The 288,358-nt window shown below is 42.0% G+C and overlaps 3 protein-coding genes across 7 annotated transcripts; 2 read left to right on the top strand and 1 right to left on the bottom strand.

Moving 5' to 3' along the window:
- Window positions 1-14,383: 14,383 nt before the first annotated feature.
- On the top strand, window positions 14,384-123,496 carry jade1 (jade family PHD finger 1). Its single transcript, XM_067994318.1, has 12 exons — window positions 14,384-14,643; window positions 37,280-37,482; window positions 56,541-56,618; window positions 66,723-66,808; window positions 72,790-72,947; window positions 80,031-80,221; window positions 89,172-89,383; window positions 92,734-92,901; window positions 95,559-95,675; window positions 98,425-98,934; window positions 106,547-106,664; window positions 119,765-123,496. The coding sequence occupies exons 3-12, from the start codon at window positions 56,567-56,569 to the stop codon at window positions 120,769-120,771; spliced, it is 2,619 nt and encodes an 872-aa protein (XP_067850419.1). The 5' UTR covers window positions 14,384-14,643; window positions 37,280-37,482; window positions 56,541-56,566; the 3' UTR covers window positions 120,772-123,496.
- Window positions 123,497-129,667: 6,171 nt separating this feature from the next.
- On the bottom strand, window positions 129,668-218,804 carry sclt1 (sodium channel and clathrin linker 1). 3 transcript variants are annotated; one of them, XM_067994301.1, is made up of 22 exons: window positions 218,582-218,804; window positions 207,832-207,924; window positions 204,929-204,996; window positions 203,674-203,726; window positions 203,003-203,075; window positions 202,840-202,895; window positions 201,448-201,583; window positions 199,691-199,813; window positions 199,412-199,477; window positions 187,261-187,331; window positions 184,145-184,235; window positions 182,124-182,215; window positions 176,046-176,223; window positions 173,165-173,263; window positions 171,592-171,663; window positions 168,747-168,821; window positions 156,043-156,188; window positions 154,443-154,635; window positions 151,028-151,224; window positions 148,419-148,497; window positions 136,688-136,783; window positions 129,668-130,662 (listed from the first exon to the last, which is right to left on the bottom strand). In XM_067994301.1, exons 2-22 carry the CDS (start codon window positions 207,866-207,868, stop codon window positions 130,591-130,593), a joined length of 2,073 nt encoding a protein of 690 aa, XP_067850402.1. In that variant the 5' UTR covers window positions 207,869-207,924; window positions 218,582-218,804; the 3' UTR covers window positions 129,668-130,590. The 3 variants fall into 3 exon arrangements, with proteins under 3 accessions (XP_067850402.1, XP_067850415.1, XP_067850410.1); XM_067994314.1 differs by having other exon boundaries at window positions 218,587-218,804; XM_067994309.1 differs by having other exon boundaries at window positions 218,592-218,804.
- On the top strand, window positions 218,469-260,329 carry c1h4orf33 (chromosome 1 C4orf33 homolog). 3 transcript variants are annotated; one of them, XM_067994317.1, is made up of 7 exons: window positions 218,664-218,975; window positions 240,186-240,386; window positions 246,786-246,846; window positions 247,396-247,447; window positions 251,689-251,888; window positions 256,897-257,004; window positions 259,768-260,329. In XM_067994317.1, coding segments are annotated over exons 2-7 (603 nt in total). In that variant the 5' UTR covers window positions 218,664-218,975; window positions 240,186-240,205; the 3' UTR covers window positions 259,769-260,329. The 3 variants fall into 3 exon arrangements, with proteins under 3 accessions (XP_067850417.1, XP_067850416.1, XP_067850418.1); XM_067994316.1 differs by lacking the exon at window positions 218,664-218,975 and adding an exon at window positions 218,469-218,640 and having other exon boundaries at window positions 256,897-260,329; XM_067994315.1 differs by having other exon boundaries at window positions 218,658-218,975; window positions 256,897-260,329.
- Window positions 260,330-288,358: the final 28,029 nt, after the last annotated feature.

The following is a 288,358-nucleotide window of genomic DNA, read 5'->3' as shown; positions in this document are numbered from 1 at the left end:
GGGACGAAAGGTGAGTTTTTTGCAGCAGGGCAAGCAGTTCTCTCAGACATACCTTTGGTTGGAAGTTCTTTGTGTTTAGACTCAGATTTCTTTGTTCACACTCAGAATTCTTATGTTCACACATATTCACCTACTTTTTGGACCCCCTCAAACTGACAACATCAGGATAGGGGGGGCAATGATTGTATTCCGCAGTACAACTGAGGAGGAGGCACATCAGCATCTGTGGCAGGCAAGGCGTGCAGTTCTGGGACTTGCAACTCCACAAGACAGAGGTGCACCACAAGGACCTGCAGAAGAGCAGGGAGGGGAATAACGGAGAGCCCGACATCTCAGGAGGCACTACCCTCGTGAAAGGGTCTACAGGCAGAGGCTAAGCTTTTTGGACCTTTCTGAGGAGCAGTGCCTACACAGGCTCAGAGTGAGTCGCCAGGTGGTCTCAGACATCTGCAGGCTCCTTCATGCAGAGCTGCTCCCGGCTGGGCCTGGTGGCAATGCATTGCCCGTGGCAGTTAAAGTCACCACTGCCCTCAAATTCTTCACCTCTGGATCATTCCAGGGCACCACCAGTGACATCGCCGGGGTCTCTCAGCCGTCTGTACACAAGTGTATACGACAGGTCACGGATGGATTGTTTTGCAGGGCGTCCCATTACATCAACTTCCCCATCGATGAAATCAGCCAGACTGAGAGGGCAGTGGGTTTCCACTCTCTGGCTGGCTTCCCATGGGTACAGGGCGCAATTGATTGCACACACGTAGCAATCCGAGCACCTCCACATGAGCCAGGACTGTTCATCAACCGAAAGGGATATCACTCCATCAACGTGCAACTCCTGGAAGAGATTTTTGCAGGTGTGTGCCAGATTCCCTGGCAGCTGCCATGATTCCTTCATTCTGTGCGAATCCAATATCCCGGCCCTCTTCCACGCACAAAACAGATTTAAGGGCTGGCTCCTTGGAGACAAGGGATACCCCCTGCCGCTGTGCCCTTGGAGTGTGGTAGCAACAATTTAGATGTTTGGACTGCTCAGATGGTGCTATATAATATGTACTAAAGAGAGAGAGTTGGCACAATGGCTCCACTAAGCTGAATAACAGAATTGGAGAGAGGACAAGGGTGAGTAGGAGACATCAGAACAAGAACAGCCAGTGCAAGAAGCAAGACAAGTGTTATTAGGAAGAACAAGGGGACCACATTCTGCTTGGATAATAAGGGCATGATTTTATCATGGTGACGGGATGTTAGCGGGGAGGGGGAGTGGTGGTTAATGGGCATGTGGGAAACCCGGGAAAAAAAACCCTACCTTCCCTCACGCGATCGCGACTTATTTGAAGGCCCTGAATGTGGCTTCCGGGTTTGGCACCCCCACACTGCAGCGAGTGTACTGCGCACCCGAATGACATGCTGTCAGCTGGAGTATTTAAAGGGTCATTGCATGAATGGCTTTTGTGGGAGAGAGAAGTAATCTATTAAAACGGTGCAACAAAGGACCAAGCTGTGCCACAGTTCACTGACTCCTCATTTGAGGTGCTGCTGGCCGAGGTGAGGAGGAGGAGGGACATGCTCTACCTGGCGGACATGAGGAAGCGCCCTGCCTTTGCCACTAAGAAGGCCTGGCTCAAGGTGGCAGAGTAGGTGACCAGCAGCAGCACCATCTCCTGCAGTTGGGTCCAGTGGAGGAAGTACTTCACTGACCTGACCACTTACTGATTCACCTGCATTCTGCGGTGCACATCACCCACTCACTCTCTGCCCTAAGAAGCCTACTCCATCACATCATTCTTAAGAACATAAGAACATAAGAAATAGGAGCAGGAGTAGGCCAATACGGCCCCTCGAGCCTGCTCCGCCATTCAATCAGATCATGGCTGATCTTCAGCCTCAACTCCATTTTCCTGCCTGATTCCCATATCCCTTGATTCCCCTAGAGTCTAAAAATCTATCGATCTCAATCTTGAATATACTCAATGACTCAGCATCCACAACCCTCTGGGGTAGAGAATTCCAAAGATTCGCAACTCTCTGAGTGAATAAATTGCTCCTCATCTCAGTCTTAAGTGGCTGACCCCTTGTCTTGCGACAATGCCCTCTAGTTCTAGACTCTCCAGCCAGGGGAAACTACCTCTCAGCATCTACCCTGTCATGCGCCCTCAGAATCATATATGTTTCAATGAGATCACCCCTTATTCTTCTAAACTCCAGAGAGTACAGGCCCATTCTACTCAACCTCTCCTCATACCAGGAATTAATCTAGTGAACCTCCGTGGCACTGCCTCCAAGGCAAGTATATCCTTCCTTAAATAAGGAGACCAAAACTGTATGCAGTACTCCAGGTGAGTTCTCACCAAAGCACTGTACAATTGTAGTAAGACTGCCTTACTTTTGTACTCCAATCCCTTTATAATAAAGGCCAACATGCCATTTGCATTCCTAATTGCCTGCTGTACCGGCATGCTAACTTTTTGTGTTTCTTGAACCAGGACACCCAAGCCTCTCTGAACACCAACATTTAATAGTTTCTCACCATTTAAAAAATATTCTGATTTTCTATTCCTCACACACATTTAGGCTCATCGTCAACTTACCTTCACTTTCTGAGCACTTCCTCATCTCCCCATTTGTGAACCAACCACTATCACTCACCCCAATGATGCAATGTGATCAATGTGTCATGTTGTCACTCTCTGATGCATCTCTTCTTCATTGTCAGCCTCACCCAAAGCAATTCCTCCATCGGGTGACTACTTCACCCTCACTCACTCACACGTCTGTATTCTCTCCCCTTCTAGGAGAAGATAGCTCAGAATGCACGGGCGAGGGTGAGGATTGGAGGGGGGCTACCATAAATAATGGCCCTCATTGAGGCAGAGGAGGAGGCCCTGGAAATTAGCCGGATGGTCGAGTACCTGTCTCTTGGGGATGCCGAGATTGGCACCCCGCAAAAGTCTGCTGACAGAATTTTAACATTCATCACACACAACATGAATTGATGTTATTAATGATTGACGTTGCACACCTCAGTATGCTCATCGCAACATTACATCTGTGATGATTCTTAATGTTGCCATATGTTCTGTTCCAGACCCTTCAAGGACAGAAATGGTGGAAAAGGACGATTCCTCAGAGGAGGTCCCTATCTCTGAGGGCGCACCGTCACATCTTAGTGAGCCATGTACCAGCGCAGATACTCACACCTTGGTGGGTCCTATTAGTCAGTTAGTTGAGTTGTCACCTGGTGAGTCTCACACACACAAGTGAGCACGAGCAGACACTGGTGGCAGGGGCAGCCGTGGAGAGTCTGCGTCGGTGGGCGTTCAGCTCTCCAGGCTCTGCTCAGCTGGATGCAGATGCTGAACCCCGGGGCCATTCTTGAAAAGGAGAATGATCGAGGGACAGCAGCACATTTGCGAGGTACTGGAAAAAGTGCCACGCACACTCTCCACAATAGCGGAGAGGATGGAGGAGTGCACCGCCAGCATTAGTGGAATTGGGACATAGGTATGTGGGAATGTCTGCAATGGAGAAAAGGCTAGCCTCCATTGACCTTCAAGCCGGCTCACAAATGAGTCCATTCAGGCCCTGACAATGGCAGTACTCAGGGTGAACTACATTCTGCCGCCTTAAACAGGTAGACCGATACATTAGCACTAGCCTTACAAGGCATCACACATGTTCTCCAAGCTGTTGTCCAGCAGAGTGGTAGGAGTCATGTAGCCCTGGCCCAGGAGAGGGATGATGGTGAAAGGGGACATTGAAGTGGGGACTCCATTCAAAGTGCTCCCATGTCTCACCCATTGTCCCTCTCTCAACCGGTACCCGTAATGCTGCCTCCTCTCCAGGTGGCCGAGTCTGCCCCTGCACTGGTGCAGGTGGAGCAGTCTTTGGTGGGACCCTCACAGACTCCAAAACCCAGAGGATGTAGGCCAAAAGCATCTAAGCAGTCTGAGCAGGAACATGAGCAACCTGCCACTACCTCTGCTGCAGCCACAGGGAATGCACCCCGTAGAAGTAGTAGGAAGAGAAAGGCTAAGGTTTTGTAATCATGAAGGGTATGCACAATGGAAGTCGGGACTCCATTCAAAGTGCTCCCACGTCTCACCCCTTGCCCCCCCTCAACCAGTAACTGTAATGCTGCCTCCTCTAGAAAAGAGAAGACTGAGGGTTGACCTGATAGACGTCTTTAAGATCATGAAAGGGTTTGATAGGGTAGACATAGAGAAGATGTTTCCACTTGTGAGAGGGACCAGACTAGGGGCCATAAGATAGTGACTAATAAATCCAATAGGGAATTCAGGAGAAACCGCTTTACCCAGAGAGTGGATAGAATGTAGAACTCACTACCACAAGGAGTAGTTGGGGCGACTAGCACAGATGCATTTAAGGGGAAGCTAGATAAACACATGAGGGAGAAAGGAATAGAAGGATATGCTGATAGAGTTAGATGAAGTAGGGAGGGAGGAGGCTCGTGTGGAGCATAACACTAGCATGGACCTATTGGGCCGAATGGCCTGTTTATGTGTTGAACATTCTATGTAATCTCACTTGATTATCTACTAATATATTGCTAAAATCAGTATGTCTGTTGTGTTCTCCCATTGAAAACTTTTATGAAAACACCTCTCCATGAACTTTTGCATGTTAAATGTGTCCACACATACCCGGTAACATTTGTATGTAACCCTTTTTTCTGTAATGCCGGTCACATTTTAATAGGATTTTCCTATGGGCTGGAATAGTTTAAAAGAACTGCTTTGAGACTACATGCAGTTTCTCTTTCTCACCTCTGACTCTTTGCCTTGTTAATTTCTGGTCTACCTGGTAAGTGCTTTAGTTTTTTTCAAATTTAAACTTTATAAGTTTACTTTAACTGTATAAATATCACTTACTTTTCTCACTTTTCCCCCAAAAATTTACTATTGGATGCTTCTTGGGCCTTGGGCCTGGCTGCTATCTTGTTCTAATTGGGAGGGACTACATGATTTTGGGAGCTTTTTTTTTCAAAAAATATACTTTATTCATAAAATTTGCAGCAATACGTACAATACAGTTGTCATATCACATTCCAAACGTACACAATACAGATTATACAATTTGCAGGTTACATCAAGTACAGTTCAATGAACACATTGTTCTTAATTACAGTTCATGACAGTCTAGGCTGCCTCATTGCATTACACTTAATACAGATTATTGATTACAGATTCATTACAGGTACATTACAGATTCATTACAGGTACATTACAGCAGACTGTCGATGTCATTTGGCAGAACGCCTCATCGCCAGAGCTTTCAAACAAGCACCAAGACCAAGCTTGGCTGGTGGTGAGAAGGGCCCTTCTTGTCAGATCCTTCATGCACTCACGGAGTCTCAGCGCCACCGTGCACTGTCTCCGAGGAGGCTGCAGTGGAGACGAGACCGTCACCCACCTCCTTCTAGAATGTGCCTTTGCAAAGAAGGTCTGGAGAGAGATGCAGTGGTATCTGTCCAGGTTCGTCCCGAGCAGTTCTGTAATACAGGACTCTGTGCTCTACGGGCTGTTCCCGGGGACGCACACTGAGACAGACATCAACTGCTGCTGGAAGACCATTAACTTGGTGAAAGACGCCCTTTGGTCTGCCTGAAACTTGCTGGTCTTCCAGTGCAAGGAGCTGTCCTCGACCGAGTGTTGCAGACTGGCACACTCCAAGGTCCAGGACAACGTGCTCAGCGATGCAATGAGGCTGGGTGTGGCTGCCGCAAAGGCTCTGTGGGGAAAGGCAACCATTTAGAGCCTTCCCGCCATTGTATACTGAGGGGCTGCAATCAGGGAAAAATCCCTCAGGCAGAATGTACTACATGATTTTGGGAGCTTCTTTGCCATTTGCCCAGAGGCACGTTATGGCAAAGGACTGGCTCCAATTTAAAAGCCAATTATCTGTTCCTGTGCGACTATTCACATGTTACTGTTGGAGGCCAAGTTCTGATGAGAGCCACTGAACTATGCAAGCTCAGACCAATGAAATCACTGTCATCTCTGAATCTCTGTCTAATGATTGTCCAAATTGTGTCTTCAAGCACCTTGAAGCCAGCTTTTATTGTGCCTTGGATTGGGAGTCTCCATATTTCCACATCAGTTGGAGCGTTATGAAAAGTGCTCCTACTGTGTTTGCCATGAGGTGACTCCTACAGATGCCATTGATATTCTTTGCTGTTTAATGGCAGACTTCAAAGTTGATGCATAAATGGGTGGCAGGCTCTCTGATACTATCCAGGCCAAGCTTGTGTTTTGCAAAAAGGAAGAGGCTTAATTACACATTGCTGCTCATACATCATCCTCCGTTTCAAATGTGTTTCTGTGAGGACAGAATCATGAAGCAATTTAACATGGTCAGTCTGAATTCTGTAGCCCCACCCAGCAGCAGACAACTATTCTACATCTGCCAACGCATCCCCTTCCTCACTCCTCGTGACTGATTCACCCTGTAGTCCCTCCTCAAACTCACTAACATCCTCTGAAGTATGTCAATCTGGCCTGGTGCCTGCTTCAAATCATACAGGTGAGGCAAAGTGCCTTCAGATTTATAAACCTGAAGAAATGAGTTCCTCATCTAGGTGTTGGGACATTTCTGCAAAAAAATGGCATATAATGAGTGCATGGACAATGTTGTGCATATTGCTGCATAACTAATTTTCCTGCAATGATTTGGGGTGGAATGCTATCACTGTTTTTGGTCTGCTGTGTATGAATTTTATTGTCACAGCTAATATACATAACCATATTTGTATAAACCAGGAGCTTGGTTGTCCCTTCTGCATCATTCAGGCCCTCCATGGTCTCCCAGCCTGTGATCTCCAAGGTGGCCTGGTAAGGAGTTTGATTTGCTGGGAATAGCAGATGCTCTAATATAATGTAAGCTACCTTCTTCTGCAAAGAGAACAGTATGCATTGAATGATCGGCTGTTGTGCACTGAGACATAAGACTGCAACAGAGTCTACATCAGGGGTGTCAAACTCAATTTACATGGTGGGCCTGATCTGGCATCCTGGCACTTGGCATGGGCCACATTCAGCAGAAGTTACTTGGACACATCGGGGTAGAAATTAGTATGCGTTTTGCCCGTTTTTTGGGAGTAAAACAACCTAATCTGTGCAGCGGTATATTAAATTCCATTTGTACAAAAACATATTGGTCTTTGCTGTTTTTAGGCATACCTGACGACTGCCTGAAATCAGTGGTGGATTAACTTAAATATGCAAAAAAGGGCCCTGTGCCTGTTTCAGGACCCTTCTGTAAAATACGTGATAAAGGCACAGTGCAAGCTCCAACTAGTTTTGCCAGTTCTACAGCTGTCCTTAAATGAACTGCTGGAGGCTGCTGAAGAAATGGTAGAGAAAGTTTTTTTTACTTCCCCTTCTGTGGAGCGTGGAGGAGCTGGTGGAGTGTAGAAGAGCAGGAGTACTGCATCCAGCCCCACAGCACCACTGTGGGCCACTGCCGGCCCATACTCAGCCCACCCAGATCTCACTCCTCCATGTATTGGCGCTTGTGATGTAAAATCAGGGCCTGCCCATGTGCAGGGAGAATCCTCAGTCTCCGTCCCCTTGTTCCCCATTCGTCCACCAGTGGTAACAATCCTTCACTATTTACCCAGAGTAAAGTTCTCAGCTTTCACTCAACCCTTTACTGGCTGCCTCTCTCAGCGCCATTCCGAGTCACCATGTTGCTGCTGCAGGCTCTGCAGGAAATGCTGGACCCACTCCACCCTACTCCTCTCCTCAGTCCTCTCATTCCCCAAACCCCCAGTCCCTTCTCCCGCCGCCCGAACCCCAATCGCCCTGATGCCCAGTCCCCAGTTTCCCTCTCTCCATCTGCCCGAGCCTCAATCTCCTGACAACCATTCCATAGACTCCCTCTCTCCCCCCCACTCGAGCCCCAATCACCCGACGCCCATTCTAAAGTCTCTCTCCCTCCCATGCCCCCATCTCTGACCCTCAGTTCCTGTCACCCTTTCCCCGACCCCAGTCCTCTGTTACTCTCCCCCCGATCTCCAGTCCCTGTCACCCTTTCCCCGACCCCAGTCCCTGACGACCTCTCTCCCCCACCCCCAGTTCCCTATTACTCCATTTGAAGTGTATTAATTGTCTACATCCATTCCTGAAGGACTACATTGAATTGTACGATGAAAAATCTCAACCAAGGAACCAAGACATCGCTGCAGCTAATGGAAAGTCCACTAGTTTTTGTTTTGCCATTGTTCAGATTCCTAATAGGAGCCTTGATAATCCGACCACCAACCCCCGCCCCCAATCCCGATCCGGCCCACGGGCCGTATGTTTGGCACTCCTGGTCTACATGGTTTTATGTAATGTACATTATTTTAATTGCCTTGCTAACTAAACCTCAAAGATGTAACTGACTATATTATTATCAATTATTGTTCTGCAGAATGATAGTTAGACATTAGTTTTTTTCCATGCCTTTATCACCTCAAGACTTGACTTCCCCAACACTGTTCTAGTTAGCCTCTGCACATTAAAAAATTCCAATTAATTCAAAATTAAATACCCCACATCCTCACCTGCATAAAGATCCGCACTCACATCATTCCCATCCTTCCCAAGCTCCACTGACTCCTTATGCCTCCGCAAGCGGACTTCAGGATCTCCATCCACACTTCCATATCTCTCCACAGCCTCATGCCACCCTACATCACTGATTGCTTCCAGCCATATATCCTACATGCATCTTTAGTTCCGCTGTCACTTAATCCTTGTTCCCTGCTCTTCTCTCTACGTCAGCCGTGGCCACTCTTTCAGTCACTACACCGCTACCCTCTGGAACTCCCTTCCCTAAATCCCTCTGCCTTGTCACCTCGCTCCCAGCTTTCAAAAGCCTCCCAAATTCTGCCTTTCAACTGTGCCTTCAACCCTTTCTCCCCCAGCTTTTCCACTTTCCATTATCCTCCACCTGTAAAGTACTTTAAGCCATCTTTCTGCACATGAAGAGCGCTGTAGAGATGTAAGTTGATTTTGTTCTCACCTGCAACATCATGCTCCATTTACACCACATTACTTGACAATCTTATGGTAAAAATACATTTTATAAAGCTATTGAGGCAAATTTATTTGCCACTGCAACTTTCTTGTATGGCAGTTTCAAATAATTCACACCCACACTCAATGCTTACCTTGCCTCTTTTCTTCACACCAAATATCTTCTAGTACACAATTTTTCATGTGCTTCAGGTGGGAGGTACTGCATTGATCCTTTGTGCCATCACTTCCCACATCCTCTGTTTGTGTAATCATTGACACTCTACCCACAAAAGGCACTCTGCTGGGCCCTCATACTGTCTACAATAATCTGCAGGACATCTTCAGTAAACTGAGTTCTTCGGAATCTCCATCTTTCCCTGCTAAATTGTACACCACATAGTTGGATTGTTTATATTGGTTAGGTATCTATTTGAATGATTTATGAATAATTCAGTGGCATTATTGGAAGTTTCTTCTGTTTGGCTTTTGTATAGTAGTTGACATGCATACAATCCTGTGAAAATTGCTCTCACTAAAATTGTGCTTTCTTTAAGTGCAATACCACTAACAGGAGAAAAAGTGAACTCTTACTTAATGCATTCTTAGAGGGCTAAAGTACTTTCACCTCCATGGTGTAGTACCAAACCATGTAAAACAAGACAGTCAGATTTGATCCCTGGTCTGTGCTGAGTTAACTGATATATCCCCAGATCAGGGAGAGAAAAAAATCAACCAGAGTACAAGCTTCTGATCACTATCCACAGACTACTGTCGTAAAGTGTGGTTGTGTATTTACATGGCATTAGTACCCCCACTGAGAGGGTGACGATTATGGCTGTGTTCAGAAGATAGAACTCAACAAGAGTAATTTGAAACCTTTTATATAAGAACGTAAGAACATAAGAAATAGGAGCAGGAGTAGGCCAATCGGCCCCTCGAGCCTGCTCCGCCATTCAATAAGATCATGGCTGATCTGATCCTAACCTCAAATTTAAATTCATGTCCAATTTCCTGCCCGCTCCCCGTAACCCCTAATTCCCTATATGTACTAGTACTAGTATTATATGTACTAGTAGATCTCCCATGGGATTGCGAGTGGTAAGTTGATTAACATGTTGTTTGTGAAGGACAGGAGCAGAATGCACAATGTATTATTCTGATATTAAGGTTGGTTTAACCTTTTATGGCAACAAAGTCTAATTGCTGTTAAACAAACATTGAGTGAGATCAGAGTTTAATTGCTGTTCAGGCTGCAGGTCTGTGCCCTAGCTTTCTTGCATTTTATTGTTATGTTTGATTGGTAAGGTCAGTAAGAGCAATGTTCTGGCTTCCGTGCTAATTAAGGCATTTTCAATTGCTGGGGGACTTTGTACATTGCGAATGATTGGCTTTGTGACCAGGAAATTTACAGTGTATCAAAGAAGAGTAACGATAGGAAATGCATTTTTGACATACCATTTTTATTATATTCCTAGTGGGTCTCCTGTGGTATTGCTCATGGTAAATTGGAGGATATGGTACTATTGGGAAGGAGAGAAATCTTGGTGTTTGACAGTACTGGGAAGGTGGAGATCTTAGTGTTTGGCAACACTAGGGAAGAGCAAATGTTGGCATTCCAAAGAGGGCGCTTTGGTGGCACTGAGATAGGGAGAGATCTTTGGGTTTGGCAGCAGTGTAGATGGGAAGAGGTTGAGATTTTAGAGTCCAGGGAGGAGAAGATCCTGGGTTTGGCAGCATTGGTAGAGGAAGGAGATCTTGGTGTTTGACAGCACTGTGAATGGGGGAAAATGGGGGAAAAATTGTTAGGCTGAGCAACGTGTAGAGACGAAAGATTGCGAAATAGTTAGCACAGCTGCATCATTACATTTTTTATGTAAACAACTATTGTTTTGGAATTTTAAGTATAAACAAAAGAAAGTATCTTTGCTGTAAAACATCTGCCTTTGTCTCTGAAATAAAAAAAATGTTGAATAGTTATGATGCCAAACTTTTAGTCATAAAAGTTTCTTCAATTCCAATTTGCTTTGAACTCATTTGGAAAAACAAACTGTTATGGCCTAATCAAAGACACAATTCAAAATTTATTCTGAAACAGATAAATACATTTTTCTGTAAACAATAATAACCTTACTGTTAATATAGAAAAAATAAAGCACCAGTGGTGTCATCACTGCCTCTTCATCAACTAAGATTTCTCTCTCCATTAGCAATTGATGATAGTTTAAATCTGAAACTTTTCCTAAAAAAGATTTTAAAATTTATTTTCCATTTTGTTTGCAAATTATTTGGAAAAATAAAGAAACTCAGGAATGCTGTTGCAGCATAAGGAGAGGTACACCCCTATCTGTAGACAGCTCAGCCTCTTAACTGCTTCTCTTCAGCCCTTTGTGTTGTAGGACTGCTTGTCCAACATCCAATCTAGGATGAGCTGCAATTTCTTCCTGCTAAATATTGGTAAGACCGAAGCTATTGTGTTCGGTCCCTGCTATAAACTCCATACCCTAGCAACAGATTCCATTCGCCTCCCCAGTCACTGTCTCAGGCCAAACTAGACTGTTCACAACTTTAGTGTCCTATTTGACCCCAAACTGAGCTTCCAACCCCATATCTTCTTCAACTCAAAAACTGCCTAAGTCCACCTCCGTAACATTGCCCACCTCTGCTCGTGCATCATCCCATCTGCTGCTAAAACCCATCATCCCGTCGCCAGATTCGACTATTCCAACGCTCTCCTTCCTGGCCTCCCATCCTCCAGCCTCCATAAACTTCAGCGCAACCAAAACTCTGTTGCCTAAATCCTATGCCGCACCAGGTCCCACTCATCTATCACCTCTGTACCCACTGACCTACAATGGCTCCCAATCCCCATAGCTTCAAAATCTCATCCTTGTGTTTAAATTGGCTGCAGTGTGTACCATCTACAAGACGCACTGCAGCAACTCGCCAAGGCTTCTTCGACAGCACCTCCCAAACCCGCGACCTCTACTACCTAGAAGGACAAGGGCAGCAGGCGCACAGGAACACCACCATCTGGACGCTCCCCTCCAAGTCACACACCATCCTGACTTGGAAATATATCGCCATTCCTTCATCGTCGATGGGTCAAAATCCTGGAACTCCCTACCTAACAGCACTGTGGGAGTACCTTCACCACACGGACTGCAGCAGTTCAAGAAGGTGGCTCACCACCACCTTCTCAAGGGCAATTAGGGATGGGCAATAAATGCTGGCCTTGCCAGCGACGTCCACATCCCATGAATGAATAAAATAAAAATTCCTTCACAGCCTCACCCCATTCTGACTCTGTAACCTCCTCCAGCCCTACAACCCTTTTCCCCTCCCCTGAACTCTCCATTTCTCTGTCTCTGGGCCTCGTGCATCTCCCATTCCCTTTCTCCCCAACACTTTTGGCAGCCATGCCTTCAGCTGCCTAGACCCCACGCTCTGGAATTCCCTCCCTAAACCTTCAGCCTCTCCACCTCCTTGTCCTCCTTTAACACCCCCTTAAAACTCATCTCTTCAACCAAGTTTTCAGCCACTCCTTCTAATAACTCCATCTTTGGCTCGGCATTCATTTTTTTTTGCTGAGGCCTCTATGAAGCATCTTGGTTCCTTTGTTAATGGGAATATATAAATGCAAGTAGATTTTGAAAAAAATGATACTAATGCACCCTGTGAAGTTCTCTATGCTGAACACACTCAGATTGCAACATCTTGGGAATTGTAGATACAGGTAAAGTTGTTAACTCCCTTCAGATAACAGAGCTATGGCTCTGGGAAAACAAAATGAATTGTAAGCCCAGGCTTTTGAGGGTGACTCAGATATCCGAGTAAAAACGTTAATGAAGGTACTCAAAGCTACAAATTATATAGTTAAATTTAATCATGGTAATGTGAAATATGTATTTTTTAAAAATGTTTTTATCAAGTTAGAAGACTTATTTTGAGCCCATGGTTGGCATGTGAGTAATTTAATTGGGTCACCTTCTCTTTTATGTGTTGGTAGGCTGTATTCATGGGTCATTCAGGATTGGTTGCTTGCATAAGTCTTTCATGGTTTTTCATTGATATTTTTCTAGCTAGTTTCTTCACTTTTGATAGGTTGCAGATACATTTCATTGTAGAAAAATGTTAAGTATTACTTTTTGGAAATAACATTAGGGATAGCATTTATACCTTAAATTATAACATTTTAAATGGAGTAGAGAAGCAAGGGACCCTGCGCAGATCATTGAAGGTGGCAGCGCAAGTCGATAAGGCCATAAATAGGGCAATCAGAAATTTTGTTTTTCTGTCTAGAAGCATAGAATTCAAAAGCAAGGAGGTAATGTTGAACTTGTACAAACCCATAGTTAGGTTGCAATTAGAGTATTGTGTACAGTTTTGGGCACCACATTATAGGAAGGATACAAAAAGAATATAAAAGCAATGGGAAATGTGCAACTTAGATTCACTAGGATATTACCAGGGTTGAAGGGTTACAATTAAGAGAGATTTGAGAAGTTAGGGCTTTATTTACAAGAGCTGAGAAGGCTAAGGGGTGACCTGATAGTGGTCTTCAAGATTAAGAAGAGTAAGATTAGATAAATAGTGATAAATTGTTTCCATTGGTCAGCAAACGAGGGCAAAAATTTAAGTTCAAGGCAAAAAGAATTAAAGGGGTTAGAAAAACATTTTTTACACAGAGGGTGGTCAGAATTTGGAATTCTGTGCCACAAACTGTTGTAGAAGCAGAGCCCATAAATACTTTTAAAAGTTAATTAGATTGTGGCTTAAAAAGAGGACTATTAAAGTGTGGGGCAAGCAAGATAGTGGAATTAGACTAAGGGGTTCATGTGGTGAAAAACTTCGGTGAAGACTTGAATGTCTTGTTTCTGTGTTATAACATTCTATGTTCCCTTCCCACTGTTCATATTTGTTGATATTCTACTTTGAGAAAATCAACGAAGTGTGGCACCAAAGTGTGACTGGCAGCAAATGCGTGCAATTGTATTGATTTTTTGATAATATAGATATATAGGTATGAAATATATTATTTTGGAATGCATTCAAGGTAGCAACACATTCTGGAGTTTGGCTAATGTTCATAAACTTAAATTTCCTTCTTGCAGTTTGATGTAAACCAAACCCCTTGAGGATAGTACTTTCTTGCAACCTACTTCAAGTCATTGCTTATTTTCTATATATGAATAGGGTATTAATTGTGACTTAATTTTTTAATTACCCTCCCTCTTCAGTATATTTTCAAATTCGGCCGTTAAACAAGGCATCAAGTTTTCGAGGGTTTTTTTTCGAAAACGAAAACTAGATTGCAAAGGAGGCTTACTGTAATTTTGTTGACAAAACATGAAAGTGCTCCCTCGTCTGGCAGCAACAGAAAGAGACTAACAGAAAGAGAAGACAGAATCCTTCCTTCACCCAACCAACTCCACCATAAGGACCAACGTCAGTCAGTGCATATGTGAAAGAGGGAGCGAGAAAGAGAGATAGAGGGAGCCACAATCTGCTACTGCAGCTGCTTCAACTCCACATTCAAAAAATCTTCACCATTTCTATCCAGTCTCACCTCAACAGACCAGCTTTAAAGCAAAACAAAACAAAAACACAAAAAAAATTACAGCAGGTACTGTCCTCTTTCAATACTTTTAAGCGTTTGGGCTTCGATTTTTTTTTTGGGAGGGATTATTGTAAAGGAAAGAAAAGCAGGGGGACGATGGGAGTACAGTGAGGAGAGGGGAAGGAAGAAGAGGAGGAGGAGATCCGGTGTTTAAAAAAAAAATCAAGCTTTTGATGCTTTTTCCGTTGTTGGCCGAGTTTAGGCTGCAAGGGGTTTTAGTTCAGCAATTTGATCCCGAAGGTCGCTGATGATGGAAATAATATAGTACGTCATTAATATGGCGCCAAAAGCTTGTGTGTTGTGAGTGAGAGCGCAATGGGGAGAAGGGCGAGGAAGCGACAACGCGTTTTGTAAAGTTGCAGGGACGAAGGGGGTCCCGGAGCAGCAATGTTTAATATGCATAGGTTTCTATTAAAATTGCAACAGTGTTATTTTCTGCGCTTTTATTTGAAGGGGGTTTCTATTTGGCGTGTGCATATGTCCGATTGCAGTGAGTTGTTTGTGGAGTCCCGGCTGGGCTGTGTGTGTGTATAGTTAGAGCACCCTGTATATTTGGCAGCTGCTGTTGCGAGGCGGCGTGGAACGTGACGAGGATGGAACGGTCCGGGATCTGGGCCCGGGTAGCGGCTCGTGGTCACTCGCACCCTCGCTGCGTGCAACCTAAAAGAGCAAAGCTTTGCTCTGCCTTCCCCTCAATGCTCGTGCGGAAGATAGTTTTATTTTTATATATACATATCTATTTTTTTTAAAAAAATGCATTATTTAAATTGCAAAAATAATCGTGTCATGCCAGAAGTGTTTGTGGATAAAGTAATGGCACTCGCCATCCAATTATTACACACACAAAAAATATTGGGGTGGGGGGAAGGGTAACAAAAAAGTATACAGTGCTTTATTTGGAGTGGGGGGGGGGGAAGAGACGGGTGAATGGGGGATAGGACACAGGCCCGGTTTGACTCGCCTGTGAAACACATGTTGCGCAGATAAAACCAGTGAGGAAAATAAATAAGGTGCATTTGCAATGGGACTTTAGCACAGCTTGCAAGTGATTGCATGTTGAGACGATTCTTTTTAATCGAGAATATTTTGACTATCAAATGTCAAGATGCTGGGTTCATCAGTTTTATCTGTGCGTGAACGTGTGCACAACAGTACGGCTTCAACTTTCTTCAGTGTGGTGTCTGTGCCATATGCGGTTACTATTGTTTGTACAGCGTATCACTCCAACGATATTTGTCTGCCCCCCCCCCCCCACAATTTTTAAAAATCCTCCTAACAGAATTTTAGAACTGTAAAATTATCAATGGGGTTTGTTTTCTGAATTTAGCGTAGTTTCTAACTTCATTTTGAGAAAAAAAAACCCGCACACATTCTGGCATGCTTATTACAAACACAGCTGCTGCCACTCACGAAATAGACCCAATTTTAAAACTGATGAAAAACTAGTTATGTTGGGATGCACTGCTGTGCTCCCAGTGACACTCGCAGTGCATTGGCATTGCTGATATATTGATAGAGGTTATCTTAGTCAAACAGCAGCATTGGGAGGGAGGGCACACTCCTCCTGATTTCACTGGGTTTATGAGACTTTGGCCATTCCCACTTTTTATAGTTTTTTGCAAAGTTTATTGCCCTGAGGTTTTTGAAGAATAAACTGACTTGATATATCAAAATGTCTGGGCAAAGCTTTTTTATTAGCATCGATTAACCTATATTAATGTATTCCCTAAGTTCTAGAATTCCCTCCCTAAACCTCTCAATCTCTCCTCCTTTAAGATGCCCCTTAAAACCTACCTCTTTGACCAACCTGTCCTAGTATCTCCTTACGTGGCTTGGTGTCAAATTTTGTTTGATAACGTTCCTGTGAAGTGCTTTGGGACGTTTTACTATGTTAAAGGCACTATATCAAAGCAAGTTTGTTTGTGACATTTGGTAGGGATGAATAATTTTATCTGTTCTAAAATATCTTGTATCCTTCTTGCTTCAATGTGACAGATACTGATAGCAAATCTGAGGAGGAGCTAATGGCATCTCAGTGTACTGAAATGTAGTACTTAGTATTAAGAGACACTGTTGCTCAATAAAATAACTTTTTAGCAAATACAGCTTCATCCATGGAGATTGATTTCAAAAAATGTATTGGCATGTGGTGCAATAACTGTCTGTGCACAAAACTAACATAGCCTTGCTAGACAAAACCAACTAGATTTTACTGCAGTGGGTCATCTCTCGGCGTGTCCCGTTAGTTAGATTTGTTCGTGCACGTTTAGGTTTTAAAAATGTTGCCGGCAAAGTTGCTGGAAGTGCAAGCTGATAATGGCACAGTGAGGACAACAGGGCATTTGGGACCTTGGTGAACAATAGGACAAAAAGTATAATTCCTTAACCAATGAGATTAGAGGATTGAGGAAATAAATAGAGAAGGAGGGTGAATTAGAGTGGGTGAATTCAATGTCAAACCAGATACAGAAAGAGAAATAAAGAGAGGGAAAGAAAGATTAGATTAAGAGAGAGAGAAAAAAGAGACAGAAAGGAAAAGTAAGAAATTTTGTTTTTAAAAAAAAATTAAATTTGACATTTAAAAAAATCTCCTAAAGTAATTCATAACCTAAAGGAATGAGACTCCACACATAATTGTTTACTTTCTGGGCAAGAGAGGTTGATTGGTAGTCATTAACAATTATCACGTTGTTAAAAGGGTGCTTGCACTGTTAATTACTAGTCTTAACTTTCTGTGGTGAGTTTAATGGGCAATCAATGTGCAAATGCAGCAACTTCATGAAAATCACGGGGAAGTTAAATGCTAGATGTCATTTTTGCAAAACTAACGGCGGAGTGGCACGAATCGGCCAGCAACTTGTGACTATTCGTAATTCACTGAGTATCTCGTCCTCGCTACAAGTTGTTGGCAGATTTGCACATTATTAATGGTGTATGTCAGCAGACCCCCCCTTATATTTTTCATAAAATCTGGCCCAATATGTACATTGGCAGATGAGTGTTATGGAACTGGACTGATGGAAGTATCAAATCCATTCACTGATCTAAGTGCAAGAAGTTTCCTGTGCAGGTTTCTTAAGCATTGCTTCACACTCACACCTGTACAGTTTCAGTTTCTAGTATGTTAATTGACCTGGTTGTGTTTGTGTGTGATTTAAAAAAAAATCAACATTTGCCAGCTCCTGGTAGAGCTGTCCACTGGTTCTCAAGTCTTCATTTTAAGATGAGAAAGTAAGGGGCAAACACTCACTTCAGAGGAAATAGTAAAACCGAGTTTAGGATTCTGAGTGGCGTTCGTTTTCTGCTGTTTACTATACCATTTCTGGAAACCTGTGCATTTGTCCCCGAGGGCGTTGCACTGTAGGGAAAGTAGATTGGAATTTGCATTTTGTGGCGAGGGTTTTTTTCTGATGTCTAATCGTCTTTATAAATTGACTCAATTTAAAAAAAAATACAGCTGGAATTTAGAAACCAGTAGGAATGCAGTACAAAATCAGTCGAAGCCCCTTTAAACCCTTGGCTTTCAAAGATACTGAACATGACAAAACTTCCTGAATTACCAACTACTGTATTTCATTGTTTCCACACAGGCAAGAATGATTCATTATTTCTGTACAGGCAAGGATAATATGATTGTCAATGTAATTATCACAGAAAACAATAACTTGGTTTCAGAATTACACCCGCTGGGTTTGACTTAACATAGTGTAATATAGTGCAGAATTACCATATAGCTTTAGCTGGGGTAAACTTAACATAGTGGAGCAATCATATTCAGATTCAATGATTACACTATGTGCTTAGTGAAGTTGCCATTTGAAGTTTATGCAGTAATTTAACAAATAGCAGTTATATGCTTTCTGTTTACGTACATAACTGGGATGACAGTATGAAGATATATGACTTCTTTGATCAGGTGCCCTTTAAGATCTTTTGTCAAAACAGTTCATTCTTCCTCTGGGTGCTGGGTCAGGCTTTCTGGGCAAGTTCTCTGGTTTTCTTTCTTGGTTTGTCTGCAGCCTTCTCCCCATAACTCCTAACCAACACATGGCATGTGCTTACACTATTATACTATACTGTTGCTAGTTTATACCAATGAGTCAACTGTGTGATTATACTTGCGCACACACTAGTATAAACTATTCCAACAACTGTTGGACAACTCTATATTATCCACTTCAACATTCCATCTAACGTTCTTCAAGCTTCTCAACATTCACTTAATGTTCTAAAACCTAAAGCAAAAACTTCATATTAATACCTTAGCATATCAGAATTTAAGCTTTACTTTATACAATTCTTTGTCAAGGTTAGAATTTTAATACATTGTTGTTGACAATCCAGTGGGATTAGGCTGGATAGCTCTTTTTCAGCCAGCACAGACACAGTGGGCCGAATGGCCGCCTCCTGTGCTGTAAATTTCTGTGATTCTATGATTTGCTTCAAAGATACGGGTACTGCCACTCACTGCTGAGAATAAGCAAAGAACAATTTTTTAAACCCTTTGCTCGACAGTCTTGCTATCTAGGGACTGAAAATCAATAACTAGGTTCCAATTAAAACTATACAAGTGCATTTGTAAATTTTAGTTTTCTGACTGACTATTTATGCAGGTACTTTATACTACTTTTAATTAAAAGTTAACATGATATTGTACATATTGTTAACAGAACTATCCCAAGTCCCAATATTGTTTTTCCATGAAATAAGGAAACTGTCTTTTGCTTGATTTGTGCCACTTCAGTCATTACTATGCAGGGTTCAAGGTCAGTTCAAGTACTAGCTTGTCTTATGACACAAGAATCATGTAAAGAAATTAACCCTGTGATGCTGGATTTGCCACAGGTTTTCCTAAAGTAGTGCACATAGTTTTGTGGAGAAAAGATTTATGTTGATTTAACTGCAGTGTCTCGGAAATAACTGGAGGTGGCCAATTCCTGTCTGCCATCTCTGGCAATGAAAACTCTTTTGTTCTGGGGTGTTTAGTCTGTGGGTTTGATTCTGTTATTGTTCTGGGGTGTTTTTATTCGAGTGGGCTACATTCCCAGAACAGCCAAAAGCCACCTGAATTCTACCATTAGCATGTTCAGAGGGAATAGTTTGTATTGTAGCAGCCACTGTATCAGGTGTAGGTCAAACTTTCTAACCAGTGTGTTAATTTTACTGTTATTTAAATAGCCTGAAGTTTGGTTAAACCAGTAAGTTGTACAAAATATCTTTTTGGGACTTTAACTGGCATTACTGCACAAAATGATTTCAATTTCTTCATTAATAGCTTGCGATTTTCCATACCTTGCAATTTGGTTTACAAGGTATGGAAAGTTGCAAAAACAGATTTTTGGAAAAGGAGCCGAAAACTTAGATTTCAAACCACAAAACTTGTGGTTTGAAATCTAAAAAGAATGGTACTGAATGGGTGACAATACCATCTGCCACTAGAGCTTGATAACTCTTAGGATGTTACTGTTTTCTTTTCAAGTGGCAAAGTTTCTAAATTCTTCGAAAAAGCTATTTACATAATTTAAATTGCAGTGGACGGCACAGTCTAGTAGAGAGGGATTTACCAGTAGCTTCAGAAACGTATTATACTGTATTTACAACATAAAAATCACAAATTTTAAATGAGGTAGATGTACTTCTGAATTTGTTGTCTTCTTATTAATTTTGATTACATGAATTCCCTAATTTTATAATCTGGAGCAGTGCTAGAAAATGTTCTATGTTAACTCCCGATAGAGTAGGATATTATTTGATTCACTTTTTGCAAGTGAAGATAGTGGAATTTTTAACCAGAGGAGTTGATTCTTGTCAAGAAACAAAACTAGTGTGGAGGTAGGGAATGGGGCAAGAAGAGCTGCAACAGGTCATTAACGATCTAAGGTAACACAGCAGAGCATACAGGGTGACACAAGATTGAATATGGATGGAGAAGCAGTCTGTTGTACTTAGTGATCCACTGCACCTATGCTTTAACATTATTTTCATAGCTCTCATTAGTTGTGTTTTTGTTTGGCTGCTACCTAGCCATGTCTTCGATTAATTTGCGGTACCCCTCATCCGCTTTTTAGTGGAGGAATACGTTTTCTTCAAAGCCAATTTTCTCCTCCCTGCTGCTCCCCTGAACTTTGGCGTATAGTTCCATGGGGACGGCTTGCCAAAGTGATCGTTGTTCGTATGAGAGTTTTGGTGAATGATGGCAGGCTGTTTGACATTGAGGGTCATCATATTTGAGGCTGATCTTGCCTTTGTCCAGTGTCCACTCATGTATTTACAGGTCAGGGCTCATGAGCAGATACGCTGGTGATTCCTATCTCAAAGGTCAGAGGCCAGTTGTAGTGTCCCTAATGCCACATTGACTGAGAACAGCTCACTTGGCAGAGATCATTGATTAACCCTGGAACTTCTTGGTTATTGTGGCAGATGAGTACTTAAAATATGCTGAATATGGAATATATAACATTAGAAATACTGCTGAGGATGTACAGTGACAAAAGTTGTTGATTGGGACTTTCCAAGTTGGCAGAGTATAATTTATCTACGCTAGCTCAAAATCCATAGATACAGGAGGTCTGATAAAAGCTTGATTTATTTTTGTTACAACGGGGAAGTTCAAGCTTGGTCTTGATAGCAACAATTAGTCATATACCTACATGTGCCGCAGGAATTCTAGTTGGCTTTTCCTCCTTGCTTACTCACAGCAACATAGTGATCTTGAGCCAAGAGACACAACTATGTACTTGTAACCAGTTTAGTCCCACTTTGTGGCTCCTGCCTCTGTATTTACAGCTGAGCTTTGTTGAAGCAGAGTGTGTGTTTGTGTGTGTTATATATAATTTAAAAAATGCGCAGATGAGGCATGTCTTATTAGTTCCAGTACAGTTGAGTGGTGCCAATTAACTAGTGAAAAGCTTTTGGTTGAGGAAATCCGGAATCATACTGACATCAGAGGTATTCCCAAGGGTCCTCATAAACAAAAGATCGTTGACTATGCTTCTGATATTTTTATATAAAAACAAATAAGCCAAAAAGAAATACTTTAAATCCTTAGCAGGAATAAGACAATACGACTGACACTGATCTAGTACCGCACGTCTTTACTCTGAATCCAAGTAGAATTGCATTCTTGAGTTAGACTGTTAGATGGTTGTGAACTTTTCAGCATTCATTGATCACTGTTTGCTTACATTTTTTTTTTGTTTGTTGATCGTTCAAAAGTTATGCACCATAATTTGTGGAAATGCTGGACAGCTTTCTGTGTTGTTAGGCAGTAAAATTAACTCTTTACATGGTTTTTGGGCACCAATTTTGCTTTCAAACAGGCCAGTATGTCTCTACCTCTCTTGTCCTGAATTGATACTTAAAGGTAATTTTTGGGAGATTCTGCTGACTTTCATTAAGGCCGGAAATGCGGGAGTGCCACAGAGCGGGCATGCAAACCGCGACACCTGTTACTTCGATCTGTGTTTCTGTTGAGTGAAACTCCATGCTGGGAGCAGAGTGTCGCTAGTGTTGCTAAATTTACCTTTTGTATGTCAGGTACAAGGGGGAGTAATTAGTGTCTCATAACTATGTCAGTATTAACTTCTGGTGTAGGAGGAAATTACGAAAGAGTCCCTTTCTTCTCCTTTTTCCTGAGAGAAAGCATGCAATAATTTTAAATATTGTTCATAATCTGTTTACTTTGTTTTTCTATACATAGGTAAGGGCGCATATGCACGATAACTTTGGGGTTGCTGCAGAAAGGTTTCAGCTTTGTGGTGTTGCTAAAGTTGCGGTATAAATCTGGAATTAGGGCTCAACATGAATGGGGATGCTCCCCAGAGGGGAGGGGGATAGTGTCTCACTGCTCAAATTTGAAGCTACATGAAATGTAACTCTAGCGTGATTTAAATTGGGTTTAAAAAGTGCCGAGGGGGTCCCTTGAACTTCCTGGATGCTTAATTTAAATATTCAGACAGTGTGGACACTGCCACCTGCACTAAACCATAGAAATCAAAGTGAGTAGAGGATGTGAATGGCAAAAGAACCAAAGGCAACATGAGGAAAAACTTTTTTACACAGTGAGTGGCTATGATCTGGAATGCACTGCCTGAAAGGGTGGTGGAGGCAGATTCAATTATGGCTTTCAAAAGGCAATTGGATAAATACTTGAAGGGAAAAAATTTGCAGGGCCACGGGGAAAGAGCGGGGGAGTGGGACTAACTGGATTGCTGTTGTCGTGAGCTGGCACGGGCTCAACGGGCCGAATGGTCTCCTGTGCTGTAAACATTCTATGATTCTATATGTAGTATTTAAAACTGATGCTCTGTTTGCTCTTCATTAGCACGTAACAAGCTTTCGGGTGTCAGTGAATGAAGTTATGCAAGTACTTGCATGTATGTACAGACTTAATTGTTTGCTGGCCGGAGACTAATACAGAGCTGGCAGTTTAACTCGTGTCAGTGGGTCACACGTAAGCAGGTACCTGGTGGTAGAGAAGGGTGCGTTTTACTTATGAGACTAGTGAGCTGTGTTTTTTTCTGTTTTCCAGATCTGGAAAGTAACTCACTTATGGCTAGTAAATGAGTGAGTGGAATTTTCCAGCTTTAGTCAGGACTGGCTGTTTTGTTGTTCAGAGGTTGCAGAAATAGTTGGCAAACTATGAATGCACGAGAATTTGATACCCTCTTATGGGGTGCAGTTTTCTGGATTGGCTGTGTTCAGTGCATTTTTAAAAACATTTTTTGAGCAGGGTAAATAATTTATATAAACTGACTAGACAAGAGTACTTTTGGGATGTGGCCTTGAAGAACGATATAAACCTCAAATATATTCATCTTAAAAGTAGGAGACTTCTGATCCATGAAAGGCCTGGCAAGGGTTAATTGAGTCATGGAGCTACAGGGAAGAAGTAGTTCTCTCTCCTCCCCTTTCAGTAAGAGACGGCCTTGAGAATATATTGTATGGAATCCTTTGTGTGTAGTCCACTTTTATTTTTAAAGCTCCTTCTGATAGTCTCAGGAAATGTTATGTTGCAGTTTTTAATAGAGCTGAGTAAGCATTAGAAAGTAGTTATTGGGCCCGATTTTGCTGTGAGTAGCGCCGTTTGTTGGACTTGCACTTGCCCATAGACTTTCTATGAGCTTTTGCACAGCAACTTCCTGGAAATTAGAGAGTCATTCAGCACAGCGTCCTCTTCAGGGCATTTGGGACCTGTGTGAAGAAGGAAAGCAACTGTGTCTCCTTAACCAATCGTATTGCGCAGAGTCTGAACCCGGAATTGTAGGTTAGAATAGTGAATTCAATGTCAAATCCAGGTACAGAAAGCGAAATAGAGAGGGGAAGAAATATTGGATTAAGAGAGAGAGAGAAAGAAAAAAGACAAAGAAAAGGTTAAAAAAAATCTCCAACAGTAATTAAAAGCTGAAGGAATGAGACTTCTCACTTGTAAAAGTTAATTTTCAGTGGCGGAGGGGTTGTTTGTCAGTAATTAAGACTTACCTTGCCATTAAAAGGGTATTTAGACTGGAATGGACATGCTCTAACTTTTTTAGGCCTGTGAGGTTGAATGAGCGCACAGATGAAAGCAATAGAGTGGATCTCCTGTCTGAATTAGCAGATCTCCAACGGACAGTAGTAGCTGTGCTGCAATTGCGCCCTCTGTTGGGAGAGAGAAAAAAATTAGCCAGGGTTCCACCTGTGCAGTGAATCCCGCTACGATACGCGAGAGTGTAGATTAAAAAAAAGACTTGCATTTATATCAGCGCCTTTCACTACCTCAGCACAACCCAAAGCGCTTTGTAGCCAATGAAGCACTTTCTTGAAGTGTAGTCACTGTTCTAATGTAGGAAACGCGGCAGCCAATTTTGCGCACAGCAAGTTCCCACAAACAACAATGTGATAATGGCCAGATAATCAGTTTTAGTTATGTTGGTTGAGGAATAAATATTGACCAGATGTTGGGTAAGGACAGCAATGGATTCAGCTCTGATGCCCCTATGGTAAAATAGCCAGCCTACACACTGGCTGTCTGGGCACATAGATGAAGAATGATTGCTTGTTACAAGAAGCCATGGAATCAAACCCCAATAAGAGTTGGCCTTCAGGAGAGAAGAGAAGCAAATATTTTTTTAAATCAGAAAATGGAGCTTCCAGGCTGAATTTTTAATATTTAAAAAAAATACAACTGTAAATGAACTGCCCAGTATGCCAGTGAGTTATGCAGACCAGAAAGAACCTAAGTTTGGTCCCCAATCTGCAGCATTTGCTGATCTCGGGTGGGGCAGTAGAGAGGACATTATATCTGGCCTCAGTGGCCGCTGACTACAAAAAGGAAAAATCGACAAGGGTTTCCAGTTCTGACTGAAGGTGTAATTCAATAGCAAAATAATTTGAAAGCTTGCCCGATGGCCTAGTGGGTAAATATAGGACAATCATACACTAGAGAAGGAGCCAGGCTTGATTCGAGGTCTGTCCTGATCTCTGCTGGGGCAGCAGTTGGGGCACTACACTTGGCCTGGTTAGGGAGAAGAAAGATCTATCAGGTTTCCTACTCCTGATCACTGCTAAGTGACTCGTGCTGGAAAGTGTGCTTATGCTAACATTAGGTGGGGATAGGATCAGCTTTAGCTGTGACTCCCACCTTCGTCAAATAGCCTATTGACGCTCATTGTTTCGGCTCACACATGAATGGCTATTTGGGGCAGACGGAGTCAGTCTGCCGTTGCCTGTGGAACTGTACCCCAGTGAAGCGTCAGAGCTTTCAGAGGAGGGGAGGGATTTCAGAATTATAAAGAATTAACGGGGAAGTTTAGGGAAAACATTTTCAATGGCAGTGGATGCGGTCTTTCATGTTTCTTGATTCGGTAATCGTCGGCTATTTGAAGGCACCAAAAATAAGTTCTCAGAAGCATTCCTTAATTTGGTAGGTTTGTTTTTCTCCCATTCTGCTGGATGGAATTTTCTTATGGGCAATCTGTTATTGTAAATAATGGTATGCCCCTTGTCTTCCTGTTGAATGTGATGCAATCATGCAATGCAGTGGTGGATGTTTTTCTGAGTGCTAGTGGCACTAAAGGAGATGTTGGTGTGGTGATCTTATGGTGAGTGACTAGATGTTGGATACATTTGCAATAATGAAAGCACGTATGCACAAGTTGAAGAAAATGCCTCGATTGGGGAATTTTTTTAATACCAATTTAAATTCCAATGTTATGAATTAAAGGAATTTTTGTGTCTGAAACTTTGATGTTGAATCACAAAAATAATTGTTAACGTGGCTGTGTGTTTTTAAAATTTAGAATTAATCTTTCCCCTCCTCTTTTCTTTACCTCAAGCTCTGAAAGTGGGTAACCTGCAGCAAGGAGGTGACTCTCCTTCATACTTACATTTTTTTAAGATATAAAAATATCATCTCATCCCTTTTACTACTCCTCAATCTAATGAGGATCGAAGAATCACAGGGTAGAGGTTTTTCCTATATTACAACAGTAACTACATTTCACAAGTACTTTGTTGGCTGTAAAGCACTTTGGGACGTCCTGAGGTTGTGAAAAGTGCTATATAAATGCAAGTCTTTTTTCACCACGCTGTTCCTTAAGACATCAGGGGCCTTAGTTTCGACTTTTAGGGGCAGGTTTGTTAAGATTCCTTTTTGCCTGAAGTATTTTATGTTAATATTCTATGGTGAAATCATCCGCCTGCCACTAGCACAAGGCATCAACCCAATTTGGAAATGGGGCAGGGTAATGGTGCTGATTTCGTACTTTTCGAGTGTCTTATCAGGTGCTTAACTGGGAACAGCAACAGTAAAGGCCACTGCTTTTGCTGCTGAGAACGGAGCACAGAAGGTTAGGGCTGTGGCTGGCTGACTTGAACTGTACACTGAGGTGAGCTGGGCATTTGGATGTTCTGTTGGGCTCCATAATTTAAAAGGTGGCTGATCTTTCTGGCTGAGACGGGACCCGACAAAAATCTCCAGTGGCGGCAGATTTTGGGAGACTGTGCTGTACTGCACCATGAACATTGGCGACCAGTCAGCTACTGATTTTTTTTTCAAAAAATATACTTTATTCATAAAATTTGTAGCAATACATACAATACCCGGACTTCAAAGGTTAAGTTACGAGGAGAGATTACACAAATTGGGGTTGTATTCTCTAGAGTTTCGAAGGTTAAGGGGTGATCTGATCGAAGTTTATAAGATATTAAGGGGAACGGATAGGGTGGATAGAGAGAAACTATTTCCGCTGGTTGGGGATTTTAGGAGTAGGGGGGCACAGTCTAAAAATTAGAGCCAGAACTTTCAGGAGCGAGATTAGAAAACATTTCTACACACAAAGGGTTGTAGAAGTTTGGAACTCTCTTCCGCAAACGGCAATTGATACTAGCTCAATTGCTAAATTTAAATCTGAGATAGATAGCTTTTTGGCATCCAAAGGTATTAAGGGATATGGGCCAAAGGCAGGTATATGGAGTTAGATCACAGATCAGCCATGATCTAATCAAATGGCGGAGCGGGCACGAGGGGCTGAATGGCCTACTCCTGTTCCTATGTTCCTAATACAGTTGTCATATCACATTCCAAACGTACACAATACAGATTATACAATTTGCAGGTTACATCAAGTACAGTTCAATGAACACATTGTACATAATTACAGTTCATGACACTCTAGGGTACCTCATTGCATTTCACTCAATACAGATTATAGATTACAGATTCATTACAGGTACATTACATCAATTTGAATTTTACATTCTGCCGGAGGGTTTTTTTCTCTGATTGCATCCCCTCGGTATACAATGGCGGGAAGGCTCTAAACGGTTGCCTTTCCCCATTTGCGGCGGCCGCACCAAGCCTCAGTGCGTCCCTTAGCACATAGTCCTGGTCTTGGAATGTGCCAGTCTGCAACACTCTGTCGAGGACAGCTCCTTGCATTGAAAGACAAGCAAGTTTCGGGCAGACCTGGAGAGAGTGTCATGAACTGTAATTATGTACAATGTGTTCATTGAACTGTACTTGATTTAACCTGCAAATTGTATAATCTGTATTGTGTACGTTTGGAATGTGATATGACAACTGTATTGTATGTTTTGCTACAAATTTTACGAATAAAGTATATTTTTTGAAAAAAAAAAGCAGTATCAGTAGCTGATTGTCCTTCGTGGAAAAGTTTGTGCAGAAAAACAACTTTGACCACAAGGCGATCAGCAAGTGGTCCACATGTAACGTCCTCGAGACCCTGCAGGAAAAGGAGATGGTGGATCCTGTCGGTTGGTTCCCCGAGCAGACTGTCGATGTCATTTGGCAGTCTCTCCTCGTAACTTAACCCTTGAAGGCCGGGTATTGTATGTATTGCTACAAATTTTATGAATAAAGTATATTTTTTGAAAAAAAAATCAGCAGCTGACTGGTCGCTAATGTTCATGGTGCAGTACAGCACAGTCTCCCAAAATCTGCCTCAGTGCGTCCCTTAGCACATAGTCCTGGTCTTGGAATGTGCCAGTCTGCAACACTCTGTCGAGGACAGCTCCTTGCATTGAAAGACAAGCAAGTTTCGGGCAGACCAAAGGGCGTCTTTCACTGAGTTGATGGTCTTCCAGCAGCAGTTGATGTCTGTCTCGGTGTGTGTCCCCGGGAACAACCCGTAGAGCACAGTGCTCGGGACGAACCTGGACAGATACCACTGCATCTCTCTCCAGACCTTCTTTGCAAAGGCACATTCCAGGAGGAGATGGGTGATGGCCTTGTCTCCACCGCAGCCTCCTCGGGGACAGTGTGCGGTGGTGCTGAGAGTCCGGGAATGCATGAAGGATCTGACGGGAAGGGCCCTTTTCACCACCAGCCAAGCTAGGTCTTGGTGCTTGTTTGACAGCTCTGACAATGAGGCATTCTGCCAAATGACATCGACAGTCTGCTCGGGGAACCAACCGACAGGATCCACCATCTTCTTTTCCTGCAGGGTCTCGAGGACGTTACATGTGGACCACTTGCTGATCGCCTTGTGGTCGAAGTTGTTTTTCTGCACAAACTTTTCCACGAAGGACAATCAGCTACTGATACTGCTTTTTTTTTCAAAAAATATACTTTATTCATAAAATTTGTAGCAAAACATACAATACAGTTGTCATATCACATTCCAAACGTACACAATACAGATTATACAATTTGCAGGTTAAATCAAGTACAGTTCAATGAACACATTGTACATAATTACAGTTCATGACACTCTGGGGTGTCTCATTGCATTATACTCAATACAGATTATTGATTTCAGATTCATTACAGGTACATTACAGCAATTTGAATTTTACATTCTGCCCATGGGGGGTTTTCCCTGATTGCAGCCCCTCGGTATACAATGGCGGGAAGGCTCTAAATGGTTGCCTTTCCCCACAGAGCCTTTGCGGCAGTTGCACCTAGCTTCAGTGCGTCCCTGAGCACGTAGTCCTGGACCTTGGAATGTGCCAGTCTGCAACACTCGGTCGAGGACAGCTCCGTGCACTGGAAGACCAGCAGGTTTCAGGCAGACCAAAGGGTGTCTTTCACGAGTTAATGGTCTTCCAGCAGCAGTTGATGTCTGTCTCGGTGTGCTTCCCCGGGAACAGCCCGTAGAGCACAGAGTCCTGTGTTACGGAACTGATCAGGACGAACCTGGACAGATACCACTGCATCTCTCTCCAGACCTTCTTTGCAAAGGCACATTCCAGAAGGAGATGGATGACTGTTTCGTCTGCACCGCAGCCTCCTCGGGGACAATGTGCGGTGGTGCTGAGAGTCCGGGAGTGCATGAAGGATCTGACAGGAAGGGCCCTTCTCACCACCAGCCAAGCTATGTCTTGGTGCTTGTTTGAAAGTTCTGGCGATGAGGAGTTCTGCCTAATGACATTGACAGTCTGCTTGGGGAACCAACTGACAGGATCCATCATCTCCTTTTCCCGCAGGGTCTCGAGGATGTTACGTGCGGACCACTTAATGATCGCCTTGTGGTCGAAAGTGTTTTTTTTTCATAAACTTTTTGACGAGGGACAGGTGGGGCGGAACGGTCCAACTGTACAGAGTGTTCCGTGGCAGCGTGGCCAGGCCCATCCTTCGCAACACCGGGGACAGGTAGAACCTCAGCACGTAGTGACATTTTGTGTTTTCGTACCAAGGGTCCACTAAAAGCTTGATGCAGCCGCACACGAAAGTGGCCATCAGGATGAGGGCCACGTTGGGCACGCCTTCCCCCCCTTTCTCCAGAGATTTGTGCATCGTGTCCCTGCGGACACGGTCCATTTTTGATAACCAGATAAAGCGGAAGATGGCTCGGGTGACTGTCACGGCGCAGGAGCGAGGTATGGGCCAGACCTGTGCCAAGTACAGCAACACCTAGAGCACCTCGCACTTGATGACCAGGTTTTTGCCCACGATCGAGAGGGATCGTCGATCCCACAGTCCCAGTTTCTGCTTCACCTTGGAAATACGCTCCTTCCAGTTCTTGGTGCATGCCCCGGCCATCCGAACCAGATCCCCAGCACCTTCAAGTAATCCGACCTGACGGTGAAGGGGACAAAGGATCGGTCGGTCCAGTTCTCAAAGAACATGGCCTCGCTCTTGGTGCGATACTGCTGACCTGACCAGGCCTGAATCCCGCAGCATCTGAATTGTTATTGAAGTGTACACACTGACCTACAGAACAAGGTGTCACCTTTACAAAGTTGTTGTCCACATAGCAGCTTCTGAAAATCAATTTGCAGTCACTCATGTAGTAAAATATGGCTGAGCTTTGGGCTTTTCATTTATTGAACTTGTGGCAGTGTCTTTGTTCATAAATACAAGAAATTGCAAATTCAACTGCCAAATTATGTCTATCCTCTTCACAAGCTATCCTGAAGTTGTAAGTGACAAACTATCAAAGTTATAAATGAAATGACTATCCCTGAAGGCCGGACATTCCTTATGTGGAAAGAATAGAGATTAATGGTTGCATTATACAATTCTAAATCTCCCATTGATTTTATAAAGTCATATTTGGGAACTTGCTAAGACAACATTCTGTTCATTTTCGGTGTGCTTGCTTATTTTGTAAATGTTATGTGTTGTCTTTCTGACAGTTGATATGCACTTTATAATAACGTCATTGAGTAAATGATGCTCATGACGGGATTCAGGTTGTCAGTGTCTGTGACTGAAAGGTCAGCAATATGGCAGCAGCGGTATTCCCTGTCTCTTTCCCCTCCCCGAACCTGCCACTCATTGCTTCAGTAAGTTTTCAGCTAAGCCGTTCTGCGGAATGGATAGCTCCTGTGCAGTTGCTGAGTACGGTACATCGCAGGAGTCATTTATTTTCCCCAAAGGTAATGTACTTGTCAGTATGAGGATTCATTAACAACTACTTAATTGGCCTCAACAAGCAGTGGGCACAGATTGAATGGCCAGAAAGTTAGCGTTTGGACAGGGTGGAAAGCTGGGTATATCTGAACATCCTGCGGGAGAGAGTGCTACAGCTTTACCCGAGTTATCCTCCTATTTTAATGAACGCCTCCATTGGAAAGAATGATTACAACACTGTCATTGATCAGCCCAGGTGGTGCTACATTTTTAATCTTCACTCAAATTGTGTGAGCACCAGCGGAGCCACTTACTCTGAGCTGTGATGCAGGAAATTTCCATTTATATAGTGAAAAAAACAATGTCCCAGTTCACTTGGCACGAAGCTCAGTACACAATACGGTTGTAGGGAAATTGCAACCTGCTTGTAGTGAAGACCTTGAGCGCTAATCTTCAGTTATTTGTCTCATACGGAGCGATGGAATGCACCTCACAGATCGATGAAAAATGGAGCATCCTGTAGTCTATTGTGCTCAGCAACTGCCCTTGAGTTATCCTTTTGTTAGATTTTTTTTCTTTAGGAGAGAACTAAGTGAAACGGGGAGTGGCGGATTCAGGGGGAAAGTAGGGCGTGCTGCCACTGACATTGACAACTTGACCTGACCTGAAGTCTGTGGAATCTGAAGCGTATCTACTATATGCGGTCATAAACAAACTGATCACTATGTATGCACTGAATCTCTTGCTTTTTAAAAAATGTTCCAGTCAACAATTTAAAAAAAAAATGAACAGTGAAATCACAATCACAAGGAGGAGAGTTTGCAGAGTATGTAGTATGTTCTGAAATCTGGCTTATAAACAGAAGGTGCCAATAATGCAGCACCTTTTGAATCGTTCATCCATTGAATCACATATGAAGATGCAGCAATTTCTAGTGGAGCTGACTGCTTTTTAAATTTACATATTTATTTCCAAGGTGTGACATTGATAAGGGCACCTATACCTCCTGCTGCTGTGTAGGTATTCATTCACCACGGTTGCTATGGGGCGTGCAACATATACAGTAGTCTAATTCCTCGAGTGGACTGTCCTCACATAAGGACATCCAGAGTAAATATCAATTCTGAGGGTTTTCAAATTTTAATAAGTGAGGTTTTTTTTCAGAGGTGTGTATATATGACAGAATTGTTCATATAAAAATATATTACATTTAAAAAAAAATGAACTTCCCATCTTGCTGCATTCAGATATTACCAATGATCAGGAATAAGATATTGGTCACTATACAGGGAAAAGTGAGGTGAGGATTATTGAATTAATGTAAAGTTAAATTCTGGAAAGGTACCATGCTTAATGATTAATCCTGTGGGGTACAGGATATTTAATATTTCAAAGAAAAAAAAATCCCATTTCTCTTCACATTTCCTCTGTGGCCTTAAAGTACAACGAATGCTTTTGGTCTTCGAGCTATAAAATGCAATTACTCCGAAGAGAAGGTTGTGACAGTATTGGACAGTGCAAGTGTCCTTTGTGGAGATTCATCTCAAATCAGCCCAAAGTACATTCTCCAATTATTATTTCTCTTTCTTTTAGCCTTCAGTTTAACATTAACTTGGGTGACTGGAATACATTTGTACTGGTTGCAAAATGTGCTCTGAAGGAGCTAAAAGTCACTTAGTGCCAGTGAACTGGTAATTCAGCCCAGTTTTAGGATGGGTTTTGAATCTGAATATGGTTAAATCATTTAGACTGAAATCTTATTCAGAGTACCAAAGCACTGCATTTAGCACAGCTGTAAAATAGGATTAAAATGTTAAAAGTGCCCTGATGGTAGAAATTGGAATTTTCACTCTACATTTCTGTTTTTTTAATATATAAAGCTTGAATTTGTTAAATGTTGTTTGGTATTTACAAAAAGGTATAATTTCAAACAATTATGGAAAAGTCTGAGTTTGATTATCCCTAGACCGAGCTTGTCCTTCAGATGTAAATAAAAAGTAGAATGTAGAAAAGACTTTTGTGGGGAAAAAAATAGGAGATGCAGTAAAATGGATCTGGCCCAACATCCCCCTGCCCCCGACACACACTTTAATTGATCTCAATTCTCCCTGCCTCCTCATATCTCCCAATGCTATCTTTTTCTAGAAACGTATCTAATTGATTTGTGCTTATGTATACTATTTGCTTCACAGGCCTCCCATGGTAACTCACCTATCTGTCTATAACTCTCTCTGAGATAATTCTGCCTGAATTTACACCTTATTTTCAAATTATGTTCCTTAGTTTTTAATATCTTTTTGTCTGCGGAATGCATTTTAACAACCCCTTGTCATTTTGAAAACTATTATTAGTTCACCTCAAAACCTCTGAACAGGAATATAAACTCAACTTTTCTCAATGTTTCCTTGTAACTTAGATTCCTAGGAGTTGCCCTACGCTGCACCTTCTCAAATACTGTGGTGTGGAGACAGTACCACATGGGGTCTAACTAGCACTTTATAGAGTAACCGGATCACCTCTTCTTCGCATTCTGTCCCAGTGCTAATTAATCCCAGTACCTGTTTGCCTTTTCTTTCACTGCAGGGATGCACTGTGCTGATGTAAAAACTTTTACACAATAACTCGCAAACAGTAATTTCCCTGGTTCTTGGTAGGGTTGTCAGTCTTTTCAAGCATCTTTTTATTCAAAAATGAATTGAGTTGAAGGGAGATTCCTTTGAACTAAAAATACATGGTTAAAAGTTATGAAATAGTCTGCTGTTGCCTGATTCTATGTCTCTGTTACTAAGTTTTTAATTTTAGCCAGGTAGATGCTGTTCATTTCACTTTTTAAATGAACTGATGGTAATGCTGAAGTGCTTCCCTGTGGTTTCAATTCTTTTCAAAAGTACAATAACTTTGTTAACAAATGCCTACTGATGTCTCTCTTCCCCAATTGTCTCTTTTCCCCCCCATACAGATTTTTCTTTTATGTTTTCCTCCACATACTTCCAATTTCACCCCTACCTTTCTTAAACCTTACCCCTTGCTGCTTTACAGATCTGGGGTGCTGGCAAATCTCCGGCACCTCACCCAAATGGCCATTCTTCATGTGAGTGTTACTAGGCTGTGGGTGAAGGTGAAGCATTACAACAATACCTGATCCTGACCTCACTGAATATCCACATAGCATATAGTTATTTTGAAGTAAATCTGGGCAGAGTTTATAAAAAAAACACATGATGAGAAACTCTAGGTGTTCTTATATGTCTGACAACTCCATTTTCTATAGTTTGAAGATAGTATGATGTAATTTAACTCAAATTTATATTTTTCCCTGAAATTTGAAAGAACAGTAAAATTAAGCACTGGCCTCACACAGTTTGGCATCTCAGTTCTGACATGGCATTGTACATTAATTCACTGAGGGTGTGTGTGAAACATGGTGACTTCAAATGAGTATTTATTGCACTCTGGTAAACATTTTGTACCACTGTACCCATAGACTGGTGTATTGTGTAACAGAAAAAAGCTTTTGGAGGGTATAGACTGAATTTTGTGAGTGGGGGTGGGGGTTCTAGTTTCATTGCCTCCTGATGTTCATTAACGAGCAATGGTGAAACTAAATCTATGTTTTGATGTGCAGCCAAATATCCTCCAGTGTTTCTTTCCAACAATATAATGAAATTTGGATTTTTTTTTTACTAATACAATGAACTAACCTGATTATTGAAAATTTATTGTTGAGCATATTGGCGCCCTGGTCACTGTTGAGGGACTCCTCAATTAAGTACGAATGTGTTGCATTCTGTTGACGAAAATACTGTCTTTTCCAATTCCGGTCAAGTAAAGAGTAATCAATGCATGGGAGTGATTAAAAGTCAGTAGTCAAATCAGGAGATGGGTAGAGAGGGGGTTGTTCTGATGGCATCATAATCATAGTAGCAAAGTTCGAGTGGTTTATAATCTTTATCTGAACTCCCGAGATAAGATAGCAACCATGTAGCCACTTCCAGATATCCCTGTTTTTTTTGTCTGTTGTGGCTGTTTGTGCCTACTGCAGTTGTGTGCTCCATTTTATTTTGATGTGATGTGACTTTGACATAAGGGATTGCTGGTTAGTTTATTGACACGATCTCCAGTTGATTTGCTGAGACGTTGTGGGCCCAATATATATTGGTAGTTTAATTGTTAAAACGAATAGCCTCTGTTTGTGCTACTTCAGTGAACCTAATCTGTCTCTGGGGGTTAGTAGACAGGAAGAATCAATGTTTCCTGGGGGGATAACAATTCATCTTAAACAACCCAAGTAGGTCCCAAGGTTTGTTTAAGTGTCCATTTTTTAAAATCTCAATCGGTGGACTGTTAGTGATAATATGTGTGCATGTCTGTGCTGTTGTTTTTCTCCACATGAGCTATCTAGTCTAGTGCAACTCCCCATGCCCTTTAACATTCCTTTCTTAAGCAACTATCCAATTCTCTTATAAAAGAATTTATGGACTGCTTCAAAAACTCTGGAGTATTTCACATTCTAATCACCCTCTGTGCAAAGAATTTTTTTCTAAACCTCCCCTTTAATTCTTTTTATGATTATTTTAAATCTCTGTTCTTTCATTACCATCTTCCCAACCAATGGAAACCATCTATCACTATTTACCTTACCTTTCATAATCTAGACAACTTTATAAAGTCGTCCCTTTTTAAAATAAAAGAGAAAAAAAACGTAACTTTGCAAATTTCTTTTTATCCCTCATCCCCTGGCAATATCCTAGTGAATCTACTCTGCACCTTTTCTATTGCTTTCATTCCTTTCCTATATAATGTGCTTTGCAATATAATTTTTTAAAAAATAAAGCAAATGCTTAACAAAATGTCATCCTTGTGCACCTTCTTGAAGGTAGTGAGCTAGGTTGTTATAAAATTTAAAATCGTCTAATTTTAATTTCCTCCCCCTTGCTCCTAAAAAATCATGAAGGAATGCTCCCTTCTTCAAGTGTTTAATTAATGTTATCATTATCTACACTTCAAGTGAGAGAAGCTGATCTTGCCTGGCTTTATGTTTTGTCATGCCCTGGTGTATATTCTCAAATTCTGGCATTGCCTTCCAGTGACCTGCTAAAACTTTTAAATGGGGACTGCACACACCATCCCGACTTGGAAATATATCACCGTTCCCTCATCGTCGCTGGGTCAAAATCCTGGAACTCCCTTCCTAACAGCACTGTGGGAGAACCATCACCACACGGACTGCAGAGATTCAAGAAGGCGGCTCACCACCACCTTCTCAAGGGCAATTAGGGATAGGCAATAAATGCCGGCCTTGCCAGTGACGCCCACATCCCATGAACGAATAAAAAAAAATTTGCAAATGGCGCTAACCAAATGTTAAAAGTTACTAAGTGTAGTAAGTCATTTTTGTATGTGCCCTGTAAAAGTTGCGTTTGCTTTCTCAGTGTGTATTGCACAATGAGCACCGCATTGACTGAGGCCGTGTCACTGTAAGGTCTCGTACTAACAAAGCAAGGTTATACGACTGGCACACGTACCGTTGTGATGCTGTGCAAGAGCAGTTGTGTAGTTTGCCTTTCAGAAGTTAATTTTCTAATTCTTTACCTGATATGTCGTCTCAATTCAGGGCTGGTGGCTATTCTTATCAAATAGTTGCTGAACTGACTGTATATGAAAATTACATTGTTGCACCTTTACCTTGCCTGAAGGGTTTGGTTGAGAATTTCTTTGGGACTAGGCAAATTCTGAGAATAACTAGAATTGTTGTTCCTGTTTCTAGAGTATGAGCATTTTTATACCCTGGAATGACAATGCAGCTGAAAGTATTTTATAATGTACCATGTATTGTGCTTTGTGTCATCTTAGTTTTTTTTCTAATTAACAGTCTTTAGTAAAATAGGTAAAAGCCTTCCTGGTTTAATATTACTGAAATTCTGTATTCCAGAAGGAAAAATTGTTAAGGATAGTTGTACCAATTCTTCCTTCTGGAATAATGACAGCACTTAAGTGGATTCTGATTTATTTTTGCCCCAGATGAGGCAGGTTGATTGGAAGTTGCAAAAGTATAAACTCAAAGAAGATCTGATTGGTGCTAGCTGACCGTTTCATGGCAGTCTTTCAACCCATTGTCTTTACGTATTAAAAAAAAATTGTTTCCAAACTTAGCACTATGTTCTTGACTGAAGGATCAAAGAAATATTGGCAGCTGATCAATTTTTAAAAATAATACAGTTACAGAAACGTTGGCAAGTATATGGATGACTGAACTGTTAACTAGAAAATTGTGGTGATGGAGAAGCTATTTATATGCCATGAAGTTGAAGATGATGTGAAATGATCTTTTTGCATGTTATATCGCAGAATCACTTCAACTGCAATACAGTGAGGCTGCTGACGTTCCGAATTTGCTTCATTTACGGTGTGGTTAGGTCCAGAGCACTGGAGAAGCACTGGACCAACTGCGGATGGACAAGATTTGCCCACACAGAGCAACTGCTCCCGCACAACAGCTCTGAGGTTTTTGACCACGCATCTTCCTCAGTGTCGTTGGATTGTTCATACAGGTCAGTAATTTAAAAATAGTATTGCTCCTGTGTGGAAGCATTGAGAGAGCAGTCCACTTGTAGCCAGAAAAACAACTTGCATTTGTATAGTACCCTTAATGCAACTAAATGTCCTAGGCCTTTCACAAGTGGTCTGGTCACAGAGCAAAAATTAGAGAAGGTGACCGATGAAGTGGCCAATGAGAGAAGTTTCGAGGAGGCTTTTGAAGGTGGACAGAAATGTAGCACGGTGGAGCAGTTTATGGAGAGAATGCCAGAGTCCAGGAGCAGTATTGCCGGAGGCTCTGCTACCTATAATGGTACAGAGGGTCGGGGCACATAGTACACCAGAGTCAGAAAACTGGGAAGCACAGGTTGGGACAATAGGACAAGAGGGGGTTGCAGTGGTAGAGTGTAGTAAGGCAATGGAGGGATTTGTACACAAGAATAAAGATTTAGAAATCAATGTGTTGGAGGTCAAGAGCCAGTAGAAGTCAGCAAGGGCAGGAATGATAGGCGAGTGAGACTTATTACTGGATAGGCTGAGTTGAAGTTTGTGCAGGGTGAAGCTTGGGAGGCCAGTGTGGAGAATTTAGCGCGGAGGTGATGAAGGCATGGAAGACTGTTTCAGTGGCAATGGGATTGAGATAGAGATGAAGGCTGGTGGTATTACTGAGCTGGAAATAGGTGATCTTAATGAGGGATAGAATGTGAAGTCTAAGACTTCACTCAGAATCGAAATAGATACTGCAATTCCCTATAGGGTTCAGCTTGAACGAGCAGCCAGGAAGGGCGATAGAATCTTGGGCTAATGTGCAAGGTTTCTGGTGAGATCGAAACAGGATGGCGTTGGTTATTCCAGTGCTGGAGAAACCTCTGGCTTACTCACAACTTGATGTTGGATGGGTAGTTGAATGGTACACAAACAGTTGTGGAATTGAGGGTGGTGGCGTAGATGTAAAGCAGGCATTGTCAGTGTACATATGGGAGCTCATTGATAATATAGCTTGGAGGCAATAGGAGTGCACCAAGGATGGAACCTTTGGGGTGCACCAGAAGTGACTGTGAGGGCACAGAAGGAGAAGCCATTGCAAGAGATGTGCTGACTCTTTGGCAGTGGGTAGAAATAGATAGTTCCCTGAAGATGGTGAAAAGGATGATGAAGGAGAATGGAATGATCAACTGCATCGAGTAATCAAGAAGGACAAGGATGGTTAGCATACCGAGTTGTGGTGGATAGCTATGGTTTGCACCAAAAGGCATTCAGTTACGTTGGCTAGCTGAAGCGATGTGCTTCAACTGCGGGGTGGCAGGGACCAAGGCTACCTTGAGCATTACAGTTCCATGCCTTTGTAGGCAGTTGGGCTTAATCACTTATATGAAAACCCCTTATCATATTATAGTTCCTTATACCACTGTCGAATTCTCTCTGACTAACATTTGCAGAATAGTACACAGCTGTGCGATATTATTGACTGGAGAGCAGTGCAAATACATACAAGAATAGGACCTGTTGTTGGGAAATATGTTATGAGAATGAATGCACTTTAGGAGCTCTGAGATTTCCTAACCTGTGAGAGTGGTGTTCAAGCTGTTTATTCAGTCTGCTGAACCTGAACAATGTGTTAAAGCCATAAATATGCCTCCTGCTGTCACGTTTCTTAAATATTATGATATGTAGTTTAAATTTCCAAGCTTTGCCACTGGAGCTTGGCTTTGTTGCCACTGATGCAAATTTGCTTTTGTTCTTGTTGTTATAGTCAGATTATTCCATGTAGCCCCGTGTTGTATAATTGAAAAAGTTGGATAGACTATGAAGCCAAAATAAAACTATGGCGTCCATTAACGGGAACAGAGGTATTTTTCCTTCATCTTTGGTTTACAGAGGTGTGCAATGCTATATATAATACCCCATTTATATTGTGGAACTGCTTTCGATATGCAGTTTCCCTGTGTTCAAGATTCCCACTGGCTACTCCTGGGGGGGGGTTTCAGTTCACCAGCAAGAACATCGGAAAAAGATCTGCATGTGTATAGTTGCAAGGTAGTATTTCTGGCTGTAGGCTTTCCCCTATGTCATGAAAAGCTTCTTATAGGCAGTAATGTGAAAATTGCTTTGCTAGTTTGCATGGGATGCTTTGCCTCAGGAGGGGGGAATGGAAGCACCTTGTGACTTGATGTTATGTGCCTCTGAAGATGTGTTGGCAGTCTTGTTTATTTTATAGTATTATACCTCCAAAGGTAGGGCTGCAGTAAAAATGGTATCAGATTGTAGCAGACGGGGTGTGGTTTGTTCATCTAAAATACGCATTTATGTCTGTGAAGAGGAGGGTTAAATGCACATGATTCTTAGAGAGCAATTTAGATATTGCTCATTTGTGGTCCTTTTCTTTAACCCCTTTGGCGATGCTTCATTTCTTTTTTTGCATTATTTGTTTTCTTTGCTGTTATCCTTCATGCATAACGGTCCATTGGAAACATAATCACCCTCACGCAAGCTCAGCATGTTTCTAGGTAAGCGTTAAGGTTTTTTTTTAAACTCCTCCAGCTCACTGTGTTTATAGAGAAGCTCCTAGTGTGATGCTAAGATCTGACTGCTGTGACACTTTATTTTGCAGCTGGCTTTTCTTGTACTGAATTTAATTTAAAAAAAACCCCACTTATTTCATAAGCTCTTTATTCAGACAATGTTACCTGGTGTTACACTGTGGAGATTTTACAGCAGAAAGAAGTTGAAGTGTGTATATTATATTTATGTATACCACACACAGTGTAATGTCTGTAGAATATTTTTTATAGAAACAAAAGACACAGGGAAGCAAATTTCAGTGTCACTAGAACCACTCCAAATGTCACTTTAGTTCCCATGTGAAATGAATATTTACAGGAAAATTTTATTTACATTTAATTACTTACCTACTCTCTGGTATAAACAGAATAGATGATGAAGAGTCATGGGATACGATTTGTATCTCACTTATGACACTGACTATAACTCCCTCCTGATTGTGCCACTTGAATGTTATCAAGTCAGCTCACATAGAGTATAACTGTCAACAAGTATTCTCTTTTTATACCTCAAGTACAATTTCACTATATGCTATCCCCTATGCTTGCCTAAAAGGTGAGAAATGTAGGTCAGTGGGAGTTGAAAATAGTGGGGAATATCATATTTGTGAGTCACTGTAGTCCCTCTGTGGCGAGTACCCTCATCTGTTCCTGGCCTGATCCTACCCCCGTTCTGTGTTGTAGATTCTCCAGCTTTGCTCCCCCATCTCTGTAGCTCCAAGTCTGCCTTTCCCTCTCTCCCCTTTTCCTAATCTGCAGCTCCCCTTCTCAAGTATGTTTAAAATACTATCCTTACAAGTTGCTTTGTGGGAAGAAAAGGTTTTGATTTCCATTCTAAAGGCTTACTAATATAATTTAATTCTTGATCTCCCACTACCCAATTGTGTTTGTGTGCAGTGGTTGGAGTGTGGAATAGTCAGTGCACATTACAATCACATTTCCTAGTCTATAGGGACCAACCCAGGATGTTGAGAACATGAGCAAGTATGGATTAGGAAAAAGTTATTTGGCCCATCAAAAGGCAGTGTTTGTGTGGGTCTTGGCAATCTCATTATTAATTTGGCCAACTATTTGAAGTTCTACCATTGACTGCTGTTTGAAGGTAGGGCTATGCTCGTCTTATATGCAGATCATAGATTTTTATTTTTGGGTTGGAAAGTCTAGAGAGCGGTTGCTTTATGTCGAAATGTACATGGTTACGTAAAAGATTTTCCAATAAACTTGCAGTGGTGATCTCTTCAAAGAGCAAAATAGACTTGTGCAAAATTTATTTGGCTGTAGTAAGATTCCGAGGTGTTCCAGAAATCAGCAAAAAGTGTTAAAATCTGTGCACTGAATTCATTAGATGTTAAATATCCTGCCAGGCACCATCTGGAGTGAGTTATAGGCTAATATGTTATAACCTCATTTTAGGGTTCAGTTGACATTTATAAAACCAGTGGAGGTTCCTCCTTCTTGTATATGGTATCTGAAGCACTGAGTGGCATTATAACCTGATTATACATTCCCAGAAATTCATACCCACACACCAAAATGCCCAAGACACAAAACTAGTGATGTGGTAATTACAGCCCCTATATTCTTGCTCTGCAATCCTGCAGTTTTCTTCCTCGTTATTATATTACACTATATAACTCCAGAATCAACTTGGCAGTTTGTGATTCAATTCCTTCATTTCTGGGTTTGTGAAGCACCTAAACATTTTAGTGAAATTCTGTTATAGCATCTTCAAGCATTGGATCCTGGGGTTGTTAATAGAACTTCCCAGTCTTCTGCTCACTGTGCTTTGGAGCTGAGATTTTTCAGGGTGATAATATGCGCATAGAATGTTACGCAAAGAAACAGTCCATTCATCCCATCAAGTCTGTGCTGGTGTAGGGACTGTTATCGGGGCTGCGCTTCATATTGTAGAGCCGGACTTTTTCTAAATTCAGTTGTTGTCTTCTGATGGTGATCAAATATCAACTTGAAATCAGGAGCATTGCAGGAAACAAGAATTGAGAATGTGGTTGTGTATCCACCCATGTTCTAAATAACAAGGTGCCATCATCTATTCACTTGACAAACTTAGTGAGAAAATAAAAAGCTATTGGCTATGGAAAATACTTTGTGTCTGCACTGTGATGCTAACTACAGAGACAGAATAAATATGAGTGGCAGGCCAGAATAGACCAAAATGCCAATGTGGTGCATATCAAACCTCCACGTGATCCCAGGTGTGTAGACCTAGGACATTCTAATGACTTTTAAAAGAAAATACAAAACCAATAACACCAGCATTACTGGTGAGAAGAAGCTTTTTATACACTGTTTTGAAAAGCTGTCAATAAACAACCAGCCTGACACACTAAGTTTGTTAACCACACAGGAATAGAATAGCATTAATGCCATATAGTAAAAGTTACAACAACAAACCGGGACAAAAGCAACGGATAGTTTAAGCAACCACAACACAAGTTCTAGAAAAACTACATTTTTTTTAAGTTGTGAAGAAAAAAACCTACCACAGAATAATCAAAACTTGCACCAGAGGTAAAATCAATCATTGTATAATCAACCACCGTGACAGAATAATGTACTACTGATGATGAAAGATCCAAGACTGGAGTCCTGGAATATAGAGGCCACAGATCTGTATTTACTAATTGTAGTGAAAAAGTAGACATAAATAAAATTAGTGATAACAGAAGTTTTTTCAACCGTGGCGAGCACAACAATGATTTATGTTAACTTTGAACAGTGAGAATTTCTACTTGGTGCATGTGTCTCAATGCCGAGTTCCACTATTTGAAGGTGTTGTGATAGGATCTGACTGAAATATCTCATTTCACAAACCAAAAGAAATAGAAACAAACGGCCAGCACCAGCTGCTTTCTCAACTCATTTCTGGTATATTTCGTGATAGTAAAAAATAACAAATCCACTTTTGCTCTCCCTTTTCTGCCAATGTTCTCCCCTCTTCTTTTATGCAGGCATTAACTCCTTGCTGAGCTATGGTTTCACAGATGTCACTGCTCCTCTAGCAGCTTATTTAAGTTCCATCTTTCATGTGTGACCTTAGTAGGCCTTTTGACCACAGAGCGCATCAAAGCTAAGTCCAATAATATTCATCCATGCACTTTTAGCAATGCTGACTATACAGTGAACAAGGGTGGGCAACAAGAATAGTTGTGTTATGCTAAAGGACAATGAGAATTTACAAAAAATCTGCACTTGATCTCAATCTCAAACATGGCAAGTCTCATGTTATGAACGTAAATGGACCAACTCTTCCCTTGTGGAATGCAACTAAGGACTTCAGATCCTGACTCCAAAAGCATGGAGGAGTCCAGCTCCAACTTGGCGCAGGGTTTTGCGCAGAGCTTGGAGCCCATCCTTTCCAATATGGAACGGGTGATCACCTCCATCAGCGCACCTTTGGAACCCACCATGATGCAGCGTCTGATGACTGATGTCACAGCATCCATTGCAGCACAAACATCTGCCATCCAAGGTCTGACTGCTGCATTGGAAGCTCAGACTGCTGCTATCATGGCTCTGGGGACCACTGTGGAAAGTGGCTTCTAGGGCATCACAGCACTCCAGCAATCTGTTCTCCAGCCGATCACCAGGAGTGCTGAGGCACCGCCCTGGGAGAATGGCAGTGGTGCCATGGTAGTCGGACCTGCTGTCCTCTCTCAGGGCGACAGCATTCCTGTTCCCACCCCTGCCACTCCGCCAGTGCCCCTGTTGGCCAGCCAGGCCAGACTGCTACAGCCCATGCTGAGATGGTGCAGTCTGAATCCGGGCCCTCCAGGCTCAGAGCTGCTCGAGGTCATCCTCCAAGGCCATCTGGACATTCCTCCATTGAAAGCCAGCAGCCTTCCACCCCCATGCTCCAGCCACTGGGGAAGCAGCTCGTAGGAGCACTAGGATAGGTAAAGGCACACGGACAACAAGCACTAAGGGAATGTACAAGGGTGAATAGTTCTGTTATGTTTGCGTATTTTCATTTATTAATCCATAAATGAGAGTTTGATTTTGCATTTGGTGGTGGTTTTTATTCATGCAATGAGCTGAGAGGGACACCAATGTGTAATGTGATGGAGGTCAATTTGATTGTCTTGCGGGAGTGGAAAGGTGGGGAATGTAGTACTGTTGGTGAGTTGGGGGATGTAGTTCCAATTATTGATACTGGGCACGAATCAGGCGAGCATGCAGAGCCCTTGCAGACAAGGCGTGTGGTTCCTGCTGCACCCTTACGTCCGCCTCCACCTCCTTCCGGCTCCACCCCCTCCTCCTGCTCCTCCTCAGCCTCTTCCTCCTCCTGCACCTCCGCCTCTTCCTCCTCAGCCTCCACCTCTGGCTCAGGATCTTCTGCAATCATTGGTGGCAAAGGCTGGTCCCTCATGATGGCGAGGTTGTGTAGCGTGCAGCAGATCACCACGAATCTGCCCACCCGCTCAGGGGAGTACTGCAGGGCTCCCCCAGACCGGTCTAGGCAGCGGAAGCGTTGTTTGAGGAGGCCTATGGTGTATTCCATGATGTTGCGTGTGGCAGCATGGCTCTCATTATAGGCCTGCTGTGCACGTGTGAGTGGATTCCTGACCGGTGCCAAGAGCCACGGCGTGAGGGGATAGCCCTTGTCGCCCACTAGCCAGCCTTTGACTTGCCGAGTTGGATGAAAGATAGCTGGCACATTGGACTGCTGCACAACTAAGGCATTGTGACTACTCCCAGGGTAGCGGGCATCGACCTCCAAGATGCGATGCGTGTGGTCGCACACCAGCTGCACGTTGAGGGAGTGGAAGCCCTTTCGGATGACGAAAACAGACGAGTTGTTGTGCAGGGCACGCAGGGTGATATGTGTGCAATCCATGGCACCCTACACCATGGGGAAGCCAGCAATGCGGGCGAACCCCCGTGCTTGCTCATTCTGATTGTCTCTGTCGAGAGGAAAGGTGATGAACCTGTTCCTCATGTGGTACAGTGTGCCTGTGACTTCCCTTATGCAGCAGTGGACTGCATACTGCGAGATGTTGCACATGTCGCCAGCAGAGGCCTGAAATGCTCCTGAGCCGTAGAAATTCAGCGCCATGGTGACCTTCACAGCCACAGGCAATGCATGTCCTCGCTCTGCTCTGAGGATGCAGTTGTGGCCGCACCAGTTGACAGATCTCGGTGACGGCTTCCTTGGTGAACCTCAGGCGTCGGATGCAATCCTCCTTGGTCATGTTGAGATAAGAGAATTGATCCCTGAAGGCCCTCATTGGGTAGGGCCTCCTGCTCAGTGCCCGTGCGCCTCCTTGTCCTCCGTCTCCTCGCAGCTTGACCCGCTAGGCATGGTCTCTCTGAATGCTCTCAGTCATGCTCAATGCCCGACGGGAGCCCTAGCAGACCACCCATGGTTGCCAGGAATGTTGTTCCATCAGGGTTGTGGTTTCCTGACCCGTAAGGCAATACCTGTCAAAGCACTCTCAAAAGTCGTGTAGGAACTCTGAATAAGAATAGGGAGCTTCAAAAAACACTTCCTACTCCTCCAGCAGCCAGAAGCAATAATCCAGCAACTAACCTGCAACACCTGGATGGCCCTTTAAATAGCGCCGGTGGGGGGTCCTTCAGGCATTGTTAGAAACGTTTAGATGGTCGGGGATCAGACTGTGCGTTGAGTTGAGCATTAAGGTCCAAAATTGTGTGTATCACTTTAAATCAGCGTTGCACACTGATTGCAGCCATTTTCTCCCTACTTTACATGCTTCCAGCGTTCAGGGTATACCAAGATGGCGTCTGGCGCACGGCACGCAGGAAACGTGCGTGCACATCCAAGACGCCATCTTGGATGTTGGAGGGGCCATGTATCGCCCAATTTAGCACCCGCTGTGTTATAGCAAGAAATGAGACAAGAAACAAGTTTATTATTTTAATAGGATATCACAATGTTTACGATACTTCGATTCGTTACAGTGTAGTGGGGTATATTCTTTCGCATATGGAGCAGTGTGTACATCACATATATGTATGTATAAAAAGCTTACACTAGAATGGACCAAATGAGTTGTCAAATAAATCAAAATTTTCATTGGAGCATAATCCCAAGCCCTCCTAGGAAATAAATCCCATACACTTCTAAAATTTTCGCTACATCACTGCATGCAACTACATTTTTCTATTGTTTGTATATATGCTTTTGTATGCATATATAGTTTACCAAGATGTCATGCAAATCTTAATGCGACTACCTTCTAAAGTATTATAAAACTTGAATCCTTTGCACTACTGATTTTCTGCAATTGGACAAAGAGAATTTTCAAAAAATCAGCACTTGACCTCAAGCTCAAACATGGCATGTCTCATGTTGTGAACCTAAATGGACCACCTCTTCCGTTGTGGAATGCACTACAGGTTTTCTGCTATTGTTTTTAAACTGCAAATACTTACTGTTTGTCAGATGCTGATATTGAATGGCAGGCTAGTAGCATGAAAATATTACCTCTACAAATCTTGACTTTGATGCATAAACCAAATATCACATGATAGCGTCCAGTTTTTGTAGTATAAATCTGTAGACTTTATGTCAACGTCGTTGGTAGGGTCATATTGTGGATCCTGCACAGGTGATCTACGTGGTAGCATCTGTGCAAATAAAGATGAATTCAGCACCAGTCTAAAGGAATCTGCAAACTAGTAATGTCAGCCTCAGTGAAGCTTTCTCAGACAATGGGGAATGAAGCTGTTCTGGAAGCTTTTAGCGTTTTTCCCATTTCATAGATCATCTTCGATTGTCGCCTTGGTATTCACATCTCACTGTTAAGTGATGAAGCCTTTGGCTGGGATTTACAATTTCTTCAAAGCCATGCATCTCTCTGCCAAAGCTATGTTCTGCTAGCCTTACTGGATATAGAATTTCACTCTCTGTCTGTCACTTGAACTGCCCCTTCTGGATTGACTCCAATTTCTAGAGGGACTATTTTCAGACTGTCAGTAACTTTAATGCCTACTTGCTGCCATGCATTCCAGGCATTAAGTCTACTTGCGGATCTATTAATACCTGTTCACATATTGTGGTGTAAGTTCAATACTGTGGTAAATGCTTTACAGTAGCAGACTAAAACACCGATTGAATTGAGTTTTAACTCCAGCTATGATCTCCACAGTGAACAGCTGGCTGACATTCTGTCTAAGCCTCCTCATACATGAAGGTAGCAGAGGGCAGCTGGTTTCTGTGGAACCCTACTCAAGCAAGAATTCAATGCCTTGATGTGAGGGAATTTGCTGAAAGAAAGAGGTAAAAATAAATAAAATTTAAACAAAATAATCGAGCCAAATATTGGGGGGCGGGTGCAGGTATCTAAATTCATGCTACATATTCTGAATTTTAGAATGATGTATTTCCCAGTTTTTTAAGCCACAGTTGGAATAGGCTTTACTCCCAACAAAATGAACTTAATCTAGTACGGTTCAGTACAGTTAACTTCTTTGCATTGCATTTTGTTAATATATAATTTTGAATAGGCACATTGGAAATGGACATGTTGCAACATTTATCTGGAGGAAACAGTTTCTCCATTACAATTGGCACAAGTCCAACCATCTTCTACGTGACTATATTAATGAAACAGGACCAATGGGATAAGAGAATTCACCATGCGAATGAACTACAAAACAGTAGCAGTTGCACCCACGAGGGTGAACAAGCAGCAAGATAAGGAATTCAAACCTACACATAGGTTAGGGTTGGAAAGAACTAGAACGGGAGGGGAAAAGAAGATAGCGGAGACAGAACTGTGCAAAATAAGCCATTTACGGGCAAAGTAAATTTGCGGTTGTATTGTAAATCCAATAAGGATATATTGGTGTAGTTACATTCCCTTCAACCTGACGTAGAATTTGTGAATACCAGTAAGAAGAAAATATATTTAAAGTTTGCGTATCTCTCTTCAATCTTTGGAATGGTACTTGTATATAGCATTGGAACAATATGTACAACAGCAATATCGTGCTTTTTTTAAAAAATAGTTTGAGTATATGACATTTTAACATGGTCTGTGTGGTAAAGATATGTAACTTTGTTCTATTGCTTGAAGAACCCTCCACCAGGTGGTACTCTTAAATACAGGAAACCTCAGCTGCAGAAGAACTTGCTGCTGAGTACAGAGCTTACAGAGAAAGGCTTTCAGAGGATTTAATAGTGTTTTGACTGGCATTGTCCTGAATCTGCAAGAAGATGCGGTAGTGATGAGAATCAATCTTCTGCACCAACTGTGTACAGCCGGATTGTACAATATTGTGGGATCCGGGTGCTTCCAGCCTCCTTGCTGCATTGATAATGCCAGTAGCCTGATGAAAGGAGGGAATAACATTATTCAGCAGGCTCCAGGACAGTGATGGGGTGCCGGTCAGACAGATGTGCTTTATATGTCCCTTGGTCTGTTGCTGCATACCCTCTGGCTAGTATGGTGTATATCAGAGAAGGTCCTCAGGGAGATTTTATAGCAGGTAAATTGTCTTCCTGCCACTTAGCACAGAATGAAAAGTGAAATTTTGTCACTCTTCCAAGATGTTTATGCCTCAGGATTGGATTCAACAGTGGAGACGGGATAATATTGTTACATTAATTACTTTGGACAAACTGTAAATGCCGCAAGGCAGCTGCAGATAGCAAAGGAGCAAACGTTTATTCAGTTTAAGTGTAAACAATTTTACAACACCAAGTTATAGTCCAGCAATTTTATTTTAAATTCACAAGCTTTCGGAGATTTTCTCCTTCCTCAGGCAAATGTTTGCCTGAGGAAGGAGAAAATCTCCGAAAGCTTGTGAATTTAAAATAAAATTGCTGGACTATAACTTGGTGTTGTAAAATTGTTTACAATTGTCAACCCCAGTCCATCACCGGCATCTCCACATCAGTTTAAGTGCACAGAGCAATGTGGATAAATGACTCCCTTCATACGATTTCATCATTTTGCAGGTGAATTAAGGAAGTTATGAACAATGCTTTCAAAATACTACTGAGGCAAGTGTTTAAAATAAACTATGTCACACTTAGGAGACTGAATTCTGAATTGTTCTAAACTATTTGAAGAGTTAGATAGAACCTCTTCAGTAGGCCAATATGCCTGTTTTCTATGGCTATTTTTCTTTGCTGTGATGTGGATTGTTGACTATCATATTCAGTTTTCAACTTTGACCACAGATCACCACAGGAAATCTGCTAGTGTTGTGGACATAAGAATTAATAATGGGAAATATAAAAATAAGCACAGAATGTATGAGTTGAAAATAGGAGCAGAAGTAGCAGAAGACCGACTCGTAATATACTAAAAGTCTCTCACACTTCCTGTAATACTTCAGTGTAACATTTAATTAGTTAAATTTATTCTAACATAAGTAAATTTAAGAGACACATCTATTGTAGTTTATTAGATTGTGCCATTTTTCCCACATGATTAACTGTCAGCCCTGATTTCCACTTTCTATACAGCTGTAGCATTCCGTGGTGAAATAAATTAAAAGAAACTTAAAACAATTGAGCAGCCCCTAGTCAGGTGTAAATGTTGGGGAATTTACACTTTTTAAACAATGATTCCTACCGTAATTTACACTTTCTACCTCCTGCACTTGGCTCACATTGTTACAGATGTAGAAAAATATTAAAATGCTGTTTGTTTCCATTCCCTCCCTCCCAAGAATAGACTGGGTGCACAATGTCTTCACTTCACAAAGGGGATGGAACATAGCGATGTCATCTTTTGGAGGTTGAACTGCATACTTGTACCATTGGGACAGCTCTTCTTGCAGATGTCCATTAAATTTTTACACCCCCAGATCCTGTGGTATAAAAGTCCATGTCTCCCAACCTTTTAACTGACCTGTCAAAAAAAAAGACAGTGGTCTGATCCTCTTCCTAGTTTGTAATTAATTTCAGCATTCATTTCAACAATGTACAGCAATTATACCTCTAGCCTTAAAAGATCACATTCCTATATTCTATTTTACGCTACGTAATATTCCTGTTTTTATAAAACAGATCTTCCAACTGTGAGCAGCACCACAGGAGACATATTGTATTTACACAATGCGTACATAGGGAACTGATCTTGAGGCTGTAATCTCATCTCTGTAAACTTCATGGATGGTTTTATTCAGTTTTGGGGTTTTTTATGCATCATTGACACCTTTTGTTGATGCTGATTTGCAATACTCTTCTTGTCATTTTTGTAACGTCGTCACTGAAAGATGAACAATTGTATCATAATCGTAAGTTTATGGAGAAATAATCAGCAACTTATTACTGGGAATTAATATAGCTAGTTTTTACTACCAGTGTCAGCTTGGCTCATTTGGTAACAGTATTGCTCCTGAGTTAGAAGTTTGTGGGTCCAAACATCACTACAGACTTGAACAAATAGCATATAATCTAGGCTGATACTTGTGCAGTACTGAGAGAGTGCTACATGGTCAGAAGTGGCATCAGAAATTAAACCAAAGTACTGCCTACTTACTCAGGTGGATGTGAAAGATCCTAAGGCAATATTTGAAGAAGAGTAGAGAGTTCTGAATCGTAGAATCATCGAAAGTTACGGCACAGAAAGAGGCTATTCGGCCCATTGTGTTCATACTGGCTGAAAAAGAGCTATCTAGCTTAATCCCACTTTCCAGCACTTGGTCTGTAGCCCTGTAGGTTACGACGCTTCAAGTGCACATCCAAGTACTTTTTAAATGAGTTAAAGGTTTTCTGCCTGTACCACCCTTTACGACAGTGAGTTCCAGACCTCTACCACCCATTGGGTGAAAATATTTCTCCTCAGCTCCCCTCTAATCCTTCTACCAATTACTTTAAATCTATGCCCCCTGGTCACTGACCCCTCTGCTAAGGGAAATAGGTCCTTCCTATCCACTCTATCTAGGCCCCTCATAATTTTATAGACCTCAATTAAATCTCCCCTGTTGCAATGAAAACAACCCTAGCCTATCCAGTCTTTCCTGATAGCTAAAATTCTCCAGTCCTGGCAACATCCTCTTGTTCCTAATCGTTCACAAGTGACACGCAAAATGACCACTTAGCACCGTAGTATAAGCCAGCAAGTGCCTTCAGGAGAGGAACAGAGAAAGTTGGAGGTTTAACACAACAGAAAAGCTTGCTGAGGATGGGGGTGCAGCAACTGCAGGCAGATTAAGCTGAAGGGTGGGTTTGACATAGCTTTGTTTGTATTGCTGGTGGATTAGCAGCTCCTTCTTAAATTTATATTTCCTGATGTATGTGTTATTCCCCCCCCGCCCTCCCCCAACCTCCAAAAAAAAGTGACATGTTTACACTGGGTGAGCTTAACGACAGGCCAGGGAATACGTTGAAAAAATGTGATTTAATTTTTTTTAACACATTAACCCTGAAAAGGTTTTGCTTATTATCTTATGTAATCCATTCACTTCAGAACGAGACTTTCTCTATTAAGGTGAGTGGGGGAGGAAAGAGTTAATCAAACAACTTGTGTCACTCATCCCCAACCAGTCTAGTGCTAGTCAGTAGTGTGGCCTGTGTAGCCTTGTGATAACCTCAGCAGTCCACCTCCTGTTGCCAGGGTTTAATGGAGTAGGAGGGGTGCTACTGCAGCGTCACTGCTTTTATGTGTTTTCTTTCTGCAGTGTAATGTCAGCAGTTGTGTCCGTAAATCTGTGGCAAAAATTTTAAAAGTTTTTTTTCTGTTGGGTGAGGTAGTACAGCTGTTTTCTTGCGACAGTTGGCAGAGTCAGCATACCAGCGAGTCCTAAATACGGTCCTGGCTGACAGAAATAATTATCCTCTCTTGCACCATGTGTTGAAGACCATATCCTCACGAAGGACGTTGTGCGCCTGTGATTATGCTTGTGGTATGCAAAATTAGACCAGAAGAAATGTCTACAGCACATTTGGCAAAGCATAGCACTTAATAGCAAGATGCATCATGAGGTGAAATGTGCTGGGCCGTGATAAATCGATCAGTTAACGACGGTATGTTTCATTTTATAAAGAGCCCCACACATACAAGAAACCAAAGGTCTGAATCTGGGCAAGTTGTACTTGTCTGTACAACTGTCTGTGCTGGAATGTTCAGAAGTAATCTAGGATGTTGTGTGTGGCTAAGATAGATATGTGAAGATCAGTTGGTGACACATAATGGTTTATCTATTAATGCTGCAGTTATCTGACCCCTGGATTGAAGGAAGGGAATCGTGGTAGCATTTAAAAAAGGGGTCTGTGTTCAGTGGGCTGTGCAGATACCTGAAAGCAATAAGTGGATTTTAACAGGGTACTGCCGTTATATTGCCAATGTTTAGTAACTGATATACACTGCTATTGGTGTAAACTCAGCACTGAGTTAGCATTATACTATATTACTTCCACGCTGTAACCTTTCTATGATTCTGTGATTCTTCTCCTGTTAGAGTCTTTGACTGAATTTGAACGCAGGTCCTGGATGTGGAAGGACAGTGTTGTAGCCCACTGCACCACTCAGTCCCCAATGCGGCAGTGTCTACTACTGGGATATTACTGACTTACTGTGCAAATGAGGACTTGGGGGTTACAGGGAGTGTGGTTGGACCAGACTGTGAATTACAAATAATATTAACTTTTAATTCAGACTGGTGTCCAGATAAAAGATATTAAGTTTGAAAGTGAATTGAGCTCTGTCTGATAATAAAAAGCACACTTCAGTGGTTAATCAGAATTTGAGCCTTCTATCCAGTGTTAGTGGATGGGTGCAGAATGTGGCTTGCACCATTACATCTTCCCTCCTCTTTGTGGTTGCCTACAGAAAGCTTTGTGGACAGAATTCCTTGTAAAAGTGGTCCCATTGGGCGACATTATTCAGAATTCTTGATTTGCAGCTGTATTTTGTGAATAAGCCACAAACCATATTTGAAATGTGGGCCAAGTTCCTTTTAACCTTTTAACCATTTATCCTGTGCTCTGTACTTAATCTATCAACAAGAAGCACAGTTGGATATGTTTTTGCCTATCAAGAGATCTTATGCTAAATTTGATCAATGAGCAGTGCAGCTAAATTTCACACCTTTTATCACCAATACAACCCTGCTGTTTGAGAACAGTTATATCTCTTGCAATGGCTTCTCTTCCCACCCCATATCATTACTTCTGGAGTCCCCCAAGGATCTAACCTTGGCCCCCTCCTATTTTTGCCTACATGCTGCCCCTCGGCGACATCATCTGAAGACATGACCTCGGGGGTTCCTTATGTACGCTGACAACACTCAGCTCTACCTCACCACCATGTCTTGACCCCTCATCTGTATCTGTATTGTCAGCCTTCTTGTCCAACATCCAATCCTGCAATTTCCTCCAATTCAACAATGAGAAGACCAAAGCCATCGTCTTCGGTCCTCGCCACAAACTCCGTTCCATCGCCATTGATTCCATCCCCCTCCCTGGGCCACTGTTTGAGGCTAAGGTTGAACCAGACCATTTGCAACCTCGGCGTCCTATTTGACTCTGAGCTGATCTTCAGACTCCATATCCCCTCCATCACAAAGACCGCCTACTTCCATCTCTGTAACATCGCCCATCTCCACCCCTGCCTCAGCCCATCTGCTGAAACACTCATCTCTGCTTTTGTTACCTCCAGTCTCGACTGTTCCAACATTCTCCTGGCCGGTCTCCCAACTTCCACCTTCCATGAACTTTATCTCATTCAAAACTCTTCTGCCCGTATCCTAACCCACACCAAGTGCTGTTCACCCATCACCCCTGTGCTTGTAGATCTACATTGGCTTCCGGTGCACCAAAGCCTCAATTTTAAAATTCTTAACCGCCTTTCCCTATCTCTGTAACCTCCTCCAGCCCTACAACCCTCCAAGAACTCTATATTCCTACAACTCTGGCCTCATACGCAGCCCCCACTCCCTTCACCCCACCATTGGCGGTCAGTCATCTAGGCCCCAAGCTTTGGAATTCTGTTCCTAAACCTTTCTGCCTCTCCACCTTTAAGACCCTCCTTAAAACCTACCACTTTTATCAAGCTTTTAGTCAACCTTCTATCTCCTTCTTTGGCTTGGTGTCAATTTTTGTCTGATTATGCTCCTGTGAGAAACCTTGGGATATTTCTCTACATTAAAGGTGCTATATAAATGCAAGTTGTTGTGAATTTACTGGGTCTGGATTTGTACACTTGCTTCAATCTGTAATAAATAATGAAACAGAAACATGTTCCTTGTTGCATAAATGTTTCCATTACTGGGGAGCACATCTTAACAAAGATTTTATATTTTTATCACTGGTCACTGACCCCTTTATGTGGTATGCATTGTGTGTTGTGGAGAAATCCAGCTTGTAACACTACACTGATTTTTTACATTCTGCTTTCTTTCTTTCCTGCTTACCCATTGCATCTATTTCCAAGTTAAAAACAGCCCCAGTTGGAATATATTATCCAGAGTACTTGGTTTCAAAATACTGCTGCAATTAAACTACTTCAAAAGCATGTCCCACCTGGGATCATTTTTACAAGGAAAACCTGGCTGCTATGAAGTAAGGAGATGAAATGTTACACTCTTAAAAGTTGGAATTCTCCATAACACAGCTGCTGAACACAGTTGATATCATCGAGCAGAGTCCAATTTGTTATGCATATTTCGTGTGAATTGTGAAGGATGGTGAATTCACTCATAATTCACCGAGCAGAAGTAATCCAGTATCCTGTGAGGTCCTGAGTCATGGAACTGATATTCTGTGATGTTCTACAGTAGCATCTGAAGGAGTTGCAATGGAAAAAAATAAATACTCTCTGACAGAAAAAAAATAGTTACTGTCGTGAAAGGGGATTGGTGGCACCAGTTGATTCCCAGGGGTTCAGCAAGTCCTCAAGCTTCATTCTCACAGCATAAGATTACAATGCGCCCTTTTATGGTGTCAGAATTATTGCAGATTTGAGTGAATCTGAAGTTAGTTTCATAGCCTAAACAGCTTTTTTTCTAAAACAAACCCGGTCTTTAGTAGAGAGTAGGCATAATTTGGAGTGACACGGCATTCTGGCCGCTACAAACTGCTAAGTGTCTAATTCTACTACTCTCAGCCTCAGTCAACTTTGCCTTCCTCAGTGTTTTGAGTACAATAGGCCCCTGCTCTGTGGAGTTTAGAAGAATGAGAGGTGATCTCATTGAAACATATAAGAGTCTGAGGGGCTTGACAGGATAGTTGCTGAGATGATGTTTCCCCTGGCTGGAGAGTCTAGAACTAGGGACATAGTCTCAGGATAAGGGGCCAGCCATTTTGGATTGAGATGAGGAATTTCTTCACTGAGGGTTGTGAACATTTGGAATTCTCTACCCCAGAGGGCTGTGGATGCTCAGTCATTGAGTATATTAAAGACTGAGATCGATAGATTTTTGGACTCTTGGGGAATTAAGGGATATGGGGATTGAGCGGGAAAGTGGAGTTGAGGTAGAAGATCAGCCATGATCTTATTGAATGGTGGACAGGCTCAAGGGGCCGTATGGCCTACTCCTGATCCTATTTCTTATGTTGCATTTTGATTTTTTTCAAATTATACCCATCAGCTGCCCTGATGACTTGGTGGATAATTGGAGTTCACTGCAATGCTCCCCAATGGGTGAACAGCCTACCAACTGTCCCTATTTAGAGTCACGTAAAGAATGGCCACTTGTGTCAGACACTGGAGGGAGGCCATGCCTATGGAACTTTGGCCGAGAGGACTGGAGAAAATAAGAGGGAAAAAAAAAATCCCCTTGGATTTAGATTTTGTTTGAATTCCTTGAAAATGTTGTTTTGGTATGGCTGTTAGTTACTGTAATATTGGATACACTCTAATTTGGCTGATTTATTTTTTTTATCACGGAGCAGCATCAATGTCAGGGTAACTCCAGGATCAGGTTGTTGCAGAGCTTCAGTACCTATCCGGTACTCAGCTACCTGTAAACTTGTATCTGCTGTTTTGACTACAAGGCAGTATCCCTGTAACCACGAGAATTCAAAGCCCAGAAATTGTGCTATGGCACACTGGCGGATGAACACTTAACATAGTTGTCTGAAATTCTTCTCTCTCCTATTTTTGCGGAGGTGTTAGCCCATTTATGTTAAAGGCTTTAATGCCGCTATCGTACTGGAGTGAGGAATGGCAGGCCACTGCGTTACGTTTGTCCACTGGTATTCTACAGCATAATTTCAGCGCCTAAAAGCTTTTTGTCGTTCCTGTTCGTTCATGTTCCAATACAAAAAGGTCTAATTGTAGTCTCCCTGAAAGCACCAATCATTGTGTTCTCAGCCTTATGCACAGAGATAACATTTCTATTGTGGCACTCGGCAAACCTCATTACTTACAGTGCAAGCTTTTTGTCTCTTGTTGACTTATTGAGGACTAGCTGTCTCTTGCTGACCTGGGGTGACGAGAAAAAGATGGAGAATGCATATACTTTGCAGAATTTAAAAAGATACACAAACAGTCCAGTCCCTCTTTTGAGATGCAGACCACTGCTAGTTAATTAACCCTTGACATTAACCGTGATCTTTATCTTCGCAGTTTTTGTGCCAGAAATAGAGAAGACCATGAAGAGAGGCCGGCTTCCTAGCAGCAGTGACGATTCTGATGACAATGACAGTAAGTGTTTTGTTTGGTTACAATGAAAGTGATCTTGCCTCCAGGTTATATCAACCGCTGTACTTAAAACAAATGAGGCGGGAGGGAGACCATTGAGGTAATTCAACCTTTTGCTCTGTCATCAAAACTCCTGAATAGTTACACGTATTAGGCTCAATACCGTATCAATCACTGTGCCCAGTCATGGATAACTATGGTGGGATCCAACCAATCGAGATACACTGCATTCATCGAAAATAGTAAACGGCTTCCCCAGTGAGTAAGTGGCACTGACACATGCAGAGTAGAAAGGTCCTAGGTTTGATTCCTACTGTGCTGAGTTGAGTGATTTCAGCCAGGATAGTAATTGGGGTTCAAAATTTGGCCTGCCTTTCTGGGCTAGGGAGGCCACTCCTAGTCTTGATTGCCATCTGCTGGAATTGAGCACATGTGGATCTTGGGTAAGCACTGAGCTGTGTTGTTCTGATTGAACAAATTGCTGATACTAAACTGTATAGGCTCATACATGAAGAATAGCCACAGTTTGTGGAGCTCTATACACAGTCTGCAGAGAAAATGGGAGGAAATTCGGAAATAAATATTGAGTCCTCCAAAGGAGTGAGGAAAATGTATTTTTTTGAAACCTGCATTGTAATATTGTAATCTCCCATCTATACATTTACATTCATTCATTTTCTTTTTCTTTTCTCTTTCATATGTAGCTGTGTAAATTTTTTTTAATCATAGGAATATTTGTAATATTGCTGTCTTTCTCGTATTGATATATAAGGGTCCATTTTATGAATTTGTCCTCCTGGAGTGTAGCTTCATTTGGGAGCATATATCGCGAATTTGGGAGTGAAGGTCAGCAGGCCCTGTAGGATTTTCCACACTATGTAGTCTCTCGCACTCACTGATAATTTCTATCTATTTCCTTTCTCTTGCGTCATATCTTCAAAATGTTAAGTATGAATCAGCTCATCTAAAGTAATGATGTGGAGATGCCGGTGATGGACTGGGGTGGACAAATGTAAGGAATCTTACAACACCAGGTTATAGTCCAACAAATTTATTTTAAAATCACAAGCTTTCGGAGATTATCTCCTTCGTCAGATGATTGAATGAAAAGGTTCTCAAATCGCATATCTTATACAATGTTGGGACAGCATCACACCAATCAAAAGGTGTCGTTGTTATTCAAACAGGCCAGTCACGGAGAACAGAACGTCCCAGTACACTCGATATACATTGTGTCTTTTACACAGGCAAGCAGAAAGAAACTTAAAATGGCAGAGAGAGAGAGAGAATTTTAAAAAACATATAAATTTTTTCCCCCTTTTTGCTGGTGGGGTTACGTGTAGCGTGACATGAACCCAAGATCCCGGTTGAGGCCGTCCTCATGGGTGCGGAACTTGGCTATCAACTTCTGCTCGACGATTTTGCGTTGTCGTGTGTCTCGAAGGCCGCCTTGGAGAACGCTTACCCGAAGATCGGTGGCTGAATGTCCTTGACTGCTAAAGTGTTCCCCGACTGGGAGGGAACCCTCCTGTTTGGCGATTGTTGCGCGGTGTCCGTTCATCCGTTGTCGCAGCGTCTGCATGGTCTCGCCAATGTACCATGCTCCGGGGCATCCTTTCCTGCAACGTATGAGGTAAACAACGTTGGCCGAGTCACAGGAGTATGAACCATGTACCTGGTGGGTGGTGTCCTCTCGTGTGATGGTGGTATCCGTGTCGATGATCTGGCATGTCTTGCAGAGGTTGCCGTGGCAGGGTTGTGTGGTGTCGTGGACGCTGTTCTCATGAAAACTGGGTAACTTGCTGCGAACGATGGTCTGTTTGAGGTTGGGTGGCTGTTTAAAGGCGAGCAGTGGAGGCGTGGGGATGGCCTTAGCGAGGTGTTCGTCGTCATCGATGACATGTTGAAGGCTGCGGAGAACATGGTGTAGTTTCTCCGCTCCAGGGAAGTACTGGACGACGAAGGGTACTCTGTTGGTTGCGTCCCGTGTTTGTCTTCTGAGGAGGTCTATGCGATTCTTCGCTGTGGCCCGTCGGAACTGTCGATCGACAAGTCGAGCGTCATATCCCGTTCTTACGAGGGCGTCTTTCAGCGTCTGTAGGTGTCCATCGCGTTCCTCCTCGTCTGAGCAGATCCTGTGTATTCGTAGGGCCTGTCCATAGGGGATGGCCTCTTTGACGTGGTTGGGGTGGAAGCTGGAAAAGTGGAGCATCGTGAGGTTGTCCGTGGGCTTGCGGTAGAGTGAGGTGCTGAGGTGCCCGTCTTTGATGGAGATTTGTGTGTCCAAGAAAGAAACCGATTCTGAGGAGTAGTCCATGGTGAGTTTGATGGTGGGATGGAACTTGTTGATGTTATCGTGTAGTCTCTTCAGTGATTCTTCGCCGTGGGTCCATAGGAAGAAAATGTCGTCGATGTATCTGGTGTATAGTGTTGGTTGGAGGTCCTGTGCAGTGAAGAAGTCGTGCTCGAACTTGTGCATGAAAATGTTGGCGTATTGGGGTGCGAATTTGGTCCCCATGGCTGTTCCGTGTGTTTGGGTAAAGAACTGGTTATTGAAGGTGAAGACATTGTGATCCAGGATGAAGCGGATGAGTTGTAGGATGGCGTCTGGAGATTGGCTGTTGTTGGTGTTGAGTACTGAGGCTGTTGCAGCGATGCCGTCATCGTGGGGGATACTGGTGTATAGTGCCGAGACGTCCATCGTGGTGAGAAGTGTTCCTGGTTCAACTGGTCCGTGGGTGCTGAGTTTTTGTAGGAAGTCTGTAGTGTCGCGACAGAAGCTGGGGGTTCCCTGTACAATGGGTTTCAGGATGCCCTCGACGTATCCAGAGAGGTTCTCACACAGGGTTCCATTGCCTGATACGATAGGACGTCCGGGTGTGTTGGCTTTGTGTATCTTTGGGAGGCAGTAGAAGTCTCCCACGCGGGGAGTACGTGGGATGAGAGTGCGTAGGATGCTTTGAAGGTCTGGATCGAAGGTCTTGATCAGTTTGTTGAGCTGGTGGGTGTGTTCTTTGGTCGGATCTGCGGGTAACCGTCTGTAGTGTTCCTGGTTGTCCAGTTGTCGGTATGCTTCTTTGCAATAGTCCGTTCTGTTCTGTATGACAATGGCTCCTCCTTTGTCCGCTGGTTTGATGACGATGTTTCAGAACAGCAGACAGAGGGATCCACGGTACAGCAACCGAAGAGGAAAGAGTCAAACTGGACTCTTCCGGAGGGTCGCTACCCTCAGCTTGACATGTATGCCCAAGCTGTCAGGAAATGCGTCAATGCCAGATTCATCAGGCGCACTCAGAAGACAGTCCAGAATGTCACCCGAGCACAACGCAACGCCATCAACGCTCTCAAGACCAACCGAAACATCGTCATCAAACCAGCGGACAAAGGAGGAGCCATTGTCATACAGAACAGAACGGACTATTGCAAAGAAGCATACCGACAACTGGACAACCAGGAACACTACAGACGGTTACCCGCAGATCCGACCAAAGAACACACCCACCAGCTCAACAAACTGATCAAGACCTTCGATCCAGACCTTCAAAGCATCCTACGCACTCTCATCCCACGTACTCCCCGCGTGGGAGACTTCTACTGCCTCCCAAAGATACACAAAGCCAACACACCCGGACGTCCTATCGTATCAGGCAATGGAACCCTGTGTGAGAACCTCTCTGGATACGTCGAGGGCATCCTGAAACCCATTGTACAGGGAACCCCCAGCTTCTGTCGCGACACTACAGACTTCCTACAAAAACTCAGCACCCACGGACCAGTTGAACCAGGAACACTTCTCACCACGATGGACGTCTCGGCACTATACACCAGTATCCCCCACGATGACGGCATCGCTGCAACAGCCTCAGTACTCAACACCAACAACAGCCAATCTCCAGACGCCATCCTACAACTCATCCGCTTCATCCTGGATCACAATGTCTTCACCTTCAATAACCAGTTCTTTACCCAAACACACGGAACAGCCATGGGGACCAAATTCGCACCCCAATACGCCAACATTTTCATGCACAAGTTCGAGCACGACTTCTTCACTGCACAGGACCTCCAACCAACACTATACACCAGATACATCGACGACATTTTCTTCCTATGGACCCACGGCGAAGAATCACTGAAGAGACTACACGATAACATCAACAAGTTCCATCCCACCATCAAACTCACCATGGACTACTCCTCAGAATCGGTTTCTTTCTTGGACACACAAATCTCCATCAAAGACGGGCACCTCAGCACCTCACTCTACCGCAAGCCCACGGACAACCTCACGATGCTCCACTTTTCCAGCTTCCACCCCAACCACGTCAAAGAGGCCATCCCCTATGGACAGGCCCTACGAATACACAGGATCTGCTCAGACGAGGAGGAACGCGATGGACACCTACAGACGCTGAAAGACGCCCTCGTAAGAACGGGATATGACGCTCGACTTGTCGATCGACAGTTCCGACGGGCCACAGCGAAGAATCGCATAGACCTCCTCAGAAGACAAACACGGGACGCAACCAACAGAGTACCCTTCGTCGTCCAGTACTTCCCTGGAGCGGAGAAACTACACCATGTTCTCCGCAGCCTTCAACATGTCATCGATGACGACGAACACCTCGCTAAGGCCATCCCCACGCCTCCACTGCTCGCCTTTAAACAGCCACCCAACCTCAAACAGACCATCGTTCGCAGCAAGTTACCCAGTTTTCATGAGAACAGCGTCCACGACACCACACAACCCTGCCACGGCAACCTCTGCAAGACATGCCAGATCATCGACACGGATACCACCATCACACGAGAGGACACCACCCACCAGGTACATGGTTCATACTCCTGTGACTCGGCCAACGTTGTTTACCTCATACGTTGCAGGAAAGGATGCCCCGGAGCATGGTACATTGGCGAGACCATGCAGACGCTGCGACAACGGATGAACGGACACCGCGCAACAATCGCCAAACAGGAGGGTTCCCTCCCAGTCGGGGAACACTTTAGCAGTCAAGGACATTCAGCCACCGATCTTCGGGTAAGCGTTCTCCAAGGCGGCCTTCGAGACACACGACAACGCAAAATCGTCGAGCAGAAGTTGATAGCCAAGTTCCGCACCCATGAGGACGGCCTCAACCGGGATCTTGGGTTCATGTCACGCTACACGTAACCCCACCAGCAAAAAGGGGGAAAAAATTTATATGTTTTTTAAAATTCTCTCTCTCTCTCTGCCATTTTAAGTTTCTTTCTGCTTGCCTGTGTAAAAGACACAATGTATATCGAGTGTACTGGGACGTTCTGTTCTCCGTGACTGGCCTGTTTGAATAACAACGACACCTTTTGATTGGTGTGATGCTGTCCCAACATTGTATAAGATATGCGATTTGAGAACCTTTTCATTCAATCATCTGACGAAGGAGATAATCTCCGAAAGCTTGTGATTTTAAAATAAATTTGTTGGACTATAACCTGGTGTTGTAAGATTCCTTACATTCATCTAAAGTAAGACATACTTCTAACCAAAATTCCCACTCACTACTCATGTTATCTGTTTAACTGAGTTCAGCTGTATTTTAAATTCGTTGGCATTTCCTTTATTTGTGCAGCAAAGCCTGTGCGATCATTGGTTTTGAGAATTCCATGTGTTGTTTGTTTACCCTTTGCCCCCACGGGAACAAAATGAAAGCAACCATTTGTGTGAGTATCATAGTGTTGGAAGTCTTGTCCAGTGGAGAAAACATCTTAAATAAAGACGTAAGAAGGTTTGGCTACTGTGGCCAAAGGAGTGGATTTATTAAAATATATATATTTATTATCTTTTCAAATTAATATGTGTTCAAAAGTGCTTTTTCCTTGTGTTACATGTGATGGGGGGTGGTGGTTGGTGAGGAAAGCCAATTGTCTAAACAACTAACTGGTTTGCTGATTGTTCAGTACCAATTTTATTTTCGTTATTTTTTCAAGCTAATTATGTGTCTATCTGTCTATCTCTATCTACCTTTCTGTCTATCTTTTTATCTCCCTTTCCTTTCCATGAAACCCAGTGGTTCAGCTCTAGTCCCCATCTCCCTCACAGTAGCTATAGGAGTAGCCTGGCTAGTTGCTGCTCTCTGTAGTTCCATGTCTTTTTTCCGCCCCTCTGTTGGGCATAGTGGAGGAATCCTTGTGTTCTGCTGTGCTTCCTGCCCTTCAGGCCTAGCACCACTTCCTACTCACCCAACACTAAGATCCAGCAGCCTCCCTGCTCCAATCCCCTGCTGTCACCTTAAAGAAAAAGAAAGATTTGCAATTACATAGCGCCTTTCACAACCTCAGGCCGCCCCAAAGTGCTTTACAGCCAATGAAGTACTTTTGAAGTGTAGTCACTGTTGCAATGTAGGAATCTTGGCCCTCGTTCCCAGTTTCCCAGTCACTGGGATTGCAGCGGTTCCTGGCCATGCCAGTATCGGTCAGGGCTGCAACTCTGGATCCAGAGCAGCATCAACGGAAAGTCCATTCAACCCACGGTACAAATCTGCAGCTCCAGTTGCACCGTTCCCTTCCAAGGTAGACCCTGTCTTCCTTCTGTGTCTGTTGTAGACTAATTGAAAGAGATTGATTGCTATGATTAGTCAACAACTCCATTATCATTATATCATGCGACTACCAGGATGGTAGAAGGTGAACTAGATGGACCTTGGTCTATTATCGTCTAGCAATTCCCATGTTCCCAATCCAGGGCTTAACCTCCAGGCTTTCTTACAGCATCTCGCAAATGGCCTTTCCCCATCCACCTGATATTCCCACTTCGGACTAGGGATATTTTGTCGCTCATGTTGCTATATGTCCTAGCACATTTAAAAAAAAATTAAAACAACCAAATTTATGAAATCAGAAAAGGAACATGTTTGAAATGTATATAGACAAAGTAGGAAATATATAGAAAAGATAGAATGAAAGAATAAATGAGTGAGGAGAAAGGGAAATGGGTACAGAGACAAAGAAAGTATATTATATAGAATGTACATCAAAGAAACAGGCCATTCGGCCCAACAGATCCATGCCGGTGTTTATGCTCCATACGAGCCTCCTCCCATCGTTCTTCATCTAATCACATCAACATAACCTTCTATTCCTTTCTCCCGTATGTGTTTATCTAGCTACCCCTTAAATGCATCAATGCTAGTCGCCTCAACTACTCTTTGTGCTAGCGAGTTCCACATTCTAACCACTCTCTGGGTAAAGAAGTTTGTCCTGAATTCTCTATTGGATTTATTAGTGACTATCTTATATTTACGTCTACCCTATCAAACCCTTTCATAACCTTAAAGGCCTCTATCAGATCACCCTTCAGCCTTCTCTTTTCTAGAGAAAAGAGCCCCAGCCTGTTCAGTCTTTCCTGATAGGTATAACCTCTCAGTTCTGATATCATCCTAGTAAATCTTTTTTGCACCTTCTCTAGTGCCACTATATCCTTTCTAAAATATGGAGACCAGAACTGTTCACAGTATTCCAAGTGTGGTCTAACCAAGGTTCCATACAAGTTTAACATAACTTCCCTGCTTTTCAATTCTGTCCTTCTAGAAGTGAACCCCAGTGCTTTGCTTGCTTTTTTTTTAATGGCCTTATTAACCTGCGTCATTATTTTTATCGATTTGTGTATCTATACCCCCAGGTCCCTCTGCTCGTCTACCCCATTTAGACTGTTATTTTCCAAGGAGTATGTGGCCTCCTTATTCTTCCTACCAAAATGCGCCATGTCATACTTATCTATATTGAAATTCCTTTGCCAGTTACACACCCAATCTGCAAGTTTATTAATGTCTTCCTGTATTTTGTCGTCGTCCTTCTTAGTATTAACTATAACCCCCAATTTGGTATCGTCCGCAAATTTTGAAATTGTACTTCCGATTCCCGAATCCAAGTCGTTTATGTAAACGGTGAACAACAGTGGTCCCAGCACCCATCCTTGTGGAACACCACTTCCTACCTTTTACCAGTCTGTGTAACTACCTTCAACCCCTACTCTCTGTTTTCTGTTTTGTAGCCAGCCTGCTATCCATTCTGCTACTTATCCCCTGATTCCACATGCTCTGACCTTAGTCATGAGTCTACAATGCAGTAACTTATCGAAGGCCTTTTGAAAAACCAAATATATTACATCTACTGCGTTACCCTTGTCTACCCTTTCTGTTACTTCTTCAAAGAATTCAGTGAGGTTGGTCAAACGTAGCCTTCCCTTTTGAAATCCGTGCTGACTATTCTTTTATTATACTTTCGGTTTCTAGATGGTTTTCTATTACATCTTTGAATAAGGATTCCATTATCTTTCCTACGACCTGTCAGCCATGACTTGTTCTATCCCCCTTTTTAAATATAGGATTCACATTAGCTATCCTCCAGTCCTCTGACGCTATTCCCTTTTCTAATGAATTTTTACATGTATATGATAGTGCCTCTGCCAGCTCCTCCCTAACTTCTTTTAATGCAATCCATCCAGACCAGGGGTTTTACCCTCTCTAAATTTGATTATTTGATCAATTATTCTCTCTTTCCCCCCCCCCCCCCACCTTTGCCGGCTTTCTATCTTGAATGTCTTTATATCTATTTTGATGTCTTCTAATGTCATGCCCGCCATGTTAGTCTCCTTGATAAATACTGAGGCAAAGTAATTATTTTAATATTTCTGCCATTTCGCTGTCATTACCTGTTATCTCTTAGTAGCCCTATCCCTATCTGTTTTTTCTTTTGTTATTTATGTGTCTGTAGAATACTTCATTTTATGTTCCTCGATAACTTAATTTCATAGTATCTCTTTGCCTTCCTAATTGTTTTTTTGACTTTTTTCCTAACCTTTTCGAATTCCTTTTTGTCATCCGCTCCTTTGTTGTCTATGAACTTAGAGTGTGCCTTTTTCTTTAGTTTTAGTTTTGCCCTCATTTCTTTATTCATCCATGGTGGCAAATGGATTTTAATGTAGGCAAATGTGAGGTCATCCACTTTGGACCTAAAAAGGATAGATCAGAGTACTTTCTAAATGGTTAAAAGCTTGAAATAGCAGAGGTCCAAAGAGACTTAGGGGTCCATGTACATAGATCAATAAAATGTCATGGACAGGCACAGAAAATAATCAAAAAGCCTAATGGAATGCTGGCCTTTATATCTAGAGGACTAGAATACAAAGGGGTAGAAGTTAAAAATCTCATGGTGCTGTTTGAAAAAAGCAAGGAGATTGGGATGAGGAAAAATTAGTAAAATGTGATCCCAATAATTTGCAAAGAATAAAACTCCAAGTTTCACTGCCCTCAACTGACTGAGAACAGCTGAACTATTAATGCTAACTGTCGAGATAAATAGTTTTGTTCTTGACTTATGCTATATCTAAATCTCTGGCTTTCCAGACTTGTTGCAGACAAACCAGTTCACCTTCATGTCAAGTATCAGTTCTTCTAAGTTAGTAGACTCTTACCTGTGAGTCAGTATGTTACGGGTTCAAGTCCAACTGCAGGATTCGAGCCCCCAATCTAGGCTGACACTTCACCGGGGTCTTTTGGTTGAGATGTTAAACTGAGACCTCATTTGCCTATTTTGATGGTTCAAGTTAACATAGAAGATCCCGTGAAGAAGAACAGGGAGTTCTCCCAGTAATCTTACCGGCATTCTTCACCCACCCAACATTACCGTAAACAGATGAATCGTTCGTTTATCTCATTTGTTGTGTATGGGCCTTGCTATGTGTGGGACTTTGCTGTGTGAAAATTAGCTGTTGTTGCGCTTGCCTACATAACACCAGTGATTGAAATTCAAAAAGTAATTCATTGGCTTTTGAAGTGCTTTGGGGACATCCTCAGGATATGTTATGGCTCAGTATAAATGCAAATTCTCTTTTATTTCCTTTTTTGATGATGAGGACAAGTGATTTGGCACAGTACAACATTCTGCAACAAATACTGTGATTTGCTGACCAAGGAACGCAAGAAGTTCTGGAGGCAGCAAAAATGCTGGTTTCTGATCAGATTTGAGCGATAACAAATCACTTACCACAGCAGATCACTTGCCCTACTCACGACTGATCAAAGTACTTTGCTTACAAGAGAACAAAACTGCTGTTGAACTTTTTTTTTAAAGGTCATTCAACCACCTGGTCCCAGCATTCCAAATCACAGCACAGGAGAAGCTCCACATCAAGACACGAAGACCGAAAACCATCCGAGGTAATGCCTTGTTCTTTCCTGAAATTTTCTCTCCTCCTCCCCCACTCTTCCCCTATTCTGCTCTCCCGAAGGTGTTGACTCTCATATTGGTGTGTGGTCACACAAATAGCGGCCATCTTCCAGTCCATTCCTACCTGAGCCTTGGCAGTGAGTGTCGGTGGATTGGAGAGCATTGCAGCCGACCTCAGCCACAAACACACAGTTCCAGCAGAGTTGTTCCGTGATGATCAGGAGATGGCATGCCGACAGATTTTTCTTGTCCCTAGCCTAGAGCCTCGAAGTCAGTTGTAGTACCCATTGTTGAGATCAATCAACTCAGCACAGACTGGGGATCGTGCCATGCACCTTCTCCTTTATATGGGTTTGAGCTAAAGTTATTTCTCTGAGCCATGTGGTCCAGGATGGTCCCACGTTCTGGCTACCTGATGGCTGAGAGGTAAAGTGACAGTCTTTGAGTCATAAGGTAAGCCTCCAAGATTGGCTTTTACTGAATATAGCTTAAAAAATGAGGCATGAGAGTATAGTGTTAACAGTTTTCAGCATTTAGAGATCCATTTCCTCTCTCAACAATTTCATAGCAGTTCCTGTAAGTGGACCTTGTCCTCGATGATGCAGGGGCTGTATTTTTTTTGATAATTGCCCCTTTGCAGAGCTGTGAGACCCAATAATTAATGGCTTCCTTATTTCCAATGTTTAAATGCTTCATCATTTCCATTTTCCAAATTTCAGACTCTATCCTTTCAGCTTCTGTGAAGGAGAAGAGCACCTTAGGACATTTCATATCATTCAGGCACAAGATTTAATACAAGGTCAATTTTGCCTTTTGGAAACTGATCACTAAGTAGTAATCTGCATAGAATCACTTCATCCAAGTTTTGGTTTCACCAGAAGGTGTTTTAACTTGTTAGTCATCTCAGGTCTAGGAAGTAAAACAGACACAATCCCAGGACAGTTAATCCAGGCCACCATTATTATTACTGTTACTAATGATCTTTTGGGGATCTGTAGTCCACCTTCTGTCCTTCTGGATGTTTGTTTAGTAAAGATTAATTTTGCCTTTGTGCACTGTTTAATATCATTGAACTTTTTGTGTGTATCATGGTATATCTACCTATCTGGATGTAGCTAGTACACTTTCAGTGATGGCTTTTCTTCCCTTACCTCTGGAGTCCCCCAAGGATCTATCCTTAGCCTCCTTCTATGCCTCGTTTATACGGTGCCCCTAAGTGACATCACCCACAGCCACTGGGTCAGCTTCCATATGTATACTGACAACACCCCGCTCTACTTCTCCACCATTTGTCTTGATTCTATGGCCATCTCTGTGCTGTCAGACTGCTTGTCTGACACAAAGTCTTAGATGAGTCAGAGCTTCCTTCAGCTGAACTTTGGGAAGACCGAAGCTGCTATTCTCCGCTTCTGTCATTAATTCCACTTTTTTTAACACTGATTCCATCCTCCTTCCTGGCCTCTCATGTTAAACAAGACCGTGCAAAATCTTGGGGTTCTGTTTGACACTGAGCTTCAAATTCCACGTCCTCTCTATCATCAAGACCACTTATTTCTATTTCTGCCATTTTAGCCCCTCTGTCGCTATAGTGGGGAGAGAGGGCATGAAAATGAGGAAAATCTATTTAAATTTAACACATTGATTCCTATATATCTACATTGGTTCAAAGTGATGGGTAAGCAGGAAGGTTATAGTTTATGAAGTGTGGTTGAAGGAAAGACAGCAAGGAAGGCACTGGAATAATCAAGTCTGGCAGTGACTAAAACAGCGACAGAGGGGCTAAAATAGCAGAGATAGAGATAAGTGGTCTTGATGATGGAGAGGACATAAAGTTTGAAGCTCGGTGTCAAACAGGACCCCAAGATTTTGCAAGGTCTTGTTTATCATGAGAGGCAGAAAGGAGGATGAAATCAGTGTTAATAACATTGCTTTTCTGATGACCTAGTGGCGAAATGCATCACTCGTGCAATAACGAATCGACACACGGCCCCAAGTTTGATTCATATTCTGTGCTGAATTAGCTGATCTCAGCTAGAACAACAATTGGTGTGCACATTTTGTTCTTAGTGCCCTTGGGCTCGTGACTTTTGCTGAAAGTGAGCCTGCGTGGATGTCGAATGAGAAGGTGTGATCAGGCTCATGTATAATGTCCTTCTTGGTTAAATAGCCTGAAGGCACTGATTGTCCAGGCTCATGCCTGAAGAATGGCCACTTGGGGAGGGTACCAGGAGTTTTGGACGCCGATGGAGTTATGCCCCAGTGAGAGTCAGAAACTTCAGGCGAGGAGGGTGGGGGAAACTGGCAAAAAAAAAGTTAATCGTACCATTATCTGAATGGATCTCTTATGTAAATTTAACTTATCAAAATAGGTCAGAAATTTGCATGGTCTCCATCCACAACTTGGATGTTTGTGGCACAGGAGTCATGACATTTTAAAAAATTTGCATTGGATGAAAATATTTAGTTGGTAAATTTATTTATATGCAGCTTTGCAGGCTCACTCGACAAATTTGTCAAGATTTGCAAGCATGTATTTAGAAATTGTGTTGAAATATGATGTCTTAACTACGTGCCTTTTGAAAAACCATTGTCACTTTATATGTAGTCTGAGGGGGAGGTGGTGAACAGTGTTGCACATGCTACAGCATTAGAGTTGTTCACCAGCCAGGATTTGCTTGGATTCTCCAGAAGTTAAAGATTAATTTTCTGGGCACTGCTGTGAGCAACCAGGGAGAAAAATCATAGAGGCATTAAAAAAAATGTTTTCCATTTTCTTTGAACACTTTTATTTATTCTTTACAAAAATTGGAGATGGGTGTTGAAGCTGTTTGACAGTCAACAATAATCCAGTCGGGTAATGGAGCGCCTGTTTACTTTCCATTTGGCGTGGAAAGGGCTGTGAGGAGGGGCCTGTCGGGTGACCAATGGCAGGAGTGTGGGGGAGGGGCGATTGGAGGCAGGAGTTCATATGATGAAACCTCCAGGAATATGTCCGACCAGAGTTGTCAACCCTATACAGCATTTGGGGGGAGGAGAAGGTAGTTACAGTTACGTTGATCATGGACTGGTCAATAAGAAGCTTTCCCATTACAGGAGTGAGAAAAATAGCCACACCAAGACATAAAGAGTGTGTGTGTGTGAGAGAAAGATAGAAAATGAAGAGAGAGAAAGTATTAGTGAGCCAAAGACGAGCAGAGAAAGTTCTGGGGACAAGCAAAGGACATTACAGAAGATAGAGCCGCAATTATTTTTTCCAGGAGCGATGCCATGGAAGGTCAACTAATGCATGTATTTTTTCAAAAAAAAAGTCAGATTTCTTAAACCTAGGGTGATCACAATTTCTTCAATCCTGAAGCAGACAGGGCATTTTAAAATGGCACAAATGAAAGTCAATGGGCTCGATTTTAGGGTCGGGTTTCCGGCGGGTTACCAGCGGGGTGGCCCCGAAAATCCCGACCTCCGGTCACGTGACCGGATCGCGACGAAATCCCGGCCACTTCCGGGTACCGCGCTGACGTGCGGGGCTGCGCGCGCAAGCCCCGCTGGTGGGAATCCCGCAGGCAATTAAAGCCAGCGGGGTTCCACTTGAGAGTACTTAACTTGCTCGTTGTGGTCAGTTAATGAGCTGAAGCAGCTGTCAAAAGAGGAAGTGTGGGATTTTAGGTTCAAGGCAGTGAGTTTCCCACACTGGGGGAAACAGACTCCCTCCAACCAGGCGTGTTGCAGCCAGCAGCCTGTGGCAGGTGCCAAGGTGCGCTCCACGGGTGAGAGCCCTCACCCACGCAGGAGGCCACCGCGTCACATAGGGCAACCCCTGCCCTCCACCACCCCCCGCCAAGCCAGAGGACAGACCGACACGAAACCGCAGCCCCAGTCCGAGGAACCACCCACCTACCCTGCACAACCCCTCAGACCAACACCTGCCAGTTGGGTGGTGTGTGGAGACCCTCGGAGGACGAAGAGCATGACCAGCACCAGCAGCCTCGCAGTCCACGCCGTCCGCCGCAGAGACGTGGATCCCCCCAACACGGTGTTGTTGCACGCCCACCTGCACAGCAGGAGGGAGGGCTACCGCAGAGAGAGACGTGTCGCAGAGGGCACTACCCTCGCCACAGGGTCCACAGACCGAGGCGCAGCTCCCCGGACCTCTCCGAGCAGCAGTGCACAGGGAGGCGCAGATTCGCTCGACATGTAGTCGTGGAGATCTGCAGCCTCTTTCATGCCGAGCTGCTCCTGGCTGGCCCCAGCACCAACTGCTTACCTGTCGCTGGCAAAGTCACCACTGCCCTCCACACCTTCTCCTCCGCATCCTTCCAGGGTGCAGCCGGCTACACCGCCGATGTCTCTCAGTCGTCTGCGCGGACGAGCCCTGCAAATACACCTGCACCTACTCTGCAGTAACACGATGGGTGGCATCAGTGGTGGGTCCTCATAGTGATACCCAGGAGCGGGCATTATTGGACACAACGGACAGGATTCGCGGAGACATGGCAGTGGTGGTGTCAATATAATGTGTGCTGTTTGTTGCTCTGAAATTCAATATGGGTAACACCCATGACAAACCCTCAGACACCCTTGTGCACCCCCTTCATGCTGACGAGACGTTTGCCTTACGCTGCCTACTGCACATATGTGATGCATGCCCTGTGGCTGCAGCACAGGTGGTGGCAGCTTGAGTGAGGCTGGCCGTGAGGGAGATGCACGAGAGGGTGAGTATGGGATGGAGCCATGAGATTGTATGAGGATTGGGTTGCGTGTTAGTGGCAGGATGAGTACTGGCGAAGTGAGTAGGTGGAGGTAAGATGAGGACGGGGTGTGAGTGGGTATGAAGGGTGATGTGATAGAATAGTGTGGGCGGTGCCGAAGGAGATTTGGGGTGGGGGCAGTGTTGTGGCAGACGGAGTGTAGGGGAAAGACTTCGTGTTCTCACTGTGGCGGACCTACTGCGGTCATTGCAGCGCCTCCTGCACTGTATGCAGGTGGGCCATATGTTGGTGGCGCAGGTGACCCCCTCTGCCACCTCGAGCCAGGCCTTCTTGGTGGCAGAGGCAGGCCGCTTCCTCCCGCCCGCCGGGGGGAAGATCTGTGTCCTCCCCCTCCTCCTCACCCCATCTGATGATACCTGGGGTGAGGCATCATTAAACTGGGAGCAGCCTTCCCCCTGGGCTGCTCCATGCTGCAATTTGTTCTATTGGTTGCAGCATCTGTCAGTGGAGGACTGCCCCTTTAACTAGAGAGCCTCCAGCTGACAGATCGAACTGCGCATGCGCAGCCCGACCGACGCGCAGGCCAGCGCCGTGGACCCCGGAGGAGCAGGTAATTGATTCCTATTAGTGTGTTGCCTGCTATGATCGCGTGGGCAACCCACTAATTTCGCCGTTCGCGTTTTCGACGCTCCCAGAGGACCACCCGCTGGGAACCCGCAGGCCTGCTAAATTCGAGCCCAATGTGTTTGTGTGCACAATGACGGCTGATTGTTCAGGTGGGAAATGGGAAGATTTTGCGCTCTTACACACTGTTTCTTACGTGCATGATCAGACTACTTCACATACTTGTATGTACTTTTTTTTACCATCCAATATTGCAAAAGCAGACATTTTGCTGGTTTTTCAAAATTACGAGCTGCCCCTGCAATGGGACTGTTGGGCCCAGACTGGATGGGTGGCCTATTGTACTTTCACGGAAGTGATTAACCTGCATTACTAAGTGGCTATCAATATTGACTGTTTACATCTTGAGCTGTCGCATAAGTGAAGGGGGGAATCCTTACTGCTCATGGACCATCTAATTTTCTGAGATTCAATTTTATCATGTATTCAGAAATGGCTGGTGTTTTGATGGTACAGATATTATTGGCTTGGTTGCCAGTTGATGTGACAATGACTTTTTGTTTGTTACTTTTTCGTTTCCTGGTTACCCTGGAAATTTGGAACCATGAGCAGAAACGTATGATTTGCGTCTTGTATTTCAGGTCTACAGAACAGACCTGATTACTGCAATGAAGCTACATGATTCGCACCAGCTGAACTCGGATGAATATTATATCCTGGCTGATTCATGGAGACAAGAATGGGAGAAGGGAGTTCAAGTACCGGTTAGCCCTGAGTCTGTGCCACAAGCAACAGTCAGGTATTTGAGGGGGGAAATGCTGGTTTAAAATTGAAATGAACTATTTTGTTTAGTTTTGTATTTTTAATTCCAGCCAAATAGCTCTTTACTTGTTGGCCTGGTAGCTAAAGCAAATGTGCATTTGAATCTCTCAAGATTGCCCATCACTCCAGTTTTCTCACAAAGTATCCGTCAGGTTCCCAGATGGAATGCTGTGCAGAAAGAAAGTTGGCCGTTGCTCGTGATGCTGAGTCGCACACTACCTCCCAAACACAGAATAGCAACCAGCCATGAAATGGGAGTCTATGCCTGACAACAACCCAACCTCCAGCCTGAGGTGAGGAAGGGATAGCTTTTTTTAATCCTTCCTCACCTCAGGCTGTAGGTTGGGTTGGTGTCAGGCATAGACTCCCATTTCATGGCTGGTTGCTGTTCTGTGTTTGGGAGGTAGTGTGCGACTCAGCATCACAAGCAACGGCCAGCTTTCCATCTGGGAACCTGACGGATACTTTGTGAGAAAACTGGAGTGATGGGCAATCTTGAGAGATTCAAATGCACATTTGCTTTAGCTACCAGGCCAACGAGTAAAGTTTTTACACCCACACCACCAACGTTATGCTTGTGTAGTGCAAACTGGAGCAATTTGGTGGAGTCTACCGTAACAGGATCAATTAAATCAGAGTTTAATTGGGGCCCTCTGTTCAGATTTAAATAGTTACATTGACATACCTTAAGATCAATATAAGATTGAGCTTACTGATAGAGTTACATTTTACACAAGCATTTATGGCACTTCCTAACACTTGGAGTTGTATAAATTGAGAAAAAGAAATTACATGAAGCAGATCAAAGGCTCCTACAAGAAACCTTTTTAGGTGCAAAAGAGAAAGGGTTGGATGTCTTGATTTGGACCTTGGTCTCCCATTTGCGCACCTGTGCTTAGTAACTGATAACATGCGTGTTGCCTCTGACGTTTTCTTTGTCAGCAGCGATTCCACACAGATTAGAAAAACAATGGCACTCGTAGGGTTAGAGTACAGCTTTACTCTTTAACTGTCAAAATGTAAAAGTATTGACATAATTATCAGTTTAGGGGGTGGAAAATAATACATGACATGAACAGCCCTCTTCTTACGGTTGCCAACTCTGGACGTATTCCTGGAGGTTTCATCACATGACCTCCCCCCTCCAACTGCCCCACCTAAATAAACAGCCTTTTTTCCCATTTCCAATATTTTTATAACTAATAAATGAAAGTGTTCAAATCAAATGGGGAAAAAAAAACAGACCTTTTCTTTGAATGCCCCTATGATTTTTCTCCTGGTTTGCTCACAGCAGTGGCCAGAAGATTAATCTTTAATTCCTGGAGACCCAAGGACAGTCCTGGAGTGTTGGCGATCCTGTTCTTAAGAGTTGAAGTGCAAGTTTAGTTTCGTGAAATTTTGGAAGCTAAAAATGTATTTCGTCCATAAAATATACAGTCTCCCCCTCACCTTGCATTGCTCAGTATTTTAAGCTGCCAAAACCACATCAGGAGGAGGCATAAACAACATAAAAGTTCTCCAATTTTAAACAAGTTATAATGTGCTCCCCCAAAAATAAGTTGTTTTCTTTAAGTAATGTGCTTCTGATCTTTGTTTTATACCCCAGTATTTCTGGGACAACATGTGTATGCTGTTAATATAGGGTCTGCAATCTCTTAATGTAAGAAACCCAAAGAAAGGAAAAAAATGCATTTATGTAGTGCCTTATCACATTCTCAGAATGTCCTAAAGCACTTAACAGATAACAAATGTTGAAGCACAGTCACTTTGTTGTTGTTGTTAGTTCTTGGGATATGGGCGACACTAGAATGGTCACATTTATTGCCTATCTCTTGTTGCTTTGATCGCGATTGTTTGCACAATTGTTTGAGTGACTTACTAGATCATTTCAGAGTCAAGTCATCTGTAGGCCAGACCAGGTAAGGATGGCAGATTTCCTTCCCTGAAGGACTTGTGTGAACCAGTTTGCTTTTACAGAAATTTGGCTAGCCCACAAATTACCAGATGTATTGCCACTGTGGGATTTGAATTTAGGTTGCACACTCAGTACCATAACCAGTATACTACCCTTCGACTTGTTCGACCACACCATCCTTTCCCAATGCCTTTCTTCCATTGTCCAGCTCAGTAGGACTGCCCTCGCTCATATACCCCTCGGATCATTGTCCTAGCAAATCCAGCAATGGATCCTCAACCTACCACTGCACCATTATCTCTAGAGTCCACCAAGAATCTATCGTTGGCCTCCTCTTCCTCATCTACATGCTTCCCCTTGGTGACATCAGCTGCAGATGTGGGGTCAACTTCCACATGTACACTAGTGACCCTCAGCTTCCGCTTGAACCAGACTGTTCTTAGTCTTGGCATCATAATCAACATCAAGTTGAGCTTCCAATCTCAAACTCTGTCCATTACTAAGACCGCCTACTTCCACTGACCCCCCCCTCCCCCACCCCAAAAAGAACTCTCTGTTCCTCCGACTGTGATTTTGAGTGTCCCTCCGTTGGCAGCTGTGCCTTCGGCCGCCTAGGCCCCACACCACTCTGAATTCCCTACCTGAAACCCTTTGCCTCGCCAGCTCTCTCTCATCCTTTAAGGCCTTTCTTAATTCCCACCTCTTCGACCAAGCTTTTGATCACCCCTCCTAATGTCTCCTCCTTTGCCTCGGCATATATATTTCTGATTACGCTTCTGTGTAGCGGCGTGGGACATTTTTCTACATTAAAGGGGCCATATAAATGCAAGTTGTTGTTATGTAGGGAAATGCAACAGCCAATTTGCACTGCACACAGTAAGCTCCAACAAACACCAAATGAAATAAGTGACCAGTTAATGTGTTTTTGATGGTATTGGTTGGGGAAGGAATGAAGGCCATGACACTGGGAGAATGTCGTCATGAAACCTTTAACATCCACGTGAGCAGGACCCCAATTTAATGTCTTATCTGAAAGACAGCACCTCCAACAATGCAGCACTGAATTGATGGTCTAGATTATATGCTCAAATGCTGAGTTGGGACTTGGACCCATAGGGCAGAATTTTAACTGTGATAAATGGGTGGGTTAGGGGCGGAGGGGGGGGGGGATTGAAAATTGCAACAATTTCAGAACCAGCCCCAACCCGCCCACTTCTGGTTTTCACCGGGGCAGGACGAGGGGCGGGCAACCAACCCACTCCCGGGAGGCAGGTTGGTCACTAAAACCTTTCAAGGAGGCTGCGGGCCACCATTTTGAAAGGTTTTGTAATTTGTATTCCTGGGGGCCGGGATTCCCGGGCCGCCTTCACGCCGCATGAGAGGAGACGAGAAGGCCCGAAACTGTGGGTCAGTGCCTTTTATAGCACAACTTGTGGGCCCAGAGGAGCAGGAGTGCTTCCCCCAGACCCAACAAGCCTACCTGCAGCGACTGCGGACCACCACCCCTCCCCTCCCCCCATCCCCCACCCAACGATCACAGACTACTGCGATGACCCCCGATCCCGACACCTCTCCCCACCCGTTATACACCCCTCCCCACATTCCTTTCCATTAACTTCAGTGGAGCTGGAACTGAACTTCTGCCACCCGTTTTACATCCTCCCCCAGCTGATATTGAATGTTCTACCCTATGTTTCATGGTATTCCTGCCTCTGGTGCTTCCCCAATTTTAACTGCTCCACCATTGGCGGCTGTGTCTTCAGCTGCCTATGCGCTATGCTCTGGAATTCCCTTCCTAAACCTCTCTACCTCTCCTCCTTCAAGCTGCTCCTTAAAACTTTCCTCTTTGACCAAGCACCTGTCCTGATATCTCCTTATGTGGCTCGGTGTCAAATTTTGTTGGATAACCCTCCTGTGAAGCGCCTTGGGAAATTTTACTACATTAAAGGCGCTATATAAATGCAAGTCATTGTTGTTGTTGGTGCCATTGTTCCAATAAGAGCATTTTGAGCTTGTTTAATTGTGGTTAATGATCCAAGACCTGAGCAGCCTTTGTCCATTTTCTTTTCACTAACTAATTTATTTCTCCTTTACTCAGCACCATTCTCTAGCCAAAGAAGATGGGCATTTTTTAATTCTGTTCTGGGGGTGGGGATGAGCAAGCATTTGCATGTGCAAAAAAGAGCTACAGTAACTCGATTTACTTCTTTAAAAAACAATTAAACTAAAAAATTCTCTGATCTGTTGGGAAAGTTGCTACTGGCACCTTGTCCTATAACTCAACTAAGATCAAGGTCTGTATAAGTGTGATATCATCTCCCCTTTCATTTCTTTCCAATACTTCTATATTTTACACGGAAAGCTAGATACAATACTCGGCAGTGTTTTCATAGCATGCCGGCATCGCCATATTGGACTTGCATTCTGTAGAACTACTTATATGCTGTAATATTCCACTTTCCCGGGAAATCGCTGTTGTGCAAAATTTGGTCAACAGTCCCATTCAAGTCTATTTACTAAGTTTTTTTATTGTTGAGAAACCTAGGTCAACGACTGGACATCATCTAGGTTGCAGAGTATTGGAAGGAAAGAGGATAGAATTAGACGTAAATCAAAAAAAACAATAATTTGGAACAAGTGTGCATTTCTCTGTATTAAGTGCCATTTGTCAATCCTCTGTCCAGTTACTAAGTCTCTGAAGATTACTTTGAATATCATCCCTCTATTCTGAGCACCCTATTTACCCACATTTGCATTAAAAGTAGTGCGCTCTCCTCTGAATCAGAACGTTGTGGGTTCAAGTCCCACTCCAGACTTGAGCGCATAATCCAGGCTGACACTCCAGTGCAGTACTGAGGGAGTGCTGCAATGTTGGAGGTGCCATCTTTCGGATGAGACATTAAACCAAGGCCCTGTCTGCCCCCTCAAGTGGGCGTAAAAGATCCCATGGCACCAATTCAAAGAAGACCAGGGGAGTTCTTCTCAGTGTCCTGGCTAATATTTTTCCCTCAACCAACATCACTAAAACAGATTATCTGTTCACTATCACTTTGCTGTTTGTGGAACCTTCCTGTGCGCAAATTGGCTGCCGCGTTTCCTACATTACAACAGTGACTATACTTCAAAAAAAAGTGCTCCATTGGCTGTCAAACGCTTTGGGATGTCCTGAGGTCAAGAAAGGCGCTATATAAATGCAAGTCTTTCTTTAAAAATTGGTGTATGTACTGATCTTAAAGGTGAGGAGATATTTTTAAACTGGCCGAAAGAGAAGTCTGATTTAATTAAGAATGATGTGAAACCGTTAAGGTTGAGGATGACACCATTGTGTCTGGTGGGCTTGTGTCCATGCTTTTCTTTCGCCTGCAATTGGCGAAACAGTACTGCAGTTTCACTGGCACGAGTTAATGCCTCTCAATTCTCTGAACCACAACGCAAACAAGGGGTGAATCAGTCTATTAATATCCTCGTTGAGTGAATTAAACTGCCTTTGTATTGTTTTTTGTATGATAAGCTGCCAACGTGCAACCGGCAGCATCCCAAAGAAATCTTGCCAGATTTACTACTACCAGACCCCAGGGAGATTCGTGTTCTTGTTTACCAGTTGTACTTCAGGCTTGCTGCTGGCTGCGTGAAACACGGATGCCAGTGACACTAATTGGCACTAAACCAATATAAAGGCTGCTTTAGTAAATAATATGAAACAGAACAAACCTCAGGGACCTTTGCTTGTCTCAACTACCCAAGTGGCACTGTTGGTATCCACCTCCTGTTTCCAACAAATTAATCTTTCAACTTTATAACCTCTTCTTTGATCCTGTTAGTTTTCACTTTATCCATACGGCTCCTGTATTGATCCTTCCCAAATGCTTTTTGAAAGTTGAGATGTGTGACATTATATTACCTGTATCCAGTAACTTTATTATCTCTTCAAGGAATTGCAGTGAACTTGCTTAATGTCACCTGACGTTCATAAACCAGCCTTGGTTTGAAACCCTTACTGTCACTGATGGCAATATTTCCCTGGATATATTGTTGCGCTCTCTTGAATTGTTTACTTTATAATAGGCTCCAAATCTTTCCCAGCACAAATGTCATGCTAACAGTTAATTGCTTTTTGGATTTTCTTTTCATATCTGATTGCAGCTTTACCATCTTTTACTTTTATAAATTCCTTCAATAATTTTAGAAGTATTTCTAATTTTTGTCCTTTTCAGAAGATTTTAATCTGTCTTTACTCCAGATGCTTGAGCACATAATCACTTCAGTGCAGTACTGAGGGAGTACTGCACTGTCAGAGGTGCCGTCTTTTGGATGAAACTTTAAGCCGAGGCTCCATCTGCCCCCTCAGGTGGATGTAAAAGATCCCATGGCACCATATCGAAGAAGAGCAGGGGAATTCTCCCCGGGTCCTGGCCAAAATTTATCCCTCAACCAACATCAATAAAACAGATTACCTCATTGCTGATCATCATCTAATTGCTCTTTTTGGGACCTTGCTATACACATAATGGCTGCTGTGTTTCCTACATTACAACAGTGACTGCACTTCAGAAGTACTTAATTGGCTATCTCTCTCTCTCTCTCCCCTGATTTCCTTACTTCTCTCCTGATTTCCTTACTTCTCCCCTGATTTCCTTACTTCTCCCCTGATTTCCTTACTTCTCCCCTGATTTCCTTACTTCTCCCCTGATTTCCTTACTTCTCCCCTGATTTCCTTACTTCTCTCCTGATTTTCTTCCTTCTCTCCTGATTTTCTTCCTTCTCTCCTGATTTCCTTACTTCTCTCCTGATTTTCTTCCTTCTCTCCTGATTTTCTTCCTTCTCTCCTGATTTTCTTCCTTCTATCTTGATTTCCTTCTTTATTTCCTGATTTTCGAAATGGCTGCCGAGCATTTCGAGAAACTTAAATAGTACGTATGTTACTGCGCCACCAAAGAGCATACTTTCTAAACTTATAAAGTGTTTGGAAATAAGTGAACAGCAGCTAATTAATTAATAGTTCACAGAATATTTTTAAAACATGATTCTTCCAGTGCTTTTGTTGGGTGATTTAATTTGCTATGTTGAGGAGAAATACAGGGGGACTCCAATCAAGATCTGGAGCAAACTGTGCATAAATTGACATTTTTTTCTTTGTGTTTACAGAATTACTGATGAAAAGGATAAAGCTGTGATATTTGCCAGACCAAGAAAGTATATTCACTCCTCTGGCTCTGAGCCGCCAGAACTTGGTTACGTGGACATTCGTACACTTGCGGACAGTGTGTGTCGCTATGATCTAGATGATATGGATGTAGCATGGCTAGATCTGCTGAACGAAGAATTCAAAGGAATGGGTATGTTTTTACCATACTGAGTGTAAATGTAGGCTGTCACTCTCATAGCAAATTTTAAGAGCTTCTTTTATTGGCAATTATTAAACAAACCAAATGAATTAACTTGCATTTATATAGCTTCACAGCCAATTATATATTTTTGAAATTTAGTTACTATTGTAATGTATGCAATCACGGCAGCAAGGTCCTCCAAACAACACTGAGATAAATGACCAAATAATCTGTTTTTACAAGTGCTGTTGGTTGAGGGATAAATGTTGGCCAGGACACCAGGAGAACTCTCCTGCTCTCTTTTTGAACAGTGCCATGGGATCTTTTACGTCCATCTGAGAAGGCAGATGGGGTCTTGGTTCAGTGTTGCATCTGAAAGACGGCACCTCCGAGAGTACAGCGCTCCCTCACTACTGTACTGGAGTGTTAGCTTGGATTACGTGCTCAAGTCTCTGGAGTGGGGCTTGAACCACTGAGCCAAGGCTGCCACCTGAGGTTTAAGTGAGTTAACTTTTTTTCCCCGCTGTTAAAATCACTGACAAACTATCAATAGTGCGAACTATTGGGAAAATGCAGTTTAAGTGCATTTGACTATGACTTGCAGATGTAACGATTGAGTCGGCAGTAGCTGTCGACAATGTGGCCCCGTCCCTCAAAAATGAGCTGACCTTGCATCGTAATGAGTGGTCAGGAACGAGAATGATCGTGTAGAAGTTATGGTAGTGGTCTACAAACCTAAAAAACGTGAATTTAAATCTTACCATGGTAAGTTGTGAAATTAAGTTCAGTAAATGTGGTGATTTGTGGGTTGGCATTAGAAAATGTCCATGAAAATTGCTAGATTGTTGTTCAGTATAATCCTACAGGGCAGGAAGCCTGTTAACACTACTCAATCTGGTCTTAAAATGACTCCATAGAGGCCATTCAGCCTATCAAGACTGTGCTGTCTCTTTGCAAGAGCAATCCAGTTAGTCCTATTCCCCTGCTCTTTCCCCATAGCCATGAAAATTTTTTCCCTTCAAGAATTTATCCAGTTCCTTTTTGAAAGTCATGATTGAATTGGCTTCCACCGCCCTTTCAGGCAGCACATTCCATTTTGCTGCGTAAAAAAGTTTTTCCTCATGTTGCCTTTGGTTCTTTTGCTAATCACCTTAAATCTATATCCTTGACCTCTGTTCTCAACCCTTCCGCCAGTGGGAACCATTTCTTTTTATTTGCTTTATCTAAACCCTTAATGATTTTGAACATTTCTATCAAATTTCCTCTCAACCTTCTCTGCTCTAAGGAGAACAACCCCAGCTTCTCCATTCTATCCACGTAACTGAAGTCCCTCATCCCTGGAACCATTCTTCCTAAAGTGCGGTGCCCAGAATTGGACACAATACTCCAGTTGTTTTATAAAGGTTCAACATAACTTCCTTGCTTTTGTACTCTATGACTCTACTTATAAAGCCCAGGATCCCGTATGCTTTTCTAACTGCTTTCTCAACCTGTCCTACCACCGTCAAATATTTGTGCACATATACTCCCAGGTCTCTCTGTTCCTGTACCCCCTTTAGAATTGTACCATTTAGTTTATATTGCCTCTTCTCATTCTTCCTGCCAAAATATATCACTTCGCACTTCTGAGTTAAATTTCATCTGCTCATTCCACCAGCCTGTCTATGTCCTCTTGAAGTCTATTACTATCCTTCTCACTGTTTACTACACTTCCAAGTTTTGTGTCATCTGCTAATTCTGAAATTGTGCCCTGTACACCCAAGTCCAAGTTATTAATATATATCAAAAAAAGCAGTGATCCTCGTACCGACCCCTGGGGAATACCACTTCCCCCAGTCCGAGAAACAACCGTTCACCACTACTCTCTGTTCCCTGTCACTCAGCCAATTTTGTATCCATGCTGCACCACCCCTTTTATTCCATGGGCTTCAATTTTACTGACAAGTCTATTATGTGGCACTTTATCAAATGCCGTTTGAAACCAGACTCCAGTCCCACATTACGTGGTAGATTTTCCTGGCAGAAAGAGTGGGAAACTTAAATGCAATTACAGACCTCTTAGGTCTGGAGGTGCATGTTGGTCCTTCAAGTTCTGATGGCCCCATTGTCTGAAAACATCCTGGGGTGGGGGTGTGTGGGGGGATGGAGAAAATCAAATTGGCCTGCCCTAGGACCCCTATAACTCTCCAATCGACGGAGGTCTGGGGCAGGCTCAAGGGCCATGTTTCACAATGTCCCAGAAAAATGAAACAGAAGGTCAGGAATTGCCCCTCCCATCTTATTAACATAGCTGCAATCAGTCTTTGCTTCTTTTTCCTGGCCTTTACACCTGGAACGAGGGTTAGGAAAATCTAATCTTTAATGCCCTCTGAAGTGGCCTAGCAAGCCACTCAGTTGTAAGCAAAACCAATCTGTACAAAAAGCAGGCCTAACAATACTTTCTCAGGGCATGGGCAATAAATACAGCTTTCCCAGCATCACCCATATCCTGAGAACGACTAAAATAAAAGCTCTTTTAAATGTTTTTGGATGCTTCCAGCTGATGATGTGCTGGGAACATAACGGAGGCTGGAATGCCAGATGCCAGTAGCTAGTGAAGGGATGCTTGTTAGTTAGGATGTTCCAGCATTTTTTGGTCCCAAATATGGTAGAGACATAAGTCTCCTTGCAGGTATTTGGCTGTTAAAGGCTTAAAAAAGCAGGACAAATAAGAAAGGAAGGCCCTAGAAGGAGAGGACTACACTCGATCAAATTTTTTAATTTTTAATTTGGGCACCTGGGCACTGTGAATCTGGAGTGCTGTTGAGTTGCTCCAGTCATGTTAGAAGGCCCCTAATTAGAATAAATGTTGTGCTTAGGCTCCCAGTGTGCTATGATTTGGCCTGTCACATTGGGAGACGTAGAATGTATTGGTTACATGATGGCCCTCCGGCCTCCATATCTGATTGTATGGCATTGATGCCCTTCAATGCAATGGACACCGGCCACTGCATTATTGGCTCCTAATTGTCATTTTGGCTCTGTTGGTACCATTGTTGCCTCTGGGTTAGAAGCAGTGCGTTCAAGGCCCACACCAAAGATTTGAGTTCAGTATCTGGGCTAATACTCCAGGGCAATACTGAGGGAGTATCATGCTATTGGAGGTGATGTCCTTCAGACGAGTCTTGTCTGTTCAGGTTGATGTTAAAGATCCTGTGCCACTATTGCATTTACTCCCTCTGAGATGTGGTGTCCTGACCAATATTCCTCTCTCAACCAAATACCACTAAGTACAAATTGACTGATTATTTGTCTTGTGTTCAATGATCACTGCTGCTATGCAATGAAATGTAGAATCCATGCCAGTAATTCTTACAAAATTCAGAGATTTTCCAATTAGTGCCACATTATGAACAATTTTGTGGTCTAAATGTGTGCTGATTGGCAGCAAGATTTAAATTAGTTTCACTTAGGACTCTTAAAGGAGACTGTTGTTCCAGATAGCATGGCTAAATTCAAACCAGGTGAAAAGCTGGTATTCTTCTCGTAGCTACGTAGTTCAGTGGGATTGTGCACCCGTACTGCACATTGCGGAATGAGAGAGCGTGGGTTTGTACCCCAGAATTCTTCCATGTCGTTCTCAATCACCAAGTGGGGACGGAGTGAGAGTGGAGGGGGAAAACTAACCTAACTTAAACTAAGAGGAGTTTTTTTTTGAGGCAAAGAAACACAGAAAAAAGGAGACGGTGTTATAATCCAGTGAGCCTTTCAGTCTTGTATTTGTTCATGTTGAAGTCTCATCCTTATGGGCTGAGCACAGTAATAATGTTGAACTGATGTGACGTAGAGTGGGATGAATTACAGCTGATAGTAATATTTAATCTGGAGGGGGGTGCGGCATAACATGGCGGATTCTGTGATGTTAAAAGGCTGTTTTTGCAGCAGGTCACATGATTATACATTGTGTAGAAGGGATAATTTTCCAATGTTGCGTTCCAGCAGGGAGCCTTGCCCACCAGGAGCACATAGTGGGAATTTGGGCCACAAGGATTTTCCGACCTTCAATTTATGTGGTTGGAAAATCACGCGCAACGTGTCCTTGATTTTCTGATCTACATTCCCAGCAGGTGAGACTCCACTGGGAGTGCAAAGTCAGAAAATTACCCCAATAGTGTAAATTTTACCATATGCATGTCCAGAATTCACAGCTACTTTCCTCTGGTTATAACAAGATAGTGAACAGTGAATTACGGTTCTGTATATAATACATTTTCCACCAACTAGGCTGGTTAAAAATGCAGAAAGCTTATAGTCCTTTGTTCCAAACTGGCATGGTGGATGTTTCCTGGATAAGTGTGGGAGTTTCTCAGCTGTTTGGGCTGGCACAGTTTAGACTTGGCAGAAATGTGACTTTGTACAGTAAATTGTGCTGTGCAGAAGGAAAATTAACTGTGTAACAAATGTGAGCTTATGTTACTTTTATAAAAACAAATGTTCTGTTTGAAATTTAAGGGACATTTTAATTGCTCCAAAGCTATGCTGCACAGCAGTATTTAGAGAATAAATGCTTTTGCCCCTTTACTATTGTAACTTCCATGCTATCCTCCAGAGTTGATGACCACTCACACATCTCTGTGCTTGCACTGAACGATTGTGGACAGTAGCTTGCACCTTTCTTTGCCTCCCTCTTTTCTTCATTCCCCGTCCCCCAAAATAAATATTTTCCCAAGGTCCCACACGAGTAGAAACATAAATGTAAATCTCACTTGAGGTTAGGAGGTAAACTCTGGCTTCCTGGTTGAGAGTCGAACAATCCAGCACTGTTCTCTTCCTAGCTAATTCAGTGCACTACTGATGGAGTGCTGACCTTTTGTAGGTGCTGTCTTTCGAATGAGAAGTTAAATCAAGGCCATGTCTGCCATCTCGAGTGGATGTAAAAGATCGAAGGCACTATTTGAAGCAGGGGAGTTCTTCCAGTGTCCTGGCCAACATTTATCTCTCAACCAGCACCACAAAAACAGAGATTATCTGGTCATTTATCTCATTGCTGTGCACCAATTGTTTGCCACACTTGTCCACATTAAAACTGTGACTACACTTCAAAAGTACTTAATTGGCTGTGAAGTGCTTTGGGACATCTGAGGTCATGAAAGGCGCTATATAAATGCAAGTTCTTTCTTTCTAACTTGTATGTGACCTTCTTCACATTGATCTGTTAGTCCCTGCTCTGGAGATGCTAAGTGGATGCCAGATGCTCCCCTGCAAGAAGGGAAATTTGGGAGGAAGTCAGAGAAACATCTCTGTAGGATGCCCTGTTGTTCCTCTCAGTATGGAGTTCAAGACTGGTGTGAGTAGACTCACGAAGAGGGAAAGGGAGATTTAAATTTAGAAAAAAAGTACAGGTCATTGCAAGCATCTTGGCATTTGTCACCGAAAAGTAGTCCAACTGACCCAGTTCATGGGTGCTTTTCCCCCTTTATTAATTGCAACGTCTACACTATCCTCCAGAGTTCATAACCAATTGTTCATATCTGTGGCAGAACAATCTGTTACCTTAATGCATTACTGTTCTAGTGGTGACAGCTTTAGTTTTGAACAACTGTATTGCAGACCAGTGCAACATCAGAATGTAGCAGGCTCTGGATTATTTCTTACGAGCTATGTAGCCTTCTGAGACACAAGTCATGTGCAACTTGTCTATAGATGGTTTATTTGTGAGGCTCTTTATAGACATTTGTTGTGAAAATTTCCAAAGATAGTTGCCTAGTGGAAGATGGAGTTAAGATACTCCAGTGCAAATTGGGGACTCACAACTGAAATGTGAACTTATAGTTTTACACTGTGTCCAGTTGATGGTAAACCTTGTTTTAGAACATTAAATCTTGAAACTACGAAAGTCTGAATCGCCATAAACATTGAAAGATTTCTTAAAATATATAAACAAAAGCTATAAAGATTGGTTTCATTTTTCCTAATTACTCTTCTACTGGTGTCTACAAACACCTCAGCAGGACAGTTGAAGTATTTAAATGTTTGTCTAATTGTTTATTCTGTGGTGCACCAGTTATGAAATGATTACAGGTTATTTAATAATAGATTGAAAGAAAGACCAAAATGAGACTCCTAATGGCTATAGCCTTGAGTTTCTACAATGTGAATATGACCCTGTGTTTAAAATGTTGTTACTTTAAGTATCTCACTAATATAAAAAATTTTTAAATTAACGAACGGTACCTGGTCTCCTGATAGGAGATACTGACTTCCTGCTCGCACCTAGTTCACCTTTACTTCTAAAGTTCCATTTGGTGTGCAATTTTATGGAATCAAAAATCCAGTATTTTATAATTTAATTTATATTTTCATTCAAAGTTATTAGTAATTTGAGACATAACATGTGGTAAGTGTGTGCTTGGGAGGAACAGTTGACTTTGGACTTATGGCTCCAAAGCTCTTCAGCATTAGCAGGTTTTCCTCACCTCATGTCTAAGTCTGTTGTAGACAAATTAATAGAGATTGATTGCCATGATTATTCAACGATTCCATTGTTTTTGTATTATGCGACTATCAGGATGGTGGGAGGCGAACTAAATGGACCTTGGCCTTTCTTTGACTAACAAATCCTATGTTCCTACAAAGTTAGAATCATAGAAAGGTTACAGCACGGAAGGAGGCCATTCGGCCCATCGAATCCATGCTGGCTCTATGCAAGAGCAATCCAGATAGTCCCACTCCCCCGCCCTTTCTCCGTAATCCTGCAAATTTTTTCCTTTCAAGTACTTATCCAGTTCCCTTTTAAAGGTCATGATTGAATCTGCCTCCACCACCCCCTTGGGCAGTGCATTCCAGATCCTAACCACTCGTTATGTAAAAACATTTTTCCTCATGTCACCTTTGGTTCTTTTGCCAATCACCTTAAATCTATGTCCTCTGGTCCTTGACCCTTCAGCCAATGGGAACAGTTTCTCTCTATCTACTCTGTCTAGACCCTTAGCAGAGTTATTATTTTAATTCAAACACCATAAGTTATTAAATAATAGATTTATTATAGTAAAATGATGATTCACATCTCAACAGGCTGTGAGGACACTTCATCTGCCCTTACTTTCCCTGCCTCTGATCAGAAGGAAAGCCGTTAAAGGTGCAGATACATTAGTCAGTGATGAGTCCATGCTGGAAAATTCAGCCAAGGCAGAGCAAAATGACACTATGTACTGTAGCCGTGAGTTACATATGGTATATTTGTACCAGGTCATTTTCAGTAATTAATCTTGAAAGTAAATTTGGTAATATTAAGCACAGTTTAATAAGTTAACATTCCAACTTGCTATTTCAATAGTGAAATAGTCTGCCCTGGACCTCTAGAAAGAAAAAAAAGAACGAACTTGCCTTTATTTAGTACATTATTGCATCCCAAAACGCTTCATGTGTACAATGGGTTACTTCAAAGTGCAGTCGCTGCTGTTTTGTGGATAAATATGGCATGCTTTTGCACACAGCAAGGTCCCACATACAATCGTGAGGTGAATAACCAGTTAATCTATTTTTGTTGGTGTTGGTTGAGGGAGGAATATCGGCCAGGACACTTATTCATCTTTAAATAATCTCACAGGACCTTTTAGCACCTGAACCACTGGAACAGGCAGATGGGGCCTTGGTATACTGTCTTATCTGAATTTGGAAAAATGCTTTAGGTTTCAAGAAGTCTGGAAACTGTTATTGAGCTGGCCAGAATTAACATCCAAAGATAAGTTTTGAAGTTTAAAGTAATACAACTTATAAATGTATTTTCCATCGAGATTTCTTTTTGTTCTCGTCCCCTTCTGATTATTTGTACACATGGAACAGATTTGTAACAACATAGGACTACTATATTATATATAATAAACCAGATCTAGTATTGGGCTTCATTTTTAGAATCATATAACATCAGGTCTGTTGATTGGTGCGACTTTAGGCTCCGCTGAGGTGGCTGGTAAGTTGACTGTTCACAACCCAATCTGTGCTCTGTAATTGGTCATTGATTTTAACAATTGCAGTTTTTCCAAGTCTTCAGTTTTTAAGCACGTCAAGAAACAACGTTTTAGTTCAAGCACAAGGCATTTTTTTTTTGCCTTGATTTTATTATAGTTTTTGTACTCAAGATGATGGTTGTCAGTGCTGAAAAATTTAATCAGTTCTCCACTTCTGACACCCAGGGTAAACATTAAGCACTCCCAGATTAGCTATAGCACAGAACAAATGCAGATAAAAGCTCCCTTTACACTTAAACATAAGAACGTAGGAACAGAAGTAGGCCATTCAGCCCCTTGGGCCTGTTCTGTCATTCAATTAGATCATGGCTGATCTGTATCTCAACTCCATTTACCCACCTTGGTTTCTTATCCCTTAATACCCTTATCTAACAACGGGTATATTTTTCTCTGCTCATGTAATGGAAAAAGTCAGTGCCTACTTTATACTCGGACTGACTTTATCGAACAGAGGAGAATATATCCGAGCGTATGTCAACCTCATAAGACCTACTGCGTCATTGTGAATGTTTCCATTCACACGGCAGCCATCCTTACAGCCAATTTAACGTTGGTGCTCAATTGTATGCATTTTGTGCTGTTGACCAACACGCAGTAACGAGTAGGCTAAACGTCCCAGAATCATTCTGTGTGGGACTCTTAGAAGCACGGACTGCTTCATTATCCGAGGGGTTGCGAATGTACTAAGATTGTACTGTTTTCTCATGGCTATGAATAGCGTTTCAAACAAAAATCCATCACTTGTTTGCTGACCCAGTTGAAGTGAGCTTGATGCATTGCCAGAGAAAGCTTTCCATATGAAGCAGTGAGCAGCCTCCTATTGGTCAGCTGTTTTGGGAACAAAAGATCTGGCCTTTGTTGAGCTGGAAGTAGTTGGAAAATATCAAATTATATAAACTGGAGACTGGGGATACAATATTAATGCAAAATGTTTTGGTTAAAATTGTCAGGGATGACTGAACTTGATGAGTTCACCATGGAGAGGGTCATGGAAGAACTGGAGCGTAGATGTTATGACAACATGAACCATGCTATTGAGACAGAAGAAGGTCTAGGAATTGAATACGATGAAGACGTGGTGTGTGACGTGTGTCAATCTCCAGATGGCGAGGATGGCAATGAGATGGTTTTCTGTGACAAGTGCAACATCTGCGTTCATCAGGTAAGATTGCTTGCATTCATACATGTTTCATCTATTTTACTGAATGAGTCCATTCATTCAGATGGAAGATGAACCTATGACAAATAACAGTTGAGCATTGTGCTCCTTTTATCAAGCCAAACATAAAAGGAATTGCTCTATGTACAAAGCTAGCGTTTTCTTAACTGCAGTTTTGTGTTACAATAATAACAGTAACGTGCACGTGTACAGCGCCTTTAAGATAAGAAAACATCCTAAGGTGCTTTACAGATCGGTACAAGGAAAGCAGATGTCAAGCCGGAAGAAAGAGCGAGGTGAGGGAACCAAATGCTGAGTTTTGAGCAGGCTTTTAAAGGCAGAGAGGCTTAGATAGGTAGTTCCAAGATTAGAACTGAAGTGGCTGAACAATCTGCCATCAGTGGCGGGGCCCTGCACAGATGGCTGGACTCAGAGGAACGGAGCCTTTTGGAGGAGATACAAGACTGTCGCAAATGGCAAGATGTGATGGGGCAAGGACATGGAGGGCTTTATAGATGAGGTCAAAAATTTTGAAAGTGATATGTTGGAGGATGGAGAGCCAGTATAGGTCAGCGAGGACATGGGTGATGGGCAGTGCAGAACAGGAAATATGCAGCGGAGTTTTGGACAAGTTGGAGTTTATTGAGGGTAGAAAATGGAAGGCCAGTCGGGACAGTGCTTGAGTAGTTGAATCTGCAGGCAACAAAGGCGTGAAGGGGCTGAGGTGTGGTGGAGGCGGGTGATGTTGCGGAGGTGGAAGTAAGCAATCTTGGTAATGGATAGGATGTGGATTTAGTTGAACAGAGTGCCAGGAATACGGAATGTCGAGTTCAGTCTAGGGGAATGGTTGGGGAAGGGGTTGGAATCAGTGGCAAGGGAGCAGATTTATCGCCGAGGGCAACAGCTTTGGTCTTCCCCGATGCTTAGCTGGAGGGAGTAGTGACTCATTCAAGACTTGATGTGAAACAGATGGCCTGAGAGCACAGAGAGGTGGTGGAGAAGTAAAGGAGGGTACCGTCAGTTTACATGTAAACGGTACCCTCCTTTACCTTGCTGTACCTGCAGATGATGTCACTGAGGAGCAGTATCTATTTAAGGAAGAGGAGAGGGCCAACAAATAGATTCTTAGGAACCCTGGAGGCGATGGTACAGGGGAGGCAAGAGATTCCAATGCTGGAAATACTCTGGTTGTCTTCAGATAGTTAGGAATGGAGTCATTCAGGGACAGTCAGTGGAGCTGGACGACGGAGATTTGCTGTTGGAGGAGGATGGTATTCTCAACCATGTTGAATGCTGTGGAGAGGTCGAAGTGGATGAGGAGGGATAAAATATGGTCACAGTCACAGAAAATGTCATTTGTGACTTTAAGCACTGTGACAAAGGTGGTAGCTGTCCTGGAGGGATTTGAATTGAATTTTGGGAGAGATGGGCATGGAGGTAGGAGAGGATGGATAGGTTGAGAATGAGTTTTTTGTGGAAGGGTGATTGTGGCACTTCTGAAGTGCAAATGTGTTTAAAATTGTACCTACAGCAAGAGGGGTGCAGACAAGTTATTTGGGCTGATGCCACAACAGGCTTTAAAGTCAAGCCAATCAAATTCTTGGTCCTTTGAAGGACAGTGGGTATTTTATTGACTCCCTTCAAAATGATTGTTAGTGCATTACAAATCTCCTTTGTCATTCACAGTACTTTGGAATATAGTTCATAAGTTCCAAGTGATTTATTGGTTTGCAGCCTCTTCAGCCTAGCTAGAACCTCCATTTCACTAACATCAGTATCTTGGAGTACATACAGCAGCATGAGTTTGGTGTTGATATTAGTATATTCCTGGGAAAAAAAAACTCCCAAGGTCTAGTCATTTAGCATGTTACCCATCTCCTGTTCATCATGTTCAACTCCGTTTGGAACTTTTGTTATATATTGGAAGAATGTTTTGCCGTTATAGGGGTAATTCCATGATCCCAGCAAGGAGAGTGGGTCAGAGAATCAAGGCTATAGAGTATTGGAGCCTTATCTCCAACCAGCACTCTCTGTGACTGTAGCTCCCAGCTGGGAGCGTGGGCCTGCAGAATTAACCGATATATTTTGCATCTGTTGGGTCTCTTTCCACTTTTCTCTTGGCATCCCTAATCCATTTTTGATCTCCTTCTACATAATGTTGCTGTTGACCTAATGGTTAGCTTCTTCCTCTTCCCTACAAGCTTTGTTATTTTTGTTAACTGTCCAGTTGATCCATTTCAGAACATTTTTATTTGATCCGCCTTTGCTGCTCTTGTGTATCCATTTGTCCTGCATGTCACTTGTAACCTGCATGTCACTTGTAATGTTTTTGAAGAATGTCTATTTATCCCCAAAAGATTAATTTTTGAACAGTGCTCTTCCCTTGCCTGTTACAAAGTTTTGTCCTTGTATCCCTGTAGTTTGCCCACCTGAAGTTGTCTACTAGGGTTTGGTTACCAAACCAATTTCCCAAAATTGTGCCAATTCCCAAATCAAATTGAAAATTACTGTGCTGTGGTTACAATCACCTAATAGTTTAGCTACGTCTATTCCCTGCCTGTTTGGCCCACTCACTGGAACCAAGTGTAGAACAGAGCTGTCTATTTTGGGCTCACTGAGCCAGGAAGCAGTCCTGCATTGTAGTCTTTCCGACTTGGGCAATCCCAGTTTATGTTGGGCTGTTTACCTTAAAGACACTAGTTATTCTAGAATGAGGCAGCTCCACACGAGAGTCACTCTGTGTAACCTTTAGCAGTAATTAGACACCAGTAATGATTATTTATTGCTGTGTCACAAAAACATTACTGCTCACATTTGCTCATGCTATTTTACTGACAGCGGTATGATTTAGAATGTTTGTTGTGAGTCTATATATATATATATGTGTGCACTTCTGTTGTATGAAACAGAATTAGAGGAGCTATTTTCAGAGCTGAAGAAGAATGTGTTCATTTTATTTGATGCTCTCAAAATAGATTGTTGAGCGAGATCAAATGAGGGTTAGTAGATGGTGATCAGGACTGGGATTTGATCTTCTAACACAAAGCAGCATTCAACCAAGGGGGAATTAGATGCACTCTTCTGTGATTCAATATAAAAGTTGCATAAATGAATTCGGAACCATGTTATAGGCTTATAAATGCAAGTCGTTTGCAATCAGAGCAATTGACAGATGTCTCCCGATGAACTACACGTAGAGAAATGTTTAATAAATGTGCTAACTTCTAACTTCCACGCAATATATATCTGATCTTCTCTGAAGGGAGTCATAATTTTAAATAAGAGGTCTGAAATTCTGACAGAACTTGTCATTTCCTGTGTATATTCAGTACATCTTTATGTATTTATTACAGGCTTGTTATGGAATTCTGAAGGTTCCGGAAGGCAGCTGGTTGTGTCGGACCTGTGCACTTGGTGTCCAGCCCAAATGTTTGCTTTGCCCCAAGAAAGGTGGCGCTATGAAGCCTACCCGCAGCGGGACAAAATGGGTTCATGTTAGTTGTGCTTTGTGGATCCCCGAGGTAAGGCACTAAGCACTTTCATTGGGTAGTTTTATTGAATTTATAGTTGTCCTTGTTGGATTCTATAGTAGGCAGTCTCTTTTTTTTAAAAAAGAAAAATACCACGTGTTTGTGTTCTGATGATAAAGCAATTAAAAATGAACACATTTAAAGTTATGGTTTTGAGATAAAAACAAGATGACCACTTTTGCAATGATGAGGAATTTTAAAAGGAATTGAGTGCGTGGAAGTTTTTAATATATGAAGACTTCTGGGGTTCTATGTTAAAATGTGTTGGATGTTAGCACGTCCACTGTTAAAAGTTCCATTTGACTTGTAGCACTAATAAAATAATACAAGAAAAGGCATTTTAAACTTCGATTTTAATCAAAAGTAAATGACCTTTCATGGTTAGTTGTTTCAGAAACACCAATCACTGTGACAGCCTTATAAGAAGTGGATTAGTCCTGTTTCTTTGTACCATTATAAACCAATAAATATAACGTACTTCTTCTGAGTAAAGGGAATCCATACATGTCTTGGCCTAGAATTTCCTCAGATGACCTAGATGTTCATGAAAGTGTTCAATAAAGCTAAATCCTAGTGGCATGGAATCGTCCACTGGAGCAACCAACATGCAATATCATAAAGACTGCAGATTGGTTTGAAATTCCACTTTTAGTGAATTACAGATTTAACCCAGCTTTTTGGAAATGTTATCTGTTATCGAACAAATGTTATCTGTTTTTAATATAACGGGTCATTTGCTGTCTTCCTTCCGGATGTCTCTATGTCTCTGCCTATCTCTCTTTTTTGGGGGGTTTGTATATTCGGTGGCCTTGTAGGTGACACCTCTCTGTCTGCTCACTGTGATTGCCTTGGCAACGGGCAGTAATCACCAGGCATTGTTCTGTGATTTATAAATGCGTAGGATTCGAAGATTTCATTTCCACAACATTCACCTGAGGAAGGAGGAAGCCTCCGAAAGCTTGTGAAATTTAAAATAAATTTGTTGGACTATAACTTGGTGTTGTAAAATTGTTTACAATTGTCAACCCCAGTCCATCACTGGCATCTCCACATTTTGGAAAAGTTAGTGAGGGAAAGAGAAATGGATGCCAGGCTTTGAGAATAAGCCACAAAGGGAAGGCCAGTTACCCAGTACCCTTGTCCACTTCTTTGTGCCTGGCTATAGAGCATCATTGCTAGGGCCTGGGAGTGTGTCTCTAATCTAACCTGTAAGGTAAGATTTAGATAGAGAGACTCTGAAGAGGGAGAGGAGAGAAAAGTAAGAAAAAGGATATGCCAAAAATGTTCTCTCAAATCTAGCAGTCCTCTGTTCTGTCGCATGTGGTAAATGGGCCCCTAAGTTCACCACACCTTGTAATGCAAACATCTGTGGCTTATACAGTAAACCATGTGACTATATAGGATCAAGTTGTTATAAGGTAATTTTATTAGTAGGGCATGGTCGAATTAGATTGTTCGACAGAAGCTATTGAGACCATTTGTGATTTTAGGGGTAGGTGAACTTGGAATATCAATCCCTGCAGGAACTTGAATCCACAGATATTCAGTGAATTATCTGCAGTGCCTACGTACTGCACATTAGTGCACTCTCAGTGCGACAAATACTCTGTCAATGCTTTCTGGTGAGGAGGAAGTATTTGCAACAGTGTCCATGACCAATGTAAACAGTTAAGATGCCTCACATGTAGTATCTTCAGTATGTGCAGGAGTAATTTTGTTCGGTCTAAAGCTATTTTATCTACTTTTGTGTTTGCGCTATGCACCAATCCCTAGGCAAGAGAACGCAGGCAGTATATGCTCCGTGTCTGTCCTGGTGCTACTGGGTAACCAATTGAAGCATTCAAAAGTGGCCTGGGTTAACTCACTGTCCAGTTTCTCTCTTTCAAAGCACCCATCCTCCTACCAGTATCTGGACGGTTTGACTGAGATTGAAAACTGGCCCTGTTTCTCCTCCACACCCCATGCTTGCTGCACTACTTTTTGAGTTCTTCTCACAGCCTGTTAGCACTATGGCAACTTAAACCTCTTTAATACTTAGAGACAAAATGCATGTCTGAGCATTTTAAGGTACCACCTCCAGCCATTTCAGGGAGGGTGCAAAAAATATGGCTAGTGCCAGGTAGCCTCCCTGCCTCTTTTTTTAGCACTTGCTCTGTTGCTGCTTTTAAATATAAAGAGAGTTTCTTTTTCTAAAGTAAAAATCTGTACATGTGCCAACACTCCAGTGTTTGCAAAATGCTTCTTTATGGTGAAAAGACAAGCCTGAGTAGAAGCAAGTACTTGCCTTTAAAACCACTAACCAGAAGAATGGTGGTAGCCTTGTTCTTTGGCTGCCCTGAATTTGGTGGTACGTTTAGTCCATGTGTAATTTCAATTGGGCTATATTCAGAATTATAGTCTCAAGCTGAAGCCAGGATGGACTTTTAAAAAAATTTTATCTTCTGGAGATTTGGCTCAGATTTGGAACGCTTAAAATAAAATGCTCCCTTTGTTTTGCTGCCCAATGAAGCAATGTTGATGTTGAGATACAGCCAATGTTTCCTGTGCCTGTGTATTCACTGAATTGCACTTGTAGTGATCCTTCCCTGTGACATTTAAAAACAAAATCATTATGGTTTAGTTTACGAAGTTTTTGCTTGCTTATTTAGGTTAGCATAGGCTGCCCAGAAAAAATGGAGCCCATGACAAAGGTCTCGCATGTCCCTGCCAGCAGATGGGCATTAGTGTGCAGCCTATGTACTGAGAAGACTGGAGCCTGCATTCAGGTTTGGAACAAAATCACACAATTATTTTACAGTAGTTTTCAAGTAACTGTGTCACATCAGATAACTTCTGTGTTTGAATTAATAAGAGGTAAAATCTCATTAAATGAGGAAAAAGCTATTTTGCATTGAGGCCTGAGATAAGCAGAAATAATTAAGCTGTGTGTGTTAGCTATCTGGCTGAATTAATCGGCAAGAAAATAAAGGAGTGGTTGACTAAAATCCAGAATAAGTGTTTTATAGACTTTATTAAATCCAATTACTTGAGATAAATTCTCTTCAGATAAACTAATTTAAAAAGCCATCGTAGCCAAACCCAATCTTGTCCTCACCTGACATCCACATAAGTGTAGCATTGGACAGCGATTAGGAGAGGAAATCTTGCCTCATGTTTTTTTTACCTCTCACTAGTCCAGAGTACTGAAGCAAGTTGTAGCACCCATACCACGCTGCTGCTCTAGATGAGATCGGCTAATTCTGTGCATAATGGGGATTGAACCTGGGAACTTTCTAGGCTGTATGGCTCAGTACCACAGCACAGAGCTGTTGAGGGAGCACAGAACAAATACTTTTTCATGGAGTGTTAGTGTTACTGTCAGCATCCAGTGAGCCAAGTACAGACATCCAAATAGTTGTGTACATGTCTAATTCAATACATCTGTATCATAGTAAGGGATAGAGATTCAATAGACAGGTCAGAAGGAACGAACACAGATCAAGGCCTTTTAATCAAACTGCTATCATCCATTCCTCAGTACAGTGCACTATTGATTGGAGTTCATTATTAACGTTCAGTCACATTTTAAGTCACAATCTTATTTGGTCTTTTGCCCTGAATAGAAAATACTTCTTGTGATTTACGACTTGTATTGGCACTACAGCTGTGTACACAAAATCATCTTGATTAACAATCCAGCAATTCAAAACAGCTAGTGGCCAAAGGTTGACCCAGCGGCCATTTTTTATACAGGCCTGGTTTGCTACTCCAGTAGTTGGGGGCTGAATATGGGCCTCTGTTGTTTCTAGGACTAAGTTGGCTTCTAGGCGCTTTCCTTTTAGGTTGGTTATAAGAATTTTTATGTTGTTGTTGAAAGCTTGGCTCTTCAAATATTTTACTGTCCAAATGCTCCCAGATAAAAGGATTATTAACTTAAAAGTGCGACAAGTGCTTTGATTTAGATTAGATATATTAGCTAGAGAGGGGTAAATCAGACAGTACCCGCTTGTTATCATAATCGAACAATCCTTACAGGAGTGCAGATGTATGAACATCACGTGAGGGGAGGGTCAGAATTTGGGGAGGGGGAAAGGGCTGAAGGACAAAATGTGCTTCAAAAATAAAGAAAGTAACAAATGCTTGTGGACGACAAAAGAAACACGCTTGGTGGGGGGGATAGTTAGGCAGTGTTTTAGTTGAGGGGTAAAACACCCGTCTGCACACCACATCTGTTGTAGAAGAATTATCAACAAATGATCAAAAGGGAATTCCAGTAATTTTACCAATACATCTTACCTGATTGCCATGTTAGCTAATATTACGCCTCCCATTACAGTGGCATTTTAAAGTGAAAAATGGTGGAGGGGGGATTTAAGTGTTAAAAACAAGGGGTGGCAGACTGCTAAAAGTAAATTTCCCAGCATATATAGCAGTTTCAGCATACATAGATAGTAGTTTGAGGAAGTGAATGACATAGCCTGTTAGTTTTTGGTGGGATGAAAGGTATGGGGAAAGAGAATCAAAGAATCATACAGCACAGAAGGAGGCCATTTGACCCATTGTGCCTGTGACGGCTATTTGAAAGAGCTATCCAATTAGTTCCATTCCCCTGCTATTTCCCCATAGCCCTGCAAATTTTCCCTTTTCAAGTATGTATCCAGTTCCCTTATGAAAGTTACTATTGAATCTGCATCCACCACCCTTTCAGGCAATGCATTCCAGATCATAACAACTCGCTGTGTAAAAAAAATTCTCCTCATCTCCCCTCTGGTTCTTTTGCCAATTATCTTAAATCTGTGTCCTCCGATTGCCAACCTACCCACCAGTGGAAACAATTTCTCCTTATTTAGTCTATCAAAACCCCTCATAATTTTGAACACCTCTATTAAATCTCCCCTCAACCTTCTCTGCTCTAAGGAGAACAATCCCAATTCTCTAGTCTCTCCACATAACTGAAGTCCCTCATCCCTGGAACCATTCTGATAAATCTCCTCTGCGCCCTCTCCAAGGCCTTGATATCGTTCAGAAAGTGTGGTGCCCAGAATTGAACACAATACTCCAGCTGAGACCTAACCAGTGATTTATGAAAGTTTAGCATAACTTCCTTGCTTTTGCAGTCTGTGCCTCAATTTATAAAGCCAAGGATCCCGAATGCCATTTTAACAGCCATAACAACTTGTCCTGCCTCCTTTGAAGATTTCTGTTTGATCCAGCTCCATAATTTCATTACTAATTAAATTGCATACTGATCACACTGAAAATGACTGCTTGCAGCATTAACAGTGCTTCAGAGGACAGGAAACGACGGATTATTTTTCCCTATTAAAAGTAGGTGGGCTTTTATTTTTACCCTCAAGGTAGCAAATAATAGCTAATAAGTTTTGATCATGTTCTTATGGGGAAATTCTGGGCATACCCTAATAAGAGTAAAAGGCAAACAAAGGAAGAACAAGTGTTGTAGTATTGCCTATGTGACCAGCTGAAATGTACCTTCTCCTATAATAACTGGACTTTTATTTTTTTAAATGCTTGTAGTGTTCAGTGAAAAACTGCCGAACAGCCTTTCATGTGACTTGTGCGTTTGATCGCAATTTGGAAATGAAGACCATCCTGGCTGAAAATGACGAAGTGAAGTTTAAATCCTACTGCCCTAAGCACAGCAGCAAGGAACCGGATGAGGGAAATAAAAACTATTCCACTGCGGAGATGCAGGAAAAGCCTGCCATTGTGGAAAGTGCCCTGGGCAGCATGGACCAGAGCCAGGAGGAGGCTCAAAGGATCAGCCTCCGCAAGCAAAAACTCCAACAACTGGAGGACGAATTTTATAACTTTGTCAGCGTCTCCGAGGTATCCCAGCAATTGAAATTGGCTGAGGAGCTTGTGGATTTTATCTACCAGTACTGGAAAGGCAAAAGGAAGAGCAATTTAAACAAGCCTCTCTTCACTCCCAAAAAGGACGAGGAGGACAATCTGGCAAAGCAGGAGCAAGATGTGTTGTTCAGGCGGCTGCAGCTTTTCACCCACCTCCGGCAGGACCTAGAGAGGGTGAGTTCTGTTGCTTGGAGCTGCAATTCTGCAATTTAATACCATCCTTGCTGTAAATTTACACCTTTTTTTTGTAGGGAAATGTTGTAATTCTGAATGTTTTTAATTTTAAGTGTTTTTACTTAGCTGACCTTTATAAAACACATTTTGATTTTAGTCAACATCTCTTTAAAAGAAATTCTCCCATTGCTAAATCTCACCCACCTGGATGGGTGCGTGTCTTCATGGCCTCTACATCTGTGATCCTGTACAGCTGTCCCAACAGCAAGCCTGCCCACAGTGGGAAAGGAGGCATTTGGTGATTAATTTTCCCCTCTCACTCAAGGTGACGCAAATTGATGCAAAGGTGTTAATAATTCACCGAGTGGCCCATCTAAGAACTGTCTACATTCATCTTAATTAAGCAATCGAGCACAGTAGAAGAATGTTTACAGACCTCAAGTTATAAGGCACTGTTTTGCACTTGTCTGAGAGAAGGTTCCACTGTAGCCAGCAGAAAACCTTTGAACCCTCCATCCCCACTTTAAGTTTGCAGATTTCACTGTAGGACAAGATAAAGATGTGATACAAAAACAGTTGCCCTTAGTCTGAAGCCAATTTTTTTTTGTCGCAGTATCTTTTATGTAAAGCATGAATTCCCGTTTGAGTTCTGGAGTTTTTTGTCTAGTGATAACCGTTACCGCAGATTTGAGTGTTGCTATTGGCCGCCAAAGTGCTGTGGTCAGATATGTAGCAAGATTTGTCGTCATCTTGCCTTGCTTGAGTGTGATGTTCTGCCACAACAGAATGTCTTTCCAGCATTAACTCGTTTCTATCAAATTGTCCAAATAGATGTAATTCCTATTGAACAGGAAAGGAAATTCCTGAAACTTCCAGATGAGAAAGTGTTGAGCTTATTTACCATCTCTTTACTAGTGCCGCAAGCACAACTTGTATCAGCTGAGCCCTTGTGGACGTGGGAGGGGGAAAGAGTCTGCAGCCTGTTTACTGTCCCTGCTGAAGGAGGATGCGTGGGACAAAATGTTCCACGAGAGTTCTTGTTTACATGGATGGCAGAAGGGTTGGAGAACTTAATGGTGGAAGGATCGTAACTTTCAAGATTAGTTATGTCATCGGTGTTATCCCACGGGTCAACTAATGACGTGTGCAGGTCTTTTTTCTTTATTTTTGTGCGGGTGTTCAGGTAAGTTCTGCTTTTGTATTTTCACCCCTTATTCTTTGCCTGGTTTGAAGTCTGGAGCAGGGAGGACGGGGCATGGGACCTGCCAGTGCTCTATTAACGGGCTGCCTGGAGGTGCCCAAGTGTGGCTCTCCCCCGACATATTCTTCTTCCCCTTACTGTGAGTCAGTGCAGCCTCTGCTCAGCGCCCTCCTGCTTGACTTAGCTCAGACTGGGAACTAAGCAAAGTGGATTCAAAGCTGCATCCGTCACTGCTTCTTGACAGTGACAGTCAGCGTTGCCATGCCGCACAGAATGTTCTGGATGTTATAAAGTTTTAGTTTGAAATCAGGCCAAATGTGTTGCAAACTGGAAAATGTATACTGCTCAGGAAGTGAAAAAATGTTTTTGTGCCTACTGGTTTGTGTGGGACGTTCATGAAGATAAATGGCATGGGAATCACAAATATGGCATCTTCCGGTATTTTTTTTGCCGCAAGAGTTATATGTCGCATAATTTAGCAAGGAGCTCTAAATTCATCAGGCTGCTTGTTTACCATTGAGGTGTTCTGTTTCCTTGAAAACTAAATTTGAGAAAAATCTAGCTCTCCCTTTTTGTTCTTTTCCCTCCTCCATAACTTTGAGAGGATTTGGTTATTAACTTGCCAAGTTAGATTAACAAAAGGAGCATGTTACAGTGTACAGTGATCTGATTAAAATTGGCTTTGATTACATTTCATTTAATGTAATTTCTGTTTTCTAAGAGATTCACTAGCAAATGATGCTTCCTTGGAGCAAAAGCAGTTAGTTAACTTACATAATAAAAATAGGAACTTTGAATAGCAAAATGTGCTGTTTTTGTGCTGAAACAGTACATGAAATCTTTGAGCACAAAAGGAGTATTTTAATCTGAATATAAACACACCCTTCATCTCCCTAGCAGATTAAAAAAAAGGTTGAGTTTCCAATTGTCTAGGTTTTTCTGATGAGAATTCTCTAATAGGCATAATTTTTTTTGGAAGGTGAAGAGATGCATTGGCATACAAGTAGTCGTATTTTAGATATATACCCAGAGGGCCTAAATTAAAATGGACATCAAATATAGACACACGTGGCTCTATTTATTGCGTCTCTGGCCCTGAACAACTGTGGGGTTCTCCTCATCTCCAGCTATAACTTTGGTGGGGGATTGGTAGAATCTCTGGAGAAATGGCCAAATGCGCTGCTTCTCCGGGGTGGGCGGTTCTGCCAATCTCCCATCGAAGAACCCCAGCTGAAATTCCAGGCGTCTGTCTCTGAACCATACAGCCCAGCATAGTCTCCGGCTTGATTCCTGTTCCGCGCTGAATTAGCTGGCTCAACTGGAGCAGCAGCACTCTTGTATTAAAGGAGGGAAAAAACAATCATGATTCCTGCTTCTGAGTGCTATCCAGTAACCCCTGCTGGAAGTACATGTGTGTAGATAATGAATGAGGGACAGGGTTTGGCTTGGCTGTGATGATCACTGGCTAGGATCATGCGTGAATAATTGCCACTTGGGCAAAGCACTGGAAGATTGACTGCTGTCTTTGGAACCATTCCTAAGCAAGGAGTCAACAGACACACAATTAGAAATGAAGTGTTCTTTTGCTAGTAATATTTGTGAAGAAATCGTTGACAAGAACAACTGCAACTAGCACTTAGAATTCTGCCGGCAGAATTCGAGCAAAACTTCTCCATGATGAAGAAAGCTTCATTAGTGTTAATGTTCTGGTTATAGCTTTTATTTAACGTGGGAAATACCACAAAAAGCTTTGTTTCTCTGTAACATTCATGTTTAGAAATGCTCTCAGAATTCTGCTGATATTTCTCCCTCAATCACCATATTAACTGGTCATTTGTTGTTTGTGGGATCTTGTGTGCAGGTTGGTTGCCGTGTTTGCCTACATAACAACAGCGACTGCTCCTCAAAAAGTAGTTCTTTAGTTGTGAAGCACTTTGGGGTGTCCTGAGGATGTAATAAGGCACTGCATCAGTGCAAGTTCTTTCTTTCTTAAATGTTCAATCCAATAATCCAAACACCTGAGTAGTATTTTGATTCATACAATTCGCATCATTCTTCACCCTCTCTGGGTTGTCTCCCTCACGTCTCCTAGTTTCCACCTGAAAGTTGGAAGAAGAACCATTGACTTCTGAAGCTTTAGAGTTAATTTGACACTGTGTCGCGATTTCGTAAGTCTCTCAATCCTAATAGTATAGTCATCACTAGAGAGGGGTTGGGACAGAGAGATTACACAAAGATGAGACAATTGTATCAGCAACTTGCTAACGGGAAATAAATTGGACTCGTGACAATTATGACTGCTAACAAAACTATAACCACAACTTAAGTATGAGATTTAGGTCCTCAATGTTGTACTTCCCCATATTAACGGTCTAGCAAATTTACTTCGGCTGAATTAAACCCTCCAATTTGACACAATGACATTTTAAGCTAGCACTACTCTGTATGTGTATGTGTGTGTATATGTTTATATATGTATATTTTTATATAGATATATATATATATATGTGTGTGTGTGTGTGTGTGTGTATATTTATGTGTATGTGTGTACATATTTATATTTATTTATATATACTTATATATGCTTATACATATATATTTATATAGATTTATATTCACTTTTATGTGTATATATTTCCATGTATATTTATTTATATATTTTAATATTTATATTAAATATTTGTTTATACATTTGTTTATATACAGATTTATGTATATATATTTATATTTATATATACATATTTATATATAATATATATGTGTGTGTGTATATATTTATAACAAGTGATTAGGAGTGTGTTTGGAGGCCAAAGCATAATCTCAGGGTTTGTATGATGTTCACGTGCACATTTGCTATGGTTTATGGTATGTGAACGCCTCTGTTATCTTGCGTACAGAATCACAAGCGGCTGCGAGTCTTCTACAAAAGCGTAAAATACTTCCCGGTCTTGGGTAACCTGCTTTGATCTTGTGATTTACATGGTCAGCTGAAAGTGTGTTGTGCCTTTTAATACATGTTGGATTAGTCTTTTTTTGTCTTCAATTATATTTGTTTTTGTTTCATTTTTTGTGAAATTCCTCATTGGAGTTTTGTTGCTGAAAGCTAGTAACCAGCAGTCTGCTAATACCAGCAGCATAGCCGCTGAGACTGCACAGAATGAGATAGAAGAATTTGTTCTCCACGTGGACATGTTTTGTGAAGCCATTCTACACATTCAGATTTTGAGAGATCAATATACAGTTTGCACATCCGCTACACTGTTTTATTAACTTTACTTATGGCATTATATATTAGCTGCTCCGGTGTCAAAACAGCCATCTCAGTACATCACAGGAAAGGTTGGAGTACTTTCAGTGCAGATGTTTTACATATAGCACAGAGTGTTATAATGCAATTTTAATATTTCTGTTTGGTTTAACTTCAATTGTGTACATTTTTACTGTAGCTGTGCAATAAACGCTGCACATTGAGGGGGAGCCAAAGCATTCATTTCAACGGTAAATAAGACCATTCTAGCACAGCCAGATTTTTGTTGTGCACAGGTTGTGCGGTCTTTTGCGGATGATTCCCATCGGTCCCCGCTGTGTCCCCTGTTTATGCTGTGAATGTGTTCTCCTGCCATCATCAACTATTGATTTTTAAATGATGCAAGTTGTGTCGCTGACATTACATACATTTTTGGTGTGTAATTTCACATAACTAAAAATAACTGCGCTACAGTTAGCACTGTGCTATTTTCAACCTGTGGCATAAATATAGAATAATGACCAGTGAAGGATGAGTTACAAAAAATTAGATTAGTGATCCAATCCACAGGATCACATGATATGAGAGTGAGATTAGATTACAAGTCTGACCTTGCTGTCTGGTATCAATTTTCTATCATTCATAGTTTTAAAAAAAAAATGCTAAATTGCACAATTTACTTAATATAGTTGTCCAGTGTGTAGGTAGAAACCTTGTGGGAGCTGAGGGGCGCAGTGAAAGAGCCATGGCAGGATTGTGGGGGGGAATGGTTGGTACCCTTCATACAAACCTATGCAGAATTAGGGAATCATATTGCATTCGATGAGTGACATTCTATATATTGTGCATTATATAGAATGCAAACTCGGTGACCGATCATTGCCACTATATTAATCGTGTGTAAGGCCTTGTGATTTTTAACTTAAACATTATGTGTGTGTCTCACTGCATGTTCTGCTGTTTCTGCCCCTGTCCTCTCTCCATCCCACTGTGTACTCTCTATTGATCCTACTATATCCTGATTACATTTTGCTATTTCCTCAGTGAATTGTCTGAACTAGCCATTAATTCACCAGGATGATTAATAGGGTATAATTGGAATAAGTTGCTCACTGACGTGGTCTGTTACTACGGTTACCTCCCCGTATATGCAAATTCTGGAAAATAAAAGATTTGTTCTGCCAAATAGAATTGTTTCCTCTATTATTGTATTAACTTAATTTATGTGTTGTTGCTTTTTAATACTGATTTCAGTCATATCAAAATAAATCTGTTAAACCAAGATTGGATTTCACAGTCAATTCCATTTAGGTGGATTACACAGCTTAATGAAGAGAAGTTTTCAGCTAAGTATATAGGAATTGAAATGTAATTAATTTCCATCTGCACCCATGGTATTTGTGTTAATGATTTTTTAGCTCCGAGTTCCTGTTCAGTGAATATTTAATTTTTTTCTCAAATTACCTTTTTATAGCATGTTTAAAGCAGTCACCTGCTACAGAATTGATTGCATGAAGATTATTTCTACAATGTCTCTAACTGCAGCAAGTTAAAAATGGTAGTACAAGACGTTTAAATTTCTGAAATCCTCCATTTCATAATGAAGTGTGCAAAGAAGCTGTGTAACTGAAATAATTTTCAACAGAGTCTTATTCAGTGAATGTAGTTTTCCAGTGAGCATGGGGCTGACTCTACTGGGTTTGAGGAGTAAGCTCAGTTGTAACAGTTTGCCCAGCTATATTAGGGAATGAGATGTAGATATCTGCCACTCTCAACACTGCCCCATATTCTTTCCTAAGCTGTACCTGAGATCAGGTGTGTCGCTACTATTTCCTTATGGCTTTACTTTTCTTTCAAACTGTTGACTTTTACTTCTGTGCAATATTGAATGTACAGTATTATGACATTGATGTACTGTAATAAAATCCAATAAAAGTGGGTGCATTCTTTATATAGTACATACTGTGTGGTTACTTATTTTCTGATTTTACTATTAGTCTCTCTTTTGACACCACCTTCTACAATATAGCTGGTACAGTACTGTAGTAGTGTCTGTCATCTGTTAGTGTGGCCTTCTCTTTTCTGTGCATTGCTCTGCCCCTCTGGTTGTTGTCTGTTCTTGATAGCTCCTTATGGTCAGATATATCACATAGTCCTGTGTTGAAGTAATTTTTCAATGGTGTTGCAGTCAGGAAGTGGCTTGTCTTATTGTGGTGAGGGGGATAGGGAGCAGTTGTGTGCAATTCCATTTTCTCAATTTTGCGTGAACATTCGATGGCTTCTTCCAAGTTAATCGTACCAGTAAATACTTAGTGTTCTGTTAAATTTATGTGAAATGTGTTTTTCTCAATTTTTAAAAAAGCAATTCTGAGATAGCAGCTCCAAATAATTAACTGATACTAGCAGATCTCCCGTGGTATTGCTCGTGGTAAGTCGAATAAAGACAGGAGCGTGATACCATGTAATGCATAGTATATTATTCTTCCGCCAAGGCTTTAAGACCACAAAGCTTAATTGCTGTAAATAAACACAGCCTATTTTGAGGGCAGTTTGCCTTTGTCTGGCTGCAGCAGGAAGTGACTGTTCCTGTTTTGTTCTTTTTATACTTTCGAAGTCTTAATTGTGATGGGCACATTCAAGGCTTCTATAGAATAATTTGTTTTGTGCCACAATTTTGAGTTCTACTGGCAATAGTGGTAGGCTGTCTACAAACATTTTAAACTGAGATATTTGTTGAAATGATGTCAGCCTACTGATGGAGGGACAATCATTTTAAGGTCATGGTGAGTCTTAAATAGATTCAGTAAAGGTTAAAAGGAAACTGCGAATGCTGGGAATCTGAAATAAAAACAGGAACAGTTCTGATCAAGTCAAAACGTTAACCTATCTTTCTCTTTCAGATGCTGAGTGACCTGCTGTACATTCCAGCAATTTCTGTTTTTATTTTAGATAGATCTAGCGCTAAGTTATGGGTGACTTTTTATTTTTATATTTTTGAAGAAGGTCATGCAGGTAAGTTTTATTTTTCCTTAATATCAGGAAAGCAGCATCTATAATAAGTGGTGAAGCTCTAGTACTTTTTGAGTGTTTTTAGGATGTAGAGAGGTTGCTCCATGTGTATGTTAAACTGTTTCTAAAGTCCAGTTGTGATATTTCTTCACTAGGTTCGAAATCTTACTTACATGGTGACACGAAGAGAGAAGATTAAGAGATCGATCTGTCGAATCCAAGAGCAAATATTCCACCACCAGATGAAACTTCTCGAAGAGGAGCGCATTTCTGGTAAGTTCAAGGAAATAGATAGCCCAGCTGCCTCATCAAATCACCTAGACAGTATGTCAAAGATGACTGTATGATGGCAATAGCATGCTGCAATGCAAATTGTGTTTTTTTTTTGCTTGATGGCCAATGAAGGAATAGAAAACCCATTTGAAAACATTATCATTTTTGTATTGTATGGTGTTTTTAAATACCAAACTTCTATGCTGTTTAATGGTGTGTAGGGTTTATAGTGTGGTGAGCAAAAGCCACCCAGAACATAGGCATAATTGGCGTGATTTTCCATTTAAGAAGAAAAGCATGCTTCTTGTCTCAGGATGTTTCCACTTACAATGGGATCTATTATTGCTCATCCATCAGCTCTACGTCACACACAAGAATGCTGGGATACTGCTGCTATTCTTTGTGTTAGTCTAGCAACATCTACCCTGATGGAGCTCAACACTGCATGCCACAGACTTTTAAAGTGTACACGGATAGGGAGGCGATAAGTTAAGAATGGTGGAACACGATACTTGTTGTATCATCTGATAAATTAATATTGGATGGTGACTGTATCTAGTAAGCTGAGCAGGAAAATGATAGTTAGAGGTTCAGTAAGCCGAATACAAGCTGTAGTAGGTCATACAACACCAGATGGCCAAATAGGGGGGAGTTTCAACGCTCAGGCGGTAGGCTATAAGGAACACTCGGGCAGACCATCTGGGGGATGCAGCAGGAGGCTCGGTCCATTTTAACAGGCGGGCCTCATTTAAATGGAGATGGCGAGCTGCCTGCCCCAAATGGGTGTCCAGAGGCAGCTCGCTGGGTTCGGGCTGGCGCAATGTCGGGCGGCTTGGAGGTTGCCTGGCCAGCAGCGGGATAAGCCGTCAGGGTGGGGTTCAGGAGGGATTTGGGATCGCCGGAGGGGGGAGTCCCAGGGCGGCAGCGGCCGTGGCCCAAACTATTTTTGTGGGGTCCGTAGGAGCTCTCCTCCTCCTCTTGGCCCCACAAAATTTAGGTTTTTTTACTTGCCTTAGAGGGCCTCCACTTTTGGTCTAACAGTTTCTACTGAGCAGAATGTCCATGGCTGTAAAATGGCTTTAGGGTCCTATGTACATAATATTACCCCGATTTCTATAAATTCGCAAGGCTTCTACCTGAATTAGGCGGGCCTTTCGGCTGCCCGGCTTTAAGATAGCCGTGGGGTGGAGGAAGAGCGGTAAGTGGTCGGCCTTGATTTTAATTTCTGTACTGCCTGGTTTCTGCTGGGCAGAGGGAGTCAAAATCCCCCCTTCCCTTTTATGCTTTGTAAGTTCTTAATTTCTGTGTCAGAGATTCCTAGCTCATGAGAGTATGGGTTTGGCTGTGCCTCATCCTTTAATTTTAATTTTCTTTGGCCACAGTTAAGCAGCTTTATAGTGGGTGAGGGAAGATGAGAACTTTCTAAACCGGCATATTAAACTTGCATCTGTGTTCTCTCCTATAACTATATCTCCAAGTTTATAAACTTGGTCACTGCCACTTCCTGGTGCCTTTTCAAACACTGCTGCCAGTAGCTCACTTTAAGTATTAAGTATACCACTTTCTGCCTACATTAACATTATTTTTAACCAGCTCAACAATCACTGCCCTCAACACATAGAATTTTGTAAAATTCAAATGCTACTTCATAGCAGCCACAACTTAATGTTAAACTGACCACTTCCTGCAGGATCCTAGCTGGCAAGTAAAGGAACTTAATGAAGTCTAAAATTAAACCTCCTATCAACAGGGCAGATGATGCACCACCATGGTTACTGATTTACATTTCACTCACGCTTTCATATGAACAAAATAGATCAATAAACGTTGAAAATGGTCTTTGAGCGTGGTTAGCATCCCAAACCTGGGACGAGGTGTGCTGGACACAGCAGGTGTGTGCTACTTCCTGCATGGTGTAATATAAAGGAAGGGAACGCAGCACCTTTGATAGTAACCAGGACTCTACCTTTCACTGATCTTGAGAAGAGGTCAGACGGCCTAAAAAAAAAGCGAGTAGGGTTTGGCAGCCTGCTGGTACACTAAAATGGGAGAGTAGGGCTTGGAAATCATTGTTCTCCTCTCGAGCATCTGTCTTGAAACTCCAGCACTAATATAAAAATACCCTAAGATTAGTGCAGAAAGTATTTGGAATTGGAAAACTTTCTTCTTTTATTGCTCTGAAAAAAAAAGTAAACTTACTTTTGTGATTCTGAACCTTTATGGCTTTTTTATACTGCTTTAAGGTATAAGGAGTTATACTGTGACTGCATTGCTCCATATTTAGGCAAAGAGAGTCTTTGTGCATGTGTGCTTAGATGCAGCTGCTCAGGATGTCATTGATATTTTTAAAGTTTGTGAAGTGCTGTTAGTTATACTGCAGCAGTGTGAGGCTACCTCCTTCATTCAGTGCTTTATCAGACTGGCAATTTTCACTCCCCAGTTATACTGCCATTTTTGCATTGATGAAACACAAAAATCATGTTGCATCAATACAACGTGGAAGTAAAACTGGAACTAATGCTGGTTTCCATCCTGTTTCTGACACCATAATGTGTCTCACCAGCACCTACCATTCAGATTCTGTTCTTTGTTTTCATGTTACAAGCTTGTGCTCCATATAACATGTCCAGTTGCATTAATTAGTGACATCCTCTGTCAGTGACTCCATATCACTGATCTATTTACCCTCTGTGTACCTGCAAAACTGCATTTAACATCCTTGAAAAAAGTCAATACATGGAGTTTATTTCTCTGAACTAAATCCATATGTAAAGGCCATTAGTCTTAATTACACACGCACACAACCATAAAGATGTTTAGGACTTCAGAGCTCATACAATTGTGCAATGCGACAACATTTTGCACAAGGCCTTGTCCTGTGAAAATTTTGGCAGATGATGAGTGAAAGTGAATAATTGGACTGCAGATCGTAAGAATTTCACAGCACAGAAAATAATGGCGGGCCATCAAAAACACCATTCAAGAGAGTATTCAAATTGTACCACTCTTGTTGATCATAAATATTATTGCTAACATCTCCTTGATGTTGACTGCTCTGAAAATAGTCTGTATATTTGTTTGATTTTTCTTTGTTCTTTGTTCATGTTGGATTTCCTAAAACTTGCATTGTATGACCTATGAAGTCCTAAACATCTTTATGGTTGTGTGCGTGTGTAATTAAGACTAATGGCCTTTACATGTGGATTTAGTTCAGAGAAATAAACTCCATGTATTGACTTTTTTCAAGGATGTTAAATGCAGTTTTGTTTTAAATTTTGTTGGAAAGCGTTGTTGGATTGAATCCGTTGCTGTGGTGAAGGCAGTGCTTAAGTACACAGAGTTAAGCAAAGCCTGCAAACTGCATGACTAAGCCCTGTTTAGTGGGTGAGGCCATGGTAACGATGTACAGGCCTGTTGTCCGCTGCTAGTCCAGTTTGTTTGGAGTAATACAAGATTCAACCAATCAAACACAGAATATGCACTTTCAACTCTTTTTCCCCCCCCCTATATACAGACTATTTTCAGAGCAGTCAACATCAAGGAGATGTTAGCAATAATATTTATGATCAACAAGAGTGGTACAATTTGAATACTCTCTTGAATGGTGTTTTTGGTGGCCCGCCATTATTTTCTGTGCTGTGAAATTCTTACGATCTGCAGTCCAATTATTCACTTTCACTCATCATCTGCCAAAATTTTCACAGGACAAGGCCTTGTGCAAAATGTTGTCTCATTGCACAATTTGCTAACGCCAATCTCCTGTAGTCTCATACGGAAGACGCTCACAACTACGATTTCTGCTGTTTTGGGGAGGGAGTGGAGTTTATTTTAAGCAATTTTTTTGTTCGTTCATTATTTCATGTTTCTTTAATTAAAAAGACAAACTTGGAGCAAAATCAAGTAACAGCCTTGCACTGTATGACTTGGGCAAGTGAGAATTAAAACCAGGCTACAAAGCAGAGAGTGGGGGTGGAGGGGGATCTTTTTGATTCTTATGCTTAAAACCATTAGGAAAGGATAACTAGATTTGAGAAGGAAACTTCAGTGTGTCAGCGTGCTTTTGTGTACTGTGCTTTTCAGGGTTTTCATTTGCATTTATTTCTCAGCTCCAGTGATATACTTGCTGCAGATGTACAGGTAGTTTTAGGTAATTTGAAACAAACCCTGCCACTGAGGTCATTCTCAGGTGACCAGCAAATGTTATTGTAAAAGTCTAAAGCCAGAAAGTTAACTTTCTGAATAGTCTTGGTTTCTTACTCTGGGCGTCTGTTATTTGAAACCCAGGGAACAGGGCTCAGCTGTGAGAGAGTATAGCAGCTATGCCTTTACCCAGTCTCCAAACATAGATTCATTGTATCTCTAAAATCAGCCACATGTTGATGAATGGTAGTTTTTTAAAAAAAGACCTTTGAAAAGCCAAAGACAAATCAAGCAATCCCTCACTATTTTACATGTCGTCATCTCTTTGCCGCCTTAAAGTTATTTGAAGGGGGCAGTAAGTGGGTTTTATCAGTTTAAACCACAACCCAAAAAAGACCAAATTCAGCTTGATGTTTGTATTATACTTGTCTTCATTGCAAGTTGTTGCCGTATCATGTGCAAGACCAAAATTTGGAGACACTCGATTATTTGGCCAATGCTATTACAGTCCCCACCGCTTATAGAGTGTGTGTTGGCGTCAGCATGATTCGCCCGCTATACATGTGGGCGGTGTAATCAAAAAAAATGTAAAAAGAGTACTTTTCAGATGTGAGGCTCGACAAGCAGCAGTATTAGGAGTTTGAGATGGAAGGTGGGCGGGCGGGGGGGCGATGCACAAGGCGGTGGGGCTGCACTTCCTGACTGCCTCCTGTAGTTGTTAACAGTGCGAACAGCTGATTGAAGCTGCCTGCCTGTATCTGTCTGAAGGGTCCCATTCATTATGGCAGATAATGGCAGTCCCGTTGTATTTTTAGGTGATCCATATTGAAATAGGTCACACTTTCAAACTGAAATGAGTAACTGTGATTGTCACTTCCTGTACAGAACTGCCAGAATTTAAGCACATTCTTTTCTTTGGTGATGGGAGTTGAGGGGCAAGGTGCAGATATAGGTGCATTCTTCAAAAAACAGAACCTCTGCTTATGCACTGTGTCTGCACAAAACTCTTGTTTAGGTTCTTTGGGTTTCCTTGTGCTGTCTAATTAGTTTGGAAGTGTGCTACCATTGACTGTAACAGATTTAACATAAGGCAATGTTAGAGATTGCTGCTATCTCAATATATTTAGCGACTGCTTAATTCAAATAAGTACTGTATTTTCACAGCCATTTGGTATTTACACTAGTGATCATGAATTCAAGTGAGCGGTTTTCCTTTCCTTACCCTTCCCCCTCCCCCAAGAACTTTCTTCATTTCTCTCCTGAAAGTGGTGACTCTTGCCGGGTACAGTCCCATGAGTATCAGCTGCCCTCCACTATCTCAGTAAAGTGGCCATTCCTTGTGTATGAGCCAAGCAACAAGTGCTGGCAGGTTGTTTGACAGTGAGGGGAGCATTACAGTAGAGCCTGGACCTGCCCATCAGTCGACATCCACATATACTACCTTTCTAATAGGAATCACTGGATAAACTAGGAGCATAGACCCTGGCCAGTTTCCTCTCCTCTCTCCTCCCTCCCCTCCTCCCCCAGGAGGATGTCGAAGGCAATTGTAATTGGTTAGGTAAGCCGTATCTCATAATGTGTAATGGATGATCAGTGAATCATAAAATCATAAAAAATTTACGGCACAGAAGGAGACAATTCAGCCCATCGTGTCCGCGCCGGCTGAGAAACGAGCCACCCAGCCTAATTCCACTTTCCCGCATTTGGTCCGTAGCCCTGCAGGTCACGGCTGTTCAGGTGCACATCCAGGTATTTTTTAAATGAGTTGAGGGTTTCTGCCTCTACCACCCTCTCAGACAGTGAGTTCCAGACCTCCACCACCCTGTGGGTGAAAACATTTTTCCTCATTTCCGTTCTAATCCTTCTACCAATCACTTTAAGTCTATGCCCCCCGGTTATTGACCTCTCCGCTAAGGGAAATAGGTCCTTCCTGTCCACTCTATCTAGGCCTTTCAGAATTTTGTACATCTCAATCAAATCACCCCTCAGCCCCCTCTGTTCCAGTGATGTTAGATCTCATCATTGGGAGCAGATGGAGCTTAGATGAACCAGTCAATGCATGTGGAACAGGTGTCCCAGCCCATACTGACACTACCACCCACTGTAACATCTGATTGATGTGTCTGTAACCTGGTGTAGCACATTGCCTTTATCTCAGCAGCTGGTCTAAACTGTACCATTTGTTATGTAATAAAAGAATGAAGGCGCCATCGGAAGAAGAGTCGAACAGATTTATTAAAGAAGCATGATCAGCCAAATAAAATGATTCACACATTATTTTATTTGGTAAATGTAAACAGAGAGGCGATGCCTTAATTACATGAATGTAATGGGGAAAAAGTTTCTGAAGTTTTTTTTAAAATCTCTTTTTTTAAAAGAGAGATTGCTTCTGCTGCAGTGAATGAGCATTACTGATAGCGAATGTGATGGTTCTAGAATGGAAATTTCAAAGCAGGAACTGAAGCTGCTGGAAACCTCCCCGAAAGGGTGACTGGTGCTTTAACAAAATGATTCCAATGAGGATTAGGTCCCAAAACCATCTCAGAGTTTGTAAACAGTTCACAAGTCCCCAGTGTGAGAAAGCTACATTTATACAAATAGCTAAAGTGGTATAATCCCTGGATTACTGCCTGTATGGCTGCTGATGGTAGTTCAGATGCCTTTCAATGTCTGGTTCATTGTCCCTTCCAAGGGAGTTATCCGAGTCAGGATGACCACTTCTAGCCCAGTCCAAAAATGGATAGTGGGCTTAAGTTGATTGACAACATCACATGAAGAATAAACAGAAGCAAACAATAAGTAGATTTTTGAACACAACAATATTAGCCAGGGTTTAAGAGTGCAACATGGCTCCCTTGATGGCTCAGTGAATAGCTCTAGTTTCGCCCCTGGCCCAAGCTGAGCTGGTTGATCTCAGCCTGGACAGCAGTAGAGGGCACTATAATTAGACTCGGCCCCCTCGGGAAGGGAAGGGAGGGGGAACTCAGCCAAGATTCCCGCAGCTAATTACTTATCCAGCATCGCCTGCTGTTGAGTAGCCTCTTGCCACTCGCTGTCAAGGTTTCCACTTGAATAGTGCCCACTTGAACAAGGTCCTGAAGAATATCCAGTGTCCATGGGATCGTACCCCAGCAAGGAGTCTATGCATTCAGGAGAGGAATTGAGAAAATTAACAAGAGAATAAATGAATCAGGAAATTAATTTTAAAAATGTGCATCACATAGTAAGCACATTTTGTTATTACTTGTTGAGTGAGATGTGGAGTGATTTGGCTATTTCATAGAATTTTAACTGCACTGCCGGAAACTGGACTTTTATTATCCAGTTTTAAAATGACCTGATTGCCAGGCAACCTGTCTTAAAACTGGATATCCAATTGCAAACCAGATGGGTAGCCATCAAGAATCTGTTAAAGCAAGAATACGTCAAAAGTCTTTACAGGTAGTTCCCACTCAAAAAAAAACCAAAACAGAATACAAGGACGTTGAAATTATCTAACATTCTTATTGGCCCATTGATTTCTATCTGAATGGGGCACTGATGGTTAGTTTCTCTTTTTTTAAGCTGCCAGTTGTTCCTCCAGTGAGCCATTTTCACAACATTAACTCCACTAATCAGATTCTTGCAGAGTCTGTCAATGTCTGCAGTCATAATCTTTGCAAAGTGATAGCAACAGCATTAAAATTAATTTCAAATTTAAACTGTTAAATAACAATTGAATTTCTCAGATTTGAAAGAGGCATCATGAAGATGTTAAAATAGGAAAAGGGATTTTGACAAAGTGAACATCTCAGTATATATTTCTGCATCAGTAAAAACAGTTGGGTTGTAAGTGGGGTTACAAATAAACTACAGAAAAATTAATTGTATATTTAAAAAAAAATTAGGAGAAGCACCATCTATTTTAAGGCCAGGTTGTCCAAGTTCCTTTGAGTAAAACCAACTTCCATTGTCTTATGCTGAGGAAGAGCCAGTAGCTGACTCTATGGCAACCAGTTTTCTGGAGGAGACTGCATTGTTGCTGAGTTTGATAATATTGTGTTCCTAAAAGCATAGCCAGACTCCCTTTCCCCCGCCCGGGGGCCCAAAATCATAACTATGAGTTGCACTTGTGATTCCTCAGGCTATATAGCTTAATGGGAAAACAACTGTTTTTGTTGGTATTCTGTTTTAATACAGATTATACAGCCTGCTGCTTAATTGCCCTCAGATAGACAGAATTAGTGATTAAATGAAACCAATCCTACTAATAAGATGGATTTTCTTTCTTTGGAAATTTTCTGTGGGTCTTAAAAAGTGGATATTCCCACTCTTTTTATAACGTATTGAGATGATGGTTTATGGTGACCTTATAGTTCCAACAAATGAGTTTGATTCCCTGCCTTTGCTGATAATGAGTTTGTTGTTCTTGGCTTTTTGGCTCATAAGAAGGAACTATAGTCCAGCTGGGGGCGGGGGTCAGTGCCCTTACCTGTACTGTATTGGGTTGATGATGGACTAATTAATGACATCTAGACCAAGGAAGGTCTTGGTTGGGAAAGGGAAAAGAGGACAAAGACAGATAAAATTATACATTCATAAGAAAGGTAAACAAGAAAAATTCTAAATAAAACAGTAAGCAGTGTTAGTGATGGTGCTATTGCTATTCGTTTGGTCTCGTTCTTTTGCCTCCAAAGACTTTAAAGAAGGTATTTTCATTACCATGGATTGGCTTCCCTTGACATATTTGAAAAAGAAATTAAAAAGAAAAATCCTTAGGCTAAGACTCTGGTATTTGCAGTGCCATAGAAACTGGTGGAGGGGAGTTATGGAAATTGGTTTACTCAATTTTTTAAAGTATATTTTCTTCTATCACTTCTAATCTTTGAGAGAAGGGATGTAGTAGTCATGGTACTGATATTGGCTTCCCTCCAGCCTTTACTATTGCAATCTCTAACCGTCTTACTCCAGTTAAGCTGTACGCTAAAGAATTGCTCTTCCTGTTTCAGAATTCAAGTGTCGTACAAGATCACTTGCTTAATAAATAGAATACAGATAAGCCTTTGGAGGCTTAACATTTCCTCTTGATTCCATATGGAAGGAATTACAGAAGACCAGGATTTGAGCTCACGTTTTTGAACCTGCCATACTTTGAAGAAATCTTTTTGAAATCAACATTTAAATGTTTTTGAGAAGCGACTAGTTGACATTGCTGATTGAACTGCAAGCTTCGATGTTAGTTTTGTGTGATTTTAGTTTTGTTTCTGCTGTGTAAAAATGAATTGTCCAAATCCCCAAACCACAGTCATTACGCTGTCAGCTCAAGCTATACTGATATTGTTGAGTCCAATTGCAGTTGTCACATTGCATCGCTGAGCACTGTTAATATATTTCCTTTTAAGGGACTCAGCACTGGGGTTGATAATGCTAAAATATTTTATTAATCAATATCCAAACGCCAGTTCTTTCCTAATAGTTAATCGTAAAATGCTGCTTGACCAGAGCTGTTCTACATTCGTGCATTAGTCTTACCAAGTGAAGAGATCCCCTTCTCAATGTTCAATAAGCAGGAACAGCTTGGATTTTTATTACTGTAATGCCCGATGAGACAGTCACACTGGGTGTGTAATGTGAATGAAGCCATTTTATTTGCACTAATGCAGTAGGTTATTGAGACTTTTTAGGTTTTATATGTATGTGTAGATTTACAGAGCTGAATGCTGAACAATATTGAGATCACAGCTTTATTGTCAACATACTTCTTTTAAAAGTGGATCTCTATTGAATATGCAACAGATTAGAAACATACCTCATTCCTCGCTTTTCTGAAATAAGATTGGTTTAGTGTTCTCTTTCCTGGCGATTTAAAGCAGGCCATCACAATTACCTCTGCTCCTCAAATGCAGAAAGTCATCCCAGAGTGCTTTACAACAAGGAGAATGAGGTAACAATGGAAACAAGAGCATTGAGAAAAATGAGAGGCTATGAAGTGGAATGAAAGGCACAGTTGAAAAGATTTTTGAAAGCAAGGAGTTAGATGGCAATGTGGAAGAACTGAGTAGTTCTGAACAAGTGTCCACTGATGGTGAAGTAGAGAGAGTGAAGGGGGAGGAGAAGTCCAGTGTTGAAGGAGTGGGGCTGTAAAGCAACAGGTAAGGTGGGGAGAGGCTATAGAGGGATTTGAAAACAAGGACATGAATTTTGAAATCGATTAATTGGGCACGGGGGAGCCAGTGGAGCACGGAGAGGATACTGGTATGGGATTTAGTGTGGTAAGAATGCGGGCTGTAGTGCTTTGGATGAATTGAAGCTTGTGGTGAGTTGAGATGGAGAAGCTTGCTAGGAGGGCATTAGAGAAGTCAAGCCTTGAGGCGATGAAGACATAGACTAGAGTTTTTGCAGCAGAAGGGGAGTGATGGGGCAATACTGCAGAGGTGGAAGAAAGCAGTTTTGATGAGAGAAAATATGGGGGAAGAGCTTGAGCTCAGAGCTGAGCAGGATTCTAGGGTTCCGCATCTCTTGATTAAGCTTGAACTAGCACCAGTGGACATTGATGGAGTTCAGAAGACCAGAGGTGCTAATAGGAGCTAAAGAAGATGGCCTCATTCAGCTAGAAGAAGTTTTAGTTCATCCAGGTCTCATTCAGCTAGAAGAAGTTTTAGTTCATCCAGGTCTTGATATCAAACAGATAATTTGAGACCGTGGCAGCAACCTTTGGTTTGGGGGCACAGAGAAAGAGCTGGATGTTATTGGTGTATATCTGGAAGCTGACCCTGTACTTCCAAATAATGTTGTCAAAGGATAGCATAGAGATAGTGAAGCATAAGGGACCAAAAATGAACCTCAGGATATATCAGATGGAACCATGTAAGCAGAAAAGGCATTGTCAATAATATGGTGTCTGCTGTTGCGTAAGGTAAGAGTGGAACCAGGAGAGAGGTGTGCCCTGGAGTTGGATTGTAAAGGAGGGAAGTTGGAGTGGCCAGTGGTGTTGAAGATGGCAGAGAGATAGAGATGGGGAGAAACTGTGATGATCGTAGGATGTTATTTGTGACTTTGACCAATGTAGTCTTGGAACTGTCAATATGGTGGAAGCCACATTGGAGGGACTTGGATACAGAGTGTTGAGAGTGTAATTGTGAATCATCGTTACATTCCCAGGACTTTGGAGAGAGAGGTGGGTTGGCATCATTGAAGGTAAGGTCACTAGTGGTGAACCAGGAATTAGTCAGGGTCAGGATTTGGAAATGTTCCTTCAGGACCAGTATATGTTTTGTCCTGAATCCAAAATGCTGTATCAAAATTCCTGTCTTGAAATTATGCAGTGATTTTACTCTATGAATTTTTAATGTATTCATATGAAATTCCTTGATTTACCCTGCTATTTTAAACAGATTAACTCACATGTTAAAATACAGCTAATATTTGCACAGTCTAATTTCGGTGCTATAGTGTTCAAAGTCATGACTGGTTTTGATGAGGCAAATAGGAAAAAACTATTTCTGTTCATCAGTGAATGGGTAACTAGAGAGTATAAATTTAAGATCACCAGCAAAAGAATAAAGGGAGAGGTTAGGAGAATTTTTTTATATACACAAAGGGTTGTTAGCATGGAATGCACTATCGGAAATAGTAATGGAAGCAGAATCCATAATAGCTGTTAAAAGGGAAGTGGATAAATATTTGAAAAAGAAAAATTTTAAAAGGTAATGGGAGATGAAAGAAAGAAAAAAGACTTATATTTATATAGCCCCTTTCCAGACCACAGGCCGTCCCAAAGCGCTTTAGAGCCAATGAATTACTTTTGAAGTGTATTCACTGTTGTAACGTACGAAACGTGGCAGCCAATTTTGCGTTCAGCAGTGTGGTAATGACCAGATCATCTGTTTTTAGTGATGTTAGTTGAGGGATAAATGTTGGCCTGGACACCAGGTAGAACTCCCCTGCTCATCTTCAGAATAGTGTCATGAGATCTTTTACGTCCACCTGGGAGGGCAGACAGCGCCTCGATTTTGACACCTTATCCGAAAGATGGCAACTCCGGCTGTGCAGCACTCCCTCGGTACTGCACTGGAGTGTCAGCCTAAATCTTGTGCTCAAGTCTCTGGAGTGGGACTTGAACCCACAACCTGCTGACTCAGAGGGGAGAGTGCTACCAACTGAGCCACGGCTGACACCGAATGGGAGTAAATGGATAGCTTTGTTTGCCGAGTGTGGCATCTTTCTGTCTTGTAAAATTCTATGATCAAACATCACAACTCTAATCTTTTTTTGGTAAAGATATTTAGAAATTTGGTTTGGTTGTTGCGTCACCCACAAAATCTGAGCCTGAACCCCAGCCTCCAATATCGTTCATTAATGGGCTTCACCCATGGGAACGAGTTTGCCAGCTATTGGGGGAGGGGAAGTTTCATGGGGGAAGGGAGGTGAAACTGGCCATTGGAATTATCTCTTCCTGCACCACTCAAATACACCTCCTGGTGGGTGAACAAGAATATTGCATTGATGCATGCTGGAAATGTTCGAGGGCTTCATCTTCATTCTCTTGACCAAGATGATATAGGGCAAAGACTGACTGACTGCAGAGAAAAGAGGTTTTAGAAAAGCAAACTTAAATTGCTGTTCTTTTTAATGATATTAAATAATATCTGTTGCCAGCTTTTATAATTGCACATCTTTTTTAATAGATAGTATACGTATTACAGTGCTGTCTGTATCAATTGTCAGTATCAATATCGGGTTCTAGTTCTAAATTTAAAAAAATGAATAAAGTGCTCTTTATTAAGAACATTTGTAAAGTGGGGAAGATTTCAGAAGAAACTTTAAAAAAAAAGTTAATTGTGAAATATATAATTATTTCTTACAGATGATAAAGTCAGGAATGTTTCATTATCTCTTCCTTTAGATAGCCCAGCTGCATGTTTTATTCTGTACACGTTTTATACTGTACCGTATGAACTGTGTGTGTGTTTTGTTTGTAGGTGTGCCTTCAGCATTCCCATCAGAAGATACTTTATTCCTTGGTTGGCTGGCACAGTCCCATCCGGTTTCCAAAACAGGTGGTTTAGAATGGAAGTTGAACAGAGAACTGGAGACAGGCCAGCCTCCTGGCCACTACTCGGATAAAGTCTGGCGTGAAAAGAGCTCACACTTGAGCGGCAGAATGCAAAGCCACACAGACTCTGCTAATCAGAGTTTGTTGAAACAATCAAACCGATCCAGTGAGTGCAAAAACATAGCTAACCTGCACAGTGTCAAGGAGGACTATACCAGCGAGCGTATTCTTCCGGCCTACGACAAGGTTCGTACCGGGTCGCGAGCTACTGCTCGTGAGAGAAATAATGGTCTGACTGCACCTGACCACAGGAAGAAAACTGACAGCAGTGGACGTAGTACAGGAAGTAAAGCAGAATTGAGAGAAAGAGCTTCTTCAAGACGAGAGAAATCCTACATACCTGCAGAATTAACCCTAAGGCAGTCTGAGAACAAACGGGCTTTGTGTGGTCCAACATGTAAAATGTCCTCTGTTAGTAATCGGAGGTTATCTGGGGATGGCAGCCATGCACACTCTAAATGTAATGGTACCTTGAGCAAGGTAGCTTGCAACCAAACTGCTGTTCCTACCAGTCGTCCTGCAGTCAAAGTGCCTACAACACCTACGAGTCCAGTGAAAAACTGGGGTGGGTTCAAAATCCCAAAGAAGGGAGAAAGGAAGCAGCATGAGGAGAGACAGGAGCCCTGCAGGCAGAACTCCGAATCCACACAATACCAGCACTTGGGAGCGCAAAGAACCTCTTCCAAAGAGAGGGCAAAGGTGAGGTTGCTGCCGGACAACGAGAATGATGGCTATAGTCCTGACGCCGAGATGAGTGACTCGGAGACAGAGTCAACAGATAATTGCAAGCCACAACGGCTAAATTCAAACAGTACAATGGTGAGCAGGAGGTACGGGACAGATATTATTCGAAGAAGCATTCTGGCCTCTTGATCCAGATAAGAGGAGCAGCAAGTACAGTCACTGCCTGGTATCCACGTCCAAACCCAAGAATATTTTAATGAAATGCCTTGTTGTGATTTGATACTTCTTAAGGTTAAGTATTTGGTACTGAGAGACATTTCCCATCATGGAATGAGTTTGTTAGTAAAACACTTGTGTTTAAGTTAAAGGCTACAATTTTGTAGTCTATTAAGCTGCCCCATGTACAGTTATCAATTCTTCAGGTAGGCCTTTCGCAAAGTATATAACATCTGAAATGGAAAGATAAGTAGACCATAAAATGCCAGTTTTGAAGCAAGAATTTTTAAAAATGAAAAGCTTAAACACTAAAGAAAAACTGGTTTAAAAATAATTACATTTGCTAAGCATCCCAGTAGTTAAGTAATTAGCACTCAGCTTTTCTTTACTGATTTATTTTTTAAAAGCATGATTTAAAAAATAAATTTAAAAAAAAATCAACAGGTTGTGAGAGAGGTCGAACCGGACTTATTCCAGTATTTTGGGCTAAAAAAGGACTAAAATAAAAGCAGCAAATTCTAAGTTCCTTGGCAAATACAAACTACAGTTTGTTTCTTGCATTGGTGAAACCCAGTGTTCACTGGTGGTAGATTTTCAGATGTGGCAATTTCAGAGTTCTTCACTTTAAAATATTCAGCTGGTCTGTATATGTAGTCAGACAGAAGCACAGTAATTTAGGCAATGGAAACAGTGAGAGGTTTAGATATACAGCAACTGCAGAAAGGAAGGAATCCCTTGTTGTCTATAAATTCTGGAGTTTGTACAGTAAGCTGGCATGTATGATTGGCCAAGGGTTACTGGCACCTTAACGAGAGCGAGGAGTTGCTGCAGGAAATTTTGATGTTTTCCTGTGTTTCTTCCTGAACAACAGGAGTGAAACACTTGTTAAGTGTTTGATAATTCATAAGGCTATTAGGGCTGTACCTTTTTTTAAAAACATCACCGTCTGTCCCATGTATCCATTACCTTTATTTTAGATTGGTCCCTTTAATGCTACTATCCCATTCCATATGTTTTAATCAGGTTTTATTTACATAGAATTATATATTACATTGACTTTACAGCACAGAAACAGGCCATTCGGGGGGTGAAGAAAACTGCAAAAATTTCAAGAATTTTTTTTCCTGTTAATTGTATTTTGGAATCTTGAAATTCCACCAGTTGGAAAAAAAACATGGGAAAGATTTTCCAAAATGCTGAATAGGGGATTTGGAGCAACAAAGATGTTCTCACATCAAAGATGCTCTGAACTTGTGATATATCAGTATTACAGAGAGGGGTCAAAGCATTTCCAATTCACCAGCTTGATTTCTTCTTCGCTCTTCGCCAAATAATACCTACCGTGCAACGATTTGTTGAGTAAACTGCAGAACAGCTGCACCATTGAAACCTAACAGTCTGCATCATTATGTTCTTTGTCAAAACTCTTTTGTGTGACCAGCAAAGGGGTGGGACAACAGCACTAAAAGGGGAATTATTTCAGTAAATATAATAATTCTTTTAATATTCAGTCACCATTGGAATCCAACTTTTATTTAAGCAACATTCCTTTTTTTAATGTTAAATTCTAGTGGGGCTTAACTGAGGTTATTCTCAGCAAGGGATTAATTTAGCCAAGTTTGGATGGCATGGAGGTTTAAAAGAGAAAACGGGTTCAACCTCCCAAACTTGGAGAAGACTGACTGATGTTTTTATTGTCAATAAATTTAAAACTAGTCTACCCAGTAACTTTTAAAATCCTAAATAGCCATTTTTAGTAATTTACACAAAACCTGTTTAAAATTCCAAGCCTTCAGTTTCTTATAAATTTGTTGAAAATGATTTTAAGCAAGTTTTAAAACTCTCCAAAAATCTTATTACATAAAGTGTTGCATGTACTGTACTGAATTTATTTCCTGCTCATGTGTTGTAATGCAATTGAAAATATTTCAAGTAGACACTATCAATATTGAACATGTACATTTAATTTTATTAAGTGGCCTTTTCTAACCTTTATTCAGTGCAATAGCTATGTATTAAATTTTTTTAAAGAATTCTAGAAAGGAGGTCTTTCGCTTTACATGTTTGACATGGAGTATTTATGCATCTTGGATATGCAACTTAGTTTGAAATATTTGCAACATCTTAATCGTTACTGTTTTTGGTGTTTAACATGGAGGTACCATCATATTGCGTTGTACAGAAGGAAAACGGTCACTAATTTTATGCCTTGCTTAGTTTTACACCTGCACTAAATAATCTTTTAGGTAGAAATAGGCAGTGAATTACTAGTTTGAGTAGAATGGTTTGTTTAAAGAACCATAACTTAGACTGACAGTTTCATGTTAAAGCTTAATTTTCCCCCTACTGTGCTTATTTGTCAAGATCGATCTTAAATTATGATTTTGGTATTTTGTGTGTGTGCGTGTGTATATATATATATAATTCTGTAGTTTAACATTAGGCTAGTTCAGCTACTGTGTAGTTGCTACTGGCATGCATTTATAGTTTTAAACAAAAGTGATGTAAAGGGACAATTTTCACACATCCTGTTTCTGATTGTTCCGTACAGACCTGCTGAACAAACTTTGCAGTGTGGTGTTGTACAGAGGAATTCTATCACCATGTGCCTAGCAAAGTTTAACTGGTGTCCATTTAGTTTCAAAGAGCATGGAAATAAAAGCAGAAATAAAATTTATACAGAGATGACTATTTTAAATTACCTGGCTCTTTGCTGTATTTATTTTTCTTGTAAAATATTTATAAAACTAGTTTTAAAAGAGCAAATTCTGTTCTGTGAATGTTGAAAACATTTAGATGAATTGTGCCTTTTTTGTGTTTGATATTGTTGGATTTACGCTAGTAGTATGATAATGGTACATCGACCTGTAAAATGTTTCTCAGAATTAAATCTCATCTGGAATCAACAGAAAGAGACACTGGCCTTTTTTGTGGGCCTGTATAGGCCGGAATAATAAAAACAAGAGACTACAACACTGTCTTCCTTTATGCATTTGGGATTTTTCATAAACTTTGAGATATTAAACTTTAATGAAGATAGTAATGAAACTAATTTCTCTTTTTTTAAGCCAGTTATTAGAAAATACATGGAGTCACGTGATGTCGAATGTGTCAAGAAATTATTTTTATTTTTTTTAAAAGATGGTTCTACAAATCCAGTCTATACAAGGTAACAACATGGGATCTTGTCTCTTACATAAGTTACATAATCCAAATATGCTTTTTTGTGCTGCATCATTCATTAAAGGTCTGCTGGTTGTATTTATCCCTTTTGTAGCAACATCTGCTGTCCTAGGATGAAACATTGCAAGTTGCCATTTACTGTGTAGAAAACCCTACTTTTCTACCAGTAACCTTGGGAGCACTTAAATAAAGCACTATGCTTTACCAGAACATATGTACCATTCACCATGTAATAAATGTATATGCTTGTTTCCCACCCCAGTAATCCGTATGTTTTATGAAGTTAAGATTATAGTTAACCCCAAATTTCTGGATTCCAGGTGTTTAACTAGTGACATAGAAATATTAATCATGTTTTAAGAGCTGTTAAATTTCTAATAGATTGAGTTGAGGGGTAAAAGGGGAGAGGAGTGAATTTGAGTGTATTCAGTAAGTGTAGATAAATGTAAAAGTACTTTAAAATCCAGATTTATTAAGACTTCAGCAGCCACTGGGACAAGAAGTGCATGAAGGTGCATTCTAAAACTGATCAGATTGCTAAGAAATTTAAATCTAAAGATTGCATTTTGGATTTCCCAATGTGGTGAAGCCTGGATGTACCATTTCAAGCTGAGATTCTTACACAGTCTCGAAATGGGTGCTAACCTGGATTGCAATGATCATTGCATGGTTAAATTGGATATATTTAAAGATAAAAATAACAATACAGACATGCTTGACTTCAGAAGGGAAAATGTTAGTGCCAAGAAAAGAGCACTAGGAAGAATTGAGTGGCAAGTGAACTAGAAAATGAAATGAGGAGAAAAAAAAAGCATTTTCTTTAATGCTTGCACTGCCAATGGGGGGTAAAATCTAAATGTGGCAGGGGCACAATATGAGGGGGGTGGATCGGCCAACTGTTATATACCCCATTCCAATTTTCTTTTCCATTGACTTCAATAGAACAGCAAATCAGGCAGGGTGTATAACTGGCGGCCGATTCACTACCACCTGGTTTACACCTCCGCCCAAGTTGAATTTTACCCCCTTAATTCCCTGAGGCACTTTGTATCTTTTTCAGATCAGCAGTTGGAAGCTTAAACATTTGATTTGGTCTCTCAAGTGAATGCTCAGTTTCTTGGTTGATTGGGAAAACTGGCCTTTGACACTGGTTTTCAGGCAATAGAGAATTCTGCTTGGGACCCAGCTCAAGAGTGGCACAAGTAGGATGACGACGATTAGGAAAACAGGTAAGTTTTTTTTTAAATGACATAAAATGTACAGTTAGGAAATAGTTTGGCTTTTCTTTAAAAGATCCTAAACATTGAAGATAGAGTGTAGTGAAGGCAGAGAGAATGGGTAAAAATAGAAATGAGAGGCAGAGCAGAAGTGAACTTTTAAAAACGGATTTGAAATTTTTTAAAGTTTGTACTTTATTACTACCGTAGACTGTCCGCAGGTCCAGGGAAAATTGCCTGTCCCTGGGCGGGCTAATTATGTTTTGAGCACATTCATTGTGCTGCTGAAACAAATATTAATGCTACAATCATAGCGTTACACAATTGTCAGGTTTATTTCTGTATTTCCCACAGAAACCCCTAATGAAAAATAAAATTTTAAACACTTCAATTCCAACTGTCTCATTATTTATTTCTCTTCCTGTTCCCCTCTTCCTATATGTGTTTCCTATTATTTTAAGTTTATTTTTTTACATCAAACTAGCCTAATCTGGTTATTCTAAAATTAACAAAAAACCTTTTGCTTACTTTCTTTATCCCCAAGCTTCCCTTATTCTTTTGGAAGTGGGTTTTCATTGCCTGATTTTCCAGCTAATCGAAAGGCCAACCTTTTAGAATCTACGATGCACATAAAGTTACCGAATGAAAACATTAGTCAGTGGCCTCAGAACCTGATAGTACCCTGATGAATGATCTAATCGGCACTGGACGGGTTAATATTACATCAGTAAAGCCACTCCTGACATTTCGGCAGCATTACTACTGTAATATTAGGGGAATGTTGAAGTGTGTGAGCTGAAACTTTTTTGAGGACTGTACAAGGAATTATCCCTGTGGGGAATTGCTCTCCGGAAGTTGCCTTTCTAGTCGAGTAGATGAACACAATCTAATTTTTTTTTTCAAATAAATTTACTTTTCAAGGTTCTCTTGCATTGCCTTTCTGTTTGTGGAGATTAAGTTCGACCTTAGGGCAACCTTCTCCCAGGCCTCCCACAGGTATGTGGTTGGAGGATGGAGTCTTGTGCCAAATCTTTTCTTCCACCTGGCCATGGCTTCCTGGGTTTTTATCTTTGCACCTTTACCTAATCAGTTCAGGTGGCTTAATTCCTGCCATGTCTTATAGGGATCAGGTATCTCCATGTCCTGGTTTTTAGGGTACTAAATGGATTATTGCAGCTGTATGTGGTTGGACAGGATATTTTAAATGATGTCTAGTAGTAAGTTGAGATGTTGCATATAGGAATTTGTAGCACTTATTAGGACAGTAAGTCATAGAATCGTTGCAGCACAGAAGGAGGCCATTCGGCCCACTGAACCTGTGCCGGCTCTTCGTAAGAACAATTCAGTTAGTCACATTCCCCTGCTCTTTGCCCGTAGCCCTGCAAATTTTTTCCCTTCAAATATTTATCCAATTCCTTTTTGAAAGCCACGATTGAATCTGCATCCAGTAAATGCATTTACTGCTGCATAGTTGTCTAAAGTGTCTTAATATTCTCTTCCCTCATATTTTCAAGGCACCTGGACCACGAGTTACACTGAAAATTTCTGCATCTGGAATGCATTGTCAACTTTTTTTAAAAAATGAGTTGAGACATGAACCCAGGAATTATAAACTAATCTGTCATGGGGAAAATACTCGATTATTTGATGGGATGTTTCACCCAGAATCACACATTAAATGCATGAGGTTGGGGGCCTGATTTTCTGACCTACAACCTGTCATCTGCGTTATTAATGGAAGCTTGGAAAATCAAGCTTGCAGGAGTGTCCATAGCTATCAAAGTATATTACTCATCGTTGGATTCTTTCAATGTATTGTGCATATTATTCATGCCTTCAACACGTCCCAGGCTGAAGGGCTGGGGTGTCAAAGCAATGACCTCTGGCCCATATGTGGCTTGTGAGACTTGGCCCATGAAACCCAGGCAACTAATTTATACTTGTATATATTTTTCTTAATGGAAACATTAATTTAAACTTTATAGGGAGCCTGTGGATATGGTATGTATCTAAGTGGCCTACAGAGAAAAAGTTTAAACACTCCTTATGTAGGATCAGTTCCAGACTGTAATTTTCCATAGTAATTTATTTTAAGGTTTGTATCCCACACCGATATATAATCCATACTGGCATGGTCCTTTAATGCCTTGTACTCAAAAAGTGCAGTTTTGTCATGTCATGAATGCTTGTTTTTTTAAAAAAGGAAACATTTCTTTCTTCTTGAAGCTATCACGTAGAATCAATTCCAACACAGCAGAAAATGCCCGCAAACAAACATACACTAGTACAGGAGTGAAACTCCTTTCTTGCTAAAACTATTGATGAGATGAATTTTGCCACCTTTAAGTCTAAATACTTATGGTAAGAGTTAGAGATGACCAAGACATTCTTGCACTGGAAGATCACAGAAATTCTGCCTGAGAAAAGTCTCAAAGAACATTAAACCCTCTAATTTTCCCAGTTGAATAGTTTACTTTGTCTAACCATTCAAATAACGGCTTCATCCCCAAAGGCACAGGAATTGACCGTCATCTTTTACACAATATGCAATATTTTGAGCGTCCCAATTAAAACTCCTGAACCTAGAATTTCCCGACTTTAAATTCGTAGGAATAGACTTTGTTCACTCATCCACTGATGTAAATTAGTTTAACTGTTCAGAAACATAACTAAAAACTGCAATTAAAGACTAACAAATCTTAAAAAAAACTTCAGTTACAAAAGTCAAAGCAATTTACGCTATAGGACTAAGAGAGAATAAAAAAAAAGCACATCTTCCTCCTTTTGATAAATTTCTCCCTGAAGCTATTGATTGCCCACAGGCTTTGGATTCCGTGGACAAATGGGGGGTAGATTTTCCATAGGGATTCTCCTGTAACTTCAGCAGAAGCCCTGGAGCAATTATGTAAATGGATATTTACACCACTGCTCTGGGATTTTGGCAGAAATTCCACTGAAGTTATAGATGGAGATTGGAAGAATTACTGGCGATAGTGCCTTCCAGTGCCTTGTCGAAGTGGCCATTCTTCATGTGCGTGTGTGGAGAGTGGGTGAGTGTTGGCAGGCTGGTTGACCCATCACCACAGCTGAGCTCAATCCTGATCTCATCCAATGTCCAAAAACCTGCATTTCATGCAAGAGTCACTGGATAATGCTCAGGGGCATAAACTGTAGGCACTTCCCCCCCCTAGGCCAGAGATATCAAACTTAACTGTAGTACCTACTTATTGGTGATGGTCATTTCCTGTCCCTTGTCAGACCAAACCGGAATGGTGTCCAAGCCCTGCAGTAAGCTGGCATGAGGAGCTAAAGACTATGGAATTGTTAGCAAACAGTCCCACTCTTGGCCTTACAATGGAAGGGACATCATTGATGATCCAGCTGAAGATGGTTGGGCTGAGGGTGCTGCCTTGAGGAACTCCTGCAGCGATGTCCTGCAGCTCTGATGATTGGCCACCACTAACGACCAGAACTGTCTTCCCGTGTGTCAGGTATGAATCAGCCTCAGAAGGGTTTTCGCTTACCTCCCATTGACCTCAGTTTACTAGGGCTCTGTGATGCCATATGTAGTCAAGTTGATATTGAGGGCAGCTGTTCTCACCTCTCCTGCTATTAAGCTGTTGCATTCATGTCAGGCCAAGTCTATGATTAGGTCTGGTGCCAGTATGGTGAGGTTACTCGTGTGTAGGTGCCAATGGATGCATTAGTGATGACTCTTGCCATCACTTTGCTGATGATTGATAGTTGGCCAGTTTAAACTTGTCCTGTTTACCTGGACAATTTCTTACATTGTTAGGTAGTTGCCACGGTCATATCAGCAGTCCAACAACTGGGCTTGTGGGGGGGAGGGGGCAGCTAGTTCTGGTAAGCAGGTCTTTTAGTACCAGAGTCAAGATATTATCAGTGGCCATAGCTTTTGCTGTGTTCTGTGCACTCAGCCACTTAATGTCACATGGCGTGAACCGCATTGGCTGGACACTGGCATTACTGATGGGGACCTTGGAAGAAGGCATGTAGGATTTTCCACTTAGCACTTTTGCCTCTTGCACTCATGCTGGACTCCACCAGGTTGAGGATTGGCATGTTCATGAAGCCTCCTCCTCCTCACAGCCATTGTCTGATTGATTGAGTTCATAGTCTTCATTTTTAACATGACTACAGTCTCAGTTGAGCAATCAAGGAAGTGGCAAGAACAGACAAGATCCTTTCAACCCAGGAGGAGAATTATAGGATCATTCAACCCAAAAGGAGCTCTGCCACATTAAGATCATTTTTGGTCTTGCTCTTGATCACCTGGCACCTGTCATTGAAAATGTGATAAAATTGTTATATATATCAGTGAAAAATATTTTAAACAGGCTTGATGTCATTACAAATCCTCTCAAAACAGAAGTTTTTTTAAAAAAGTATATCTTTTGTTTATAAGTAGTTTTAATTGGCAATTGAAACTCATTTCAAGTCTGAAACAATTTTTAATGTGTAGAAATTCTATTTACAAACTACTGCCAACAATAAATAAACTGCAATATAAGGCAAATCTGCGTTAAAACAAAAACACTTAGGTAAATAGTATTTATTTTGTATATTTAAATGTATGCATATTGCAGCAAATAGGAACATGGGCTGATAGATGGGGTAAGATAGAATCTGTCCAAATTAAAAAAAAAACACTGTAGAAAACTAGTATTTACAAGTGTATCCTCTCCCTCCAAAAAAAAACATACATTTGAATATCGAAATATACTGAGTGGTTTTGACTGCGGCCATGGGAATTAGTGTCAATAATTTGGAATGGAGACATGGCAGCAGGAAGTAAAATTTCAGGGGGAGGTTTTGAATTTCTAAAAATCTCATGATTATTCAAATAGCTCACTCTTCAATTTCTTCACAAGGTTGAAATCAGTCAGATTCTGATTTGGTGAAATTCTGAAAATATTTCAAGTCACTGGAGTTTCAAGTTTTTGCAGGTATTCATATCAGATTGTTGGTGAATTATTGAGACAAATGATTGCATATCTGAAACCACAGCAATGTCATCACAACACTTTGCTAAAGCCTATTAGATTCTAAAATTTTATAAAATAAAACATTTAAAAATTACAGTTCTCATTTACAATTTTCATTTTGTAAAAAAAATCTACTGCAAATTAAAACAAAGGACCAATCTCATATGCTGAAATTCATTCACCAGCTATTAATCCATGTTAGAAGCTTTGTTCAGGAGGTATCTCACGTAAGTAAACATCTTCCAACACTTGAATGTCAGTTGATATCTTGTAATGTAATGCTGGATTTATTACAGTGCATTTCTATAAACTGACACCATTTCACAGGCTGGATGTCAATTTGCATCAGGAGGCAAGGGTATGGACAGAACGATGGCTTCCAGTACTCAATGGTTTAACATGCTTTCCAGATCCAACAGTGCGTCAGCTTTTCTTCTCTGTGTTGTGACTGTACTGAGCTGTAGTAAAACAAAATTGAAATTCACTAATTACCGTACTCTCAATCATCAGCAAAGTGGTGAAACGAGTCATCAACAGTGCTATCAAGCGACCCTTACCAAGAACCTGCTCCCTGATGCTCAGTTTGGATTCTGTCAGGATCACTCAGCTCCAGACTTCAATAGTCCATTTTTGGACCAAGGCTGTAAAGAGCTGAATTCTTGAGGTGAGGTGAGAGTGACTGCCCTAGTAAATCTGAAGTCAATGGGGATCAGGGGAAAACTCTTCAGTGGCTGGAATCATACCTGGCACAAAGGAAAATGGTTATGATTGTTGGAGGCCAATCATATCAGCCCCAGGACTACGCTCGAGGAGGTCCTCAGGGCTGTGTCATAGACCCAAGCATCTTCAGCAACTTCCTCAATGACCTTCCCTCCATCATGAGGTCAGAAGTGGGGCTCAGCTCAGCAGGGTGTTCAGCTCCATTCACAATTCCTCAGATAATGAAGCAGTTCATGCCTGCATGTAGCAAGACCTGGACAACCTCCAAACTTGGGTTGATGAGTGGCAAGTAACATTTGTGCCAGACAATGACCATCTCCAACAAAAGAGAGCCTAACCACCTCCCCTTGACTTTCAATGGCATTACTGTCACCGAGTCCCCCACCAATAACATCCCGGGAGTCACCATTGACCAGAAATTCAACTGGACCAGCCATATAAATGCCATGGCTACTAGAGCAGGTCAGAGGCTGGGTATTCTGTGGCCAATGGCTCACCTCCCTACTCCCCAAGCCTCTCCACCACCTACAAGGCATAAGTTCGGAGTGTGTTGGAATACTCTCCACTTGCCAGGATGAGTGCAGTTGCAGTACGCAAGAAGCTCGACACCATCTAGGATAAAGCAGTCTGCTTGATTGGCAGCCAACTTAAACATTCACTCCCTCCACCACTGGCGCACCGTGGCTACAGTGTGTACCATCTACAAGATGCACTGCAGCAACGCACCAAGGCTTCTTCGACAGCACCTCCGGAAACCCACGACCTCTACCATCAAGAAGGACAAGGGCAGCAGACGCATGGGAACACCATCACTTCCACGTTCCCCTCTCAGTCACATAACAACCTGACTTGGACATATATCGTCACTCCTTCATCATTGCTGGGTCAATATCCTGGACCTCCCTACCTAACAGCAATGTGGGAGTGCCTTCATCCCAAGGACTGCAGCGGTATTTCTACATAGTGGAAAAGTAAATGAAAATGCAGACTTGTGCAGGCCAATGGATCTCCAGTCTTGTCACTCAGCGAGTTGGAAAATGTGGTATTTCATAATGTGGCTCCGCTAAGCTCTGACAGCAAATCATCCCTCCCACTTCCCCCAGAGCCAGAGATAAACATCCCCACCCCCACATAAGGTTTCTCCCTATGACCTTATGCCCAATGGGGTATATCTCTCCACCCTGAATTAGTTGTTTCTCTCCGGGGCTCCAACATGGTACTCATTTCTCTCTGTTCTTGCTCCTGTTCAAAAGGGTCTCTTGCTTCTTGTCCCCAAATTGTTTCTCTCTCTGTCCCATAGACCCAGGTCCAGAATGTGATCGATCTCCTTTCTCCATTTTCCTTTCCCCATTTCTGAAAAGCGTTTAACTTCTTATCCCTTCCCAATTGTAACAGTGTATATCTATGCCTCTTCATCTTCTCTCCCCATTCCCTGGGCTGCAGTGCTGCTCAAATGAATAAAGTCTGGAGTACGTTCATCGGGGATGGACTCCTGCACATATCATTTCTCTTTCCAGTCTCCTTCCTCGCTTTTCTGCTCCCCCCACCCTCCCTCAATCTGCTCCCCCCACCCTCCCTCAATCTGCTCCCCCCACCCTCCCTCAATCTGCTCCCCCCACCCTCCCTCAATCTGCTCCTTGTATGGATGGACATTTTTAATACACATTTTGTCAGTTGTTTGGAAGATGTTGGGAACCACATTTGTGTGTTTCCATGATTTTTTTATTATGCAATAGTTATAAATTTTATTTTGGGGGCTTTATAGGAGGGTGGGTGAGGAACTATTATGGGGACTGTGTCATAAAATACAATTGGGAAGAAAATTTACATTGGAGGAAAAATTTTGCATGACTGAATTGGTAAATAACAAAAGTAAAATGACAGTGTAAAATAGCCAATTAAAAAGGAGAAAAACAGAGGAATAACCAGTGAGGAAGGGAAATAAAAGAAAGGCCTAATGATCACGATAGATGGAAGAATTTTTATCATAAAAATAATTAGCAAATGGTCAAACTGTGGATACTATATCTTCCAATCTGGAGGAAGTGTGTAAATAAAGAATTTGCACCCTTTATCTGTAGGTCTGCATAAACTAATAACACTAGATGATACTCCTATATAATGCCACAGGAGATCAAGACCAAGTGTAGTCTTCAGGTGAAATGGGGGATAATTTTAAAGTCATACCTTCTGTCCATATCTTTATATTTCCATTATAAATGTGAATATTGCAATTTATAATTAGATAAACACTTGAAGGGAAAACATTTTCAGGGCTATGGGGAAAGAGCAGGGGAATGGGACTAATTGGATAGCTCTTTCAAAGGGCTGGCACAGGCATGAATGGCCTCCTCCTGTGCTGTACCTACTATGATAATAGAAATTGCCCATGCAAACTTGTCATGCTGTTATTCCACCCTCCTGCCTGTGGTGATGCTGCAGAAACTTTTTTTTTATTCGTTCATGGGATGTGGGCGTCGCTGGCAAGGCCGGCATTTATTGCCCATCCCTAATTGCCCTCGAGAAGGTGGTGGTGAGCCGCCTTCTTGAACCGCTGCAGTCCGTGTGGTGAAGGTTCTCCCACAGTGCTGTTAGGAAGGGAGTGCCAGGATTTTGACCCAGCGACAATGAAGGAACGGCGATATATTTCCAAGTCGGGATGGTGTGTGACTTGGAGGGGAACGTGCAGGTGGTGTTGTTCCCATGCGCCTGCTGCCCTTGTCCTTCTAGGTGGTAGAGGTCGCGGGTTTGGGAGGTGCTGTCGAAGAAGCCTTGGCGAGTTGCTGTAGTGCATCCTGTGGATGGTGCACACTGCAGCTACAGTGCGCCGGTGGTGAAGGGAGTGAATGTTTAGGGTGGTGGATGGGGTGCCAATCAAGCGGGCTGCTTTATCTTGGATGGTGTCGAGCTTCTTGAGTGTTGTTGGAGCTGCACTCATCCAGGCAAGTGGAGAGTATTCCATCACACTCCTGACTTGTGCCTTGGAGATGGTGGAAAGGCTTTGGGGAGTCAGGAGGTGAGTCACTCGCCGCAGAATACCCAGCCTCTGACCTGCTCTCGTAGCCACAGTATTTATATGGCTGGTCCAGTTAAGTTTCTGGTCAATGGTGACCCCCAGGATGTTGATGGTGGGGGATTCGGCGATGGTAATGCCGTTGAATGTCAAGGGGAGGTGGTTAGACTCTCTCTTGTTGGAGATGGTCATTGCCTGGCACTTATCTGGCGCGAATGTTACTTGCCACTTATGAGCCCAAGCCTGGATGTTGTCCAGGTCTTGCTCCATGCAGGCTCGGACTGCTTCATTATCTGAGGGGTTGCGAATGGAACTGAACACTGTGCAGTCATCAGCGAACATCCCCATTTCTGACCTTATGATGGAGGGAAGGTCATTGATGAAGCAGCTGAAGATGGTTGGGCCTAGGACACTGCCCTGAGGAACTCCTGCAGCAATGCCCTGGGGCTGAGATGATTGGCCTCCAACAACCACTACCATCTTCCTTTGTGCTAGGTATGACTCCAGCCACTGGAGAGTTTTCCCCCTGATTCCCATTGACTTCAATTTTACTAGGGCTCCTTGGTGCCACACTCGGTCAAATGCTGCCTTGATGTCAAGGGCAGTCACTCTCACCTCACCTCTGGAATTCAGCTCTTTTGTCCATGTTTGGACCAAGGCTGTAATGAGGTCTGGAGCCGAGTGGTCCTGGCGGAACCCAAACTGAGCATCGGTGAGCAGGTTATTGGTGAGTAAGTGCCGCTTGATAGCACTGTCGACGACACCTTCCATCACTTTGCTGATGATTGAGAGTAGACTGATGGGGCGGTAATTGGCCGGATTGGATTTGTCCTGCTTTTTGTGGACAGGACATACCTGGGCAATTTTCCACATTGTCGGGTGGATGCCAGTGTTGTAGCTGTAGTGGAACAGCTTGGCTAGAGGCGCAGCTAGTTCTGGAGCACATGTCTTCAGCACTACAGCTGGGATGTTGTCGGGGCCCATAGCCTTTGCTGTATCCAGTGCACTCAGCCGTTTCTTGATATCACGTGGAGTGAATCGAATTGGCCGAAGACTGGCTTCCGTGATGGTGGGGATATCGGGAGGAGGCTGAGATGGATTATCCACTTGGCACTTCTGGCTGAAGATGGTAGGAGTTATTAAAACATTATAAGTTTACACAGGTAGTTTCTGTTATAGATGTGGACAAAGCAATTTATAATGGAAAATGTTTACACGATATGTGTGCAGAAGAAAGATTTTTAATATATTCTAGACATTAAAATGTTAGCAATCTGCCAATTAACTTCAGTAGGAAGTATTATATTTTATAATTTTTCTAATATTAGAAGAGTAATAAAATTAATCATAATAAAGGTCAACAGTCTTTTTCGTGATACACAAGAGCTTAGGCAAATTGCGAAATGAAATCATTTCTAATGAGTAGACAGTTTTCACACAAATGAAGTGCCTACTAGCTTATTTATAATATACGCTGAGCTTATAAACAGCAAATGATTCCTGAAGGAACAAAATATCTCTACATTATTCTGTACATATTCATGTTAACCACCAAAATCATCTATAATACATAAACCTCACAGCTCCATTTAATAAGTCAACCAGATAATAGTAAAGATGTGTCCGTTATATAGAATCATAGAATGGTTACAGCACAGACGGGGTCATTCGGTCCATTGATCCCGTGCTGGCTCTTTGTAGGAGCAATCCAGTTAGTCCCAGACCCCCGCTCTTTCCCCATAACCCTGCAAATTTTTTCCCTTCAAGTATTTATCCAATTCCTTTTTGAAAGCCACAATTGAATCTGCTTCCACCACCCTTTCAGGCAGTGCATTCCAGATCAAAACTAATTGCTGCATAAATTTTTTTTTCCTCATATCGCCTTTGGTTCTTTTGCCAATCACCGTAAATCTGTGTCCTCTGGTTCTTGACCCGCCAATGGGAACAGTTTCTCTTTATTTATTTTATCTAAGCCCATCATGATTTTGAACACTTCTATCAAATCTCCTCACAATCTCCTCCTGCTCTAAGGAGAACAACCCCAGCTTCTCCAGTCTATCCATATAGCTGAAGTCTCTCATCTCTGGAACCATTCTAGTAAATCTTTTTGGCACCCTCTCTAAGTCCTTCACATCTTTCCTAAAGTGCGGTGCCCAGAATTGGACACAATACTCCAGTTGTGGCGAATCAATGTTTTATAAAGGTTCAACATAACTTCTGTGCTTTTGTACTCTATGCTTCTATTTATAAAGCCCAGGATCCCGTATGCTTTTTTAACTGCTTTCTCAACCTGTCCTGCCACCTTCAAAGATTTTGTAACCCCCAGACACATATCTATTATTCCATTCCGACTTTATTTATTTCTTAACATGCAGAAGATGCACAAGAGTAGATTATGAGACAGAAGCCAACAGATGAGTTACACAACTTAAGTCACAAGTGGATTTACTTTCCATAATCCACTGCTCAATCACACTATATTTAGTTATACTGCATGGGCATTTAATGAACAGAGCTATATTTTATTGAGCTGCCAACTTAGTATTCTGAGGTTTACTCTGGTGGGTTATGAGGTCATTTGAACCCTAAGATGAAACTTCTAATCCCTTGTATCTGCCCATTATTCTCTACCTTGCTGAATCTCTCTTCATGGTACAAAGGATTTTAATTGCTAAGAGACAAACACTTTTCAACTCAAATTTATAATAATAACAAGCATCTTTAACCGGTTTATCTATGTGGCTGTTTACCTTTTGAGAGGCTGTAGCTGCCCTGTGTTCTGAGTGAGTCAGACGCCTTTGAAGTCTGTTAGTTTTTTCCTGATTTTCCAACATCTGTTTTTCATACTACTCAAAATAAAAAAGGAAATGTGTAAAGATGGATTCTATCAAAAAAAAATCCTGAAGCAAAAGGGTCTCCTGATACTCAGGGTTTAAACTTTGTAAATTGAGGTAATTTGCACCAAAACTAAGAGTGAAAAATATATCAGTCCCCTGCAAGAGAAGAGTTGGTTATAGGAGAATACAATGGCCCAGACATTGCTGGAAAAATAAGGCGAATAAAGCGAATTCAAGGTGCGTAAAAAACTCAGCAATTTGTGGTGAAGAGATATGCCATAAGTTCCGATTCGCCACAAATTGCTGGACGATTTGCCCCACCAAATCTGAAAAAATGACCATCTCACCGTGAGCCTTCCCATTGGGTGTCATGATATTGCTGGATTTGCGTCGTTAATACCAATTCATCTCGCCGCAACCATTTAGGGCTGGTAATTCATAGTCAGAGAAAGGTTACAGCACAGAAGGAGGCCATTCGGCCCATCGAGTCCATGCTGGCTCTATGCAAGAGCAATCCAGCTAGACCCACTCCCCTGCCCTATCCTCGTAGCCCTCCAATTTTTTTCCTTTCAAGTACTTATCCAGTTCCCTTTTGAAAGCCATAAATGAATCTGCCTCCACCATCCCCTTGGGCAGTGCATTCCAGATCCTAACCACTCGCTGTGTAAAAAAGTTTTTCCTCATGTCACCTTTGGTTCTTTTGCCAATCACCTTAAATCTATGTTCTCTGTTTCTTGACTTCCGCCAATGGGAACAGTTTCTCTCTAACCATTCTGTCAGACCCTTCATGATTTTAAATACCTCAATCAAATCTCCTCTCAACCTTCTCTGTTCCAAGGAGAACAACCCCAGCATCTCCAGTCTATCCACGTAACTAAAGTCCCTCATCTCTGGAATCATTCTAGTAAATCTTTTCTGCACCCTCTCTAAGGCCTTCACATCTTTCCTAAAGTGCGGTGCCCAGAACTGGACACAATACTCCAGTTGTGGTTCAACCAATGTTTTATAAAGGTTCATCATGACTTCCTTGCTTTTGTACTCTATGCGTCTATTTATAAAGCCCAGGATCCCGTATGCTTTTTTAACCGCTTTCTCGACCTGCCTTGCCACTTTCAATGATTTGTGCACATATACTTCCAGATCTCTCTGTTCCTATACCCCTTTTAGAATTGTGCCCTCTAGTTTATATTGCCTCTCCTTGTTCTTCCTCCCGAGATGTATCACTTCACATTTTTCTGCGTTAAATTTCATCTGCCACGTGTCCACCCATTCTACCAGCTTGTCTATGTCCTCTTGAAATTCATGTTGTAAGGACCCTGTCAATTACCTGATTTATGGTCCTGACATGCCACTCAACCTTGGCGGCCCAGAAAGGGAACAATGAAACTGTGGAGTATTACCCCTGTGGGAGTAACTTGTTCTTAGAGGTTTTTTAAAATTATTAGTTTTTTCTTACTTTTCTTTTTTCTCTCTTTCTTAATCCATTCTCTTTCTTTCCTTTATTTCCCTTTCTGTATTTAATTTGACTAATTCACCCTATTTCCTTCTCTGTCATTTGCTGTGTTTCTTTCTCTATCCTTTTCTTTCATTGGTTAAGGAGATACGCTATTGGACCCAACGTTCACGAGGTCACAGATGCCCCGTTGACCTCGCCGTGCCGTTATCAATTTGCATTTCCAGCAACATGTGGCGCAAAAATAATACGATCTTATGGGTGAGGTAAAAAATCCAATTCACAGCTCTCATCGCAAGATGCATCGCAGCAGCAATTTCTGGGCCAATATATATTTTGTAGAATAAGATTATTAACTTTTTTTCTTTGAACTACACATTGTAATTCTGATGCACTAGAATTGTAATATGAGCTCTCAGGAACATATGAACTGATGTAAATGTGCAAATTGAACCTCTATTCAGAAAATTCAATCAAGTACCAAACTAAAATAACATTTGGAGCTCTAATTACAGACTGAAGACAAAATACTCAGACAATTTTTCCACCCTCCCCCACCTCTTATTTCATTTCCTGTTGATCATTTCCATCTGCTAGGATAGTAAGTCAGTTTTCCCAATCAAAACCATGAGAGTTTGTTACTTAATGCTGGGTAAGATTTAAAGAAACCAAAATTGAAGCCAACTGTGGATAAAATTCCACTAAAGTGATCAGTATTTTCTACTTTACATTGTACCTGAAGAGAAACAAGAAAAATTACAAATGAGTTTTAGGCAGGAAAATTAAATGTTAAAACTTCTTCCTCCACATGGAACTTCAAAACATTAAAAATCAAATAATGAAGAGTAAAACATCCCAGCTAATGACAAAGTTGCCATAAACATTCAAAGTTTTGTTTACATATTACTGTTTCAGGTTCGGAAATACCAGGAAAAAAAATCTTTCAATTATTCAGAACTTGCAGCCTACACAAAATGAATGGGTACATTAAGGGATTTAAACTGAGTTAATTATTCCACTGCTGCTACACAAGCAAATTAGGATTGCAACACAGCAAAGATTGGACCTTTATAATCTTTTAAAATTTAAGGCTTAAAGTTGAAATTAAAACAAAAAGGAATAAAAACAAAGGCACAAACAAAAATTGAAAAATGTAGAAAAGAACAATTGAATAGAAAAATTACCTACCTTGTAGGGGTTTTCCTCATTCTTTGACAGAAAGCATGCTCCATAATCCACTGCAGCTAAGCCAAGCATGGATCATGTTCTGGCATGTCAAGCAATTTTATATGGTGCCAACCCACATAGTACAAGCCTCTCCCACCTTTTGCCATGAAAACCCTGTGCACGCATCGAAGCAGTGGTTCTTTTTGACCAGAGTTGCAGAATAGAAATTAGCATATGAACTCCCTGCAAGGGCTGAGGGAATGGAAGAATGAGAGCTCAATGTGTGAAGGATGCCTTCTATTATGGAATGAAAGTATGTATAAGGTACGTAATCTTTCTTCTTCCCCACATTCAACAGCTTCCACACCTGTCTGGAAACAAATATACTAGAATTTAGGAGGAGGACCTCCTTATGGAGGGGCAGAGAGCCCAACCACCCATTAAGTCCAAACAACAAGATATTGCAAACATATGCAAGTTACTCCATGTAGCAATTTTACAGGTATATCAACAGACACTGGTCTGAAGAATACCCAAAAAGCAGGTAGAAATACTTTTCAGGGACCAGCTGGTTTTCTCCCAAAGAGATAGCAGCAATGAAGAATGCATTCCACAATTCCTTTTGCAAGTCTCTATTCAGAAACTTGTCATCCAAGGGCTATAGGTAACAAACTTCTGCATTTGACTGAAGGATTTAGTAAAATTTATATAAAAGACCAACAACCAATAAGTAAACACACAATGGGAGCAAGGTTTTAAATCAGATTTGTGAAGAGTAGATAGAGCGAAGAGATAACAATGTCTTGTCCCAAATGGAAATGAGAAACAATCTTGGGCAGTACCCACTTCCAATTTAAGATGAGAGGCTATGGAATATGGCAAGGCCCTGCTGGAAGGCTATTTCTTGACAAGAATCTCTCATACAGAGGCAACCTAAATATGAGGTGACCTAATGTCAGCACAATCCAACATCTGAAATGATTCATAAAGATCTTGCCCCTCCTCAGGACATGACACAGGCCTGACTCAACTTCAGTGGTATGTGTATAAAGCTGAATGAAAAATAGGAAGAAAATACAGTGAAAAGAAATGACAAATACAAATAATGGCAACCAAGAAAAATATAAATGCAGAATCCCAAATAGCCAGTAATTTCTGTGGGCATTTTATAGATCCGATTTTTCAGGTTCACAAAGTGCCAAATAAAATGCTTGGCAAGTTGATTAAAGCCAGCTGAAAGAATGCAAAGCTTCTTTAAAATGCCAGTAAATTTCCACCGTTCAGATGTAGACAAAAGTCTTCTACAATTCAGCATAAAATGCAACGATGCTCTTGCCAATAAACCTGGGTTATACTAAAAGGTTTAAATATTTCATCATTCAAGCCCTTTCGTCAAAGGAGAATTTTTTTTTAAAGTTAATTTTGCAGCCTTGGTTTATCTAATGCTTTGTTTAAACATTTCACTCTCACATGTAATTACCCATGGAGGATTGTTTTCCTTTTTCCACTCATCATTAAATGATTTCCTAGTCCCACTGAAATTGTTTTTTTTTAAAAAAGTGCCCCATCCCTGCAAAAGAAAAGGTCATGTAAAGGAAAAGGGAGGTTTTTGTATGTGGGGATGGGCAAGTATTTTCCATATGAATTATCCTCCTTCAATCTAAATTACTATGCCATGTTTTACTATTTTCCTTCCTATGAAGGTCTTCCCTCACAGCACTGAGCCACAAAAGCAGCATCAGCTAATGAACCATTAAGCTAGTGGCTCCATTGTAAACAATGCTGACTGGCAATATCTGCTGTCCTGAATGGTAATTAGATGGAGCCTGAGCAAGAAAATTTAGCATCAACCAAATCAGGCACCTCCCACTCATCATCTAGAACATGAGAGGGTGCCTAAACAGCTTTATTTCCAGTGAAGTTACTTGCTAATGGTTCATAGATGATAATGAGTGAGGGGGAAAAAAGTAAGTGCATTAGGAAACAATGCTTCAACACATCATCCTTTCAGCTTGGGATGATATTAATGTTGATAATTTTACTGATGAATGATCTTAATTGCTTTGTGATGTCAAGTGCATTCTGTTTAGTGAAGCAGGAATTTACAAAAGGTTCCTTTTCCTCTTTCTGAAAACATGCATGGCTTTCAGCAAATCCGTTTCCAATAGGAAACAAAAGTCTGACAAGTTGCTGATCAAATATACCGAAACATTGTAAATGATTTAATGAGACAAATTACTGTACAAGTGTAGACAATTTTACAGATGTGGTCATATACTAAATCCCAGTACACTCATTTTTGAATAGAATGCAGACACAGCTAAGAAATTAGCTAAAGTTTAATTGGAGTTTTCACCATACCTATTAGTTGATGCTGCAGTGCTTAAGTGTGTACCATTTAACTGTTGTATAGTGGACCATTTGGTGCAGGGAAGAGAGAGATGCAATTTTTATTTGGCTCACTTCCTATGCATTTTCATATGGACTTGCAAGCTATAAAACGTCACTGGAGTCTAGTCCTGGAAAGAAAGAAGCTTAATCCAATGGTTATGGGTTCTGCTTCTGTTGAAGAGCTACAAACCAACTTCTTAACTGATCTGGTTCCTACTAACAGAGGCAACAGCAATTATCAATGGAACCAGAAAGGGGGGGGGAAGGGGCAGGGAGAAGAGAAGTGGAAGCATGGCAGAAGATACTAGTTATCACTTTGCAGAAAATGTAAAAAGTGAGAACCCTCCCACTGAACATGAAAATATTGCCTTGTGTGTTACAGGATAAGTACTACATAAGCACACATTCATAGATTCTGAACGTTGCAGAAAGTTATTTTTATAACGTTAATTTCACCAAACATTAAACAGAATGCAATAATTAGTATCATAGAAATACACTGAAGTTACAATACCAAAATAGGCTATTCGTCCCAACCAGTCAGTGTCGGTGTATACCCTCCAACTAAGCAAAAAGTCCTAATTATATTTCTTGTTCTGTTCCCATATCCCTTTATTCCCTATTCCTTCATTCACCTATCCAACCTAATCTTGAATGTTGACATAGTTTCAACCTCAACCACTAACCCTGGAAATTCACAGTCTCACAACTTTCTGTGTAAAGAAGTTTCTTTTGCTCGCTGTTTGAAATCTTATATTTAATCTTATATTTATTGCTCCTTGTTCTAGGCACTTCAACTACTAGAAACAGTCTGGTATTATCTACTCTGTCCCATCCTTCCATATCTTTAAACACATTTATCATATTGTCCTGTAATATGCATTGTTCAGACCATTATGCAAAGACATCTTATGCATCTTTCTTCGTATTTGTATTTCCTCATACCAGGCACCATCCTAGTGAATCTGTATTGTACCCTCTCGAAAGCCACACTATCCTTCCTAAGGTGTGGAGCCCAAAATTGTACACAATACTCGAATTGAGGTTTTATTAAGGTATTACGTAGGCTCATCATTACCGCTTGGCTTTTATATTCTATACTTCTTGTGATAAAACCAAGAATTCCATTAGCTTTTTTATGGCCTTATCAACCCAAGATGTAGCCTATAATGTTCTGTAAATCTGTTCCCCAAATCCATCAGCTCTTCCACAGCATCAAGCCTACTTCTATTCAGAGTATAATTACAGCTCTTAATTTTTTTTTAACCAAAATGCATCACCTCACACTTACTGACATTGAATTCCATCTGCTACCCACTTCCAACCACTATGAAAAGCTGCTCTTAACTGCAACTCTGTTTTCTCCCATTTAACCAATTTTTAATCTAGTTTGCTATCGTCCCCTAATTCCATACCCTATAATTTACTTTAATGATCTCCCATGTGGTACCTTGTCAAAGGCTTTCTGAAAGTCCATGTACACTATAGCCACTGCACATCCCGCATCTACCATGTCTGTTACCTCCTCAAAGAAGTCCATGAGGTTAGTCAAGCACGATTGTCCTTTTTGAAATCCATGCTGGCTACTTCTAACTATTTTCTCTTTAATCGACTCTAAAATTTTCCCTACCATAGATGTTGAGCGAACAGGCCTGTATTTACCCAGATTAACACCGTCACCCCTTTTTAAAAGAAGGGTACGACATTGGCCACTCTCGAGTCCTCCAGCACACATCCACAATCAATAAAGCCCTGACATATAATATCTAGGGCCTCGGCAATTTCCTACCTCATCTCCCTTAGGAACCTAGGATGTATGCCATCGGGCACTGACACTTTGGGGTCGATTTTAGCACCCGCGATCGGGTGCGTTCCTGGCGGGGGGGGGCTCCGAAAATCGGGGATTCCCGGGGCGGGTCAGGAGCCCGGCTCCAACCCGCCCACTTCCAGGTTTCCCACAGACGCACTGACATGCGCGCGCAGCCCCCGCATGTGGGACTCCCGCAGTCAATTAAAGCCGGCGGGGTGCCACTTAAAGTATTTATTTTGGTATTTGAGGTCGTATACAGACCTGATTAACATGATATTTTAGGAGGGGTGGGATTTTACAAACAACTGGGACTGTTCCCCGTACTGGGGGAAACACTCCCAGTTGAAATAAACGTTTTGCAGCCATCAGCCTGTGGCAGCTGCAAAGGTCCATTTGACAGGTGGAGGGAGGGGAGGGGGGGGGGGCACCCTCACTCATTGCAGGAGGCCACTCTGTCACTTTGGACAAAGTTTGGCCTCCACCACTCTCCTCCTAACAATAAAATTCACCAACTTGCACACTTACCCCGGTGTCCAGACACATGTACCTACCTTGCGGACCACCTCAGATGTACATCTTCCGGATGGGGGCCGCCGTAGCTGCAGTCATGACCTCCTTGGAGAGCGAACAGCATCACCAGCCATGCTGGCCACGCCGTCCACCTCTGACACGTGGAGCTCCACAACACAGTGCTGTGACACATCCACCTGCACAGCAGGAGGGAGGGCAACCGCAGAGAGAGATGTGTCGCAGAGGGCACTACCCTCGCCACAGGATCCACAGACCGAGGCTCAGCTTCCTGGACCTCTCTGAGCAGCAGTGCACACGGAGGCTCAGAGTCACTCGACATGTAGTCGTGGACATCTGCAGCCTCCTTCATGCCGAGCTGCTCTTGGTTGGCCCGAGCACCATCTTCTTACCTGTCGCTGTCAAAGTCACCACTGCCCTCAACAACTTCTCCTCCTCATCCTTACAGGGTACCACCGGGGACATCGCCGACGTCTCTCAGTCGTCTGCACAAAAGAGCCCTGCAAATACACCTACACCACTCTGCAGTGACACAATGGGTGGCATCAGTTGTGGGTCTTCATTGTGATCCTCAGGAAAGGGCATTATTGCACAAACCAGTCAAGATTCGCAAAGACGTGGCAGTAGTGGTGCCAATATAATATGTAATGTGAGTTGGTCAGAAATTAAATATAAGTAAAAACCATGACAAACCCTCAAACACCCTTGTGCATCCCCTTCATGCTCACGACACGTTTGCCTTACACTGCCTACTGCACATATGTGATGCATGCCCTGTGGCTGCAGCACAGGTAGTGGCAGGTTGAGTGAGGTTGACCGTGAAAGAGATGCATAAGAGGGTGAGTATGAGATAGAGCCATGAGATTGTATGAGGATTGGGTTGAGTGGTAGTGGCGGGATGAGTACTGGCAGTGCAGGTAAGATGAGGATGAGCTTTGAGTGGGTGTGAGGAGTGATGTGATAGAGTAGCGTTGGCTGTGCAGAAGGAGATGTGGGGTGGGAGCAGTGATGTGGCAGACGGAGTGTAGGGGAATGAGTAAGTGTACTCACTTTGGCTGACCTACTTAGGTCATTGCAGCGCCTCCTGCACTGTATGCAGGTGGGCGATATGTTGGTGGTGCAGGTGACCTCCTCTGCCACCTCGAGCCAGGCCTTCTTGGTGGCAGAGGCAGGCCGCTTCCTCTCGCCCGCCGGGGGGAAGATCTCGGTCCTCCCCTTCCTCCTCACCCCATCCAATGATACCTGGAGTGAGGCATCATTAAACCTGGAAGCAGCCTTACCCCTGGGCTGCTCCATGCTGTAATTTTTCCTATTTCTTGCAGCATCAGTCAGTGGAGGACTGCCCCTTTAAATAGGGCTCCTCCAGCTGACAGACCTTGCTGCGCATGCGCAGTCCGCCCGCCGCGCAGCTCAGCAGCGGGAAACCCGGAACAAGAGGTAAGTGGATCCAATCAGCCTGCGATTACGTGCGGAGCAGACTGATTTCACCGGGCGCGTTACCCACGCGCCCAATCGCCCCCCCACCGCCGCCCTGTAATATCGGGCCCTTTGTATTCCTTTCGCCTAACTAACTTACCTAACATTTTCCTTTTACTCATCATATCACTCATCTCACTCTCAACCACTTCAGGATTCTTCTCTCCGATATGCTTCTCTTTAGTAAAGTCTGAAGCAAAGTACTTATTAAATATAACTGCCATTTTTTGAACATCACCTACAAACTGACCTCTCTGGTACCCTACTTCGCTTTTAACAGTTCTCTTTTTATCACCACTGGACAAAACAGATTCAGGAATTAGTTTATTAAGAAATGGTGCAGAAGATCCATTTCAGGACAGTTCATCATAGAATCATAGAAATTTATGGCACAGAAGGAAGCCATTCAGCCTATCACGTCTGTGCCGGCCGAAAAAGAGCTATCCAGCTTACTCCCTCTTTCCAGCTCTTGGTCCGTAGCCTTGTAGGTTACGGCATTTCAAGTGCAAATCCAAGTACTTTTTAAATGCAATGAGGGTTTCTGCCTCTACCACCCTTGCAGGCAGTGAGTGCCAGACTCCCACCACCCTCTGGGCGAAACAATTTCTCCTCAACTCCCCTCTAATCCTTCTACAATTACTTTAAATCTATGCCCCCTGGCTATTGACCTTTCTGCTAAGGGAAACAGGTCCTTCCTTACCACTAAATCTAGGCCCCTTATGATTTTATGCACCTCAATTAAATCTCCCGTCAGCCACTTCTGTTCCAAAGAAAACAACCCCAGCCTATCCAATCTTTCCTCATAGCTAAAATTCTCTAGTCCTGGCAACATCCTTGTAAATCTCCTCTGTGCAATCTCTAGTGCAACCACATTGTTCCTGTAATGTGGTGACCAGAACTGTACGCAGTACTCTAGCTGTGGCCTAACTATGTTTTATACAATTCTAACATAACCCCACTGCTCTTATATTCTATGCCTCGGCTAATAAAGGAAAGTATCTTGTATGCTTTCTTAACCACCTTATCTACCTGTCCTGCTACCTACAGGGATCTGTGGATATGCAGTCTTAGGCCCCTCTGTTCCTCTACACCTCTCAGTATCCTACCATTTATTGTGTATTCCCTTGCCTTGTTTGCCCTCCCCAAAAGCATCACCTCACACTTCTCCGGATTGAATTCCATTTGCCACTTTTCTGCCCACCTGACTAGTCCATTGATATCTTCCTGCAGTCTACAGCTTTCTTCCTCACTACCAACAACACGGCCAACTTTTGTATCATCTGTAAACTTCTTAAATGTAGGGGGCATGATTAAGTCTAAATCATTGATATATACCCTGCGGAACCCCACTGGAAACAGCCTTCCAGTCACAAAAACACCATCAAATACATCATCGTGTGCTGAAGAGAAAAGACTAGTCAACATCAGTTATTCTGTGGTGAACTGAAGTTGAATACTCATCCTTGAAGCTCTATTTCAGCTGCCCAACACCGCCCATGGTAGGATTTAAAGTCCTACAACTCTGGTTTTATTTTGTCCAGCCCCAATCTCCACTTACCTCCAGCCTTTAGCCACCAGCTAGCTTCAAGTCTTCTCTGGCCTTAGTGATTCAAGTCTGAGGCTGAAAATGTTAACTTAATTACTCCAGCTTAAGACTTCCCATAAGCATCAGTTTAAAAAAAGTCAGTTACTATTAAAAAGAATGGAAATGTTCCAGTATTTTAGGAATTAAGGGCAGAGTCGCTTCTGTTCTGCACAAAGAGACAATCAATTTGAATAAATCTGTACATTTATGTCTACAGTAACTGGCTTAAAGTCTTCCATCAAACACTTGCATGTACAGACCATATAAAAAAAAGTTTTAATCCTCATTTACACGACCAGGTTGATATCCAAGTATAAGAGGCAATCATATAATCCATGCCATGGTGTGGATATATGAAACGAAAATTACAACTCAGTTTTAGATCTGTGGGTTTCATGCCTTTCATACTGTTCAACTGTAAATAATCATATGGCACAAATTCAGTATTGATATCCCACCCCTATTTACAATGCTACTACTAAACGAAAGTATCAATAGGGGTACTGTTAGTTATTAAGGAATTTATATAACATACGCTGTAAATGGATTTCCTGTGGTTGACTCTGGATTATAAAAGTTGACTCTGTTTCTCTCTCCACAGATGCTGCCTGATCTTCTCAGTGTTGCCAGCATTTTCTGTTTTTATTTTTATTTCAGATTTCCAGCATCCGCAGTATTTTGCTTTTGCCATAAATATAAGATAGTCACTAATAAATCCAATAGGGAATTGAGAAGAAACCTTTTTACCCAAAGAGTGGTAAGAATATGGAACTCGCTACCACATGGAATAGTTGAGGTGAATAGCATAGATGAATTTAAGGGGAAGCTAGATAAGCACATGAGGGAGAAAGGAATAGAAGGATATGTTGATAGGGTTAGGTGAAGAGTGGGAGGACGCTCTTGTGGAGCATAAACAATTGCATAACATAGTTGGGCCGAATGGCCTGTTTTTGTGCTGTAAATTCTATGTAATTCCTATAATTAAATTTGATTTAAAAAATAAGTTATTCCTTTATATTCAGAGGACATTAAAGCCATGTGGGCAACACATATTTAATTTTACAATACATACTGCGAGACACTTATCCAGTACAGGCATGCCTTTAGTAAGTGGTAAGCTGAGATGTGCAATCACCATTTCTAACTCTTACAATACAGGAGCATTTACTATGAGCAAAATAAATCTGCTACAGATTAGAACTACGGTTGAGGCCATGGAGGGCAATTATCTCACCTCTGTTATTTTCACATGTGCAATCTCCAGCTGGGAAACCAACTCCTGGGAGTGCTGTTTCTGTCGACTTAGCTCGATCCTGTCAGCAAAGGGGAAGAAAGACTGAACAAGTACTTCATTTGGGAGTTATTTATTTCAGAAATGTGATTATTCCCAGCATGTTCAGGCTACTATTTGGGGTTGCAATGAATATTACCCACAGTACTTGAAAAAAAAGTCAAGTAGAATAATTTAAAATGTTCTGACTTCTCACAGACAAGAAAAAAAAATGGCCATATGGCTGGGGCACCATTTTTATTTTCAGCATATGTAATTCATCATCAAGAACCTAAAGTTCAGACTTCTGGTTACTTCAGCATTTCAGTGTCTTCTTTACCGTAAAGGTTAAATACCAAAGATTTTTCAACAAAAACTAAACTTTCAACTTATTTTTTTAAAAACACAGTTACATTAAGAAAAGACGTAGAAGCAATGTTTCCCAATACAATTCCACTGTAAAATGTGCCAAAAGGAAGCTTTCTAAATTCAAAACTTTGAATCTCAAATCAAAAGTCCACTTAGCAAGTGGATTGCTTGGAGCCCAGAATCTTCTGGCTGGGAGACAAAATTCCAGAGTTAATTACTCAAATTCACATTTTTAAGTAAATTTGATAAATTTCTGATTGCATGCTATTATACGTGACGAATAGATGGGTGGGTGTTGTAGTACAATATTGAGGTTATATATCGCAATGCAAGCAAGATCCTATTTAGACGTAGGCACAAAAGAATTGATATTGAAGTGTGCAAATTATACCAAATTAAGAGGCATAGCAAATTGTGAGGAAGAATGCAGAGGCGAGACATGTCAGCAGAGTGGGTAGATAGGTGGCAAATAAAGTTCGAAGCAAAGAAATGTGTTGTACTAAATTTTGGGGAAAAGAACAGTGAAAGGAAGCGAACAATGAGTGCAGGATCAGAAAGATCTAGGAGTCCAGTTACAGAGATCTTTAAAAGTGGGAATGCATTTGAAAAGGCCATAAAAAGCAAATGGGATTCCAGGATTTATATGTAGGGGCACTGAATACAAAAGCAAGGAAATTAGTATTGAATTTGTACAAAACATTGGTTATGTCACAGTTGGAGTGCTGTATGCAGTTCTGGGTACCTCATTAAAAAAAGGATATTGGAATTGTGGAAAGAGTACACATCAGTAGAATTACAGTTATGGCTTGAATAATTGGGACTTTTTCCATGGGAACGAAGAAGATTAATGGGGAGGGGAAGATGTCTAATTGAGATGATCAAAATTATGAAAAATTATTTCCACAAGCTGGAGAAAAGGGGGTATAAACTCAGGATTACCACTAAAAAATGAATGGACACGTTAGAATTTTTTTTCATAAACAAAGAATGCTTTATATCAAGTGGCTAGTGTGACAAAGACTAGAACATCATCTCAATTGGATAAATATTTGAAATGGTACAATAAAATAGGAAATGGGGAATGTAAGAACATATGTAAGAACATTTGTCCTCCTCTTGCATCAAGGCCTCTAGTGCATCAGCAGAGAACCTTGATGCACGTGCTCTCGCAGGCCTGGTACAAACTCAGCTCAGCAGATTGGTGAGGTCTAGCATGCAGATTGGAGGAAGTGGGATTTAGTAGTGCGCAACCATTATTCAATGTTTTAACATAACTCATCAGTTTGTAAACATAGGGACGGGACCTGCATACGTGTTTTACGTGTGCGATGTCTGATCTCTGTGCAGACAGCAGACTGTTATTTTTAGCAATAGGTACTGGCTACCTTTAAGAGATTTTGGCTGGCTGTCAGAGAGACAGCAGGCCTTTAAGAGATTGGGGCTACCCCTGCTGGTGAAAAGTGCAAACGTCATTCAATCCTCGTGGCAATGCTGATTTGGAATGCTGCTTTCAGGTAGGTGCTGAGGCTGGCCGAATGTCTCGGAAGCACCGGGCGTGGGTTAATCGTGGATCGCGATACCCGCGCCCGGTTTTGGGCCCTATCCAATTTAACCCCCAATTAGTCTGCAACAGACCCAGACACGAGGAAAACCCCAGTGTTGGAAAGCTTTGGAAACCATAGGCCCAAAGTCACCTGTTCCTCCCAAACATTGTGCACTTACCATATGTCATGTCTCAAATTACTCATATACTGCATCCCAAAATATTATTTTCTGAAAGAAATCTACCTAATTTGCATTTGAATGAACCGATACTAACTGCTTCTACCGTCTCCCGAGCGAGCCTGTTTCATAGATTGACCACTTGCTCACTGAAATATTGTTTCCGCGGGTTAGTTTTGAATTTACCCCACTTCAAACGCAGGCCGAGTCCTCTGGTTCTACTGTTTTGAACAAGGTGAAATAGCCTGTCATGGAGAGTGTGATAGTCTCAAATTTATGTTAAAAACATGTTTAAAAAGGTAAGTATTGAAAACTTGCAACCTCTTGTAAAATGATAGTACACAAAATACAGATTTTAAAAATGTAATCGAGATTTGTTCACATGATTACTTAACGTTAATCACAATCCCAATTTCTGCAAAAGAGATCTCTTTTCTTAATTTACCTAAACACAAAGGCCCTAGACAGTAGAGTTCACTTACTTCAGGTTGTTTTGTTTAGTCTCAAAGGCTTCAGTTAGTTTCCTGGCTTCATCTCTCCACCGACTGGCTGCTTTCTGCTGTGCCATTAATAAACGTTTCAGCTCATTGGTTGAATTCCGACTGGTATCCTCCAGTTCCCTTAGCTGGATTTCAAATCCATGTTCCTTCAGGGAACACTCATGTTCCAGGGTTGCTACCTGGATGAAAAAAAACTTATGGACTGTTAATAAGCTTTACACTAATTTTGCTAGTATGCAGATGCCTTTTCTTGTGCGCAGAATTCGTTTCTACATTAAAGACAAGGGCCCGATTTCCTGCCCCCTCTCCCCTTGCCCCAGCTTAAGTCGGGTGATGGGCTTTATGCAGGTGACCACACTTGATCATGACTTAACCTGACCATTTTTCTGCCTTCAGCTGCTTTAAATATTTTGGGTGAACGCCAAGTGGGACTAATACCCAAGAATCAGCACTGGATCCAAATGGAGCCTGGCAAGCTGGAGCAGCATTAGCTGCTGGTGAAATTGAGGCCTTCTGGCTGCTGCCAGATACAACCAACGTGCAATGCTCCCCCAAAATATATAACTTAACTTTCTGGAGGTCTCAGGAGGTTACTGCCAGCCCCTTGAGATTCTCTGAGCTGAAGAGGTAGCCGGCAGCCTTTAACGTCCCGTTTCCTTGGACGGTCTTTTTGAGCGGACGCGGGACAAAATCCCCAGAAAACAGCACGGGAGACATTGTGACATCATTCTTGTGTCATTTAAATTCAATTCACATTCCTTCCCAGTTTCAAGTGGGAGATTCTCACCCATGCCAGGGATGCCCCAGGAAATGCATGTCAAATGTGAATGGTGGAGGAGTACTCAGGCTAAGGGTCACAATCCCTTTTAACTCTGCTAAATGGTCCAGAAACTGGTGCACACAGAGCATTGGGCTGAGGAAAATCAGCTCCACAAAGCCAAACATACTATATTAGAGTACACAATTAAAAGGCTTGCACATGTCCCTTGTAGTAGGAAAAGTGTGCACTGCATTATGATTAAGTTAGCCATGCTGATTCGCTCAAATGTAGGAAAAGCTATCAATCACAAACCAGTAACCCACAAAAGCCTAACCAAATTGTTCATCTTTTTTTCTAAACCCACCAAAACGGGGAAACAATAGTTGCCAAAAAACTAACCAATCAAATTGCTCAATTTTTTTTTAAAAAACACTGCTCTGGCCACTAATTTCCTTTTTCACTTGTTAGATAGAGCTGTGAGCTGAACATCATCCCAGCTAAGGGGGTTTTTAAGATGATGGCTGACTGTATCAGGAGATAGAAGACGAGTATTAAATAATTTCTGTGCTTGCAATAATCCCATAAAAATGTATACATCTATAAAGTGATAAAATTTTGCAAATGTGTGCACTTCCTGCTTTGTCAGCTTTAATTACCTCCTTCTGTACACACCTAGCCGAATCCTATCTATACTTATTATATACTTACCTTTGATGGAGTCCTCCCAGCTCCCAATTTATTTTTATACGGTGGATAGCGCAGTGCTCCACAGACCCACCTGGCTAAAGCTTAAATGTGGCTCCTTTCCTTCCCAACTTCTAGAATATTCTGTGCTAGTTTAAAACTTTAAAAAAGCTCCCTTTCAAATTAAGAACGCATCATGGTGCTATGGAGCCTCCTCCTGTCTACCAGCTCTCTCCTACTGCCAGTACCACCAGTCTATGTCCCTAGAGCCATAAAAGTTTAAAGCACAGAAGGAGACCATCACGTCTGTGCTGGCTCTTCACTAGAGCAATCCAAAGCTCACTCAATAACCGTCCATCTTCTGCTGCTTCAAATATTTATCCAATTTTTCCTTAAAAGATACAATGGTCTCTGTCTCAACCACTCCATCTGGCAAAGCATTCCATGCTCCAGCAACCCTCTGCACAAATAAATTTCTACTAACATCTCAGTAATAATTTTACATTGATAATCTGTCATCACTAACTCCCCTACTAGAGAAAATATTCTCTCCCTATTCACCATCAAGACCCTTCATAATTTTAAAAACTTCTATTAAATCTCTTAAATTTTAAGATTGTGTTCCCTGTACCCAAATCCAAATCATCTATATATACTGCCAAGAAGAGTTCTGATAAAAGGTCTTCGACCTGAAACATTAACTCTGTTTCTTTCTCCACAGATGCTGCCTCGCTTGCTGAGCTTTTCCAGCATTTTCTGAAGACATTAGCAATAATGTTTTTATTGTAATATAGCATAAACTACTAAAATACTTACAGTTTTTAAAAAATGACACATGGACTTCCCCGGTCTATTCTTTTTTTCTCATGTTTTTCTTTAATTTTGCTGTTTAAACTTAATTCTTGCAATTTCTAAATGATATACTCTATTTTAACTTTTCTGTTCTTCTTTTGAATCATTTATAAATGATTTACGGCCCCCAATCTCACTCTCCCTCCCTCCCTCCCCCCTCTCCGATTCGCGGCTCCTTTCCCTCCTGACAGGCAGCCAGCCTGTCAATCTGGCTGCCTGGCGCGTGGGAAATCCAGAAGCACAAATACTTACCTTCAATCAGATTGCAACACACTCAATTTGTTTCTGGGTTTCCCACACGAACATCTACCCACCCGCTCAATTCCCCTCTCCATGCTAAAATCATGCCCATGCAGCTCTGGATCCCTTTCATTCCCTATTGTAAACAATTTTACAACACCAAGTTATAGTCCAGCAATTTTATTTTAAATTCACAAGCTTTCGGAGGCTTCCTCCTTCCTCAGGTGAACAACGTTCACCTGAGGAAGGAGGAAGCCTCCGAATTTCATTCCCTATGATAGGGGAGAAAGAGAGAGATAGAGATAGGATAGAGAGAGATAATGTTTGGATAGAGAGACAGAGACAGAGATATAGATTATTGTACCATACAGTTTCTAACAAAGGTCTTCTGGAATTTGTTTTTTGTAATGGCATCAAATTGCATCAGGAGATGCTGAAAGATCAAAGTCCCTGGATGGCTCAGTGGCTAAATGCAGCACGAGATATGGTATTGAGCCATTGGAGCAGGAAGATTTCAGGTTCAATTGCTGGTTTGTGCTGATTCAACTGATTTCAGCTGCAGTATTGGAGGGGAGAGGTGCTACAATTTACCTCAGTTTTCCCAGACCAGGATGGAAAACATACAAATCACACGTTTCCCCCCAGCCCCCAAAGATTTAGAAAATATTTTCTAAACGTTACATGAAGATTTAAGATCAATTTGATGCCTTGCAACACTTTCCCCAAGTTCTGATGAAGCATAAACACCCAAAATGTTAACTTGTCCTTTCTCTTTACAGATGTAGACTGACCTGCTGTGTATTTCCAGAATATTTCAGATTTCCAGCATTTGCAGTTTTCTTTTTTTGCACTTTCCCATACCTGTTGCCTTGCTTTCCTTTGTATGTCCAGACTAACTTTTTTCAGTTCTTCCATCTCTTTACGAAGTTGTTCATTTTCTTTCTGTAATTTCAATCGTTCCTCACTGACCATGTCACAGTCTCCACGAACAGAGTCCAGAGTACTCTGCAGTTTCTGGACCATTTCTTGGCAACGGGACATTTCCTCCTCATAACTACAAAGTGAACAGAACAGAAACTTAACCATAACAGCCATAATTATTGGTCATATTCTCTGTGGGTATCTATAGATATGGAATATAAATTATAACAGTTATATTTCGTCAGTGACCATTTTACAAACTCCACTCCCTTCTTTCCTGAGGGCACTTACTCTGATGGAGTACCGTTCCAAAGACACCAGTACCTCACCCAAATATCCAATCTTCACATGTGAGCCAAAAATGAGTCTCTGGACGCTACTCAACCCACAGAAGCTTCATGGCCAAACCCACACTTGTTCTCACCCGACATCCACGCATGTACTATTCAAACAGAAATCACAGGATACTGCTCAGAAGTGGGAACCCCCACTAACTTCCCCCTTTCGAATCTTGGGGCACTGAAGCTAATCATTCCATTTCCTATTACTGCTTCAACTGAAATCAGTTAACTCAGCCCAGAGAATTGAACCTGGGGCCTTCCTGGTCCGTATGGCTTAGTTACAGGCTGTTTTTTTTAAAACCAGCTGAGACATTGGAGGAGTTATATGAAATTATTTATAATTCCACATATTTTGTGCACTTGTTATCACAACAAGTGTTCAGTGTGTTTATGTAAATCACAGATGATTGAATGAAATGGTCATATATTAATTTGTGCAGTAAATATATGCAATCAAAAATTTACAGTCTTGAACATATCATTTTGGTGGCAGGTTTATGATCGGTGTCAGCTATGTCCAAGAGTTAATTCAGTCAGAAACATTCAAGCTGTGGTCCAAGTGTAAGTGAAAACCCATCCCATAAACCGCAGCACATCTTAAATCCTAGGATTCTATTTTGATATGACAGACATAGATCAACTTTTCAATTTAATAACAAATAGTTATTTCTGCACTATTACTATTAATCCCAAGGATCAATAAAACTCACAAAAAAGTGAATTTTAAGAGGACACAGGTGCAATCAAGGATGCAACTGCTTTAGAAGCAAAAGGCTGGAGGCAGACTTTGGAGAAGCAATTTAGCCTATAATAATGTGAAAACAACATTACTGTTTGTTGCGCTATGGAGTGGTGTGGGCACAGGTTCGATTCCTCATGCTGCTGAGCTAATCTCAATCATGTTGCAATGGAGCAGCACATCCCAATGGGATGAGAAAATCCACTGCGAGAGTTGTCCCAGGCTGCTTACAAGCACCTCTTCACGGCTGATTTAGGAGGGCATTGGCAAAGACTGGGAAAGCTCTTGAACGAGTTATTGGAATTTTCTCAGTGAAAGGTCACTTCAATGAGCTAATGCTACAACTATGTATTATGTGATTGGTAAATACTTACAATACAGAGGCATTGAAACAGATAAATGTTGTAAGCCATGAAATATTGTGTTGTAACATTAATACCAAAGGAACAGATGCTCTTACTTTATCTCAAGTTTCCTGATTTTGTTTTGTGCTCCTTGTAGACTAATTTGGAGGTCATCTTTTGAACGTTCTGCATTCAGGCATCGCTGGTGAAGTTCATCGATTTTTCTATGATCTTCTTCAGAGATTGTGCCTTTTCGATAAAGCTGAAACAGATTTTTTATGTGAGAATTTTCAAGTCTGTTGTATAACTTGGGATTTTGAGGAAACAAAGCCACAAGACTTAAAATGAAAATATTAATCGGTGAAATTAGTCTCTTCAGAAAGCAAGTGCTCAATGAATATAATGGAACGGGGTTCAAATGTTAGACCACCTACTGTTGATTGAAATTCTTCTGAAAAAAGTGAAAAACGGTCTAATTCCACATACAAATAATATTACTGTTGTTCGACAAGGCATGTGTGTGTGTGTGTGTCTCTGTGTGTTTAATATAAAATGATAAAAATGAATTACATTTTGAGTTTTTAAAAAAGGATACACATCCTGGTTTCTGAAAAGATTGATTGCTGCCAACAAAAAAAGATTGAGCTCCTCAGATGTCTCAGTGAGTTTATAGATTGAGTAGTTGAACCGTACAGACAATCCTTGATCTATACTGACTTAACTGATCTCAGATGAGGTATTGGCAAAAAGTGCTACAATTGTCTTCAGTGATATGGGTTGGGGTGAGAGAAGAGGATGACGAAAGAATGAAAAAGCTAGGGTCCCTGCTGCTGATTGCTAGTCAGTAAGCCCTGCTGAAAGTGTGTGTGTGGACATCAGGCAATGTCTGTCAGGCTGAGCTGTGATGCCTCTGTGTTCGAACAACTTCCGGACACTCACTGACGAGCTTGCACACTAATAGTGGCCACTTGTGCAAAGTACCAGAGGGTGACAGATGTCTGTGGAACCCTAGCAAGGAATCAAGGCCTTAAAGACAGTAAACAAATTGACAAAAAAAATGTGGTATCAGTAACAGACCTGTGTCTCTCTGTGTGAAGTGTTTATCCATTAAGTGTGGAACATCTGTCATTCTTCAAACTACTATTTTATGGATTTTTAGCTCTCAGGTTTATCATGTTCCTTACATTTCTTGCTGCTGGCCACATATTGATCATCATGTGGCTTAATTACTATTAGTCTTGTTCTTGTCCTTAGATATTTTTTACAGTCAGCTCCACCTTGATCACTGTAGTTCTGTGCTTTCACACTAATTCCCCTTTGACAATTATCTTGTCTCGTGGTTTTCACCAAGGGTAGCTCACTGATTGATTTAACTTGTATTGCAAACTGTGAGCATGGGACCCACAGAAAGAAACAACTGGATAAGAACAGTGAGAAATCTTAGGGTCAGAATAATTAGTGTCTTAATTGTGGGAGGAAATGGAAGGGTGATAAATACGTTTTTTTTTTTAAGGCTTGTTGCAGAACCATTAACTTAAAAATCAATTCAATTATTTAAACTTTGTGTACTGCAGAAAGTACAGTGAGGAAAAACGTGCTAGCCTCCAGAGCATTCAAAGTCTTTACTGTTGTTCATGTTCTTTTCAGTGCCAACGGCATTCAAGCTTTTCAAAAACAGGAAATGAGTATGCATGAATTCAACTTTTTGACAGCATTTGATTACTTCAGATACAGCTCCAAAATATCAGAAGATTCAAATCACTTTGAGGATTTGTACAAGATACCCATAAATTAAAGCCTGCAAGTCACACAAGAATTACTAGAAACTGACAAGGATCCAATAGTAAACATACGCAGAACCCATCCTACAATGAGCCTCTTTTTAAACAATTTGTTCTTAGAATGTGGGTGACACTGGCAAGGTTTTGGTTATTGCCCATTTCTGACAAGGTGGTGGTGGGCGTCTACTCCTTGAACCGCTGCAGTCCTTGTGCTGATGGCACTCCTATAACGGTGTTAGGTAGGGAATTCCTGGTTATTGACCCAGTGACGATGAAGGAACAATAATATATGTCCAAGTCAGAATGCTGTGCAACTTGGAGGGGAACTTGAAGGTGATGGTGTTCCCATGATATTGCTGCTCTTGTCCTTCTTGATGGTAGAGATCAGAGAGTAGGGAGGCGCTTCAAAGTAATCTTGATGAGTTGCCGCAGCGCGTCCTGTAGCCATAGCGTGCAGGTAATGGAGGGAGTGGATATTAAGTCCAGTGGCAGGGGTTCAAACCAAGTGCTGTGCACTGGATGGCATTGAGCTTCTTGAGTGTTGTTGTGACTGCACCCATCCAAGAGTGGTGAGTATTCCATCTAACTGACTTAAGCCTTGTAGTTGGCGGAGAGGTCTTGAATGGTCAGGAGTACCAGTCTCAGCTCTGCTCTTGTAACTTTGACATTGATAAGGCTGGTCCAGCTCGGCTTCTAGTCAATGGTGTACCCCAAGGGCACTTGGGGATGGTGTTTGTTGAAGGTCATGGGGAGATGGCTGGGCTTTCTCTTGTTTGAGATGATCGTTATCTGGCACTTATATGGCGCAAATGTCATCTGCCACTAGTCAGCAAAAGCTTGGATGTTATCCAGGCCTTGCTGTAGGCTGGCACAGGCTGCTTCATGATCAGAGAAGTTGTGAATGGAGTTGACTACTGTGGAATCATTAGCAAACAGCCCAACTCCTCACCTTATGATGGAGGGAAGGTCATTGATGAAGCAGCTGAAGATGGGTGGGCTAAGGACGTTTCCATGAGGAACTCCTACAGTGGCCGCCAACAACCACAACCATTCTCATTTACATCAGGTAAGACTCTTAATTACTGGAGGGTTTTACCTTTGATCCCCATTGATTTCAGTTTTGCAAAAGTTTCTTGGTGCCATAATTGGTTGAATGCTGCCCTGATGTCAAAGGAAGCTACTCTCGCATCTCCTCTGGCTTTCAGCTCTTGCAGTCATGTGTGGCTCAAGGCTGTGATGAGGTCTGGAGCTAAGTGGTTCTGGCAGAATCTGAACTGAGCATTTGTGAGCAGGTTAATAGTGCTTAATGGCACTATTGATGTCTCCTTCCAATATTTTACTGATGATTGGGAGGAAGCTGATCGGGTGATAATTGTCTAAGTTATATTTTCCCTGTTTTTTGTGGTTGGAACGCACATGTCAGGTAGATGCCAGTGTCATAGATGTACTGGAACGGCTTGGTTAGGAGAGCAGGTAGCTCTGGTGCACAGGTCTTCAGCACTACAGGTGTCTGCCTTGGCTCAGTGGTAACACTCTCACCTCTGAGTCAGAAGGTTATGAGTTCAAGTCCTACTCCAGAGACTTGACACTCCAATGCAGTACTGAGGGAGTGCTGCACTGTTGGAGGCTCTGTCTTTCAGATGAGACATGAAACCAAGGCCCCATCTGCCCTCTCATAGGAACAGGAGTAGGCCATTCAGCCCCTTGAGCCCGCTCCGCCATTTGATAAGATCATGGCAGATCTGTGATCTAACTCCATATACCTGCCTTTGGCCCATATCCCTTAATACCTTTGGTTGCCAAAAAGCTATCGACCTCAGATTTAAAACTAGCAATTGAGCTAGCATCAATTGCTGTTTGCAGAAGAGAGTTCCAAACTTCTACCACCCTTTGTGTGTAGAAATGTTTTCTAATCTCACTCCTGAAAGGTCTGGCTCTAATTTTTAGACTGTGCCCCCTAGTCCTAGAATCCCCAACCAGCGGAAATAGTTTCTCTCCATCCACCCTATCTGTTCCCCTTAATATCGTATAAACTGCGATCAGATCACCCTTCTAAACTCGAGAGAATACAACCCCAATTTGTGTAATCTCTTCTCGTAACTTAACCCTTGAAATCCGGGTATCATTCGAGTCAACCTCCACTGCACTCCCTCCAAGGCCAACATGTCCTTCAGAAGGTCTGGTGCCCAGAACTGCTCACAGTACTCCAGGTGCGGTCCAACCAGGGTTTTGTATAGCTGCAGCATAACTTCTGCCCCCTTGTACTCTAGTCCTCTAGATATAAAGGCCAGCATGCTATAGACAGAGCAAAGCGATTCCACAATCAATAGATCAGATCAAAGCTCTGCAGTCCTGCTGCATCCATTCGTGAATGGACAATTAAACAACTAACGAGAGGAGCAGGCTCTGTAAATATCCCCATCCTCAGCGATGGCAGAGTCCAGCACATGAGTGCAAAAGACAAGGCTGAAGCGCTTGCAACCATCTTCAGCCAGAAATGCCGAGTGGATGATCCATTTCGGCCTCCTCTCGATATCCCCACCATCACAGAAGCCAGACTTCAGCCAATTCGATTCACTCCACGTGATATCAAGAAACAGCTGAGTGCACCAGATACAGCAAAGGCTATGGGTCCCGACAACATCCCGGCTGTAGTGCTGAAGACTTGTGCTCCAGAACTAGCCGCGTCTCTAGCCAAACTGGTCCAGGACAGCTACAACACTTGCATCTACCCGACAACGTGGAAAATTGCCCAGGTATGTCCTGTCCACAAAAAGCAGGACAAATCCAATCCGGCCAATTACCGCCCCATCAGCCTACTCTCAATCATCAGCAAAGTGATGGAAGGTGTCGTCGACAGTGCTATCAAGCGGCACTTATTGGGTAAGGTAGCATAGTGGTTATGTTACTGGACTAGTAATCCAGAGGCCTGGACTAATAATCCAGAGTCATGAGATCAAATTCCGCCATGGCAGCTGGGGAATTTAAATTCAATTAATTAAATAAAATCTGGAATTAAAAAAAAACTAGTATCAGTAATGGTGGCTATGAAACTACCGGATTGTCGTAAAAACCCATCTGGTTCACTACTGTCCTTTAGGGAAGGAAACCTGCCGTCCTTACCCGGTCTGGCCTATATGTGACTCCAGACCCACAGCAATGTGCTTGATTCTTAATTGCCCTCTGAAATGGCCTAGCAAGCCACGCAGTTGTAAAATCTCGCTAAAAAAAGTCGTAATAAGAATAAAACTGGATGGAACACCAAGCATCGGATCACTAGGCACCGGACGCAACAAAGGCAAACTAAGCCCAGTCGACCCTGCAAAGTCCTCCTCACGAACATCTGGGGACTTGTGCCAAAATTGGGAGAACTGTCCCACAGACTAGTCAAGCAACAGCCTGACATAGCCATACTCACAGAATCATACCTTTCAGCTAACGTCCCAGATTCTTCCATCACCATCCCTGGGTATGTCCTGTCCCACCGGCAGGACAGACCAACCAGAGGTGGCGGTACAGTGATATACAGTCAGGAGGGAGTGGCCGTGGGAGTCCTCAACATTGACTCCGGACTCCATGAAATCTCATGGCATCAGGTCAAACATGGGCAAGGAAACCTCCTGCTGATTACCACCTACCGTCCTCCTTCAGCAGATGAATCAGTCCTCCATGTTGAGCACCACCTGGAGGAAGCACTGAGGGTAGCAAGGGCACAGAATGAACTGTGGGTGGGGGACTTCAATGTCCATCACCAAGAGTGGCTTGGTAGCACCACAACTAACCGAGCTGGCCGAGTCCTGAAGGACATAGCTGCGAGACTGGGCCTGCGGCAGGTGGTGAGCGAACCAACACGAGGGAAAAACCTACTTTACCTTGTCCTCACCAATCTACCTGTCGCAGATGCATCTGTCCATGACACTATTGGTAGGAGTGACCACCGCACAGTCCTCGTGGAGACGAAGTCCCGTCTTCGCACTGAGGACACCATCCAACGTGTTGTGAGGCACTACCACCGTGCTAAATGGGATAGATTCAGAACAGATCTAGCAGCTCAAAACTGGGCATCCATGAGGCACTGTGGGCCATCAGCAGCAGCAAAATTGTATTCCAGCACAATATGTAACCTCATGGCCTGGCATCTTCCTCATTCTACCATTACCAACAAGTCAGGGGATCAACCCTGGTTGAATGAGGAGTGTAGAAGAGCATGCCTGTTGCAGCACCTAAAATTGAGGTGCCAACCTGGTGAAGCTACAACTCAGGACTACATGCATGCTAAACAGCGGAAGCAACATGCTATAGGCAGAGCTAAACGATTCCACAACCAACGGATCAGATCAAAGCTCTGCAGTCCTGCCACATCCAGTCGCGAATGGTGGTGGACAATTAAACAACTAACGGGAGGAGGAGGCTCTGTAAACATCCCCATCCTCAATGATGGCAGAGTCCAGCACGTCAGTGCAAAAGTCAAGGCTGAAGCGTTTGCAACCATCTTCAGCCAGAAGTGCCGAGTGAATGATACATCTCGGCCTCCTCCCGATATCCCCACCATCACAGAAGCCAGTCTTCAGAAAATTCGATTCACTCCACGTGATATCAAGAAACGGCTGAGTGCACTGGATACAGCAAAGGCTATGGCCCTGACAACATCCTGGCTGTAGTGCTGAAGACATGTGCTCCAGAACTAGCAGCGCCTCTACCCAAACTGTTCCATTACAGCTACAACAGTAGCATCTACCCGACAATGTGGAAAAAAGCCCAGGTATGTCCTGTCCACAAAAAGCAGGACAAATCCAATCCGGCCAAATACCGCCCCTTCAGCCTACTCTCAATCATCAGCAAAGTGATGGAAGGTGTCGTCGACAGTGCTATCAAGTGGCACTTACTCACCAATAACCTGCTCACCGATGCTCAGTTTGGGTTCCACCAGGACCACTCGGCTCCAGACCTCATTACAGCCTAGATCCAAACATGGACAAAAGAGCTGAATTCCAGAAGTGAGGTGAAAGTGACTGCTCTTGACATCAAGGCAGCATTTGAACGAGTGCGGCACCAAGGAGCCCTAGTAAAATTGAAGTCAATGGGAATCAGGGGGAAAACTCTCCAGTGGCTGGAGTCATATCTAGCACAAAGGAAGATGGTAGTGGTTGTTGGAGGCCAATCATCTCAGTCCTAGGACAATGCTGCAGGAGTTCCTCAGGGCAGTGTCCGAGGCCCAACCATCTTCAGCTGCTTCATCAATGACCTTCCCTCCATCATAAGGTCAGAAATGGGGATGTTCGCAGATGATTGCACAGTGTTCAGTTGCATTCGCAAACCCTCAGATAATGAAGCAGTCCGTGCCCGCATGCAGCAAGACCTGGACAACATCCAGGCTTGGGCTGATAAGTGGCAAGTAACATTCGCGTCAGACAAGTGCCAGGCAATGACCATCTCCAACAAGAGAGAGTCTAACCACCACCCCTTGACATTCATTCAATGGCATTACCATCACCGAATCCCCCACAGTCAACATCCTGGGGGTCAACATTGACCAGAAACTTAACTGGACCAGCCACATAAATACTGTAGCAACAAGAGCAGGTCAGAGGCTGGGTATTCTGAGGAAAGTGACTCACCTCCTGACTCCCCAAAGCTTTTCCACCATCTACAAGGCACAAGTCAGGAGTGTGATGGAATACTCTCCACTTACCTGGATGAGTGCAGCTCCAACAGCACTCAAGAAGCTCGACACCATCCAGGACAAAGCAGCCCGCTTGATTGGCACCCCATCCACCACCATAAACATTCATTCCCTTCACCACCGGCGCACTGCGGCTGCAGTGTGTATCATCCACAGGATGCACTGCAGCAACTCGCCAAGGCTTCTTCACCAGCACCTCCCAAACCTGCGATCTCTACACCTAGAAGGACAAGGGCAGCAGGCACATGGGAACAACACCACCTGCACGTTCCCCTACAAGTCACACACCATGCTGACTTGGAAATATATCACCATTCCTTTATCGTCACTGGGTCAAAATCCTGGAACGCCCTTCCTAACAGCACTGTGGGAGAACCTTCACCACACGGATTGCAGCGGTTCAAGAAGACGGCTCACCACCACCTTCTCAAGGGCAATTAGGGATGGGCAATAAATGCTGGCCTTGCCAGCGACGCCCACATCCCATGAAAGAATAAAAAAAATTCCATTAGCCTTATTGATTATTTTCTGCACCTGTTCATGACACTTCAATGATCTATGTACCTAAACCCCTAAGTCCCTTTGGACATCCACTGTTTTTAACTTTTTACCATTTAGAAAGTACCCTGTTCTATCCTTTTTTGGTCCAAAGTGGATGACCTCACATTTGCCTACACTGAATTCCATTTGCCACAGTTTTGCCCATTCACCTAATCTATCAATATCGCTTTGTAATTTTATGTTTTCATCTACACTACTTACAATGCCATCATTCTTTGTGTCATCGGCAAACTTAGATATGAGACTTTCTATGCCTTCATCTAAGTCGTTAATAAATATTGTGATTGAGGCCCCAAGACAGATCCCTGTGGGACTCCACTAGTCACATCCTGCCAATGTGAGTACCTACTCATTATCCCTACTCTCTGTCGCCTTTCGCTCAGCCAACTTCCTAACCAAGTCCGTACTTTTCCCTCGATTCCATGGGCTTCTATCTTAGCTAACAGTCTCTTATGTGGGACTTTATCAAATGCCTTCTGGAAGTCCATATAAATAACATCCATTGACAATACCCTGTCCACTACTTTAGTCACCTCTTCAAAAAATTCAATCAGGTTTGTCAGGCACGACCTGCCTTTCACAAATCCATGCTGGCTCTCCCTGATTAACTGAAAATTCTCAGGGTGTTCAGTCACCCTATCCTTAATTATAGACTCCAGCATTTTCCCCACAACAGATGTTAGGCTAACTGGTCTACAATTACCTGGTTTCCCTCTCTCTCCTTTCTTAAAAAGCAGATGACATGTGCAATTTTCCAATCTAGAGGGACAGTTCCTGAACCTAGAGAACTTTGAAAGATTATAGTTAGGGCATCTGCAATGAGCTCACCTACTTCCTTTAAAACCCTGGGATGGAAACCATCTGGTCCTGGGGATTTGTCACTCTTTAGTGCTATTATTTTCTTCATTACTGTTATTCTACTTATGTTAATTTTATTGAGTCCCTGTCCCCGATATTAGTTTTCTTGGGATTTCTGGCATGCTATCCTCTTTTTCTACTGTAAATACTGACGCAAAAGTAATTATTCAACATGTCCGCCATTTCCCCATTGTCAATGGCAATATCCCCACTTTCACTTTTAAAGGGGCCAACACTGCTCCTGACCACCCTCTTTTTCCTAATATAACTATAAAAGTTCTTCGTATTGGTTTTGATATCCCTTGCAAGTTTCTTTTCATACTCTCTTTTCATACTCTCGGGGGGGACATAAAAGATTCCATGGCACTATTCGAAGAAGTGCAGGGGACTAGCCAATATTTATCCTTCAACCAACATCACTAATACAGATTATCTGGTCATTACCTCATTGGTGTTTGTGGGACCTTGCTGTCTGCAAATTGACTGCAGGGTTTCCTACATTACATCAGTGACTACACTTCTAAAAGTACTTAATTGGCTGTAAAGCACTTTAGGATGACCCTAGGTCATGAAAGGAGATATATAAATGCAAGATCTTTTACTGCCTGGATGTTGTCAGGGCACACAGCTTTTGTGTTCACTGCACTTAGCTGCTTTTTAATGTCACATGGAGTGAACTGAATTGACTGGACACTGGCACCTATCATGGCGGGAACCTTGGGAGGAGGCCGCGTAAGATTATCCACTTGGCACTTTCAGTTGAAGACACTTGCAAACACTTCAGGCTTGTCTCTAGTACTGGGCTCCACCATGGTTGAGGAGGGAGATGTTCATGACTGCTACCATTCTCAATTAGATGTGCTATGACTACAGAGAATGGAACTAGGGAAGGTAAACTGGAAAAAAAATTAACAAAGAGATACACAGCAGTGGGAAATATTTAAAACGGTGATCAGTCGAGTTCAGGAAAAATATAGTCCTCTAAAGAGCAAGAATAAAGTAGCCAATAATGAAAAACCATGGATGAATAAAGAGATAAGGGTAAAATTGAAACTAAAGGAAAAGGCACACTCTAAGTACATAGACAATAAAGGAGAAGATGCCAAAAGGGACTACAAAGAGGTTAGGAAAGAGGTTAAGAAAAAAACATTTGGAAGACAAAGAGGAATTACGAGATTAAATTGTCAAGGAATATTAAAAGAAACAGTAAAGTATTCTACACATAAATAATAAATAACAAAAGAAAAATCATAATAGGGATAAGGCCACTAAGGGATGCATAAGATAACTCACAAGTAATGACACCGAAATGGCAGAAATATTGAAGTTATTTTGCCTCAGAATTTACCAGGGAGACTAACAAGATGGGCAGGATATTAGAAGACGAGATCAAAAAAGATTTAAAACACTTAAGATAGAAAGGAGGAGATAATTGATAAACTAATCAAACTTAGAGAGGATAAAACCCCTGGTCCAGATGGATTGCATCCACAAATGTTAAATAGGGAGGAGCTAGCAGAGGCACTATTACGTATGTATAAAAATTCATTAGAAAAGGGAATAGTGCCAAAAGACTGGCAGACAACTAATGTTATTCCTATATTTAAAAAGGGAGGTAGTTCAAGCCCAGGGAACTATAGACCTGCTAACTCATCAGTGGTAGGAAAGATAATGGGATCTTTACTCAAAAATGCAATCGAAAAACATCTAGAGAACGAAAATATAATAAGGAATAGTCGGCACGGATTTCAGAAGGGAAAGTCATGCTTGACCAACCTTATTGAATTCTTTGAAGAAGTAACAGAAAGAGTAGACAAGGTTAATGTAGTAGAAGTAATATATTTGGATTTTCAAAACGCCTTCATAAGGTACCGCATTGTAGACTCATGACTAAGGTCAGAGCATGTGGAGTCAGGGGACAGGGAGCAGATTGGATAGCAAGCTGACTACAAAACAGAAAACGGAGAGTAGGGGTTAAGGGTAGCTACGCAGACTGGCAAAAGGTGGGAAGTAGTGTTCCACAGGGATCGGTGCTGGGACCACCGTTGTTCACAATTTACACTAACGATTTGGATTCGTGAATCGGAAGTACAATTTCAAAATTTGCAGATGACACCAAATTGAGGGGTGTAGTTAATACAAAAGGAAGAATGCATCAAAATGCAAGACGACTTGCACAATGGGCGTGTAATTGGCAAATGAATTTCAATATAGATAAGTGTGAGGTGAGAATAAAGAGGCCGCTTACTGCCTGGATAATAAGTCTAAATGGGATAGAGAAGCAAAGGGTTTCAGGGGTACAGATACACAAATCACTAAAAGTAGCGATGTAGGTTAATAAGACCATAAAAAAGGTAAATCAAGCACTGGGGCTCATTTCTAGAGGGATAGAATTGAAAAGCACAGAAGTTATGTTAAACTTGTATAGAACCTTAGTTAGACCACACTTGGAGTACTGTGCACAGTTCTGGTCTCCATATTATAGAAAGGATATATAGGCATTGGAGAGGGTGCAAAATAGATTCACAAGGATGGTACCAGAATTGAGAGGATATACTTATCAGGAATGGCTGAACAGGCTGTGGCTTTTTTCTCTAGGAAAGAGAAGGCTGAGGGGCGACCTGATAGAGGTCTTTAAGATAATGAAAGGGTTTGATAGGGTAGACGTAGAGAAAATGTTTCCACTTGTGGGGAAGCCCAAAACTAGGGGTCATAAATGTAAAATTGTCACTAATAAATCCAAAGATAATTCAGGAGAAACTTCTTTACCCAAAGAGCGGTGAGAATGTGGAACTCGCCACCACAAGGAGTAGTTGAGGCAAGTAGCATAGATGCATTTAAAGGGAAGCTAGATAAGCACATGAGGGAGAAAGGAATAGAAGGACATGCTGATAGGGTTAGATGAAGTAGGGAGGGAGGAGGCTCATGTGGAGCATAAACGCTGGCATAGACCAATTGGGCCGAATGGCCTGTTTCTGTGCTGTAGTTTCGATGTAACTCGATGTAACTTTGCTCTGATTTGTTGGTTGTGGTCCAAATACATTTCACAACAACCTATTTTAGCTGTGACAACTTCTACTGAGAAAATGGATGGAGTCACAATGAGGGTCACGGCTGCTAGTGGAAGCTACACACGAGGAATAATAATGGATGCCAGAAATTGTTCAGATTAGGACAGTAATTTCATGAAGGTGACATATAATTTAGTAACAGTGATCTGAAATCTGAGAAAGATAAAATGTGAGAGACAGACAGAGGGAGGGAGAGAAAGAGAAACACACAAATACAAAGACAAAGAGATACCAAGACAAAGTGACGAACAGAAGGAGAGAGAGACGTGCACACAGAGGCACAGAGAGAGAGAGAGAGAGAGAGAGACACACACCACAGAAAAACACACAAAAGGAGAGGAGAGCCAGGAACAAGACAGAGCAACATAAGTTTGTAGAAGTTATCTTATCGCCAACATATCTACCACAAACAGTCACTGAGTTGCTGCTTAATGAGACTCACAGTATAAAATTAATAATGACAATAACCGTTGCAAGTCAGAATGGCAATTCATGGTTGATAACAAGGGAATCAAACAGTGAGTATATATTACAAGAGCATATTACAGGAACACAAGATTTAAAAAAATGTAAAAGTATTCAACATATAATATACTTGGGACATCCTCTCAAATATGCAAGCTGTTGATCTGATCCCATCCATATGGAAGAAACACAGAATAAATGTCACTTTAGAGTAGTCAAGACAAAGCTACAATCAAAGAGCATACATGACTTGCAAGTTCCATTCTAGCAACCCATCTTATAAGCAAAGTCAAACCTATTGCCAGTGAGCAGAGAAAATGCGATTGGAGAAGAAAGCGTTCTACGTGTGCACAAATCAAGAATTCATTTAATAAAACTTATTGCACTCTGATAATTTTTACCTTTTCAAGTTCTTCTTCCACAGCTCGCTTCTCCCTTATGGCCCTTTCAATCTGACCTTGTTTATCTCCACAGTTCTATCGGGAGGATATATGATATAGTAAAAATGTATAATTGGCAAGGAAATGAAACCTGTCATTTTAGAGAAACGTCTATTTGTGGTGCACATCATGGTAGTGATGCACCTTATCTACGGCTCAGTCTTACTTTCCAACACCAAAAGAAAATAAAGGTGACTAAACAGCACTGTAACTCAGTATTAATATTCATCTTGTCTTAGTTTGTCAGTCTTAGCTGGTTCATCAGTGAGTGTTTCCTTCTTAAATCAGTAAGTGTGCCCAGTGACAAAGGAGCCTCAGTGATGGGAATCTGTGCCAATGTTCAGGGTTTTATAATGTTATAAGAACACACTATTTTGAAGAGAAACCCAATACAGCTTGAACTTGATAACAGCCTAAAACAGACACTTTGTAATTATTCTAATCCTTAAAACACAATGCAAATGATTTTCCGCAGTAATACAGCAAAAACAGTATTAATAGCCTAAAATGCTGCCAGGCTACCTCATCACTTGTGCATCAGTTAAAGATACAATTATATTCCCAATAATAAAAATAAATTATGACACACTCATGGAACTGCAGATGATGATAAAAGGGGCATCCCTTTAATAAGAGACATTTTCTCAGCAACTCATTGGTTGCCAGTTTATTTGAATTAGTACTTATAGGTTTTGTGTAATAGAAACATAGAAAATAGGAGCAAGAGTAGGCCATTCGGCCCTTTGGGCCTGCTCCGCCATTCAAAATGATCATGGTTGATTGTCTAACTCAGTACCCTCTTCCCGCTTTTTCCCCATATCCCTTGATCCCTTTAGCATTAAGAAATATATCTATCTCCTTCTTGAATATATTTAATGACTTGGCCTCCACTGCCTTCTGTGGTAGAGAATTCCACAGGTTCACCACCTTCTGCGTGAAGAAATTTCTCCTCATCTTGGTTCTAAATGGCATACCCCGTATCTTGAGACTGTGACCCCTGGTTATGGATTTCTCATCCATCGGGAACATCCTCCCTGCATCTAGTCTGTCTAGTCCTGTTAGAATTTTATATGTTTCGATGAGATCACCTCTCATTTTTCTAAACTCTAATGAATATAGGCCTAGTCGACCCTATCTCTCCTCATACGTCAGTCCTGCCATCCCAGGAATCAGTCTGGTAAACTTTGGTTGCACTCCCTCCATGGCAAAGACATCCTTCCTCAGATAAGGAGACCAAAACTGCACACAATACTCTAGATGTGGTCTCACCAAGGCCCTGTACAACTGCAGTAAGACATCCTTGTTCTTGTACTCAAATCCTCTTGCAATGAATGCCAACATACCATTCGCCTTCCTAACTGCTTGCTGCACCTGAATGCTCGCTTTCAGAGACTGGTGTACAAGGACGCCCAGGTCTCGTTGCACCTCCCCTTTTCCCAATCTGTCACCATTCAGATAATAATCTGTCTTTCAGTTTTTAAAACCAAAGTGGATAACCTCACATTTATCCACGTTATCCTGCATCTGCCATGTTCTTGCCCACTCACCCAACTTGTCTAAATCACATTGGAGCCTCTTTGCATCCTCCTCACAGCTCACATTCCACCCCGGCTTTGTGTCGTCTGCAAACTTGGAAATGTTACATTCAGTTCCCTCATCCAAATCATTGATAAATATTGTGAATAGCTGGGGCCCAAGCACTGATCCCTGCGGCACCCCACTGGTCACTGCCTGCCACCCGGAAAAAGACTCCTTTATTCCTACTCTGTTTCCTGTAAGTCAACCAATTCTCAATCCATGCCAGTATATTCCCCCCAATCCCATGTGCTTTAATTTTGCACACTAACCTCTTGTGTGGGACCTTATCAAAAGCCTTCTGAAAATCCAAGTACACCACATCCACTGGTTCTCCCCTATCTATTCTACTAGTTACCTCCTCAAAAAACTCCAGGAGATTTGTTAAGCATGATTTCCCTTTCATAAACCCATAATGGAACAATTACCTCGGTAACACCCCCAGCCTCCACCCCTACCTCAGCAAATCTGCTCCCAAAACCCTCATCCATGCCTTTCTCACCTCCAGACTTAAGTATGCCAATGCTCTCCTGGTCGACATCCTATCCTTCACCCTCTGTAAACTTCAGCTCGTCCAAAACTCTGCTGCCCATATCAAGACCCACTCATTCCTGCTGTCCTCGCTGACCCCCACCATGCCCCAAATTGAAAATGCTCTTCTTCATATTTAAATCTCTCCATAGCCTCAAATTTTAAAATTCCTTCATGGCCTCAAACCCCCCCCCCCCACCACCGCCCTTATCTCTAACATCCACCAGCACTATAATTCCCCCCCCCCCAACCACTGAATTCTCTGTTCCTCTGACTCTGGCCTCTTGTGCATCCTCCCTCGCTTCACCCCTTCATTGGCAGCCATGCCTTCAGCCACCTAGGCCCCATACTCTGGAATTACTTCCCTAAAGCCCTCTGTTCCTTAAAACACACCTCTGGTCAAATTTGTGGTCATCCCTCCTAATATATCCTTCTTTATCTCAGTGTCCATTTTTTTCCTGATGCCCCAGTGAAGCGCCTTGGAATGTTTTTCTACATTAAAAGTGCTATATGAATGCAAGGTATTGTTGTAAAATGAGCTGCTTAATATCTTTCTCATCAGTGAATCTGAATCAATGGGCTTCAACTGAAGAATACTTATGTTTGAGATAGATGGGCAATTGCATCAATATTGGATCAAATACAACCAGCTGCCTTTGCCTCAATTTATTGTTTCTAAATAGCAGGCTGACACACGTACCATTTGCATATCAGACAGTTCCTCGGCTAAACGGGAAATCTGTACATTGCTCTGTTTCCTAACATTTTCAACCTGCAAGGAAAAAACAACTGAGAACATGTTTGTACTTCCTTCATACACTTTACTTAAATTTAACCTTCTTAAAGTAAGGTTTTAACCACTGCAAGTATTCAGTACGTTTCAAATGGCAAGTATTATATAAAGTAAAATATAAGAAATGTATTAAAATTACAGAACATTTCATATGATTCTCTTAACTAAACTCAAAACAGGTTACATTTTCATAATCATGTCCGAAAAGGTAGCATTATCTAAGTTGGTACAGCAAGTTGGTGAATGATGCACTCTGTCAGAGTGGAAGAATGATTTGTATTTATCACTTAGAAGCGTGGGGTTTCCGTTAGGTGACGCTATCAACAAAATGCACCCAGAACGCGCCGGACACTGTGCCAGTTTTATCAAGGTGACGTTACGCTAACGTTTCCGCACACACTCATTAGCATAAGCCCGTACTTAAAATCTCCCATGAATCAGCATCGTAATTGATTCGTGACTAAAACAGCGCATTCTCCAGCATCACAGAGGAGTGGGATTGCCAAGAAATGAGCCATTCTTCAACTTTTTAAACTAATTGATCTGGAGCAGAGCAGGACAAATAAATTGACTGATTTAATGCTCTTGGTCTTACTTTGTAATTGGCTTCAATTGACAGCTGGTCATTGCTGTCTTCAATTAACTAATTACTGCAGCAGCACAGGACACACTTGTGTGGCTTCAATTGACTGCTGGTCATAGGTCTCATGTACCAAGGGCAGATCAACTGACTGAATTTAAAGCAATTGCTGCAGCAGGAGAAACAGACCTGGGTTAGTGGCTTCAAATGACTGCTGGTCAATGCTGATCAGGGTGATTAATGTGGATTCACGTGACCCCAGGTGCCTGTGCGCCCGAGAATCTGGGCACAATGTGATGAACACCTCTGAATGGGCACAATCGGTGCAAACTCGCCATTCCGACCTAGAGGCATAGCCAGTTTTGTGGGCGGGGTCTGCTTCGGGCAAAGCGACTTTTGAACCAACGTAAAGAATCGCGGATACACCAGTGTAAAGTGGTGGTGGGCGCAACTCACGCTTAAAATTCCGTGATCTTTAACACTATTTCAATTGATATCCCAGATATCAACTTAATCTGGGCGTAAATCATGCGGAAAGTCCAGGCCAGAACGTTTCCAATCGCAGTCATGCTATCAGTGGGAAGCAGTGAGCCGAGATCAGATATTGTCCCCCACAGAGGAAGGGAGAATCATGCCTTCTAACACATGGCTAAACAACACCACTGGCAAAGGCCTTGAACAGGCACAGAAGCTATAAGGCTTGAAACATAACAAGTAACTTAAAACAAAGTTCTCAAAAAGAGTTACTTTAAGGTACCAAAGTGCTCATGGCTTTTATTTTTCATTTGGCTTAGCTGAAAATATTGTTTTAACTCTGAACATTAAGTTAGCTCCATACGTGTCTAAGTCCACCATAATTAGAAAAATACTTAAGATGCGCAGCAGTTTATCCGATTTAACCTCTTTTCTTGTTCGAGCAGCAGCTTCTTGAATAAGCTGAACCATGGCTTCCTTCATTTTTACCACTTCTTCATCCTTTTGTTTTTCACGTAGCAAAGCCTGAAAGTTTTGTAAAAATGGAAGAAGCAAATCATCAAAATGAATTACTTCAGTGATAATATTTTTGATTAGCTGATTGAAATGCAAACAGTATCATTTTCAACCCATGTCAAAGGATACCTTTGCATTACTAAATCTGAAGCAAAAATAGTCACAATTCTTTGCTATGTCAAAAAGAAAATCGACAGTCCGATATAATAAACTGATCCCAAAGTGAATGATCAACAAATTTATCCTAAAATGAAATTCATAAAGTGAGAAAAGACCAAAAGATGTGACTAAATTGAAGCATCTATCAAGTAATGAATGCCCTTGTTAGCTGTCTGCATGTGTTCATTTCCAGCCAACACAAATTGTTATCTTAATTACTGTAATTATGAGAGATATACCTGTCGAATGCCATTTGTTTGAGTACATTGTCAAAGGATGTTGAATAATATATCTGTCTAACTTTATGTTGGTTTGCAGACAGTCAATCTAAAGCTAGCAGGGAAAGTGGTCTTGCTACATTTACCTGGACAGTGAGCAGATAAAGACACACTCTGGTTTTTAGGGGATGCAAAGTCCATTAACAGGAGTGGTTGTTGATGCTGAATCCAAGGAGATAATGGCCTGGAATTTGCTCTAAAATAACAATGAACCGAACAGCACTCACCGTTATTTCAGTGCAAATGGTAGAGGGACTTCCGGCGACCGCACATGTGCAGTTAAACGTGGAAATCCAGAAGTTCCTCTACTAGATGCCCTGCTCCTCCAGAAGCTTCGTGGGAAGGAAATCTTGCTGGCTGGCTGGATCCCCGTTGAAATGACTGCAATGATGTGAAGTTCCTTTCCTGCCTTGCTGGAAACAAACTAATCTCCCCAGAAAAAGTTAACTCCAATTGTTTTAGTCTAACCAAAATTTTAATGGTGTGATCGTTCTTAATGACTGCCAAACAACCTCTCTAGCACTGACAATTTACTTTTACAAGTGTGGAGTCTCATTCCTTCACATTTTAATTGTTGTTGGACATTTACATTTAAAAAAAAATACTTTTACATTTTTATTTTTCTACTTTTTATTTGTCTCTTTTATCTCTGTCTTTTAATTCAATATTTTTTACCCTCTCTTTATTTTGTTTCTGCACTTAATCCCAAAGTGAATGATTGACATAGATTTACCTTAACTTTAACTTCATAAAATGAGAAAAATTCAAATTATATGTTTTTGTGGGAGAATCATGACAATTAAACTCAAATCAAACTCCACTGCAGCACTTGCAGCCACTGCATCATTATTCAGCTATTTTTTCAAAACAAGGAGAGTTTGCACACAATCCAGTACTTTTCAGTTCAATGTCCATACAGGATTTTGAAAAGTACTTGCTTGAAGATTGTAGCAACACGAATTAAAATTAAAACATTCACAATGCAAGGTATTTCTGTGTTAGACAGGTACTTTGAGAAAAGCTCAGATTAATCTTTTATGGTTTCAAGGATTACAGCAGTCTAATATACGGGTAGATTTTACGAATTAGTACTGGCGCTTAATGGACGGGAAAATTAATAAACAGAAAATCATGCAGTGAAGATCATCTCCTCTATGCCCAAATTGCCCTCATGTGAAATTTTTTGCTGGGGGCAATAATTTGTAAATTTTACCCCTGTTCTCTATTTTTACACTATTGAGCACTGTTACACTACAATATCTAGAAATATTTCCATTAATAGTCAACTCATTTATGATAAAAGCTCTAAATACACAGCATCTTCATCTACTGGTTGATTGCAAGTCTACATGTAAAGTATGATTATATCATTATGAATGGGTCCTTTAATTGATTTTTTTAAAATTGTTTTTGAGGCAGAAGATTATTTAATATAATTGCTTCAATTTAATGTTATAATAATGCTAGAGTAATGGAAATATTTTTAATGTCATTTAAAAAAAAATACATTGATTACATGATCATTATTGCCTGCCTCTGTACTGTCAGACTGCTTGTCCGACATCCGATCTTGGATGATCCACATTTTGCTTCAGCTAAACATTGGGAAGACTGAAGCCATCATCAGCAGTTTCTATCATAAACTCCGTTAACTTGCCACAGGCTCCATTCTGTTCCCCGACCAGAGTCTCAGGCTGAATCAGATTGCTAACAACTTTGGCATCCTATTTGACATCAAGTTTAGCTTCTAGACCAATATCCATTCTATCATAAATACTACCTAATTCCACCTTTGTAACATCTCATATCCTATCCTGCACCAAGTGATACAATCCCCAAGCTCTCCATTCCCTCTTGTGGCCTCTTGTGCATCTCCCTCCTTTCACCCTACCATTGGCAGTTGTGCCTTCACTGCTTAGGCCCCATGCTTTGAAATTCCCTCCCTAAATCTCTCCACTTACTCCTTTTTAAAAAAAAAAATTTACCTCTTTGACCAAGCTTTTGATCACCCCTTCTAATATCTCCTCTTTTGGCTCAGCATCTTTTTTTTGGCATTACGCCTCTATGATGCACCGTGGAACATTTTTCTACATTAGAAGCACTATATAAATGCAAGTTGTTGTTTACAGCAGTGCTGTCAAACACAACAGCTTCAGCTTTATGTCACACAAATATGTTCACATCATGCTCAAAAATGGTACACAGAAAGACAGGAAGAAAAATATCTGATAGTTTCTGATTACATTTGGGATAGTCCACGCGTTAATTAGTCCACCAATAAAGATGTAAAAATGCTATGCTCTGCTAACATTTTCTTTGCGGTCCCAAAGACAGAACCTACTGTGCGATCTTACTTGGTCTTTTTGTAAGTTTGCTTCTTCAAGGAGTTGCATGCTGTCTCGAACCTTGGCCACTGCCTCATATTTCTCTTCCTCCATCTTCGCACATTTATCCTGCAGTTCACCAATTTGCTTCTCAAAGCAAATTCTTTCTTTTCGCAACTGCTCTGCATCTTGTGCTGCTGCCCGCAGTCTACAAAAACAATATTAAAATCCATAATAGAATGCAAGAATTGTAACTACTGACAATCACTTCAAACCTAATGTAAAAAAAATGTCATTATACAAGTGTGCTGTGACAATGAGACAGACGTGCTACGTAAAAACCTTGTAATTTCAAGCAAATAGAATTAAAAAATCTGCAACAGAACATTTTTTTAAAATAGTAAACCAAACAGGTATGGTTCCAAAATAATGCAATTCTGCATTTTCCAGACATGCAAGAATGTTAATTGTAACAACCAACAAGTTTGAAATGTAAATATAAATGTACTCGCAGATAGATCATTCATAACAGAGTTCTGTTTGCAGCAAGAAAGTGTAACAAAAAAACTATAACTACTATGAAGATAAAAAAGGCTGAGATTATGAAAGGGATTACATTATGCTTGCCTTTTCATTTAACAGAGGTTAATTGACATGTAAATATCATAGGAACATTCAGCCACTCAAGCCTGTTCCACCATTCAATTAGACCATGGCTGATCTTAACTCCATCTACCCGCCTTGGTTCTGTAACCCTTAATACCTTTGCCTAACAAAAATCTATCAATTTCAGTTTTGAAACTTTCAATTGACTTAGCCTCAACAGCTTTTTGGGAGAGAGTTCCAGATTTCCACTACCCTTTGTGTAAAGAAGTGCTTCCTGACATTACCCCTAAATGGCCTAGCTCTAAATTTATGAATATGCCCCCTCGTTCTGCTCTCCCCCAACAGAGGAAATAATTTATTTATATCTACCCAGTTAACTCCTTTAATCATCTTAAACACCTCAATTAGATCACTCCTTAATCTTCTATATTCGAGGGAATATAAGCCTAGTCTATGCAAACTGTCATTCTTAATTTAATTCCGGGATCCTTTTGGTGAATCTACACTGCACCCCCTTCCAAGGCAAATATAACCTTCCTGAAGTGCGATGCACAGAACTGAATGCAGTACTCTAAATGGGATCTAACCGGAGCTTTATATAACTGTAACATAACTTCCATCCTGTTGTATTCCAGCCACGTTGAGATAAAGGCCAACATTCCATTAGCCTTTTTAATTATTTTTTGTAACTGTCCATTAGTTTTTAGTGATTTCTGTACTTAAATGTCTTTGCTCCTCCACAGCTCCTAGATCATAACTGATAACTTCTCCATGGAGTTTCTCCATAAAAATCAAACAATATAGTTTTTTTCATTTACAGAGCTATCCCCATTGCGTGATGAAGGAGCTTCCACCTTCCCAAAGTCTTGAGGTTATGCTATTGAACTGTATAACAACTGCAGTCATTTAGCTAACATTTCACCTTTGGCCTCACTGTATGACACTTGAGAACAGCCTTGCCCTATTGATTTATATTAAGAAAAGCACTACCCAATCTTTCTTGTAACTGGCATAGCAAACACTCCTAGATGACTGCCATGTTTGCCTACGTAAGAACAGTGATTACCCTTCAAAAGCAATTCAATGGCTGTGCAGTACTTTGGGATAACCGGAGGGTGTGACAAATGCTATATAAATGAAAGTTCTTTCTTTCATGTTCTCATTTTGAAATTATGTTTTTCTAATTTTTGAACCCTTTATGTTCCCCACAGTCAAATAGACTGTCAACTCTCACCTTTATGGCTTACGCGTGAATAATGGCCAGTTGGGCAAGTTATGAGGGGATACCAATGCCCATGGAACCATATGTATATCTGTGATGTTTTGAGATGGGACAAATTAATAAGTTCTATTTTTGTTATGAAATCTGTTGCATCATGGGCTCATATGAGTTCCATGTAGGAGTGCTGATAAGTTGGTATTTCTCCAAGATGCCCTAGAATTCATTATATAAAATATAGTATTTCCAGGGATTCATTTTCCTAGACTTTCCTCAACTCAGTCATCTTTTTTTTCTTAAGTACGTTATGTATCAACAGGAAGTCTGCCATTATTTGCCTATTCCCTGCTATCAAAATATCTACCTGCATCTGATCAAATTGAAACTCCTTTGTAATTTACAAGAATGAGCAGATCATGGCCCATGTGATTTTCTGTGCAGTTACATATGAAATTTAAAGAAGCATTTTTCTTTTAAAAGTTTTTTGTTATTCTGGTAAAGGTTTATCACAAAGTTTCATAAATACTGTTGTACATCACTAAGTAATTAGTAAATCTGACAAAATTATTTTAAAAACTAAGATTAATCATGTAAATTAACAGTGATAGGTCAGTGTCAAATTATTACAGAATTGCACAATGCTCTGCTCTCATTTTTTCCCATGTTTATTGTGTTTTTTGTAAACTGGGAATAACAGCACAACTAATTAACATAATTCATAACTGAATTACATCAGAATGGAAAGTAACTTCGCACTGGTTAGATTTTTAATCTATAATTTTTTGCTCAACAAGGAGCACTGCATTAAATTTAATTTGCAACTTTACATAAATATAAATGAATAATCAGAAGCATATTGCTTCTGTATTTTTCTCCTTATGGGTAACTGAACAATTTGGGCCCCAGCAATCTGGTTTACGAGGCCCAGGCAACTTGGTTTCTAGTTGTACTTTATACTTCTTACTGTCTTGGTTTATTCCATTTGAATTTCGTGAGCGTGAAGGTTTGGAAAGGATTGTTCTTAGTGCTATTGCAGCCTCAGTGGTGGATAAGTCCTAAATCAGAACACTTAGATCTGTTAGTATCAACAGCTTGAGATAAATGCAAATTAATGGGAACATGAATTCAAACTTTATATCATGCTTCTTGAGGTTCTACGGTATGCACCTAAATGGTCCAGAAGATAAAATGTTTGGACACTCCTTCTCTAAATAACTCACAATGACACTACAGTCTCCAAAGGATGCTAAAAACATTGTTACTCCCTCGATGTCTTGTTCAAAACATCTAATGTACCAAAATGATTTCCTAAGATATAGATATCAATCACATTAAATTAAATAAACTCTGATTATTTTAATGCTACTGGGTTACTTTATTTTAAAGTTGCTGTTTGGTGCAGAATTGTTATCATGGTTCTCAAAAATTCTAAAGGAGCTAGATAGCAAATTATTGTTGTCTGATCATATGTTGTAACTAATCATTGAAAGCTGGTAAATAGGCTTGAGTGACATGGATTAATTGACTTGCCCCAACTTAGTGGGAGGATAGAAGATTGGGAAGTCTTCAAAAGACAGCAAAAAGTAACGAAAGGATTGATTAAGAAAGGGAAGATAGATTATGAAAATAAATTAGCAAAAAATATAAAAACAGATAGCAAGAGTTTCTATAGTTATATAAAAAGAAAAAGGGTGGCTAAGGCAAACGTAGGTCCCTTAGAGGATGAGACTGGGAAATTAATGGTGGGAAACATGGAGATGGCAAAAATGCTGAACAAATATTTTGTTTCAGTCTTTACGGTAGAGGACACTAAGAATATCCCAACACTGGACAAACTGGGGGCTCCAGGGTGGGGGGGGGGGGGGGGGGGGAGGAGCTAAATACGATTAAAATCACTAAGGAATTGGTACTCAGTAAATTAATGGGACTCAAGGCTGATAAATCCCCTGGACCTGATGGCTTACATCCGAGGGTCTTGAGGGAAGTGGCAGTAGGGATTGTGGATGCTTTGGTAATAATTTTCCAAAATTCTCTGGACTCGGCACATTGGAAAACTGCTAATGTAACACCCTTATTTAAAAAGGGTAGTAGGCAGAAGGCTGGAAATTATAGATCAGTTAGCCTAACATCTGTGGTGGGTAAAATTTTGGAGTCTATTATTAAGGAGACAGTAGTGGAACATTTGGATAAACATAATTTAATAGGACAAAGTCAGCATGGCTTTACGAAGGGGAAGTCATGTCTGACAAATTTGCTTGAGTTCTTTGAGGACATAACGTACAGGGTGGATAAAGGGGAACCAGTGGATGTAGTGTATTTAGACTTCCAGAAGGCATTCGACAAGGTGCCACATAAAAGATTATTGTTCAAGATAAAGAATCACTGGATTGGGGGTAATATTCTGGCATGGGTGGAGGATTGGTTATCTAACAGGAAGCAGAGAGTTGGGATAGATGCTTCATTCTCGGACTGGCAACCAGTGGCCAGAGGTGTTCTGCAGGGGTCAGTGCTGGGTCCCCAGCTCTTTACAATCTATATTAACGATTTGGAGGAGAGGACCGAGTGTAACATATCAAAGTATGCAGATGATACAAAGATGGGAGGGAAAGTAGAGAGTGAGGAGGACATAAAAAACCTACAAGGGGATATAGACAGGCTGGGTGAGTGGGCGGAGATTTGGCAGATGCAATACAATATTGGAAAATGTGAGGTTATGCACTTTGGCAGGAAAAATCAGAGAGCAAGTTATTATCTTAATGGCGAGAAACAGGAAAGTACTGCAGTACAAAGGGATCTGGGGGTCCTAGTGCAAGAAAATCAAGAAGTTAGTATGCAGGTGCAGCAGGTGATCAAGAAGGCCAACGGAATGTTGGCTTTTATTGCTAGGGGGATAGACTATAAAAACAGGGAGGTATTGCTGCAGTGATATAAGGTATTGGTGAGACCGCACCTGGAATACTGCACACAGTTTTGGTCTCCATACTTAAGAAAAGACATACTTGCTCTCGAGGCAGTACAAAGAAGGTTCACTCGGTTAATCCCGGGGATGAGGGGGCGGACATATGAGGAGAGGTTGAGTAGATTGGGATTCTACTCATTGGAGTTCAGAAGAATGAGAGGCGATCTTATTGAAACATATAAGATTGTGAAGGGGCTTGATCGGGTGGATGCGGTAAGGATGTTCCCAAGGATGGGTGAAACTAGAACTAGGGGGCATAATCTTAGAATAAGGGGCTGCTCTTTCAAAACTGAGATGAGGAGAAACTTCTTCACTCAGAGGGTAGTAGGTCTGTGGAATTTGTTGCCCCAGGAAGCTGTGGAAGCTACATCATTAAATAAATTTAAAACAGAAATAGACAGTTTCCTAGAAGTAAAGGGAATTAGGGGTTACGGGGAGCGGGCAGGAAATTGGACATGAATTTAGATTTGAGGTTAGGATCAGATCAGCCATGATCTTATTGAATGGCGGAGCAGGCTCGAGGGGCCGATTGGCCTACTCCTGCTCCTATTTCTTATGTTCTTATGTTAACTGCATCAGGTGACCTGTTGTTAGTAATCAAGTAGAAAACCTGATATGAAGTTTAATGTAAAATAATCCAAGTGTTAAACAATGTGCGTCAAAGGATTTGCACTCTCAAATGCCTATAACTGCTTGCAAGCTTGTACAATATTTAAGAAATGTTTAATTCATTTAGTTTCTGTCTGACCCAGTTTACTATCATCAAGATTAATGTAATGTATAACATTTCAGTATGGTCTTAGCTGCAGATAACCTGGCCAAGTGCAGGCTTTAAAACACCACCCTCGATTTACTTGTCTAGGTTTGACTTAATTAGCAGACATAAGAATATCAAGGTTTGCATAGTCAAGGACAGGTGGCAGTGTTTTGGTGCAGTAACACTAGAGTGCTGGATGTGGATTTGGCCTATCATTTTCCACATGCCGAACTCTCAATCTCAACTTGTTGACTAAAGCAAATGCTTCCGGGGGAGACAGGGCAGTAGGTAAGTTACCCTGTGCTAATTTGTGTGCCATCCTTAGCTGGTTACATTGAGCAGCAATATAAGCAGGATGCCTGTCCACCTACTTTTACATTTGGGGACTAGATGCTTGTTCAGAGTGGATCCTAACGCTGGGTATTAAAATAAAATAAATTTAATACTGAATGCCTTTCAATAAAGCTTCTAAATGAAAAATGGGTTTGCAAGCTTTTGGACAAAAACTGTACGTTAAAGAATCTGTAATAAAACACCAGCTCCGGTTATTGCAAGATTTCATAATACCTGGCTTCGAACTGGGCTATAGCAGATTGTAACTGTTGCAATCGCTTGTCTGAGGCTTCCTCTCTCCCCAGGGCAGCTGCAGCATCCTCCTCCTACAGATAATGAGAAAACCACACAGTTGCAAGATAAACACTATTATTTTTAATTAAAGTCCAAGTTTCTACATTATGTGTAGTTACTAATTATAATCACAACATACAATACAGGAAAACAACATTTAATAGCTGTTTCCTCCCATTACCACTAACACCTGAAACCTCCCATCCAAACTTAAAGCTGCTTAGGTCTACATCGGTTGATAGAGGATAACTGAAATGTGTTTTTTGGTAGTCACTAAGAAGTTTCAATATCATTTTTTTATAGGTCCAACATTTTGTTTATGCTGAGGTACAAAGTTAAATTCAAGCTCAGAAATCAAACCTGCATAGATAGATTAGTGGAGCTGCTACAATTATGTTGGTGAGCAACTCCACATTAATAACCACATGTAGTGCTTCTTTATTTAAAACTGTGTGCACATAAGCCGCATGTGTCGATTTGCAAACTGCAGATGCACATATAGCTCTTGATTGGAATTAGCAAGCAGTGCAGTAACGGAACAGGTGGAAGGGGCCAAACAAATGGAAAGGAAATGCAGTTGACTATGGAAACTTGGAACATAGTGTCTACTTGAGTGCAAATCATCACAAGATATACCTGTAAGAGGGGCTTAGTTTGTGGTGATGTGCAACTCTCAATGCGTTCCTTTTATAGTTGCAAACTAAGGTCAGAACTCAGCATGTGTTGAATTAACTTTTTCCAATATAGACGGGGTATGAGTACCCAATGTAGTAATCCATGTTTAAATCTAAACCGCCTAATCATTAACAGGCACCAGTGATGTGGGGCTGGTATAATTTTATGGCTCTTGTATTAATGATCACAATTGAACTATATCTGTGCAAATCCAGTTTAAAAAAGCCAATCAATCCCTTGGATCCTCACTTGGTGCCAGTTTTATAGCTTACCTTCAGCATATCAGCAAAGCAGAAATTAATGGTATACACTCCAACATGCCCACAGCATTTGCTCTGACTTAAATCAGCTGCCTGAGGGAATTAGGGACCTCAACTTTGTTCAAAACATAATGAAATTCAAATATATATTAAAAAACTGAGCCAGCTCAACAGTGCAAGTGAAAACCCCAGCAGGTGTCTTCTTTGATGTATGATAACATATTCCTTATGACAGATGTGTGTGCATTTCAGTCTTATTTATACTGCCAATTGAAGGTTAGAAATGGACCAGATGTCTGTTGAAATCCAACCTCTGGGTGCTAATTCAGTCTTGACATGAAATAAATCCAACTCATGGCATATTTATTTTCATTTTTTCCCCTTCTTTTCACTAATCATTCACCTTTACTCCCTGCCCGGATATGATTCAATGGGTACCAGTTTCTTTTCTGTGGCCGTTCTTCACATGTGAATCTAGAAAGTGAGTCCAATAGGCTATTCGACCACATAAGGCATTACAGCTGCATCCAATCCCATCCTCACGTGATGGTTATACATGCATACTTCCAGCACGTGTCACTGGTAGCCTGACCAACAATGCAGTTTTTAAATTGCTGGCCTGTGTGGACATTGCGGTGATGTATTTATTTTTTGATAGCATCATTGCTATGGTCCTGTTCTCCTATAACAAGCAGCTTGATAAAATACAAATATTTTATAGCCTGCAAATCAGAAATGTTTCTGTTTTACTCATTTTAAATAGAAAAGGAAACCACAATGCATGGATATCAAAGGGGCATTACACAGTGATCTGCACAATAAAAATATCTGAATTCTGGTTATGACTTTGAAAACTTTACAGGATGAGCAATGCTTCTGGAGGAACAGCATTTGTTTAAAACAAGAAATCCTAAACTGAATCACAGAAATTTCTCTTCTGCATGAGTTTCCTTATTCAAGACAACATGCAGCTACAAGAATCTTCTACAATCATTTTTGTACCTCAAGTAGAGAGTATTTACATACATTTCTCTGCATGTCTTCTTGCATACTTTGCATCATTTTGTTCATTTCCTCCACTTTCAAGGTTGCTGTTCGCAAATCCAGTTTTGCTTTCCTGTACAAGCAAAAGTTTGAATAATTTCTACAACTGTTCTGTGCAATAGAACATGGATCATATTGACTAAGTGTCAGCTTGGTTCAGTTGGCAGCACTCTTGCATCTAAGTCAGGTCATGGGTTCAAGCCCCACTTCAGGACTTGAGCACACAATCTAAGCTGACACTTCAGTGCAGTATTGAGGGAATGTTGCATTGTTGGTTGTGCCATCCCTTGGACGAGATTTTAAACCTGCCTTTTCAGGTGGATGTAGATGTCACTGCCGGAAGAAGAACAGCTTGGTCAACATTCTTCCCTCAACCAAAAACCATTAAAAAAATCAGATTGACCGGTCATTTATCTCAGTTGCTGTTTGTGGGACTTCACTGTGTGTACTGGGTGCTACATAGCAACAGTGTATTTCAAAAATTTGTTATAAAGCGCTTTGAGAAATGCCAAGGACATGATAAAATGCTTTATAAATCAAAGTTATTTCTTTGTAAAATTTTACTTTTTAATGTTAATTACCTTATTAAGACTGATACAACTGGAAGGGAGTGAGCAGAACGAGTCACAATCTTTTCCAGTACTATTACAGATTTGGGTTTTTAATCTGGTTTCATTTTTAATTAAAGAAGCAGATGGCAACTTCTGAACCTAGATCAGCTTGGTTCGCTGATTTAAATTGCTAATGACAGGATCAATGTAAATAAAAGGTGTTTCTTATTAACTGAACAAGATAACTATGGTATTGTTCATGCCTGGTTACATCTAAGTAAACAAACAGAATTTTTCTAGAAACTCTATGGGGTTTGGAACTTAAAAGGCACAAGTTTCATTTATGGATTGTGGAAATTCTGTGATGTTACACTTTTGCATAACATACTTTAATACATACATTGTAGGTCCCATCAACTGTAATACTTTTGTGCTTCATATTTATATGAACATAGGAACAGGAGCAGGCCATTCAGCCCCTCGAGTCTGTTCCGCCATTCAATTAGATCATGGCTTGGCCTAGAAAATCTCAAGTGGGTGACAAAGGCCGACATATGATACAGTAAGTACCTTTGTTATCTTATCATTTCCCACAAATCAAACCAAATAAGAAGCATAGTCCATAATTAAAGTTGACCACCTTTATCGATATATCTGCTGCTGAATAGGCATGCAATTATTTAGACTTTGATGCTCAACCTATACAGTAAACAAACACTATCTGCCCTAGTTCCACAAAACAACAACAACAACATGGACCATACAGATTTCAGAGCACAACTGCATCATATAATCAGAAGATGCTCACTATGGTACCAGGCATCCGGAGCACAGAGAGAATCATCAGCATCTTCACAAACCAGGTGAGGTTTCAGCACAAGAACAGTCAAAGCTGAAAGAACTGAATCTTTTACCGGTTGCAGAGAGACTAGTGAGGGATCAGACAAATGAAGGGTCAGAGATAATGGTATTTAGAGATCAGTGGACCTGTCTTCAAACTGAGTGTGCAAACAAGTGCCACATGGACTATGTTGTAGTCACCATGCACTTCACGGTGAAAGAGAGGCTGGACAGAATTAAACATTCATCTCGGAGACGTCTATTTCAGAGCTCAATACTGTATTTCAGACATTCATGTGTTGGATCAACAATTGGCTAAAGTAGAAACCTTGTTCACCGAGGTACTCAGCAAAATAGCTTCACTATTGGTTGATTGCTTCTACACCTGACATAGGATCTATACACAAGTGTGCATTTAGGTCTAGATAGTTTGAGAAAAAAAAATACAGTTAACCTTTTGGGAGAATTTGCTCACCTTAAAAATGGCAGCCATGAGGAGATGCCCAACACCAGTGGCCTAATTAGGACACTCCATTGAACACTGGAACTCATACCAACAGTAACTCCCTTATGTCAAGCAGCCCTGACCACTTAGTGACTGAGAAATTCCTCATATTACATCATAGTGTGTTGTCACTCCTTTCACCATTCCCTATGAAGAATGTGAAGGGCCAACTCAGATAATCTACCTGACACGCTTGGTACTATAACCAGGAGAGCACAGATGGCACCATGGCAGTTACACACTCACAGGGTGAGAAGTACACTGTTATAGGTGAGAATACTAGAAAACATGGAACAAAGGCAAGTAAATGGAGTTGAGGTACGGATCAGCCATGATCTATTTAAATGGTGGAACAGGCTTGAGGGGCTGAATGGTCTACTCCTGTTCCTATGTTCCTGATACAGAGTAGGCACATAATTCATTCATTTGAAGAATGTAATAGTTTGCCCCTTGATTAAATGTATTTCTGAATATGAAGAGATACAGTAAGTTTATGTAATGGGAACACTTGTTGGTGTGACAAAATATGGAGTTTGGGAAGACTTCATCCACTTAGTGCCAGCTGAGCTGGACTTAATTGGATCAATTTACTAGTTAGTAATGTAAATTGGTATTTTCCCCTTCCCCAAAAACTAATTTCCAATATTGGAAACAGTTGTTGGAAACTTTTAACCTTCATCTCCAACTGACAGACAAGTGAGCTATGCAGATGGTAGTTTCGCAGTGTTGTTTTGTCAGAAAACTTTTCAAGATGCTGAATTTTGCCTCCAGTGCAGAATATAGCACAGATCACATGGAAACTGACCTATTCCTGCACAACTCCTCCTTAACAATTTTGAGAACAGGTCTTTGGAAATCCTTGGAAGATTAGCATACCTGCTTATATTTGAAAAAAATAAAAATGACTGGAAATGCACAGCATGCCCAGCAGCATCTGAAAGAGATAGATCGGTTAATGGTTGTAATGAAGAGCCATTCCTGAAATGTCACGCCATTTTACATAGCATGCAATTTCGGTATTTCTGTTTTTTATTTCAGATTTCTGGTATTTGTGATTTTTCCTTTTAATTGATTTACTTGTTGAGTAATTTTTGAATGCTTTCAATACTGGTAAACATTCACTATTATTTTCTTATAATGAAATGCGTGTACTTGATTCTAAATGTGATGGAATACCTGGTTTATGGTGAGATTATACATACCTCAACTCTTTGCGGTGTTGCTCCAGTTCCAAATTCTGCTCAGTCACTGTATTCATAAACTGCTGATTAGTCTGTTTAAAACAGGAAGAAGAAAAAGCTATGTTATGCATTTCTAGGCTCATATGATGGATTAATAACCTACTATGGGTTTAGGGAAAGGCACATACTCCATGCTATTTAAAGAACAAAATAGTCTGCTTCATTAAAAAAATATAGGAGTATAATGTTTCTAGGTACAGCAAACATGCAGTCACTAGAGCTAAGCAGAAACAAAAACAACACGGAAGCTATTTTATTTAAATTTAAGAGTTCTAGGCTCAAATTTTCTTAATATCAAAAGATTACGCAGCTTTTAACAGCATTTCCGTTCTTGTCCTGCCATTACATAACAATAGATAGGGTATGGTAGCATAGTGGTTATGTTACTGGACTAGTAATCCGGAGTCATGAGTACAAATCCTGCCATGGCAGCTGGGGAATTTAAATTCAATTAATTAAATTAACTAATTAAATAAAAATCTGGAATAAAAAAACTAGTATCAGTAATGGTATCAGCCATGAAACTACCAGATTGTTGTAAAAACCCATCTGGTTCACGAATGTCCTTTAGGGAAGGAAACCTGCTGTCCTTACCCGGTCTGGCCTATACGTGACTCCAGACCCACAGCAATGTGGTTGATTCTTAATAGCCCTTTGAAATGGCCTAGCAAGCCACTCAGTTGTACAATTTTGCTACGAAAAGTCAAGAATAAAACCGGATGGACCACCCAGCATCGGACCACTAGGGACTGGACACGACAAAGGCAAACCAAGCCCAGTCGGCCCTGCAAAGTCCTCCTCACGAACATCTGGGAACTTGTGCCAAAATTGGGAGAGCTGTCCCACAGATTAGTCAAGCAAGCCATAGCCATACTCACAGAATCATACCTTTCAGCCAACATCCCAGTTTCTTCCATCACCATCCCTGGGTATGTCCTGTCCCACCGGCAGGACAGACCCACCAGCGGTGGCGGTAGAGTGATATGCAGTCAGGAGGGAGTGGCCCTGGGAGTCCTCAACATTGACTCCGGACCCAATGAAATCTCATGGCATCAGGTCAAACATGGGCAAGGAAACCTCCTGCTGATTAACATCTACCGCCCTCCCTCAGCTGATGAATCAGTCCTGCTCCACCACTTGGAGGAAGCACTGAGGGTAGCAAGGGCACAGAATGTACTCTGGGTGGGGGACTTCAATGTCCATTACCAAAGAGTAGCTCGGTAGCACCACTACTAATCAAGCTGGCAGAGTCCTAAAGGACATAGCTGCCAGACTGGGCCTGCGGCAGGTGGTGAGAGAACCAATACGAGGGAAAAACCGACTTGACCTCGTCCTCACCAATCTACCTGTCGCTGATGCATCTGTCCATGACAGTATTGGTAGGAGTGACCACCGCACAGTCCTCGTGGAGACGAAGTCCCGTCTTCACACTGAAGACACCATCCAACGTGTTGTGTGGCACTCGCACCATGCTAAATGGGATAGATTCAGAACAGATCTAGCAGCTCAAAACTGGGCATCCATGAGGCGCTGTGGGTCATCAGCAGCAGCAGAATTGTATTCCACCACAATCTGTAACTTCATGGCCCGGCATATCCCTCACTCTACCATTACCAACAAGCCAGGGGATCAACCCTGGTTCAATGAGGAGTGTCGAAGAGCATGCCAGGAGCAGCACCAGACATATCTAAAAATGAGGTGCCAACCTGGTGAAGCTACAATACAGGACTACCTGCATGCAAAACAGCTGAAGCAACATGCTACAGACAGAGCTAAGCGATTCCACAAACAACGGATCAAATCAAAGCTCTGCAGTCCTGCCACATCCAGTCGTGAATGGTGGTGGACAATTAAACAACTAAAGGAAGGAGGAGGCTCTGTAAACATCCCCGTCCTCAATAATGGCAGAGTCTAGCACGTCAGTGCAAAAGACAAAGCTGAAGCGTCTGCAACAATCTTCAGCCAGAAGTGCCGAGTCGATGATACATCTCGGCCTCCTCTCGATATCCCCATCATCACAGAATCCAGTCTTCAGCCAATTCAATTCACTCCACGTGATATCAAGAAACAGCTGAGTGCACTGGATACAACAAAGGCTATAGGCCCCAACAACATCCCGGTTATAGTGCTGAAGACGTGTGCTCCAGAACTAGCCGCGCCTCTAGCCAAACTGTTCCAGTACAGCTACAACACTGGCATCTACCCGACAATGTGGAGAATTGCCCAGGTACGTCCTGTCCAGAAAAAGCAGGACAAATCCAATTCGGCCAATTACCACCCCATCAGGCTACTCTCAATCATCAGCAAAGAGATGGAAGATGTCGTCGACAGTACTATCAAGCGGCACTTACTCACCAATAACCTGCTCACCGATGCTCAGGTTGGGTTCCGCCAGAACCACTCAGCTCCAGACCTCATTACAGAGGTGAGGTGAGAGTGACTGCCCTTGACATCAAAGCAGCATTTGACCGAGCGTGGCACCAAGGTGCCCGAGTAATATTAAAGTCAATGGGAATCAGGGGACAAACTCTCCAGGGGCTGGAGTCGTACCTAGCACAAAGGAACATGGTAGTGGTTGTTGGATGCCAATTATCTCAGCCCCAGGACATTGCTGCAGGAGTTCCTCAGGGCAGTGTCCTGGACCCAACCGTCTTCAGCTGCTTCATCAATGACCTTCCCTCCATCATAAGGTCAGAAATGGGGATGCTCGCTGACGATTGCACAGTGTTCAGTTCCATTCGCAACCCCTCAGATAATGAAGCAGTCTGCGCCCGCATGCAGCAAGACCTGGACAACATCCAGGCTTGGGTTGATAAATGGCAAGTAATATTCGCGCCAGGCAATGACCATCTCCAACAAGAGAGAGTCTAACCACCTCCCCTTGACATTCAATGGCATTACCATCACCGAATCCCCCACCATCAATGTCCTGGGGTCACCATTGATCAGAAACTTAACTGGACCAGCCATATAAATACTGTGGCTACAAGAGAAGGTCAAAGGCTGCAGCGAATGACTCACCTCCTGACTCTCCAAAGGCTTTCCACCATCTACAAGGCACAAGTCAGGAGTGTGATGGAATACTCTCCACTTGCTTGGATGAGTGCAGCTCCAACAACACTCAAGAAGCTCGACACCATCTAAGATAAAGCAGCCCGCTTGATTGGCACCCCATCCACCACCCTAAACGTTCACTCCCTTCACCACCGGCACACTGTGGCTGCAGTGTGTACCATCCACAGGATGCACTGCAGCAACTCGCCAAGGCTTCTTCGACAGCACCTCCCAAACCCGCGACATCAACCACCTAGGACAAGGGCAGCAGGCACATGGGAACAACATGACCTGCACATTCCCCTCCAAGTCACACACCATCCCGACTTGGAAATATATCGCCGTTCCTTCATCGTCGCTGGGTCAAAATCCTGGAACTCCCGACCTAACAGCACCATGAGACAACCTTCACCACACGGACAGCAGCGGTTCAAGGCGGCGGCTCACCACCACCTTTTCAAGGGCAATTAGGGATGGGCAATATATGCTGGCCTCGCCAGCGATGCCCACATCCCATGAATTAATTTAAAAAATCTTTACTCAGTTCAAATGTACAAATAATATTGGTATGAAGTACTTTCGTCTATATCTACTTTTGTTGACATTATAAGAAATAATGCTGTTTACAGTAGTCTATAAGAGGAAAGAGCTTGTATTTATGTAGTGTCTTTCTCATCCACAGGATGTCCCAAAGTGCGTCATGGGCAACAAATTACTTTTGATGTGCAGTCACTGTTTTGTAAGCAAATATGGCAGCCAAATATGGGTAAGGTAGTATTGTGGTTATATTACTGGACCGGTAATCCAGAGGCCTGGGCTAAAATCCAGAGCCATGAGTTAAATTCCGCCACGGCAGCTGGCGAATTTAAATTCAATTAATTAATTAAATTCAATTAATTAAATAAAAATCTGGAATTAAAATACTAGTATCAGTCATGATGGCCATGAAACTACCGGATTGTCGTAAAAACCCATCTGTTTCACTAATGTCCATTAGGGAAGGAAACCTGCCGTCCTTACCCGGTCTGGCCTACATGTGACTCCAGACCCACAGCAATGTGGTTGATTCTTAATTGCCCTCTGAAATGGGCTAGCAAGCCACTCAGTTGTAAAATCTCACTACGAAAAGTCATAAGAATAAAACCGGACGGACCACCCGACATCGGACCACTAGGCACCGGACACGACAACGGCAAACCAAGCCCAGTTGACCCTGCAAGGTCCTCCTTATCTAACATCTGGGGACTTGTGCCAAAATTGGGAGAGCTGTCCCACAGACTAGTCAAGCAACAGCCTGACATAGCCATACTCACAGAATCATACCTTTCAGCCAACGTCCCAGACTCTTCCATCGCCATCCCTGGGTATGTCCTGTCCCACCGGCAGGACAGACCCACCAGCGGTGGCGGTACAGTGATATACAGTCAGGAGGGAGTGATCCTGGGAGTTCTCAACATTGACTCCGGACCCCATGAAATCTCATGGCATCAGGTCAAACATGGGCAAGGAAACCTCCTGCTGATTACCACCTACAGTCCTCCCTCAGCTGATGAATCAGTCCTCCTCCATGTTGAGCACCACTTGGAGGAAGCACTGAGGGTAGCAAGGGCACAAAATGTACTCTGGGTGGGGGACTTCAATATCCATCACCAAGAGTGGCTCGGTAGCACCACTACTGACCGAGCTGGCCGAGTCCTGAAGGACATAGCTGCTAGACTGGGCCTGCGGCAGGTGGTGAGCGAACCAACACGAGCGAAAAACTTACTTGACCTTGTCCTCACCAATCTACCTGTCGCAAATGCATCTGTCCATGACAGTATTGGTAGGAGTGACCACCGCACAGTCCTCGTGGAGATGAAGTCCCGTCTTCGCACTGAGGACACCATCCAACGTGTTGTGTGGCACTACCACCGTGCTAAATGGGATAGATTCAGAACAGATCTAGCAGCTCAAAACTGGGCATCCATGAGGCGCTGTGGGCCATCAGCAGCAGCAGAATTGTATTCCACCACAATCTGTAACTTCATGGCCCGGCATATTCCTCACTCTACCATTACCAACAAGCCAGGGGATCAACCCTGGTTCAATGAGGAGTGTAGAAGAGCATGCCAGGAGCAGCACCAGGCGTACCTAAAAATGAGGTGCCAACCTGGTGAAGCTACAACTCAGGACTACATGCATGCTAAACAGCGGAAGCAACAGTGCTATAGACAGAGCTAAGCGATTCCACAACCAACGGATCAGATCAAAGCTCTGCAGTCCTGCCACATCCAGTCGTGAATGGTGGTGGACAATTAAACAACTAACGGGAGGAGGAGGCTCTGCAAACATCCCCATCCTCAATGATGGCGGAGTCCAGCACGTGAGTGCAAAAGACAAGGCTGAAGCGTTTGCAACCATCTTCAGCCAGAAGTGCCGAGTGAATGATCCATCTCGGCCTCCTCCCGATATCCCCACCATCACGGAAGCCAGTCTTCGGCCAATTTGATTCACTCCACGTGATATCAAGAAACGGCTGAGTGCACTGGATACAGCAAAGGCTACGGGCCCCGACAACATCCCAGCTGTAGTGCTGAAGACTTGTGCTCCAGAACTAGCCGCGCCTCCAGCCAAGCTGTTCCAGTACAGCTACAACACTGGCATCTACCCGACAATGTGGAAAAAAGCCCAGGTATGTCCTGTCCACAAAAAGCAGGACAAATTCAATCCGGCCAATTACCGCCCCATCAGTCTACTCTCAATCATCTGCAAAGTGATGGAAGGTGTCATCGACAGTGCTATCAAGCGGCACTTACTCACCAATAACCTGCTCACCGATGCTCAGTTTGGGTTCCGCCGGGACCACTCGGCTCCAGACCTAATTACAGCCTTGGTCCAAACATGGACAAAAGAGCTGAATTCCAGAGGTGAGGTGAGAGTGACTGCCCTTGACATCAAGGCAGCATTTGACCGAGTGTGGCACCAAGGAGCCCCAGTAAAATTGAAGTCAATGGGAATCAGGGGGAAAACTCTCCAGTGGCTGGAGTCATACCGAGCACAAAGGAAGATGGTAGTGGTTGTTGGAGGCCAATCATCTCAGCCCCAGGACATTGCTGCAGGAGTTCCTCAGGGCAGTGTCATAGGCCCAACCATCTTCAGCTGCTTCATCAATGACCTTCCCTCCATCATAAGGTCAGAAATGGGGATGTTCGCTGATGACTGCACAGTGTTCAGTTCCATTCGCAACCCCTCAAATAATGAAGCAGTCCGAGCCCGCATGCATTAAGACCTGGACAACATCCAGGCTTGGGCTCATAAGTGGCAAGTAACATTCGCGCCAGATAAGTGCCAGGCAATGACCACCTCCCCATGACATTCAACAGCATTACCATCGCCGAATCCCCCACCATCAACATCCTGGGGGTCACCATTGACCAGAAACTTAACTGGACCAGCCATATAAATCCTGTGGCTACGAGAGCAGGTCAGAGGCTGGGTATTCTGTGGTGAGTGACTCACCTCCTGACTCCCCAAAGCCTTTCCACCATCGACAAGGCACAAGTCAGGAGTGTGATGGAATACTCTCCACTTGCTTGGATGAGTGCAGCTCCAACAACACTCAAGAAGCTCGACACCATCCAAGATAAAGCAGCCCGCTTGATTGGCACCCCATCCATCACCCTAAACATTCACTCCCTTCACCACCGGCACACTGTGGCTGCAGTGTGTACCATCCACAGGATGCACTGCAGCAACTCGCCAAGGCTTCTTCGACAGTACCTCCCAAACCCGCAACCTCTACCACCTAGAAGGACAAGAGCAGCAGGCACATGGGAACAACGCCACCTGCACGTTCCCCTCCAAGTCACATGCCATCGTGACTTGGAAATATATCGCCGTTCCTTCATTGTCGCTGGGTCAAAATCCTGGAACTCCCTTCCTAACAGCACTGTGGGAGAACCGTCACCACACGGACTGCAGCGGTTCAAGAAGGCGGCTCACCACCACCTTCTCGAGGGCAATTAGGGATGGGCAATAAATGCTGGCCTTGCCAGCGACACCCACATCCCGTGAACGAATAAAAAAAAAAATTGTGCACAGCAAGGTCCCATAAACAGCAAAGAGATCAAATGACTAGTTAATCAGGTTGGCGATATTGGTTGAGGTATAGATACTGGCCAAGACACTGGGAGAACTTCCTGTTCTTCAAAAAAGTGCCATGGGATCTTTTACCTCCACCTGCGCAGGCAGATGGGACTTTGGTGTAATGTCACATCTGAAAGACAGCACCTCTGGCAATGCAGCCTTTCCTCAGCACTGCAATAAAGTACAAGCCAAGTTTATGTGCTCAACAACTACATGCATTTATATAGCCCCAAGGGGTTTCACAGGAGTGGAATCAAACAAAACAATTGACACCGAGCCAAAGAAGGAGACATTAGGATATGTGACCAAAAGTTGATCAAAGAGGTAGGTTTTAAGGAGCATCTTAAATGAGGAGAGAGGTGGAGAAGCGGAGAGGTTTGGGAGGGAATTCAAGAGTTTAGGGCCGAGACAGCTGAAGACATGGGGCTCGATATTACCATGGCGGTGGGTTCGTGGTAGGGGGTATATTTGGCGCGTGGGTAACGCGCCCGGTGAAATCAGTCTGCCCCGAGCGCGATCGCAGGCTGATTGGATCCACTTACCTGGTCTTCCGGGTTTCCCGCTGCTGAGCTGCGCGTCAGGCTGACTGCGCATGCGCAGTAAGCTCTGTCAGCTGGAGGAGCTCTATTTAAAGGGGCAGTCCTCCACTGACTGATGCTGCAAGAAATAGGAAAAATTACAGCATGGAGCAGCCCAGGGGGAAGGCTGCTCCGAGGTTTAATGATGCCTCACTCCAGGTATCATTGGATGGGGTGAGGAGGAGGGGGGAGGACAGAGATCTTTCCCCCGGCGGGCGGGAGGAAGCGGCCTGCCTCTGCCACCAAGAAGGCCTGGCTCGAGGTGGCAGAGGAGGTCACCTGCACCACCAACATATCGCCCACCTGCATACAGTGCAGGAGGCGCTCCAATGACCTAAGTAGGTCAGCCAAAGTGAGTACACTTACTCATTCCCCTACACTCCATCTGCCACACCTCCTTCTGCACTGCCAACACTACTCTGTCACATCACCCCTCACACACACTCATAGCTCATTCTCATCTTACCTGCACTTACTCACCTCGCCAGTACTCATCCCGCCACTACCACTCAACCCAATCCTCATACAATCTCATGGATCTATCTCATACTCACCCTCTCATGCATCTCTTTCACGGTCAGCCTCACTCAACCTGCCACTACCTGTGCTGCAGCCACAGGGCATGCATCACATATGTGCAGTAGGAAGCGTAAGGCAAACGTGTCATGAACATGAAGGGGATGCACAAGAGTGTTTGAGGGTTTGTCGTGGTTTTTACTTATATTTAATTTCTGAGCAACTCACATTACATATTATATTGGCACCACTACTGCCACGTCTTTGTGAATTTTGTCTGGTTTGTGCAATAATGCCCTTTCCTGAGGATCACAATGAAGACCCACAACTGAAGACATGGGGCTCGATATTACCATGGCGGTGGGTTCGTGGTAGGGGGTATATTTGGCGCGTGGGTAACGCGCCCGGTGAAATCAGTCTGCCCCGAGCGCGATCGCAGGCTGATTGGATCCACTTACCTGGTCTTCCAGGTTTCCCGCTGCTGAGCTGCGCGTCAGGCTGACTGCGCATGCGCAGTAAGCTCTGTCAGCTGGAGGAGCTCCATTTAAAGGGGCAGTCCTCCACTGACTGATGCTGCAAGAAATAGGAAAAATTACAGCATGGAGCAGCCATTGTGTCACTGCAGAGTGGGTGTAGGTGTATTTGCAGGGCTCTTTTGTGCAGACGACTGAGCGACGTCGGCGATGACCCCGGTGGCACCCTGGAAGGATGTGGAGGAGAAGTTGTTGAGGGCAGTGGTGACTTTGACAGCGACAGGTAAGAAGATGGTGCTCGGGCCAGCCGGGAGCAGCTCAGCATGAAGGAGGCTGCAGATGTCCACGACTACATGTCGAGTGACTCTGAGCCTCCCTGTGCACTGCTGCTCAGAGAGGCCCAGGAAGCTGAGCCTCGGTCTGTGGACCCTGTGGCGAGGGTAGTGCCCTCTGCGACGCATCTCTCTCTGCTGTTGCCCTCCCTCCTGCTGTGCAGGTGGATGTGTCACAGCACTGTTTTGTGGGGCTCCACTTGTCAGAGGTGGACGGCGTGGCCGGCGAGGCTGGTGGTGCTGTTCGCCCTCCGAGGAGGTCATGACTGCAGCTACGGCGGCTCCCATCCGGAAGATGTACATCTGAGGTGGTCCGCAAGGTAGGTACATGTCTCTGGACACCGGGGTAAGTGTGCAAGTTGGTGAATTTGATTGTTAGGAGGAGGGTGGTGGAGGCCAAACTTTGTCCAAGGTGACAGAGTGGCCTCCTGCAATGAGTGAGGGTCTCCCCCCACCCCCCACCTGTCAAATGGACCTTTGCAGCTGCCACAGGCTGATAGCTGCAACACATCCATTTCAACTGGGAGTGTTTCCCCCAGTACGGGAAACAGTCCCAGTTGTTTGTAAAATCCCACCCCTCCTGAAATATTCCCTTAATCAGGTCTGTTAACGATCTGAATTACCGGAATAGTGTTAAGTGGCACCCCGCCGGCTTTAATTGCCTGCGGGAGTCCCACATGCGGGGGCTGCGCGCGCACGTCAACGCGTCTGTGGGGAACCCGGAAGTGGGCGGGTTGGAGCGGGGCTCCCGACCCGCTCCGGGATTCGCCGATTTTCGGAGCCCCCCGCCAGGAACGCACCCGATTGCAGGTGCTAATATCGAGCCCATGGTCTCCAATGGTGGGGCAAAGGAAGTTGGGGATGCACAAGTGGCCAGAATTGAAGGAACGCAGGGTTCTCAGAGGGTTGTAGGGCTGGAGGAGGTTAAGGAGATATGGGGGGACGAGGCCATGGAGGAATTTAAATACAAAGACGAGAATTTTAATGTTGAGTCGGTGGTGGACTGGGAGCCAATGTAGGTCAGCGAGCACAGGGGTGATGCATGAATGGGACTTGGTGCAAGTTAAAATATGGGCAGCAGAGCTTTGGATGAGCTCAAATATATGGAACGTGGAAGATGGGACACCAGCCAGGAGATAACTGGAATAGTCGAACAAAAGCAAAATACTGAGGACGCTGGAAATCTAAAATAAAAACAGAAAATGCTGAAAATACTCAGCAGGTCAGGCAGCATCTGTGGCGAGAGAAACAGAATTAACACTTCAGGTCGATAACCAAATATCATCGACCTGAAACGTTAACTCTGTTACTCTCTCCACAGATGCTGCCTGGCCTGCTGATTATTTCCAGCATTTTCTGTTTTTATTATTGGAATAGTTGAGTCTGGAGGTGACAAAAGCATGGATGAGGGTTTCAGCAGTAGATGGGCTGAGGTAGGGAGGAGACAGGCGATATTACGGAGGTGGATGTAGGCGGTCATAGTGATGGAGAAGATATAGGGTCAGAAGCTCAGTTCAGGGTCCAATGGGACACTGAGGTTGCGAACAGTCAGGTTCAGCCTGAGACAGTGGCCAAGGAGGGGAGTGGAATTTGAGGTGAGGGAACAGAGTTTGTTGTGGGGGCCGAAGCCATTTGGTGTTCCTAATGGTTAATTGGAGAAAATTTCTGCTGAACCATCTTCTGATGTCGGACAAGCAGCCTGACAATACAGAGGCAGTGGAGGGGTCAAGAGAGGTGGTGATGAGCTAGAGCTTAATGTCATCACCGTACATGTGGAAACTGAGTTTCCGGATTATATTGCCGAGGGGCAGCATATAGATGAGAAATAAGAGGGGGCCAAGGATAGATCTATGGGGTGCTCCAGAGGTAACAGTATGGGAGCAGGAAGAGTAGCCATTGCAGGAGATTCGCTGGCTGTGACTGGATAGACAAGAATAGAACCAGGCGAGGGCAATTCCACCCAGCCAGACAATTGTGGAGGAGTTAGAGGAGGATGGTGTGGTCAACCGTATCAAAGGCTGCAGACAGATTGGAAAGGATGAGGAGGGATAGTACATCACGGTCACAGTCACAGAGAATGTAATTTGTGACTTTGGTAAGGGCTGCTTCAATGCTAAGGCAGGGGCGGAAACCTGATTGGAGAGGTTCAAACATGGAGTTGCGGAAAAGATGGGCACGGAATTGGGAGGCAGCAACATGTCCAAGGACTTTGGAAAGGAAAGGAAGGTTGGGGTTGGGGTGGTAGTTTACAAGGACAGTGGGATCAAGGGTGGGTTTTTTGAGAAGAGGGGTGATGACGGCTGATTTGAAAGGGAGTGGAACAGTACCAGAGGAGAGGGAATCGTTTACAATATCAGCTAGCATGGGGGCCAGGAAGGGAAGTTGGGCGGTCAGCAGTTTAGTGGGAATAGGGTTGAGGGAGCAGGAGGTGGGTCTCATGGACAAGATGAGCTCGGAGAGGACATGAGGGAGATAGGAGAAACTAGAGAAAAAAGCGAGTTCAGGGCTAGGGCAGGGGGAAATCTTTGGGGAAGGGAGGGATGCGGCAGAGGCAACTGAATGGATCTTCTTAATCTTAGTAACAAAGAAGTCCTTGACCTTCTCGCACTTGTTGTTGGAGGTGAGTGTGGAGGGGGCAGGGGAGAGGGGTTTGAGGAGACAGTTGTTAGTGGAGAAAAGAACCTGGGGGTTATCTTGGCATTCTACAATGGTCCTGAAATAGTGAGCCGTTTTGGCAGAGGAGAGCAGGACCCGATAGTTTTGGGGTGGGGTTTAAACTCACGACTTTCCGACTCAGAAACAAGATTTTGCCACTGGGCCAAGCTAGCACTTTGGGGAAAAAAAGATTGGCACCAAAGCTATTAAATTGGCTGATGAGATAAATTCATCCTCATAAGCTCTTGGCATACAATTTATCAATTAAAAAATTGAGTAGAACCAAATTATTTTCCAGAATTATTTTCCAGAGCTCGGTGTGTGAAATCTGAGGTTGGGTTGGATATCACATGAGCATTTTCCAGATGTTTTGCCGTACCATTTTTACTTTCTGATTGGCCAGTTGAAGCTGCTGAGTAAGTTGTTGGAAGTGTGCCAACTGTTCCTGAAACAAAAATACCAAAGAGTTATGCACTTGCTGGTGGTTCTCAGAAGAATGTAATTTATCAAGCACCAGCTAAGAGCTACTGAATAATAACTCCTTTAATTTGCACGTTTCATTTAAAAAAAATAAGACAATCCTCTCTGTACATTTCAACAACAGAAAAAAAATGTTCATTTAACCACATGAAATATCAAAATGTTAAGGACGTTATACTTTCTGTTGATGTTGGCCAAGTACATGATTCTGAGCCTCTGACACGTGATCTTGATACATCTGCTGCATTCGATCTAATGCTTGTGCAACCGACTGCCATAACTCCAAGGCTAGGTCTTTTTCCTAAAATGCAAGACAGACTTGTTTAAAATATTAAAAATATAACAAAATACAAGACAGTCAAGGATATGAACAGTTAAGTCAAAATGGAAACTGAATTTTATGATTCACTGTGAAGACACAACTTATTTTCCATATATTGTTCCATGAATTAGACTGCAGCTGGAAAGGGACATTTGTAAACATTTGTTAAGGATTGAACATTTCAGATTAGATGTTAAGGAAATGCTTTATTTTTCAGGAAACGTTGATCTAAAGCTTCAAATTAGTACCTTGATATAATACCATTTATCTTCTTTGAGCCTGTGCTAAAGCTTTTACTACCATTCAATGTGCTCCCCACTCTAAATTCCAGATATCTAACTTGAAACCTTAAATCGATACATCACACAGGATAACTACAATTAAAAGTTTTTTTTCCCCCTAGCTAATCTTTAAACTAGCACCCAATGTAGACAGTGTCATCCAAGTTATCAGAAAAGCAGAAAAACACTCAATTAACAGAGATCAGTTTCACAAATAAAACAGATTTAGTGTACAGGACATAGCAAGTCTGAAATCTTTGTAAAGCAACTTAATGCCTCGTTGATGATAGTCCACCTTCAAATAAAAGTGTTACTGAAAATAAGCTTTTTCTCTGTGAACTCTAATCTTCCTCACTGTGCATGAGCTTGGGAGTGTGGGACCATGCAAAATAAGAACTGTCAATTCAAATCACAATTGGCTTTCTATTTTTGTGACTTGTGACAATAACACAGTTGTACTATAAATCGGATAGATTTCTAATCAAACACTACTTCTCCTCTACCCAGCCCCATCAATCACCTTCCTTGGATAAGATGGCATTCTCCACATGTTCAGCTTAGCACTTTCAGAAAAAAATACCAAGGGACATGATTATATGATAGGTAACAATTCTGAGCTATAACAATTTTCTACAACAGTTTTTCCCATTTCAAAACACGTTCAGAGCTTTCATTTACATCCATAATTTAGTAACTCATGGTCCTCCTACTAACTGAGTGCGCAATCATGAAGGCATTATAAAGTTTGCAGTTACAGTAGCCTAGTGGTTGTGGTACTAGACTAGGATCACAGAAGTTAAGAGTTCAAATCCTACTATAAATTGTGAAATTGAATTCAATAATTCTGGTAAATTGTGGGATAGCACCAGAAAAATAACCGTGAAAGCTGCCAGATTGTCCTAAAAACCCAACTGGTTCATTAATATTCCTCAGGAAAGGGAACCTGCCACCCTTACCAGGTCTGGCCTATTTGTGACTCCAGTCCCATACTACGTGACTGACTCAGGGCAATAAATACTGCCTTGCCAGTATCGCCCACATCCCAAGAACCATTTTCTTTTAAAGTCTACATTCCTGGGATGAACTCAGGAGTTGTGACAAGAATTAATGAATATTCTAGCATAACAAATGGCTTCCAGCTGACTAAATCTTGAGGCTATATTTTGTGCTTCAGCCAAACCTCTGACCCCTTCTTTCAATATTGTTATAACCATAGCAGTTCTGTCATGAAGGTTACAACAAATGTTTTTGAATGTTAAAATAGGGAAGCACCATTCCAAACACTATTGTAGGTTGAGAAGTACGTCACTGGCTTTGTTCCTTATCACCTACCCTATTGGCTAGATGTAACTGTTCCTTTAGGCTTCTCACCACTTCTTCTTCTGTAAATTCAACGTCAACAATATCTTCACCAGAAGGTAGAGACTCCAACTGTTTTTCAATGGTCTCTTGTAACTCTGCATGCAACCTGCAGCACAGCCAATTATAAGTGAACCGGTTAGAAAATAGTGTAATACCTAATTTTTGGTATAAGACATAGCCAACTAATTTCACAATGGGCCAGAAGTCACGCAGAGCGGCGAGGCAATGCTCACCACAGCTCCTGCAAATTAAATTAACGGAAATACTGTAGGCTCTGTGGAAGTAGGCGGTCATGGTGATGGATCGGATTTAGGGATGGAAGCTCACGTCAGGGTCAAATAGGATGCCAAGATTGCGAACAGTCTGGTTTAGCCTCAGAAATGGCCAGAGAGAGGGGTGGAGTTGGTGGCTAGGGAACAGAGTTTGTGGTGGGGACCGAAGACTTCGGTCTTCCCAATATTCAGTTGGAGGAAATTTCTGCTCATCCAGTACTGGATGTCAGACAAGTGTATGACAAATCAGAGGCAGTGGAGGGGTCGAGAGAGGTGGTGGTGAGGTAGAGCTCAGTTTCATCAACGTAAACGTGGAACGTGATGTATTTTCGGATGATATTGATGAGGGGAAGCATGTAAATGAGAAATAGGAGGGGGCCAAGGATAGATCTATGGGGTGCTTCAGAGGTGACAGTATGGGACCAGAAAGAGAAGCCATTGCAGGAGATTCGCTGGCTATGACTGGATAGATAGGAATGGAACCAGGCGAGGACAGTCCCACCCAGCCACGTACTAAGTAAGTGTAGTAAGATAACATACCAATCAAAAGACCCTAGGTTCAATCTCCAGTTTATGTCAAGTTAGTTGATGTTGGCCAGAACACCAAATGGACAATTGGCACAGTGCCTCTGGGTTAGAGAACAAGGGTTCCAGCTCCTGATTATTTGGTGGACAATGCCAGAAAATGCACTTGCGAATGTCAGGTGAGGCCAAGATTGGACTTGATTGTGATGTTCTCCGCTGTGTATTGGCCTGCTGACACTCGCCGTCAAAGCTTACATGTGATGAATAGCCACTTGACTTAGTTACTGGATGGCTACCAGCACCCCCATGGAACCCTAATGCAGAAAAATCCAGGTCTCAGGAAGTGAAAGTATAGCACTTGAGCCCACCACACCACTCAGTCCCGTCGTAAAAATGTCATCAGAAATGCTAACCTGATTTAGTATGCTAACGCACAATTTACATTTTATATGTTAATTTGCATCAATTCATCAAAGACGCACCTAACTGAATCAAGCAAATCAGCACCTGTCTACAGTTAATAGGCTTTATAATAATTCTAACCTTAAAAGTAGGATAATCTCACCTTTCATTTTCTCTTACAACAACTTCAAGCTTTAACTTCATCTCATTCATATGAATCTATTGTTAAATTTAAAAAAAAATTATGAGTTGCTAGAAAGTATATCTGTAAAACTTTCAAGGAAATCATCAACTTCTAAAACAAAGCAAGGCTCAGGTATCCTTACATGGTGACAATGCAACTGTTCACTCATTTCTTGCATCTGCTTGTCGTATTCTGTTATGAGCGGTGCCATAAGGCTGCCAGAGAAAAGGTGAGAAAGTACAAACATAAAACATCAGTAAATTATGCACAGCTAAACTTTCTCTTAAAAGATATTAAGAATTAACAAATACAAATGAAACATCTCTTGAGGCTTTAACAACAGTCTGGTTACTAAACAAAGGTTATGAGAAAAGAGCTGAATTGTCAGCAGGTATCAAGGTTTTAACACAATTTTTCTCCTTCATTTGAAAGTTCTGCCCTCCTTCTCCATAGGTTTCCTCTGCATCATACACCATTCCTTATTGGTTTTGACAGTATGGTATTAGGGACAATCATATTTTTCACTTGACTTCAGAGAACAGAAAACTTTTGAAAGAAATATGGTCTTAATGATTTTCTCTGGCTGGACGATGGCTCAAGTTGAAAAAGGGCAGCATACTGGGACACTCGCAGTATGTGGTATGCTGATCAAATATAAAAATCTCTTAATGTTTTACTAGAAAGCAAGTATAAAACTTGAAGACATATTCATGAACACTATGTTCCCAAATATTTGATCGCATCAAAAAGTTTTCATAATTTGAATAGCGAACTGCATGAACAAGATACTTGCATCACCAAGATGATCCTTACCTCTTGTCTATAAGCCAGGGTGCTGGAGGATCATGTTCTCTTAACTGGCCAACCTAAGTCAACAGAGAAAATACTGCAAATATGGAATTGATTTGTCAAAGTATTTTTCCCATCACACAGTGGGTCTTCCCATTAGCACTCTACAACACCCAGCCATGATTTTCAAATACGATACGTTTACTATTCAAAAGAATGCTAGATTTGTATCATATTTTGACCCTTACTCAGCCAGTGTAACTGAACTTTTAAGTTGCCCATTTAAATTGCTGGTTTCACTCCCAAAGAAATCTTGAGTTCTGGAGATTGAATAGGACACTCTTGTAACTATAACTTGAAAATTGGAAATGACATTAGCTCGCATGTGTTCCCAGTCTTCGGATAATGGAGCAATAAACACTCTGTCAGACTGTGTGATTTGAACTATAACCTATGAATGAGTACGCAGGAGGGGGAAGGAATGCGCATGTTCTCTATTGGAAAGTAAATACTCCAAAAAAAAGTTTTTATATTATTTTGCTCATTTGTCCATTACTTGTAACAGTTTTTTACAGTAAGGCAGAATATTCATACCAAAATTCTTCCATATTGAACATGCACTTTTGCCTTTTTGTAAAACATTTTGCACTTAACATATATTTGAATTTCAGTACCATTTTTCAATGTAAAATTGTGCATTATATGCGAAACAGATAGAATTATACTTGCTCCAGCAACAATCAAAATTATGTTGCCAACATTTTGCCACTTTCTGACAGAAAACAGTTTTATTTGTGTACCATTTTCTTTATTTAAGGGAGCTGTCCGAAATTCAAGCAGCCACAGTGACTTTGTATAAAAACAATGACATTTGTTGACGACATTTCCCAGTGAGAATATAATGTACATGCATATAACTTTCTGATATTTCACCTTGAGAAGTTCTGTGGTTAACAGGTTGAATAACTAGTGTTGTGCTTTCTTTAGGGTGGGTGGACGGGGCAACGGCCAGGGGGGAGGGGGGGGAAGAGGTGGGGTGGAAGCTGGCGACAATAGTCCCCGAAGAGTTATCAGTATGCCATACGTAAGGAAGAAAAGAATTGAGGTCTGCCATCAAATATTTGAAAATTTGGCAATTACATGGCACAATAAAAACATAAACAATACAGAACTTGTGTGGTAGATAAAGAGTGCAACTCCAACCCAGTTACAGAAATCCTTACTTACCATTTTTTTTTATATATAAGTTTGGAAAATATAATTTTGGAAATGACTGTACCTGACCAATAGCAGATCTGGGCAGCTGCACTGCTTGATACTGACTGAGCACAGCATTTAATCGCTGAACTATAGGAGACAAAATTGGACATAATAGAAGTCAACATTTCATATGTTTAAACTTTCTTATTGTTATGGTATCCTATGCAGGACATCCTCCCACTCGAGCCTACCCGAGGATAAATACCGCTTCTGTAAGAACTTAGAAGGTACTGAGCTCCTATGTGATCACTTATTCAGGCCGCCTGATTTTCCAAGATATCTTTTCCTTTTAAAACTTATGGTCAAACAATGTGATTGAAAATTTATACCTTCTACAAAGCTTGTGTACATAAAAAATAAAAGTAATTTAAGTAGAAAAAAAGGAAAAGGTAACAAAAGGAATGACTTGTCCATTTTCTCCTTTAAGTTTTTAAAATTGTATATAAAGGGAAACTAAACTGGAGGATAGCACAAAAAATGAACCTTAAGTATATGTTTACACTTGAGACCTTGTTTTTGCTATTAACTAGTTTGGTGTCCTTCATAAATTTGCTTTGCGTAAAAGAAATACTACAAATCTACTTGTTTATTCATCTTGATCCTTACTCTGCTGTGTGATAGTAACAGTAATGTAGTAATGTTTTGAGCAGAAAATCATGATTTTATTTAGCCTCCCCTTCCAAACCTCCCATCAGTTTGCTCACTATGATTCTGAAACTAATAGCCCTAAATCCCCTTTCCAAATAGAAATTCATCCAGTCCTTTTTAAAACCTGCCAAGGTTTTCTGTTTCATCAGCCCCAATGGTAATGTGTTCAATAATTCTATCGCTATCTTCCTTCAAAATTGCCGAAATGTTTTATTTCCTTTTGACACCCTTAACTTTAAACTGTATCTTCCAGTCCTTAAATCCTGTGCTCAACAGAAGAACTTTCCTGGATCCAAATTCTCCATAGCCATGAAAATCCTAAAGGGCTCTATTAAGTTTCCCTCATCTTCCTGTTCTCCATACAGTAAAGTCCCAAGCTAGACAATCTTTCCTCATAACTTGGCCCTCTATGGTCAGGAATCAGCCTCACAGCCTTCCTCTGGACTCCTGCCAATAATTCTATATCTTTCCTGTATTACAGAGACCAAAATGGAACAATGTACTCCAGCTGCAGTCTCAGTAAAGGACAGATACACATTCAATATCATCTCCTTGGATTTATGAAACACACCTATATCTCGACATCCCAACATTTTATTTGTTTTCTTCACTGCCTGAGAATACTGAACCGATTGTTTTAACAACCCATCCATCAAAACCTCCAGATCTCTTTACTAACTGAAGTTTTAGGTCCCATTGCTTCAATGGAGCTGCTCTGGGTCAGATACACGTTCAATATCATCTCCTTGGACTTATAAATCACACCCCTAACTATACATCGCAACATTTTATGTGTTTTCTTCTATGTCTATGAATACTGAACCGATAGTTTCAAAAGCCCATCTATCAAAACCCCCAGATCTCTTAACTAACTGAAGCACATTGCTATTTAATATTCTCACTTCTATCTAATCTCTTCACATTACACTTATTTGTGTTGAACTCCACCTGCCACCTCTCTGCACATTGACCTATCCTGTCCATATCCCTTTGGACTGTTGGACATTGGTAAGCATCACAGGCCAATAATTAGTATCAGCTACAAATTTAAAATACCTTTGATAATATTGTACCCTCCAAGTCATTTATAATTATTATACAAAACTATCAACCTAAAAATGATCATCCCCAACACCAACCTCTATGGAATTCCATTAGTAACCTGTTTCGACTCTGACATCTCCCCACAGACCACCAATCTGCCAACCACATATCAATCTAGCCTAATACTTTGCTATCAATCCCATGTGCATGCATCTTGTAAATTAGTTTATGTGGGACGGTATCAAATGCTTTCCTGAGATTGGGTATGTATCATCCACTGCTTCATCCTTATCCACCAGATTTGTAACCTTCCTTAAACAAATCTAATAAATTAGTCAGAGAAGACCTACCCCTTCTGAATCCATGCTGGCTCTCTATAATCGGATACTGTCCTTTCAGATGATCCATTACACTATTCCTTATCAGAATCTCCAACACCCCTCCCACAATTGGTAAGGCTCACAGATCTGTAATGCGATAGGTTATTGTTTGCCCCCTTTTTTAAAGAGAGGAGTCACATTTGCTAGTTTCTGATACATTGGAACTGTTACAAATTCGGGTCTTGTTGGGTTCACAGGTGCCAGTCGTGCCTGTAAATGATCTTGCTTTTATGAGAGTTGGCTCATACTGCCTTATATCTACTTGTACGAGAGCGTAACCCAGGGTGTGACAATAGTATTTCTTATGATCTGAACTGGATATCCATGTCTTTCAAGGAAAGTACTTTGCACTGAAATTGACGAAGATGCTTCTGTAAAAGTGTACTTGCTTTACAGTTCATTACATTATAAAGCTATAGAGTTCGTTTGATTTCACTGCTACATATACAAGGCACTGAATTAATCAACTATATAAGGCTCACAAGTTAGGAATTAAGTGACATATCACTTCCTATGCAAAGACTACATGTGACTTTCAATCTTTCTAGTTAGCTCATGCCCGTCAAGTTCCTCAGGGAGTCTCAGCACCTAGGGTGTTCTTCAAAATCTTAGCATATAGATGCACAATAAAAAATAAAATAAAATTTCAAAGCTATTGTACATTCTAGCACACAGGTAACATACTACTTGAAATTTTGCTTTATTATAAAGTCAACTAAAACAGTTGATGGGTTACATCTTTGTAACACACCCCTATGCATCTGTATATTAGATAAAATACTCCCAGAAGTGAATTTTACACACCTGCTCTGAACACTATATGATACTATATGAACCATGTAAGATTTACCTTGATCTCTCAGAAAATCTACTTCATGTGTTTCCATGTTCTTTGTTTTGAGCGCGTCTCAGAAAACCACAAACTGTAGATTCCAGCTGAGGTCTGAAAAAGATACCGGTTTTGAAAATAAAAAGTAAAAATTAGTTGCAAGTTTGCAAGACTTGTAAATATAAAGGTGATTGCCCGCTATATCATTCTTGATTAGTGTCACTTTCTTCTGAAGTCCAGCTTTTTACAAGAAACCTACATTAATTTTTCATGTGACAGTGTCACTATTTTGTCTACTTCCAAATACTTTCTTTAAAAAAGCAATCACCATGTGCACATTTGATCACATCAGCCAGATCCAAGTGTTCACAACTCCCTCTAGTGGAAGTGATTGAAAAACTGCAGTATAATCAAAGGCTTCAGATAAGTCAAACCAGAAGAGAACCTCGAGTGGTTTATGAATATCATCTGATTCCAGAGGTGATTACATCCTTACATTTAGACTCTGCTGCATTTGTAATATATCAAAGATTTTTGATTTTATCATAAAATTTGTAAGTTTTAACATTACCATTTATGTCAACGAGAACAGGTGCAGAACATTCTGCGGGGGAAATGAGCGCAGCCAGAAGTCGTGGTCCATGTGGAACCAATGACATAGGAAAGAAGAGTTTCAGGAGCTAGGAAGGAGACTAAAGTGTAGGACCTCAAAGGGGTAATCTCTGGATTACTCCTAGTGCCACATGCTAATGAGTATAGGAACAGCAAGATAAAGCAGCTTAATACGGGGCTGAAGAAATGGTGCAGGAGGGAGGGCTTCAGATTCCTGGGGCATTGGGACCAGTTCTGGGGCAGAAAGAAAATGGATGGGTTGCACATGAACAGGGTTGGGACCAACATCCTCGCAGGGAGGTTAACTTGTGCTGTGGGGGACGGTTTATACAGTGAAACCCGTATAAACGACACTCTCAAAAAAAGACATCTGCAAAAAAACGGACACTCATTGAAAGACCCAAATAACTTACATGGTAAAATATACAAGCTGCACCCTGAAACCAGAGACACTCACAAATTACAGCTTTCAATGCACCAAGCCCTTTTACAACTTAAAATACAGGACACAGCCTGTTGAAAAGCTGCTGTATCTGGAACTTTCATTGAGTCAGGGTCACTGGCGCTTCCCCTTGCAGCTTGCTTCCTTTCTGTCCTGAAATTCTCTTGGGCCCATCACTTTTGTGAGATCAGTGTGTACAGGTCAGCACGAGGCGGCAGCGGATTTTGTGAACGAAAAGGCTTTTGTGGAATGGGGAGCTCTTTACCCAGCATCATAGCGGTAGAGAAACCGCTCTATCTCTGGGATTGAGTGCTTGCACGGCTCTATCTCAGGAATACAGTGGTTTCTCTGTCGTTATGGATGCTGGGTAAAGAACTCCCCATCAACAAAAGCCGTTTCTTTCACAAAACCCGCCGCCGCTTTGCCTTGACCTGCATGCACTGACCCCACCAGCCTCCCGAATCAAGGAAAGCATGTGCGTACAGTGAGAGGGGCCATTCTTTCCTACCCCAGCGCCGCATCCATTGTACACCATGAGTCATAAGAAATAATGTGTTTGAATTGTAATAATGAGATTGCTTTGTGTATGATCTGTGGTGTTCTTGTTTGAAGTGTACTGGTTTGGAATTGTGATATTTACTTTGAAATTCTATGAAATAAAGTATATTTTGAAATTTAAAAAAACGCGTCCATACACTCTCTCAGCGGCTGCTGGCAGCCACTGTTCCCCCTGACCCTGCCATCGTCTTCTTTCCCTCAGCTTCTGATGATGGATCCACTACTTTGAGGAGCTTTGAATTTAGGAAGTGAAAGTGGATGGCTGTCCCGGGTCTCTCTGCTACTCTATTGAGTGATGGACAGGCCTGTGAGTCTCAGATATCAGTCTTCCTGCAGACTCACTGTTCAACCAGAAAACCGCAGTTTCACTCCTACACATTATGTGACCTGTTGTGCTTTCCCTCCCAAATGTTCTCAATCCGATCTAAGACTTGCCTTTAGAAGCTTCAACATACTGGCATAATCTGTCATCACATTTGCGCCCTTTTTTGTCCTGTGACTGCCCTAAGGCTGTTAAGTAGAACTGAGAAACGCAGTATATTACCGAAGTTATGCTCTGCTCTAAATGAGAGTGGTTTGAAATGAAATGGGAATTTAGACTGCAAAAGTGTTAAGTGAACAGAGCTGAACGCTGGTGTGTGGGAGGGGGATTCTTAGCATTGTTGCAGCTGATTAGGTGCTGATCATAATCTCAGCTGGTTCTTCAAGATTGTTAGGAAAATTTTTACAGTACGTGCAATGACCATTTTGAAAATAAGGACACCTGCAAAAAAAGGCCAGTCCCTAAGGTGTGCGTAATTTACAGGTTTCACTGTAATTTGGCTGGGGGAGAACGAGGTTGAAGCACGGCGAAGAGAAACAAGGTGCATGGAGGACTGGGAGGGACGAACAGCATTAGAATCTAGTCTAGAAAAAGGAGGGATCAGGCAGAGGAAAAAGGCAAAACAGACTAAGGTGGATTTGGAGTGCACTTGTGTAAATGCACGGAGCATGATAAATAAGGTTGGTGAGCTGCAGGCACAAGTTGCCACATGGCATTATGATATAGTGGCAATAATGGAGACCTGGCACAAGCAAGGACAGGAATGGGAACTTAATATTCCTGACTACAATGTATTCAGGAGAAATAGGGAAGGACAAAAAGGAGGGGGAGGGGGAGTGGCAGTATTAATCAAAGATACTGTTACAGCTCTAGAAAGGGATAATGTGCTTGAGGGTTCAAAGACAGAATCTTTTTGGTTAGAGTTAAAGAGCAGAAGAGGAGCTGTTAAACTGCTAAGTGTATACTATAGACCACCAAATAGTGAGAAAGAGATGGAGGAGCAAATCTGCTGGCAAATTTCAGAAAGATGTAAAAACAGTAGAGTAGTGAAATGGGAGACTTCAATTATCCTAATATAGACTGGGGAACAATCAGTGTAAAGAGCAACGAGGGGAAGGAATTCCTGAAATGTGTGCAGGAGAACTTTCTTGATCATTATGTTAAAGGCCCAACGAGGAAGGAAGCAACGCTGGATCTAGTTCTGGGGAATGAAATGGGGCAAGAGGAGCATGCTTCAGTGATGGAGCATTTGGGAAAGTGATCACAATATCATTAGGTTTAGAGCAGTTTTGGAAAAGGACAAGGAACAATCAAAAGGTGAAGATACCCAACTGGAAGAGAGCTAATTTCAGTGAGTTGAAATGGGATCTGGCCCAGTGGATTGGAAACAAATATTACCAGGTAAAACAGTAAACGATCAATAGAAGCCCTTCAGGAGGGGACAGTTTGGGTACAGACTAAGCACATTCCTATGAGGGGGAAAGAAAGGGCATCCTAAAATAGAGCTCCCTGGATGACTAAAGAAATTAAGATTAAAATGAAACAGAAAAAGGAGGCTTTTGATAAATGCCAGGTTCATAATACAGTAGAGAATTAAGCATAATACAGAAAGTGCTGACGAGGACTGAAAAAGGAAATAAGAGGGGAAAAGAGTGTATGAGAAAAGATTAGCTGGTAACATAAAAAGGAACACTAAAATCTTCTATAAATATATAAAGAGTAAAAGGATAGTCAAAGGAAGGGTGGGGCCGATTAGGGACTAAAAAGGAAATCTTGTGGAGGCAGGGGGCATGGCTGAGGTACTAACTTGCATTTATCTTCACAAAAGAGGATGCTGCCAACATCACAGTAAAGGAGGAGTGCATAGAGAAACTGGATAGGATAAAAAATAGATAAAGAGAAGGTACTTCAAAGGTTGGCAGCACTCAGAGTAGAAAAGTCACCCAGTCCGGATGGGATGCATCCTTGGTTGCTGAGGGAAGTAAGGGTGGAAATAGCGGAGGCTCTGGCCACAATCTTTCAATCCTCCTTGCACATGGGAGTGCTATCAGAGGATTGGAGGGTTGCAAATGTTACACCCCTGTTCAAAAAAGGGGAGAGGGATAAACCCAGTAACTATAGGCCAGTCAGCCTAACGTCGGTTGTGGGAGAACTTTTAGAGACCATAATCCGGGACAAATTAATTGTCACTTGGAAGAACATGGGTTAATAAATGACAGCCAACATGGATTTGTTAAAGGCAAATCATGTCTGACAAACTTGATTGAGTTCTTTGAAGAAATAATGAAGAGTATTGATGAAGGTAGTGCAGTTGGCTACAGTGCCACTTAATACATTTGTTAACAAAACTGAAGCCCATGGGATTAAAGTGGCAGCGTGGATACTAAATTGGCTAAGTGACAGAAAGCAGAGAGTAGTGGTGAACGGTTGTTTATCAGTATGGAGGGAAGAATACAGTGGTGTCCCCCTGGGGTCAGTATTCGGACCACAGCTCTTTTTGATATATATTAATGACCTGGACTTGGGCATAATTTCAAAGTTTGCAGATGACACAAAGCGCAGAAATGTAGTAAACAGTGAGGAGGTTAGCAGCAGGCTTCAGGAGGACATAGACAGACTGGTGAAATGGGCAGATGAAATTTAATGCAAACTGTAAAGTGATGCATTTTGGAAGGAACAATGAAGAGAGACAATATAACTAAATGGTACAACTTTAAAGGAGGTGCAGGAACAGAGGCGCCTGGGGGTTTACATACACAAATCTTTGACGGTGGCAGGACAAGTTGATACAGTTGTTAAAAAAGCATATGGGATCCTTGGCTTTATAAATAGAGATGCAGATTGTGTCCAATTCTGGGCACCACACTTTAGGAAGGATATCAATGTGTTGTAGAGGGTGCAGAGGAGATTTGCTGGAATGTTGCCAGCGATGAGAGACTTGAGTTATGTGGAGAGGCTAAAGAAGCTGGGATTGTTCTCCTTAAAGCAGAGAAGATTAAGGGGAGATTTAATAGAGGTGTTTAAAATTATGAAGGGTTTTGATAGAGTAAATAGGGAGAAACTTTTTCCACTGGCAGGAGGGTCGATAGCCAGAGGACACAGATTTAAGATAATTAGCAAAAGAACCAGGGGGGAGATGAGAAGAATTTTTTTTATGCAGCGAGTTATGATCTGGAATGCACTACCTGAATGGGTGGTGGAAGCAGATTCAATAGTAACTTTCAAAGGGGTATTAGACTTACTTGAAACTGAAAAATTACAGGGCTGTAGGGGAAAAGCAGGGGAACCGGCACAGACACGATGGGTTGAATGGCCTCCTTCTGTGCTGTAAGATTCTATGATTCTAACTACTTTTTATTTTTAAGTGTCTTTTCCTCATGATTGTTCTTCATCAATAATACTGATAAAACGAGAGCTGCGAGTAGCACAGCAGTTGGTTTTGTTTTCACATAGGATTATTTCATTACCTTGTCTGATATAATTTTTTGGCTCGAAACACTGTCAATGCAATATTTTAAAAGGTGCATTAAAACTGATTGCAAGTTGAATACTGTAAGTTTAAAGAAATGTAATGTCATTTCATTATAGGGAAGTTCTAGATCCTGTGTATAATAGAGAAAAGGCTGCCAGGAATGATGTAATGTGGCAACATACACCAGGGTTCAGCTGACGCAATAAACTACTCACTTTGTACAGTTTATGGAATGCAATAGCACACTGCAGCTTTCAGCAGACTTTTAAAAATATGATTGTAGAAATATAGTTTTTTGTGGGGGGTGAGGTTTGGCCCCCATTTCCAGGTTTTCTATTTCAGTACTGCAGCATATATTTACCATAATTATTTTCAAGTTACATAGCTTTGTAATGCACAATGGTGAGGTTGTGTTTATAATGCCACAACATTAGACAAGAGGTTTTACCAAAATATAAGTGCAGTATTTCCATGCATCAGGAAGAGTGTGTTTTCCTCTTTTACTGAGTTATAAAAATCTCTATTAAATAGAGAACAGCAGCTACCTGCTAATATTTGGAAGGCAGTAATCTAATTAAGGAGTTTAAATTACATTGCCATTCATACATAAACTATAACAGCTTCTGATGCAATGAATATTCATGGATTTGGACATGACATGTTGCACTGGAAGAGCAACAACTTGTAATTGTTGGTAACAATCACCAGTGTTTCCAGGGAAAGATGCTATTGTTTTCAAATGCCCGATTAGCCTTTTGACTTGGGTTGGAAATTGGTTGGCAGGTAGGAGACAGAGAGTGGGGATAAAGGGTAGGTACTCAGATTGGCAGGATGTGACATGTGGTGTTCCCCAGGGATCTGTTCTGGGGCCTCAACCTTTCATCATATTTATTAATGACTTGAATGAAGGAACAGAGAGTTATATATTTGTATAAGTTATGGCAGATGGAATTTAATGTGGCCAAGTGTGAGGTCATCCATTTTGAACCCAATAAGGATAAATCGGAGTATTTTCTAAATGGTGAGAAACTAGGAACTGTAGAAGAACAAAGAGGTTTGGGAGTCCAAGTATACAAATCATTTAAAGCTGGTAGACATGTATGAAAAGCACTCAAAAAGGCTAATGGAACATTTGTCTTTAACTCAAGGAGGGAGGAATATAAAGGGGAGGAAGGAATGCTTCAGTTGTATAGCACCTTGGTCAAACCCCATGTGATTTTGGACACTGCACTTCAGGAAGGATATATTGGCCTTGGAGGGGATGCAGCGAGATTCAGCAGAATGATACCAGGGCTTAGAGGGTTAAACGCTTGCATAAACTTGGCTTGTATTCCCTTGAGTTTAGAAAGTTGAGGGGTGATATAATCGAAGTGCTTAAAACGTTAAAAGGATTCGATAGGGTAAATATAGAGAAACTATTTCCACTGGTGGGGGAATCAAGAACGAGAGGACATAATCTTAAAATTACAGCCAAGACACTTAGGAGGGAAATCGGGAAGTGTTTTTTAACAAAAAGGTGTAAAAAATTTGGAATTCTCTCCCCCTTAAGGCTGTGGATGCTGGGACAGTTGGAGCTTTTAAGACTGAGATCGATAGATTTTTGTTAGGCAAGGGTACCGAGGGAAATGGAGCTAATTCGGGTACATTAAGTTGAGGTACAGATCAGCCGTGAATTGAATTGCGGAGCAGGCTCGAGGGGCTGAATGGCCAACAACAACTTGCACTTATATAGCGCCTTTAACGTAGTAAAACGCCTCAAGGCACTTCACAGGAGTGTTTCAAACAAAATTTGACACCTAGCCACATAACGAGATATTAGGGCAGGCGACCAAAAGCTTGGTCAAAGAGATAGGTTTTAAGGAGCGTCTTAAAGGAGGAGACAGAGGTAGAGAGGCGGAGAGTTTCGTGAGGGAATTCCAGAGCTTAAGGCCCAGGCAGCTGAAGGCGTGGCCACCAATGGTGGAACGATTAAAATCGGGGATGCGCAAGAGACAAGAATTGGAGGAGCGCAGAGATCTCGAAGGGTTACAGGGCTGGAGGAGGTTACAAAGATAGGGAGGGGCGAGACCACGGAGGGATTTGAAAACAAGGATGAGAATTTTAATATCGAGGTGTTCCAGACCAGGAGCCAATGTAGGTCAGCGAGCACAGGAGTGATGGGTGAATGGGACTTGGTGCGAGTTAGGATACGGGAATCAGAGTTTTGGATGAGCTCAAGTTTATGGAGCGTGGAAGATGGGAGGCCAGCCACAAAGGCATTGGAGTAGTCGAGTTTAGAGGTAACAAAGGCATGGATGAGGGCTTCAGCAGCAGTTGAGCTGAGGCAGGGGCAGAGATGGGCGACGTTACGTAGGTGGAGGAAGGTTTTCTTGGTGATGGAGCGGATACATGGTCGGAAGCTCATCTCAGGGTCAAATAGGACGCCAAGATTGCGAACAGTCTGGTTCAGCCTCAGACAGTGGCCAGGGAGAGGGATGGAGTCGGTGGCTAGGGAACAGAGTTTGTGGTAGGGACTGAAAAGAATGGTTTTGGTCTTCCCAATATTTAGTTGGAGGAAATTTTTGCTCATCTAGTACTGGATGTCGGATAAGCAGTGTGACAAATGAGAGACAGTGGAGGGATCGAGGGAGCTGGTGGCGAGGAGGAGCTGCATGTCGTCGGTGTACATGTGGAACCTGATGTATTTTCGGATGATGTCGCTGAAGGGCAGCAAGTAGATGAGAAATAGGAGAGGGCCAAGGATAGATCCTCGGGGGGACTCCAGAGGCAATGGTGCGGGAGGAGGAAGAGAAGCCATTGCACGTGATTCTCTGGCTACGACTGGATGGAACTTTTTCCATGTTCCTAAGATTATGAACTCCTGTTCCTAAGATGGTTTTAACTTTCATTCAAAGAGTATCATGGATGACATAAATTTTTAAGAGGTAGTTCCCATCCCACATGCAAATTTGATAGAAATAGAAAGCCCATCATGTCTGTACTGTCTCTTTGAAGTTATGTCTTGAATGACTCTCAGGAGTATATAATCACCTGATTACACTGTAGCAACACAGCTATAACAGCTTCTAATGCATTCAATCCATAGCTCAGCCATTTTGAACTAATATAACGGATTACCAATCAACCTTAAAGCCCAGATTTACACCATGATGCTAAACAACCTTAAAACCCTGCTATACACCATGATAGAGTCACACACCACATGTCCAAGCCATATAAGATGAGGGTCTGACAACACTTGGAACCAGATTAAGACTTGACCCTGGAGTTTTGTTCCTGTTTTTATGTTAATATGCAGATGAAACCACTTAACATCAATGCACTAGTGAAGTATAGCTACACTTTAAGCCTCTTGACTTTCTGCAACCTTAAGTCTTTACAAGGCTGTCCAATTTGAAAAGTATTTAAAGATTGTAGATATAATAAATACATATATTTTTAATGTCAGAATGTCTTTCAGGTCATTACTGTAGCTATTCATTCTCAATCATCCATTATTTTTACTGAAAGCCACCAGATTCCATAAAATGTTAACCGCTAATTGCACTATGTAGTACTTAGCAAGTTTCAGTATACTATCTTATTAGGTGTCAGTCATGGCTCAGTCGGTAGCCTTATCACCGCTGAGTCATGAAGGTTGTGAGTTCATAATCCCACTCCAGAGACTTGACCACAAAATCTAGACTGACACTTCAGTGCAATACCGAGGGAGTGCTGCACTGTCAAAGATGCAGTTTTTCAGATGAGACATTAAATCTGCCCTCTCAGATAGACATAAAAGGTCCCATGTCGAGAAGAAGAGTTCTCCCCAGTGTCCTGGTCAATATTTATCCCTCAACCAACATCACAAACAGATTACCTTATTCCTGTTTGTGGGACCTTGCTGTGCGCAAATTGACTGCCGCATTTCCTACTTTACATTACAACAGTAACTACACTTCAAAAAGTACTTTATTGGATTTCAAGCGCTTTGGGATGTCCTAAGGTTGTGAAAGGCACTATATAAATGCAAGTTCTTTCTTTTCTTTCTTTATTTGGTAGTCTACCAGTACTAAAGCAGGATTTTTACAAATGGTCGTTCAGAACAGATGTACTGAATCGGATTTAAATTGGTATTATTTTGCAATGTGGAAACATACACAGGAATAGTAAAGGAACACCGCTCAAAATATTAAAATACTGTTTTGCTTTTTGTCCAATCTGGACACGGATATGGAATGGGCGGATCAAAACACTTCCAACGCCAATTTACTTTAACAAAGCTTAAGCATTTCCTGGTAAAATCTTACTGTACTTGCCTTGGCTGTTGTGGAATAAAAAATGTTGCTATGACACCTGCTGTAAGGTAAACAGTTTGATGTTGTACAGATAACTCCAAGTGGTCCCAAATGAATACTTGATGCAGGATAGCTAGACATGCTGATTTTAAAACAAAATCATTATACCACTGCATGTACTTGTACTTCCAGTGACCCAGTAAAAGTCAGCATAAATTTGTAAAAGCAAACATAAAAACAAAGCGCCACATATTCACAAATAAAAAGAATAAAAACTAAAAATGATGGAAATCGGAAACAAAATCAGAAAATGCTGAAAATGTAGGTCAGCCAGCATTCTGTAAACAAAAAGACAGGCTAATATTTTAGGCATAACCCTTCATCAGAACTGAAAGGTAACCACACATATTGCTTTCCATTGCCTCCCTAAAATAATATTTTACATTACCTAACAGTTTTCTATTAAACAATTTGCAGAGTGCTCAACTCATTAACTCAATCTCTGCGATTCGAATTTTTTTTTAAACGAACGTATCTTTCAATTTTAACAAAGGGTTGTAACAAAACGTTAATCTGTCTTTTCTCTTTATTGATGTTGACTGGCCTGCTGTGTATGTTCCCATGTTTACATTAATTCTGACAAAGGCTCAACACCAAAACATTAAAACATATTTTCCCGTTATCTGTTATATATTTCCAGCATTTAATTTTTTTAATTTCAGCTTTAGGCATGTGCAACTTTTAAAAAAAAAACAAAATATGTGCTGCATGATGCAATGCGTTTGTGGCTCATTTTTAATTGTGCCTCTTCTAGTCCTCTTATGTGTTTAATGATGATTATTATTGATACGATGTTTTTGCAAATGTGAAAGTGTTATTTTTTGTTTATGTTGCAAGGGAGGGGGAGAAGGAAAAGAGGAAAGGAGGCCTAAGCCAGCTGCTGAGACTGAGAGGTGAATCAGTGCTGGCTGCGGAGAGGCACGCGCTGCTGCCACCAGTGGGTGGAACACGACCGCGAGCCTGGGGAATTCCGCGGTCACCCTGGAGACGGAGCAGCGCGGGACACACCGACCGACACCGACACCGACCTGACCTGACCTGACAGCCCGGTCCCCGGGGCTCTGGGCGAGCGACACGCACCGCACAGGTAATCCGAGACGTCACCCGAAAACACCGCACAATAAAGCTGCCGCTGCTTGCCAACGCCGATCCGCCGGGAGCCACCCCAGCACAAAACAACACCTCCGCCACTCACTGCCGCTCAGATTTTGTTTTTAAAAAACCGCCGAACTGATCAGAGTTGTCACCGAATTAAACAATCCGGGAGGAAAGAATAACCCCAACTGCAGTTCCGCGGGGAGGATATTGCGCCCGGTCGTGGGCTACTTCCTTTCTTTCGTTTATTATTTTTTAAAAAATATCACTTTGTTTGGAGTGACTGAGAAAAGCCCAAGACGGTTTTGCAGACGAATCTGAACAGATGTAAGTTTTTTTTTAAAAAAAAATCAAATATACACAGAGGTGGTGTGATTTTATAACTCGATCCAGGAGGGTACGGATTGTTTATCGGGCCCACTGTGACATATAACGAGGGAATGACATAACAATGGTCATTGTTTTAAAGGGACAGGAGTGTTTGAGGCGGGGATAAGAGCCTGGAGTGGAGTGGGCTATGCAGGGCAGGGCAGGGTAGGGATTGGGTAGAGTAGGGACCGTTTCCTTTGGGGGTGGGTGGTAGTGCAATATTTGCTCATTTTTTGAAGATTTGTGTTTGTGGGTGGGCATTACCCGTTCCCATGATACAAGCAAGTGTTATGGCGATGCATTTCAGCACGACTAACACTGGTGCCCCATGCTTGGTAAGCATTTTCAAAACCTCTTCCCACATGCTTTAAAAGCGATACTCGACTTAAAGGAAGAGCATTTGGGGAGGGATGAGAAATTGCATCAGGATGCTTTTCACGGATGTGCAGGTGCTGCTTGAAGCATTTTGACACAATTAGCATCACGCCTTTACAAATAAACAAAAGTTTGCTGAAAACTTTTTACATGAAGATGGTTTTAAAGGCAATTAAAAAAGTTAAGCTATGCATGCAGGACCGTTGTAGATATTGTACTTAAAATATTGCAATGTTGACTGTCAATGTCCAAATAAAAACATACAGCCTGCTCCACTTACTATAATCACGTGTAAGAAGGCATCACAATCACAAGCATTGTTGCAATCATTTTATGGGCTAAAATTTCTCTGATTTCTAATGCCATTCCTAAATTAATTGGCCAGTTCAGAAAAGTGTTCTTTTAGCCATCATGAAAATTAAGCATGTAGAGATCAAAGAAATTTCTAACAGTGAGATTGCTGATGATTTTTTTTGGTCAGCTGGGCATCTGGCACATGCAGAAACCCGTTGCCATGCATATGAATCTCAAAACCAAGCTACTAAGAAATCCACATTGGTAGAGTTTCTGGGGATGAATTTCCATGGGGATTTGTCTTGCTCGTCTGTGGCAGAAGGGCAACAGAAACCTCAACAAGATGGTGTAAACGAGGTTTCTGCGGCTCTTCATCCATACATTATGGCGGATGAGTGGAAATTCATCCCCTCTCTGTCCAATATCCAGAGAGATTAGGTGTAGTTTGGTTAGAACCAAGGCTTAGAGATCCTAAAATGTCTACAAGAATACTGCTGGAGTTTAAGTAGCTAAAAAGATACAGCCTACCAGCACAGAGCACTGGTAAGCTTCCCATTGCTTGTCCAACCTGGAACACAATTAAGCTATTGGTGTTTAGAGCTGAATGGCAAGAAATCCATCTCGAGATACCTCTATCCTTCCAGACCTCACTAATGAGCCAGGTGCCTGTTCAATCATCAGCAGTGGAGTACTGTGGACTTGCCTGGTTCAGATATTGAGTTACCAAGTCTGCTGTAGAGGCTTGACTTGGTTCTGATCTTCCATCAGAAGGTGCCATTTGGAGCATTGTTGGCCCCAAAGAGATCACCCTTACCTCTCCACTCCACAAGACCACAAGAGCATATTCATTAGTTGGTCATTAGACAGTTGAAAGCACAGCCTTGAGCTCTTGCTAGTTGGATAGTAAATACCAGGAACTTCTGGTATTTGAACTTCATTTGATATATGTTAATAACCTGGACTTGGGTATACAGGGCATAATTTTAAAGTTTGCAGATGACACAAACCCCTGAAATGTAGTAAACAATGAGGAAGATTGTAACAGACTTCAGGAGGACATAGACAGATTGGTGAAATGGGCAGACACATGGCTGATGACATTTAACACAGAGAAGTGTGAAGTGATACATTTTAGTAGGAAAAATGAGGAGAGGCAATATAAGCTAAATGGTACAATTTTAAAGAGAATGCAGGAACAGAGAGACTTGGGGGTGTGTGTACACAAATCTTTGAAGGTGGCAGGACAAGTTGGAAAGCCGGTTAAAAGAAGCATATGTGATCCTTGGCTTTATAAATAGAGGCATAGAGTACAAAAGCAATGAAGTTATGTTAAACCTTTATAAAACACAGGTTCGGCCTCAGCTGGAGTATTGTGTCCAATTTTGGGCACCACACTTTAGGAAGGATATCAAAGCCTTAGGGCATCATTTTAGCACCCGCTATCGGGTGCGTTCCTGGCGTGGGGGCTCCGAAAATCGGAGAATCCCGGAGCGGGTCTGGAGCCCGGCTCCAACCTGCCCACTTCCGGGTTCCCCACTGACGCGCCGGCGTGCGCGCGCAGTGGGAATCCCGCAGGCAATTAAAGCCAGCGGGGTTCCACTTGAAGGTATTTATTTTGCTTGTTCGGGTCATTAACTGACCTGATTAAGGGATTATGTGAGGAGGGGTGGGATTTTATAGCAAACTGGGACTGTTTCCCGTACTGGGGGAAACACTCCCAGTTCAAATGGACCTGTTACAGCCATCAGCCTGTGGCAGCTGCAAAGGTCCATTTGACAGGTGGGGGGGGAGACCCTCACTCATTGCAGGAGGCCACTCTGTCACTTGGGACAAAGTTTGGCCTCCACCACCCTCCTCCTGACAATCAAAGTCACCAACGTGCACACTTACCCCGGGGTCCAGAGACATGTACCTACCTTGCGGACCCCCTCAGATGTACATCTTCCGGATGGGGGCCGCCGTAGCTGCAGTCATGACCTCCTCGGAGGGCGAACAGCATCACCAGCCTCACCAGCCTCGCCATCCACGCCGTCCACCTCTGACACGTGGAGCTCCACAACACAGTGCTGTGACACATCCACCTGCACAGCAGGAGGGAGGGCATAGGCAGAGAGAGATGCGTCGCAGAGGGCACTACCCTCGCCACAGGGTCCACAGACCGAGGCTCAGCTTCCTGGACCTCTCTGAGCAGCAGTGCACACGGATGCTCAGAGTCACTCGACATGTAGTCGTGGACATCTGCAGCCTCCTTCACACCACGCTGCTCCTGGCTGGCCCGAGCACCATCTTCTTACCTGTCGCTGTCAAAGTCACCACTGGCCTCAACAACTTCTCCTCCGCATCCTTCCAGGGTGCCACCGGGGACATCGCCGACATCTCTCAGCCGTCTGCACAAAAGAGCCCTGCAAATACACCTACACCCACTCTGCAGTGACACAATGGGTGGCATCAGTTGTGAGTCTTCATAGTGATCCTCAGGAAAGGGCATTATTGCACAAACCAGACAAGATTCGCAAAGACATGGCAGCAGTGGTGACAATATAATATGTAATGTGAGTTGGTCGGAAATTCAATATAAGTAACAACCATGACAAACCCTCAAACACCCTTGTGCATCCCCTTCATGCTCACGACACGTTTGCCTTACGCTGCCTACTGCACATATCTGATGCATGCCCTGTGGCTGCAGCACAGGTAGTGGCAGGTTGAGTGAGGCTGACCGTGAAAGAGATGCACGAGAGGGTGAGTATGAGATAGAGCCATGAGATTGTATGAGGATTGGGTTGAGTGGTAGTGGCGGGATGAGTACTGGCCAGGTGAGTAAGTGCAGGTAAGATGAGGATGAGGTTTGAGTGGGTATGAGGGGTGATGTGACAGTGCAGAAGGAGGTGTGGGGTGGGGATGGTGATGTGGCAGATGGAGTGTAGGGGAATGAGTAAGTGTACTCACTTTGGCTGACCTACTGAGGTCATTGGAGCGCCTCCTGCATTGTATGCAGGTGGGCGATATGTTGGTGGTGCAGGTGACCTCCTCTGCCGCCTCGAGCCAGGCCTTCCTGGTGGCAGAGGCAGGCCGCTTCCTCCCGCCCGCCGGGGGGATGATCTCTGTCCTCCCCCTCCTCCTCACCCCATGTATTGATACCTGGAGTGAGGCATCATTAAACTGGGAGCAGCCTTCCCCCTGGGCTTCTCCATGCTGTATATTTTAGCTATTTGTTGCAGCATCTGTCAGTGGAGGACTGCCCCTTTAAATAGAGCTGCTCCAGCTGACACATCTTACTGCGCATGTGCAGCCCGCCCGACGCGCAGATCAGCAGTGGGGAACCCGGAAGACAAGGTAAGTGGATCTAATTGGGCTGCGATCGCGCGGGTGGCTGTCTCATTTCACCGGGCGCGATAGCCCCCCCGCCGCGAACCCGCAGCCCTGCTAACATCGAGCCCTTAGAGTGTAGAAGAAATTTACTTGAATGGTACCAACGATGAGGGACTTCAGTTACGTGGAGAGACTGGAGAAGCTGGGATTGTTATCCTTACAGCATAGAAAGTTAAGAGGAGATTTGATAGAGGTGTTCAAAATCATGAAGGGTTTTGATGGATAAATAAGGAGAAATTGTTTCTAGTGGCAGTAGAGTCGGTAACTGGAGGACACAGATTTAAGGTAATTGGCAAAAGAACCGTAGGCGATATGAGGAAAAACATTTTTATGCAGTGAGTTGTTATGATCTAGAACGAACTGCCTGAAAGGGTGGTGGAAGCAGATTCAATAATAACTTTCAAAAGGGAATTGGATAAATACTCGAAGGAGAAAAATTGGATAGCTCTTCCAAAGAGTACAGGCACGATGGGCCGAATGGCCTCCTTCTGCGCTGCATCATTCTATGATTCTCACGGGGGGCCTACTGAGCAGTACAGCTCATCATAAAATACATGAGTGCATTGGCACCATCCTCCTGACTACATCACGGATGCACACCATATCCTATTGTTTAGTAGTTTTACCAGTCTGAGGTGCAGAATATCAGTAGCAGCTGTGTTTCCCTTTCCATCATAATGTGATATATGTTCTTATACCCAAGCTCCATGTAATACTTTCCAGCAGCCTGCCATCTGTCATCTTAGACTTGCCTTAGCTATATAAGCTGAACAGTTTGCAATATGCCAATTATTTTGATGTTCTAAATGTCCAAGTCCTAATGCTGACTAACTGCCTTACTCGACACCAACTTTTTGATCCAGGTCCTCCTGGGGAGCTTGGCAAGGAATATCTGCCTTGAGGCTGACTCCCCTTTCAGGGTACTCGGTCTTTGGCCGATGTAATCTGGAGCCATCTCTGCCTGCAGTTGTTTCCTCTTCTTGCTACAGATCCACCTCACAGCTTGGTCCTCGATCTTGTACATGAGCTGGAGGAGGCCCTTTCATTTCCTGCTGAATCATGAAGGAGAACTGGTTGGACACATGTTTTATGTGCCACAAACCTATATTGGGACTTTTCTGTCATCGCAGAAAAATAAGACCAAAGAGCCCTTCACATCTTCTCAGTGCAGTTCTTAAGTAGAACAAAAAAGAAAGACTTGCATTTATATAGCGCCTTTCACGGTCCCAGGACGTCCCAAGGCGCTTTACAGCCAATGAAGTACTTTTGAACTGTTGAAATGTAGGAAACGCCACTGCCAATTTGCACACAGCAAGGTTCTACTAGCAGCAATGTGATAACGACCAGATAATCTGTTTTTTAGTGATGTTGGTTGAGGGATAAATGTTGGCCAGGACTCCGGGGAGAACTCCCCTGCTTTTTTTCGAATAGTGCAATGGGATCTTTTACCTGAGAGGTCAGACGGGGCCTCGGTTTAATATCTCATCCGAAAGACGGTACCTCTGATGGTGCAGCACACCCTCAGTACTGCACAGAAGTGTCCGCCTAGATTATGCACTCAAGTCTCTGGAATAGGACGTGAACCCACAACCTTCTCAGTCAGAGGCAAGAGTGCTACCAACAGCTGATATAAGTACTGTACCAGGCTAATGTTGGCATCCACAAGGATCCCTAGGTACCTATATTTTTTTAAATTTCAAAATATACTTTATTTCATAAAATGTAAAGATACACATGGTTTACATACAGTTCAAATATAGGGCACAAAACGCAGCACAGCAGTTCAAAGCAGTACAGTACAGATCGTATACATTATGATCTCATTGTTACAATTTTAAAAACACTGTACATATTTTCTAATACATTCTGTACAGTACAAATGGGGTGGCATTATACGGTAGTCTATCCCCATAGGGCCTTTGCGTAGGCCGCACTCGCTTCAGGGCGTCCCACAGCACGTACTCCTGGACCTTGGAATGCGCCAGTCGGCAACACTCAGTCGTGGACAGCTCCTTCAACTAGAAGACCAGCAGGTTTTGGGCGGACCAAAGGGCCTCCTTCACCGAGTTGATGGTCTTCCAGCCGCAGGTAATATTTGTCTCAGTGTGTGTCTCGGGGAACAGCCAGTAGAGCACAGCGTTCACTGTTACCGAGCTGTTGGGGATGAACCGGGACAGATACCAACGCATCTCTCTCCATACCCTCTGCGCGAAGGGGCAGTCCATCAGGAGGTGGACGACGGTCTCCTCCCCACCGCAGCCTCGAGGGCAGCTCGCGGTGGTGCTGAGATTCTGTGTGTGTAGGAAGGACCTATATGAATCAGCAATTGGGACAGATGCCTCTTTTGTCTTTCAATCAATACATTAAAATCCCTTCTTGACTGGTACAATGCTACCCACCTATTGGTTAGCCCATTTTTGAAGATGATGAGTTAAATGTATTAGATCCCTAAGCAAGTCTGCTAACACAATATCATTAGTGAAAATGAAATTGCTGATAGACGCATATCACATTTTTAAAAATAATTCATTTTTTTAATATTTAGTTGATCTCCCATGACGAATTTGTAAACACTGGAGGTGTAGGTTTAAAAAAAATACTTTCTATTACTATTTAGTTCAATGCTCAACATGTTTAAGAATCAGAAAACAGTTTTAAATCGTTCTCCTCACACAGTAAGGTTACGGTAGTAACAATGCTCCAAAGCCAACCAGTAGCTTTGATGTGGAAATGCATCCTGACTGACAACTCCAATGTATCGTGCCAGCTACTGTTTTAGGGCCGGATTTTTCTCTGAGCGGTGAACAAATGGAGTCCGCCGCTCGTTAGACTTGAAGTTGCCCACGGACTTTTCATGGGCTTTTGCACTGCAAGTTCCTCTTATCGGGTCCTCAATCCAACGGGTGCCCTCTCCCCGGCATCTGAGCTGTGTGAATGGTGCAAGTTGCTGTGGTATCCCCTTAATCAATCAGATTGAAGCATTGTTAATAAGCAACGCAGACACAGAACCAGGAAGTGTAAGTTAGAATGGTGAATTCATTGTAAAATCAGTTACAGAAAGCAAAATAAAGAGAGGGTAAGAAATAGCGAATTAAAAGACAGAGATAAAAGAGACAGCAAGAAAAAGTTTTTAAAAATTTTTTAAATGTCCAACAACAAATAAAATGTGGAGGAATGAGACTCCACATTTGTAAAATTACATTTTCAGTGCCAGAGAGGTCGTTTGGCCGTCATTAAGACATACCGCACCGTTAAAATTTTGGTTACACTTAAAAAACTTGACCTACCTTTTTCTGGCGAGATTACTTCGTTTCCATCAGGGCAGTAGAGAAACTTCACATCATTGCAGTCATTTCAACATTGAGTCAACTGGCAAGACCTCCTTCCCGCGAAGCTTTTGGAGGAGCAGTGCATCTGATAGAGGAACTTCTGGATTTCCGCGTTTAACTGCACATGTGCGGTCGCCGGAAGTTCCTCTACCATTTGCACTGAAATAAGGGCTCGCTGTATTTTTAGAGCAAAATCTGGCCCAATGTTAAAAAACATTTATAACATTGTAAAGACATATCACTGCACCACCTACAGGCGTAACAAGTATTGCAGGTTCATAGAATCATAGAATCATAGAAGTTACAACATGGAAACAGGCCCTTCGGCCCAACATGTCCATGTCGCCCAGTTTATACCACTAAGCTAGTCCCAATTTCCTGCACTTGGCCCATATCCCTCTATACCCATCTTACCCATGTAACTGTCCAAATGCTTTTTAAAAGACAAAATTGTACCCGCCTCTACTACTGCCTCTGGCAGCTCGTTCCAGACACTCACCACCCTTTGAGTGAAAAAATTGCCCCTCTGGACCCTTTTGTATCTCTCCCCTCTCACCTTAAATCTATGCCCCCTCGTTATAGACTCCCCTACCTTTGGGAAAAGAATTTGACTATCTACCTTATCTATGCCCCTCATTATTTTATAGACTTCTATAAGATCACCCCTTAACCTCCTACTCTCCAGGGAAAAAAGTCCCAGTCTGTCTAACCTCTCCCTATAAGTCAAACCATCAAGTCCCGGTAGCATCCAAGTAAATCTTTTCGGCACTCTTTCTAGTTTCATAATATCCTTTCTATAATAGGGTGACCAGAACTGTACACAGTACTCCAAGTGTGGCCTCACCAATGCCCTGTACAACTTCAACAAGACATCCCAACTCCTGCATTCAATGTTCTGACCAATGAAACCAAACATGCCGAATGCCTTCTTCACCACCCTATCCACCTGTGACTTCACTTTCAAGGAGCTATGAACCTGTACTCCGAGATCTCTTTGTTCTATAACTCTCCCCAACGCTCTACCATTAACGGAGTAGGTCCTGGCCCGATTCGATCTACCAAAATGCATCACCTCACATTTATCTAAATTAAACTCCATCTGCCATTCATCGGCCCACTGGCCCAATTTATCAAGATCCCGTTGCAATCCTAGATAACCTTCTTCACTGTCCACAATGCCACCAATCTTGGTGTCATCTGCAAACTTACTAACCATGCCTCCTAAATTCTCATCCAAGGTTCATGTGTATACTATTATAACAGATTTTTTTCATTGCGATCTGGTGGCATAGGAGTTTTCAATGCATTTTTAAATGGAATGCAATGACTCACTTAATATATTATATATATATATAAACTTTTTTTTGCTTATCAAGGTAAGGAATATAAGTGCTGGAGAATGTGAGACTCTTCCAGTTTGGGCCTCCGGGACGAGCACTCCTAGGTCAGGGAGAATTCCAGCAAAGTTCCTCCAACTTTCCAGAACAAATTTGCCTTAGTCCCAACATGTGCCTTATCCCCTATCTCAAACAATTACCCTTCAGTACTGCCATGTACCAGAATAACATTTTCCCATTTCCCACATCTACCATTATTCAAACTGTTTTGAATGTGATCACTAAATTGAGGGTTGTTTGTTGCTGTAGATCTATTCATATTAGGAACTGGGTTGAGACTGTCCAAATACATTTTGACAGAGGGAGGGGATTTTACATATCATCAATTTAGCTTAGATTCATGCCCAGATCCAATTGTAATTATTCTAACTACTGTCTTATCCCTACAAATAATATTTTAGGCAGATTAACAAGTAACGAGGGCTCCAAACTCATGATAAATTCTCTAAAGTAAACATTCATGATTGAAAAAAATGATATACAACACGGTGAGGATTCAACAAAAGCCTAAGGACAGGCCTCATTCCTAGCATTGCACAAATGTCTGCCATTCCCACTTTAGCCCTTCAAGCCACATGCCATCAATCCTCCTTCATTTGAGAACTGTAATCCACTTCCTTCCCCTTTGAACTATCAAGCAGTTCAGCCCATGTGTCTCCAATAGCTGCTGGTATTTGTCCATCACAAAGGTTGTCATTTTCCTTGTATTATATCCATAGCTACAATATTATATAACACCTTTTAGAAATTAGCCATGTTGTCAGTTGTACCTGAGTACTCTTCTACAAAGTTTTAATGTTATTAGAAACTAGTTTTAGTGTTGCTGCAGAAACAAAGAAGTGAACTAACAGAAAAGAGAGAAATAAAAAAGGTCACAAGGTTGATTTCTTTTTTGGAAAAGCACAGCATCTTGAAAATAAGAAGGCAAGTGTTTCTAAAAGGATCCAGCTTTCTACCATAGAAGACGCTCCAGGTGATTTTCCATTCATGCTAGTCAACTTTAAACATTCACAAAGGAATCCAATAAATGTATTTTGGCCAGGGACTGAAACGTTTTGAATCCAGCACTGCACTTGTATATAAAGTAATGATCTGTGCTATAAGTGTACACTTTTTAAATGTCATTTTCACTGATGCAATATTAATTATGTGGCCAAGCGTTTCAAATACAAAATTCAGTATGTGGGTTATATAAGGGCTGTAAGTTCACTGACAGTAATGTTTAAAGTCAGTTTTGTGAATGTTGAACTTTTACATATTCCTGTTCACCCTGTATAGACAAAAATGTTAGTTTTTGATAAATAAAGTAGCAAATGATATTTTCTTTAATACACTATTCCCCACCTGAACCTCAACAGTCCAGCATGAAATATTTGCATTTATCTTGTTTTTATGTCCAGTTCATAAGTACATTTACATGTTATTAAACATGTATTGTGTAAATATAAATTGTATACTAGTTGATTTTCAGTGGCATTGTACCCAGGGAGTCAAGACCAACTATGGTCTTCAGATGAAGCAGGGTTAGAGGGCGGTGGGGGGGGTGGGGGTTGGATAATTGAACCGGAATGCGCGGACATTTTCATTTGGCTGCAAACACAGAGCTGTAGTGGTTGAAAGGGATTTTTTTTTCCTATCCAATCAGAAAAGAGAGCTAATTTTATTTTCCGAGTAACTGGTTCACTGTTCGTGCTGTGAAAATAACTAATCAGAAATCTAGGGCATAAGCCTACACAGAACCAAATGCAAAGTTGGAACATAAAATTTCAAACATTATAAAGATTACAAAGGTAAGTACAAATGAGGAAGGTGATTCAGGCCTTCTAGCTCATTCTTCCATAGAAATCTACAATCACCCCCATCAGATCATCTAACTGTCCCTTGAATGTTTGCCAAATTTTTGCCTCCACTACCCTACCCAGAAGACCATTTCAAGTGTTGATCACTTTCTCTGTGAATAAATGCTTCCTACTATCAGTCCTTTGGCCAGTTTGTCTCCTTGGATCAGTTGGTTTAACTGATGTGCAATACTGCCCAATTTTTGGAAATGCTGACTTTAAGATGAGATGTTCAACCGAGGCACATGGCACTATTTGAAGAGCAGCAGGGAGTTCTCCTGGTGTCTTGACGAACAATGTTCCCTCTACCAATACAGTCCCCACTGCTTATAGAGGGCGAACACGATTTTCAATTTTTTTATTCATTCACGGGATGTAGGCATCGCTGGCAAGGCCAGCATTTATTGCCCATCCCTAATTGCCCTTGAGAAGGTGGTGACGAGCCGCCTTCTTGAACCGTTGCAGTCCATGTGGTGAAGGTACTCCCATGGTGCTGTTACGTAGGGAGTTCCAGGATTTTGACCCAGCAACGATGAAGGAACGGCGATATATTTCCAAGTCAGGATGGTGTGTGACTTGAAGGGGAATGTGCAGGTGGTTGTGTTCCCATGCACGTGCTGCCCTTGTCCTTCTAGGTGGTAGAGGTCATGGGTTTGGGAGATGTTGTTGAAGAAGCCTTGGTGAGTTGCTGCAGTGCATCTTGTAGATGGTACACACTGCAGCCACGGTGTGCTGGTGGTGGAGGGAGTGAATGTTTAAGGTGATGGATGGGGTGCCAATCAAGCGGGCTGCTTTGTCCTGGGTGCTGTCAAGCTTCTTGAATGTTGTCGGAGCTGCACTCATCCAGGCATGTGGAAAGTATTCCATCACACTCCTGACTTGTGCGTTGTAGATGGTAGAAAGGCTTTGGGGAGTCAGGAGGTGAGTCACTCACCGCAGAATACCCAGCCTCTGACTTGTTCTTGTAGCCACAGTATTTAAGTGTCTGGTCCAGTTAAGTTTCTGATCAGTGGTGACCCCCAGGATGTTGATGGGGGATTCAGCAATGATAGTGCCGTTGAATGTCAAAGGGAGGTGGTCAGACTCTTTCTTGTTGGAGATGTAAGGAATCTTACAACACCAGGTTATAGTCCAACAAATTTATTTTAAAATCACAAGCTTTCGGAGATTATCCCCTTCGTCAGGTGAATGAGTGAAAGGTTCTCAAATCACATATCTTATATTAGGCTGGGACACCATCACACCAATCAAAAGGTGTCGTTGGTGTTCAGACAGATTAGCCACGGAGAACAGTACGTCCCAGTACACTGAATATACATTGTTTCAGATTACACAGACAGAGAGAAAGAGACCCAAATGGCAGTGAGAGGGAGAGAGAGAGAGAATATTAAAAACAGATAACTTTTTTTTTCCCCTTGCTGGTGCGGTTACGTGTAGCGTGACATGAACCCAAGATCCCGGTTGAGGCCGTCCTCATGGGTGCGGAACTTGGCTATCAGTTTCTGCTCGACGATTTTGCGTTGTCGTGTGTCTCGAAGGCCGCCTTGGAGAACGCTTACCCGAAGGTCGGTGGCTGAATGTCCTTGACTGCTGAAGTGCTCCCCGACTGGGAGGGAACCCTCTTGTCTGGCGATTGTTGCGCGGTGTCCGTTCATCCGTTGTCGCAGTGTCTGCATGGTCTCGCCAATGTACCATGCTCCGGGGCATCCTTTCCTGCAACGTATGAGGTAGACAACGTTGGCCGAGTCACAGGAGTATGAACCATGTACCTGGTGGGTGGTGTCCTCTCGTGTGATGGTGGTATCCGTGTCGATGATCTGGCATGTCTTGCAGAGGTTGCCGTGGCAGGGTTGTGTGGTGTCGTGGACGCTGTTCTCCTGAAAGCTGGGTAATTTGCTGCAAACGGTGGTCTGTTTGAGGTTGGGTGGCTGTTTGAAGGCGAGTAGTGGAGGCGTGGGGATGGCCTTAGCGAGGTGTTCGTCGTCATCGATGACATGTTAAAGGCTGCGGAGAACATGGCGTAGTTTCTCCGCTCCGGGGAAGTACTGGACGACGAAGGGTACTCTGTTGGTTGCGTCCCGTGTTTGTCTTCTGAAGAGGTCTATGCGATTCTTCGCTGTGGCCCATCGGAACTGTCGATCGACAAGTCGAGCGTCATATCCCGTTCTTACGAGGGCGTCTTTCAACGTCTGTAGGTGTCCATCGCGTTCCTCCACGTCTGAGCAGATCCTGTGTATTCGCAGGGCCTGTCCATAGGGGATGGCCTCTTTGACGTGGTTGGGGTGGAAGCTGGAAAAGTGGAGCATCGTGAGGTTGTCCGTGGGCTTGCGGTAGAGTGAGGTGCTGAGGTGCCCGTCTTTGATGGAGATTTGTGTGTCCAAGAAAGAAACCGATTCTGAGGAGTAGTCCATGGTGAGTTTGATGGTGGGATGGAACTTGTTGATGTTATCGTGTAGTCTCTTCAGTGATTCTTCGCCGTGGGTCCATAGGAAGAAAATGTCGTCGATGTATCTGGTGTATAGCGTTGGTTGGAGGTCCTGTGCAGTGAAGAAGTCGTGCTCGAACTTGTGCATGAAAATGTTGGCATATTGGGATGCGAATTTGGTCCCCATGGCTGTTCTGTGTGTTTGGGTAAAGAACTGGTTATCGAAGGTGAAGACATTGTGATCCAGGATGAAGCGGATGAGTTGTAGGATGGCGTCTGGAGATTGGCTGTTGTTGGTGTTGAGTACTGAGGCTGTTGCAGCGATGCCGTCATCGTGGGGGTACTGGTGTAGAGTGCCGAGACATCCATCGTGGTGAGAAGTGTTCCTGGTTCAACTGGTCCGTGGGTGCTGAGTTTTTGTAGGAAGTCTGTAGTGTTGCGACAGAAGCTGGGGGTTCCCTGTACGATGGGTTTCAGGATGCCCTTGACGTATCCAGAGAGGTTCTCACACAGGGTTCCGTTGCCTGATACGATAGGATGTCCGGGTGTGTTGGCTTTGTGTATCTTTGGGAGGCAGTAGAAGTCTCCCACACGGGGGACACCTACAGACGCTGAAAGACGCCCTCGTAAGAACGGGATATGACGCTCGACTTGTCGATCGACAATTCCGACGGGCCACAGCGAAGAATTGCATAGACCTCCTCAGAAGACAAACACGGGACGCAACCAACAGAGTACCGTTCGTTGTCCAGTACTTCCCCGGAGCGGAGAAACTACGCCATGTTCTCCGCAGCCTTCAACATGTCATCGATGACGACGAACACCTCGCTAAGGCCATCCCCACGCCTCCACTACTCGCCTTCAAACAGCCACCCAACCTCAAACAGACCATCGATCGCAGCAAATTACCCTGCTTTCAGGAGAACAGTGTCCACAACACCACACAACCCTGCCACGGCAACCTCTGCAAGACATGCCAGATCATCGACATGGATACCACCATCACACGAGAGGACACCACCCACCAGGTACATGGTTCATACTCCTGTGACTCGGCCAACGTTGTCTACCTCATACGTTGCAGGAAAGGATGCCCCGGAGCATGGTACATTGGCGAGACCATGCAGACGCTGCGACAACGGATGAACGGACACCGCGCAACAATCGCCAGACAGGAGGGTTCCCTCCCAGTCGGGGAACACTTTAGCAGTCAAGGACACTCAGCCACGATCTTCGGGTAAGTGTTCTCCAAGGCGGCCTTCGAGACACACGACAACGCAAAATCGTCAAGCAGAAACTGATAGCCAAGTTCCGCACCCATGAGGACGGCCTCAACCGGGATCTTGGGTTCATGTCACGCTACATGTAACCCCACCAGCAAGGGGAAAAAAAAAAGTTACCTGTTTTTAATATTCTCTCTCTCTCTCCCTCTCACTGCCATTTGGGTCTCTTTCTCTCTGTCTGTGTAATCTGAAACAATGTATATTCAGTGTACTGGGACGTACTGTTCTCCGTGGCTAATCTGTCTGAACACCAACGACACCTTTTGATTGGTGTGATGGTGTCCCAGCCTAATATAAGATATGCGATTTGAGAACCTTTCACTCATTCACCTGACGAAGGGGATAATCTCCGAAAGCTTGTGATTTTAAAATAAATTTGTTGGACTATAACCTGGTGTTGTAAGATTCCTTACATTTGTCCACCCCAGTCCATCACCGGCATCTCAACATTGTTGGAGATGGACACTGCCTGGCACTTGTCTGGCTTGAATGTTACTTGTTACTTATCAGCTCAAGCCTGGATGTTGTCCAGGTCTTGCTGCATGTGGGCACGGACTGCTTCATTATCTGAGGGATTGCGAATGGAACTGAACACTGTGCAATCATCAGCGAACATCCCCACTTCTTACCTTATGATGGATGGAAGGTCATTGATGAAGCAGTTGAAGATGGTTGGACCTAGGACACTGCCCTGAGGCACTCCTGCAGCGATGTCCTGGGGCTGAGATGATTGGCCTCCAACAACCACTACCATCTTCCTTTGTGTTGGGTATGACTCCAGCCACTGGAGAATTTTCCTCCTAATTCCCATTGACATCAATTTTACTAGGGCCCCTTGATGCCACACTCGATCAAATGATGCCTTGATGTCAAGGGCAGTCACTCTCATCTCACCTCTGGAATTCAGTTCTTTTGTCCATGTTTGGACTAAGGATGTGACGAAGTCTGGAGCCGAGTGGTCTTGGCGGAACCCAAACTGAGCATCGGTGAACAGGATATTGGTGAGTAAATGCCGCTTGATAGCACTGTCGACGATACCTTCCATCATTTTGCTGATGATTGAGAGTAGACTGATGGGGGGGGGTAATTTGCTGGATTGGACTTGTCCTGCTTTTTGTGGACAGGACATACCTGGGCAATTTTCCACTTTGTCGGGTAGGTGCCAGTGCTGTAGATATACAGGAACAGCTTGGCTGGAAGCACAAGTCTTCAGCACTACAGCCGGAATGCTGTCGGAGCCCGTAGCCTTTGCTATATCCAGTGCATTCAGCCGTTTCTTGATATCACGTGGAGTGAATCGAATTGGCTGAAGACTGGCTTCTGTGATGGTGGGGATTTCGGGAGGAGGCCTAGATGGATCACCCACTTTGCACTTCTGGCTGAAAATGGTTGCAAACGTTTCAGCCTTGTCTTTTGCACTCACATGCTGGGCTCTGCCGTCGTTGAGGATGGGGATGTTTACAGAGCCTCCTCCTCCCGTTAGTTGTTTAATTGTCCACCACCATTCATGACTAGATGTGGCAGGACTGCAGAGCTTTGATCTGATTCATTGGTTGTAGGATCGCTTAGCTCTGTCTATAGAATGGTGCTTCCTCTGTTTAGCATGCATGTAGTCCTGTATTGTAGCTTCACCAGGTTGGCACCTCATTCTTAGGTACACCTGGTGCAGCTCCTGGCATGCTCTTCTACACTCCTCATTGAACCAGGGTTGATCCCCTGTCTTATTGGTATTGGTAGAGTGAGTGATTTGCCAGGCCATGAGGTTACAGATTGTGGTGGAATACAGTTCTGCTGCTGCTGATGGCCCACAGCACCTTATGGATGCCCAATTTTGAGCTGCTAGATCTGTTCTGAATCTATCCCATTTAGCACGGTGGTAGTGCTACACCACATGATGGATGGCGTCCTCAGTGTGAAGACGGGACTTCGTCTCCACAAGGACTGTGCGGTGGTCACTCCTACCGATACTGTCATGGACAGATGCATCTGCGACAAGTACATTGGTGAGGATGAGGTCCAGTCGGTTTTTCCCTCGTGTTGGTTCTCTCACCACCTGCCGCAAGCCCAGTCTGGCAGCTATGCCCTTCAGGACTCGGCCAGCTTGGTCAGTAGTGATGCTACCGAGCCACTCTTGGTGATGGACATTGAAGTCCCCCATCCAGAGTACATTCTGTGTTCTTGCTAACCAGACAAAATGGGGAAGAGCGTCCCCAATCCCGCTCTGATCCCGATGGTCACCTTTGTGTGTGGCTGCCTCAGGATGTGTGTGGAGCTCCATTATGCAAACACCAAGGGGGTGATTTTAGGAGGCAAATGTGGGTGCGTTGGGGGCGGGTGGGTTCTGAAAATCATGCAAATCCCGGTCGGGTTTGGAAGCCGGCTCCAACATGCCGGCTTCCGAGTTTCGCAGAGACCCACCTGTGTGCGCACAGGTGACCCGAAACCGGAAGTGCCGCTGGCAATTAAAGCCGGCGGGATGACAGTTAAAGAGCCAAATGTCCCTCATTGAGGTACTTAAGGCACTTTACCTGTGACAGAATAAGTGATTAGAAAATTTTTTAACTTAGCTGGGCGGCTTGCCCACCGCTTCTGATTCACGCCTGGTGAAACCATGCGTGAAGGGCCAGATCAGGGAGAAAGAAACTAAATAAATTAAATGAAAAAACATGCAATGATGTTAAAACACTAAATGCATCTACCTTTGAAACCCGCTGTGATGTCCGATGTCTCCCGCTCCGATGTCTCCCTCTTCACCATCCCAGTGCCCCCCCGATCTTCCCCCCCCTCCACCCCCCCCCCCCCCCCCCCCGGTCTTCCAGTCCAATGACGTCTTCCAGCCGAATGACGTCTGGTTCTCTCTCTTTCCGGTCACCCACCCCCAATCCCTCACGTTGCAGCTCCTGATGGCAGCCAGCCTGTCAATCAGGCTAGCTGCCGGGCACAAAACCCGGAGAGGACGTTAATCATCAGCAATCAACGTGCGATCGCATCGTAAAGGGTAAGTTTGGTTCATGCGGCTTTGCCACGCGCCCAATTGCCCCCTGCTGCCAACCCGCCTCCCCGCTAATATCGGGGCCCAAGTATCACTACGTGCTGAGTTTCTATCTGTCCAACACACTGAGAAGGCTGGGTCTGGCCACGCTGGCCGAGCAGGCACAGGACGTCCCGTCCAGCTGGACCGTTTCCCCCCCCCACCTGTCCTAGGTGAAGAAGTTCCTGAGGAGGAACCCCTTTGACCACAAGGCCGTCAGATAGTGATCGACACGAAACATTCTAAGAGTCCTGCAGGGAACGGAGAGGGTGTACTTCATCGGTTTCTTCCCCGACCAGACGGTCGATGCCATTTGGCAGAACGTCTTGACACCAGAACTGACCAACAGGCACCAGGATGTAGCCTGGATAGTGGTGAGAAAGGCCCTCCCAGTATGGACCTTCCAACACGCACAGAACCTCAGCGCCACAACGAGCTGCCCTTGAGGCTGTGGCGGGGAGGAGACTGTCGTCCACCTCCTGATGGGCTGCCCCTTTGTGCAGAGGGTGTGGAGAGAGATGTGTTGGTATCTGTCCCGGTTCATCCCAAACAGTTCGATAACACAGGATGCTGTGCTCTATGGGCTGTTTCCCGGGACGCACACCGAGACAGATATTGCCTGCGGCTGGAAGACAATCAACTCGGTGAAGGAGGCCCTTTGGTCTGCCCGAAACATATTGGTTTTCCAGCTGAAGGAGCTGCCCACAACCGAATGTTGCCGACTGGCACACTCCAAGGTCCAGGAGTACGTGCTGCAGGATGCACTGAGGCGAGGTGCGACCTACGCAAAGGCTGTATGGGGAAAGGCCACCGTGTAGGGCCACTCCACCTTGTATTGTACACTATGAGTCATAAGAAGTACTGTGTTTGAATTGTAATAATGAGATCACTTTGTGTACGATCTGCAGTGTTTTGGTTTGAATTTTACTGGTTTGGAATTGTGATATTTACAGTGAACCATGTGTATCTTTAAATTCTATGAAACAAGGTATATTTTGAAGTTAAAAAGAAGTAACTGCACACCACTTGGAGGGGATTAGAAGGGTTTAAGTGCACAAATGGTAATTAAACATTAACGAGGTGTTATTTACCTATCTACTTACTTATGTTTGTTCTTGCATTTAGTGCACCTTAACGAGGTGCGAACTAGTGAATAAGCATAGCTGTTTCTGCCCAAAATAAACAGAGCACTTAAGACTCTATAAGCGGCAACTTTGAAATTGATGTTAATGCAAATAGATAATGGTTATTGCTTTTTGGTCCGTATAAGCGAGTGCCCATTTTAAACATGGACGTTTTAAGTGGTGGGGTCTGTAATACCAAACAAACAAATTAACTGGTCATTCATCTCATTTGCTGTTTATAGTACTGAAGGGAAGGGGTTAACAACCCCTTGGACAATTGTGAATTTAAAATGCAAAGGCAACATTTTGCAGAAATCATTGAACCAGCACATAACAGAACTAATACATGCCTGGGCAAAGCAAGGCTTTGAGAACAATACAGAACTGATAAACTGAGAACAAAGCGGTTACATGTCTGAGCAAAGCAAAGCTTTGAGAGGGTTTGGACATGGATAAGGAAGGCCTACATGTTCCATTGTCTGGAACAAGTGAGATAGGAGTCACTGTGGGAGTACCTTCACCACACAGACTGCAGTGGTTCAACAAGGCGGCTCACCACCACCTTCTCAAGGGCAATTAGGGATGGGCAATAAATGCTGGTCTTGCCAGCGAGGCCCACATCCTATGAATGAATAAAAAAAAGATAACGGTTGAAGGATGAGATATAGTTAAACATCTCAGTAAGTTGATTGATGCACAACCTTGAGGCCTGTTGACCCTTGAGGCCCAGCAACAGTGGGTGATTGGCCAAAATGGAATTTTCCTTAACTTTATTCACACCCCAATTGGCAAAAATCATATGAAGATGGGACGTCGTAGCAGATTCTTTACAGCAGTCAACAGAGTCTGAAGAAGCTTCGCCTATAGGATGGACGTCCAACAACAAGACCACCACCTCAAGAGTTACGAGAGCTGATCACTCTTTACTGCCTTGATGCTGAAATCCTTGGTTTAAGGTTGTATGTATTGCTTGATTTGCTTCATGATTATGTGGATTGTTTAAATCATTAACAAAACTACCGTGTACATGTGACCTTTGACTGACTATTGTCCAGGTTCACGAACTACTGGGAAATCAGGTTTTCCCTACAGTACTTTGCTGTGCACAATTGGAAACCACATTTGCCTACACAATAGAACTGCACTTCAACAGTAACTCAGTGGTTGTGGAGCACTCAGATGTCCTAATGATGTGATAAGGCACTATATAAATGCAAGTTTTTTTCTTTCTTGTATTTCCTCTTGTCTTATGGTTGTGATTTAACTTGAAAAAATGCACAGGATTGACCTTTTCTATTCCACTTAGTATCCTGTATTTCTTTCAAGCTAAAGACTTCTGCCTAGAAATTCCTTCAGGCCATTATTAAAGCATCAAATGGAATCAAGGAATGATCCCTGTGCCCAAAGGCAGAGGCCCGAGGATCACAAGAAATTGGTCCTAGGGCCTCATCTAAATATTCAGGATGAGCCCGATGGAAGAAGGCAATTTTGGGTCACCTGCCTCACCAGCAGCAGCCCTCAGGTACGTCCTGGGGGAGGGAGGACAGTGGGAGAGGGGCCGATTGCAGCTGGCAGCATCTGTCAGGAGTACTGTCGAGCCGGGAGGAGCATTCCTGCTCCTCCTGGCTCCATAGCTATTAAAAAATAATAATTTCACTTACATTTTTGGTGGCGACTGTATCCACGCCCAGAAAATCCGAGTGGTCAGGGCAGCCCAATTTCTGGAAAGGGTCCTTAAACAGGCATTGGGGTCTTAATTCGCATACGCAAGGGGCGTAACGCCTGTTTTAGGCGATCGACCCGGATGCAAGAGAAATGGCCTGACCCAATTTCGGGTCAGACGTTTTTCAGGCGTCCTTGGGGTGTAGGCCATTGCACCCTGAAATCGGTCCCTTTTGCACCCGTTTTACACTTGTAAAATGGGCTCAACGGGGGTCAATTTCTACCCCTTCAAGTTTTTAAAATCTTTCCTTATAACACTCAATCCTCTGACATGAGGGATCAGACTTGTGGCTCTTCTCTGCACCATCTCCGGATCCTTTCTTTTATGGCTCGGTGACCAGAGCTGAACAAAATATTCAAGATGCGGATTTACCAGAGAGCTAAACAGCTTCAGCACAACAGTCTATATTCTATTGATTTGGCAATATACTTGCACATTCCGATTGCTTTGTTGATTGATGCTCTGCAATGACTGAACACAATCAATTTAGGGTCGACTATCACTCCCAGACCTTTACAGACTCCCACTGACCAGTTCAGCACTGTTTGTTAAATATGTCTTCCATTCTCTGTGGCATTCCTCTCGGTGCATCTGCCAAGTTCTGTATCACTTATACTTAAAACAAAATACTGATAATGACAGCTGGAATTTGCATATAACTTCACATACTATTGTTTTTAAAGATTTTTTCCAACAATTAAACTATTTTTTGAAAATCTGACTCTTTATATTTATCCATCTTAACTGGCATTTAAGCTTGAGTGTCTTAATGGTTAAGTTTTCCCGGTTCTTGATTAGGTCACTAGATGGAGCACCCCGATCAGCCAACACGTTAATATTCAATACACACGGCCACAACACTGTTGGATAAATTATAAAAACTAATTACAGTAACTTTAAGTTTACATGTAATAGTAATCTTTTTATAAGTATAATATGCAATAAATCAAGCAATTAAATAAAACTTTTTTTTTCAGTTTACTAAAATATTATCCAGATGGAGTTTAAAATTACAAACACGTGGGATAGTTCACCAGTGACCCACAGGGGGATATCGCTGAAACTTAGTCCAGGTGATGAAGGAATGCTGATGGAGGTAAAGGGGCCTTTCTTCAATGATCCTTCAGCTCCACCTGGTGAAAAAGGAAAACCTTACAATCAGTTGTGGGATTTTGAAGGTACAGTAAACACCAATTTTATTAAAATATTATTTCATAAACATAAGTATCACCTTTTTTGATGGTTGGGGGAATGCTAATTCTGCTTTTTTTTGGGTCTAAAATGCAGATTTTACTTTTGAAGTTCCAGTAATCCCTTCCTTTACTGCCCTCACAAAGTTTAGGCCTTTATTTTCAAACAAACTGTACTGTAGAACACTTCCCCCCCACCCCCCACCAACATCCCCCTCCCCCACCATCAGCAGAGACATAACCGGTTGAGGTACTGAACATCATTTGAATGGTGACAGTTTCCTTGGCGTGCTTGTCCAAGGACATGCAAGCGCAGATAAATGATCAGTACCCAGATGTGCCACCAATTGTCCTGGCTAAGATCAGACAACAGCACAGTCTGGGGACTGTCCATGAAAGCTTCTGGCCTTTATGGTCACACAGGGCAGTGCCACTCCAATACTTATCATGGTCAGTTCTCTTCTTTGCTCTGGAGTATCTTCCTTGCCATTTTTGGTTTTGTTTTATCACCACATGTAAGTGCAGATTTTCTATTTCAGCATTCCTATCGTGGAACTAGGCTCGCTGAAAGCACTTATCAGGAAATTGGGCACCCCAGCCAATAACTTTTTGACCATTAAAATTATTAAATAGAAAATCACAGGTTGGGGTGCACAATCTCCCAATATGCACATCCGGTGAATTCAATTTCTTGCAGGGAGCACTGAAGTAGAAAACCTCCCCTATAATTCCTCAACTGAGTGGATGACCTGCTCCCATCTCTCTGCCAATACTGCTCTATTACAAGCCATTGGAAGGTGCACCAGAACAATATTGATGAAGTCCTCTTTTATCTCATACGTATTCCCACTTTTCCATTCAGAAACTCCCCAGATGGTCCAGTTGAGATCTAAAATTCAATGTATAGGGAAATCGTAGAGAAGAAACATCCATCAGGTGCACTATGGCATGTCGGCACACTAACATACTATGCTACTCACATCATCAAGTACTGTATTTTCAAATGTGCTTTTAACAGCTATATTTTTCTGTTCCCTTTTATATTTATCCTCTGATGACTCTAATTTACGTGTGAGCAATAGTAAGATGGAATTTGGCAAAAGATAACTTGTTTTTCAGAGATTGGAAAGGAAAGGACAAAAAAAGACAACAGATGCTGGTGATGGACTGGGGTTGACAAATGTAAAGAATCTTACAACACCAGGTTATAGTCCAACAGTTTTATTTGAAAATCACAAGCTTTCGGAGATTATCTCCTTCGTCAGGTGAGTGAGTGGGATTCCTTGAACGTTTCGCATTTATAGTCAGAGAACAAAACCTGGTGATTACAGATAATCTTTCCAACTGCCCGTTGTCAAGGCAATCAAAGTGTTCAGACAGAGAGATGTTACCTACAGGACCACCGAATATACAAACGGCCAGAACAAAAGACAGAGAGAGAGAGGGAGAAACATCCGAAAGGAAGAGAAAGTCTTTCTGTCTCTGTCTGAACACTTTGATTGCCTTGACAACGGGCAGTTGGAAAGATTATCTGTAATCACCAGATATTGTTCTCAGACTTGTTCTCTGACAAGGAATCCCACTCACTCACCTGACGAAGGAGATAATCTCCGAAAGCTTGTGATTTTCAAATAAAACTGTTGGACTATAACCTGGTGTTGTAAGATTCTTTACATTTAATAACCATACCACACACTTCAGTGTATGTAAACCAACACCACCAATAAAAAGCTAATTTCTATCCCAGCTCTGTCTCTTGTCAGCCTTAACTTCTGAATTTTTCATTTTCTGTAAAATAGTTTGTCAAGTGATTTTCACTATACTACACACTTCATTACAAACGTTTAACTTCCAAAAACTATAATAATAAGGGTAATATATGTATTTAAATCTTTACTGATCTTTGTATATGAATGTTACTTTTTGAGTACATTAACATAAAATAGGTGTAAAGTCTTTCATGTTGGTTTTCATTCTGTTAAATAAAAAAGTGACCTTCCACTAAAACTTCGTATTACTGAAAAACATTTTAATTTGGTCCACATAAGAAATATTAGAAAGAGAGAAATGACCAATGATAATAGAAAGGAAACTTTTTGTATGTGAGGCCTCTTATTCATCACACGGCCTGGAATTAGCAAACCTAGAAAAATATTTTGAGCCTGTTGTCAAGTACGATTCTTCAAAGAAATATATCACATTGTTTAATAATGCTTTTCATAAAATTGTTGATGGCAGAAATTTCCTGTAGCAGGATTGGTGACATTGGCAACTTTCTATTAAATGTGGTATTAGAAAATTTCTCCCTCCAAAGTGACATTCACAATCAAGTATAATACTATTCGACATTAAAGCATGCTGGAGCCAATTAAATTTATGATGATAGTTTGCTTGGCTTTAGTCAAGAATATTTGTCTATAGAATATTTTTGGATTCAAATGGCACCATAAACCTTGAGAGTACAAATTGTCAGACACCAGCTGAACCTTCAGATTGTGGTAGAGTTCATCACTCATTTGTTAGATCTATGGTAATTTGATTAGCTTTGTACTTGTATGACGGACACGAGGTAAACATATCACACATGTTACTAATAGTCCATCACTGGCATCTCCACATCATAATACTTAACAATACAGACCCTTGCAGATGCAATTTAATATTTACCTATCACATTATAAAACCTAATTAAGATGCAAGCCACTTTTTTTGTTCTTTTCTCCTCAAAGCCTCTTATTCTGTTATTTATATTATATTTTTTCTGTACTTCCCACACTAAATTTGCAATATTTGCTGATGATGCAAAAAATGTATTTATTCTTCTCTGTCTGTGTACTTGGGATTTTGCATCGATTTTGAAATTTTCCACACAAGTTTTGATTCATATTCCAGGCTTGATCTCCTAATGTGTCTTTATAGAGGTCAGGTGGGCTATTTCCAGCTCATTGTGTTTGTTAACAACACTTGTTGTGCCTTCATGTGAACTGATGTCTTATTTTTCCAGCAGTGGAAACATTGATCTGCAGAATGTTTAGTGTAGTCATGCTGGATGATACCGTGAAGAATAGCAGATAGATTTTCTTCTCAATGTCACTTCAAAATCCACTCACAGCCTTCCCTTCTGCAACTTAGATGATATCAACTATTCTGCTTTTACTTATAATAGGGGGGGATTTTAACTCCTTCGCCCAGTATAAACCGGGTAGTATGGGAGTTAAGATCAAAGCAACAGACTATCTAATATGTAGATAGGACACGGATGCCATTTTTACAGCTCATTGGGTGGACCCACTTCTAGGACTGACCTGGCTGCTGACCGGGCCACCAATATTGCCAGAATCCGGTGAGCTGTATCGGGACACCCATTTGGGATGGCCAGCTCACCGGTTCTATTTAAATGAGGCTTGGCCCTCAAAATTGACCAGGCCTCTCGCTGCACCTCGGTCGGCCTGAATGATAAAATAGCCCATAATATATGAAACATCAAGTGATTAAAGTACAAGAGTCAATGTTAATCAAGAGATGCGTTCATGCTGATGTACTTATCAGTCATCTCCTCAAAGCTTTGAAACAAAGATAGTGGCAAGTCTGGCTAGTGGACTCTTGCCTGGAGGTTAGTTTCACTTACAGTTTCTTCTTAAAAAAATTTTTTTCCTTCCTTCTTTTTCTGCCAATTTGCTTCTCCTTCATCTGATTCTTTTCTAGAGGTAATGGTTCCACAAGTGCTGGTTACCCTCGGCTACTTCACCTAGGTGGGCATTGTTTGTGTATGAGTGTAGAGAATGAATGTTAGGAGGCTAACCAACCATTAGAGGAATCACAACCAACCAAATCCTGTCCTCATGTACCTACACCAAGGGTCACTGAGTAGCAGGAACCCTCGTCTATTCTCCCTTCAGTAACCCAGAGGCACTGAAGCCAATTGTAACAATCATATTGTTGGTTCGTATGAAATTGTTAACTCAACACACACTCCTGTTCACTGCCTGTACTGTCTAATTCAATACTGAAAAGCAAAGAAAGAAAAACAGAAAATGCTGGAGACACTAAGCAGGTCAGGCAGCATCTATCAACACAACATTTCAGCAGCACCGACTCACTTTATTTTAGAGCTGTCCTGGTCCTAAGTTCCACCTCGTCTTATCCGGCGGCGCTTTAACAAAAAACTTTATTTCTTTCCTTCAGGTTGCAAGGACTGCAAACTTCAACAACTCTTGGATGCCAGCTTCTCTCGGGATCCCTCTTCCTCTTCACTTTCTTCTGACCCCATCTCTCCTTCCAATCTCACCCCTTGCTGTATTTTTACCATCCCCTCTGACCTTCCCCTCTCTGACCCTAAGTGATCGGTCCTCAGCAAAGTCCTCAACTTCATCTCCTTATACCCCCTACCTCAACAAATTCCAAGCTTGACATGATACTGAGCTCTTTTTCTGCTGCCTTCACCTCCTCGCCTAATTGTTTTTGGGCCAGGTGGCACCCCCAACCCTCTCCACACACATCCAACCCTTTTTCCTGTCAGTTTATCATGCCTCCCATTCTATTTACCTACCCCCCATTAGCTATTCTCACTCTCTTTTAACAGAAGAAAAAGTGTTCTCTCAACGGTGTTTTCTGTTTTTGTTTCAGATTTTCAGCATCTGCAGTATTTTGCTTTCTGAAAAGTGAAGACTCTAGTAGTTTAGGATGATAATGATTTACAAGCCTGAATTTTGAGACCTCGCGCCTGGTGGAAATGGGGCAATACCATCCCGTAAATGGTGGGGAATGACTAATTGCCCCGTTCCTGGATCTACCTTCTGGCCAAAATTACCAAACTAGTTTATATAAATAAAACATTCTGGTACATATTGATAGATTTTTTTGATTATGTCTCTGTGAAGCACTTTGGAATGCTTTTCTACATTCTACAAAGATGCTATATAAATGCAAGAAGTTGGAAGTGAAAACTTTGAGTTGAAAATGTAAACCAAGACAGTAGGTATTAGAATGATTTTCACATCTGTTCCCCTCAGGGATTTCCGCAAGCTCTAAGCAAACTGTATCTCTTATGGCCCCATAGTTGTAAAGGCCATACATATTCTGCATATATAGGTTTGTAATTTTCTGAAAAAATAACGGTGTGCGAACGGGGAGGAGCAGTTGTTTGCCTTTTAAGCAGCAAATGGGAACTGTTGTGTTGGAATAATCGGCTCAGTAGGGTTGGCCGTGGAACAGACTGAAATGCAGAACGTTATGCCATTGCCCTGTTTCCGCCAGGTGGAAGGCCTCAAAATTCAGCCTTGTGAATCATAATCATCCTGAACTACTAGAGTCTTTACTTTCCAAAAAGGAAAATACTGCAGATGCTGAAAATCTGATACAAAAACAGAAAACATCGTTATTAATGTGCAAACCGGCCAGCAACTTGTGGCGAGGAAGAAATACCCTGTGAATTACGAATTGCCACAAGTTGCTGGACGATTTTTACTGCTCTGCCATTAGATTCGCGAAAATGGCATCTCGCACTTACCCTCCCCATGAGTTTCATGAAGTTGCTGTATTGGCCTATTAATTGTCCATTAAACTCGCCACAGAAAGTTAAGTCTAGTAATTAATAGCGTAATTACCCTTTGAACGATGTGATCATTGTTAATAACTGCCAATCAACCTCAACAATTAAAAGTATAGTGTCTCATTCCTTCAGGTAGTGAATTATTGGAGATTTTTTAAATGTCAAATTTTAAATTTTTAAATTTTTTTCTTACTTTTTCTTTCTGTCTTTTTTTTTCTCTCTCTCTCTTAATCCAATCTTTCTTTCCCTCTCTTTATTTCTCTTTCTGTACCTGATCTGACATTGAATTCACCCACTCTAATTCACTCTCCTTCTCAATCCTTCCTGTTTATTTCTCAATCCTTTAATCTCATTGGTTAAGGAGATACACTGTTGGTCCCGTTGTTCATCAAGGTCCCAGATGGGCTGTTGCCCTCGCCACGCCGTATTCAGCTTGCACTTCCAGCAATTTACAAGGCAAAAGATCTTTTGAGCAGAAGGGTGCAGGAAGAAGTCTAACTAACCGGGTACGCCATTAAATGCCCTGCTCCAACAAATTCCGGCCCATACTTTTTAAAAAAGTGGATGACTGAGGAGACTGGGAGCCCTAGACATCGGATAAGTGTTTGTGAACCTGTTGTATAACTGTATTATAAAATCCAGTGTGGTGATGGCATGTGCAAAAGTTGCAGCCACAGATTTCTGACATTCTCTATAATAACAGCACACTGGCAGTATAAACTGCAGATTGTAAACACTGTTATAAATGCAACTCAAGTTGTATTAATAGAGATAGAGATAGCATATTTTAAAAATTGCTTTCTGTAACTATAATTTTCATATTTCATGTTTAACAGTTGTAGAAGCATTTTTCTTGAACAGCAGCAAAGAACTGTACCTTGAAGTGGAACTCTGTCCGTAAGTACTGTGTTTTTTTCTCTTCACTCTTGGATTGTACAGAATCTCAGTGTTATAAAGTGTGTATTCTTTTTCATAATATTTATGCAATAACTAATATTCCATCAAAATATTTTTGGTATAAATCTAAACTGCATTCAGTCTGATTAAAATACATATGTGTACTATGAGTTGAAGGTATATTGCTGCGTAGACTTATTTATTCCTGCCGTTTCATTTGAAAAATACGTTTTTTTCTCTCTTCTTTAAAGTCCCATGTATCGTGCACTGTTACCTAACCAAGAAATAAGGCAGGTTATCTCCTTCCAGGTCTTTGTTAATATTGGTCTCTAGCTAGCTGCTGGTAATATGTGAGAATGTGATCTTGAATTTTCCTTCCTTCTTCTGAGGAAGTGATGCACCCCTACTCAATGCCTTTTCCTGACAACATGGTTGATTGAGAACTCAAATGTGATTAATTTTCCATTTTAGCCTTGCATTGTAGTGTAGTTTTTATGTTACAGTTTGGTTTCAGGAATAAAAGTATCCTCTCTGTTTTAATTTTGTTAGACATGGACAACATTTAGTACTATTACTTGCTGGTAGAAGAAAAGCATGGAAGGTAAGCGATTACAGAAAATAATATGATCAGTAATATGGTTGTTGACCAGCAAGTTGGATCATTACAAAGCTTGCATAAACAAATCAAGCTATCATCCTTCACAATAGTTTCCAAGGCCCTGAAATTCCACAGAGGCTCTCCCAACGTTCCACTGTAACTTTGATATGAATTCAGCGGAACTCCCGAAGAAATAGCATAAACAGTTGTTGATGCAGTTTCTCTGAGGGTTCAGCTGATCTCCCACTGAAGTTGCGATGGGGGATTGGGAGAATCTCCATAGAATTTAAGAACCTATATTTTTAATGGGTATGCTTTTGTGGTCATCAATATGAGCTATTTTGGTGCTGCCAAACACTATACTTTTGCACTTCTATGGCAAAGACTTCCTCTCTGCAGTAGATTTAGCAAAATTGTTAACCCGTTCTTTATCATAGATAGAAGTTACAACATGGAAACAGGCCCTTTGGCCCAACATGTCCATGTCGCCCAGTTTATACCACTAAGCTAGTCCCAATTTCCTGCACTTGGCCCTTATCCCTCTATACCCATCTTACCCATGTAACTGTCCAAATGCTTTTTAAAAGACAAAATTGTACCCGCCTCTACTACTGCCTCTGGCAGCTCATTCCAGACACTCACCACCCTTTGAGTGAAAAAATTGCCCCTCTGGACCCTTTTGTATCTCTCCCCTCTCACCTTAAATCTATGCCCCCTCGTTATAGACTCCCCTACCTTTGGGAAAAGAATTTGATTATCTACCTTATCTATGCCCCTCATTATTTTATAGACTTCTATAAGATCACCCCTTAACCTCCTACTCTCCAGGGAAAAAAGTCCCAGTCTATCTAACCTCTCCCTATAAGTCAAACCATCAAGTCCCGGTAGCATCCTAGTAAATCTTTTCTGCACTCTTTCTAGTTTAATAATATCCTTTCTATAATAGGGTGACCAGAACTGTACACAGTACTCCAAGTGTGGCCTCACCAATGCCCTGTACAACTTCAACAAGACATCCCAACTCCTGCATTCAATGTTCTGACCAATGAAACCAAGCATGCCGAATGCCTTCTTCACCACCCTATCCACCTGTGACTCCACTTTCAAGGAGCTATGAACCTGTACTCCTAGATCTCTTTGTTCTATGACTCTCCCCAACGCCCTACCATTAACGGAGTAGGTCCTGGCCCGATTCGATCTACCAAAATGCATCACCTCACATTTATCTAAATTAAACTCCATCTGCCATTCATCGGCCCACTGGCCCAATTTATCAAGATCTCGTTGCAATCCTAGATAACCTTCTTCACTGTCCACAATGCCACCAATCTTGGTGTCATCTGCAAACTTACTAACCATGCCTCCTAAATTCTCATCCAAATCATTAATATAAATAACAAATAACAGCGGACCCAGCACCGATCCCTGAGGCACACCGCTGGACACAGGCATCCAGTTTGAAAAACAACCCTCTACAACCACCCTCTGTCTTCTGTCGTCAAGCCAATTTTGTATCCAATTGGCTACCTCACCTTGGATCCCATGAGATTTAACCTTATGCAACAACCTACCATGCGGTACCTTGTCAAAGGCTTTGCTGAAGTCCATGTAGACCACGTCCACTGCACAGCCCTCATCTATCTTCTTGGTTACCCCTTCAAAAAACTCAATCAAATTCGTGAGACATGATTTTCCTCTCACAAAACCATGCTGACTGTTCCTAATTAGTCCCTGCCTCTCCAAATGCCTGTAGATCCTGTCCCTCAGAATACCCTCTAACAACTTACCCACTACAGATGTCAGGCTCACCGGTCTGTAGTTCCCAGGCTTTTCCCTGCCGCCCTTCTTAAACAAAGGCACAACTTTTGCTACCCTCCAATCTTCAGGCACCTCACCTGTAGCGGTGGATGATTCAAATATCTCTGCTAGGGGACCCGCAATTTCCTCCCTAACCTCCCATAACGTCCTGGGATACATTTCATCAGGTCCCGGAGATTTATCTACCTTGATGCGCGTTAAGACTTCCAGCACCTCCCTCTCTGTAATATGTACACTCCTCAAGACATCACTATTTATTTCCCCAAGTTCCCTAACATCCATGCCTTTCTCAACCGTAAATACCGATGTGAAATATTCATTCAGGATCTCACCCATCTCTTGTGGTTCCGCACATAGATGACCTTGTTGATCCTTAAGAGGCCCTACTCTCTCCCTAGTTACTCTTTTGCCCTTTATGTATTTGTAGAAGCTCTTTGGATTCTCCTTTGCCTTATCTGCCAAAGCAATCTCATGTCCCCTTTTTGCCCTCCTGATTTCTCTCTTAACTCTACTCCGGCAATCTCTATACTCTTCAAGGGATCCACTTGATCCCAGCTGCCTATGCATGTCATATGCCTCCTTCTTCTTTTTGACTAGGGCCTCAATCTCCCGAGTCATCCAAGGTTCCCTACTTCTACCAGCCTTGCCCTTCACTTTATAAGGAATGTGCTTACCCTGAACCCTGGTTAACACACTTTTGAAAGCCTCCCACTTACCAGACGTTCCTTTGCCTGCCAACAGACTCTCCCAATCAACTTCTGAAAGTTCCAGTCTAATACCATCAAAATTGGCCTTTCCCCAATTTAGAATTTTAACTTTTGGGCCAGACCTCTCCTTCTCCATAGCTATCTTAAAACTAATGGAATTATGATCACTGGTCCCAAAGTGATCCCTCACTAACACTTCTGTCACCTGCCCTTCCTTATTTCCCAAGAGGAGGTCAAGTTTTGCCCCCTCTCTAGTCGGGCCATCCACATACTGAATGAGAAATTCCTCCTGAATACACTCAACAAATTTCTCTCCATCCAAGCCCCTAATGCTATGGCTGTCCCAGTCAATGTTGGGAAAGTTAAAGTCCCCTACTATTACCACCCTATTTTTCTTGCAGCTGTCTGTAATCTCCTTACATATTTGCTCCTCAATTTCCCGTTGACTATTTGGGGGTCTGTAGTACAATCCTATCAAAGTGATCTCTCCCTTCTTATTTTTCAGTTCTACCCATATAGACTCAGTGGGCGAACCCTCGGATATATCCCCTCTCACTACTGCCGTGATGTTCTCCCTAATCAAGAACGCAACTCCCCCTCCTCTCTTACCTCCTGCTCTATCTTTCCTATAGCATCTGTGTTTATAAATGTGTTTAGGATTTTGCTACCCCTAGCCAACAGAGAATATATTTATCGTTTTCTGCAATGATGGCGCTGTTTCCTTTTAGAAGTTAGGACAAAGTCTCTGAGAGTGCGTCAACATATACAGGGATCTCTGGCAATGTGTCACTGTTTGCAAGGCATCTCCATAAGCACATCTATATTTACAGGGGTTTTAAAACCAGAGATACAACATGGGTTCAAGGAATCCTCTATCCTACCCCAACCTCAGAAGAGCACTCCCTCTTGTACTAGTGTGACATTTTTGTTTTCCACACCAGCCATCCTTTGGCCGCTCTGAGTGAGACTATCTGTTAATACTAAATAATAGAGAATTTTGTCTTCTAAGACCTAAAATTAACTCAAAATTGTTTTATTTAAGACCCTTACAGTCAACAGGAGGAGGGGACTAACTTCCTATGAGTCTGGGTGTGATTTGAACACAGGTCTTATGGACAAAAGGACAGTATTCTACCCATCATCTATTTCCCAGCTATGGTTTCTATCTCTATTAATACAACTTGAGTTGCATTTATAACAGTGTTTACAATCTGCATCTTATACTGCCAGTGTACTGCTATTATAGAGAATATGTCATAAACCTGTGGCTGCAACTTTTGCACGTGCCATCAGTACACTGGATTTTACAAGAGAGTTACACTACAGGTTCACAAACACTTTATCCAGGAATAATTAAACCAGCTCTGCACCTAGTTATAAATCCTATCATCCAAAGGTAGGAATTTTTACATCTGTACTAAAATTGTAATAGATAATGCTGCCACTCACATTGATGAAAATTGATAAATCTACTTACACATGTTGCTGCTTGATTGGGCTGTTAGTCACTGCTGAGACCCAGTAGTGCAGCTATTGTCAGACTATTGTTTCTAATCATTTTGAATATTTGTCTACATTTTAATTTTTACTTTCACGTAACTTTATTTGTTGATAGAATTTTGAAGATTCAGTTCTTCAGAATGCATTTGCGTCTGCATTCCTAAATGAAACTAAAACTCAAAGAGCAAGAAACTACTAACTGTTTTCCCTTCACATTAGAAAGAACTTGATTTAAAATATGAGTCTTCAATTCATGAACAAAATTGGGAAGGCAGAGCACTTATCCCTTGGAGGTATTTTCCTGCTGGTGTTAACAAGTTTAATGCCTATGCAATTCATGGCACTGGTGATAAAAGAGTTTATGAGGCTCTGTACCCCATACCTAAAGACCAGTTAAAGGAGGGTCAACGGCCTGACTTGTAAGTACAAGCATTTCCCATTTATTGCTCTTTCTATCTGCACTGTCTAAATATTTGATAAAACTGCAAATCGTTGACTTACGCGTTACCACAGACCAACTGCTTGACCTTTACAATGATCAGATACAGTATAGGGAGCTGCAATGAAATTCTTCCCTCTAATGTGGTCAGATGTGTTCCTGCTACATAATAAATTATGCATAACCCAAAGCAGTAGATAATTGGTGCAGCAGTTCCTGCTGTGTATTATAATAGGGTGCATAGGGCTTTTATGCAAATTTTATTAGCTTCACAATCAATAGTAATTTTCCTTTACATTTCTTTATACAAAATTATTCAATTGCCTGTATATATTTTAAGTTTACTTTTCATTCTGTGGTATTTTCAAGGCAAGGCCTCTCTAGGTGAGGTCATGTAAACCGTGTCTCTGAATGGCATACAAACAAACATCGGTGATGCTGATCCCCAAACTGCTGTGGTGCCATAGAGTGCAAGGATATCTGCACTTGTGATTCCCCCCCGTGCCGTTGTGTGAATGCACTGAGGGGATGCTGGGTGCTAACTCGTAGGGTACGATGGAAAGAAAGAAACCCTGTGTTGCTTTCACACACCTCTTAGCAACTTGTTACAAAGCAATACTTGGAGCAGATGTCCAACATGTGCTCTAGGCTGGGTTAAATGAGTGGCGTGGGGAGATTTCCAAAAGCGGATAAAAAATACCTTAAAGGCAATAATTACCTGAAGATAATTGAGGAAAAACACAAGAGCTAGATAGAAATATGGAATTAAATGAATTGTTCCTGCCCGACAATTCAACATTTGCTGGGCAAAATGACAGATGATCAGTGGGAGGTATTCAAAGAACAATTTAATGTGATAAAGAACCAATTTATACCCATAAGGGGCAAGAGCTCCACATACCAATAAAAAAGCCATGGATGACAAAAGTGGTAAGGGACAACATAAAACTAGAAGAAAAAGCATTAAAAAATGCCTGAAATAGCATAGATCCTGGAGACTGGGAGAGATACAAAGAACAACAAAAGGAGACAAAACAAATAGTAAGAGCTACAAAAAGGCAGTATGAAAAGAAACTTGCAAGAGATATCAAAATCAACATTTTTTTAATAATTATATTAGGAAAAAGAGGGTGGTCAAGAGCGATGTGGGCCCCTTAAAAACTGATATGTAAATGAAAATAAGGAAATGGAGGACACGTTAAATAATTACTTTGCGTCAGTATTTACAGTAGAGGAAGAGGATAGCATGCCGGACACCCCAAGGAAACTAATTTTGAATCAGGGACGGGGAGTCACCATAATTAACGTAAGCAAATTAACAGTGACGAAGAAAATAATGGCACTAAAGAGTGACAAATCCCCAGGATCAGATGCTTTCCATCCCAAGATTTTAAAAGAACTAGGTGAGAACAATACAGATGCCCTAACTATAATCTTCCAAAGTTCTCTCGATTCACAAACTGTTCCTTTAGATTGGAAAATTGCACATGTCACTCCACTATTTAAGAAAAGTGAGAGAGGGAAACCAGGGAATTATAGACCTGTTAGCCTAACATCTGTTGTCGGGAAATTACTCGGGAAAATAACTAAGGATAGAGTTGAAAATTTTCAGCTGATAAGAGAGAGCCAGCATGGATTTGTAAAGGGTAGGTCATGCCTGACGAACCTGATTGAATTTTTTGAACAGGTGTCTAAAGTAGTGGATATGGGTATGTCTATGGATGTTGTTTATATGGACTTCCAGAAGGCACTCGATATAGTCCCTCAGAAGAGACTGTTAGCTAAAGTTGAAGCTCATGGAATTGAGGGCAAATTATTGACCTGGTTAGGAAATTGGCTGAGCGGCAGGAGACAGGGAGTAGGAATAATGGGCAGGTACTCAAATTGGCAGGATGTGACTAGTAGGGCAGCATTTTGAATCAGAGCTGGGAAGGGGCCGGGGGTGGGGGGGGGCGCGGGGGTGCGAATCTTGGACTGGAAATCCTGAAGTACGGGTTTCCCGGACGCTCTTACGATTTTGACGTAAGGACGTTTTTTTTTGTCGGTTTGCCATCCGACAGGGAGCAGAGCAAGGAAGAGGACATGAAAAGATAGGTCTTCAGGTAAGTCTTAGATTGTATGGCAGGGGGGGAGTCAGTCATCAGTGGGGGGTGGGGAGGTCAATCAGCGGAGGTCAGTCACCAGGGGAGTCAGTCACCAGGGGAGTCAATCATGGCGGGGGAGGGGGGATTGGGGGTCTTGGGGGGACGATCGGGGGTCAGTCACCGGGGGGTCAGTCACCGAGGGGGGTCGGGATCGAGGGTCATTGCGGGGGTTCGCGATTGTTGCGGGGGGGTAGCTGCAGGTAGGCTTGCTACGTCTGGGGGAAGCACTCCTACTTCTCGGGGCCCACAAGCTGTGCCAGAAAGGTACTTAGCTGCAGTTTTGAGCCATTTTGCTTCCTCTCAGGCGGAGTGAAGGAGTTGGCCTGGGAATCCGGGCCCCCAGAGGCTAAAATTGCAAAACCTTTCAAAATGGAGGCCCGCAGTCTCCTTGAAAGGTTTTAGTGACCAACCCGCCTCCTGGGAGCGGGTTGGCCGCTCGCCCCAGTGAAAAATGGAAATGGGCAGGTTGGGGGCGGGTCTGAAATTGTTGCAATATTCAATCCCCCCGCCCCCAACCCACCCATTTCTCCCAGTGAAAATCTTGCCCGTGGTGTCCCACAGGGATCTGTGTTGGGGCCTCAACTATTCAGTGTATTTATTAACGACTTAGAAGACGGGACAGAGAGTCACATATACAAGTTTGCCGATGACACAAAGATAGGCAGCAGTGAGTAAGCAGTGTAGTAAGCAGTGTAAATGGAAGCATAAAATTACAGAGATATTAATAGATAAAGTGAATGGGTAAAACCATGGCTAATGGATTTCAATGTAGGCAAGTGTGAGATCATCCACTAAAAGGATAGATCAGAGTACATTCTAAATGGCGAAAAGCTTGAAACAGTGGAGGTTCAATGAGACTTGGGGTCCATGTACATAGATCATTAAAATGTCATGGACAGGTGCAGAAAATAATCAAACAGGCTAATGGAATGCTGGCCTTTATATCTGGAGGACTAGAATACAAGGGGGTAGAAGTTATGCTACAGCTATACAAAGCCCTGGTTAGACCACACCTGGAGTACTGTTCAGTTCCGGGCACCACACCTTAGGAAAGGTATGTTGGCCTTGGAGAGAGTGCAGCGTAGATTTACTAGAATTATATCTGGACTCCAAGGGTTAACTTACGAGCAGAGATTACACAAACTAAGATTGTATTCCGTGGAATTTCGAAGATTAAGGGGTGATTTGATCGAAGTTTTCAAGATATTAAGGGGAACTGATAGAGTAGATAGAGAGAAACTATATCCACTAGTTGGGGAGTCTAGGACTAGGGGACAAAGCCTAAAAATTAGAGCCAGGGCTTTCAGGAGCGAAGCTTGGAAACACTTCTACACGCAAAGGTTGGTAGAAGTTTGGAACTCTCTTCCACAATCGGCAGCTGATGCTAGCTCATTGTTAATTTTAAATCTGAGATTGATAGATTTTTGTTAACCAAGGGATATGGGGCTAAGGCGGGTATATGGAGTTAGGTCACAGATCAGCCATGATCTCATTGAATGGTGGAACAGGCTCGAGGGGCTAAATGGCCTATTCCTGTTCCTATGTTCCTAGAGCAATTAACAAAAGACAACCTAAAATGTTAAACATCAAAGGCCCTATACATCGCTTGCAGAATATGGTACTTAATTAAACTTCTTGCTGAATTCCAGAATTTTCTGTTTGATTAAAGTTACATAACATAAGTTTATATTTTTCATTTTATTCAGAAGTACACTATTGAAATAATAACATCTGGAAATATTTCAAAATATTGATGTTTTGAGCAGATGGGAGCTAGTTTTAGTTTGCAGAGATACAGTTTTAATACAATGGCTGACCGTGCCAATTCTGTTTGCATGCAAAAAACCTAACTATATAATTTAAGGTTAGCTAGGTGTTTAAATGCTCTACCAGATTTAGACATTATTTAGAGAACCAGATTCACCTTTTTGACTCAGGAATGGTCAAGTGTTTAATAATACTATTGTAATGACATAAATTTGCCTGCAAAGCTAATTGAATTGAATTCCTGAAACATGCAACTGTTTACTAAGTCTAAAGTTTCTGAGTTAGCACCGATATGATAATTCCTATACTAGGTAAGCCCAGCTTCATCCAAGCTTCATCTCTTCATACAAAAAAACCACGGGCATGAAATTCCTCAAGCCTCGCTCCGTTACCGGAAGTGCACATGCTGGGGATGGGGTCATTTGCATAAAAGGGGCAGGCGCAAATGCCATTTGCAGTGCTCCTTAGGCAGTCGATTGACATCAGGAAGATGGGATTGTGAGCCCCACTGGTGACAGAGTGTCAACCTGTCATACATCATGCAGGCATACCTTAAGTGGAGTGTAACTGAGGCAGAACTGGCGGGATTTCTGGCAGGTCCCACTACTCCCACCTCTTCTGATGACATCAGTATGGGGAAAGTTGGATGCAAGAAGTGACCATCCTCACCTCCATCGGAATTTTTCAGTGGCCGGAAAAAAGGGCAGAGACCCAGTGGAACCAGATCCAACCCCAAGTTTCTTGCTGTCCTGCCTAACTTACATGTTGGAAGTGCCCACCCTGGCCAGGAATTTTGACTCTTTTAACTAAATTTATGTTCTAATAAAGACCTTTAATTAATGTAAAAGAGATTATGATCTCGAGCCACAAAAAATTGGAAGATCAGTGCAATTTCAGAAAATGCAAAGGGACCACTTCTCCATTCAACAGATTATTTCTCCTTTATGAACTCACAAAAATACATAACTGTATGCTTTTTTTTAGTTTTCCTCCCACGTGCTGTGTTGCGTTTGTTAAATAACTTGGCATTTTCTTTTACTGTGTCCAGAATATTATTGGTGTGCTTTTCTGTCTTAGTCATCGCTTGGAATATTTCAAGGATTTCAGCTTGAGTTCAGTTATGGGAAAGAAATGGAAACAGCCCAAGTCTGACCTGTGGAAGTCCGTCCGTGGGACCAAGAAGTGGTTAGCTTGCCTTGATTGCTGTTCTTGCCTCTCAACTATTGGTATACTTGTCTGAGGCTCCTTAGTTTCCTCAGCAGCCTCTTCATGGATCTTTTCTCAATTGTGCTATTTACAAATGATGATACTTGGACTAGGACTTTGTGATCAAATCCTTTGACATTATATAAACTTCTTATGACTTGATTTAAAAGTAATTTGCATCCATTAGAAAAAAATTATACACCTTGTACAAGAAAAATATGGGAACCTGAGAGGTGCACTTGGTTAATCCACTGTTCTTACATCTCATTTTTGTAATGTTAAAGACTCCAAACCTTAGCACAAGAATGAACCACGCACCACAACCCACCTGAATCAACCACATGAGGGTGCCTGCACCTCTGCCATTTGTTCTGGGAATCCTGTCAAGTTCACTAATTACCACCAACATTTGATCCAAGACATGGTACAGTATTGCTGATCACTCCATATTCTGGCAGAGGAATTTTCCATTTCTCCCACATTCAAGGTGATAAAAAAACTGGAATAGAGAAGACAGAATTAATCCATTTGGCTCCCTACTGCCAAAGAAAACCATAGTTTCTGACTACTTGGTGACATAGACTTCTCTCCATTGTTAGATTATAATTATTATCCTAGAAATAAGGAAAATTGTAGCACCAGGCTCCAGCCAGTGGCCTGTGCTCTCGTCAGCATCTAGCTCACAAGCTGCTGTTGAGGAGGGGAGGTAGGTCCTTCAGAAATTACCTACCTTGGCTGGGAATTTCCTCGGAATTGATCCTGCTGTAATTTTGCCATAAACGGGCTTCCTATATGCTGGACCAGCTCTGAGAAAATTTCTGGCCACTGTAATCCTCTAAGTAACCTACAGGACTTAAGTCAAGTGGTTAACTACAAGTGTTAGGACTTGGGAATTGATCTGTGTGTGAAATGGTCCAAGTACCACAATGCCTATGCGTTGAAGGTACTCATGCACAGTTCAACATTCAGCTGTCATTTTATCAACTTTCTACTCTATTTGTGTACCCCCTAACTTTCCATTTTATGAAACAAGTTTGAAACTGTGAGCACTTTCAAGCCTATTGCTTGGGCTGGGGATAAAAACGTCAGCCCCGAATTAACCCGCCGCGCCCGACGATAACGTGGGATCTGAGGGGGGGGGGTGGGGGTTAAAATAGGGGCATAGTACCTACCACTCCATTCACGCCACACTCCCGCCGACCACAATTTTAACTTCTGGGTTTCGAGAAGCGTGTGAGACCCTCACTGCAGGTAGGCGAGGGCCTCATAAATGTTCAAAAGTTGGGGTTTGATGACGCCACTCAGACCCCCACACTATTTTAACCCCAGGCCACAATGGAAATGAAAACTGGGAGAGATGTACAACAGGCACCAGATCCAATATCGCCCATTTTGCTATATTGCCAAAAGTCAAAATTACCCCCGTAGATTCTTAACAAAAAGAGTTACTTTTGTAAAGACTTAGCACATACAATGTGCTTTATCGGAAGAAGCAATAAAAAAAAATCCACTACAAATAAACCACCGATATCAGTTTGCACTCGTGGTGAGTATGGGCTTCCCAATAGAAAAGGATAGTACAAAATTATGAATCACAGCAATACCTCACTAAATCAACTTCAGTTGATTAAACTGCAAGATGCATTATGAAGCAATATTGGACATTAAAAGCTAACTTGCATAGATCCTCCCATTCTGCGGCATAGGATGACAGCTGCTGTCAGAGGCCAAGTATGTGATCATACCCTCATATATCAAAGGTTTGGGGCCTGCCTTGATTGGATTGGCAAGCAAGTTTTAAGTCAGAAATTGGAACTGAGTCGATTCTCTCTGCTGGACTAATGCTTGAGCCAGGAAGCCTGAGGTACTCCAGGGCTCTGTTGATGATCAAGCAGCCTTCCTGGCTTATTGGTAAAACACCTGTCAATGGAGATTGAGACTCTTCCCTTTCAGCTCCAAATAACCTTGTAAACCAATGCTGTAAAGGATAGAGTGGTTCTAGCTGAACAAGCAGTGGGATAGTTACCATTGCAGTGTGCTGGTAAGCTTCTCATTTTAGCTGGTTAAACTCCTGCAGTACTCATAAGCATACTTGAGGCTCCCTTATCCTTGACTCTTGCCAATCTACATGTTCTCTGGGTTTAGGTAAGGGGTATCCTTTGCAAGAAAAGCGTCCATTCCATATCATGCTCAGCTAACCAAAAAAAAAGCAATGCTAATGATTTTTCCAACATTACTGCTTAGTCTAATAAATGCAATATACCTATGGGTTAGGTGAACACCTCTGTTCAGTCCGCAAGTGTGACCCTGAGCTTCCGGTCGCTTACCACTTTAATTCTCCATCCCACTCCAATGAAGCTCAACGCAAGCTTGAAGAACAGCACCTCGTGTTTCTACTAGACACTTTATAGCTTTCCGGCCTTAAAATTGCATTTAACAATTGAAGATCTTAATTACTACTTCCATTTTCTCTTGGATATTCTGTAACCATTTACACCTCCTCTGGACCCTTTTGTTTCCACATTTATTCCATTATCACCTCCTTTTGCCTTGCACCATCATCCCTTTTGTCATTTAATCACTCCTGCCCTCCACCCTATCACAGGCCTTTCCCTTTCATTCTTTTCTTGTCCCCCTTTTCCCTGGCTCTGTATTTGTTTAAAAGCTGTTCATCGCCAGCATCTTCCAATTCTGATGAAAGGACTTCCACCTGAAACGTTAACTCTGTTTCTCTCTCCACAGATACTGCCTGACCTGCCAAGTGTTTCCAGCATTTTCTGTTTTTATTTCAGATTTCCAGCATCCACAGTATTTTGCTTTTGTTTTAATGCAATACACCTGATTGCATTACAATCTATAAATACATTGTTCTGAATATAAATTTGGGAAACATTGTCACTGGAAACATTTTTGTACAGAAAATGTTTGTTTCAGCTGGCACAAGCCAACGCAACTTTTATTTGAATATATTAATAAAAGCAGGACCTACGGTATAAAAGAGTGCCAAGTACGACAGAACATTCCAGAAAGGGTTATGAGCTGTGACAAGGAGGGTGAACAGCTAACGTGCTGCATGTTTCTGACATGCATATGAAATGTAAATCAACACTGAACAAAGAAGTGGAGAAGTGATTAAAAATAAACTATTTAGTTAAATAACATATAGCATTTCACAAATATGTAACAGACTGCCATTTATTGCAAAATATATGTACATTACTTTGTTACTATGTATAAGGGTGTTGTTAATTTCCTTGCATCATATAGTAAAACAGAATAAATATAAAACATGAAAAATAAACAATGCATGTCTTCACAAAGTTTGAAGTTGAAATGTAGTTCTGTTTGCTTAAAAATGTGCAAAATTGTCAAATAAATCTACTGTAGGGGGGTCAATTTGCAAGGCTCTGCTCCCAGCCTCCAACCTGCGCTCCCATCTAGTCAGGCTCCGTGTGAGGAGAAGATCCTCACAAAGTTACCCCTTGTACGCATTTGCACTATTGGACATTCTACATTAACTGCAAAGTGTTGACAGGAACCATCACTTGAAAGAACCTCTACGGAATCACATTCTGGTTTCTGTTGCACATTGACCATAGAAGTACTTAATTTTGTCCCTGCATAATTGGGAACACTTAAACATGTTCCTGGCAGTTACCCTAAAAAAATTTGGGGCCAGATATTTGGACTGTTATGTATACTGATACTCTAGATAGTTCAAATGTACATTTGCCAGCATGCTTTTCAAGCTGACATCCAAATGTACCGTAACACTATCTGCATGTTAAATCTAAAGTAATCTTGGCCCCATGCCAGTGCAGACTGGCAACATCCCACAGCAGCAAATAAGAGGGTTAACAGTTTCTTACTAGTGTGGTGAACAGCTTGACTAGAGATTTACTTTTCACACTAACTGTACCCAGTCAAACAGCATAAAATTGCGCAGAATTGTCAGGTTACGGTACATTTGGATGTCAGCTTGAAAAGTGTGGTGGCAAATGTACATTTGAACTATCTGGAGTATTATTATACATGACAGTCCAAATATCTATCCCCAAATTTTTTCAGGGTAACTGCTAGGTACATGTTTAAGTGTATGCAGTTTCCAATTATGTTTTAGTTTTGACTGAATACTTTGGAGAATTAATTATAAAAATAATTCTCATTCTTATTTGTCAGCTTTTCCCACTGGGCTGCTAAGAGATTAACAAAGCAGACTGCTTCAATATGGCAATGGACCATGTGGTAATTCATTTACCAAACAAACCTGGTATGCAAAAATTATAATTAATTTCAAATTAAGTTAGAAGACCAAAATTTAAAGATGATTGGAAATACCTTCACCCCATTGTTCAGAACTATTCCCCAGTTGCAATGTTTTATTGGATAATTCATTTTTGAAGCTTAGTGTTGCTGTTTCCAAGGGAACCCAATGTAAAGTTGGCATTAACCCAACAGCTAATCATTCATGATAAGTTCCTACATCAAATACAGATTATAAAAGCTCAACTAATAATTTACTATTACTCCTTAAACTTTGAGAATTTAATAACTACTGACTAAACAGCTAAATTTATTACAATTGATTTTTTCCCCTAACATTGTACAGTGAGTCCAGTAAGACTTGCATCCAAATCCAAAAATAGTAATAGGAGTGATTAGTACAGGCCAAAATGAATAAAATATTTAACCAGCATCAATCGTTGAATGCAAATAAATGTGAGTTAGGTAGAAATAATATTCACAATGGAGTAGAAACACATCTGTTTCAGAAAGTTGAAGCTTCAGCAACTATCAAAGCAGTTAATGACTTTCACAATTTTCTGCAGATGAAAAATCAATTAGAAGAATTTCCCCAAGGAGGGTAAAATGATCCACAAATGGAACCACTGGCATTCTTTGACACAGTGAAGGTGACCTAGTAGCTCAAGCAGTTCACTGCTTGTTTCCCCACCAAAACATCTTGCAAGTTTGAATCCCAGAGGTGTCTGTCACTTGAATTTGCTGACTTCAGTTGGGTTAGATTCATTAGTTTTCTAATGGGCTGCTATCTGTATGGCAGGGATGGGGGGCAGAATATAAAAATGATGTGCTTCATTACATTGCATATCCTGCTGCGTAACCATGCAGCAGAATTGACAATGAACTTCAGCTAGCTGAGACTACCTGGTCGCAAACAGTTGTAAGGAATGAAAAACAGAAGAAAATCTGATAGACTATTGTAAGACTAAAACAATTAATTTCCACAGCAATGTAGTGGACAAAAAGATCACAAAGTTAATTGTTTAGAAACCTACAGTCCTACTATCACAGCATCTATCAATCTCTGAATTTAGCTTTTTCTATTCATTTGCCTCCTTTCAAGACTGAAGAGTCCAGTGCCATGAAATTATAACATAGGATAGTAACATTCAACTGAAATTCCTCTCTCAGCAAATTTAGTGGAGGCATTAACCCAAGTGAGTTAATGGCTAAGAATGTGTTGACTATTATTATTCCCAAATCTCTTTCATTGTCTTCCCCAGCTAGTTCAACACCAATCACGAGTAAGTCAAGAAGAAAAAAAAATCATGAGTAAGTCACCTAGATTTTCACCTAGTTGATGCAGGCTTTTAAACCTAGCAGTAACAAGTTTCTTTCCCCCTCTTCCCTGGCATATCTCTCCTATTTTACACAAAGTTACACTACTGGTTCAGTCACTATTATAATAATGATCTGAACAAGCAAATTCTGGTAGGGTCAGTGGCGCACGTCAACTCCACGCAGGTCTTGAGGAAATTCACGATCAATCTTCCCATTGCTTATTTGCAGAAGTACACTATTTACAGTCAATTCATCACACAAAAACAACTAGAGTACATTTTCCTCGCTGGGCAGCAAGTGGACACTCAGCAAGTGTGGTTCACATGAGATCCTCTGTGCTAGAGAGGAAGAGATGGCATGCTTTTTTCCTTTGAATGGTCCGGGGAACTCTGCCACAGGCCCACCTCCAGCTGAGCCAGCAGCCAGAAGGCCCCTGATTGCCTCAAAACATCTTGGGGGATCCTAGAATTAAAAAAGTACAATTTACCTGTCTGACTTCAGCCTGCCCCGGAACCCTTCAGGGAGAGGTCAGGGGGCAGGTTTTGATTGATTGGTTTTGTGGTGGTTGGCTTCTGATTGGCAACGGTAGCAATGTTAACTGAACAGATTCTGTTTATTTAAGGCAGTCATCAAAGTGCGACATACAAAGGCCAATTTTAAGACCCCCTGCTTGGCATAAAGGGGTGGTAGCAGGCTGAAAATGGCATTGCCCCATTTATGCTGCCGTTCCAATTGCCGCCACCTTGGGTAGGGTCCTGAGATGGGCGGCTGCAGATTGCACTTGTTTCATGCGGGAGGCCACATGTAACACGTATATCGGGGTCCTATTAAGTACACAGGACCCTGATTGCAATTTTAAGGTACAAATGGACATAAAATTGGCCATACAGTCTAATTAAATTGATTAAATTTAGTCCTTTGGAGCACTTGGCCAGCAAGGCCAAAACCCGAGAACAAATTTTTTAAAAGTGCAAGAAGGTGGAATCCACCAGCATAATTTGGTGCATTTAACACAGTGCCCTCCTCTCTGCACACAATCTATTGGCGTAACTTTCCCTTTGGACCTTGTAGACCATAAAAACAATAATCCTCCAATTTACTGCTCCTTTCCTTAACCTTTATAAAATTATTGAATGACAAAACATACTAATAATCAATATGAAACCCATAACTGACTGTAGAATGATAATCAAATGTTATGCTATTTTATAAAGGCAGAAGTGTTATACCAGGTAATGCACAATGTATTATTCTTCTGCTAAAGTGTATCTGTGTTCTCTTTGAGGCCACAAGCTCCAATTGCTGTTCAATAAACACTGGGTGAGGTCAGAGTTTAAGTGCTCTTCAGAGTGCAGATCAGAATTTTGGAGTGTGATCAAACATGATGGAACCCTCCATCAGAAGTTAGTCCATTTAATACAGTGACCCTTTCCCTGCATACAATTCCTTGGTGTCATTTTGTATTTTGACCTTCTGATATGTAAAAAACAATACTCCTCCAATTTACTGCTCCCTCCTTAACCATTTTTTTAAGTGTGATTGGTGAGATCAGTCAAGGACAACAGACAGAAAAGTCTCACAGGAAATATATGTTTCAGGAATTGCATGTAAACACAAGACTTTAGATCTATTACTAATCAATCTCCCGTAGCATTGCACATGGGAAGTCAAGGCCTGTATAGTCTTGAAACGTATCATTTCAATGTACCAAAGAATGAGATGATTGTGCCCCCTAAAACAATGGACAACAGAGGCTGTCACTATAATAACAGGGAGATTAAAAATTAACAGAATAAACTGGGGAACTTAAATTGCAACAAAATGTGTTATTGGTTTTGTTGACACTATATAAATGCAAAGGAAACTCAATGCACAGAAAACGACACAAGTCATATGCATGATCACTCACAACAACGAAAGGTTACTGTTGAACATTGCAGCGCAGCATTTGTGAATTAATTAATAGAGACCTGGCCACTACTGAATCAATAAATTCATAGAGCAGACTGGCACCAGAATTAATAAATGATACAATAGCAGGCTTAACGACAAATTAATAAATGAATGGAAAACAAGCACCATTCAATTAATATACTGAAATAGATTAGGGTACCAGTGAATTGATAAATTCATAGAGCAGCAGGTACACCAACAAATCAATAAATAGATTAATGGTGGAGTAGTGAGCACACCAATAAATTGATAAGGGTCACACCAACAAATGTGAAAAGTTGTTTTTCCTTACGCACTGTAATTTGATAAATAGCTACCTCGACTGCATAACTTGATATTTTTAATTTCTAACTATATGCAAACCATCCTATTAAAATCTGGCCTGTCATCTAACAGTCTCCCTTGCTGCTTCCCTCCATCACCCCTGCTGCCTTGAGATGTGAGCCAATCTTTCTCCCCTCTCCACTCCCTGATGTGGCCTTCACCTCTCCTCAATCCAGTTGCCTTCCCCCTCCCAATGTAACTGGGTCTCCGGCACCTCGCTCCACGCCACCATGCTGATCTCCTGAGAAGCCCTCGCACTCACAGTCCCCAGCAGTCGCTCATGCCTCCTCACCACTTCATCCTCGCCCGCAGCTCCTCCTTTCCAAAGTTCTGAGACCTCTTGTTCTCTTCTTGAGACATTTTCTGTGAATAAGTGCATATGCAAAACACTTAATTACTTTATCTGCATTGTAAAAAGGTTTTAAGAGTTTTTGAAAAAATTGTTGGTAACTTTTTAAAGTTGACTTAAGGTCATTTCAGAAGTTACAGGTCATTCACCTTTCAGGGCCACACCTTAACTGAGTTATCACATCGGTTTTCAGCTTTTTACAGTGCCATGTGGTTGGTCAGGGACATAAGCCATTGGCCACGATGTTCACGAGATCCCAGATGCGACACTAACATCGCTGCACCATTATCGTATCAACATTCCAGCAATTTGCTGTGCAAATATAGTGCGATGTCAACGGTGGGCTAAAAAGTCCAACTAACGTTGTTCGCTGCAAGATCCACCATTGCAGCAATTTCTGGCCCACTGTTGTATCATGCTAGATTACTGACTATGTTCCGATCTTAATTCAGCTTAGCTTCTCTAATGACTTGAGTAACGATGATTTCTTAAACAACAATATCAAAGTAAACCTACAGAAATAGAAAACAGAAACAGCATTGGTCTGTTATAGTTCCTTTTATTATTTTTTCAGGGGTACTGATAATGAAACCACTTTAAGCGCAATTATAATGCTGATGGCATCACCAGAGGAACTTGTTTGGTGTTACTAAGACCATCATTATAGGGGGCAGCGAGTTGAAAGTTGACTTTTAAGATGCCAAAGGAATAAAAAGTAAGATTTTTCCTACCAGAGAGGAAAGGTTAAAAAAGTACGTGAAGCTGGACCCTAGTAGACCCACAGTTGCACCTGCGATCAGACCTGCATTCAGATGTGTGATTAGGTCCACAATTGGATTGGATCTTCGCTGGGTCTTAGCTCAGATCCGTGAATTCATTCATGATCACAATAAAGAAACAATGATGGCAGGGTGGCCAAAGCTTAATTTCCCCAGGATGGCTGCCATCACGGAAAAGTATGGGAGAAACCTCACATGCGCAGTGGAGGTGACCTCTCTCCTGATGCGCCAGAAGTTGTGAATTGCCTGTGGTGCCCTTCCTCCCTATTTTGATAAAAATTTAAAGTAGCGGTCTAAGGAGAGTTCTGGAGAGCCAGAAAGCAACTATCACACCATGGTGCAAAAAAAATGGGCTGCACTTGCATCAGAGTTCAGAGAGCTTCCTGCCATGCCATCTGTGTGTCCTCTCATGCTGAATGGCAGGTGCTGTACATGGTCGTATGTCATGGTTACGTAGTTATACATGATTCAAAATAGTGGTCCAGCAAATGTGAGGGATGTGAATGTGCCAGTTAATGAAAAGGCAGCCTGTGATGTGTGTTAATAAAGAGCCCAGTCATTTAGTCAATAACTCCTGTCTCCACCTGTTATTGTCTTTAGTTGACCTAGACAATGATGACAGCTTACAAATATACTCCTCCACAACACAGTGATGCTCAAATTTAATATCAGTAGGTAGTCATTAACCTGGGATGACCTGTCAGTTTCTGTTATTACAACTTTATATATTCATTCAGCTCTTTTATAATGGCCCAGAATTTGCTGTCAAAATAACGGAGAGGCTAACAGCGCTCACATTATTTATGCGCAAATCGCACAGCAACTTCAGGCAAGGGGCAGATGCACAGTTAAATGTGAAAATCCGGAAGTTGCTGTCCGAGATACGCCGCTCCGCCGTTAGCTTCGCAAAAACAGCATCTCGCTGTCTGACTCACCATTCAAATACATTGAACGGCGCGAAGTTCCTGTATTTGCACGGTAGATACGAACTAAACTCACCACAGAAAGTCAGGGTTTGTCCATTTTAGTCTAAGTGCCCTTTTTAATGGTGTGATGAGTGTTAATTGCTGCTTAAACAACCTGACTGGCACTGAAAATTTACTATTACAAGTATGGTGTCTCATTCCTTCAGGTTTTAATTGTTGTTGGAGATTTAAAAAAAAGTAATTAAATTTTTAAAAAACTTTTTCTTTCTGTCTCTTTTTTTTCTCTTAATCCAATCTTTCTTTCCCTCTCTTTATTTCTCTCTCTGCACCTGATTTGACATTGAATTCATTTTTCTAACTTACACATCCTTGTTCAGACTCTGCGCTGTTTATTTAACAATCCTTCAATCTGATTGGTTAAGGAGATAGACAGTTGCTTGCCTTGTTCACTCAGATCCCAGATGCCCTGTAGAGGGCGCTGAGCTGTTTCCCGCTCCCATTTCCAGCAACTTGCAGTGCAAAATCTCGTGGCGATTAAACGGACATGGGCAAGTCTAACTAACAGCGAGTGCGGTTTGTTGACCAGTACAGCAAATTTTGGGCCAATGTGGTGTTTCACAACTCTTCCACTGCATATAAATTAATGTTTTGCACCTGGCATGTGCCCAACATGTCCATAGGATGCAAAAGCATGCTGATTTCACATTCACTAAAAAGCAACTAATCAAATAAACACATACAGTGCATTTCAATATTTCTCAAAAATTTCTTTTTGCAAAAAATAACAATCATGACCACGTAAAAAGTTTCAGAAAGCCTTTGGATGTATTAACAGTTTTCCATTTCCCTTCTTTTAATTCTTCACCTCCTCTGGGATTTTATGGACACGTGGCATGGATATATTGATTTATTGACCTGCCCCAGTCATTTTGCCCTCTGGTTGTCATATTTCTTTCAGAACATTCACAGGTCCTTTTGCACTGGGACTATTCCCCTGATCTGCTTCAAATAGTGCCATGGGATCTTTTACGTCCACCTTACACGGCAGTCAGGGCCTCGGTTTAATGCCTCATTCAAAAGATGGCACTTCCAACAATGCAGCACTCCCTCAGTATTGCATTGAAGTGTCAGTTTAGATTATACCTCAAGTGTCTGGAGTGGGACTTGAACCCACAACATTCTGACTTAGCATGTTACAACTGAGCCAAGGCTGACACCTGAAAAAAGGAAACCAAAGCATTAAGGAATAGTAACAGTAGTGAGCAATAGACTGGGAGAATATAAAGCTACACTTCCATTGCCATTTTTGTGTCAATGCAAAGTGGTTTTGGGTGTGCAACATGCATGTGGCAATACAACTCATGAATCAGGCGACAATCTGATTCGAGAGCTCCCACCATAACTTCATCAGAATTCTGGCCCCTCTGGGAGCCAGAATTTTTAGGCGGTTCTATTTAAAGAAAACAAATTAATATTGAACATCAAAATGTTTAATTAAAAAAAAAGGTACTTGTTAAGGTGAAGAGAATTGAACACAGATACTGCTAAGCAAAAACCTGGTTAGCGGGAAGAGTCAGGCATGAACGACTTGGAGCAAGTTTTAATATTTTATAATGCTTTCCAAATTGTTACGCCATCTGCATCTCTTTTATTTATGTTTACTCAAAGACAGCCATTGTTCATATAAACAGTAATAAGTTCTGGAAGGACTGTACCATTAGTCAAGTTTGAAAGGGTTCTTAATAAAAATTTTAATTTAAACTTTTATCTAAGTAGAACTTTTTGGTAACATTTGCATAGATATTTGATAAAGAAGGAAAGATGCAAAATAAGTGTAAGCTTTTCTTAAGTTTTATATATTTTTGTCCTTCCCTTTAAAAACCCACAACAGATGAACAGTAAAAATAGAGCTGCTCCCCTACATTACATGCAGAGATTTATTTGTTTAAATGTGGTAGATGACGGGAATTAGTTAATTTGTCCACCTGCGGTAGGTAGAATATATTTTATTTATTTTCCATGAACCAATCAAGAACACTTGCATCACTGTCTCTGTGGGAATCTCTTAACAAACTTCTTTCCAAATTCTTTCATTGAAGATCTGAACCTTTGGCCCACTTCCACATTCCAGTAACCCCCTTTGCAACAGTGTAATTTTTGCCTCACCATGAGTATTGCCATTGGAGATCTACTAGTGTTATAAAAAAAACTCAGAAATAATCAAATGTGCAACCTTTTAATTATTCACATATCTTGAGAACTCAATGCCATCTGTCAGCATATCAATCATCCATAATTCTGCAAACAAATATAAGGTAGGAACTTCATTTGTTTCACTTTTCCTTGTTTGCATCAATGTATTTCAAGTCTAACAATAAATGTTAACCATTCCATGAATGATATTCAGCAAAAGTTTCGCTGTGAAACATTATTTAGGCTTGAGTTACCACACGGACTGCAGCGGACTTCAAGAAGGCAGTCACCATCACCTTCTCAAGGGCAATTAGGGATGGGCAATAAATGCCGGCCTTGCCAGCGACGCCCACATCCCATGAACGAATAAAAAAAGTTATGCTAAACTCTTGTGTGAATTCTGACAAATGTGAGATCTCCTGGAGGAAATTTCATACATCACACCGTCATTAAACTTGGTAATCTCTTGATTGATACTGCTACTTTTGTATTGATGAGCACCCAAAACTATTTAGCAATGATGCAAAAGTGGCAGTATAAATGCATTCATTAACAACTCATGGACCCGACCAGTAAAGTACGTTTTAAGCGTAATCACTTGTGCTTTATGTGGTTGGGTCTGCATACGGTTTAAATGTCTATTGCACTGGGACCTACATTATATTGTCCATAGATTCTCACTTAAATTTACCTTTGCAACCAGCAGCTTAATTGTCTCTACCTCTCCTCTAATGTAAAATAAACTGGATTTTTTAAAAAACTAAAATGGTATAAACTTATCATTACATGTGAAAACATTTGATATTTTTATTCCACTCCAGACTTAGTCTCTTCCCATCAACCTGATTTTTACATTTAAAAAAATCCAAACTATCAAATGCTTTAACACATAATTATTCCTATTTATTGCTGTAACTTCCATTACACGGAGGCACACAACTCTTACAGTTACGGTCAAGATCCACACACTGGCACAAACATACATCTATACGAATACATTTTTTAAGCACTCGTTGTGAATTCTCTAATGGAATCGTTCAATTGTCATTAATAATTAAATGCTTCTTTATCCATACCCTCGGGTAGTTAGGTACCTTCTGTCAAATCGCGACATTACTATACCCTTCTTCGGTGGTCTTCTGCCATCAAGCGAGGTAGCCAGAGGCGGGGATTGGAGTGGGGGGGAAAAAAATGCAGCATCCAATGGAAAACAGAGTTAGGAACAGGAGCTTGTGAGTGTTCCCAGGAACTATCAATCAAACGGTGAGTGTCCCTCCTACCACTCCCCCCACCCCTCCCCATGCCATCAGGTTCTTGGAGCTGGATCGTTGTGGGTTGTGGTGTGAGGTTTTTTTTCGCTGTGAGAGGAGATTGAGAGACTGACGGAGAGGCAGAGAGACATGACCCCCGCCCCCCCTCCCCGCCAATAACCGCATCAGGGTTTGCTCGCTGCCAAGACACCTTAAATCGGCTGGATTCTGCAAAATTTTAATTGCTAAAGTCGTATTTATTTTGCCTTTTTTGGAACAACAGTAAGAAGTTCAGCTTCTTCATAATATTATTTTCTTCAGAAACGGACAATCAGCCGCGAAAATATACAACCCGTAGCGAGAAAGATAAGAGCAAGAAGTCCACTGATGAAGTGGATAGCAAGAAAACCACATTTGTAAGTGCACAAGTGGCATGTGATTTGGCAAAAACACATCATTGCATATTTATATTCATTTTATATATATACCTAAGCAATATATTTACAAAAGCACAATAAGGACGCAAAGAGAATCAGTAATAATGAAGTATTTGCAGTGATAGTAACTGTACCATTCGTACCGCGTATTACTAGAAATCGTGGGAGTGCGGGGGCGGAGGGGGGGGGGGTCGACTTACTGAGATGTTTATCGCCACTTGCAGCGGTAGACCTGGGAAGGACTTCTTTCTGTACTAATGTTTCTGGGGATGGAGAAAATTTGGCAGCAGGTGAAATGCAACACACAGGAGGTAAGAGCGTGTGGTACCGGAATCATTGCTGCCCTGCTCAATTCCCCCCTGGAGAAATATGTGTACATAGTGCACCAGTCAGGAAAGTCACATACCTAGGAACCAAAAAAGACCAGCGCAAAGCGAGAAGAGAAAAAAAAAACCATGTTAAATGTTAATGACCTGTGTAGTGCTTGATATTATTGACCTTAATGTTTAACAATTCAAGTTAGAAATTGTTTGCAAGTCATTTTTCTGTTGTGGTCTCCAGTGATTAATAATGAATATTTTTTGGCATTTTAGGAAAATGTTTCTAGCAACTGGCAGTTTTGCTAATGCAACTGGAACAAATCTAAGAAACTGTTCCAGTACCAATACTATATGTTTATAAATTATATATTCCTCCAAATTTGTGTACCTTTTTTTCAGCTCTGCATAATTGTGTTGTTTGAGCAAAGAAAGAATTAACTAACTCTAATAACCTTTTGTTGTTTGGTACTTCGCCTGATTGAAAAATCCTGCAGTCACCATTTTATTGGATATATAGATATATAGACTGACATTTATTTTCTTTTTTAAAAATTGGGAGCTGTTGAGTTGTTCATCCGTGTTTAGTCGTGGCACTGGTGGTCTGTTTGGTACCATAATTGGCCCTGAGCAGAGACTAAACAAGTTTGGCACTACTGTTGCACAATTTAGAGGGAAGGGGTGTGCAAAATCAAGAGGGATATTTGTGCCAGGAAAACCAACAAAACTGGTTCTATAAAATTTCCCCAGGTCAGGAAGTACCTCAGTTATCTCATTCAGTTTAATGTTCTGTTTAGTTACACAAAGTCTTTAAGTGCTTTCCTGAACTGGTAATTCATTGAGTAGATCTAATGTACATCAGATAGTCATGAGATTTCAAACCTAATGGGGTAGAGTTACCAAGGTAAACAGTCACAGATTCACCTAATAAATGTTATATGTAGCAACCTTTTAGAAGTAAGTACCTTTTAAAGAATGAAAAATCTTTGCAGTCATATTTGCACACAATTTTTTTTCAGCTAATTATGGTTAATATTTAAATCCAATAGTGCAACATAAACATGATCACTTGGTGCTTTATTTTAGCAATTTTGAAATGTTATCTGTCTTTAAAATCTTACAATAAATTATAAGCTTCATATCATATTCAGTTAAAAATACTCTAAATGAGCAGCTCCTCTACACATTGATTATATCACATAGAATGTTTCTTTACATTATTTTACTGCATTTAATAATTGGTTTGAAGAATTTAAATTCACATAACCATATAAGCCAAAAATTCTTTGAAGTGGATATTAAATGAGCTTTATACCATTGCAATCAGTAGAATCCTTAAAATATGAAGTTATTGTATGAAATACCCAAAATTAAAAATAATTAGCTACAGCGTGAAGGTAATTTCATGTTAATGGAGTGAAATCCTGCTGTGTGATATTGGTGTATGAACATTTAAAGTATTCATGCGAAATTCCTTTGTTTGCATTGAGGCATTGTTGAAACAAGTTAACGTTTTGTTAAAATTGTGGACAATGGATTTTCATACCAATGTGTTATTGTGCTAATATCATGCAATAACCTTGCGAAAGAATAACATTTTAACAACAGTACTTATGCAATGTGTTAGTACTTCTATGACAAATATAAAAAAAGAAAAAGCTTAGAATGACACTAAATAAATATAAACATTTTAAAAATAAGTTTATATTTTTGGTGAAATTTTGTATTTATCAATGTGAGGTCAGTGCTGGCGATCTTCCACTTTGTGCACTCAGTATCAGCATCAAGCATTCCAAAATGAATCACAGCATGGCCTGCTGCAGAGTAAATCCTCTGTTCCACCCCAATAACCTGCTATAACTCCTATCTCAGAAGAACATCCTTTACTTCAACAGTGTGAAATGTTCCACTTCTCACATCAGCCATACTTACATTTTGAGTGAGATTTCCAATTTAGTACCAATTTGTTTTTATGCTGAAATGCACTACTGCTAGTAGCTGGGTTGAGGTTACCTGAACTCATTTAACTCTTGCACAGCTACCAAATACTTTTGTTCCATCAGTTTGACTGGATTCAGACCTCGTGTTGAAAGGACAAAGTGCTAATGCATTGCACTAATCAGTTCCTCCAGTGAAGTCTATCATAGCTAATTTATCACAAAAATTAAAGTAAGTTTATATGTTTGGGTGATACCTTCAACACATGGTGGTACACAGTAGTGGGGCTTGGATTCATGCCTTTGAACCTCCATACTGTTGAGTTGCAGATCTCAAGTATGTCAATTTATGAAGGCATGAGGCCAGACACCTCCTTGGAAGATAGGGAAGGACGGGAAATCAGTGAGAGATCATCACTAGCTGTTCTTAACGTTGGGCTTGAGAGCTGCAAAGCTGGCTGACTAGGAGCATTTCGCTTACCCAAGACAATTGACATATGGCCAAGGGTGACCAGAAAAAGGGACAGAACATAACTTGAAAAAAGCAAGAGAGTATGTACTCCCAGCAAAGAAAAAATGTACAGATTTCATGTTTATCACTTCAGTACATATATGTGAGTGTGTACCCAGCAGAAAAACAATAAGCAAACTATTAAATATTTTGTAAAATTTGTAAAATCTCATTCTTACATTCTAGAGTATAGAACATTGATTCTTCTTCAGCTTAACAAGGACCCTAAACTGGGTAAATTAATCTTCATTGATTATAATCTACATTTATGTTACAGTGAAATCGTCATTACCCGCACTCCAATTATTCATCTTCCTGATTATTCTGCAATATTTTCTTGGGGAAAAGCATTGCACAAGATGTTGCCTGATTGCACAGTCCACTAATTATTCTTTTGTTACTTGTATTTCATCTTTTCATGGTAAAGAAAACAATTTTTAAAATTATTTGTATTGTGCTTGTCTTCATTCCTGTGCTGAGGATATTACTGAGCCATACATATTAGCATGGTTTTTGGGTCTCTCGATTATTGATCAGTTTTCATTATTCATATGTTGATAATGGAGGTTCCTCCCCATTGTAAATTTTGCTTTCTTTTGTGGCAGTTTTGCTCTTTGGCACTAGGTTGTATCAGGGAGAATGGGGCGATATTGTTTATAGCACTGCCAAGCACCACTGCAGTAATTCTAAATAAAACACAGAGCTGCAAGCCTTAAACCTCATGATGCATATATGACCAGCCTATTGCTGACATAGAACAACTGCTAAGCCTCCAAACATTAGTTTACAACATTTTAATTCTTTATTTTTAGTATAATCTAGCAATCCAAATGCTGGGTCAAAATGCTTATTTTTAGAACAACCCTGCATTGGAAATGGCTTTTTTGTGTTTATATGTGAGTTGTGAGAGGGGGCGGGGAAGGTGAATTGTGCACTCAACAGGGATCAAGCTGGGAGATGGAAAACAGAACATTTTATCTATTTTTTTCCTTACTGTTAATGTCAAATACTTCCTGATCAGATAAAGCATTGACCAAATGTAGAGTATAGCTTCCTCTACACTCTTGCAACAATGTGCCTGAACCTTAACCGTAAATTATTAGTGTCACCTTTCCATTTTCCGCACCATAATCTTGGCATCTCTGAACGATATTTTGCACATTCTTGATTCTTCAGTGTCAGCATCATTATGCATTAAATGCATGATTAGTTATCCTGTTGTTAGAGCTGCTTTCAAAGTAAAAGGTGAGCAGAATAAAATGGCCCCATGAAGTTAACAGTGTACATTAAGAAAAATAAAGGCTCTGGGGTAATCTCATGGCTGCAATCTAGTCACAAACTTCAGATGACATTTATTAATAAACTGAACTTTGATCTTGCAGATTGTGCCATCTGAGTTGGCTGATCAAGTTGCTACCCTGTCATCATTCCCGGGCAGCATCCACATTGGAACAAGATTCCTTGTTGAGACTTTTGAGCCTTTCCCCTCAATAACAATGAAAGCATTAAAAATGACATGATCAGTGGTTTGTGCTGGAGCAGCTGTTCTTCTCAGGTGATCAGGAAAATTGGGAAAGATATGGAATTCTTGGAAATGACAGTATATAGCCATTCCAATATTGACGCTGTGGAGCAAAACCGAATGGCACAGTAGCATTTACTACTGGTGCATGGTGCAACCTTTTGCTACCAGGATGATGGATCAAGGATCTGTAGTAGGTGATACAGAATGAAGCCCATTGAGCTTGCAGAGCATGCCCAATAACCTTCAGCCAATTCATCTGCTGAGGATGGGTTAGGAAGGGGAAAGGTGCCAGGGTTAGGAAGTGTACAATTATTAGTGACCTGAGGAAGGGGTTGGAGGGATCAGCAGCTTGTGGTGATTTTCTAGAGTTGTTGAAAGAATATTCTCCTCCACAGAGATATTTCCTCATTTGTGATAGTCTTGTATTGATTCCTTTGGACATACCTGTCTCTGCTTACACAGTACTTCGGTGTTCACATAAGAACTTCCTCCCCCCAACCAAAAGCAAAACCTGTGGAGGAGTCTGGAATTATGTATCACATCTTTGCCTTCTGCCTTCACTCAAACATAATGAAACTGAAGTAGACGAAGAGGTAATTTTATGATTAATTTAATGGTCAGACAATTGTGGTCAGTGCGTGCCTGAATTTCCATAAAATTGCCTGAGAGGATCTTATTAACAAAATCAATCTCAATCAATTGAAATCAGTGACATGAACAAACATACTATATAGTTATCTATTCTACACTGTTTACATTCAAGAGGGTGATCTCTATTTCTCAATAAAATGGATCATTTTCACTGTGTATCACTCATCTTTTAGCACTATTTTTGGAACTGCCCTTAATAGAATTATTAACTTTTTTAAGAAACATTAAAAAGTTGGTCAGTAATACCAATACGCAGCATATTCTGAGAGTGAACTAATTTCCTTTCTTTTAATCATTTATAAAAAATTGTTGTTTTTGTTAAACTACAGTTTGAGTAGAACGCAAGAATTAATGGCCCAGATTTTCAGGGAAGGGTGCGATATACGATTTACGCCATTGTGTCCTCCAATCTTCTCATTGTTAACTTTTGCTGAAATTTCCTGGATAAATAATTTGAATACGCCACAACGAGCTTAACAGAAAATCAGGGACCTCCGAAGCGGCGAAGCCAATAGATTACCCCATGCCAACCTTGTGGCACAAAAGCTCATAACAGACGCCATATAACTCAGAGTGAAGTTTGGAATTGGGAGGCAAGTGACCTATCTGTTGTAACATGATGTTAAATCAATTAAAAACAGGATCCATCCATCTCCTAGTCCATAGATGGTGGAATGGCAACAATAATTCATAGGTGGTGGAGTGGCAATGGACAAAGGCACTGTCAGAGCTTCTCCAGTGCACTGAAATAACATGCAGGATCCTTGTCGGGCATCGCAGACAATTTCCACATTTAGCGAGTGTACCCCTTCCCATTGATAAAAGCGACAGGTTCCTCAAGTGGGGCATTCAACAGCACGCGGGTTCCCCCTACACACTGGGGAAGTCTGCAAGCATATGGAAGCTGATTGTCCTGTCTCTTTGCTCCTCAGGGGACATGCCATATTTAATATAGTCGAATGCCCTGCAGAAGAGGGCATCTGTCTTCTGCCGAATATATTTATCAGTCCTCTCTTCACTATTATGATACAAAATACAGTGGAACTAACAAGGTAGCAGTGAGGAATTGGGATGGTTATCTATGAGGGAATATTTAAATGGCTAACTATTTAATTGACGAGTCTAGTAGGAGGTGGTATTATTGGAAACATGGAAGTGACAGAGCAATTCTGTACTGGGAAACAGATGTTGTAGTCTGTAGCAATTCAAAAATGAGAAAAAATTGGAAAGCTTTACAAATTTCCATGACGTTGTTCTGCAGGTGCTATACTAACCTTCAGTGTATTCCAATTTTAGTATATGTGCTGCTGCTGCAAGCTCACTTCAAATTAACTAACTGCTTCAAATATATTTTTTAAATGAAAATGTTACATCAACCTTGCAGTTGGTCAATATGTATGAATAAAAATAAAGTTACATCTGTTATGCCAAAGAACATACAACAGAAATAGCTGTATCTTCAATAAGCACAGTTCTACTATTGTTTGCAAACAACTCTATAATAACTTAGTTATTATGAAGTATGCATTCCTTTATTTTTTCACTTTATTGACTCACATTATGCCTGTGGCTAATAAAGTGAGTGGGTAGCCTCTGCTCAAACCTCTGCCTTTCAAGCACCTGCTAGGAAGTATGCAACATGCAAAAAGAGCCCTGCTATGGTTTGCCCTCTGAATATTCTCTTCCCGCAGCTTCAGGGCTGAGATTGAGAACTCAGCAGGGTGGAGGGAATCAAACCTGCTGAAGGTGCCACACATGGTGCTGTAACACATTGTGCCATAGCATAAGGGCTTTATGATAACTTAAAACATACTTTTGCAAATAGTTTATATAACTCAGGATATTAGTAAATTTAAAGATGGTAGCTTGCTCCACATTTACTAAATTTTCATCTATTCTAAGCATTTTACTGCAGAACGCCCTCAAGATTATCGTGGCTGAGATAATTTCCTAATATTTTGGCTAATCTGCTAATGGACTGCACTATTAGTTTGCTGTGAATTTTTACTTTTAAGTATACAGTAAATGTATTGAGATGTATCAAAATAAAAAATTATTGAGAGCTAAAATAATATGAAGAAACATTGATTTTATTTGTAAACCTCAACACTTTTTTCTGTATTACTGATACATCTGCAGTTTGGATGTATATGATATATCAGTAGTATTCTGCACTATTGTAATCTTTTCTAGATCATTTGTTTCTGATCAACTTGTACAGGTCAAAGTGACACCTTGAAAAGAGTAGAGCTCTACATCTTCGAAATTGAGCATTCACTTATATAACAATATATACAAACTGCGGTATTCCCTGTATCAGCCAGGAAAAATCCTGAGATCACTTCTAACCTTGTTATATTGTATGGTAATCATGTGGTGCACATACAGAGGCTGATCCTTTGCTATTATCCAGCATGATGCCCCTACTGGGGGAAGAAAACAAAACATAAAACAGTGAACAACTGAAAGCAGGAAAAGGGAACATATTATGTCTTACTGTATATTACAAAGAATTATACACTTTCATGATGAGTGACGCCATATTAATTTCTCGATGTGCTCTGCTCAATGATGTAATCCAGACTATGTATTAACCAATTTATACATGTTGGCAAATTACAGAAAAACATCATTATAACGTGGTCTAAGACCACAGACTCATTCTTTAGGGAAAGTTCCATTTTTTGGTTCTTCTGGTGTTATTATTCCTGTTATTAAAGCAAACATTTTTCCATGTGAAATCCCCCATGTTTTCTGCTGGGAGCAATCTTTCATCACTTTGCTATTAGCATTATTGCTAGAAATCTGACCAATCCTGATGAAAGAAAGACTTGCATTTATATAGAACCTTTCATGGCCAGGAGGGTGATGGAATATTGTCCAGTTACTTGGATGAGTGCAGCTGCAACAATACTCAAGAATCTTGATACCACCCAGGACAAAGAAATCCTCTTTATTGGCACCCATCCACCAGCTTAAACATTCACTCCATCCACTACCATGGATGCAGTATACTATCTACAGGAGGCACTTGAGCAAGTTGCCAAGGCTTCTTCGGCAGCACCTTCCAAACCTGTGACATCCACAACCGAGAAGGACAAGTGTAGCAGGTGGATGAGACACCAACAACTCCAAGTTCCCCTCCAAGTCACACACCATCCTGACTTGGACATATATCGCTGTTCATCATCGCTGAGTCAAAATCCTGGAACTACCTACCGAACAGCATTTTCGTAGTACCTCCATCATAAGGACTGCAGCGGTTCAAGAAGAAGGCCCACCACTACCATCTCAAAGACAATTAGGGATGGGCAATAAATGCTGGCTTTGCCAGCGATGCCCACATCCCGAGAATGAATAAAAAAGAAGATTCTTGTAAAGAAAGTACTTGCATTTATATAGTGCTTTTCATGACCCCAGAATGTCTCAAAGCGCTTTAGAGGCAATTAGTACTTTTGAAGTGCAGTCACTGTTGTAATCTAGGAAACGCAGCAGTCAATTTGCACACAGCAAGGTCCCACAGCCAGCAATGAAATAAATGACCAGATCATTTGCTTTAAGTGTTGGTTGAGGGTTAAATGTTGGCCAGGAGACCTCACCTGCTCTTCTTCAAAAAGTGCCATGGAATCTTTTACATCCACATCAGAGGACAGACAGGGCCGCGGTTTAACATTTCATCTGAGAGACGGCACATCCAACAGTGCATCACTCCCTCAGTCCTGAACTGCAGTGTCAGCCTAGAGTATGTAATCAAGTCTGGAGAGGGGCTTGAGCCCATGACCTATCATGACTCAGAGGTGATTGTGCTACCAATGGGCCATGGCTGACATTCAATCTCCAGATGTCTATCAGGTCACCTTTTAACCTCAGTTCTGAAAAAAGGCCTAACTTCTCAAGTCTTTCTTCATAAATGTAACATGTCATCCTTGATAATATCCAAAAGAATTTACTCTGCGCCTTTCCCATTGCTTTTACATTCTTCCTATTATGGGATATCTAAAACTTTTCATATACTTGAGGTGACATTCAGATCATATTATAAAACATTTAAACTTTCCTAACATGGTCTATGTTGCATTTATACCCCTTGATTATTGTAATATAATCACTCCTTTGATTCTCCATGTATTGTATATAGGACATAGAATTGCCCTGTAATCAGTCACTAATAGTTGCGTGGAAAACTTAGATTGGTGACTTCATAAACAAATTTTGTTACGGTATATACTCACTGTAAAATATGTTTACAGCTATTTATTTCCTTTACTTTGAATTTTATTTTAATGAACATTGATATTTTTTACTTTGTTAACTATGTTGCTTTTCACTAATGGACCACTGCTTTGAGAAATAGCACATTTCACAATTTAAAAAAAATTGTGAATACCTAATTACCATTCAAAATGGTCCAATCTACTGTGAGCACAGTAATAAAATTCAATGGACCGTATAAAAAGATTAAACAACAGGGAGTGGTAGAATACTTTTCCAGGTTTGTTCTGTTGAGCTGAAGTGAAGTTACTTGTAATTACAATCAACTGTAAATGGAGCATAACATGATATTGTTAAACGTTGTGCTACTAGACCGAAGAAAGAGAGCATTTGCGGTCTCCCTTTAAATATAGTTGTGGTTCTTGTGGTCTTGTGTGACACTACGATGAGTCCTTATTACTTCTCAGAACTGACTGTAGGTTCTTTGTTACTTAGAAAATTGAATTCTGGGGCCTCCCCAATGGATAAATGGGTAATTGATTTCTGTGGTGTGGTAACAAGCCAGAAAAGTGTGAGGTTCAATACCTGGTCTGTTGTGAGTTGTTGATCTTAACTAGGACAGTGGCAGTGGTTTGATTGTTGCTATGACTAAGTTCTGTATGTATAGGAATGCTGATGGTTAATGAGTCTGACGTATAAGTTACAATTATAACCACACACCCGACAGCTGCATCTGGTCAACTTGGGCCGCCACTGTTAGTCTCTGTGACCCAGAGCTAGGGAGCAGAAAAATTAGCCAGTGTTCCCATGCATGATCACTGTCCAGTGATTAGTGCTGCATGTGTGTTGAATGTGGAGTGAGGACATGGCTGGGCTGGATCTTGCACTATTCCCAACAGAGAGGTGGGCTGTCAGCCTGCTTTCAGACTTTTCCCAGTGCTGTTCTGAAACCAATTGTTTGGTGAGTTTTCCTCCAATTATCCCTTCTTGTGGAAACCACTTGCGTCTTCTCAATATCTTTCAGTGGTCGAGATTCAAAACATAGCATGGACTCACATCCTGCCATTTTGTGGCTCAGTGTATTGGGACTCCAACACATAGTCCTACTTATTTCTCTCTTACTTTTAGCATGATATTAGCAGAGGTGACAGAGATCACAGCTATGGGTTGTGGAACTTGATACGTCTGATAAACAGTCAAGTTGGTGTGGCAATGTAATGGCTGCTTTTATTTCAGACCTTCTGGAATATTCTCCATCTGGATATAACCTTGCAGTATAATTGCTGCAGTATACTTGCTCCCATCAGGGGGGCCCTCTAGTATTCAGTTTACAATATGCAAGTACTATACAGAACTGTTGGGCTGAAGGACAAACCAATGAAGAGAGGGCACGAGCTGTGGGATTGTGTACCTTCATTTTTCTTATTGTCTCCTTTTTCATGGAGGTGCTGTGCAGTATAAACAACATGATTCATGAACCAGTATCTACCAACTTCTAGTGCTGAGCCTGGATTGTGGCTCCAGGGCTCAATCATAAACAAAGTATAAATTCCATTGTGTAGCACAAGTTCAGTGGATGCATTTTCACGAAGGTACACAACACAAGCTCTATAGAAAACTTATTAACTCCACTAATCTCTCCACACTGAATCACTCAATCATTCTGACTGCCATTGCCCTTTCTCAAAAGTTGCCATTCAGAGGCATTTTTATGGTTGATAATATTGTTAAGAATGTACTTATTTGTGCCCTCATTCTTCTGAAAGATATTTTTGAAAGTATTTCATTACTTGATCTAGCCTATCAATAACCCTGGGAGGTTCTACCTCTTCTAGATCAGCTAGAGTGACAAACATAGTAATGAGGGTCGAATTTTACTGTGGCTGTTTTTCGGATGGGCAGTGGGTGGGACGATCGGACCACCCGAGTGGAAACTTGAGAATTTGGTGAGAGTGGGAATCTGTGGCAAAGTAGTGGTAGAAGGTTACCTGCTGAAGCACAGAGTACATTGTGAAGAAAGTGGATTATGAACTGAGTGGAAAGTTGAGAATTTGGTGAGAGTGGGAATTAGGTGTAGAGGGGGAAGGAGGTGCTAAATTTAAAAAGTAATTACCTATAAATAAATATAGAATAAGATATGGCAGAGCAGGTTGTGTGACTGGACTGCAGTAAATGGGAGTTTGTGGACAGTGAGAATGGCCCGAGCAAACACATCTGCGGTAAATGTCACCACCTCGAATCTCTCCAGCTCAGAGTCATTGAGCTGGAGTGTGAGTTGGCGACACTCTGACACATAAAGGAGGGGGAGGAGTATCTGGACAGATTGTTCCAGACCTCGGTCACATTTCGTAGAAAGGTACAGGATTAGAACGGGGTTGGTATGACTGATGGTGTACAGAGTAAGGGGAACCCAAGTGAGATAGAGAATGAGGATCCGCAGAAACTGATCCTATCCAACAGGTACAATGTATTTGCTATCTGTGAGGATAAGGATAAAGACTGTCGGAAGGACAGCCAGAATGCTGACCATGGCACCTTGGAGCAGGAGGCGGTCCAAATGGGGGAGGAGGAGGAGGAGGAGGAGGAGAAGCATGATGTGGTAGTTGTAGGCGATTCAATAATTAGGGGGACAGATAGCATCCTTTGTAAGCAGGATCGAGATTCTCACATGATATGTTGCCTACCTGATGCCAGGATGAGGGACATCTCGAACTGGTATGAAATTATATTAGAGGGAGGGGGAGGATCCAGCCATTGTGGTCCATGTTGGGACCATCAGCATAGGAAAGAGTAGGCATGAGGTCCTGTTCAGAGAGTACCAGGAGCTAAATTAAAAAACAGGACCTCAATGGTTATAATCTCTGGATTATTACCTGAGCCACATGCAAATTGGCGTAGGGATAAGCAGATTATGGAGGTGAACATGTGGCTGAAGAAGTAGTGTGGGACGGGCTCCGCCTGAACCGGGCTCGGACCAGGGTCCTAGCGGAAAGGATAAATAGGGCTAGTAAATGGGGGAGAGGGCTCAGGTGGATAAGGTAGCATAAATAATTCTAAAACAAATGAAAAGGAAGAGAGTAGAGTAATAGTCAGAAATTATTCTTCAGGCACTACAGGTAATGGGAAAACTAAAAGATGTAAAGTAATTAAATCAGGAAAGAGAAATAAGAAATGTGTGAGAAAAACAACATTAGAGCAGAAGGACAGGTTAGGGTGTGTGGCCCAAATAAGCATTCTTTTATACAAATACAGAGAATGAGGAACAAATTGAATGAACTGCAGGTGCAAATTCCACTTAGAGGGTATGACATGGTAGCCATTACTGAGACATGGCTGCAAGACGGTCAGGACTGGGAACTGAATACACCAAGGTATAAGGTCTACAGGAAAGATAGGGAAACTGGTAGAGGGGGAGGAGATGCCTTAGTGATTAAGGATGAAATTACTTCAATGATAAGAGAGGATCTAACGAGAGGTAAGCAGGCGGTGGATACTTCATTAAGAAATAGAAACGGATTTAAGACTGTAGTGGGAGTTGTGTATAGGCCCCCTGTTAACAGCTGTGAAGTGGCAGAATGTATAAATGCAGAGATTAGACAAGCATGTAGCAAAGGCAGTGTGGTTGTAATGGGGGATTTTAACTTTCATGTAGATTGGGATAAGCAGATGAGCTCATGTCAGAAAGATAATGAATTTCTTGTGTGTTCAGGACAGCTTTCTGCAACAATATGTCCAAGAACCAACAAGGGAGCAGGCCATTTTAGATTTAATAATGAGTAATAGGCTGTTAACTAAATCTGGCTCATCAGTGCGTGAACATTTATCTAATAGTGATCACAATATGATCGAGTTCAATGATGTGTTTGAAAGAGCGAAACCCATAACAGCTACTAAGGTTCTAAATTTAGATAAGGCAGACTTCAACGGGATGAGACAGAGACTGTCCACAGTAGACTGGACAAATCTGTTAATGGGTAAAACAATAGAATATCAGTGGGAGGTGTTCAAAAAGAATTCAATGTGATACCAGTTTATACCCCTAAGGGGCAAGAGCCAAAAAAACCAGCTATGGATGACAAAAGAGGTAAAGGACAATATAAAATTAAAAGAAAAAGCATTCAAAAATGCAAAAAATAGCACAGATCCTGGAAACTGGGAGAGATACAAAGAACAGCAAAGGATGACAAAACAGATAGTAAGAGCTACAAAAAGGGAGTATGAAAAGAAACTTGCAAGGGATATCAAAATCAACACAAAAATTTTTTATCATTATATTAGGAATAAGAAGGTGGTGAAGAGCAATGTGGGCCCCTTAAAAGCTGATAATGGTGGTATTGTAAATGAAAATAAGGCAATGGCGGACATGTTAATTAATTACTTTGCGTTAGTATTTACAGTAGAGGCAGAGGACTGCATGCCGGACACCCTAAGGAAACTAATTTTGAATCAGGGCGGGGACTCACCATAATTAACGTAAGCAAATTAACAGTAATGAAGAAAATAATCACACTAAAGAGTGACAAATCCCCAGGACCAGGTGGTTTCCATCCCAAGGTTTTAAAGGAAGTAGATGAGAATATTACAGATGCCCTAACTATAATCTTCCAAAGTTCTCTCGATTCACGAACCGTTCCTTTAGTTTGGAAAATTGCACATGTCACTCTGCTATTTAAGACAGGTGAGAGAGGGAAACCAGGGAATCATAGACCAGTTAGTCTAACATCTGTTGTCGGGAAATTTACTGGAGTCTATAATTAAGGATAGAGTGACTGAACACCTTGAAAATTTTCAGCTGATCAGAGAGAGCCAGCATGGATTTGTAAAGAGTAGGTCATGCCTGATGAACCTGGTTGAATTTTTTGAAGAGGTGACTAAAGTAGCAGACGGGGGAATGTCTGTGGATGTTGTTTATATAGACTTCCAGAAGGCATTCGCTAAAGTCCCTCATAAGAGACAGTTAGCTAAAGTTGAAGCTCATGGAATTGAGGGCAGATTATTATTGATGGTTAGCAAATTGGCTGAGCGGCAGGAGGCAGAGAGTAGGGATAATGGATAGGTACTCAAATTGGCAGGATGTGACCAGTGGTATCCGACAGGGATGTTTGTTGGGGCCTCAATTATTCACTGTATTTATTAACGACTTAGAACGGGATAGAGAGCCACATATACAAGTTTGCTGATGACACAAAGATAGGCAGCATTGTAAGCAGTGTAGATGGATGAATAAAATTGCAGAGATATTGCTGGATTAAGTGAATGGGCAAAACAGTGGCAAATGGATTTCAGTGTAGGCAAGTGTGAAGTCATCCACTTTGGACCTAAAAAGGATAGATCAAAGTACTTTCTAAATGGTGAAAAGCTCGAAACAGTGGAGACTTAGGGGTCCATGTACATAGATCAGTAAAATGTCATGGACAGGTACAGAAAATAATCAAACAGGCTAATGGAGTTTTTTTTTTATTCGTTCATGGGATGTGGGCATCGCTGGCGAGGCCAGCATTTATTGCCCATCTCTATTTTAGCGAGATTTTACAACTGAGTGGCTTGCTAGGCCATTTCAGAGGGCAATTAAAAATCAACCACATTGCTGTGGGTCTGGAGTCACATCTAGGTGAGGATGGTAGGTTTCCCTCCCTAAAGGACATTAGTGAACCAGATGGGTTTTTACAACAATCCGGTAGTTTCATGACCACCATTACTGATACTAGTATTTTAATTCCAGATTTTATTTAATAATTAATTGAATTTAAATTCCCCAGCTGCTGTGGCAGGATTTGAACTCATGACTCTAGATTATTAGTCTAGGTCTCTGGATTATTAGTTCAGTAACATAACCACTATGCTGGCCTTTATATCTAGAGAACTAGAATATAAGGGGGTAGAAGTTATGTTACAGCTATACAAAGCCCTGGTTATACCACACCTGGAGTACTGCATTCAGTTCTGGGCACCGCACCTTAGGAAGGATATATTGGCCTTGGAGGGCGTGCAGTGTAGATTTACTAGAATGATACCTGGACTCTAAGGGTTAACTTTCAAGGAGAGATTACACAAAACTAAGGTTGTATTCCCTGGAATTTCAAAGATTAAGGGGTGATTTGATTGAAGTTTTCAAGATATTAAGGGGAACTGATAGGGTGGATAACGAGAAACTGTTTCCGCTGGTTGGAGAGTCTAGAACGAGGGGACATAGCCTAAAAATTAGAGCCAGGACTTTCAGGAGTGAAGTTAGGAAACACTTCTACATGCAAAAGTGGTAGAAGTTTGGAACTCTCTTCCGCACATGGCAGTTGATGCTAGCTCAATTGTTACATTTAAATCTGAGATTGAAAGATTTTTGTTAACCGAAGGTATTAAGGGATATGACGCTAAGCATTCGCTGAGATCAGCCGTGATCTCATTGAATGGCAGAACAGGCTCGAGGGGCTAAATGGCCTACTCCTGTTCCTATTTTCCTTTGCCATCAGTCTGAGGACGTCATTTTGATGGCCGGGCCTCATTTACATTTCATTGGCGGGCTGCCCATGTGTTTCCAGCGCCCAATTGGAGGACGGGATTTTTGAGCCGGCCCGGCGCCCATTTAAAGATTGAAATTACCTCTTAAAGCAAGGTGTCATTTAACTCTATCAAAATCTGTGCTGCTCGTGGGAGGTTTCTGCAGAGCAATGTGTCGTGGGCAAGAGCACCTTGATCCTCAGACACAAGTGCTTGTGGAGCAGGTGAGGATCCTTCTCCCTCTCGGATGGCGGGAAGATGCCCAAACTGAGGCTGCAGCAGGCCCGGAGGGAGCTAGCAGACAATGTCAGCAGACAATGTCAACATCCGCATCATCCCCCCAGGATGTGTGTTCAATGCCGCAAACACTTCAGTGACCTGACTTGGAAATCAGAGGTGAGAATTATGTTTTCCTCCTTATTTCTCTGCATTAGACCTGGCTATAGCACTTTCCCCCGCCTCTTTCCCCCGGCACTCCAAACACTTCCCTGTCCCCTGCTCAACACGCTTCTCCACCAATCACAAGGGGACACTGTATGAACTCTTTTTCATTCCAATTGCACTCATCTGTTGCTGCTGCCCTCACAACAGGCATTAACAGCATTCTGCTTTTACTTGGTAGCAACTGCTAAGCATTTCACTCCTCTGCTGACTGCTTTCACATCACACTTTGGAACCACTTTCTTGCACATGACCACCTCCCCATCCTGCTCACAGCTTGCTGCTTCTCCCTCTCAGCATGACACATATGAAGTTGCCTCACACATCTGCATAACCTTTTATAACCACCACACACTAACTCACTCCCTGTCTTTCTGCAGGAGAAGCTGGCTCACCATAATTGGGGGAGCACCAGAACTGGGAGAAGAGGGCCATCCTCCATCCAGGCCCTCAACCAGATAGAGGAGGAAACCATCGACATCATTGGAGTAGACAGACCATGGAGCCTTGGCCATTGTGAAGCTGGTGGCCACGGTCAACAGGGTGTCTGCCTGTTACTTGTACTATTTCCGTTTTCTCAAGTAATCAGATATTCAGGCAGCATGGTAACCTGGTGCTGCATAATGCTACCAATCATCTGCTGCTGCCTAGCTTTTCTACATTCTGCTAATCCTTGTTCCTCTCCTTTTTTCTACGTCCATCTAATGACCTGGAGCCTGCATAACATGACTGGGAAGGGGGCAGTCCTTCCTAAGAAACACAGGGACTCGCTCCATCACTCCCAAGCACCAACACAGAAATCAGCGCCCCCAGGGTGGGATAGATAGCGAGCTAGAGGGATCTGCACATGGTGAATCACGGATCACAAGTGAGCAGGGGCAGGGACTAATGAAATGGACAGCCCAGGAGGCGGCTCACTGGAGGTCAAGCTCAGTTCCTAGGTTGGCTGAGGAGGAGAGTGATGCCGACTTTAGGAGCTCAGTCTTCAAACGTCTGGTGACAGAACTTTAACATTCAGCATACACAATATGAATTGATGTTAACATGCCTTGCCATCTTCAGCACCTCAGCATGCTACTCGCAACATGACATATCTGTGATCATGCTTAATATTGCCTTATGTTCTCTTACAGGGCCTTCAGCGACCGCTGTGACGGCACAGGGCAATTCCTCAGAGGACCTGCCGGCCTCTGAGGGTGCACTGTCATATCTGAGCGAGCCATCCACCAGCGCAGATACTCACACCTCTAGGTCCTAGTTCACAATTAGTTGGGTTTGCACACGGTGAGTTACCACACACGTGAGCATGAGCAGACACTGGTGGCAGGGGCAGCTGCGCTGAGTCCGCATCGGTGGGAGCACTCCTCTCCAGGCTCTGCTCAGGTGAACACAGATGCTGAACCCTGGGGGCCATCCTTTAAAAGGAGAATGATCGAGGGACAGCAGCACA

This window comes from Heptranchias perlo, chromosome 1 (assembly GCF_035084215.1).
Source record: "Heptranchias perlo isolate sHepPer1 chromosome 1, sHepPer1.hap1, whole genome shotgun sequence".
NCBI classification, from domain to species: domain Eukaryota; kingdom Metazoa; phylum Chordata; class Chondrichthyes; order Hexanchiformes; family Hexanchidae; genus Heptranchias; species Heptranchias perlo.
The sequence above is the reverse complement of the archived record's forward strand: the minus strand, read 5'-3'. Positions and strand labels throughout refer to the sequence as shown.

Coding starts and splice junctions, on each gene's coding strand:
- jade1 (XM_067994318.1), top strand. CDS start 56,567: ATGAAGAGAGGCCGGCTTCCTAGCAGCAGTGACGATTCTGATGACAAT. Junction 66,809..72,789: donor AAGACCGAAAACCATCCGAG/GTAATGCCTTGT, acceptor CTTGTATTTCAG/GTCTACAGAACAGACCTGAT. Junction 80,222..89,171: donor CGAAGAATTCAAAGGAATGG/GTATGTTTTTAC, acceptor TAAAATTGTCAG/GGATGACTGAACTTGATGAG.
- sclt1 (XM_067994301.1), bottom strand. CDS start 207,868: ATGGAAACACATGAAGTAGATTTTCTGAGAGATCAAG. Junction 203,727..204,928: donor CCAGATCTGCTATTGGTCAG/GTACAGTCATTT, acceptor CTGTTGACTTAG/GTTGGCCAGTTAAGAGAACA. Junction 130,663..136,687: donor CAGCTACAGCCTCTCAAAAG/GTAAACAGCCAC, acceptor GTTTTACTACAG/CTCAGTACAGTCACAACACA.
- c1h4orf33 (XM_067994316.1), top strand. CDS start 240,206: ATGGAGTTTAAAATTACAAACACGTGGGATAGTTCACCAGTGACCCAC. Junction 240,387..246,785: donor TCAGTTGTGGGATTTTGAAG/GTACAGTAAACA, acceptor CATGTTTAACAG/TTGTAGAAGCATTTTTCTTG. Junction 246,847..247,395: donor CTTGAAGTGGAACTCTGTCC/GTAAGTACTGTG, acceptor TAATTTTGTTAG/ACATGGACAACATTTAGTAC.